Source organism: Scyliorhinus canicula, chromosome 15 (genome assembly GCF_902713615.1).
Source record: "Scyliorhinus canicula chromosome 15, sScyCan1.1, whole genome shotgun sequence".
NCBI lineage: Eukaryota > Metazoa > Chordata > Chondrichthyes > Carcharhiniformes > Scyliorhinidae > Scyliorhinus > Scyliorhinus canicula.
The window spans coordinates 38,480,763-38,742,397 of NC_052160.1; the positions used below are offsets into that span (position 1 = coordinate 38,480,763).

Sequence of the window (261,635 nt, forward strand, 5' to 3'; positions counted from 1 at the left end):
GTCCAGTCAAGAGGTCAAGGGTACTTGCGCATCTTAAAAGTTTGAAAGCCGACGTAGCATTGCTGCAGGAGACTCACTTGAGGGTGAAGGACCAGGTGAGACATAAAAAGGATTGGGTTAGCCAAGTGTTTCACTCTGGATTTGACGGAAGGGCTCGAGGGGTAGCGGTAATGGTCATCAAAAGGGTACGCTTCCAGATGGAGAAGGTGGCGGCAGATCAGGGAGGTAGATATGTGATTGTGACAGGGGCGCTGGAGGGGAGGCTAGTGGCGCTGTTAAGTGTATACGGTCCCAATTGGGACGATGTGGGATTCGCAAAGAAGGTGTTTGGGGCCAACCCCGACTTGGACACACACAAACTGATAGTGGGGGGAGGGGGGGGGGGGGACTGGAACTTGGTGCAGGAGCCAAGGTTGGGCAGGTCACGGCCGCGCTCGCTGGCCCCATCAGTGGGGTGCGAAGGCATTGGCTGGGCTAATGGTGGAAATGGGAGGGGTGGACCCTTGGAGGTTTCTGCACCCGAGGGAGCGGGAGTTCTCGTTTTTCTCAGCAGTCCACAAGGTGCATTCGCGGATCGACTTTTTTGTGGTGGGGAAGGCTTTGCTGGCTGGGGTTAAGGGGTCGGAATACTCGGTAATTACAGTGTCAGATCAAGCTCCGCAATGGGTGGATATGGTGCTGGAGAAGGGGGTAGCGCAGAGGCCGAGGTGGAAACTGGATGTGGGACTTTTGGGGGAACAAGTGTTCTGCGACAAAATTGAAAAGGTAATTAAGGAATATGTAGGTTTCAACTGTACGGGTGAGGTGTCGAAGGCAGTCGTCTGGGAGGCTCTGAAGGCGGTGGTGAGGGGGGAGGTGATCTCGTTTAAGGCCAGGGTGGACAAGGAGGAGAGGTTGGAGTGGCAGAGGGTCATAGATGAGATGTTGAAGGTAGATAGGAGTTATGCAGAGGATGGGGATCCAGCAAAGCTGGAAAAGAGGAAGTAACTACAGGTGAGCTTTGGCCGACTATCTACCAGGAAGGCGGTGCGCAAACTGAGACGAGCAAGGGGTGCAGTTTATGAACATGGAGATAAGGCGGGCATCTGTTAGCAGGTCAGCTTCGGAGGGAAGCAGCGGGAAGGGTAATTTTACAGGTGAGGGATTGGGCAGGGAGGTTGGCGGTGGCGCCGGAGCTGATTAACAAGGTTTTTGAGGAATTGTATGAGAGGTTGTAGAGGTCAGAGCCACCCGGGGGAGATTGTGAGATGCAGGAATTTCTAGATGGGTTGGAGTACCCGAGGCTAGGGGAGGGGACAGGGCTACATTAGAAGGAGCGATAGGGGAGCAGGAGATAAAGGATGCGATTGGGAGGATGCAGTCGGGGAAGGTGGCAGGGCTGGATGGGTTTCCGGTGGATTATTATAAAAAATTCAAGGATAAGCTGGCACCCCTGATGGTAGGGATGTTTGAAGTGGCAATAGAGAAGGGGGTGTTGCCACAAACCTTGGGGCAGGCATCGATCTCCTTGTTGCTAAAAAAAGATAAGGATCCGACGGAGTGTGGGTCGTATAGGCCCATATCACTTCTGAATGTGGACGCAAAAATATTGGCAAAGGTACTGCCGGGTAGGCTGGAGGAGTGCCTCCTGAAGGTGATAGGTGAAGATCAGACGGGGTTCGTGAGAGGGAGGCAGGGTATTGAACGTCATTATGGCACCGGCAAAGGGGAAGGAAACAGAGGTGGTTGTGGCATTGGTGGCTGAGAAGGCGTTCGACCAGGTAGAATGGGGGTACTTGACGGCAGTTCTGGAATGGTTTGGGATTGGACTAAGATTTGTGAATTTGGTAAAGCTACTATATAAGGAGCCGAGGGCGAGTGTCCGCACAAACAACATCAGCTCGAGATACTTTTCTCTCCACCGTGGGACTAGGCAGGGATGTCCTATGTCCCCCCTGCTGTTTGCACTTGCGATTGAGCCGGTGTCCATCGCATTAAGAAGTTCGGGGGCATGGATAGGAATAGTGCGGGGTGGGGGGGGGGGGGGGGGGGCGGATAGGGAGGTGCGAATAGAGCATAGGGTGTCCTTATATGCCAATGACTTGCAATACGTGTCGGAACCGAGTGTGTCGATAGGGGGAATATTGGAGCTGCTTCGAGTGTTTGGGTCTTTCGCAGGGTACAAGCTGAATTTAGACAAGAGTGAGTATTTTGTGGTATCTCGGCCGGGTGTGGGGGCAGGGGTGGGGGGGCTGCCATTCCGTAGGTCAGGGACTCACTTTAGGTACTTGGGGGTGCAGATTTCTCGGGAGTGGGGGGGGGGGGGGGGGGGGGCTCCGCAGGTACAACATTTCTAGTTTGGTGGGGAGAGTGAAAGCAGATCTGACAAGGTGGGATGGTCTCCCTCTGTCACTGGCAGGTCGAGTACAGGAGGTTAAAATGAACGTGTTCCCACGATTTCTGTTTATTTTTCAATGCCTGCCGATTTTCCTGCCAAAGGCTTTTTTCAGAGAGATTGAGGGAAGGATTACGTTGTTCATATGGGGAGGGAAGGTGGCCAGAGTGAGAAAGGTGCTGCTACAGAGGGGAAGGCAGGCAGGGGGTTTGGGTCTTCCGAACCTGATGTACTACTACTGGGCAGCGAATGTGGAGAAGGTGCGGAGCTGGGTCAGAGGGTTTGATCCCCAGTGGGTCAGAATGGAGGCGAGTTTGTGCAGGGGGTTGGGATTGAAAGCACAAGCAACGGCCGCTCCCGATAGCCCCGGGGAAATACCCAGGGAGTCCGGTAATAATAGCTTCATTGAGAATTTGGAGGCAGTTTCGGCAACACTTCGGGTTGGGGGCAGGGTCAAGGGAAATGCCGATTCGGGGGAACCACAGATTTGAGCCAGGGAGGTGGGATGGAAATTTTTGGAAATGGGATGAGAAGGGGATTAAGACACTAAAGGATTTGTTTCTTAGGGGTCGGTTTGCAGGATTGAGTGAGCTGGAAGTGAAGTATGGGCTGGAGCAGGGGGAAATGTTCAGATATATGCAGGTTCGAGATTTTGCTAGAAAGTAGATATAGAGCTTCCCGGTGGAGCCGGCCTTCACATTGCTGGAGGAGGTGCTGACGACAGGGGGACTGGAGAAGGGGGTTGTGTAAGCGGTCGACAGAGCTATTTTGGAGCAGGAGAGGGCACCACTAGAAGGGATCAAAGCAAAGTGGGAGGAAGAGTTGGGAGAGGATATGGAGGAGGGGTTCTGGTGTGAGGTGCTCCAGAGAGTGAATGCCTCCACCTCATGTGCGCGAGGTTAGGGCTGATACAGCTGAAGGTGGTATACAGAGCACACCTCACGAGGGCGAGGATGAGCGATTCTTTGAAGGAGTAGAAGATGTGTGTGAACGTTGCGGGGAGGCCCCGCTAATCACGTTCATATGTTTTGGTCCTGTCCAAAGCTAGAGGAGTACTGGAAGGAGGTTTTTAGGATAATTTCTAAAGTCGTGCACGTGAAACTGGACCCGGGATCCCCGGGAGGCCATATTCAGGGTGTCGAACGAGCCAGGGTTGGAAACGGTTGCGGAGGCAGATGTTGTAGCCTTCGCCTCGTTGATCGCCCAAAGGCGGATCCTGATGGGTTGGAGAGCAGCCTCTCCACCCTGTGCCCTGGCGTGGCGGGGGGACCTGTTGGAATTCCTGACTCTTGAGAAGGTTAAGTTTGAAGTGAGGGGAAGGACAGAGGGGTTCTACAATTCATGGGCATTATTCATTATGCACTTTCAAGAACTGGGTAACATCGAACATTAGTTGAGGGGGGCTGGGTGGAGGGCTGGGGGGGGAGGGGGGGGGGGCGATGTGTGTAAATGGGAGCTATGGGGGATTCCGGATTCCCTTTTGTCAGTTGTTTATGAGAACATGTGGGTGAATGTTTTGGGTTTGGTGGAAGGATGGGATCGTTGTTATTGATATGGGGATTGACATATGTGTTACTGATTATTGTTTATTGTTGGTGGGTGTAAATTGGGGAGAAAATGTGAAAAAGGAGGAGAAAAACGAAATATTTAAAAACAGGAATCCAAAATGTTCTATCTTTATGCGAACAGATGAGCTGCAACACAATCATGCAGCGTCAGGATGTCAATACTCTGCATCTCAATGTTAGCCTCTAGGACGATTTGATGTATACTGTTTGACTGGCAACCCCTCACTTTCTCTTGCTCTCCTCAATTTGAAAACCACGTTGGCCTTTTTTCTCATCACTATAACCTCTTCCTCCCTTACAACTCTGTGAGATAGCTACACGCACGCAATTCTGGCCTCTTGTGCCCTCCCAATTCCTTCACTCCACTACCAACCCCGTAACAGCCTCCCCGAACAGGCGCCGGAATGTGGCGACTAGGGGCTTTTCACAGTAACTTCATTTGAAGCCTACTCGTGACAATAAGCGATTTTCATTTTTTCATTTCAACCCTACTTCCAGAGGCCTGAATGCTAAGCTTTGGAATTCCTCCATAAACACTTTCTCCTATTTACTTATTTGATTAAACCTTGACCTGGTTGATCTGTGCTTGGTGTCAAAACATTTTTTTTATTTGATCATGGGATGTATGAGTCTGCCAAGGCCCAGCACTTATTGTGCATCTATAACTTCCCTTGAAGTGGTGTTGCGGAGCTGCATTCTTGAACTGCTGCAGTCCAAGGTGGTGTACGCACACCAACAATCCTGTTAGGAAGGGAGTTCCTGGATTTTGGTAATACATTTGTTCAGTAACTTGGGATGTTCTGCTGTGTTAAAGGCGCTCTATAAATTTAAGTTTGTGTTGTTGTCCTGACCTCCACAACCATGAGGGCAGCACGGTAGCATTGTGGATAGCACAATGGCTTCACAGCTCCAGGGTCCCAGGTTCGATTCCGGCTTGGGTCACTGTCTGTGCGGAGTCTGCACATCCTCCCCGTGTGTGCGTGGGTTTCCACCGGGTGCTCCGGTTTCCTCCCACAGTCCAAAGATGTGCAGGTTAGGTGGATTGGCCAGGATAAATTGCCCTTAGTGTCCAAAATTGCCCTTAGTGTTGGGTGGGGTTACTGGGTTATTGGGATAGGGTGGAGGTGTTGACCTTGGGTAGGGTGCTCTTTCCAAGAGCCGGTGCAGACTCGATGGGCCGAATAGCCTCCTTCTGCACTGTAAATTCTATGAATGAGGGTTTCACTGACCAGCCTGACTGCCCCCACCTGCAACCTACACACACATGAGTTATTTGGTATTGAACAGAAGTAGAAATTATAGGTGATTTTGTTCCCTATCCTGAACCTAAGGGCTTCTTGCCAACCCACCAACAGCCAGGTCTATGTGGACCAGATGGCTGGGACATCCCCTCTCTGATAGAATTGTACCTTACCATGAGATGGAGGAGCAGAAATAGGCCATTCAACCCATTGAGTCCATTCCACCATTCAATGAGATCATGACTTATCTGATATAGAGTCATTGGGTCATAGAGTTTTACAGCACAGAAAGAGGCCCTTCAGCCCATCATGTCTGCACCAGCCATCAAGCACTTATATATTCTACTCCCATTTTCCAACACTTGATCTGTAGCCTTACATGCTATGGCGTTTCAAGTGCGCATCTAAATGCTCCTTGAATGCTGTGAGGGTTTCCGCCTCTCCCCCCTTTCAGGCAATGATATGATATCCCCGACTCCACTTTCCCACCTTACCCCATAACCCTTGATTTACTTACTGATTAAAAATCTGCCCATCTCAGCCTTGAACATACTTAACAACCCAGTCTCTAGCTCCCTACGGTAAAGAATTCCACAGATTCACTCCCCTCAAAGAAGAAAATCCTTCTCATCTGTCTTAAATGGCTGACCCTTTACTCTGAGATTATGTCTCTAGTCCTAGACTCTCCCACAAGAGGAAACAACCTGTCAGCATCTACCATGTCAAAGCTCCTGTGACTGCTATGTCTCAATAATGTCACCTCTCCGTCTTCTAAGCCCCAATGAGTTCAGGCCCAACCTACTCAACCTCTCCCCATGAGAAAACTCCTCTATACCTGGGATAAACCAATTGAACCTTCTCTGGACTGCCTCCAATCCCAGTATATTTTTCATTAGATAAGGGAACAAAACTGTTCACAGTATTCCAGGTGTGATCTGACTAATGTCTTGTGTAGTTTTAGCAAGACTTCCTTCTTTTTATACTCCATGTACCCAATACGCTATGGGATCTAGGAGAAGGTAACCTCAGTTCTGAGTGTGATTCTATTGAGTATTGCTGTCTTTACCTTGAAGTTTCCATTGTGTTCACTGTAGAGTGGCTGGAAAAAGGTAGCTGGATTTGGAACATGAATCCATACCTTATTCACAACACTAGAAAGAGACAGAAATTAAAGCAGAAATTAAAATATTCAATTTATTTTGTTTGGACAAAAAGTATAAAATATTTATCAAATACTGAGAGTGGGTATGCGGGTGGTAAAATGCAAGTTTTGGTACTGACAAGGTTGGAAGATGCAGAAATTGTGTTCTTAAATGAAAAGAGCAAATGGGAAAAAACACAAAATCAAAACAGAATGAGAGTGGGAATGAATGACCGACACAAACACTGACTGGAGTACGGGATCCTTTACCGTAAAATTGCTGACTAACTCACTCTTCAGATATATCTTTATTAAAGGGACCTCTACTCACTCTGCAGTAAATCCCTTAACCAGCCCATTGGCAGTAAATCTCCATCTCCTGCCACAAGGAAAGTTTGCCGGGGGGTGGGGGGATCGCGGGGGGCGCGGGGGGGGGGGGGGGGGGGGTGAAATTTGTCAGGGGGCCCTCCCGTGATTCTCCCACGTGGCGTGGGGAGCGGAGAATCGCGCCCGGTGTTCTCCTGCTTCTATTTTTTATGGGACCGGAATAGAGAGCTGTGATATGAAGGAAGCACATCCTTGGACACTATGGGCGGAATTCTCCGCTCCCGGGAAAAATTGGGAGGGCCGTCGTGAACTCGGCCGAGTTTCACGACAGCCTCGGAGGCCGCTCCTTGCCCCCTATTCTCCCCTCCCGGCAGGGCTAGGAGCGGCGCTCCGTAACTCTCGCCCGCCGGGTGGGGCGCCGAGAGTGACGCGACGGCGGCGCCTAGTGATGTCAGCCGCGCATGCGCAGGTTGGCCGGCTCCAACCCGCGCATGCGCAGCTGACGTCACAACGGCTGACAGCTCGAACCCGCGCATGCGCGGTGGCCGTCTTTCCCCTCAGCTGCCCCGCAAGACATGGCGGCTTGATCTTGCGGGGCGGCGGAGGGGAAATAGTGCGTCCGATTGAGACGCCGGCCCGACGATCGGTGGGCATCGATCGCGGGTCTGTCCCCTCCCGACCACAGTCGTGGTGCTCATTCCCCACCAGGACCCCTACAAGCCCCAAAACGGGCATCTCACGGCAATTTCACGACCGCAGCGACCAGGTGTGGTTGCCGTGAACGGCAGGCCGCTTGGCCCATCCGGGTCGGAGAATCGGCGGTCGCCGTGAAAAACGGCGAGCCCCGATTCTTCTGAGCAGGGGGTGGGAGAATCGCGGGGGGCGCCAGGAGGGCGTGAAATTAGTCGGGGGGCCCTCCCACGATTCTCCCACCTGGCGTGGGGAGCGGAGAATCGCGCTCATCTATCGGGGGCCAATCTTTGGACCATGGGAAGAAACCAGTGCACCCAGAGGGAACCCACGCAAACTCGAGGAGAACAAACAAACTCCACACAGTCACCCGAGGCCGAAATTGAACCCAGATCCCTGGATCTGTGAGGCAGCAGTGCTAAACACTATGCCACCAGTGCTTGAGGTTTGTGCATTTCTAAAGGATTGGTTACTGACACCATCGGTCACTCGGTACTGGGAGATTGTTACTGGTTCCAGTGACTTTGGAATAGACTGTTGTGTTTACAGTGACACTGGGAAAAACTATTCCCAACTCCTGTGATATTGAGAAAGACTGGTGCTGACTGCATTAACACCTGTTGGTTGGACTGTTACCAGTTACATTAAGCACTGGGCAGATGGGAGAGATTTACAGGTTGAATTAAATAGACTTACCACGCATGAATCCTGAAGTACCGAAATGCAAACATGATGACAGCCAATAAGAGTGTAGCCAAGACAACAAACAACTCTTTGGAAGGACTGTCCAGAACTTTAAAGGAAAGAACAGAAATAAAATATTTATTGTTGGGGTAAATCATGGGACCAACTTCACTGGAGAGAATGGGCTGTAACTTTCTATGGAGAGGCAGTTGAGTCAAATTGCCATTCATCCTGTAAGTATTTACCCTGAAATGCAGGTGATCCTATCTCGCCCATCCTTCCGACTCAGGCCAGGCAGTGCAGCACAAGTCTGGAGCCTAGCGTCAAAAGGCTGAAGAATTGAAGGGAAGGTAGTCATACCCCCTTATAGGTGTCGGACCTGGGGTTGACCAGGCCTCGATGGAGAGGGGGAGGGATTAAGCAGGCTGGACCTTGGTGGTTCGGGTCGGGTCAAGATGTAGGAGTGTGCCGGGGGATGAGAGCCAGGTCTGGTTGAAGAGTCCCTGTCGGGGATGGGAGAGAAGGAGGAGTAGACCTATGGGGTCGGAACTATGGGTGGAGTCTTTTGTGGGGGGTAGTCAGTGTGGGTCTGTACAATAGTTACCGAGAGGTTATGAGGTTTTAAGTCTTCTAATTTTTTCTGGTTAACTATTGATGTAACATGTCAGAAACATCCAAACTGTGCAATTTAAATAGTATTTTTGGATGCCTCTCAATACAGGGAAATTGCTCAGGGGATGTTTGGCTCTAGGGGGCTCCCCGCCATCCCGGCTACTCCTAGACCCCATGCCGTCTTGACAGAACTTTTTTATTATAACAAATATAGACATATAAGACATAGAAAGATCTTTTAAGTTTACTTTTTGTATGTTTGTAATCATTTTTTGTGGCTTAATTCTTCAATGTATTAAGAAAGTTTCTCAGGGTTTCCTTCAGTACTCGAGGGAGGTCAAACAGGTTCTGTGCTGAAAAAGTTTGGGGAACCCTTGGTTAAGAGGTGCACATTTGCCATTTGTATCTTTGTCAGAAAAAGCTTATAAGCGATTAAAGGTTAGGCTCCAGTTCTGTCCTTCACCACCTGGCTACCTGAGATGGAAAAAAGAAAGAGGTGAATGAGAAGGACAGATAAACTGAGTGAAAAAGCAGAAAGAGAGAGAGGTAGACAGGGACAAAGTTGGGGGGGGGGGGGGGGGGGGGGGGGAATTCTCCGGCCTCCCAGACACACGTTTCCCGGTGGCGGGAGGCGGCGCGCCATTCGCTGCCGTTGGGATTCTGTGCTCCCTCCGCTGTCAATGGGAATTCTCATTGAAGCCGCCCCACGCTGCCTGGAAACCAAACAACCCCGCCGCCAGCCAACAGCCATAGAATTCTGGCCAAGGTAGAGAAAGATAAAATCAGAAGGGATTGTGAGGAAGAGAGAAGCCTGCCTGATAATATTCCAGACTGATACTAGGCCCCATATACTTGCCAGGGCTTGTCTTCCATTCTATTTCTGGGCTCCACTTGCTCCAGCTGCCCCCATATTTTCCACTTTCTGAAGGTTTGCTGCGGACCCTTGCTGTATAATTGGTGTCTGGTTCCAGTTCTGTTTCCTCAATAACCAGTTGCCGGAAATCGTTAGGATCACTTTTTACCTTTACATCCTAGAGAAAAAAAAAGAGATTGAATTAGGATCTAAGATGTTACACAGGATAAAAATTACCTTGAAACAGAGAATGTGGTTATCATAAATGGGAGCTTCCCAGAACGGCGCTGGGAGGTTTAATTACAATGTGGCAAATTTTTAAAAAAAATTTAGAGTACCCAATTCTTAGTTCCAATTAAGGGAAAATTTAGCGTGACCAATCCACCTACCCTGCACATCTTTGGATTGTGGGGGTACGACCCACGCAGACACGGGGAGAATGTGCAAGCTCCACACGGACAATGACCCGGGGCCGTGATGGAACCCAGGTCCTCGGCGCCATGTGTGGCAAATCTACATTGGCATGGGAATTTCTAATGTAAATGGAGGCAAAAGAAAGCTGTGGATAATATTGACAAGATGGGAAATGGTCTAATAAATGGCAGATGGAATTAAGTGTCATTAAATGTGCGATTTTGAACTTTCGATTATATTATGTTCCCAGGGTACAGTGGGGGGTGAATGCAGATTAACCAGGATGCTGCCCAGTGCGTTGAGACAGAAATGAAAAGAAAGTCCTAAGAAACTGTTCCTGTTTTTGCAATGCAAATTAATGGGCAATATAATATATTTTGAAATTATGGCATGATAGTTAGAGGCTTCTAGAGGTTGAGGCCATCAAATCATAGATACATGATACCTTAGAGAGTATTTAGAGCAAAGAGCAGGAGCGGCTTCTTCAGAGTTTCGGGACTGGAATTCATATCCAGCATTAGGAGTTGGGACAGAAGCTGCCCAGATTTCCGATGAAACTGGATGCCTGAAGGAAGAAGGATTCAAGGGATGCTGATTGCCAGTGAGCAGCAACCAGAGCCACCCACCTCTGTTGTCTTTCTGCTCCAGTACTCCAGTTCATGCTCCAGATTGTTGTTCAAAAAACCTACTGCATCGTTCTGCCACGTGATGCTAACCTTCCGTGAGGTGGAGTTCGCTATTACAGTCAGTTGCTGAGGAGCCTTTAGCTGGACTGCAAGATAGGAGTGAACCAATAATTAGGCAACGAGATATCGGATATTGTCACAAGAAGAGGAGAAGATCCTGGTAAGAGTGAAATGGAGAAAAAAATAACTTTTCTATGTCTTCTGGAAACAGTTGATAGCACTGAGAGATAAAGCTGTTCCACTACAGATATCCTGCTCTTGCATTAAACACATTAAACATAAAAAGTAAAGATACAAATCACCTTTAAATATGCCACGTAATAGTCATAGGGGAGTAATATAAACACTTATGGAGGAAGTATTGCTCGGCAGTAAATACATACAATTTAATGGAGGGAGTACCCTTTAAACACACATTTACTATTAAGGAAAGAGTCACCTTAAACTACACACAACAGGATTTTCCAGCAACCCCACCCCCGTGTCTTCTGATAGCAGAGGTGGCGTGATAAAGCAAAATGTGCAGAGGATGCTGGAACTCTGCAGAGGGATCTGGATAGTTTAAGTGAAAAGGCTAGGGTCTGGCAGATGGAATACAATGTTGACAAATGTGAGGTTATCCATTTTGGTAGGAACAACAGCAAAAGGGATTTTTATTTAACTGATAAATATTAAAACATGCTGCTGTGCAGAGGGACCTGGGTGTCCTAGTGCATGAGTCGCAAAAAGTTGGTTTTGTGGTGATTAAGAAGGCGAATGGAGTTTTGTCCTTCATTGCTAGAGGGTTGGAGTTTCAGACTAGGGAGGTTATGCTGCAACTGTATAAGGTGTTAGTGAGGCGAGACCTGGAGTATTGTGTTCAGTTTTGGTCTCCTTACCTGAGAAAGGACGTACTGGCGCTGGAGGGTGTGCAGAGGAGATTCACTAGGTTAATCCCAGAGTTGAGGCGGTTGAATTACGAGAAGAGGTTAGTAGACTGGGATTATACTCGTTGGAATTTAGAAGGATGCGGGGGGATCTTATAGGAACATATAAAATTATGAAGGGAATAGATAGGATAGATGCGGGCAGGTTGTTTCCACTGGCGGGTGAAAGCAGAACTATGGGGGCATAGCCTCAAAATGAGAGGAAGTGGATTTAGGACTGAGCTTGGGAGGAACCTCTTCACCCAAAGGGTTGTGAATCTATGGAATTCCCTGCCCAGTGGAGCAATTGAGGCTCCTTCATTAAATGTTTTCAAGATAAAGACAGATAGTTTTTTGAAGAATAAAGGAATAAAGGGTTATGGTGTTCGGGCGGGAAAACGGAGCTGAGTCCACAAAAGATCAGCCATGATCTTATTGAATGGTGGAGCAGGTTCAAAGGGCCAGATGGCCTACTCCTGCTCCTCGTTCTTATGTTCTTATGATATTCCAGTCCTGCTGTAGGGTATGATATTTTGCAAGGCTCACCCACCTGTCATTGGGGAATCCATTGCAGGGGGACACCTTCAGCAAGGAAGGTTGGAAAATCCCACCCAATGTTATGGAGGGCGTAACCCCTTTCAATACATGCTCACTCTCATGGAGGGAGTACTTGTTAAATACACATTTACAGTTATGGAGGGAATGCCCCTTTAAATAATCAGTGACTAATATAGAAGGAGTGCCCCATTAAATTAACACTTACTGTTCTGAGCTGGAACAAATGTCTTAATGGTACAAGTGTATGATGTGTTGGCCTGGCCGTTTGACTCAAGGACCAGTCTGAAATTGTGACTCTTGATGAACATCCTGAATTCCATGGTACAAGTGTAGCTGCGAACGCATTCCTCCTCCTCTGTTGGCAGCACTGAACTTCTTGTGAAAGTACAATGATTCTTCGGAATAGGTTTAAGCCTGTTTGGAAATGGTCGATGAAAAAGCAAATGTCCGTCAATGCTGATAACATGACCCAGAACATTTGGCCAACTCTCCATCAGCTTCCATCATGTGACCTTAGAAATGTAAATATTCATTCCCTCCACCACCGGCACACTTTAGCTGTAGTTTGTACTATCTATATGGTGCACTTTAAAAAAATTATTTCATAGGTTGCGGGCTTTATTGGGTAGGCCAGCATTTGTTACTCATCCCTAATTTCCCTTGAGAAGCTGGTGATGAGCTGCTATGTTGAATCACTGCTGTGGTCCATGTGATGAAGGTACACAGCAGTATTAGGGAGGGTTGCTGTTTGCGTTGGCCATAGAGCCGTTGGCGATGGTTCTCAGGGGGTCGGCAGAGTGGCAGGGGATTATGAAGGTACAGAGGGAGCATCAGGTGTCGCTCTATGCCGATGACCTCTTGCTGTATGTTTCGGATCCATGGACCTGCTGGGGAGGATTGGAGGGTTCTCGGGATACAACCTGAATGTAGGGGAAAGCAAGGTATTCCTGGTAGATGAGCTGGGACAGGGGGCTAATTTAGGGGGGGATGCCATTTACGGTAGCGAGGGATAGGTTTAGGTATTTGGGGATTCAGAAAGAGAGGGAATGGATGGGGCTCCATAAGTGGAACTTAACGAAGCTGGTGGAGGAGGCCAGGGAGGATCTTAGGAGGTGGGATACACTGCATTCAACATTGTCGGGGAGGGTCCAAGTGGAGATAATGAATATTCTGCTAATGTTCTTGTTTATCTTTCAGGCTCTCCCGATCTTCACACCAAAGTCTTTCTTTCGGAAAGTGGACACGATCATTTCGGATTTTGTATGGGCGGGGAAGGTGCCGAGGGTGGGGAGGACCCTGCTACAGAGGCAGAGGCAGCAGGGGGGGGTTGGCGTTGCCAAACTTGCTTCATTATTATTGAGCGGTGAATGTGGACAAGGTGCGGCCGTGGTGGGAAGGAGAAGGGGTAGAGTGGGTTAGGATGGAGGAGGAATCTTGTAAGGGGTCTAGTTTGAGGGCGATGGTGACGGCAGCGTTGTCAATGGCTCTGAGTAGGTATTCAGGGAGACCGGTGGTGCAGTCCATGGTGAAGATATGGATTCAGTTAATGTATTTTAGGGTGGAAGGGATGTCGGTGCTCACGCTGCTGTGAGAGAATCATGTGTTTGAGCCAAGAGGGGATGGATAGTTTTTTCAGGAGGTGGAGGGAAGTGGGGCTGGTCAAGGTGAAGGAATCTGTATTTGGGGAAAGTTTCACCAGTCTGGAGGAGCTAAGGGAGACGGTAGAGCTGCCGAGTGGTAGTGAGTTCAGGTATCTGCAGGTTAGGTACTTTGCGCGAAAAGCCTGGAGGGGATTCCCTAGGTTGCTGGGATGCACACTGCTGAGCAAACTGCTCTTCTGGATGTGGATGGGGAGGGAAGAATTGGGGATATATATATAAGTGGCTGGGGGAGCAGTGAGGCGAGCGGGTGGTGAAGATCAAGGAGAAATGGGAAGCGGAGTTGGGAGGGGAGATCAATTGGGGAGTGTGGAATGAGGCACTGCGTAGGGTAAATGGGGCCTTCTCTTGTGCAAGGATGAGTCTGATACAGTTTAAGGTGGTGCACAGGGTGCATATGACTCGGGCAAGAATGAGAGGGTTCTTTCAGGGGGTAGCAGATGAGTGTGAGAGGTGTGGGTGGGGCCAACGAATCATGCGCACATGTTTTGGGGTTGTGAAAAATTGGGAAGATTTTGGGCGGGAGTGTTCGCGGTCTTAGCCAAGATAGTGGAGGAGGAAGTGGACCCGGACCCTTTGGTGGCGATATTTGGGGTTTCAGAGAAGCCGGAGCACATGGAGAGGAGGAAGGCCGATGACGTGGCCTTTGCCTCTCTGATTGCACGGCGACGGATTTTACTGGAGTGGCAGTCAGCATCGCCACTGGAGGTAGTGGCTTGGTTGGGTGACCTGTACGACTTCCTGCGGTCACAGAAGATAAAGTATAAGTTAAGGAGCTCTGCAGGGGGGTTTGAGAAAAGGTGGGGGATGTTGGTAACTGTGTTTGAGGGGCTGTTCGTCGCGGGTGGGGGGGGGTGAAAATGGGGGAAAATCTGTACAGACTGTACAGTTGATTATTGGGAAGTATGTTTCCCGGGGTGTTTATTTGCTGTAACCTGTTTTGATACATGTTTGTAACAAAATACATTAAAAAAAATTAGGGAGGATGTCTTGATCTTGATCAAACAACAGTGAAGGAATGGTGATATAGTTCCAAGTCAGAATGCAATGTGGCTTGGAGGTGTATTGTAGGCAGTGGGTTTCCCATACATCTGCTGCCATTGAACTTCTAGGTGGTGAGATGGTGAGTTTGTAAGGTGTTGTTGAAGGTAATTTGCTGCATTGTATATTATAGATGGTACACACTGATGCCGCTGTGCATCAGAGGTGAAGGGAGTGAGTGCTTAAGGTGATGGATGGAGTGTCAATGAAGCAGGCTGCTTTATCCTGGATGGCATTGAGCTTCTTGAGTGTGCATTCATCAAGGTAAGTGAGGGATCTATCACACTCCTGACCTATGCCTTGCACATGGTGGACAGGCTTTGAGGTGTCAGTTATTCCATGTTAATCCCTGCAGAATTCCGATTATAGGGCAGTATTAGGAGAAGCTGAGCTGGATGAGGATGATGGTGGATGATAGAGGAGAATTGAGGCATAGACGATTTGTTTCGTGGAATGTTCGGGGGCTAAATGGGCTGATTAAGAGATCACGGGCCTTTGCACACCTGAATAGTTTGAAGGTGGAGGTGATCTTCCTACAGAGACGCACCTGGGAGTCAAAGATCAGATTTGGCTTAGGAAGGGATGGCTGGGACTAGTATTCCATGCGGGCTTTGATTCGAAGGGACGGGGAGTGTCCATTTTGATGAATGTGAATGGGCTTTGTGGGAGCTAGGGAGGTACGAGAACTGGGAGGGAGGTATATAATACTGAGTGCGGTGTTGGAGGGAACGCCGGTGGTGCTAGTCAACGTATATGCACCAAATTGGATGATGTAGGGTTTGTGAGCAGTCTGCTGGGTGTGATTATTGGTGGAGATTTCAATTGTGTGATGGAGCCGAGGGTGGACAGGTCGGGCCCCAATTCAATGGAAAGGCTGAAGGTGGCAAAGGAGCTGGGAGGGTTTATGGAACGAATGGGAATGGTTGACTCCTGGAGGTTTAGGAATCCGGGGAAGAGGGAGTGCTCCTTCTTCTCACATGTGCATAAGTCATACTCGAGGATTGATTTCTTCGTGGTGAGCCGGACAGTGTTTTTGGGGATGGTGGAGGCAGAGTATGTGGGAATCGTAATATCTGACCATGCACTGCATTGGATGGAGGTGAGGCTCAGCGAGGGATGGGTGCAGAGACCGGGTTGAAGGTTTGACTCGGGTCTTTTGGCAGACAAGGGTGTTTGTGAGAAGGTGAGTATGTGGAGAACCAGAACCGGTGAGGTGTCAGCGGCCACATTTTAGGAGGCGTTGAAGATGGTCCGAGGGGGGCCAATCGCATTTAAAGCGCATAGAGTCAGGAGGCGGAGGGAAGAGTATGGACAGATGTTGGAGGAGAATAGTTGAGGTGGACAAAAAATATGCAGGGGCCCCTACAAAGGAGCGGCTGGCAGTAAGAAAGTGGTTGCAGGGACAGTTTGATAGGCTGACGACGGGGAAGGCAGTGGGGTAGTTAAGAAGAGTGAGGGGAATGCAAGACGAGTATGGGGAGAAGGCAAGCCATATGCTGGCCCACCAGCTAAGGAAGCAGGCTGCATCCAGAGAAATTTTAAAAGTAAGAACGAAGAGGGGAGAACTGGGGGAGATAAATGATGCGTTCTGGAGATACTACGAGAAGTTATATCGGGTAATACCACATGGAACGGGAGAGGACATGGGTAGGTTCCTAGATAGCTTGGAGTTTCAGAGGCTGGAGGAGGAGATGAGGTAAGCATTGGAAGAACCATTGGGCTTGAGAGAGATAATTGAAGGTATTCGGGAAATGAAGTCAGGGAAAGTGCTGAGGGCTGATGGCTTTCCAGCAGAGTTGTACAAGGCGTTCGCAATAGAACTGGCACCATACTTGTTGGTGATGTTTAGTGAAACTGTGGAGAAGGGGAGAGTTACCAGAGACATTAACGGAGAAGTTGATTACATTAATCCCGAAAGATAAGAAGGATCCGTTGAAGTGTGGGTCATATAGGTCCATTTTGTTGTTAAATACTGACGTGAAGGTGCTGGCCTAGGTGTTGGTGGGAAGGGTGAGGGATTTGTGCCAGAGATGGTAGCAGAAGACCAAATGGGTTTTGTAAAAGGCAGACAGCGCTCCAGTAATATCAGGAGGCTATTGAATGTGATAATGACACCATCGAAGGGGCAGGTGCTGGAGGTTGTTGTCTCCATGGATGTGGAGAAGGCCTTTGAACAGGTAGAATGGAGATATTTAATTGAAATTTTGGATAGGTTTGGATTTGTTCCGATGTTAGTGGCGTGGGTCCGCTTGTTATATACAGCTCCAGTGGCACGTGTTGCCACAAACGGAATGAGCTCACAAAGTTTTGGGTAGTACAGAGGTACGAGGCAGGCATGTCCACTGTCATCGTTGCTATTTGTGTTGGCGATTGAACCCTTGGCGGTGGCACTTAGGGGATCTGCGGAGTGGAAGGGGATTGTGAGGGGAAGTTGGGAACATCGGGTATCGGTTTACGCGAATGACCTGTTGTTTGTGTCAGATCCGTTGGAGAGTATGGGAAGGATCATGGGAAAAGTAACAAATACAGCTACACAATCAACAACCTACAGTTTGTACAAGAAACCCCAGAGTGCAGTGGCATATCCACATGGCGGATGCACAAAGGGAAACCCCGACCGCATGGGGAGAGCAGTGACAGCGGCCATCTTGGACAACCCCCTAACAAAGGGAAACCCCGGAGAGCAGGGACCCGACCACATGGGGAAAGCAGTGACTGCAGCCATCTTGGACAGCCCCCTAACAAAGGGAAACCCCGGAGAGCAGGGACCCGTCCGCATGGGGAAAGCAGTGACTGCAGCCATCTTGGACAACCCCCTAACAAAGGGAAAACCCCGGAGAGCAGGGACCCGACCACATGGGGAAAGCAGTGACTGCAGCCATCTTGGACAGCCCCCTAACAAAGGGGAACCCCGGAGAGCAGGGACCCGTCCGCATGGGGAAAGCAGTGACTGCAGCCATCTTGGACAGCCCCCTAACAAAGAAAAAACAACCAAAATGGATAGGTCTTACCCTCCACGTTCTGGGAGGCACAGATGGCCATGATTAGAGGGGAAATTATCGCCTTTAAAGCTCGAAAAGACAGAGAGGACAGAGCGGCTAGGCAGCAGCTGGTCGACTCCATACTGGAGATAAACCGTAAATACTCCGAGGCCCCAACCGTAGAGCTCTTGGCGGAGAGGAAAAAGCTACAAATGGACTTTGACCAGCTCGTCACGAGGAAAGCCGTTCATCAACTCCGCCAGGCACGGGGGACCCTATACGAACATGGAGACAAAGCCTGCCACCTGCTGGCACACCAACTGAGAAAGCAGGCAGCCACTAGGGAGATTGCACAAATTAGAGATAACAGAGGCGCACCACAGACAGATCCAGACAAGGTTAACAAAACTTTCGAGGCCTTTTACCAGGGACTGTACACCTCAGAGTCCCCAGCTGGGGACTCGGGAATTAAACAGTTCCTCGACGGACCGGACATGCCAATTGTGAGGGAGGATAGGAAACGTGGCCTGGAAGCACCACTAGAACTGGGAGAGATCATGGAGAGTATAAGCTCCATGCAGGCGGGGAAGGCGCGGGGACCAGACGGGATCCTGGCGGACTCATACAAAACATTCCTGACAGCACTGGCCCCGCACCTGCGGTAGATGTTCACAGACTCGTTGGCAAGGGGCACACTGCCACCTATGCTAGCACAAGCCTCAATCTCGCTAATAGTTAAGAAAGACAAAGACCTGGCGGAGTGCGGTTCATAGAGACCCATCTCACTACTAAACGTAGACACCAAAATACTGGCCAAGATCCGAGCCAAAAGGCTGGAGAACTGCGTTCCAGAGATGGTCGCAGAGGATCAAACAGGCTTTGTCCAAGGTAGACAGCTGACATTGAACATCAGACGCTTGCTGAATGTGGTCATGACCCAATCGGGGACAGAGCACTTGATGTGATCGTCTCCCTGGACGTAGAAAAGGCCTTCGACAGAGTCGAGTGGAAGTACCTCATAGAGGTACTAGAGTGGCTCAGCCTCGGAATAGGATTCACCTCCTGGGTGAAGTTCCTGTACAATGCCCCCATGTCGAGCGTACGGACAAACATCACCAGCTTCCAGCACTTTCAGCTGCACAGGGGCACCAGCAAGGATGCCCGTTGTCCTCGTTGTTGTTCGCCCTAGTGATCGAACCATTAGCGATCGCTCTCAGAACCGCAAAGAACTGGAGGGGGATCCAAAGAGGAGGCAGAGAGTATAGAGTCTTGCTCTATGCGGATGACCTGCTCCTCTATATCTCAGACCCACAAAGCAGCATGGAAGGAATCATCGCGCTCCTGAAAGAGTTTGGCGCCTTCTCGGCTACAAACTCAACATGAGCAAAAGTGAGATTTTCCTGGTGAACCCGCAAGGGGGAGGGGCAGCACTGGTGGGACTGCCGTTTAAACAAGCCCAACACAAATTCTGCTACCTGGGGATTCAAATCTCTCATGACTGGATGGGGGTACACAAATGGAACCTCACCAGTCTGAGAGAGGAAGTCAAAAAGAGCCTGCAGAGATGGAGCACACTCCCACTCTCCCTCGCGGGGAGAGTCCAGACGATCAAAATGAACGCACTGCCCAGGTACCTCTTCCTACTTGGATCCATCCCGATCTATATTCTCAAGGTCTTATTTTGAACAAAATTAATCATTGCATTTGTATGCAGCGGGGGCGGCGGGGGGTGGGTGGGGGTGGGGGGGGGGGGGGGCGGTGGGGAGAGAGAGAGAGAGAGAATGCTAGGATCCCAAAGAAGGTCCGACAGAAAACAAAATCCAGGGGAGGGCTAGCCTCCCCAAACCTACAATACCATCACTGGGCAGTGGCAGCGGAGAGAGTGATGGGATGGATAAAGGAGCCGAAGCTGAGTGGGTGCAAGGGGAGGAGGCCTCCTGCATGGGGACGTCGCTCCGGGCCCTCGCCAGGCTGGCACTACCATCCCCACCCAAACACCACTCCAGCGGCCCAGTGGTGGTAGCCCCCCTCTCCAGATTTGGAAACAACTACGGCAGCAATTCAGACTGACCGAAATGTCCGACAAAGCCCCCATCTGCGATAACCACAGTTTCATGCCAGCGTTCACTGACGCCACCTTCAATAGGTGGAGACAAGACGGGGGGAACAATGACAGACAGGGACCTATTCACCGACAGTAGGGTCACAACACTTGACAAAATGACAGAGAGATTCCAGCTAGCAAAGGGCAACAAACTCAGATATCTGCAGCTGAAAAACTTCCTACAGAAGGAGACAAGGACATACCCGCGACCACCATGGCAGACATTATTAGAAGAGCTACTGGACGCAGACATCATAGGCAGAGGGAACTATAGTGACATGTACGGACGACTGATAGAGAGGGCCGACACCAAACTGGGCATGACAAGGAGGAAATGGGAGGAAGACTTGGGTTTGAAATAGGATGGTGATTCTGGAGCAAAGCACTGCACAGGGTCAACTCCACCTCCACATGCTCAAGGCTCAACCTAACGCAGCTGAATGTGGTACACAGAGCCCACTTAACAAGAACGCGAATGAGTAGGGTCTTCCCGGAGATGGAGGATAGACGTGAATGGTGCCAATGGGGCCAGGCCACCACGTCCACATGTTCTGGCCTTGCCCCAGACTTGCTGGGTACTGGACAGCCTTCTTTGAGGCAATGTCCGAAGTGGTGGGGATGAGGGTGGAGCCATGCCCGAAATTGGCAGTCTTCGGGATATCAGACCAGTCAGATTTCTTCATGGGGAGGAGGGCGAACCTGATTATGGCCAACACATAACTAAATAAGTAGCCAAAAGCCAGGGATAAATAGCCAGGACAAGATAGAAAAGTGAAGGAAGACCCGGGGAAGAGCAAAATGAGGTAGCCAAATCTAGCAGGAAAGAAAAGGGGGCAGCAGTAAAGAAGGGGGAGGGGGGAAGAAGGGGGGAGATCAAAAGAGGGGAGCCAGAAGGGGGAAAAGGTAAAAGAACACAAACCAGGGTGGGGGGGGGGGGGCACAGGGGAAGACTACAGCTGCAACAACCACAGCACAGCGAGAGAAAGTAATGAAGAACGGGAAGGAGAAGTGGGGGAGTTACCTGGATACTTTGGTCTCGGAGATAGTCAAGCCTCTTAGGTTAGTGGTACAGGACTGGTCACTGGTGACGGACAGAAGGATGTGACGGCGAGTCAGAGGGATACACAGACTCCAGGCCAATTGCTGGAGTAGCCTCAGGTACGAGGTTCTAGGTTTCTTTGTGAATGAGGGAAAAGTCTGTCAGGTGGATGAGCAACCTGCCCATGGCACCTTAGTAAAGGAGGTAATTGAAATGGAGATAATTCTTGCAGAACATTCCCAAACTTGGCAGGCATTTGCCGCTGCTGAGTAGCACAGGGCAAAGGCAGTTCTTGGGGCAGTTCTCCATTTAGACCTAACAAGTTTCCTTCAAGTGTTGCTTCTGATCTCCAGCTTCACCTTTTCTTTTACGACATCAATTGGGTGCGATCAAATATTATTCTAAGGTACATGGACTTAAAGTTGTGTGCCAGTGCTCTTTCATTCAAATGTATGTTCGGCTCATGTATTTCATAAGAACATTAGAACTAGGAGCAGGAGTAGGCCATCTGGCCCCTCGGGCCTGCTCCGCCATTCAATGAGATCATGGCTGATCTTTTGTGGACTCAGCTCCACATTCCGGCCCGAACACCATAACCCTTAATCCCTTTATTCTTCAAAAAACTATCTATCTTTACCTTAAAAACATTTAATGAAGGAGCCTCAACTGCTTCACTGGGCAAGGAATTCCATAGATTCACAACCCTTTGGGTGAAGAATTCTATTCTATTCTATTCCTAAAATGAAAAGAACTTGGGCTGGATTCTCTGCAGCCCTGTGCCAAAATTGCGTTTTCCACGGGGGTGGAGAATCCACTTTTACGACAGGATTGGGCCCGCTGCTACTTGCAGCAGTGCGGCTGGTGCGGCCATTGCTAGAGGCCCTCCCAGCGATGCTCCGGTCCCGACTGGCCGAATTCCCGATGGCGTGGTTCTAATCACGTCTGGCCGGTCGGGACTCTGTGTGGCGGACTCAGTCCGCAGCCACCCTGGTGGGATGGGGAGGGGAGGGGGGCTGCGGATGGATCAAGTGCTGGAGGGCCCTTATGGGCGTCCGGGGCGGCGATCAGGTATCTGAGATGTAGCAGCGCAGGGCCGATCGTTTGGACCTTCTTTCCTCGTCCAGGTCTGCCGGCTGAATCCGCCATTGTGTTCGGCATGGCTGCTGGAGGCTGCCGCCGTGCGCATGCACGGACTGGCAACCGGAAGTGCGGGGGCCCGGATCCACAGCTGAAGCTACGAGAAGCACTCTTGGGCCCTGCCAGCCCCCTGCAGGTAAGGGAATAGCTGCTAATATTTTTAAGGAATCTCCGGTGTAAACCTCCAACGTTTTTACGCTGGCGAGGGGACATAGCCCCATTTTTGGAGAATCCAGCCCCAGATCTGTGTCTTTTCAGGTTCTTCTGAAGTTGATTAATTGTACAGAAGTTTGTTAACCCAGCTATTGCATCGCTAAGGAACTTCTCTACTACATCAAAGGATTTTTGCTGAGATGCAGGGCACAGATCATCAGCATAGGGGTGTAAGACTTCTTACAGATCATCAGCACGTCTGGTATGTGGATGAATGGGCTGGCTGTTGGTATAAATATTGAACAGCAAGAACGTGAGAACGCCCTTTTCTACCTGCACCACCTGCTTCCCTTCCATTTAGGTCAACAAAGGAAAGTCTGTTGGTCAACATATTGCTCATCAGCTTAGTCAATCTGGAACTTTTATTACATAGAATAACTTCTGTGCAATAATCCATTAGAATTATGAATGAGGTTCTGCTAAGAAAGTTTGACAAATTGGGGGTGACACTAAAAAGCCAAATCTCCCATGTAATAATCTGCACATGCACATTTGGGTGGGGACAAACAGACTAAAAGGTTACATTTGTGGCTGAAAGGGTGGGACGGGAGTCGGGGCCCTTGGCACTAATTCTAGGGAAAGATGGAGCTGTTCCACTGGGCCAGGATCCACTTAAATCAGACATGGATCAGTATCCTAGTGGATTAAATAACTAGGGTTGTGGGTAGGGATTTAAACTAATAGGGTCTAATGGGAGGACTCCGAAAAGGGTAAATTCAAAAGCAATATAGGAAATGTTGGGGCTATAGAGCAGAGTAGCAATTTGGATAAAAATAAGCTTGTGGGTCAAGAAGGGAAACAACGACTTCCGGTGGCGGCGATGACGTAGGAAGCCCCACATTTGGGAGCTCCCGTTTTAAACGGACTTTTCTGCTCTTTTTAGAGTCCAAAACAGAAATTTTTCGACGTCTCCAGGTGGGAGAAGGTGTGCTGATCGACTTTCCCCACAGTCCATGACTCGAACTCGGAGTGGAAAGGGAAAAAAAACGGCAGCAGCTCCCCAGAAAAAACGGCGGAAGGAATCCAAGATGGCAGCCGGCGGAGCTCCAGAGGAGTGGAAGCAGTGGTCCCTGGAACAACAAGCTGCTCTCCTGCGCTGTTTTGCAGACTTCAAGGCTGAGGTACTGAGCTCTCTGCAGGAAACAAACAGAAGGCTCTCCGAGATTCAGACGACCCAGGGTGGTGCCATCAAGGAGTTGCAGACGCAGGCCACTGAACGAGAGGAGGAGGCCGGGATCCTCGTGAGTAAGGTGGAGGGGCATGAGGCACTCCACAAGAAGTGGCAGGAACGCTTCGAGGAGCTTGATCACCGCATGAGGCGGAAAAATCTGAGGATCTTGGGCCTTGCGGAGGGGCTGGAGGGGTCGGATCTGACAACCTACGTGGCCACGATGCTGAACCCGCTAGTGGGTGCCGGGTCTTTCCATCTGCCCTTGGAGCTGGAGGGAGCACACAGAGTACTGGCCAGGAGGCCTAAGGACAATGAACCCCCGCGTGCGGTGCTGGTGAGGCTCCACCGGTTCAGTGATTGGGAGTGTGTGCTGCGCTAGGCCAAGAAGGTGAAGAGTAGCAAGTGGGAGAATGGGGTAGTACAGATCTACCAGGATTGAAGTGCGGAGGTGGCTAAGCGGCGGTCCGGGTTTAATCGGACAAAAGAGGTGCTTTACAAGAAAAAGATAAAGTTCAGAATGTTGCAGCCTGCGCGCCTGTGGGTAACTTATTCGGACCGGCATTACTATTTCAATGGGTAGCACGGTAGCATTGTGGATAGCACAATCGCTTCACAGCTCCAGGGTCCCAAGTTCGATTCCAGCTTGGGTCACTGTCTGTGCGGAGTCTGCACATCCTCCCCGTGTGTGCGTGGGTTTCCTCCGGGTGGTCCAGTTTCCTCCCACAGTCCAAAGATGTGCGGGTTGGGTGGATTGGCCATGCTAAATTGCCCTTAGTGTCCAAAATTGCCCTTAGTGTTGGGTGGGGTTACTGGGTTATGGGGATAGGGTGGAGGTGTTAACCTTGGGTAGGGTGCTCTTTCCAGGAGCCGGTGCAGACTCGATGGGCCGAATGGCCTCCTTCTGCACTGTAAATTCTATGTAAATCTATGTAAATTCCCCGGAGGAGGCGTGGGCCTTCGTGCGGACGGAGAAACTGGACTTGAACTAGGGGTTGGGGGTTGCGGGGTCGGTTGTAATACTTTATTGCTGGATTCTGCTGTTGCTGTGTTCTCTTTTTCTGTACTTTTGCAATTTTGATATGGTTATTTATGGGGGTGTTCTGTTATTTTTTTTGCTGTGGGGCATTGTTTGAGTTTTGTATCTTGCGGGGAGGGTTTGGGGGGTTTGTTGTATTCTGGAACCCGGTGAGGGGGGGGGGGGGGGATGTTCCTTATTGTAGTTTCGATTATGTAACTTAATATTGTGTTAATTTGCATTGTTGTTAATATGCTGTGTTGTTCATGGAGGTGGGGCGAATGTTTATGATTGCTAATATTATTGTTATTTTTGGTATTTTATTATGGTTCGTTGTTGTATAAATTCAAAATTTTTCAATAAAAATTTTTTTTTTTAAAAGAAGGGAAACAACATTCTACACTATTTGACTCATTGGTATATCTTAAGATTTCTTTCAAGAGCTGTGTAGGTTCACATTGAGTTTTATTTTAAGCATAAATGGAAGATTTTTGGTCAATGTTTCATTTTTAAAAAAAAATTTAGATTACCCAATCATTTTTTCCAATTAAGGGGCAATTTAGCATAGCCAATCCACCTACTCTGCACATTTTTGGGTTGTGGGGGCGAAACCCACGCAGACACGGGGAGAATGTGCAGACTCCACACGGACAGTGACCCAGAGCCGGGATCGAACCTGGGACCTCAGCGTCGTGAGGCGGTTGTGCTAACCACTAGGCCACCGTGCTGCCCTTTGGTCAATGTTTCATGAATTAGCGTTTCTGGTCCCAAGCAATAGGAGACTGTGTTTGTAACGTGATACAAAGACATCTTGGGTTGTGGAAATTAGCTCAGTTACCAAGTTGTGATACGCCCAGCTATGTGCTGGACATACTAAGCTCCCACACTCAAATTGTTCTCTATGCCTGTCCTCACCTCGCCTTGGGCTGGATTCTCAGTTTCAGTGGCTAATTGCCGGCTCAAACGGAGAATTCGCGGGAGGTCGACGACAAAAAAAACGGCGCCGATCCCTCATCGATTCCGGAACCAGTGAGGGGATAGCATCCGCGTCGGGCAACACTCCCGTGCTGAAAACGGCCAGAGAATGGCTGGGTCCCTGGCCGCGCATGTGCATGACTGACGACCTGCAGGGGTCGTGCCGTACAACATGGCGACCGGCGTGCGCGGACTCGACTCTCCATCTGCGACCCCACAGGCCACCCCCCACCAGTCCCCCAGCCCTTGCGGAAGCCCCCCCTCTCCCAGCCAGCAGCACGGACTCCGGCAGAGTATGGCTCCGCAGCCACCACAACGGGTGCCCAACCGCTGAGACCCCACGTGTCCTGCGCCGTCGGGAACTCGGCCCATCGGGGGCATGGCATTGAGGGAGGGCCTGCCGATGATGCGCCAATGGCATTTCAGAGGGGGCAGAGCATGGCTGACTGGTGTCAAACCGGGGCCGGCCGCATTTTGGGTGTTGGAGTCGATTCTCCGCCTGATCGCCGATTACGATATCGGCGTTGGCAATGGAGAATCCAGCCCCATAAGACCATAAGACATAGGAGAAGAGTTAGGCCGCTCGGCCCATCGAGTCTGCTCCACTATTCAATATTTTCTCATCCCCATTACCTACCTTCTCTCCATAACCCCTGATCCCCTTATTAATCAAAAACCGGTCTATCTCTGTCTTAAAGACACTCAGTGACTTGGCCTCCACAACCTTCTGCGGCAAAGAGTTCCACAGATTCACCACCCTCTGGCTGAAGACATTCCTCCTCATCTCTGTGTTAAAGGATCGTCCCTTTAGTCTGAGATGGTGTCCTCTGGTTCTGGTCTCTCCTACAAGTGGAAACATCTTCTCCACATCCACTCTATCCAGGCCTCGCAGTATCCTGTAAGATTGGATAAGATCCTCCTTCATCCTTCTAAACTCCAACGAGTACAGACCCAGAGTCCTCAACCGTTCCTCATACAACAAGTTCTTCATTCCAGGGATCATTCTTGTGAACCTCTTCTGGACCCTTTCCAAGGCCAGCACATCCTTCCTTAGATATGGGGCCCAAAACTGCTCACAATACTCCAAATGGGGTCTGACCAGAGCCTTATATAGCCTCAGAAGTACCTCCCTGGTCCTGTATTCCAGCCCTCTTGACATGAATGCTAACATTGCATTTGCCTTCTTAACTGCTGACTGAACCTGCACGTTAACCTTAAGAGAACAAGGACTCCCAAGTCCCTTTGAGCTTCTAATTTCCTAAGCATTTCCCCATTTAGAAAATAGTCTATGCCTAAATTACTCCTTCCAAAGTGCAGAACCTCACACTTTTCCACATTGTATTTCATTTGCCAATTCATTGTCCACTCTCCTAGCCTGTCCAAATCCTTCTGCAGCACCCTTGCTTCCTCAATACTACCTGTCCCTCTACAGATCTTTGAATCATCTGCAAACTTAGCAACAGTGCCTTCAGTTCCTTCTTCCAGATCATTAATGTATATTGTGAAAAGTTGTGGTTCCAGCACGGGCCCCTGAGGCACACCATTAGTCATCTGAAAAAGACCCCTTTATCCCCACTCTCTGCCTTCTGCCAGTCAGCCAATCCTCTATCCGTGCCAGGATCTTACCCTCAACACCATGGGCTTTCAACTTATTTAACAGTCTCCTATGCGGCACCTTGTCAAAGGCCTTCTGGAAATCTAAATAAATCACATCCACTGGTTCTCCTTTATCTAACTTCCTTGTTACCTCCTCAAACAACTATGAAGCAAGGACGTTATGATAGTTAGAAAACACTGGTTCGATGCCAGCTCAAATATTGGGGGCGATTTTCCGGCCCTCTTCGCAAATCCCCTCTCATGAAAGGGTCATAACAGGATATTCACCGGCGAGATCTCACTTTGAGATCTTCCCCGCCACTGCCGAGGACATAATCAGATTAAAATCCCTGTTACCATGCTTTTGAATGGCTTTTAATATTCAAGTACGGCTTCATGCCTTTGCTTCTGAGTCTGCTGAATGTTCCCCACCACTGCCGATGTGATATCACACTGGCAGGAATCACTCCTGGTCTCCAAAAATGAAGCCATGTCCGGGGCTTGGAGGTGAGTATAGCCCTGGGTGGCGAGGGACATGGCTGGCACCCTGGCAGTGCAAACCTGACAGTGCCAACCTGGGTTGGCACTGCCAGGGGTGGGACCTCCAGGGAACCTCATTGGGAGCTTCCAATTATGTGGGAGGGTGGAGTGTTGATGGTCGGTGGGGGTGAGTGGGGGGGGTGGAGAAGATGGGATTATTCACTTTACACCAGAGAAAGTTCAGGTGAGATTTGATATAGTTGTTTGAAAGTATAGCGGGTTTTGATGGAGTAAAAAGGGATAAATGAGGGTCAATAACCAGTGGAAACAGACTTAAGATAATCACAAAGGAATCACGAATGGGGGCAGATGAGGAGACTGGAGGCAGATGAGGCCGGCAACACTATTCAATGTTAATTGGTCCACTTAATGAGGCCTCATGAGCTCAGGCCGCAAATGGAGGCTCACCAGCCAATTCGTCGGGACCGCGCTCGCCAGCTCTTTGCTAACAAGGTCGAGAAGCACTTAAACAGCACTTGCACAACCAACCGCAATCAGCTCGTTGCCATGGCGCTGAGACAACCGGTGCCAAGGTTTGGGAACGCCAAGCTGGGGATACAGTGGAGGCCAGGAGGGATGTGCTGTTCTCCTGAAGGTCCCGGAAGCTGAGCCACAGGGCAGCGGCCGTAAGCTTGGCTTCCAGTGGAGCAAGGTCAATGACCTAAACCGGGCAGCTCAGGTGAGTTGACACCATCCCCCAACGTGACCAGCCCCCCCCCCCCCCCCCCCCCCCCCCACCCCATCCAAGACGAGGATGACAACAGGGAAGACAAAAATTAATTAAACCAAAGGCGCTATATTTGAAACCATAAAGCATTCACAACAAAATAAATGCATTAATAGCACAATGGAAGTTAATGGGTTGGATCTAGTGACCATTAAGGAGATGTGTTTGCAGAGATTCCAAGGTACTAGACTTTTAGAAGATATAGGCAAGCTGGAAAAGTGGAGAGGTTATCCTGGTAATTAAGGATTGGATAAAGACATGAGAAAAAAACAGGATGGGTGGGGTGCTTGTGTAGGTGTAGTTGACACATCTGTGATTCACAAAGGTAGCCACACCTGTAAAGTGCCTCTGGCTTTAAACAGATCCAATTTTCGCGAGCGGAATGAACGAAATGTGGCTTGTAGGCTTTATACTTTTCAAGAGAAGCTATAAAGCTGTCAAGAGTTATTTGGAGAGGGAAGGTACCCTTTTGGATAGACCGAGGGATACTTTGGGAAGAGGTCAGCTGCTCTTTCTATGGAGCGGTTAAGTTCCCTTTAGGAATGTTAAAAGTAGACATGAATGTGCATAAAAAATGGATTAACCTGTTGGAGATGCCAAGGCATTTAATTCCGCTGACCTTTAAATTGAAAAAAATCTGCAGTTTAAAATTTTCACCTTGTCTGTTGACTTACGCCTTAGGGTTGGCATTATATGATTTGCTGATTTCACAATCTGAAATGAAATGAAAATGAAAATCGCTTATTGTCACGAGTAGGCTTCAATGAAGTTACTGTGAAAAGCCCCTAGTCGCCACATTCCGGCGCCTGTCCGGGGAGGCTGGTACGGGAATCGAACCGTGCTGCTGGCCTGCTTGGTCTGCTTTAAAAGCCAGCGATTTAGCCCAGTGAGCTAAACCAGCCCCAGTACCACTCCCACTATACCACTATAACAGTAGGATTCACTATTTGATTGAGAGCTCCAAGTGGTGAGATTTCTGTTTGACGTGGGGTTATGAATACAAATGTTTGTTTCAGCATTTGGATTCAGCATTTGAATAAAATGTTTGTGTTTACATAGGATTTGCTCTTGAATAAATGTAAATGCAGTGAATCCAGTGTTTTTTTTAAATGAATTCTCGTTTTCTTTAACTTAAATCTGCATTAGATTAAACTTTGTTTTATTTCATTTCAGCATGTGTCCTGTGGTCTGCCTATGGTGGATACTGGGGTTAGTTTTGGCCTTTTTACTTGTACAGCACAAGACAGAGAATTCCAAAAGGTTTTAACCCTTTGAGTTCTCCTCACCTCAGTCCTAAATGGCTGACTGTCCTAAATTCAGAGACTGAGGCCTCCTCGTTCTGGACTTCAGACAGGAAAAACATTTTCTGAAGCAGCGGGGAATATGTGTCAAGTGACAGTATGGGTATGTAGCAGAGGCTTTCTCGACTGATTCCTGCAATAAGGAAATTATCCTATGAGGGGAGATGAAGTAGATTAACATTCTATTCTCTAGAGTTTGGAAGAATGAGGGGTGATCTCATTAAGACATACAACATTTTTAACGGGCTTGACAGGGTCCAGTAGATGGTCAGAAAATGTTTTTCCTGTCTGAAGTCCAGAACGAGGAGGCCACAGTCTCTGAATTTAGGACAGTCAGCCATTTAGGGCTGAGGTGAGGAGAACTCAAAGGGTTAAAACCTTTTGGAATTCTCTACCCCAGCATGCACTGGTGCTCAGTCGTTGAGTATATTCAAGTCAGGGACTGCTAGAGTTTTGGATACTGAGGAACTTAAGGGATATGGGTAGTGCAGGAAGATGTGTCATGATTAGAATGGTGGGGCAGCACGGTGGCCTAGTGGTTAGCACAGCTGCCTCACGCCGCTGAGGTCCCAGGTTCGATCCCGGCTCTGGGTCACTGTCCGTGTGGAGTTTGCACATTCTCCCCGTGTCTGCGTGGGATTCACCCCCACAACCCAAAAATGTGCAGAGTAGGTGGATTGGCCACGTTAAATTGACCCTTAATTGGAAAAAATAATTGGGTAATCTAAATTTACAAAAAAAAAATGATTAGAATGGTGAAGAAGATCTGAGGGGCTGAAAGGCCTATTCATGGTCTGAATCCTTTTGTTCTTATGCTGCCGATCAAACAATCCTGCTGCGGATTCAGTACGGGCTGGAATAAAGCACCTGCTATGTCCTTGGAAGCACCTCCAGGACAGGTCGATCAGTTCTCTCACTGTAAATCACTAGAATGCAGGTTGAAACAGCCTGAACTTTATTCACAAGGATGGGTTTACTGAGGTCTGTGTGGACTGGATTTGAACCCAGGCCTCCAAAGTGAATCTGGCTCATGGCCAGCTACGAATTTCTTGGCACTGAATCTAAATGCTTTGGGATTGCACAGGAGCTGGTTTGTCAGTGGAAAGTGCTTACCGATAGACTTTCAGTGTGATGTGGCTGTTGTTGCTTCTCTCCTTCCAAATGCAATCCATTGTATGGTTATAGTCAACACAACAGCTTAGTGGACCTACAAACAAAAAATATTTCCACTGAAATATGAAGATATACGATTGGACATTTGATGCATTAGATTAGTGCCCAAAGAAGAAAATATATTTTTAAATATGTTTAAAGTATCCAATTCCTATTTTCCAATTAAGGGACAATTTAGCCTGGCCAATACACCTACCCTGCACATCCTTTTAGGTTGTGACACCCACGCAGACACAGGGAGAATGTGCAAACTCCACATGGACAGTGACCCGGGGCCGGGATCGAATCTGGGTCCTCGACGCCATGAGGCTGACCACTTGCCACCGTGCCGCCCCAGAAGAAAATATTTGTAACCAACCTTCCCTCAATTAAAGACCTGAAATATGCTTTCTCATGCTCAGCCCCTATCTGGGAAATGTCTAAGTCACTTATAACCCTCAAGGAGGTCACGGTTTCAGGAAAATTAGATTCCAGGTGACCTCCTCTGAATATGAGCTCTCCGAGTAACGAGTGAGCGGGGTTTGCCCCTTAACTGGGGGAAATACAAAAACCCCATCTGGGGACAGGTCGAGAGGGAGACCCTTCGGGGGAGTGGAGAGTGTAATATCGTAAATAAATATAATCTTTGTTTTCTACCCAAGTGGTCAATGCGTGCTGCTTTAGCGGATTCTACACTGGCGACGAGAATAAAGTGGAGCTGCCGCCGATACCAGGTACTATACGCCGGAGCCACTTCATCTAGATCTAGAGAGGCTTCTCATCCGCTGACATGCCGCATATCGGAAGCCTCGAGCCTTTTCAGGCATGGGGTGATGACTGGGGGACACTATATCGAAAGAGTACAGTTTTTTTCCGTACAAACAGGAGCATTGAGAATGGGCGGCTGAGGATGGTGTTGCTTACAGCTTGCAGGGGGCCCAAATACAGCCTCATAAAGAGTCTCACCCACCCATAGCCGCAGGATACCTGGTTGTTCGCCGTGTTGGTGGCCTTAGTAAAGGAACATCTAGACCTGCAACCGCCATTAATTGTCCAAAGGCTCTAGTTTCATATGGCTGCCCAGATCCAGTCAGAATCGATCAACAACATCCTGGCTCGCCTCCGCAAATTAGCAGAAACTTGTGGGTTTGGCGCCATGCTTAACGAATTTCTGCGCGACAAATTTGTTTGTGGAATCCGCAATGTCGACACACAAAGAAAATGTCAGACGGTAATGAACCTAACATTACAATGCACTGTGCAGATAGCCATCTCCCGTGAAAGCGCGGAGCAAGGGGTCCAGGAGCTCCGAGGAATGGTGGTGCTGAACCTCGGCCACCAACTGTGCGCCACCCAGTTCCCGCCCCGGAAGCAGAGCCCCAAAAGTTGGACAGCCCTCACAGGGACACAGGCCGCTGAGGCCCGGAGCGCCACTCCCCAACCGTGGCAACCAGGAGTATCATTCCCAGCTGGTGACCACCGGCAGTACAACACCGGAATTCAGTCGACCTAGAGAGGGACCTCTGCCCCGCAATGCACGACCGCTGACCAAGGGACCAGACCCACTATGTGGATGATGAAGAAGAGGCCTATCGCAGGCTGCATTGTGTATCTTCGTCTCGGTCACCCACACAGAGCTTTTGTTACAAATGAATGGACATTCCATCCAAATGGAATTAGATACAGGAGTGGCAGTGTCAGTGGTCAGCTGCCAGACCTTCAACCACATTAATTCCAGCCTCCAAATGCTGGCCTTAGGGGACAACAACCCCTCCCTCACTAGCTACATTGGTAACCGCTGGCAATAGCAGGTACCTCTATGGTCCTGGTGAAGTACGCTCAACCGACGGCAAACCTCCCGTTTGAGGTCAGGTCTGCTGGATCGTGACTGGCTGCACCACCTTCGATTGCACTGGTCAAAGAGTTTGCTGAATGCACCCACATGGGCTGAATGGGTCCTGGCCAGATTCCCCACCGTGTTCCAAGAGGTGTTAGGCACCATCAGAGGGGTGATGTCCTGCATCAGTATTGACCCAAATGTCCAGCCGAGATATTTCTGTGCCCGGCCTGTCCCGTACTCATTATGTTCCAAAGTGGACGCAGAGCTAGACTGACTTGAAGGGTTAAAAATAATACGCCCTGTCCAGTTCTCTGACTGGGTGGCACCAGTCATGCCACATGGAATTCTCTACCCCAGCACGCACTGGTGCTCAGTCGTTGAGTATATTCAAGTCAGGGACTACGAGAGATTTGGATACCGAGGAACTTAAGGGATATGGGTAGTGCAGGAAGAGGTATCATGATTAGAATGGTGGGGCAGCACGGTGGCCTAGTGGTTAGCACAGCTGCCTCACGGCGCTGAGGTCCCAGGTTCGATCCCGGCTCTGGGTCACTGTCCGTGTGGAGTTTGCACATTCTCCCCGTGTCTGCGTGTACTTGTGAATGCTGTCCCATTATCCAAGACCAGCACGTCCAGCATCCCGTGTGTGCTGAAAGATTGCTGCAGTCTGTCGACGGTGGCTCGAGCCAACATGCTTTGCATTTCATAGACATCCATTCACTTGGAGCGGGCATGTACAATGATGAGGAACATCGCCCACGACAGCTCCGTCCACCTCTGCGGAGATTATATCATGACGGTCAACCGCGTCTCCCACCTGGACCGTTACCCTGTCCCTCGACTAGAGGACCTATACACAAAGCTCAGTGGTGGCCGCATGTTTTGCAAATTGGATATGAGCCATGCGTACCTGCAGCTGCCTTTGGCAATTGCCAATTACAGCCTCCCACATCCACAGTTGGACTCAAACGGACTCGCATTTGTCGCAGGTGCGACACATAATCCAACATGGGGCCCAACACCGCACCTTGCCTGGGGATTTGAAGGCTGTTCACTAATATAATTCCCGAGTTGAGCATCGAGGACAGTGTCATATTGTGGGAAACATGCGTGCTGGTTCCCGAGCGTGGAAGAGCGCCACTCTGACAAGACCTCCGCAATGGACATTCAGGAGTGACGGAAATAAAGATGCTGGCCTCCATCTAGATATGGTGGCCAGGAATTGACAGGGATATTGAGAAGGTGGTCCAGCGTTGCACTCCGTGCAAGAAGCACCAGAAGCTGCCACCGGTGGCACTGCTCCACCCATGGAAAAGGCCAGGCCGTCCTTGGGCCTGTCTCCATGCGGACCATTCCAAGGGGCGATGTTCCTCATCGTTGTAGATGCCCACTCCATGGATGGATGTCTATGAAATGCAAAGCATGATGGCTCGAGCCACCATCAACACGGGATACTGGACGTGCTGGTCTTGGATAATGGGACAGCATTCACAAGTACAGAGTTTGGGGCATTCATGGCCGGCAACGGGATACAACATGTACACACTGCCACGTACCACCTAGTCTCACATGTCAGCTCCATTCATCTTCCTTCACGGTTGAGTAACTCTGAAGTGCTCTAACCGCAATGATTATAAACATCAAGTTCTGATTGACAACTCCTGGACCATTTCAAACAGAATTAAATGCTTTCCAATCATTTGAAAAAAAGAGAAATGAATGAATGGCTTCAGATCAAAGATCTGAGGGGGTTTAAACACAGCTGACTGATTTTCTCTTTCCAGGAATTGACACAGGTGCTGCTGAGCCAGCAGGTATATTTACCCAGGTGAGTGTTAAAGCAATCATTTTTTTCACTGCCTTTGTCTGGACTGCTCTCTAGCTTCCGGATAGCGGTCTCCTTTCTGGGGGGCTTCCTGGCAGGGGTTTTCCTTCTCGAGGGCTTTCTGACAGAGGTTTTCCATCTGGGGGGCTTCCTGACAGGGGTTTTCCTTCTTGAGGGCTTTCTGACAGAGGTTTTCCTTCTCGAGGGCTTCCTGACAGGGGTTTTCCATCTGGGGGGCTTCCTGACAGGGGTTTTCCTTCTGGGGGACTTCCTGACAGGGGTTTTCCTTCTGGGAGACTTCCTGACAGGGGTTTTCCATCTGGGGGGTTTTTCCATCCTGACAGGGGTTTTCCATCTGGGGGGCTTCCTGACAGGGGTTTTCCATCTGGGGGGCTTCCTGACAGGGGTTTTCCATCTGGAGGGCTTCCTGACAGGGGTTTTCCATCTGGGGGACTTCCTGACAGGGGTTTTCCATCTGGGGGGCTTCCTGACAGGGATTTTCCTTCTGGGGAGCTTCCTGACAGGGCTCTCTTTTCTGACGGGGTTTGTGGAAGTCTGCTTATTTAGGGATCTCTGTGGGTGTTTCTTTATTGAGAGGATCTCTGGGAGCGTTCCTTACTTACTGGGGAGGGCTCCTTATTTGGGGTTCTCTGGGGAGGTTTCCCTTATTTAGGGGGTCTCTGGGGGTCTCTATTTCTGGGATCTTTGTCGGGGGGCATTTAACCCCTCCAAAACCCTCATAATCTTATGCACCTCAATCATATCCCCTTTCAGCCTTCTCTGCTCTGAAGAAAACACTCCAGGCCTATCCAGTCTCTCCTCATAATTCAGATGCTCCATTTCCAGTAACATCCTGGTGAATTTCCTCTGTATCCCGTCCAGTGCAATCACCTCTTTCCTACAGTGAGATGACAAGAAGTACACATAGCACTCCAGCTGTGGCCTAACCAACATTCTGTACAGCTCCAACATAATCTCCTTGCTCCTATATTCTGATAGAAGAGCTACGACTACTAAAGGAAAGTGTCCCATATTTCTTCGTAACTATCCTATTCATCTGCCCTATTCATCTGCACTGCCGCCTTCAGGGATCTGTGAACAAGTACCCCTAGATCCATCTGTTCCACTGAGCTTCCTGGTTTCCTGCCATTCATTACATGATTCCTTGTCCTGTTTCTTCTTCCAAAGTGCATCAGCTTGCACTTATAAGAACATAAGAACTAGGAGCAGGAGTAGGCCATCTGGCCCTTCGTGCCTGCTCCGCCATTCAATGACACCATGGCTGATCTTTTGTGGACTCAGCTCCACTTTCCCGCCCGAAACCATAACCCTTTATTCTTCAAAAAACAGTTTTATCTTGAAAACATGTAAGTGAAGGAGCCTCAACTGCTTCACTGGGCAGGAATTCCATAAATTCACAACCCTTTGGGTGAAGAAGTTCCTCCTAAACTCAGTCCTAAACCTACTTCCCCTTATTTTAAGGCTATGCCCCCTAGTTCTGCTTTCGCCCGCCAGTGGAAACAAATTGCCCGCATCTATCTTATCTGTTCCCTTCATAATTTTATATGTTTCTATAAGATCCGCCCGCATCCTTCTAAATTCCAACGAGTACAGTCCCAGTCTACTCAACCTCTCCTCGTAATCCAACCACCTCAATTCTGGGATTAACCTAGTGAATCTCCTCTGCACACCCTCCAGCGCCAGTACGTCCTTTCTCAGGTAAGGAGATCCAAACTGAACACAATACTCCAGGTGTGGCCTCACTAACAGCTTATACAGTTGCAGCATAACCTCCCTAGTCTTAAACTCCATCCCTCTAGCAATGAAGGACAAAACTCCATTCATCTTCTTAATCATCTGTTGCACCTGCAAACCAACATTTTGCGACTCATGCACTAGAACACCCAGGTCCCTCTGCACAGCAGCATGTTTTAATATTTTATCATTTAAATAATAATCCTTTTTGCTGTTATTCCTACCAAAATGGATAACCTCACATGTGTTCAGATTGTATCCCATCTGCCAGACCCTAGTCCATTCACTTAAACTATCCAAATCCCTCTGCAGACTTCCAGTATCCTCTGCACTTTTTGCTTTACCACTCATCTTAGTATCGTCTTCAAACTTGGACACATTGTACTTGGTCCCCAATTCCAAAACATCTGTGTAAATTGTGAACAGTTGTGGGCCCAACACGGATCCCTGAAGGACACCACCATCTACTGATTGCCAACCAGAGAAACACCTATTAATCCCCACTCTTTGCTTTCTAGTAATTAACCAATCCTCTATCCATGCTACTACTTTACCCTTAACGCCATGCATCTTTATCTTATGCAGCAACCTTTTGTGTGGTACCTTGTCAAAAGCTTTCTGGAAATCCAGATATATCACATCCATTGGCTCCCCATTGTCTGCCACACTGTTAATGTCCTCAAAAAAGTCCACCAAATTAGTTAGGCATGACCTGCCCTTTATGAACCCATGCGTGCCTGTCCAATGGAACAATTTCCATCCCGATGCCTCGCTATTTCTTCCTTGATGATAGATTCAAGCATCTTCCCTATTACCGAAGTTAAGCTAACTGGCCTATAATTACCCGCTTTCTGCCTACCTCCTTTTTTATTATTTAAAAAATTTTTTTTAGAGTACCCAATTATTTTTTCCAATTAAGGGGCAATTTAGCGTGGCCAATCCACCTATCCTACACATCTTTTGGGTTGTGGGGGTGAAACCCACGCAGACACGGGGAGAATGTGCAAATTCCTCACGGACAGTGACCCAGGGCCGGGATTCGAACCCGGGTCCTCAGCGCCGTAGGCAGCAATGCTAACCACTGTGCCACCGTGCTGCCCTACCTCCTTTTTTAAACAGTGGCGTCACATTTGCTCATTTCCAATCCGCCGGGACCACCCCAGAGTAGAGTGAATTTTGGTAAATTATCACTCGTGCATTTGCAATTTACCTAGCCATCTCTTTTAGCACTCTGGGATGCATTCCATCAGGGCCAGGAGACTTGTCTACCTTTAGCCCCATTAGCTTGCCCATCACTACCTCCTTAGTGATAACAATCCTCTCAAGGTCCTCACCTGTCATAGCCTCATTTCTATCAGTCGCTGGCATGTTATTTATGTCTTCCACTGTGAAGGCCGACCCAAAAAACCTGTTCAGTTCCTCAGCCATTTCCTCTTCTCCCATTATTAATTTTTCCTTCTCATCCTCTAAGGGACCAATATTTACCTTAGTCACTCTTTTTTTGTTTTATATATTTGTAGAAACGTTTACTGTCTGTTTTTATATTCTGAGCAAGTTGATTGTCATTATCTATCTTGCTCTTCTTTATAGCTTTTTTAGTAGCTTTCTGTTGCCCTAAAGATTTCCTAATCCTCTAGTCTCCCACTAATCTTTGCCACTTTGTATGCTTTTTCCTTCAATTTGATACTCTCCCTTATTTCCTGAGGTATCCACGGTCGATTTTCCCTCTTTCTACCGTCCTTCCTTTTTGTTGGTATAAACCTTTGCTGAGCACTGTGAAAAATCACTTGGAAGGTTCTCCACTGTTTCACCATAAAGTCTTTGCTCCCAGTCTACCTTAATCCATTGTAATCTCCTTTGTTTTTTTATCAGGGTTAAATACCATCTGCCACTGGTCAGCCCATCTAACCAAACCATCTATATCTTCCTGTAACCTACAACCCTCTTCTTCACTGTTAACCACCCCACCAATTTTGGTTGTAGTAGTTACTTTGTTCACTGAGTAGGGAGGGAGCTGATCATTGCCATTCCAAAGCCACAGTTGTAGTTGCTGGATGCCACCTAGACGCAGTGCCCCTCCATGATTATGGTCGGGCAACCATGGCTGTTAAATCACATAAAAACTGACCTGTTCTTCAGAGGCTGCCTCCAAGCATCTCTCTTGCAATCACAAACCTGCACTTCAAACGATAGGGTTGTTGATGTGTCAGTGCTGGAAGGCCTGTCATAGGCCTCTCATAGGCCCTCAGGTCTCAGGAGCTTGACTGCTGTTCCTAATTGGACAGCGAGCCAGCTCCCTGCCATTAATTAGGGGAGACGGTGGTGTTGTGGCAATCTCAGTGGACTAGTAATCCAGAGACCCAGGACAATGCTCTCGGGACATGGGTTCAAATCCCATCATGGCTGCTTTGGAATTTGAATTAATTTATTAAATCTGGAATATAAAGCTAGCTCCAGTAATGGTGACCAAGAAGCTATAATCAATCGTTGCAAAATCCCCTTTAGAGAAGTAAATCTACCATCCTTACCTGGTCTGGCCTACATGTGACTCTCCAACCCCACAGCAACGTGGTTGACTCTTAACTGTCCTCTGAAATGACCTAGCAAGGTCAGTTCAAGGGCAATTAGGGATGGGAAACAAATGCTGAACTTGCCACACAATGCCCACGTCCCATGAAAGAATAAAAAGCAAACAAAGTTGGTCTGGGCCTTTAAAAATCCCAGTTGGAACTCATTGTGCGGGGTTGAAACCCAAGCTGAATCAGTGGCCAAGTTCTCGAACCAAACTGAAAATCCCAGCCATGGACTCTCACTGAAAAGTCAGTATACAAGAACAGGAGGCCATGAGGATGTAGTGAGCCAGCTAACATTTACTGGCTCAGCTTTCCCCCCACAGGGATAGCACAGTAGCATAGTGGTTAGCACAGTTGCTTCACAGCTCCAGGGTTAGATGGGGTTACGGGGACAGGGTGGAGGTGTGGGCTTCGGTAGGGTGCTCTTTCCAAGGGCCGGTGCAGACATGATGGGCTTAATGGCCTCCTTCTGCACTGTAAATTCTATGATTCTATGATGTGCAGGTTAGGTGGATTGGCCATGCTAAATTGCCCCTTAGTGACCAAAAGTTCAGGTGGGTTTACTAGATTACGGGGAGGTGTGGGCTTAAGTGGGGTACTTTGTCCAAGGGCTGGTGTAGACTCGGAGGGCTGAATGGCCTCCTCTGCACTGTAAATTCTATGATAAGACGATTGTCAACACTGAGAGCCACAACTCAAAATGAATCATCGGATTCAGGGAAGACAGGGATCAAAGTTGAAGAGAAAAGGAGAAAAAAACTGGGAAAGAAACCAGTAAACTAATTAAGAACCAATTCTAATGAAGACAAATTTCCAAATACCTACACGGCGTTTGAGCTTTGACAGTGAAACACAGCAATGGAAGAAGGATTAGCCTCATTTTGATGGTTGACATGGCAAAAGCAAGTCTGTAAAACAAAATGATGAGATCTTTATAAATGAAAGAGCCTACAATGCAAAACTGAATTAAATCATCAGTTGACAACCTTACTCTGACATTGCTCAGGTCTAGAGTTGAGCATGTCACAGGGGTCCATCCCATACTGTACCTGCCCTGGGACTGTTTGATGGGACAGTGTAAAGGGAACTTCACTTGGTATCTAAACCATGCTATACCTGTCATGGGAGTATTTGATGGAGCACTACAAGGAAGTTTTAGTCTGTTTCTAACCTATGCTATTCCTGCCCTGGGAGTGTTTGGTGGGACATTGAAGGAGCTTTATTCTGTATCCAACCAGTGCCATATCTGCCCTGGGATTGTTTGATGGGACATCGTTGACTGGATTTTGCTCTGTTTCTAATCTGTGCTGTACCTGCCCTGGGCATGTTCTATGGGACAATGTAGAGTGAAATTTATTCTATATCTAACCTGTGCTGTACCTGCCCTGGGAGTGCGTGATGGGACAGCATAGAGGGAGATTTTACCGTTTCTAATCTGTGCTGTACCAGTCCTGGGAGTGTTTGATGGCATGGTGGAGACTTGAGGGAGCTTTACTCTGTACATACCCTGTATGTACTTGATCTGGGACTGTTCAGTGCTAACAAGAGAGTGGAAAACAGTCACCTTTATTTGCAAACGTTCACCCACCCACTAAACATTTCTGCAGAGCCTGAGTTTGATCTTATCTAGGAAGTGCCTGCGCTTTGTATGGGTGGTGGTGATCGATAAGATGGTGATCGATAAGAGTGCATGGAATGACTAAATCTGATTAATCATTATCAGCTATGAGTCTCAGAAGTTAGATGTTGTTGCTGATTATTGCAGCATGCAGATCAGCAATTAATGAAATGAAAATGAAAATCGCTTATTGTCACAAGTAGGCTTCAATGAAGTTACTGTGAAAAGCCCCTAGTCGCCACATTCCGGTGCCTGTCCGGGGAGGTTGGTACGGGAATTGAACCGTTCTGCTGGCCTGCTTGGTCTGCTTTAAAAGCCAGTTATTTAGCCGAGTGAGCTAAACCAGCCCCATGTGTCGAGATCGGACGCGGAATGTTGAGATCGGACATGGAATAAATAAATTAAGTCAGTTTTGTAATTCTCTTGGACTGTAGATCTAATTTACAGCTGCAGTTTTCAGAACAACATTTCTAACAGTGGTGGTTGAGGAAAATATGGGGGCCTATTATCTCTGGTGTATCTGTGACCTCCTTCAGCAATGCTGAGGGGAGATAGTCGATCTGATTCAGGCACGGCACCATTGCTGCTGTGGGTATCTTGGTGGTCAGTTCCATTGTACACTTTCTCAGAGTTGAGTTCCTGTGAGGAGGATGCAGATCAAAATTATCTAAATAACTTTCCACCCTCCCCCCACCCCCTTCTGCCAACATCCTCCCAGAGTTACTCTCTTTTAGTTCAGAATTTGTGCATGGATGTTATTGTATTTTATAAATAAGGTTGAATTGTAACAATGATATTATGCAGGATAAAATGCTCCATATTTAGTAATAGATATTTACTCCCTTCTGGTAACATATGGCCCATGTGTGTCTCAATGTCAGTTCCTATGCATGTATAGTGCACAACAGCCACTAATTGTATTGTTCCTTTTGGGTTCAAGTAGAACACAATATTCTGTTGACGGATCGCAGGTGAAGCTACTCTGTTAACATATAAGCACGCTGAGGTCATTTGATGATGATGATTTGATTTATTGTCGCATGTATCGGAGTACAGTGAAAAGTATTTTTCTGTGGCCGAGAAACGTACACAGTACGTCCATAGCAGACACAAGAATAATCAACAGAGAACATTGACAAATGGTACATCGACAGAACAGTGATTGGTTACAGTGCGGAACAAGGGGGCAAACAAAGCAAATACATGAGCAAGAGCAGCATAGGGCATCGTGAATAGTGTTCTTACAGGGAACAGATCAGTTCGAGGGGGAGTCGTTGAGGAGTCTTGCAGCTGTGGGGAAGAAGCTGTTCCTATGTCTGGATGTGCGAGTCTTCAGACTTCTGTACTTTCTGCCTGATGGAAGGGTCTAGAAGAAGGCAATGCCCGGGTGGGAGGGGTTTCTGATAGTGCAATCTATTTGCATTATATTTGCAATCTATATTTTCACAGGCAAGAACCTTTTATGGATTCTGGTAATATCTGACCACTGAAACGTAGTTGAATGAATTCCCTTGGTTCTGGGATATGTTCAAATCAAAGAAACCTGGGGCTGCATTCTGGATATTCTACAATAAAACACAGGTTAGTTGAAAGATGCCAGAGATACAAGACCAAGTCACTAGTAAGTGTGTCAGTGACTCACCTTGTGAGAATGAGGTAGGATGTTTTCTGCTCAGAGCTGATACATAGATGCATAGAAGATAGGTGCAGGAGGAGGCCTTTTGGCCCTTCGAGCCTGCTCCCCCATTCATTATGATCATGGCTGATCATCCAACTCAAGAGGCTAGACCTGCTTTCTCCCCATAGCCTTTGATCCCATTCCCTCAAAGTGCTATATCTAGCCGCCTCTTGAATACATTCAATGTTTTATCACCAACTACTTCCTGTGGTAATGAATTCCACAGGCTCACCATTCTTTGGATGAAAAAATGTCTCCTCATCTCTGTCCGAAATGGTTTACCCTGAATCCTCAGGCTGTGACCCCTGGTTCTGGACACACCCATCATTGGTAACATCTTCCCTGAATCTACCCTGTTTAGTCCTGTTAGAATTTTATAAGTCGCTGAGATCCCCCGTTACTCTTCTGAACTCCAACGAGAACAATCCCAGCCTAGTTAATCTCTCCTCATTTGACAGTCCCGCCATCCCTGGAATAAGTCTGGTAAGCCTTTGCTGCACTCCCTCGAGAGCAAGAACATCCTTCCTCAGATAAGGAGACCACCAGGGCCCTGTATAATTGCAGCAACACATCCCTGCTTCTGTATTCCAAACCTTCGCAATGAAAGCCAACCATACCATTAGCCTTCTTTACTGCCTGCTGCACCTGCATGCTTACCTTCAGTGACTGGTGCACAAGAACACCCAGATCCGGCTGCACACTCCCATCTCCCAATTTACAACCATTCAGGTGGTAATCTGCCTTCATGTTTTTGCTTCCAAAGTGAAAACCTCACACTTATCCAAATTATACTGCATCTGCCATTGGTTTGCCCACTCGCCCAACCTGTCCAGATCTTGCTGCAGGATTCCTGTAGCCTCTTCACAATTAACCCTCTCACCCAATTTGGTATAATCTGCAAACTTTGAGATGCTACATTTTGTTCCCTCATCCAAATCCTGTGGCACCCCACTTGTTACTGCCTGCCAATTTGAAAAGGATCTATTAATTCCTGTTCTTTGTTTCCTCTCTGCCAACTAGTTTTCTATCCACCTCAAAACACTTCCCTCAATCCCAAGCGCTTTAATTTTGCACAATAATCTCTTATGCGGGACTTTATCAAACGCCTTCTGAAAGTCCAAATATACCACATCGGCTGGCTCCCCCTTGTCAACTGTACTGGTTATATCTTTAAAGAATTTCAACAGATTTGTCAAGCATGACTTCCCCTTCACAAATCCATGCTAACTCTGACTGATCCTGCCATTGCTTTCTAAATGTTCTGCTATAAAGTCCTGGATAATGGATTCAAGAATTTTCCCCACTAACGATGTTAGGCTTACTGGTCTATAATTCTCTGCTTTCTCTCTACCTCCCTTTTTGAATATCGGAGTGATGTGAGCTACCCTCCAATCTGCAGGGACAGTTCCAGAGTCTATAGAATCCCGGAAGATGACCACCAATGCATCCACTATTTCCAGGGCCACCTCCTTAAGCACTCTGGGATGCAGATTCTCAGGCCCTGGGGCTTTATTCACTTTCAAGCCCATCAATTTTCCCAGCACCATTTCTCTACTAATGTTGTTCTCCCTCAGTTCTTCCCTCTCACTAAACCTTGCATTCTTCTGCATTTCTAGTATCTGATTTGTGTCCTCTTTTGTGAACCAAAGTATGTTTTCAATTGCTCAGCCATTTCTTTGTTCCTTATTATTCATCCCCCTATTTCTGTCTGTAGTGGGTTTACATTTCTCTTTACCAATCTCTTTCTCTTCACATATCTATAGAAATTCTTAGTGTCAGTCTTAATGGTCCCTGCAAGTTTACTTTTGTGCTGTACTTTCCCCTTCTCAATCAATCCCTTTGTCCTTCTTCGCTGAATTCTAAACTGCTCCCAATCCTCAGACCTATTATTTTTCTTGGCCAACCTGTATGCTTCTTCCTTGGATTGGATACTGTTTCTAATTTCCTTTGTAAGCCATGGATTGGCCCTATTACCCATTTTGCTTTTGTGCCAGACAGGAATAAACAGTTGCTGCAGTTCCCACATGGGTTCCTTGAATGTTTGCCATTGCCTATCCACTTTTAAGTAACTCTCCCCAATTTATCAAGGCCAACGCACGCCTCACATCTTCATAGTTTCCTTTATTAAGAATCAGCATCCTCGTCTCCAAATCAACTACTTCACTCTCCACGTTGATAAAAAATTCTATCATGTTATGGTCGCTCATCCCCAAGGGATCTCGCACAGCCAGGTTGGCAATGATTTGCGTTTCATTACACAGTACCCAGTCTAATATGGTCTGCTCTCTCGTTGGTCCCCCCACATATTGGTCAAGAAAACCATCCCGCATAGACCCCAGGAATTCTTCCTCTACGGCATTGTGGCTAATTTGATTTGCCCAATCTATGTGAAGATTAAAATCACCCATGATCACCGATGTTCCCTCATTACCTGCATCTCTAATTTTGTGTTCAGTGCCATTCCCAACATCACCACTGCCGTTTGGGGGTCTATATATGACACCCACTAGTGCTTTTTGCCCCTTGGAATTTCTTAACTCTACCCACACAGTTGTCTTTGTTATTTTTGATGTTCTGAGATTGGCATTGATTGTGTCACAGATCACTCAGGCAGTCTGAGTTGATGTGACAACATGCACTTTTACTTGATTTGGACCTAAGGATAGTGATGGTAGACATATAGTTGACCAAGAATTTCTCTTGCTCTTACCACCACTTTTGGTGGGCATTGGAAAGATACACAGGTTAACAATCAACCTGTCTGGCCACATTATGAACACACCTTCCTTGGCCATCAAGTTCTGAGTGGGACCAAGCCTGGAGTTTCTGACTCAAAGACAGGAACACTACCACTTCGCCACTAGGCCTCACATATACTTGTACTTGCTATAAATTTACTACCCACGTGCAACACTGTCAATTTATCTGTTTCATAAAATTTACAGTGTAGAAGGAGGCCATTCAGCCCACCAAGTCTGCACCAACCCTTGAAAGGGCAGCCAACCTAAGCCCACACCTCCACCCTATCCCTGCAACCCAGTAACCCCACCTAACCTTTGGACACTAAGGGGGCAGTTTAGCATGGCCAATCCATTTAACCTGCACATCTTTGGACTGTGGGAGGAAACCGGAGCACCCGGGGGAAATCCACGCAGACACGGGGAGAAAACGCAAACTCCACACAGACAGTCACAGGCTGAAATTGAACCTGGAGCTGTGAGGCAGCAGTGCTAACCACTGTGCCACCATGCCGCCCTCAATGTTCAGTGAATATGTTGGATAGCAGAATGGGCAGGTAAGGAATGTCTGTTCAGCCATATTGAGTGGTAGAGCAGGTTTGAGGGCTGAACGGCCTACTCCTGTTCCTATTTCTTTTGGTCTTATTAAGTAGCATAGGAACATAGGAGCAGGAGTAGTCCATTTAGCCCTTTGAGCCTGCTCCACCATTCAATAAGATCATGTCTGATCTGGGTGTGACTTCAATTGCACTTCCCTGCCTGCCCCTTGTCTATCAAAAATCTGTCTAAATAAATTCAATGACCCAGTCTCCAATGCTCACTGGGGTAGAGAATTCTTCAGACTAATTATCCTTTGAGAGAAGACATTTCGCCTAATCTCCATCTTAAAAGTAAGACCTCTTATTCTGAAACCGGGTCCCCTAGTTCTAGTCTCCCATCCAAATGGAAACAACCTTTCAATATCTACCCTATCAAATCCCCTCAGAGTCTTATATGTTTCAATAAGATCACTCACATTCTTTTAAACTTCAATCTGTATTGGCCCAACCTGTTCATCCTTTCTGCAGAGGATAAGCCCTTCTTCTGAGGAATGAGCTGAATGAACCTTCTCTGTACTTCTTCTAACTCAATTATGGCTGGGATTATCCAGCCCTGGCAGATTGCACCATGGTGGATTCAGCCCATTGACTTTCGTGGGACTGGAAGATCCCGCAGGTGGACATGGCTGGAAAATCCTGCCCTATATCTTTTTTCCAATAAGGAGACCATAACTGTACACGGTATTACAGATGTGGGGCGGGATGCTCCGACCCCCTGCCGCGTCGGAGAATCGGCGGGGGGCGGCGTGAATCCTGCCCCGCCGCTCTGACTCCGGCTGCCGACTTCTCCGGCGCTGGTTTTCAGGTGGGGGCGGGGATCATGCCACGCTGGTCGGAGGCCGTTGGCAGCGCCACCCCCCTCCCCGGCAATTCTCCGGGCCCCAATGGACCAAACGGCTGCCCCTTTCCCGGCCAGTCCGACTGGCGTGAAATGGGCATTCATCATGGTGGGACCTGGCTGGTAGGCTGTCTACCGGATTCCTCTGGGGGGCACGGGAGGATCCGGGCCCGGTGGCCTGGCCCGCGGTTGGGGCCCACCGATCTGCAGGCGGGCCTGTGTCATGGGGGCACTCTTTCCCTACGCACCGGCATCTGTAGGACCCCGCCATGGCCGGCGCGGAGAAGAAACCCCCTGCGCATGCACGGTAGCACGGTACCATTGTGGATAGCACGATTGCTTCACAGCTCCAGGGTCCCAGGTTCGATTCCGGCTTGGGTCACTGTCTGTGTGGAGCCTGCACATCCTCCCCGTGTGTGCGTGGGTTTCCTCCGGGTGCTCCGGTTTCCTCCCACAGTCCAAAGATGTGCAGGTTAGGTGGATTAGCCGTAATAAATTGCCCTTAGTGTCTAAAATTGCCCTTAGTGTTGGGTGGGGTTACTGGGTAATGGGGATAGGATGGAGGTGTTGACCTTGGGTAGGGTGCTCTTTCCAGGAGCCGGTGCAGACTCGATGGGCCGAATGGTCTCCTTCTGCACTGTAAATTCTATGATAATCTATGAAACACGCCGGTGGTTCTGCGCATGCGCGGGACCACGGTGGCCCTTTGGCGCCGGTTGGCGTGGCGCCAACCCCTCCGGCACCAGCCTAGCCCCCAGAGGTGCGGAGGATTCCGCAACTTCCGGGTGGCCGGCGCCGGAGTGGTTCGCGCCGTTCTTGGCCCCAGCGTCGGGCCATCCCGCCGATTACGGGAGAATCCCGCCCGTGGTCTCACCAATGCTTTGTACTGCTGCAGTAAACATTCCTTACTAGGCAGCTGGTTGGTGATGCAGAACAAGGCCAGCAGCACGGGTTCAATTCTCGTACCAGCTGAGAATTCTGAATTCTCCCTCTGTGTACCCGAACAGGCGCCGGAATGTGGCGACTAGGGGCTTTTCACAGCAACTTCATTGCAGTGTTAATGTGAGCCTACTTGAGAAATTTAGCTACCATACATTTAGTTCATTTTTCCAAATCGTTGATGCAGATTGTAACTAATTGAGGCACTAGCACAAATCCTTTTGGAACTCCACTAGTAGTAGCTTACCACTCTGAAAAAGACCCACTTATCCCTACTCTCTGCTTCCTGTTAGCTCCCCAATCCATTATCCATCCTAACCTCATTGAAGGTTGCCTCGATCTGAAAGTTAAGTAACTTCTCTCCCTCCCTGCCACCGACATCACGACCCCCGCAGACAAGGGGAACCCCCTAACCCTTGACCACAGAGGGGCAACTCCCCCCCCCCCCACCCCAACACACCACGCATCCTCACCAGCATCAGTCCCCCATCTCCATCCTCACCGGAATCAGACCCCTCCCCCAATCACAAGCATCAGGTACCCCCCCCACAAGTGAACAACATTCTGCTATGGAGTCTCCCCTAATGCCCCACCCAGGTAGCAGGGGGAAATGTTAGGGCACTGACCTACCATGTCCCGACCACCTGGGGGCTCTTATGGCCTCAGAGCGCCCCTGTGTAGTCATCATGTCTGGTCTCTGTTTGTGGAGACCAGTAGTGATTCCTGCCAGCGCCACGTCACACCGGTGGGCCCCAGGTTGGCACTCAGGCACTGCTGATGCCACCCAGGCACCTTGGCACTTCCAGCCTGGCACGCTGACAGTGCCACGGGGGCACTCTGGCAATGCCACTTGGGCACTTGGTTGCCATCGTGGCACTGCCAGACTGGCAGGGGCATACCAGGGTGTCAGTCTGGAAGTGCCAAGGTACCATGCTGGCATTTTGCCCACATCCACGTGGGTACTGGGGGTGCCCTGCCCGTGTGAGGTTAGGTGTGTGTTGGGGGAGGGGGGGGGGTCTCGATGACCCCCTTATAGGTGAGTTGGGGCATTGGTCGGGGGGGGAGGGGGGTGTTGAGAGATCGGAGCTCCCAATGTCCTCCTGCACTCTGAGGAGCACCACTTGTCGCAGTTCCTCGGTGCAGGAAATGACGCTGAGTGCGGTGGGGGGTGGGGGATTCCCCGCTGGGTCATTGTTCCTGGCGCACCCGCAGCGGGTTTGTTCCTGGCGCACCCCGCTAATCAGACCCAGAACTTTTTTTTTTAGTTACATCGCACCCATGGGGCTGGATTCTCTGAGCCTGCGGCGATGCCCGCAGGATGCGTCTGGTTTTATGACCAGAAAGTCGGCGCCACCCCCACGCCGATCCTCCGACTGGCGGGGGACTAGCAGCCGCACAGCATAAACCCCCCCCCCCGGCTTTACCGGCGGATACGGCCGGAGAATAGCTGGGTCCGTGGCCCCGCATGCGCACGCTGGCGGCCGGCAGTGGCTGCGCTGTGCAACATGGTGCCGGCCGGGCATGGACCTGGCCTGCCAAATGCTGCCCCCCCTGTAACCAGCCTTACCATCCCCAGACCACCACCTACCAGTCCCCCTAGCCCCTGCCAAAGACCCCTGCCAGCAGAATGCCCCCCTCCCCCCCGATTGTGGCAGCGCTGGTGCCACCCCCGATTCTGGCATAAACGTTGATTCTCTGGCTGATCACGGAATGCGATTTCGGCGCCGGCAATCGGAGAATCCAGCCCTTTGTCTCCTTACCTGGTTGTGTCTACATGTGATTCTGGTCTCACACTATTGTGATTAACTCTTAACCATGCTGTGAAGTGGACGAGCAAGCCACTCAGTTGGAGCATCTAGGGATGTATAATAGATGTCAGCCTTGCAATGGATACACACAACCTGAGGATGAATTAAAAACAGGAGTACCATTCCTATTTGTCATCCCATGCACCTTGTGGGGTCTGTGAGTGTGTTGTTTTATTTGGAGCCAGCTAAAGTTTCAGTATAAATGCTGGATGAATGTACCAACTAGGATTTGCCCACCCTCCCCCAAACCTGTCCAACAATATGGCCCTTGAAGGTAATGGAGAATCTGGGCTGGTACTGAACCCAGGCCCTAGAGGCTAGATGGAGAGTATTTAACCCAAAGCATGTGTGTGCAGTCTGAATAACACATCAAAGAAACTTACTCAACTGAAGGAAAATCCACAATGGTTTGAAACAGTAAATGTCACAGCTCAGAATGAGCATCAGAGAGAAGCTGTGGAAAGTAAAAGAGCAAAGGAAGAGGTTATTTGGCACCTGTATCAGATAAGCTTCACTTTTGTACCGACTCTTCCGACTATAGGTAGTTGACAATTTTGGTCTGATCTCAGACCCCGCCAGCGATGTCATCAGGTTCATGCCCAGCGAGGGTGTGAACTGGATTACCATGAATTTAAATAAATGTAAATATGCTGAGACAGCATAAAGCCTCATCTCCTGGGTCACACCGTCACACTGTCAGGAATCACTACTCCCCACCTCCTGGGTCACACCGTCAGGAATCACTACTCCCCACCTCCTGGGTCACATCGGCAGGAATCTCTACTCCCCACCTCCTGGGTCACACCGTCAGGAATCACTACTCCCCACTTCCTGGGTCACATCGGCAGGAATCTCTACTCCCCACCTCCTGGGTCACACCGTCAGGAATCACTACTCCCCACCTCCTGGGTCACACCGTCACACCGTCAGGAATCACTACTCCCCACCTCCTGGGTCACACCGTCAGGAATCACTACTCCCCACCTCCTGGGTCACATCGGCAGGAATCTCTACTCCCCACCTCCTGGGTCACACCGTCAGGAATCACTACTCCCCACTTCCTGGGTCACATCGGCAGGAATCTCTACTCCCCACCTCCTGGGTCACACCGTCAGGAATCTCTACTCCCCACCTCCTGGGTCACACCGTCACACCGTCAGGAATCACTACTCCCCACCTCCTGGGTCACACCGTCAGGAATCACTACTCCCCACCTCCTGGGTCACACCGTCAGGAATCACTACTCCCCACCTCCTGGGTCACACCGTCAGGAATCACTACTCCCCACCTCCTGGGTCACACCGTCAGGAATCACTACTCCCCACTTCCTGGGTCACACCGTCAGGAATCACTACTCCCCACCTCCTGGGTCACACCGTCAGGAATCACTACTCCCCACCTCCTGGGTCACACCGTCAGGAATCACTACTCCCCACCTCCTGTGTCACACCGTCAGGAATCACTACTCCCCACCTCCTGGGTCACACCGTCAGGAATCTCTACTCCCCACCTCCTGGGTCACATCGTCAGGAATCCTACTCCCCACCTCCTGGGTCACACCGTCAGGAATCACTACTCCTCACCTCCTGGGTCACACCGTCAGGAATCTCTACTCCCCACCTCCTGGGTCACATCGTCAGGAATCCTACTCCCCACCTCCTGGGTCACACCGTCAGGAATCTCTACTCCCCACCTCCTGGGTCACACCGTCAGGAATCACTACTCCCCACTTCCTGGGTCACACCGTCAGGAATCACTACTCCTCACCTCCTGGGTCACACCGTCAGGAATCACTACTCCCCACTTCCTGGGTCACACCGTCAGGAATCACTACTCCCCACTTCCTGGGTCACACCGTCAGGAATCACTACTCCCCACCTCCTGGGTCACACCGTCAGGAATCACTACTCCTCACCTCCTGGGTCACACCGTCAGGAATCACTACTCCCCACCTCCTGGGTCACACCGTCAGGAATCACTACTCCCCACTTCCTGGGTCACACCGTCAGGAATCACTACTCCCCACTTCCTGGGTCACACCGTCAGGAATCACTACTCCCCACCTCCTGGGTCACACCGTCAGGAATCACTACTCCCCACCTCCTGTGTCACACCGTCAGGAATCACTACTCCCCACCTCCTGGGTCACACCGTCAGGAATCTCTACTCCCCACCTCCTGGGTCACACCGTCAGGAATCACTACTCCCCACCTCCTGGGTCACACCGTCAGGAATCACTACTCCCCACCTCCTGGGTCACACCGTCAGGAATCACTACTCCCCACCTCCTGGGTCACACCGTCAGGAATCACTACTCCCCACCTCCTGGGTCACACCGTCAGGAATCTCTACTCCCCACCTCCTGGGTCACACCGTCAGGAATCACTACTCCCCACCTCCTGGGTCACATCGGCAGGAATCACTACTCCCCACCTCCTGGGTCACACCGTCAGGAATCACTACTAACCACCTCCTGGGTCACACCGTCAGGAATCACTACTCCCCACCTCCTGGGTCACACCGTCAGGAATCACTACTAACCACCTCCTGGGTCACACCGTCAGGAATCACTACTCCTCACCTCCTGGGTCACACCGTCAGGAATCACTACTCCTCACCTCCTGGGTCACATCGGCAGGAATCACTACTCCTCACCTCCTGGGTCACATCGTCAGGAATCACTACTCCCCACCTCCTGGGTCACACCGTCAGGAATCACTACTCCCCACCTCCTGGGTCACATCGGCAGGAATCTCTACTCCCCACCTCCTGGGTCACACCGTCAGGAATCACTACTCCCCACTTCCTGGGTCACATCGGCAGGAATCTCTACTCCCCACCTCCTGGGTCACACCGTCAGGAATCACTACTCCCCACCTCCTGGGTCACACCGTCACACCGTCAGGAATCACTACTCCCCACCTCCTGGGTCACACCGTCAGGAATCACTACTCCCCACCTCCTGGGTCACATCGGCAGGAATCTCTACTCCCCACCTCCTGGGTCACACCGTCAGGAATCACTACTCCCCACTTCCTGGGTCACATCGGCAGGAATCTCTACTCCCCACCTCCTGGGTCACACCGTCAGGAATCTCTACTCCCCACCTCCTGGGTCACACCGTCACACCGTCAGGAATCACTACTCCCCACCTCCTGGGTCACACCGTCAGGAATCACTACTCCCCACCTCCTGGGTCACACCGTCAGGAATCACTACTCCCCACCTCCTGGGTCACACCGTCAGGAATCACTACTCCCCACCTCCTGGGTCACACCGTCAGGAATCACTACTCCCCACTTCCTGGGTCACACCGTCAGGAATCACTACTCCCCACTTCCTGGGTCACACCGTCAGGAATCACTACTCCCCACCTCCTGGGTCACACCGTCAGGAATCACTACTCCCCACCTCCTGTGTCACACCGTCAGGAATCACTACTCCCCACCTCCTGGGTCACACCGTCAGGAATCTCTACTCCCCACCTCCTGGGTCACATCGTCAGGAATCCTACTCCCCACCTCCTGGGTCACACCGTCAGGAATCACTACTCCTCACCTCCTGGGTCACACCGTCAGGAATCTCTACTCCCCACCTCCTGGGTCACATCGTCAGGAATCCTACTCCCCACCTCCTGGGTCACACCGTCAGGAATCTCTACTCCCCACCTCCTGGGTCACACCGTCAGGAATCACTACTCCCCACTTCCTGGGTCACACCGTCAGGAATCACTACTCCTCACCTCCTGGGTCACACCGTCAGGAATCACTACTCCCCACTTCCTGGGTCACACCGTCAGGAATCACTACTCCCCACTTCCTGGGTCACACCGTCAGGAATCACTACTCCCCACCTCCTGGGTCACACCGTCAGGAATCACTACTCCTCACCTCCTGGGTCACACCGTCAGGAATCACTACTCCCCACCTCCTGGGTCACACCGTCAGGAATCACTACTCCCCACTTCCTGGGTCACACCGTCAGGAATCACTACTCCCCACTTCCTGGGTCACACCGTCAGGAATCACTACTCCCCACCTCCTGGGTCACACCGTCAGGAATCACTACTCCCCACCTCCTGTGTCACACCGTCAGGAATCACTACTCCCCACCTCCTGGGTCACACCGTCAGGAATCTCTACTCCCCACCTCCTGGGTCACACCGTCAGGAATCACTACTCCCCACCTCCTGGGTCACACCGTCAGGAATCACTACTCCCCACCTCCTGGGTCACACCGTCAGGAATCACTACTCCCCACCTCCTGGGTCACACCGTCAGGAATCACTACTCCCCACCTCCTGGGTCACACCGTCAGGAATCTCTACTCCCCACCTCCTGGGTCACACCGTCAGGAATCACTACTCCCCACCTCCTGGGTCACATCGGCAGGAATCACTACTCCCCACCTCCTGGGTCACACCATCAGGAATCACTACTAACCACCTCCTGGGTCACACCGTCAGGAATCACTACTCCCCACCTCCTGGGTCACACCGTCAGGAATCACTACTAACCACCTCCTGGGTCACACCGTCAGGAATCACTACTCCTCACCTCCTGGGTCACACCGTCAGGAATCACTACTCCTCACCTCCTGGGTCACATCGGCAGGAATCACTACTCCTCACCTCCTGGGTCACATCGTCAGGAATCACTACTCCCCACCTCCTGGGTCTCATCGGCAGGAATCTCTACTCTGCAGCAGTCAAGGTGGCCACACTGGGGCGGGGATGCCAGTGTAGCTGACATGGCAGGGAAGTGCTCCAGCACCCAGGTTGGCACTGCCAATGGAGTGGGGTTAAAGAGGCGGGCTTCTTTTGGTTGGGGGGGAGGTGAAATTGGCAGCAATGATTAATAGGTGGGAGGAGATGGAATTGCTGCCAATCATTGATTGGGGGGTGGGGGGTGGGGATTGCCAGCAATGATTGATCTGGGAGGGGGGGGGATTGCCGGTGATGAATAATTGGGGGGGGGGGGGGAATTGCCAGTGATGATTAATGGGCTGACGGCTGTGAAATTGCCGGGATGATTAATATGGGGGGGGGGTGGGGTGGGGGAATGGAAGTGCAATTGCAGGCGATGATTAATAGCGGCGGTGGGGAGGGGGAGGGGGTGATCCTGATGTCCAGGGGGTTTGGGGTGGGTGGCTATCTGTTAACTTTGAGAGGTTGCCCTGATCTCTGTGGAGCCTAGCGTGCTGGTGTTTCAGGCCCCACCCCTCAAGAATGACAGTGCAATACACGCCCCCTGCTATTTTATGACAGAATGTCAAAAGATCTGGAGAGAAAACCTGGCAACAATTTTGTTTTCAGTCAGAACCTGACACTTTGCCAGAAAATTCAGCCCATAGTGTCCATCCCCTTATACCAACTCTGCATGATTGTAAGCACATTTACAATCTTGTACACTAGTATTAACTGATTGAAGCCTAATACTTCTGCTGTGCATGAACTTACCTTAGAAACATACAGATCGAGGATATTCACAGATGCTTCTGATCAGGGGTAGGTGTGTCCAGAGCAACTCAATCAAAACCCCATTCATAAAGAGTGGAGATCTGGAGCAGGAACTTCTTTAACAAGCTCTTGTTGGCTTTACACTCTCTAAGGGAGGTTGCTAACCATGGGGAAAACCACAAGTGACAGGTAACTCTTTGGTTTCCCATCCGGAAGATATTGGAGGGCCCTAAATCAGAAGCTGCTTGAACATATGGAATTAATTGGCCAAAATAAGAATGCTGTGTATTTAAACGCACCCGGTCACTGATCTATCTGTTCAGACAAAAACATCCCTCAACCCATTTCACCCAAAACCTTCCAGAGCTCGCACTTCACTCTCACCTAATCACAGATAGTAGCTGGCTTTGAAACACCTCCTTTGTCCTGGCCTCACTCACACCGTGAAACTATTTCAGCAGTTGACCACCCTCCATGTACAGGAATCAATCATTCCCGGCTATCCCAATTTCACCCCTCACAAACTTCACTCTCTTGTCCTACTTCCTTGACCTGAGAGATACGTGTTTTATCTGAGTATGCTGCATGCCTATTAAAGATGAGACCCCACTTTAATGACGCCCTCCATTAAATGGGATCCCACCTTAATTGTATACTTCGTTAATCAGGCCCCTCATTAATCAGACTCGACTTTAACCAGATCCACATTTAACCATGATGTGGAGATGCCTGCGTTGGACTGGTATGAGCACAGTAAGAAGTCTTAAAACACCAGGTTAAAATCCAACAGGTTTGTTTCAAATCACTAGCTTTTGGAGCGCTGCTCCTTCCTCAGGTGAATGAAGAGGTAGGTTCCAGAAACATCTATATGTACGCTCCCCGAGCGGAGAAACTATGACATCTTCTTCGTAGCCTTCAACACGTCATTGATGAAGGCGAATGTCTTGTCAAGATCATCCCCACACCCCCACTACCTGCCTTCAAACAACCGCGCAACCTCAAACAAACCATTAGTTGCAGCAAATTACCCAGCCTTCAGAACAGCGACCACGACACCACACAACCTTGCCATGGCAATCTCTGCCAGATCATCAACATGGGTACCACCATTACAGGTGAGAACACCACCCACCGGGTACGCGGTACATACTCGTGCAACTCAGCCAACGTTGTCTACCCCATACGCTACAGGAAAGGATGTCCCGAAGCGTGATACATTGACGAGACCATGCAGACGCTGCGACAATGGATGAACAGACATTGCGTGACAATTGCCAGGCAGGAATGTTCCCTTCCAGTCAGGGAACACTTCAGCAGTCAAGGGCATTCAGCCTCTGATCTTTGGGTAAGCGTTCTCCAAGGCGGCCTTCAGGACGCCCGACAACGCAGAATCGCCGAGCAGAAACTTATAGCCAAGTTCCGCTCACATAAGTACGGCCTCAACCAGGATCTTGGATTCATGTCCCATTACATTCATCCCCCACCATCTGCCCTGGGCTTGCAAAATCCTACCACCTGTCCTGGCTTGAGACAATTCACATCTCTTTAAATTGGGGTTACCCCTCTCTCTGGCTCTGTAAAGACTTAATTACCTGCAAATGCTCGCATTCAAAGTATCGCCTTGCATCTTTGACTTTGTCCACATAGATGTTTCTGGAACCTACCTCTTCAGTCACATTTAACCAGACCCCTTATTCTTCAGACCACATTTTAATCAGTCCACCCTTTCACAAGCCCACTCTTAAATCAGACTCTCATTCAAGTAACTCAGATTACTTCAATATTTATTGCTCTTTGGGCAGTGCACACAGCACCCCAGGTGTGACCTATACAGGCACACTGTGTCAGTCGTGGAAAGGTTTTGAAAGTAGCACAGGGTTGCAGCACGTTGTGGGAGTAATGAGCAGCTGTGCACAGCAGAAACAGAAACCTCTCCCTCCCCTTGCTCCAAACCGACAGAGTACACAGCTCTCACACCCCATCACGCCCTGGTCAGCATCGCACGTTTCTACCATTGGTCTTCATATGGCTGAACAGGCCGATTCTTGAACAGGCCACCCCTAACACCCAATCACCTCCCACCCACAGTGCAGACGCCCACCCCTCACTCCCAATCACCCCCCCACCCACAGTGCAGACATCCACCCCTCACACCCAATCACCCCTCACCCACAGCATAGACACCCCTCATACCCTATCACCCTCCACTCACAATGCAGCCACCCATCCTTCACACCCAATCACCCTTCACCCACAGTGTAGACACCCCTCACACCCTATCACCCCTCACCCACAGTGCAGACACCCACCCCTCACAACCAATCACCCACCGTGTAGACACCCTTCACACCCTATCACCCCCCACCCACAGTGCAGACACCCACCCTTCACAACCAATCACCCCTCACCCACAGTGCAGACACCCCTTGCACTACATCAACCCTCCCTCCGACCCCGCTGGGCAGGCACCCCTCCCACTCCGTCACTCCCTTGTCACCTGAGCAGGTGCCCCTCACACTCCTACACTTTTATGCCCACAGAGCAGGGAGACCTCTCACTCCAACCCGCCCCCTCACACACACAGTAGATATCTCTTCACACCCCTCCTAGAGCATCCTTTGCATCCTATCACCCATCGCCCAAAAAGCACACATCGGTTGCAACCAATCTTCCTACCACAGAGCAATCACCCCTTGCACCCCATCACCTCCGACAGGGCAGTCGCCCCTCGCACCCCAGCACCCCTCTAACCTAAAGGGCAGATATCCCTTGTGCTCCATTACCTCCAACCCACAAGGCGGGCACCCCTCGTACCTCATCATCCCTTCACCCACAGAACAAACTCCCTCTCACACTCTCACCAGACAGGCCTTGGGCGGGGGAGCAAGCTCTCACAATGCCTCATGCTCCGATGGAATTTCCACTCACAAGGGTACTGCCAAGTAAACCTAAGCATAAACCAGTTCACTCATTATATGGGGAGAATATGGAAGTGAAAACCAGGAACAGATCATATGGTTTATCTTCTGTTCCTCCTTCTGTCCACAGAGCTGGAAACGGGACCAGGCTCTGGTTTTTCCCCACTCCTTTTTTTACTGCTACCCCTCTCCAATCTTACCGCTCAAACACATACCCTCTTCAATTCAATAATCATGAGTTATTCTTACTACTGTTAGCAAATCTACTCATCACTGCTTTGAAAATAGCCCAGAATGCAAAGAAACTACAGACACCGACAAAGACTAAGAAACCAAGAATAATCCCAAAGACTGAGATGCCCAACCCTCTGTACGTCACATTCTCCACAATGCTCACGGACATACCTGCAGTAGCTGGCTCCGGATGAAGAGTCCTTTCAACTGGCCCACAGATATGACAAGTTCAGATGTGGTGCCTTGAGATGCTTTCCATTGTAGCTGTGAATTATTTCCACATGAACAAAAAAAAACAACCTTTTGAGTTTTTTTAAAAAAGCTATCTGTCAGACTCATTTTATATCTTCCTCCCACATAACTGAACATCTGATAACGATTTGATAGACCAATGAGCTCTAGAAGGTGTGGCCAGCTCCTCCAGATGTGAGTGATGATATACTGTAATGATGTACACGTTCTTTCAGTTCCACTTCATCTTTTCGTTTATTTTCTCTCCCTTTCCTTCTATCGTTCTTTACTTAATCTCTACCTCTTCTTTTTATTCCTTTCTTTATCCCTCTTAGCCATTTTCTTACTTTTTCTACCTATTCCCTTTCCCTATCTCTATTTTCATCAGCTCCCTTTTCATTTCCCAGCAACCCCCTTTTCCTTCTATTTTCTTTTTGCATTTTAATTTGCTCTGTCCCAATTCATAGAACATAGAACGATTCGGCCCTCGATGTTGCACCGACATGGAAAAAATCTAAAGGCCATCTAACCTACACTATGCCCTTATCATCCATATGCTTATCCAATAAACTTTTAAATGCCCTCAATGTTGGCGTGTTCACTACTGTTGCAGGTAGGGCATTCCACGGCCTCACCACTCTTTGCGTAAAAAACCCACCTCTGACCTCTGTCCTATATCTATTACCCCTCAATTTAAGGCTATGTCCCCTCGTGCTAGCCACCTCCATCCGCGGGAGAAGGCTCTCGCTGTCCACCCTATCTAACCCTCTGATCATTTTGTATGCCTCTATTAAGTCACCTCTTAACCTTCTTCTCTCTAACGAAAACAACCTCAAGTCCATCAGCCTTTCCTCATAAGATTTTCCCTCCATACCAGGCAACATCCTGGTAAATCTCCTCTGCACCCGTTCCAAATTCTATATCATTTTTCTCCTCATTGTTTTTCTATTTTGCTTTCTTCCTTTTTGGCTGGATGATTCTCCCTCTCGTCTTGCTTACATTTGTACAGAGAGCCACATTTTGCTGGATAAAGGACTGAACAGTATTTTCACATTTTCCCAGGGTTTCTGGTGGCTCTTTTACCATAGTTATGATAAACGAATGGGAAAATCTGTGTCATGAGATGAGAGGTATCCAATATAATTTTCCAGCACAGAAGCTTTTTGTCTCATTGCCCCATGCCCTCGCTCAGAAGGAGCTCTCTCGGGCCTATTCCCCACCCTTTCTCCATTTGGTCCATTGCCCTCAATGCTTACTCTTTGAAACAGCTCCCCTTATTCTCAAGGCTCTTTACTTGTCTCCTCTCATTTAAAAAGAAGACGGTTGTGGCCATTGCAGGAGAAGCATCTCAGATGCAGGACAATGTTCCTTAGGGTGGTGGCCTAAGCTCACCATCTACAGCTACTTAATCAATTACCTTCATCATAAGGTCAGAAGTGTGGATTTTTGCTGACGATTGCACAATGCTCACAACCATTTGCAACTCTTCAGATACTGAAGCAGTCCGTGTTCATATGCTGCAAGAGCTAACCAACGTACAGGCTTGAGCTGATACATTGAGAGTGACATTCGTGCCTCCATCTCCATCAAGAGAGTATCTAACCCTCACCCCGTGACATTCAATGACCTTGCCATCGCTGAATTCCCCATTATAAACATGCTTGGGGTTAATATTGAGCAGAAACTGAATTGGACCAGCCATATAAATACTGTGGCTACAGGAGCACAGGGAAGTCTGAGGTGAATAACTCATCTTCTGACTCCCCAAAGGCTGTCCACGATCTACAAGGCACAAATCAGGAGTGTGATGGAATACTCTCCACTTGCCTGGATGAATGCTGCTCCAACAACACTCAAGAAGCTTAACATCATTCAGGACAAAGCAGCCCATTGCTTGGCACCCCATCCACCACCATTAATAATAATAATATTCTTTATTGTCACAAGTAGGCTCACATTAACACTGCAATGAAGTTACTGTGAAAAGCCCCTAGTCGCCACATTCCGGCACCTGTTCGGGTACACAAAGGGAGAATTCAGAATGTCCAAATTACCTAATAGCACGTCTTTCGGGAATTGTGGGAGGAAACCGGAGCACCCGGAGGAAACCTACACAGATAAGGGGAGAATGTGCAGACGCCACACAGACAGTGACCCAAGCTGGGAATCGATCCTGGGACCCTGGAGTTGTGAAGCAACAGTGCTACCCACTGTGCTACCATTAACATTCACTCCCTCTACCACCAGTAGTACACAGCGACTGCAGTGTGTACTTTACACAAATGCACTGCAGCAACTTATCAAGGCTCCTCTGACACCATCTTCCAAACCCTGGACCTCTACCACCTAGGACAAGAATTTGTGCAAGTTCTATCCCAAGTCACACACCATCCTGAAATGGAACTACACCGCCATTCCTTCACTGTCACCGGATGAAAATTCTAGAACACCCTTTCAAACAGCACTGTGAATGTACCCACACCACATGGACTGCAGTGGTTCAAGAAGATGGCTCTCTGCCATCTTCTCAAGGATCAGTAGGGATGGGCTGGCCTTACCAACGATGCTAACATTTTATGCAAGAATTAGGAATAACATTAATTTATCCCTTTTTAAAGCTATTTTGTATGCTGTCTCCCCTGTTGCATTCAATATTTTTTACTAACCATTAAAAAATACTCTCCCAGCCTCATTTGATGTTGGTGATGACCTTTAATTTGTGTTCTCTATTGCTGACTCATCAACCAGTGGAAATAGTTTTTCCCTATTTACCTCATCAGTCTCACATAATTCTCAACTCCTCTATCAGATCTAATCTTAACCGTTTCTGCTTGTGAGAAAAAAAGAGCTTAGTTTGTTCAATTTACCTCTAAAATTGAAGCCCCTAAACCTGGCATTACTTGAGAAAAGTGAGATGCCCAAAGTATTCTAATGTTAGTCATGATCTGTTCATGTTTAGCATCGTTTTTCTGATTTTATATCCTGTCTGCTTGGAACATTTCGACTTCTCGATGCTTTTTCTTTAATAGTGTCCGGCTATGGTTCATGTAGTAGGGGCTTGTGGATTTATGGAGAATGGACACTTTGTTTTAAAACAAAAATGCAAAATAGGTCCTTCACTTAAAACAAAAGCAAAATTGAGTTGGGAGGTCCGATGACTTTTTCTTTCCTGTAATATACATGGAACTACACAAGGAGCTAGCCTTCATGCCTGGAGAAGGCATTGAAATGCAAACAAACTTTCTGGACATCTTACTGAAAAGTCATTAACATATTTTTCCTGTGGATTATTGACTGCCCATATCCAAATAATTAAAGAACACATACTATGGTCACATAACGAAAAACAGGGTTCGAATAAGGGACATTTGATAAGACACATATTTGGAAGCAAAAAAAGGAAGAAAAAAGATCCAGACTCGCAAAGGAACAGGACCCTGCGTGAGATCCATCAGAAGACAGAGAATTGGGGTTAACCTTCACCTACATATTTGAAGAACCAAACCAGGTTTTCACTACAACTGTTCAATTGCAATTGGTCCAGATTGCAGCAAGATAAATCTGGCACTGCAAAGAGCAAACCACTGCAGATCTGCCTTCATCAACCTTTATTCCTGCAGTGAATCAAAAAAATAGTCATAGGCCTGCAATGTTTTAAGGTTTCATCCCAGAAGAAGCAAATATGACTGTGAATTTTTGGGACTCTTGTGACTGTAGGAGCTTTTCGAAGGACTGAGTATTGAGCTAGCTTTTATGTGGGGTTCCTACCGCTTAGTTATAGCTCAGCTGAACACACAGACTGCATTCACATCAATTCCGGTTAAGGTAGCTTAATTTTCCCAAGCTTGGGCCATGTACGTGGAAGAGTGATCTGGATAAATGCCAACATCACTCTGCCTGACACCAGTTTTCCAAAAATCAATAGCCCACCCCAGTTGGACTTGATCCAATTCCTGGAGCTGTCAATTTTACATTGACCAGCGAAATTTACTTTAAGCAACCCGATGACTGTGACCAGCTCATGATTTAACCCTATTCTGCCACTTGTTGTTTACGAGGATACTGTATCCATTAGTCCTCGCTGTCAACAGGGGTGGTACCAGAGGATTGGAGAGTGGCGAATGTCGTGCCCCTGTTCAAAAAAGGGAATAGGGATAACCCTGGGAATTACAGGCCAGTTAGTCTTACTTCGGTGGTAGGCAAAGTAATGGAAAGGGTACTGAGGGATAGGATTTCTGAGCATCTGGAAAGGCATTGCTTGATTAGGGATAGTCAGCACGGATTTGTGAGGGGTAGGTCTTGCCTAACAAGTCTTATTGAATTCTTTGAGGAGGTGACCAAGCATGTGGATGAAGGTAAAGCAGTGGATGTAGTGTTCATGGATTTTAGTAAGGCATTTGATAAGGTTCCCCATGGTAGGCTTATGCAGAAAGTAAGGAGGCATGGGATAGTGGGAAATTTGGCCAGTTGGATAACAAACTGGCTAACCGATAGAAGACAGAGAGTGGTGGTGGATGGCAAATATTCAGCCTGGAGCCCAGTTATCAGTGGCGTACCGCAGGGATCAGTTCTGGGTCCTCTGCTGTTTGTGATTTTCATTAACGACTTGGATGAGGGAGTTGAAGGGTGGGTCAGTAAATTTTCAGATGATACGAAGATTGGTGGAGTTGTGGATAGTGAGGAGGGCTGTTGTCGGCTTCAAAGAGACATAGATAGAATGCAGAGCTGGGCTGAGAAGTAGCAGATGGAGTTTAACCCTGACAAGTGTGAGGTTGTCCATTTTGGAAGGACAAATCTGAATGCGGAATACAGGGTTAATGGTAGGGTTCTTGGCAATGTGGAGGAGCAGAGAGATATGGGGTCTATGTTCATAGTTCTTTGAAAGTTGCCACTCAAGTGGATAGAGCTGTGAAGAAGGCCTATGGTGTGCTAGCGTTCATTAGCAGAGGGATTGAATTTAAGAGCCGTGAGGTGATGATGCAGCTGTACAAAACCTTGGTCAGGTCACATTTGGAGTACTGTGTGCAGTTCTGGTCACCTCATTTTAGGAAGGATGTGGAAGCTTTGGAAAAGGTGCAAAGGAGATTTACCAGGATGTTGCCTGGAATGGAGAGTAGGTCATACGAGGAAAGGTTGAGGGTGTTAGGCCTTTTCTCATTAGAACGGAGAAGGATGAGGGGCGACTTGATAGAGGTTTATAAGATGATCAGGGGAATAGATAGAGTAGACAGTCAGAGACTTTTTCCCCGGGTGGAACAAATCATTACAAGGGGAAATAAATTTAAGATAAATGGTGGAAGATATAGAGGGGATGTCAGAGGTAGGTTCTTTACCCAGAGAGTAGTGGGGGCATGGAATGCACTGCCTGTGGTAGTAGTTGAGTCGGAAAAGTTAGGGACCTTCAAGCGGCTATTGGATAGGTGCTTGGATTAGGGTAGAATAATGGAGTGTAGGTTAACTTCTTAAGGGCAGCACGGTAGCATTGTGGATAGCACAATTGCTTCACAGCTCCAGGGTCCCAAGTTCGATTTCGACTTGGGTCACTGTCTGTGTGGAGTCTGCACATCCTCCCCGTGACTGCGTGGGTTTCCTCCGGGTACTCCGGTTTCCTCCCACAGTCCAAAGATGTGCAGGTTGGGTGGATTGGCCATGAAAAATTGTCCAAAATTCTATGATTAACCTAGGACAAAGGTTCGGCGCAACATCGTGGGCCGAAGGGCCTGTTCTGTGCTGTATTTCTCTATCTATCTATCTATCTATAAAGTTATTTTTCTGACATTCCCATCTTACTTATCGCAGGCAGTTCCTGTCCATCTCATTGTTCATCTAGGGGCAGGATGTTGAAGTTGGTTCCTCTTTACACCATGTCTAAGACAGGATATTGGGGGCACTGATAAGAACTGTTTACTAGGCTGACTGTGTCATTGCTGATCACACTATTTCTGTCTAATCCTGTTTGTCTCAAAAACATGGGCAAGTTAGCTAGCTTAAATCCCATCATGCATTGTGGCCACAGCTTTTAGAAACAGTTTGAATGCTTATTACTGCTATGTCCTAGAAATAAATGTTTAATAGTTAATAATGATTACTGGGTATACTTTCTATGATTAATCTCAATCCTTAATAAACGAACTTATGTAGAACTAGTCTAGTGTTATCCTAGGTGTCTTGTTTTAAGGGGTCTCATCTCATGACACCCCCCTTCACTACTGTTTCTGTAATCAACATCTTTTCTTGAGTGTATGTGTGTCTCTATGAGTGTTTGATTGAGTAGTATTTGAATACATTTCAGGTGTTGAGTAACCAATATGTATCTTTTTTTTAAATCAAGAAAGTTTAGCTAGTAATATTCCTTGATAACTGCTGATGAGGCAGATACGCGATGGTGAGAGCACCAGTCCAAGCCCAGGCTTGAATCAGCAGCACATGAACCTGCACCCTAACATCAAGGGGCTGCTGCTGAGGCTCACGTGCCGGCCGCACAGCAGGCCGAGGAGGGGGTCAGAAGACAGCACTACTGTAGGCTGTTTAGCACACTGGGCTAAATCGCTGGCTTTGAAAGCAGACCAAGGCAGGCCAGCAGCACGGTTCGATTCCCGTAACAGCCTTCCCGAACAGGCGCCGGAATGTGGCGACTAGGGGCTTTTCACAGTAACTTCATTTGAAGCCTACTCGTGACAATAAGCGATTTTCATTTCATTCATTTCATGTCTGCAGCAACCGCTGGTCTTTTAACAATCTTTCGGACAACATACGCCGGCAAAGATTCCAGCTTAACAGGGAGACAGTGCGCCACTTATGCCATGTTCTCGCACATCTGGCACCAAGATGAGGAGAACACCCACTCCCGGCGACCATTAAACTCTCGGCTGCCCTGAATTTCTTTGCCTCTTGCTCTTAGCAGGGCTTGAGCGGGGACCTGTGCAGTCTATCTCAGACATAAGTGCACAGGTACATCCACGATGTGACGAATGCCCTGTATGCCGAGACATCGGACTACATCACCTTTCACCTGGACCAGGCCCAACAGGATGCCCGGGGAACAGGATTCTCTGCCATCGATGGGATCGCCCATCATCTTGACAGGGGGTGCCCTTCATAAACAGGAAGGGGTTCCACTCCCTTAAAGTCCAGATAACATGCGACCACCAACTGAACATCATGCATGTAATGTGCACGACACCTGCACCCGGGGTGGCACAGTGGCACTGTGGTTAGCACTGCTGCCTCACAGCACCAGGGACCCGGGTTCAATTCCAGCTTTGGGTGACTGTCTGTGTGGAGTTTGCACTTACTCCCCATGTCTGCGTGGGTTTCCTCCGGGAGCTCCAGTTTCCTCCACATTCCAAAAGAAAAGTGCAGGTTAGGTGGATTGGCCACGCTAAATTGTTCCTTAGTTTCCAGGGATGTGCGGGTTAAGTGGGTCCCAGGGTTGCAGTGATATGGGTGCTCTTTCAGAGTTGGTGCAGACACGATGGGCCAAATGGTCTCTGATGATTATATGATCCTGGCACACTCCAGGTATCTGCTGTCTTCAAGGGTCACCCTTGGCTGAGGTGTTGGCTAGTGGGGGACAAGGGTTACCTACTAAGGTCATGACTAATGATGTCAGTGGGAAAGCCTGAGACCGATGCACAAACCCGATACAATGAAGCCCACTCTGCCACCAGCAGCATCATCGAGTGGTGCATAGGTCTTCTGAAGATGCAGTTCTGCTATCTGGGCCCTTTTGGTGGGGCTCTCCAATACAGCCCCCTTAGGGTCCAGTGAATCGTGGTCACTCACTGTGTCTTCCACAGCCTGGCACAGCAGCAGGCCAACATGGAGGAGGAGGAACATGAAGCCCCGTCACCCTAGGAGGAGGACCGATGAAGGGGTCGAGAAAGAGTCCAAGGAAGACCCGGAGGATGGTGGACAGGCAGTAGCCAGGGTCCTACTTGGCTAAGAAGGAGGCTCTCATAGCCTCCAGAATTAACAACTGGGAGGCTCTTTGAGCGGCAAGTCTATTACAACCACCCCCTTTATTCTCAAACCCTGCCTTGCGAAATCCCTTGCTCTCTCCTTCTCATAATCCTTGTGCACCCCTCTTGCCAGAAATCCCCCACCCTTCAAATCTGCCACCCCTTTCCTTCAACCTTTTCTCCCATGCCACAACCAGTGCTCCCCACCCACCCCTTCCAAGGGTCAAGTGTACATCACACCAGGGTGATGGGGCTGGGCTGGCACTGTCAGCAGGTCTCTTAAGGCAGGAGGCTGATGACTGTGAGGAAAGCAATGGTGCTGCTCATAACCTGAGAAAGTCTGACTTACGTATTTCTGATGACAGACCACTGACCTCCTGGCTCATTCCCGGAGGGGTAGGTGTTGGAGGGGGGGGGGGGGGGGGGGGGGGGGGATGGTGGTACGACGTGTTCGTGGAAGTGTGCCTGTCACTTAACTTTGAGATCATCTGAGGAGCCGGATCTGCCAGCGTGTTTAGGCAGGTTGATGCTAGTGCAAGACACATCCCTCTCCATAAATAATGACTTAAGTACAGCAGGATTGCAATTGGGATCCCGCCGACTCCCCTGGCGGGAATCGCACAGCATTTCCCACCAGTGATGACACTTAGGGTGCGATTCTCCAGAAAGGTTTCTAAGGGCTGGATTCCTCTGCCCCACCCGCTCCCAGGGCGGACAATGGAAAAGTCCATTGACCTTGGGCGGGATTCTCTGGTCACCGGGCTGGAGCGGCCAGAGAATCCTGCCCTAAGTGTGGAAACGAGCAGGAACTGCCGTGAGCCTCCTGGTGCTCATCCCAGCGAGGCCGGCAATGCTATTCAGCGTCAATTAATCCACTTAATGAGGGCCCACAAGCTTCACACCACAAACGAAGGCTCGCTAGCCGATTCGCCGCTCTGCACTTGCCAGCTCTCCTGTTAACAAGGTCGTGCAGCAATTAAACAGCACATGCACAGCCAACCCCACAGGCCACCCCGCAGCGGCCCACCCACAACCGGGGCTGCCCCCCACGGATGCCATCCGTCCTCCGAGCACTGGGGCAGCATGCCCAGTACACCCAGGCTCATTGCCTAAGAGTGAAGATGGCTGCTCACCTTCTTGGCTCCTCGCACTAACCCATCCGTCAGGTTCACATTTTTCAAAAGGCGTACTAATCGGCAGCAGAATGACCACTTGCTGAATCACGGGAGGAAGTGGGATTGTTCTCATTATTTGTATGGAAATAGGGCTGAAGTGGTGATAATTGGTTTCTTGTCACGCTACGGCGTGATCCTGACTTCGCCTCCGGGATCGGGCCAGTTGCACCTGGCACGATTCTCGTTTTCCGCCTCTCCCGCTGTTCGTCTGCTTGTCTCGCGAGTGCGAGAGCATACCGAGCCCAGAGAATCGCGCCCTCATTAATCTTTTGGAAGAATTACACTCACTGTGGATACTTTGCATAATAATACTATCTTTGAATCTTCTCACGAGCTTGGCAATTATTTGATTACTCACACACATCCTTAGCTTGCATGTCAATAAATAAGGAGGGGAAAGCTGGAAACTACTAGATCAGTGCTTCTCAAAGTGTGGTACGCGTACCGGTGCCGGTACGCGAGCCATCGTCTGCCGGTACTTGGAGTGTTTCCAGAAAAGAAAGAGACAGTAATCCTGGATTGGCTTGTTTCGCTCACCGGTCCCTGGCTCATTGAAAAAAAAACTGCCGGTACGCCACATCAGATAGTTTGAGATGCACTGTACTAGATTATATTTCGTCAGAGATTATAGTGATTATCAGGAACAAGTAATCTTTTAATCCAATACCGGTTTCTCATTAACGTTTCTGAGAAACTTACTGGGACAGCTCAGCCTGTTTGTCATCTTGGCACTTTTTACGTGCTTGGATGAGTGCAGGTCATTCGTGCTCAAGAAGCTAGACACTGTTCAGGACAAGGTAATCTGCTTGATTGGCAGCCCATCCATCACTTGAAGCAATCACTCCCTCCACAACTTGTGTAAAAATGCAGGTCTGCTGTCATTGACCAATAACTTAAAAATTGATCAAATTTAACTCGCATGCTTTGTAAGGCCAAACAAGATGTTTTGAAGTAACCTGCTAAAAGCCGCTGCTGCTTGTTCACAGATAAGCAAGAACCATGGATTGTGACAGGAAGCAGCACTTTCAGACCAAGGAATGTTTATCACAATCATTTTATTTTTAATTTCGAGAACCCAATTCATTTTTTTCCAATTCAGGGACATTTTAGTGTGGCCAATCCACCTAACCTGCACATCTTTGAGCTACGGGGGCAAAACCCACACAAACACGAGGAGAAAGTGCAAACTCCCCACGGACAGTGACCCAGAGCCGGGATTGAACCTGGGATCTCGGTGCCGTGAGGCAGTGATGCTAACCACTGCGCTACCGTGCTGCCCTTGGCTCACAGTCATAGGACTACAACCATCTGACAACCTTGCTCCAAAGTTGTGTCTAGCCTTCCAGCTAAACTGTGTCTTATTAAGAAATGCTTTCTGGAATGCCTGAGTTAATTAGCGTGCAAGCCTTAGTGCAAACACTTCCTTTTCAATAGTCTGATAAGAAATACAAATAGCTGAATTGAATAACCATTATGAGATCCGAGCATAAATAACTGATAACATGCCTATATGAACAGGCCAGGAAAAGGGATACTTCAAAGAAGTGATAAAATTGGCACTGTGGCACAGTGGTTAGCACTATTGCCTCACAGCGTTAGGGATCCGGGTTCACTTCCAGCTTTGGGTAAATGTCTGTGTGGCGTTTGCACGTTGTCCCCGTATCTGGGGCAGCACGGTAGCATAGTGGTTAGCACTGTGGCTTCACAGCGCCAGGGTCCCAGGTTCGATTCCCTGCTGGGTCACTGTCTGTGCGGAGTCTGCAAGTTCTCCCCGTGTCTGCGTGGGTTTCCTCCGGGTGCTCCGGTTTCCTCCCACATTCCAAAGACGTGCATGTTAGGTGGATTGGCCATGATAAATTACCCTTAGTGTCCAAAAGGGTTTGCAGGGGTTCTTGGGTGAGGGGGATAGGGTGGAAATGAGGGCTTAAGTGGGTCGGTGCAGACTCGATGGGCCAAATGGCCTCCTTCTGCACTGTATGTTCTATGTAATCTGCGTGGGTTTCCTCCGGGTGCTCCGGTTTTTCTCTACAGTCCGAAGGATGTGCAGATTAGGTGGATTGACACCCGCATGTATCACTCAACTCCATTGCAGCAAGTGGTCATCAGCAAACTGCAAACGTGGAAACCTCTGGTCAGTCTCCACACAGTGCAACTGAATGCTGTGCAGTGAGAGTTGGAGGCAAAGAGTAGAAGGAAAATATCAATGAAATCCCAGGTTATGCTTTGTCTCTATTTTACTATTTTGACTTCACGTTATTTTAACTCTTGTAACTTGGATTATCTCCATGTGTAAAATGCAACTCTCGGACTGTCAGGAATATCTACCCTAACCGCTATAGTATAGATAAGCTTTGAGTAATGTGTCCAGACAAACCTGTTTGGTGATCGCTGGCAAACATCCGGTGAAGCCACCAAACTTACATATTCCCTTCATAGGACCTCTTTGAAATGTGATGAGTGATGTTATGGGAGAGGTGTTTTCAGTACCTCAAAATGTATCATGGAGTCCAACCAACTCTCCCCCCCCCCCCCCCCCCCCACTTTAATGGATTGTTGCTTTTGAAGCACACAACTTGTTCCCTAGGTGTGGTATTACAATTATGGACATGTGGTTTTTAAAACAAACAATGTTTATTCCAGGAACTCAACTTAACCTTTTAAAATAAACATTGGATCTCTTAACACCCCTTACTTCAAAGATAACCCCGAAAATAATGCACTACCCAATCCTGCAAACTATTCTTTTAAACCTCCAAAAGACTTCAACCCTTCAAAAATAGGAGCACAAAAGGTTACATTCAATATATTTATAGTCTTTGGATTTGCAGAAATCACCAGACCAGCTCTGTTCCTTCCTGCAGCTCTCAGCAAACCAGCCAGGCACTTTTCAGCTGCTCTCTCAAACTGAAACTAAAAACTTCAAAATGGCTGAGCTAAAAGCCCAGCTCCACCCACACTCTGACATCTCTGCATTTATTTTTTTAAATATAAATTTAGAGTACCCAATTCATTTTTTCCAATTAAGCATGGCCAATCCACCTAGCTTGCACATCTTTGGGCTGTGGGGGCGAAACCCACACAAACACGGGGAAAATGTGCAAACTCCACACAGACAGTGACCCAGAGCCGGGATCGAACCTGGGACCTCGGCACCGTGAGGCTGCAGGGCTAACCCACTGCGCCACCGTGCTGCCCTATCACTGCATTTCTTAAAGATACATTCCTTAAACATCCATTTCTTAAAGGCACTCTCACATGACAGTGAGTACGGCGTCACACCTTTCAGAGTTTGATTTAGGTTAATCTTTGGAACGTTTATTGAACAAACACAAACAGGAAACAGCAGTTGCATCAGTCAGTAATATAATTATGGTAGAAAGTCTAATTTATTCAGGTCGATAAAGATTCCAAATCTGAGAACGAATTTGAACCTTCATATATAATGTCCACATGCACACAGTAAATCTTCATTCTTTGTTGAATTTCTTTTCTCTGTGGCCCTTGATATAAAGTTTTCCAATGGATTGATTTTTTTCCCTCTCTTTTAGTAGATTTAAATGAATTTATTCATTCAATTTAAACTCCAAGGTCCAGTGTTGAGAATCTCCAGGCTTGTTTTGTAAAATGCTAATATTATGTAACAGGATTTAACACAACTCTGTTGATGATGTTTAGTGAAATAGTGCAGTCCATTAGTCTCAAGCTTTCAGAATAATACATTTTTAATGATAAAAGTTAGAATTTCAAAGCCAAGAACAAGTCCAATAGTGCAGCGAGAAATTGAAATATTCAACCTTGTCCCAAGCCCTGATTCTTAATACTTCCCCAATATTCTCAAGTTTGAACCTGAGGAAAATGTACCCTCCACATTTTAGAACAAGGTGATTGACTCGTCCCTGATTTGTGTTAATCCGCTGGTTGGCTTCTGTTTCTTCAGGTCGATCAGTCCTTCTCTGCTCGATTACTTTTATGTGGGTTCAACTATGGTTAGGTTCAGCTCAAATTGGCTTTATATATTTAAAACTGACATATAAATTGGTTGAAAAAAGTTTGAGGAGCAGGAGCAGCCAGTAGTATAATTACAGATTTTGTTACACAATGGTTACTACTTCTGGGAACAATCAGAGGATAAGCTGAAAGCAATTGTCACAAGATAAGTGTTGCCGAAGTGTGAGTTTTTTTATTTCCTCTATTAACTAATATCTAACAATACCGGGGATGCAGGATGCTAGCAGTTTTGCAAGATTGAGTTAATTAGCAGCGTTTCTGAAGCATCACATTGGCAGGAAATCTAAACAAAATGAATTAGAAATCGATGTCATGTATGATAAGGTTTGGTCTGTCATTTAAAAATAACTGTACAGGCGCATATTCTTCAACACAATTCAACTTTTCTCCATTTGAAATCAAGTCAAAGAAAAATAAGTGGTGAACTTTTTTGTCAGTATCAACCACTCCCACAAAGTGCTGTCATTTTTAGTAATTGAGATCAGTGCAAAACATTCCCAATATCATGAAAGGCATTATGTCCCATGGAGCCATGCTTGCTAGTGGAGATCAGAAACTCACTAGCGGCACTATCCATGGCTGCTACAGTCTGTATAGGTTGTAGTGGACCTGGCCCACTGCTTGACATAGCTTCTGTAATACTGCTCTTCCTGCTCTGAATTAACAGAGCTGCTATCATCCAATTCTTGTTCCCGTTCAGCCTTGATTATTCCACCTGTGTCCGTGTTTGTTTTATATCCAGAATCCACGGCAGTCATAGAATCGGTGTCAGTCTCAATGAATCCACTGTCAACAGTGTCTAAATCCAGTGATATCTTTGGATAACCAAGGTCTGGTTCTAGCCTACTGCTTGATGAGATGGTATCAAGGCTCCCATCACTCCAAGAACCACCGTCACCTACATTTCTGTCATTCCAAGAGGCATCTTCATCAACATTCAAAGGAACATGGTCATTTTCTGATCCCCAATCAGCCATATTGAGGCAATGAAGATCAAGAACGTTCCCACTTGTCCCTTCTTGGGAATCGGAGAATTGAAACCGGGACATAATGGTGTTCAGTGGTGTGGCGCTGTCACAATTCTGAGGGGTTTCTGGTGTAACTGGGTACAAATGATTGAACAGTTGGTTACCATTAGGATAATCCTGCTTATTTGAATTGTCTGAATCAGAATTGCTATTACACTGGGTCAAGTAGGGTGGTCTGGTTGACTTGCATTTGTAACTGCACTGGGAACAACAAGGTACAACCTCATCAGTCACTGTTACAGTGTCGATAGATACCAGTCCATAGGATTTATCCTTCCATTGTTGGATGTTGTTGCCAAATTGGCCCCGAGAATTAGATGAAACACAGGAACTTGGACCACACAAGGCCTGCCACGAGGAATGGATCTCAGACTGTTTATCCCAGGGTTTCAATCCCATCATCAACCTTTTCTCAATAGCAATAGGTTCATCGTATACCTGTACACTGTCCCCCTTCTCCAAGATCATTACATTTTTCTCATTGACTTCATACAATGCATTTGGGTGTTGGGCATTAACCCAGCTCTGAAATGGTAAAGAAAGAGCCAGTTAAAATTAATTAAAGATGGCAAGTCGTCGACTTGTATTTCAATATTTCTACCAAAAAACTTTTATCAACCAGTTTGAATAGAGGATATGGAGTGAAATATCTGGATCAATAAAATAACTGCACTATACAAGGGATTACAAAATACAACCAACTTCTTAATATAACTCAACTAACATTGATCATCCAACATCATCTATTAGTTGATACTGCAAATTCAACAGCATTACAGCTCAGAATGGCCCTTTTCTCTTCTATGTAAAAACATTCTGCTGAATTTATGTGGGATCAAAGGAAACAAGTTAACATGATAACAGGTAGGTATAATTGAAGAAGGACAAGGCACTCAGGTCTGCCTTTTTGAAGCATAGAAAACCAGGTAAAGGGCATTATGCAAATCACTGCCAAGATAGAAATAAAAATAGAACTTGCATCTCTATGATACTGTTTGTGACCTAGGCTTAGGTCCTAGACAATTGAAGGCACAGGCACCAATAGTGGAGCAATCAAAATTGGGGGTTCAAAGAGGCCAAAATTAGAGGAGTGCAGATATCTCAGGTAGTTGTAGAGCTGGAAGAGATTACATAAATAATGAGGGCCGAGGCTATGGAGGGATTTGAAGGCAAGGATGCTTGCCTGGGAGGTCAACATAGGTCAGCAAGTACAGGGATGATGGGGGATATAGAACATAGAACATAGATCAGTACAGCACAGAACAGGCCCTTCGGCCCTCGATGTTGTGCCGAGCAATGATCACCCTACTCAAACCCGCGTATCCACCCTATACCCGTAACCCAACAACCCCCCCCCTTAACCTTACTTTTTAGGACACTACGGGCAATTTAGCATGGCCAATCCACCTAACCCGCACATCTTTGGACTGTGGGAGGAAACCGGAGCACCCGGAGGAAACCCACGCACACACGGGGAGGATGTGCAGACTCCGCACAGACAGTGACCCAGCCGGGAATCGAACCTGGGACCCTGGAGCTGTGAAGCATTTATGCTAACCACCATGCTACCGTGCTGCCCTATGGTGCGAGTTAAGACACAGATGACCTGAAAATTATGGGGGGTAGAAATGTGAGAAACCAACCAGGAGTCTGTAAGAATAGTTGAGTCTAGAGGTAACAAAGGCATGAATGAAGGTTTCAGCAGCAGATGAACTACAACAGAGTGAAGATGACAATGATATGGTGGTGAAAATAGGAGATCTTGGTGATGGCATAAATATGAAGTTGGAAGCTCATCTCGGGATCAAAAACACCGAGGCTTTGAACAGGCCAATTGAATCACAAACTGTTGCCAGAGAGTGGGATGAAATTGGTTAACTAGGGAACGGAGATTGTAGTGCAAACAGAAAATAATGGCTTCAGTCCTTCCAATAGTAATTGGAGGAAATATTTGTTCATCCAGTACTGGAGGTCAAGTAAGTGGTCTGATAATTTAGCGCAAGTGGAGGGGTGTAGAGAGGTGGTGGCGAGATGGAGCTTGGTGTCATCAATGTAGATGTGAAATCTAACATTTTGCCATCGGATGATGTCGCCAATAAATAAGGAAACCACACGAGTGCAGTTCCACTCAGCTGGTTGACAGAGGATTGGCATTGGAGGATAGAGTGGTCAACTACATCAAAGGCTATGGACAAGTCAAGTAGGCTGAGGGAGGGAACATTTACCTTGCAGTCTCATAGGATGCCATTTGTGATGTTGTTGAGAGCTGTTTTGGTACTGTGACAAGGGTGGAAGCCTGATTGGAGAGTTTTCAGGATTTAGGTGTTAGGGAGAATGAATCGGAGTAGAAATCTCTGATCACATTTGACTTCTATGGAGCAAAGTTGGAGGGAAGAGATTACAACGTATTGGTACCCCTCAGTGCTCAGAAGAGACAAGGCTGGAAAGCAGAAAGAAGCATTGAATCTTTCCCGGGATCAGAGTTGTGTGGTTGGTCTCCCCTCTGTAGCTTTGAAAATCATGAAACTGTATTCAGCATGTCAAGTTTTAGTTTAAAGTCTTCCCTCTGATGTCCCTTCCAGCATGTCAAGTTCAAAGACCTGTCAAAAGAAGGTAAAAGTCTTCCCTCTGTAACCTTGAATCCCATTGATGTCTCTCCCAGCATGTTAATATCAATAATCAATCGAGTGAACCTCCTCTGAGGTGCCTCAAACGCAAGGATCTGTCAGATTACGGTGAAAGTCTTTCCTTTAATTTGTCAGAAAACTTTAAAGTGCTTTTTTCAGTCAATTTCACTCCCATTTAACTTTTTCAAGCCTCTGGGCATGCTGAGAAGCATAAAAGCTTTGAACTGCATTGTTTACATTCAATTTCACGGTCCATTACATTTTACAAGTCTCTTGATTGACAGGTCCAGGCAATTTCAAGTGAGGGATTACCATTGTTTGTTTTTTTAGTTTTGCAGGGGCCCATTAACTTTGAAGTGCTTCCTCTTTTGAGCAGGTTTTCTTTCTAACTGCATTTTGTAAAAGAGGTTGTTTCTTTATTCTGAAGAGCCGAGAAAAAACAGGTGCTCTAAGTGTTGTCCCACACCTGCACTTTATCACCTTTGAAATTGCCTGGATCTGTCAAGGAAGTAGCTTTTAAAAGGTAATGGATTGTGAAATTGAATATAAATCAGGCAGTTCAAAGCATTAAGGCTTCTAAGGATGCCCAGAGGCTTGAGACCAGGTGGTTCAAAGCTTTTAGGCTTTTAAGCATGCACAGAGGCTTAAAAAAGTTAAAGAGGAATGAAATTGACTGTGAAAAAAGCACTTCAAAGGTGTCCAACACATTAAAGGTAATATTTTACCTTTTTTAAAAAATTATTTTTATTCTCCTCCTTTTTCACTTTTTCCCCCAAATTTACACCCACCAACAATAAAAAATAAGCAGTAACGAATATTACGTCAATCCCCATATCAACAACAATCCCATCCTCCCACCAACCCCCAAACAACTGCCCGCATATTAACATAAGTAACAAAAAGGAATCAAGAATCACCCATAGTCGCCATTAACACATATCGGCCCCCTCCCCCCAACCCTCCTAACACCCCACCACTAATGTTCGATCTTATCAAATTCTTGAAAGTGCATAATGAATAACGCCCATGAATTGTAGAACCATTCTTCCCCTCAGTTCAAACTTAACCTTCTCAAGAGTCAAGAATTCCAACAAGCCCCCCCACCACGCCAGGGCACAGGGTGGGGAGGTTGCTCTCCATCCCAATAGGATCCGCTTTCGGGCGATCAACGCGGCGAAGGCTACAACATCTGCCTCCGCACCCGTTTCCAAACCCGGCTGGTCCGACACCCTGAATATGGCCTCCCGGGGGCCCGGGTCCAGTTTCACGTGCACCACTTTAGAGATTACGCTAACACCTCCGGAAGACTTTTACCTCAATCTGAGAGATCATTGCATTAGAGGCAGTTCAGAGGAGGTTCATTTGATTGATTCCAGAGATGAGGGGTTTGTCTTATGAACAGAGCTTGAGCAGTTTAGGCCTACATTCTCCTCCATCTTGAAGGTATTTGAGGTATGTAAGATGATAAACGGGATTGACAAAGTGGACAGAGTGGATGTTTCCTCTTGCGGGGAAAATCAAGAACGAGAGGTCATAGTTTTAGGATAAGGGGTAGCAGATGTAAAACAGAGATGAGGAGAAATTACTTCTCGCAAAGAGTCGTGAATCTGTAATTCACTACCCCAGAGCGCGGTGGATGCCGGGACATTGAGCAAATTTAAGGGGGAGATAGACAGATTGTTAATGAGTAATGCGATGAAGGGTTCTGGAGAACAGGCAGGAAAGTGGAGTTGAGGCCGAGATGAGATCAGTCATGATCATATTGAATGGTGGAGCATACACGAGCGGCTGAATTTCCTACTCCTGCTCCTAGTTCCTGTGTTGGTATCATTGATATTGATATGTTGGGAGAGATTTTCATGGTTTTAAGGCTACAGAGAGAACACTTTTACCTTCTTCTGCCAGATCTTTGAACTAAACATGCTGGGAGGGACATCAAAGGGTTCCAACACATCAGAAGGAAGACTTTAAACTGAAACTTGACACGCTGAATGAGTTTAATGATTTTCAAGTCTACAAGTGGGAAGACCTGCCAACCGTCTGACAACCTGAGGCCCTCCAGCCCAGCCCCCCACCTCCCCTGAAGGACCCCCTCCTCCTCTGAATGATCCCCCCTAGCCCACCTCCCCTGACGGACCCCCCCCCCCCCTCGCATCCTTTGTCCTGCCTCTGTGTGGAAAGCGGCAGGTGACCACCAGACAGGAATTGCACCAATTCATGCTGGTGGGACTCCCGGCAGGGGGACCTGGAGAATCCCAGGAGGCTGGTGAATCGGGCTTACTGCCTGACAATGATATAGAAATGAATTAAAATGAGGAGTTTGCATGTTCTCACCCGTTGTGGATGAGAACCTCGCCTGGGCCAGCCGGACGGGAGGCTGGCAACGGGTATGATGCCAGGTGGGAATCCTGTATTTGCCCTCATGTCGGGTTCACCAGGCCATCGCAATTCCTGCTTGGGGCTAGCAGCCCTGGAGAATCTCCCGCTATAATTCTACGATAGTAATGGATTAAAAAAGCGAAAGCAGGGGTCTCATGCAGTGAACCACAGATAGACGTGCTGAGTTAGCAGTATCACCACAGTGACAGTGAGTCCTGCACGCCAATTCATGTTTCATCTTGCTGTAGATCTGCTTTGGAGAGGAAACTGTTGTGACACCTCTCCATCTCTGTGAAAGTGTTGAGCCAGCTTCGAGGTTTTCTCGCTTGCTATTTCATTTTTGCAGATCTGGTGCTGTCCCAGGCGAGGTTCTCATCCAAAACGGGTGAGAACTTGCAAATTCCTCATTTAAATTCATTTCCATATCGTTACCTAACGGGACCACCAAACTGGAAAAAGTATGAACAACTCTTCAAGGGGCGCGATTGACCGGCCTCGTTGTGCTTTCGCTCGAGCGAAACGAGGCCGGTGAATAGCGGGAGAGGGAGAAAACAAGAACCGTGCCGGGTGCCAAAATGTTTGCAATGCAACATGTCCGCTCCCGTAGGCGAAATCGGGATCTCGCCGTGGCGTGGCGAGAAACTAATTATCACCACTTAAGCATTATTACCATACAATTAACGAGAGACACCCCACAACTAATGGCCTCCTGTCATTCACCGGCCTCCCTAGCGAGTGGTCACGCTGCCACTGATTAGTACTCCTTTTGAAAAAGGTGAACCTGACAGAAAGGCTTCTGTGGGGAGCCGAGGAGGTGAGTAGCCATCTGTGCTCACAGGCAAAGAACCTGAGAGTGCTGGGCCTGACACCCCAGTGCTTGGCAGGGGTTGGGGGACCCACGGCTGGGGGTGGGGGTCCCTCTGCAGGGGTGGGCACCATGGGAGGATGGGGGGGCAGCCGGGGGACAACCATGCGCGGCACCACCATGCCAACCCCTGGATCATGTGTACGCGTTCTGGGGCAACCTTGCCTTCTGCCCCACCGACCACCCATAACACCCATTGACTGCCGAGGCCTCTGGCCATGTGGCTGAAGGCTAGTGCTAATAGGGAGTTGGCAATTGTGGTTGAGTGAGCACTTCACACAACCCTAGTGGATTCCCATGGGTGGGTGGGCCAAGTAGCTTGTGGGAGTCATTTCCCAGCATTCCAATCACACCTTGATGCATTGACACAGACTTGAACACTGTGGGAGGCAACACGACACACGCAGCAGCCAGCATCTGAACACCCAGGGGATGGGACACAGCTCCGGGGACATGTCCACGGCTGGAGGATGGGTGAGTGCCACGGGGAGTGGGGAGGCTGTGCCAAGGGTTCGGAGGTCATCCCGCATTACGGTAGACAGATGTGTCATACTGGTTGTGCACTAAAGTGTTTATTGTATATTACGGTGGTGATGGAGTCAAGTAAATTATGAGGAACTTTTAATAAATTTTAATAAGGCCTACCCACCATCTACTAGGAACAAGTCAAGAGTGTGATGGAATACTCTCCACTTTGCCCGGATGTGTGCAACACCAGCAACGCTCAAGAAGCTTGACACCATCCAGGACAAAGCAGCTGGCTTGATTAGCACCCCATCCACAAACATTCACTCCCTCCACCACCGACGAACAGTGACAGCCGTGTGTACCATCTACAAGATGCACTGCAGGAAATCACCAAGGCTCCTTCAGCAGCACCTTTAAAACCCATGACCACGAACATCTAGCAGGACAAGGGCAGCAGACACATGGGAACATTACCACCTGGAAGTTCCCATCCAAGTCACTTACCATCCTGACTTGGAAATATATTGACCGTTCCTTCTCTGTCGGTGGTCAAAGTCCTTGAATTCTGTTCCTAACAGCACAGTGGGTGTATCTACACCTGAGGGACTGCAGGGGTTCATAAAGGTAGATTATCACCACCTTCTCAAGGGCTATAAAGGATGGGCAATAAATGCTGGTCTAACCAACGATGCCCACATCCCGTAAAAGTGAATTTTAAAAAAGGTAAATCAAGAAAATCTATTCCCAATCATGGATGAACAGTAAGTACTGGGTATAGGTTGAAGTTCAAGATCAAAGGGTAGGTATGATTTTTATTTTAATACAGAGCATTGTTTGAACATAGATTATCTGACCAGAAACAGTAGAAAACAGGACAAGGCAGTGGACAAATATTTCAAAAATAAAACATGATAGAAGAGGACAAGAGAATGGGACTAAGTGGATAGAACTCTCTAAGGAGCCAGCTTCTTGGGAAGAGAGTTAATAGCCTCTTCTCTTCAGGGGAGACCCTTTCCTGAAAGAAGGTCCACACGGCATTCCATCCTTTCAAAGGGGGATCTCAATGGTGACAGTTCCTCTTTGGAAGAGGTATTACTTATAATGTTATTTTTCTATAGCTCAAACTAGAAACACTGGTTTATTCTCCAACTGCTGATGCCCCCCCCCCCCCCCCCCCGCCCCCCCACCCCAACCAGATGGCTGGCATCTGAGTTGAAGCTTGTCAGAAGGGGGTTTAATGGTGTGTAGTGCTCATTACTATGCGCCAGGTAACAAATGCCTTTGAGTTCAGAGGGTATTGTTATGTAGGTCAACTCAGCAACCAGAGCTGAACACCATTACATGATGAAAGGCCATTCTGGTGAGAGGCCATCAACCTGAAAGGTTGGGCTAAACCTTCCAGCCAAACCCAAGGGGCTTTGAAGCCTCCAGGTCAAGAAGTAATGGATTCTTGAGCCCATGGAAAAATGCAGCATTAAGGTTGATGATGTTGCTGGGATCCAGCCTGTTGGACCTATATTTCCAGAGACACCCTCCTAATTGGCCTCCTCTATGTGGGATAGCCCGCCGTCCTGCTGCAGGGAGACTGCCTCCATTGCGTGGGCAACCTCCCATATTAGGGGAGGTGTGGTGCATGGATAGGGGTGGGCCATCTGCCAACAACAAAATGTCCCCAGAGCACAACAGGTAGCTGTGCCAATATTCCCCAGTGCATGGCAATAGCTAACAAGGATTTCCAGAGACGGGTCTGGATATGGATTGATGCCGGCTGAATGGAGGCAGACAGCCAATTTAAATAATGAAGCCTCCAATTAAGGGTGATTTAGCAGGCCAGCATTTTGCTGTTGGCAGAGTGACCCACCCCCATCCATGCCCCACTTAGCGTGGCAAATTCACCTCCCCTGCACACCTTTGGGTGTGGGAGTGAAACCCACCAGACACGCAAACTCCATACGGACAGTGACCCGGGGCCGGGATGGAACCCGGGTCCTCAGTGCCGTAGGCAGCAGTTCTAACCCCTGTGCTGCCATGCCGCCCAATTCTTGTGATCCTAATAACAGCATGTTTTTAAAAATGATTTTCCAGTCCTGGTTACTCACAGTGTATTGAGCAGATGCGCACAATCGGAAACTGTTGGAGCGTAAGAGCAGCAGTGTGCTTTGTTATTGAAAGTTCTTCTTGATCTAGTGTATTCCCCACCAACAATCAGCCTGTACAGGACTGCAAAGTGGAGTTGTTTCATGAGCATGTTCAATTCTCTGGGCCACTGCTAAGTTATGTTATTTCCATTTTTTTATCAGAGGATGATCAGATGGGAGGAGTGCTCAACACTTCAGACCAAACCCGCTGCATGGCAACTGGTTCAACCCATCAGTAACAAGACGAAGCCTGCCTGAAGCCAGTGATATATTTTTGCATCATATCAAGTGTCACTCAAGGGTTGAGTTGAATTCCAAGGGCAGTATTCTTTTTGAAAGAGTTATCTATGAACCGCCGCTCATGAATCTCAGTGGTGGTATCAGAATTCTGGAAAGGTTGAAGAGGGTTCAGCACTTCAACTCTTTGGGAACATGTGTCAGGATTGATGATGGTTACTGTGAAGACTAATTTTCTTCACAGCTCCCCTGAGGTCCCTGACTCTCACTGGTTTCAGGTTCCTGAAGGTTCTGGGTTTTGCTGGAGTTTAGGTCCTTTCCTCTCCTAAATGTGGCGATTCTAAATAGGGTTCCAATCTCCAACACTCTTGCATGGAAAAGGGGGTTGGCCCATTGGGATTCTTTATATTGGGGGTGAATGAGAAAGGGGTTGCACCATTTAAATTTCTATATAATCAAAATGGATTTGGAAGAGCTTTGGTCCATTGGGATTCTATACAACGAGACTGAATGGGAAAGGGTTTGCACCATTGGGATTCTATACAACGAGACTGAATGTGAAAGGGTTTGTACCATTGGGATTCTATACAATGAGACTGAATGGGAAAGGGTTTGCACCATTGGGATTCTATACGACGAGACTGAATGGGAAAGGGTTTGCACCATTGGGATTCTATACAACGAGACTGAATGGGAAAGGGTTTGCACCATTGGGATTCTATACAACGAGACTGAATGGGAAAGGGTTTGCACCATTGGGATTCTATACGACGAGATTGAATGGGAAAGGGTTTGCACCATTGGGATTCTATACAACGAGACTGAATGGGAAAGGGTTTGCACCATTGGGATTCTATACAACGAGACTGAATGGGAAAGGGTTTGCACCATTGGGATTCTATACAACGAGATTGAATGGGAAAGGGTTTGCACCATTGGGATTCTATACGAGACTGAATGGGAAGGGGTTTGCACCATTGGGATTCTATACAACGAGACTGAATGGGAAAGGGTTTGCACCATTGGGATTCTATACAACGAGACTGAATGGGAAAGGGTTTGCACCATTGGGATTCTATACGAGACTGAATGGGAAAGGGTTTGCACCATTGGGATTCTATACAACAAGACTGGGAAGGGGTTTGCACCATTGGAGTTCTAAACAGGTTATTCAATGTGCACACTGCTGTAATATAACTGCAAAGAGCAACTGCCAAATGTTTTAAAGGAAGAGACAGATATACGTCTTGATCAGTGCAACATTCAGGAAGTCAATCTCCTTAATCTTCAAGTATCTGAGAATATCATCAACTGCTGCAGAATCTACTGTAGGCTGAGCTTCCTGTCACTGCATCAATAGCCGGATGTTTTCATTCTTTTTATCTTAATAAGGTCAATGATTGGCATCTGTGGGCATCACAAATTTTTTTGCACATCCCTTTTGTTGTACAGTCAGCGTCCAGTGATATTTTATATCAAAATGCAACCAGAAATCGACTGAAGATTCAATTTGATGTAAGAAATTGCTGCTCTGCACAACTGGCATTGAAATAAATAATTACGTATCATCTGATGGCCATTTCGGAGATATGGGCCAGTATTGGTAGGAGTGCCCATTGCACAGAAAAAGTCGCCTCTTCACATTCAGGGTACCCTTCATATGGGCCAGAATTTTGTGCTCCCCTGGTGGGCCGCAGGAGTATTAAGTAATATGGACAGGATTCTCTCCGGGATCCCGCCACCCAGGTCCAGACACAATTTTACACTGGGACAGACAGAGACCTTGCCCCAATTATGGCACCTTAGTGGCCCGTGAAAGGCATTTCCCTGCCCAGCCTCAATTTTTAGACACGGGTGGGCGCCTGATGACTAATGGTGGGAAATGAGAAAGTTGGGGACGATTGGTTGCAGGCTGCATCACGTAAGACTGTTGGAATTGGCAAAATTGTAAGGGAGATTTTCCCAACCCACTCTGCATCTAACCTGTCCTGTATCTGTTCTGCGAGTGTTTAATGGGACAGTGTAAAGACAGCTCCAAACTGCTCAGTACTATGTATTGAAGCCATGCTGTGTAAAGACTGTCCACCATCTACAAGGCACAAATCAGGAGGATAATGGAATGGATAAGTGTAGTTTTAGCAATACTCAAGAAGCTCAGCAGCATCCAGGACAAAGCAGCCTGCTTGATCGGCATCCCCATCCACCACCTTCAGCATTAACTTCCTCCACCACCCACAGAGGCAACAGTGTGTACCATCTACAAGATGCACTGCAGCAACTCAGCAAGGGCAGCAGATATATGGGAACAGTACCACCTGCAGGTTCACCTCTGAGCCACACACCACCCTTACCTGGAAATATATCGCCATTCCCTTTGTTGCTCAGCCAAAAAGCTGGAACCCACTCCCGAGCACTCTTGAGTGCACCTGCACCGGACAGATGACAGAAAGTCAGGAAGGTGGTTCCCCACCACTTCCTCAAGGACAATTAGGGAAGGATAGAAAATGCTGATCTTGGCAGAGGCTCTCTCACACATCCCTTGCAAGAGTAACTAAAAGTCCTGGGACTGTTGGTGTGGCAGATTAGAGGAAGCTTACTTTAACAATTCATTTTAGGTGCAATCTGCAGCCTCTCTCTCTACTTCCTCCTCACTCCATCAATTGCCTACTGTTCTCTCACCAGCAAAACCCATCGCTCGCCAGCAAATAATTAGTAGCACGCAGTGTGAGGATGGGCAGTTAAACAGCAACAGGCAATTTGTGCAGCACCTGCAGGACATCTTGTGGTGGAACTGAATAGTGCAGGTAACTGAAGCGTTGCATCCTTTTTAACCAGGGATCAGATCAAAAACTCCTGGACCTTTCAGATGTTTTCCCATTCAGCTTCCGAGCTCTGTTTTCTCAGGTGAAAGGCTGAGATGTACGAGCAGGAGACCAAGAGAATAAGTCATTTCCACAGTGCAAGACATCACCACAATTCAGGAAAGTAGGAAAGAAGTTGAGATAAATTGAAAATTGGTGGCCAGATGAAAGGATGGAGAAGAGAAAGAAAGAAAGCTAGATAAGGTTCTGGGAAATAAGTTGGGTCCAGTGGATCAAGTATCACTAGGGGAACATTCAAGGGCCAGTGGGCAGAGTATGATAGGATTTAGTTTAGCTTTGGAAAAGGATGAAGAGCAATCTAGAGTAAAATTAATTAGTTGAATGGGGTAAGGTCAGCTCTGGCCCAGGTAAACTGAAATGAAAGAATGGCTGGCAAAACTATAATGGAACAATGTGCTGCCCTTAGAGAGAAGTTTGTTTCAGTGCAGTAGAAGCACACTTCAATGAGGAAGACAACAGAAGGTAAGGCAACCCAAAGCAACAGCTTCCTGGATAATGAAGGAGACGGAGAGTGCGATTCTCCGGAAAGATTTCTAAGTGTTGTAGCGAGCAGGAACGGCCGCGAGCTTCCTGGCGCTCGGCCCGTCGAGGCCGGAAATGCTATTCAACATTATTGGCTGCACTGAACGAGGCCTCACGGTCTTCTCGGTGCAAATGAAGGCTCGCCAGCTGCCGCGCCGGCACTGCGCTCGCCAGCCCCCCCCGCTAACAAGGTCGAGCAGAACTTAAGTTGCACTTGCTCAGCATACTGGCAATAATGGCACCGAGGAGACCAGCCCCAAGATTCGGGGATGCTGACCCATGGAGGCAGCAAGACGCTGTGGAGGCCAGGAGGGATGTGCCTCCGGGGGTCTAGGAGGGTCAGCCAGTGCTGCCTGGGATGAGGTGACGGCAGCTGTCAGTTTGGGGAGTGTGACCAGGAGGACTGGTCTCCTGTGCAGGAAAAACGTCAACGACTTACAGCGGGCAGCACGAGAGCACGATTGAGTAGGCACCAATGCCCCCCATCCACCCCGGAGACATTTCTGCCCCCATGGCAGCGTCCACCCCCAACTCTCCATGTGACTCCCAACCCGCCCTCCACCACCACAACCCCTTAAACCCCCCAACACTTCCTTCATACCCCGCTCCCACCACTGTTAACTACACGTGTAACTAACGATACCCCCTCTGTGTTTCGGCAGGAAAAGCTCCCCCACAATCACCGGGAGGGGGCCCAGACTGGCGGTGGTGTGCCGGACATAAGAATCCTCAGCACCTTTGAGGAGCCGGTCCTGGAGGTGAGCGGTGTGGCTGAGGACCTTGAGGAACCACCGGGCTCCACCCGGAGGACCTGTCAAACTAGAGTTGTTATAGCCTTACTGACTGTCCTATCCCTCCCACTGACCACGCAACCATGCTCCAGGAGGTCCTCCAGCTGACGGCGCTGGCCCATCCCGGGTGACTCCCCCCCCCCCCCCCCCCCCCTCTCCAGCCTCCCACAAGACCACCTTGGAGGAGAGCTCTGAGGAAGACACTGTAATAGTCGCGGCGTAGCTGTCATCCCCACCCTCCACCAGGGCAGATACACACACCTGGGTGGGAAATGTTAGTGGTCAGGTATCTGGGGCACCATCTGGTGAGCACCACACAGCTGCTGGTGGAGGCAGAAACCCCCAGGCGAGACAGCAGTTGGAGTTCTGCTGGATCCCAGGACCCAGTGGGGCTCAGACTGATGCTGAGCCTGTGGAAGAGTTCATCCCAGAGCTGATGGAGACACTAGGGTGCAGCCGGGACATTCAGTGGGAGATTTCAGTAACACTCCAGCAGGTCCATAGCCGGTTGGAGGAGTCCCAGAGACGACGGGCGCTGGAGATGTCACCGGCAACACATGGGACCGAGGCCAGTACTGCTAGAGTGGCGACTGCAGTAGAGAGCCTTGTGCATGACGTCGGCACCATTAGTGAAGGTGTCCAAGGCGTCGCACAGTCGGTGACGGCCATGGCTGAGGGTCTCGGCATAATGTCTGCCTCGCTGGGGGATGTCACCCAGTACCAGACTGACCTTGATGAGATTCTGCGGGACATGTCCCGCTCTCTGATGGGAATGGCCGAGGCGCTGCGGAGCTTGTCCCAGTTGCAGGTGGGCATTGCCGAGGCGCTGCAGAGAATGGCCCAATCACGGAGGAGCATCACCGACGGCATCGACACAATGGTGCAGACCATGGAGAACCGGCAGGGCTGGCAGTGCCAGATAATCCAGGAGCAGCTGGGGCTCGAACCCTTCATCCCAAAGTGAACCCCAGGACCCTATGAGTACCGAGCGGGAGTAGGGGGTGCTGGATGCCAACCCAAACCCATCCCATGGAGTGGCAACGATGGCCACCAGCTCCCCCGAGTTCCACACCTCTTATGACGCCGCGTCTCACAGTCAGCACATGGCACAGGGTGGCAGCATACGGCACAGGGCGGCAGCACACAGCACAGGGAGGCAGCACACGGCACAGGGCGGCAGCACACGGCACAGGGCGGCAGCACACGGCACAGGGCGGTAGCGTACGGCACAGGGCGGCAGCTTACGGCACAGGGCGGCAGCAAACGGCACAGGGCGGCAGCACACGGCACAGGGCGGCAGCACACGGCACAGGGCGGCAGCACACGGCACAGGGCGGCAGCACACGGCACAGGGCGGCAGCACACGGCACAGGGCGGCAGCACACGGCACAGGGCGGCAGCACACGGCACAGGGCGGCAGCACATGGCACAGGGCGGCAGCACACGGCACAGGGCGGCAGCACACGGCACAGGGCGGCAGCATACGGCACAGGGCAGCAGCACACTGCACAGGGCGGCAGCACACGGCACACGGCGGCAGCACACGGCACAGGGCGGCAGCACACGGCACAGGGCGGCAGCATACGGCACAGGGCAGCAGCACACGGCACAGGGCAGCAGCATACGGCACAGGGCGGCACGGCTGTGTATGTGCCGCCGACAAGTGAGCCGGTGGCCCTCAGGCCTTAGAGCTGCCAGAGGACACCCGCCAGTGGCATCGAAGGCCACGGGCCGTGGCAACCAGCTGGCTGCCTCCACCTCTGATGTGCATTTTGGGGACATATCTACATGTACTCATAGATACTCGTAGGAGGGCAAAGTACACCGAGGATCACTGAGGGCACCCGGCGGGGGTGGAGGGTGTAAGTAGGGGGTGAGGGGGCTAGGGGGTTGTGAGTTGGCATCACCATCGGGAGTGTGGGGAATTATAAAACACAATAAACACCTTTGTGCAACTAATATAATGCCTCTGTCACTTCCTTCACAATGTGCGCCCTCCTCCGAACCCTCTCAAGGTATCCCCAGCCTCCCGTGACACTCACCCACCCTCCAGCTATGGACATGTTCCCGGAGCTGTGTCCCATCCCCTGAGTGTTTGAATGTTGGCTGCTGCGTGTGTAGTGTTGCCTCCCTCAGCGTTCAAACACAGTGTCCAGGCACCAAGATATGATTGGGATGCCAGGCAATGACTCCCACATGCTACATGGCCTGCCGACCCACGGGAATCCACTTGGGTTGCGTGAAGTGCTCACTTATCCATGATTGCGAATTCCCTATTAGCGATAGCCTTCAGCCTCACAGCCAGAGGCCTCGGCAGTCAGTGGGGGTTATGGGTGGTCGGTGGGCAGACAGGCAGGGACAGGAGTTGCGCACATTGTGAAGAAAGTGACAGAGGCATTATACTAGTTGTACACAAAGGTGTTTATTGTGTTTTAGAAAGGGTACACACAATCCAGGGTTTGGCATGGTGGCATTACGCGCATTTGCTCCCTAGCGCCTCCCCCTACCCCCCCCCCCCCCCCGGCGGCCCACCCCTGCGGAGGATACCCCACCCCCAGCCGAGCATCCCCCCCCCCACCCCTCCTTCCGAGCACTGGGGTGGCAAGCCCAGCGTCCCCGGGCTCTTTGCCTGTGAGCAAAGATGGCTACTCACCTCCTCGGCTCCCCTCAGAAGCCCTTCCACCAGGTTCACGTTTTTCAAAAGGAGTATTAATCGGCACCAGTGTGAGCACTTGTTGGGGAGGCCGCTGCATGACAGGAGGCTACTGGATATGGGGTGGCTCGTGTTAATTGTATGGGAAAAGGGCTTAAGTGGTGATAATTGGTTTCGTGCCACGCTACGGTGAGATCCCCCTTTTGCCTACAGGATCGGGTCGGTTGCATAGCAAACTGTTTGGCGCCTGGCGCGGTTTTCATTTTCTGCCTCTCCCGCTACTCACCGGCCTTGTTCTGATTGAGTGGGAGAGTAACCAGACCGGGGAATCGCACACGGAGAGTAAGATGAAGCAGAAGATTGGTGTGTATCATATATGTCAAATTGATAATAACTGAAACTGAACTGAACTGAAAATTGCTTATTGTCACAAGTAGGCATCAAATGAAGTCACTGTGAAAAGCCCCTAGTCGCCACATTCCGGTGCCTGTTCGGGGAGGCTGGTACGGGAATTGAACCGTGCTGCTGGCCTGCATTGGTCTGCTTTAAAAGCCAGTGAGACCCATGCTGAATACAGAAAGTTCAGAGGATGAGTAAATAAAATAGAAGCAAAGATAGAGGAGGAGAGACTGGGAGACAAAGGTTTTCTCTCGACATATAATAGTAAAAGGGTTATAAAAGGAGTGGAGCCCTTCAGCTTCTAATAGGGGATTTACACATAGAGGCAGAGGACATGGCTGAGGTACTAAATTAATACTTTACATCTCTCTTCACCAAGGAAGCAGATGCTTCCAGTCTTGGTGAGTGGTTGAGACGCTGGATGGACTTAAAATTGATAAATAAGAGGTACTGGAAAGGCTGGCTGTACTTCAAGTACACTGACAGCACCCAGCTCTACCTCACCACTGCCTCCTCACAATTCCTCCACAGTCATTAAGCTGCCAGACTGCTCACCGGACCGCCAATCCTTGATGAGCAGAAATTAAATACTGGGAAGCCTCAAGCCAATCCTCGATCTAGACTCCGTTGCCTAGCTACCAATTCCACCTCTCTTCCTGGCAACAGTCTTGAGATTAAAGCAGTCTCTTCGCAACCATGATGCCACATTGCCCGACTTCACCCCTGTTGCATCTCATGCCGTAGTTATCGCTAGCCTTGACTGTTCCAGTGCACCCCTGGCTGCTGTCCCACAGTCTACCCTCTAGTAAACTTGAGGTCAGCATAAATTCTGCAGCCCACGTCTTAACTTGCAGCAAGTTGTGTTTCCCTATGACCCCTCTGCTCACTCATGTACATTGGCTCCCAGTCAAGCTACATCTTGATTTTAAAACTCTCACCCTTGTTCTCAAAATGCCCCACAACCTCATCCCTCCCTATCACTAATCTCACCCAGCCCCACAACTCTTTGTGACATTTGTGCTTTTAAGCATGTCTGATTTTAATTGTTCCATGATTACTTTTCAAGAAAGGGTGTAAAGATAAGCCAGGTAACCACACGGCAGTAGGTTTAATCTCAATAGTGGGAAAGCTTTTAGAAACAACAATCCTGGACAAAATTAACAATCACTTGAATAAATTTGGATTAATTAAGGAAAGCCAGCATCTCTATTCTGGTCAAATTATATTGAACTAACTTGATGAAGTTTTTTGATGAGGTAATAGAGATGGTTGTTGAGAGTAATGTGGTTTATGTGGTGCACATGGACTTCCAAAAGGTGTTTGATAAAGTGCCACATAACAGGATTTTCAGCAAAGTTAAAGCTCATGAAATAAAAGGGACAGTGACGACAGGGAAATGAAATTGGCTGAGTGACAGGAAACAGTGGTGATGAACAGTTGTTTTTCAGACTGGAGGAAACAATATAGTGGGGTTCCCCAGGGGTTGGTATTAAGACTGCTTTTCCGAATCTGTGTTAATGATCTAGACTTCGGTGTGCAGGGCACAATATCAAAATTTGCAGATGACAAAAAGCATGGAAGTATTGTAAACTGTGGCAAGTATAACGATAAACTTCAAGAGGTGGAATAGACGAATATGCACCAGATGAAATTTAATGCAGACAACTGTGAAGTGATACATTCTGGTCGGAGGGATGTTTTGAGTCCAGATGACCTTTTGTCAAAGCTTTGGCAAAACGTCATCTGGACTCGAAACGTTAGCTCTTTTCTCTCCCTACAGATGCTGCCAGACCTGCTGAGATTTGCCAGCATTTTCTCTTTGGTTTCAGATTCCAGCATCCGCAGTAATTTTCTTTTATTTATAAAACACTGGTTCAGCCTCAATTAGAGTATTGTTTCCAATTCTGGGTACACACTTTAAGAAGGTTTTAGAGAGACTGCAGGGAAAATTTACGAGAATGTTCCCAGGCATGAGGAACTTAAGTGGATATATTGGAGAATCCCTGGTCGGACTCAGAGAAAAGAGTGTTGAGGGAGATTTGATCGAGGTGATCAAAATCATGAGGCTCTGGGCTGAGGAGACAGGGAGAAACTATTCCCATTGGCAGAAGGGATAAGGACCAAAGGCCAGCAATATAATGGCATAAGAACTAAGCCAACAAGAGGAGTGAGTGATCAGGATCTGTGAAGCATTGCCTGAATATAGAAACATAGAAAATAGAAGCACGCCATTCAGCCCTTCGAGCCTGCGCCACCATTCATTATGATCCTGGCTGATCATCAAGTTCAATACCCTGATCCCACCTCCCCACCCCCCCATATCCCTTGATCCCTTTAACCCCAAGAGCTATATCTAATTCCTTCTCAGATTTAAAATCAGCATGTTCGCAACTTTCAGTCAATCGACACAGGCCAGTGATAAAGGTTTCCACTGGTTCATCTGGTTTCTGGGCCCTTTTGTCAAACTTGGTTCTTTCTAATATCCCGTTACTCTGAGAATTGAAAATTATTATCAAAGGCTTTTAAGACTTCTTTGAATTTGCTTGATGTTTCATGAATGCCTTGTCTTGCTATCACCATCAGCAATTGTTCTAACAGCATACAATGTAGTGGTTTGCTCAGCCTCTGCTTTGTAGTTGGATCAGGATGCAATTCTGGTGGAGGCAGATTCAATCATGGCGTTCAAAAGCAAATTGGACAATTATGTGGAGGGCAGAAATTGTAGAGCTAGGGGAATGGGTGTGGCTGAGTTGCTTTTGCAGCATGCCGACATGGACACAATGAGCTGAATGGCCTTCGTCTCTGTTACAACCATTACATGATTTTAGTTGACGCCATGACTGATTTATAGAAGGTCGTGGAGTGTAGGAGGAGCAGTTCCAGAGTTTTGTCAAGTCTTGATTGAACAAAGCAGGGATGCAGGGGGAGGGACAGTGTAGAAACCATAAACAGGAAATCTTCCAATCATTGTGGCTTCAGTAAAAGAGGGAGGAAGTAATGAGAAAGAGATCCCATGTGAGAGGGGCTCACTGATAGAGAAAAACCTGTTTCTATATCCTGTCCACTCCCTGCTCAGGTTGGTATCTATTGGTTGTATTTGTGCTCAGGGCTCAGTCTGCTCGGGTTGGCACCTAAACGCATTCACTCAGGACCCCTCCTCAGTGGGAGGGCCCCTGTTAGGACTGTAAAATGAATGATAAGACACTGGTGGGATCCCCCCCCCCCCCCCCCCCCCCCGTGCGCGGAGTGTTTTCCCACCGGCGGGATCGTCCAGTCCACTGATTTCTGTACGTTTTGCAGAGCTCGCCCACTACAGGGAGGGTAGCCTTCAGCGGGAACAGAAGATCCGGCCAATGGGATTGGCCAGATAATCCCGCCCATTGTCTATCTCCAGCCACTACAAGATAACATCCTTCCATGAAAAGAGACAGTGCCACACAGAACACATTCAAATAAACTAGTATAATTTGGGTCCCTTTTGAAAGAATTAAGGAAGAAATTAGAGCTCAGAGTGCGGATCTTGGGCATAAATCAAGTGTAATGAGCACCAATTTTGGGGATCCAAGTCCCATGCCCAGAATACACCTGAGAATTACCTAATGGATATTGAATCTGGCTATCTTTCATTAATACTGGCCCATTACTTGTTTTAGACTCCTCTCTGGAAAAATGTGTAGTGATTGCAGACCTGAGATCAGGCCATCTCATTTAGGATTCAGATGGTTTGCTGCTTCCCTAATTTTTGAAAACACTTACTGAGGAGCCCTGCTACTCCATGCCCAGAGAGTCTCAATTGCTCCTTCGACCACCACCACAGAACTTGCTAGTGACCTACATTATGCGAAGAGAGCCAGCCTCAGGCATCTTAGTTCGGGCGTTCACAGCACCCATCCACTTCCGGCCCAAATACGAAGTGTTTCGCTAACCTCACTCCCTGTATCACTCTGCACTGTAGATTTGGAAATGTATCGCTAACCTCACTCCCTGTATCACTCTGCACTGTAGATATGTAATTGTGTCGCTAACCTCACTCCCTGTATCACTCTGCACTGGAGATATGGAATTGTGTCGCTAACCTCACTCCCTGTATCACTCTGCACTGGAGATATGGAATTGTGTTGCTAACCTCACTCCCTGTATCACTCTGCACTGTAGATATGTAATTGTGTCACTAACCTTCCTCCCTGTATCACTCTGCACTGTAGATATGGAATTGTGTCGCTAACCTCACTCCCTGTATCACTCTGCACTGTAGAAATGTAATTGTGTCGCTAACCTCACTCCCTGTATCACTCTGCACTGTAGATATGTAATTGTGTCGCTAACCTCACTCCCTGTATCACTCGGCACTGTAGATATGTAATTGTGTCGCTAACCTCACTCCCTGTATCACTCTGCACTGTAGATATGTAATTGTGTCGCTAACCTCACTCCCTGTATCACTTGTACTGTAGATATGTAAGTGTGTCACTAACCTCACTCCCTTTATCACTCTGCACTGTAGATATGTAATTGTGTCGCTAACCTCACTCCCTGTATCACTCTGCACTGTAGATATGTAATTGTGTCGCGAACCTCACTCCCTGTATCACTCTGCACTGTAGATATGTAATTGTGTCGCGAACCTCACTCCCTGTATCACTCTGCACTGTAGATATGTAAGTGTGTCGTTAACCTCACTCCCTGTATCACTCTGCACTGTAGATATGTAAGTGTGTCGCTAACCTCATTCCCTGTATCACTCTGCACTGTAGATATGGAATTGTATCGCTAACCTCACTCCCTGTATCACTCTGCACTGTAGATATGTAAGTGTGTCACTAACCTCACTCCCTGTATCACTCTGCACTGTAGATATGTAAGTGTGTCGCTAACCTCATTCCCTGTATCACTCTGCACTGTAGATATGGAATTGTATCGCTAACCTCATTCCCTGTATCACTCTGCACTGTAGATATGTAAGTGTATCGCTAACCTCACTCCCTGTATCACTCTGCACTGTAGATATGTAATTGTGTCGCTAACCTCACTCCCTGTATCACTTGTACTGTAGATATGTAAGTGTGTCACTAACCTCACTCCCTGTATCACTCTGCACTGTAGATATGTAATTGTGTCGCTAACCTCACTCCCTGTATCACTTGTACTGTAGATATGTAAGTGTGTCACTAACCTCACTCCCTTTATCACTCTGCACTGTAGATATGTAATTGTGTCGCTAACCTCACTCCCTGTATCACGCTGCACTGTAGATATGTAATTGTGTCGCGAACCTCACTCCCTGTATCACTCTGCACTGTAGATATGTAATTGTGTCGCGAACCTCACTCCCTGTATCACTCTGCACTGTAGATATGTAAGTGTGTCGCTAACCTCATTCCCTGTATCACTCTGCACTGTAGATATGTAATTGTGTCGCTAACCTCATTCCCTGTATCACTCTGCACTGTAGATATGTAAGTGTGTCGTTAACCTCACTCCCTGTATCACTCTGCACTGTAGATATGTAAGTGTGTCGTTAACCTCACTCCCTGTATCACTCTGCACTGTAGATATGTAAGTGTGTCGTTAACCTCACTCCCTGTATCACTCTGCACTATTGTTACATTCATATGACTTAAAGTTGAGGCACTTGCTCCGTGCTGCAGGAATCCACAGTAACCAAACTCCCATTAAACATTTGACAGATCATTACCGTGAAATTTCCTCCATGATCCATGAACAGTGGTTTGAAGAATGGGGCTGGATTGGGAGTCATCACGCAAATCTTCTTCCGCAGCCTGTAAAAGGAGATTCATTAGTAAGAGATATTAAGGGAGTCAAAGCCTGCGCTTACATTTCAAATACTGCAGACAATGAATTCCTTTTAAATTCCAGGCAAATGCAGCAGCAATTTCTGTACTGTATTAAAAGTTGCAATGTGTATTTTGCCCACACGAGACTACCGTATAAACATGTACCTGCAGAAGGGGGTCTAAGAAAAATAAAGAAGGCCCCACTGTTTTAACATCACATGCACTTCTGCTCCGAGTGCTTCCTACTGAATCTTTCACTGTTTCTTCCCAAGAACCTCATAATTCTGTGCACAGCAGACCATAAATCAATGAATGGCTAGAGGAGTGATTATCCTCTCGGTTACCCATTGGTAGCCCTTCAGGTGGGGTAGAGATTCCAAGACAGAAGATTGTCTCGGGCTGGATGACTGACTGGAAGTCTGATAGTCCCTGAAATGTTCTGAATTCACATGCCCATAGAAAACCTTCCCTACGCTTGGGTTTTACCTGTCATTCCTTCACGACTATCAATGAACAGCTAGATACCAAATTTGAAATTCTTCAGCCAATTGGCAGCCTCCTCATCAGCCTGGTGTAGGGTAGTGAGATGGTCACTGAAGCACAGGCCGGGACATTTGTCGATTATAATCACCGCGGTTTACACTTCACTACAGTTGCACGGGGGTGAGTCACGGTGTCCCCAACGGAAGAGATTGTTGTGGCAGGGTCCAGTGTGAAAGCTGTTCGGTTTGACTGATTTGCCACACGGGCAGTCGAAGCCTGGGATTTCTAACTTGGGATCACCAACCAAGTGCTGATTCTGGGCTGTGTTGTGCTACAGGTCCTTCCACAGGTTCACAGCAGAACTGCCTTGCTCGGGAAGGTTGGTCCAGGTTGGCCACCTTGAGGTGAGGTGTTTTCTGGGAGGGTGGGTGGTATCACCCACAAATGGCAGATCAGGGTTTTCGTGCACTCTTTCACGCAATTGTGCGGTGCTAGTTACACGACGGATTTGTGGTGACGCAATGTCGCAGAGCACAGGTAGTCTGTTTGTCGACCGAATTACACCTGAGATGTTCCTCATGGTCTCATCCAGCTGGACATCCACCAGTTTTCGGTTGTGGGATACCGAGAGTGAGGAGGGAACCTGGGAACAGCCTCATCAAGTTGTTCTTACCATGCCTCAGTACACTCCAGCCCTGATGTTATTGCTCTCCACCCCCTCTATTCCACTTTACTTTGCTTGGGGTGCATGGAATTCTCTGCTGGCTCTTTCCTAGGGCAATCCAAAACCTAGGCCGGAATTCTCCGGCCATTCACTGGCGGCGGGATTCTCTTTCCCATTAAAAGTGGGGGAAACAGAGAATCCCGTCGCCAAGAAACACGCGGCTGGGGGACTGGAGAATCCCATTCCCAATCTCACTGCTCCACCCTCTCTCCATAGTCAACAACTTGTCTGGCTGTGAAAGGGACCCGTCAAAGAGGCACAAAGTGAGTGAGGAAAAATCTATGGCAGATGGAGTTTAGTGTGAAGTATACCATTGGATTTTAGGAAGTTAAACTGGAATAGTTTCTTAATTAAGAGAGACCAGAAACTGTGGGGGAGCCAAGTCATTTGGGTGTCCAGGTACACAAAATATAGGTGCACAGGTAATAGAAAATATTAATGGGTTGTTGAAATACAAAAGGGTTCATGTAATGCTTCAGCTGTACGGAGCCTTTGTCAGACACCATCTGAACTGTATTCAGCTCTAAGTGCAGCAGCTCAGGAAGAATCTACTGATCCTGAAGGGGTACAGTGCAGATTCATCAGAAAATTATGGGTTAGAAAATGACTGCGGTTTGCACACACTTGGGGCGGGATTCTCCGGGAATCGGCAGGGTGGGCAGAAACCGCGCAATGGAGTGGTGGGAACCACTCCGGTGTCGGGCCGCCCCAAAGGTGCGGAATCCTCTGCATCATCAGGGTCTAGGCTGGCGCCGGAGTGGTTTGCGCCCCGCCAGCCGGAGTGTAAGGCCTTTGGTGCCGCGCCAGCCGGGGCCGTAGAGACTCCGCCGGCCGGCGTGGGTCCACGCATGCGCGGGAGCGTCAGCAGCTGCTGACGTCATCCTTGCACATGCGCAAGGGGGGGTTCACCTTCGCGTCGGTCATCGCGGAGGCTTAGACCGCTGGCAGGGAGGAATAGAGTGCCCCCACGGCACAGGCCCGCCCGCAGATCGGTGGGCCCCGATCGCAAGCCAGGCCACCGTGGGGGCACCCCCCGGGGCCTACTCCAATCTACGCTGGTGGGACCTGCATAGATCGGGCGGGACTTCGGCCTATTGCGGGCCGGAGAATCGCCGGGGGGGGGGGGCCTGCTGTGGGCAGCCGCCGACTGGCGCGGGGTGATTCCCGCCCCCGCCAAATCTCCGGCGCCGGAGAATTCGGCAGCCGGCGGGGACGGAATTCACGCCGCCCCCCCGGTGATTCTCCGACCCGGCGGAGGGGGGGAGGGGGGGTCAGAGAATCCCACCCTTGGTTTGTTTTCCATTCAGTGTATTCCAGGTTGAGGAGAGGTCTGATCGAGGTGTTTCAAATGATAAAATAATTTTATAGGGTAGAACGGAGCAACAAGTTCCTCCTTGTTGGGAATCCAGAACACCGCAGTTTTAAAATAAAAGGGAGGCAGTGGCGGCACACAGTGGTTAGCACTGCTGCCTCATGGCACTGAGGTCCCAGGTTCAATCCCGGCCCGAGGTCACTGTCTGTGTAGAGTTTGAACACTCTGCTCGTGTCTGCGTGGGTTTCATCCCCACAACCCAAACAATTTGCAGGGGAGGTGGACTGGCCACGGTAAATTGTCCCTTAATTGGAAAAAAATGAGGTAGGCTGGTTGGGAGGAAAACTCTGAAGAACCTTTTCACACAGTGGTTATTGGAAATCTGGAACTCACTCTCCCAAAGGTTGTGGGGAGGGGGGAGGGGGGGGGGGGGAGGTGCAATTGAAATTTTTATTACTGTGATTAACATCTTTATGAGGTAAGAGCGTCAAGGGATAGGGTGCAAAAAACATATAGCAACAGTCAAGAATATGAGTTAACAGGCTCAGGGTATTGAATGGCCTACTCCTGGTGCTATGAATCTTCCTGTTCAAATATTTATCCAGTTTTCCCTTCAAAGATGCTACGGTCTCTGCCTCAATCACATCCTGAACGGAGTTTAATGTTAGCAGTGTCGTCTGGCCAAATATGATCATGTAGTGGCAGGCCGATTAACAAGGTGGAGGGGCGGGCTCTGGTGAATCAAGCGCCGGAGGTGGGCAAGAAGGTGCTAGTCCCCTGTCAGGTGATACAGACATGGTTGCTGATGCTATTTTTTAAATGGCAGTAAGAGCTGCCTGCACTGCCTCAAAACTTTCTGCATTGTCATGGCTGCCACTATGAGGACCCACCCTTTAGCACGGACCAGCAGCCTTCACCTGCAAGATATAGATCATTCATGTCCAAAAACTAGAGCCCTCAGCTCAAAAATAGGTCCTTTAGCTACAAGACTATTCCCCAGCTTCAAGACACAGATCCTTGAGCTCCAAGACAGACCCCTCAGCTCCAAGACTAGATCCGTCTTCAGGTCTAGACCAACAGCTAAAGTCTCCTGTGTCTGAAGAACTCAATCCATGGAGTAATGCAGGAGGCTGTCACCTGTGGAATATTGCTGGGCAGAAAAGGGATGGCTGCACAGTTCAGTAATGTCTTCCTGCCTGTTTCCAACAGGTGGCAAGAAGGGACCCTCCTGTCTGACCTATGAAGTCTGGATGGAGACAGCAACAGAGATCAGCAGATTTGAGGTCCAGCAACACACCTGGGTCCAGTATCAAAAGCAGATCAATGACCTCCTCCGCACTGCTAGAGTGATTCTGAGTGAATGCTGAGCACAATGTGGCTGTCCAGGGGGCAATATGCTTGGTGTCTCAATGTGGGGAGGGATCAACTGGGTGGGTGAATGAACAGTATACCCAGAAGCAGCTACCTCAGGAAGAATTGCTCCATATGGATGATAGGCATCTGCCCCTTGATGCCAGCATTCTCCAAGTCCCATGAGAATGGACATGGGAAAGTGATAACTGGAAGACTGAATCATGTGCCAGCTGAGTAGATCCAATCTAGTAGACTACTTTATTCAGTGACTGATGGCTTCTGACTGGCATTGTGAACTCTCATCTGCCCGATAGTAGGGGTGAAGGCCGTGTTTTGCCATCTCTGTGTACAGGTCACAGAGCTGCAAGAGGCTGAGCAATGGATGCTGCTAAGTACCAAGTGTTATGACATTTGAGGGCAAGGTAGCCTGGTGGTCTTCCAGTGGTCTGGTGGTGGAGACCCTCACTGGGCCATATCAGCAGAGCTGCCCCAGAGCAGTCCAGGCAGCAGAATCATTTCATGAGTACGCCAATTGTCTGTTTAATTGTAGCCCAGGTTGGCCCATGACAGGCACGGTGAAGTTCCTTAGCTGCTGTGCGAGGGTTCCTCACTGGGGTCAACAGGCGGCTTTTGAGAAGGTACCCCTTATCACTGAGGAATCATCCCCGGAACAGTGGACAAAGCTGAAACAACTCCTGGGAATGCTGAAGCGCACAGGCATCATGAGTACTCCTCAGGAAGCAGGCACATACCTGCAGGATGCACTTTTGGCAATCAAAACCAAGTTGGGACGTTTATTGAGTAGAAGCCCTTCCTGTTTCTGAAGACTGCAGGCTGGTTCAAGGAAGCTTTGATGGGTGCAATTGATTACATGCTGCACCTGTGGAAAGCCTGCAATGATCTGAAACCAACAGACCCCTCAGCAGGTTAACACGGTCAATGTGGTAACACATCAAGACTCCAACCCTCTTAAACACTGCACTAGTCACTTCCCTAATACAACTTGGGGCCTCACGGTAGCATGGTGGTTAGCATCAATGCTTCACAGCTCCAGGGTCCCAGGTTCGATTCCCGGCTGGGTCACTGTCTGTGTGGAGTCTGCACGTCCTCCCCGTGTGTGCGTGGGTTTCCTCCGGGTGCTCCGGTTTCCTCCCACAGTCCAAAGATGTGCGGGTTAGGTGGATTGGCCATGCTAAACTGCCCGTAGTGTAAGGTTAATGGGGGGATTGTTGGGTTACGGGTATACGGGTTACGTGGGTTTAAGTGGGGTGATCATTGCTCGGCACAACATCGAGGGCCGAAGGGCCTGTTCTGTGCTGTACTGTTCTATGTTCTATGTTCTAACTGCTTGTAGCCTCCTGGAATATCCTGCACATATCCCCAGTGGATCTTTAGAGAGAGCCAGAGGTTTAGAAATTTAGTGTTGTGATGATTTAAATCATCACTGGCATTGGGTGGACACCCAGTCCCATTGATCACAGTATCATACAGCAATCAGTGATGGACTCCTTTAACAGCCACAGTCTTCCCTGGCACTGCCACTTTGATGTCTGGAGATTGTTCATGCAATTCCGGAATACTTTGGGCTCTCTCTTGTTGCCGTTTCCCCCATGGCTTCCGTCTGCGGCTAGTCCTGCCTCTCTTGCTGCTGCTGTTGCGAATCATTGCTGGCTCCAGAGCCTGGTGCACCCTTCCTCTGCGGCTCTCCGATGCTTGTGGGCCCAGGAGGACTGGGTGGATGAATCCCATGTCTTGCCCACTTCCCCTTTTATTATTATAGTAAAGCGAGGGGAGTCCAACAAGTTTAACAAAATACATTTATTGAGCAACAACATTATCTACATGAGGCCTGGTTACACTTCACCGGGTCCTCTTTCCTTTCTAGTTGGCTCTGCAGTGGCCGACCTTTCATCTGAGCGCTGGGAAAGCTACCCCGCCCACAGCAGGGAAGCTCACGGTATCAATGAGCATGGGGAAACAATCAGCCCCAGCTCGGTGATTCCTGTGCAGGAATGTCCTACACGTGCCCCTCTGCTCTTCCCAGCTGTCCGTCAGCTCTACAGGTTTGCTGGCCTGGGTTTGAGTTTTGAAATATAATCAATCTGATGTCACACCTGGTTTTCAGTATGTGGTGGTATGACTAGGAGGTTTACGGTACCTCAGAGTAGTGCTGCCATTGGTGCAGAGGACTCGCTGCCCATTGGCTCAGGCAGGTCATGTGTCTCTCTGCCAATTGGCTGAGGCTAGACATGTGACTGCTCGCCGGTTGGCAGAGAGGCCGGTAACCCCTCCTACGAGGCGGGGTATAAGAACCCGTAGCAGCCGGCAGTTGGCCTTTCTCTGTAAGTCGACTGCCGGGCACACAACTAGTTCATTAAAGCCTGATATATGGAACTTCTTCACGACTCGAGTCCAATTGAGGGTACATCACCGTAGTTATGTGGCTCTGCCATGAGGCTGTCTCTCTGGAGGCAGACATCTTAGGGCAACTCAATATATCCTGTCACCGATGAAGCTCAGCTGTCATTAAACTTGAAACAGCCTCGCCTCCATTTTGGTTGAAGTTACCAATCCAATAGAAGGCAGAGCCACAATGACTGACCTTCCCTCAGAGTCTAAGGCCTCACCTGGATAATGTAAAGGACGCACATCAAAAGCACATGATGCTGATGTAATGATGGTGTAACTCCACATGATTGAGTATCAGAGATCTGGACTGAACAGCAGCTTACTTTGGGTTTTAATAGACTACAATCTCAAGCAGCTTACTTTGGGAGAATGGGCAAGCCTCAAAGAATTCTGTTTGGGCCCTGAACACACGTGGCGAAACATGGTGGCTGTGGTGGTGGGAGCGAACAATGAGAAAAGGAGCCAGAAAAAAACTCCAAGGAATAGCCGCAGACCTGTAAAGTCAAGAGATCCTCAACAGAAGGAAGAAAGGAACACATTCAAAACTCATCAAAAAGTCAGAGGACCACGAGTGCACCAGATGCAAAATGAGAGACAGACCCGGAGTTCAGACAGCAGTGAGCACAGACCAGGATCAGCAAGCAACACCAGAGAAGCAACAACTATTACAAGGCTTGGTGCAAGAATGGAATCTACCAGAACCATTCCGGAGCGCTGAAGACTGACAACAGGCTCGAGCACTGGGACAACTGCATGGTGTGGAGATAAAACCTGCACAAGCAGGAAGAATGCTCAGCAAGGGGAGCAGAGTGCCTCAACTGTGTAAAAAAAAATTATCTGCTGATTGAACACCTAGCCAGAAAAAATAAGGAAAAAATATTAAAGACAAAGCACATACTATGAGTGGAAAACCACAGAAAAAGGAAATAACGTTCCTTGGGGAAGTAGATGAAATGGAAAATAAATTATGGAGCATTAAAATTAAAGTGGATGGACTTCCCTCAGAGTTTAAAGATAGACACAAGAGGCAGGAATTTCTGTCCTATCCGACAATGTGGCTTAAGCATATTACGCCACAACCGCTATCTGTCATGTTACAGGGACCAGGTGGGATTACACTGAAAGTCAAAGGCCGACACGAGGCAAAATTAAAGTACAAAGATCAGGGGCAGGATCCTCCATTTCTGAGACTAAGTGTTGACACCAACACAAAACTCGTGGATTTTCACGACGGTAAAACTGGCGCCGAACCTGGACCGATTCCGTTACTGCGGAGGGGCTAGCGCCGGCACCACGTGGAACACAATCGATTCCAATGAAAAAGGGTGCAGGATTCGCTGGATCCGTGATTGACACTCGGGAGGCTGACAAGCTGCAGCCGCACATACACATTCCAATCTGCACACACACACACACACAAGGTGGCATTAGTTGTGCTGGAGTGCGTCCATACAGCTGATGGGTTGGTTGGGGCCAGAGAGCACCCAGGGGGAGTGGCCTGGGGTGACCTATACGACCCATGGCCCTAAGTTCACAGTGGGCTGTCAACGACGTGCACAGCTGCATGGCTGCCTTTCCGGCAATGGTGTTCCGTGCCCATCCAGCCCGACCTCACAGCCCACTTCCTGGCTACCCACCATTACTCCCCCCGGCCAGCGGCACAAGTGTCAGCAAACATGGCGATGTTGGCCACTTTATGTACCCTCTCTCCCTCAGCAGCCACCATGCTGGTTTCACGATTTTTAAAAGCACACGTGAACCACACCATCGGGAACTTGGCTCATTAGAGGAGGAGAATCGCGGAGGCCGCGGAGCAAACCGGGTCGGGATTGCTAATGACATGCAAACGGTGTTTAATGTAGGTGTGTTAGAAAGCATTGGCGCCACTGTCGAAGTGATGGAGAATCGCGATTTGGCATCAAATCGACACCTGCTGCGATTTCGGCGTCAGAATCGATTCTCCGCCCAATCGCGTTTCGCGATTTTGACGTCAGCCCACTGAGAAGCCAGCCCAGATAAATCGTTGAACCTCTGTATGTCATCCCGAATCAAGAATCTTCTTTACTAAGAAGGAAGGCATGCTTAAAATTGAAGGTAATCTATAAAATCGATCAAGTTGCTGATGAGCAGGGCAGAAATAATTTCCAAGATTATTTATCGGCTTGGGAAGAGGGCGGATGGAGTACCATATCAGCCTGAGAGCTTTGATGCAAAACAAATTTGCTCTTTACGTTGTGGAAAGTCCTTTAAGACCTAGGGAAAGTCCAGAACTAGGGATCTTAGTTTGAGGATAAGGGGTAAACCTTTTAGGACTGAGGTGAGGAGAAATTTCTTCACCCAGAGAGTGGTGAATCTTTGGAATTCACTACCAGTAGTTGAGGCTAAAACATTGTGTAATTTCAAGAAGTAATTAGATATAGCTCCTGGGGGGGATCATGGGAAGACTGGTCAGGGTATTGAACTTGATGATCAGCCATGATCATAATGAATGACAGAGTAGGCTCAAAGGTCTGAATGTCCTCCTCCTGCTTCTATTTTATATGTTCCTATGAATTGAAAACATGCTACAGCAAGGGGTTATCTCACCAGTAAGCATGTCAACGAAACAGTGTTCAGGAATGGTCACAATACCAAAGCAATTTGCACAATTAGAATCTTTGTGGATTTAACTCAACTAAACGAATCAGTGGAATGTGAGATCCACCCGATGGCCTCACTGGATGAGAGTCTTGCCAAATTGGCCAAGAGAACTTTATTCACCAAATTGGTTGCAAACAGCAAATTTAGGCACTTGCCGCTGGATGAAGAATCGATTGCTGACCACTTTTATAACGCCAAGAGCTCATTATTGCTTTAATGACATTTGGAATCCTGTCCGTTCCTGAAATTTTCCAAAGAACAATGTCTCAAACCTATCATGTGAGAGTACCTTTAAGAAATGGGTGTTTATAAATGGGTGTGTATATAAATGTCTGTAGTGAGAGTACCTTTAAGAAATGGGTGTTTACTACTGCAGTGATGTCAGAGAGTGGGTGGAGCTGGGCTGTCTGTCAGCTTTTTACTTTAGTTTTAGGCTGTTTGCTGCAGGGTGTGTTTTAGTTTCGTTTTCAGTGTTGGAGCTGAAGCCAGCCAGAGCAGGTGTACTGTTGATCTCTCTGCCATGAAAAGACTGTCTCTTGATCATTTGGTGAATTCAGAATTATAAATGTTCTGAGTAGTGACTTTAACCTAACATGCTTCTGTTAAAGGTTATGTTTTTTTTGTAAGTCTTCTGGAAGTTAAAAGGACAGCGTACGCATTACTTAGTGTTGTATTCTTTGGGGGTTGCATTTGAAGTGATGGTTGTTAAGATGTTCACTGTATGTTTTAAAAAGGTTAACTTGAGTTCATAGAATAAACATTAGTTTGCTTTTTTAAAAATTCTGCTGTACCACATCTATAGAGTGGGCCGTGTGCTCCCCATACCACAATCTATTCAAAGTTGTGGGTCAGGTGAACTCCATGATACACTTTGGAGTTCTCTAAACCCTGGCCCATAACAAACCAAGAAGGCATGGAAAGAGTAGTATGCAATTTGGACAACATACTTGTATTTGGGTCCATAAGAGTAGAGTATGACAGTAGAACTTGAGCAGTCCTGAAAGTCTTACAGGATGCTGGCTTAACATTGAATGAAAAATGTGAGTTTGCCAAATTTTGGCATTTTGTAGATTACATTTGTAGATCATATTGTACAAACCTCTGGCATACCAGTGGAGTCACGAAAAGCAAAGGTATCAGACAGTTTATACAACCCGAGTACATTGCTGAACATGACAGATTTCTCGGGGTGGTCAGTCAAGTAGACATGTTCCTACCAAAATAAAGCAAATTACTGCGGATGCTGGAATCTGAAACAAAAACTGAAAATACTGGACAAAGAGTCACCCAGACTCGTAACGTTAGCTCCAGACCTGCTGAGATTGTCCAGTATTTTCTGTTTTTGTTTCAAGTTCCGACCAAATTTGGCAGAAGTCAATGAGTCTTTGAGACAGCTGTTCAGACAGGGCCAACAGTGTTGCTGGAATCTGGGCCAGCAAAATGCTTTTGAGAAAAATAATAATCTGATTTCCTCTGAAATTTCAGCACATTATGACCCAGAATTACCGACCATAATAGCAGCAGATGCATCATCTACAAGCCTGGGTGCAGTATTATTTTAAGTACAAAGAGACGGTAAACGTGGACCAGTTTATTTGACCTCAAGGACATTCACAGACACAGAGAAAAGATATGCTGCAATTGAAAAGGAAAGATTGGCAGCAACACTGGCATGCGAGAAATTCTTGGGCTATGTGATGGGATTGTGGATCAAAATTGAAACAAAACATAAGCCACGAATGGCTCTTCTGAACATGAAAGTGAATGCGGAGATGCCGCCTCGAATCCAATCGTTCTGATTACATTTAATGAGATATGATTCCATAGCAGTGTACACGCAAAGGAAGTACCAGACAACAGCAGATGCACTATCAACAATTCTTGTTGAAGGAACCAATTTAGAGGATTTGAATTTCATCCAGGGGTGGATGCATGTACATTTCTCATACTTAACAGCCCATCCATTACTGCAAATAAGTTGCAGGAGACAAAAACAAGCACAGCAGGAAGGCGATGAATGTGTCCAGATAAAAAAAATATTATCAGTTGGATGAACAGACTATAGTCTCAAAAGTCTAGTTCCACGTCAGTACTTCAAGCAGAGAAAACAACTCACGATCATTGATTTTAAAGACAGAATAATCATTCCGAGAACACCTCGGCTTGATCTTCTTCAAAGACTTCACCAAGGTCACCTAGGGACAGCAAAATGCTGATCCAAGGCCCAGCAATCAGTCTGGTGGTCAGGCATTAATCATTTTATAGAAGAAATTATTTTGAATTGTCTTATGTGTGCAGTGAATGGCCATGAGCAAAAAGAAACACTATCACTGTCTACTTTTCCATCAAGGCCATGGGAGTGCCTGAGAATGGACTTTTCGAAACAAGATGTTCCTTATTGTTGTTGATTACCAGTCAACATTGATTGAAGTGAACAGATTGAACAGTAACATGACGGCAACAATTATTTTGTCACTGAAGAGAATTTATGCAACACACGGCATTCCACACATTGTATTGTTAGACAATGGTCTGCAATTTGCGAAAGAGTTATTCCGAACCTTTGCAAAAGAATATGATTGATTTGCATAATCAGCTCACCTCAGTATCCTCAGGCAAATGGAGAAGCTGAGAGAGGTTTGTGAGCCATCAAAGAATTGATGGAGGACAATGAAGGTCTCAATTTAGCTTTTGAGTTACAGCACATCATCATTACAAAAGTTTCTCAGCATCAGAGTTGCTGATAGGAAGGAGATTGAGAGCACAATGTTCAGCTCTGCAACAGAAACTAAAAGCTATTATTATCTTGAACGACATGAGAGGGTGAAACAGCATGAGCAAGATGAGAGAAACAAACAGGCTTGTAACTTTCACTTCAGGCAAATAGCAGGTTTATCAGTGCTGAAGGCCAGGTACGAGAACATCAGAAATTGGCTTCGGGCACGATCTTCCAGCCACGCTGCGCGGAAGGCATCTCACCGCTGCACAGCTAGGCCGGTGAAAGCCGGGAGACTGCTCCTGGGATCTACCCGGCTTGCAATGGTTGAACCTGGCGAGACGTTGCAAGAGGAATTCCATCCACAATAGGCATAATTAGTTTTTGGCAAATCTGCATATTAGAGCGAGGCAGTAAGCCTCACTCTAATGTGCAGATTCCCGAGGTACCTGAGGCTTTGGGATTCAAATCCTTTGTTCGGGGACCTCAGGCGAGCTCCATTTGGTACGACTCCCCACAAATGGGGACCAGGCGGAACGGCACGCGTAGTGGTCTCCAAGGGATTCAGAGGCTCCCAGCTGAATGCCCTTTATGCAGGGTGGTGCCCTGCTGCCCTGGCAGTGCCACCTGGGTGCCTTCTGCTACAAAAGGTAAAGTCACACGGAATCAGAGGTGAGCTGGCAAGATGGATACAGAACTGGCTAGGTCATAGAAGGCAGAGAGTAGCAATGGAAGGGTGCTTTTCTGATTGGAGGGCTGTGACTAGTGGTATTCTGTAGGGATCAGTGCTGGGACCTTTGCTGCTCGTAGTTTATATAAATGATTTGGAGGAAAATGTAACTGGCTAGTAAGTTTGCTGATGACACAAAGTTGATGGAATTGCAGATAGCGATGAGGACTGTCACAGGATACAGCAGGATTTCGATTGTTTGGAGACTTGGGCGGTGAAATGGCAAATGGAGTTTAATTCGGACAAATGTGAGGTGATATATTTTGGAAGGTCTAATACAGGTAGGAAATATACAGTGAATGGTAGAACCCTCAAGAGTATTTACAGTCAGAGAGATCTTGGTGTACAGGTCCACAGGTCACTGAAAGGGGCAACACAGGTGGAGAAGGTAGTCAAGAAGGCATACGGCATGCTTGCCTTCATTGGCCGGGGCATTGAGTATAAAAATTGGCAAGTCATGTTGCAGCTGTATAGAACCTTAGTTAGGCCACATTTGGAGTGTAGTGTTCAATTCTGGTCTCCACACTGCCAGAAGGATGTGGAAGCTTTAGAGAGGGTGCAGGAGAGATTTACCAGGATGTTGCCTGGTATGGAGATCATGAGCTATGAGGAGCGGTTGAATAAACTCGGTTTGTTCTCACTGGAATGACGGAGGTTGAGGGGCGACCTGACAGAGGTCTACAAAATTATGAGGGGCATAGACAGAGTGGATCGTCAGAGGCTTTTCCCCAGGGTAGAGGGGTCAATTACGAGGGGGCATAGGTTTAAGGTGCGAGGGGCAAGGTTTAGAGTAGATGTACGAGGCAAGTTTTTTTTTACACAGAGGGTAGTGGGTGCCTGGAATTCGCTGCCGGAGGAGGTGGTGGAAGCAGGGACGATAGTGACGTTTAAGGGGCATCTTGACAAATACATGAGTAAGATGGGAATAGAGGGATACGGACCCCAGAAGTGAAGAAGATTTTAGTTTAGACGGGCAGCATGGCCGGCGCAGGCTTGGAGGGCTGAAGGGCCTGTTCTTGTGCTGTACTTTTCTTTGTTCTTTTGTGCCAAAGTGGTGCTGCCAGCTGGCAGGGGCAATGCTATGGTTCCAGGTTGGCACTGCCAAGGTGCCAAGCTGGCATTTTTTATACGCATGTGATCGGGCCGGGGTTGCCCTGTGTGGGTGTGGGGGGTTGTGTGGGGGGCTGAGGGCCCCTCCCATGTTGCGTGCAGGCTTGGGGGAGGGGGGGGAGGTCTAGTGAGTGGCGTTGAATAGCCAAATATTTCTCGGCACTGCAAGTGCCAGGAAACACGTGGCTAAACGCACTTGCTCAGAAACTTTGTTCCTTTTTGGGAAGATCCCCCCCCCCCCCCTCCCCCCGGCCTAATAATTGAAGGAGCTCCACAACTGAGATGATACAGGATTGAGCCGGCCAAGGGATCTATAAGGAGAAACTGCAATGCCTTAATATTCTTGGGGGGAAAAACTGGGCTTACTATTCAGATCCTGATGGAGATAAGGAAAGAGAAACAAGACAAAGCTCTGCAGCCACCCAGGAGAACACTCAGACCATCAGAAGGGAGGGTGTGGGAGGTCCTTGACCTCAGGAAGAGATCAGACAAGATCAAGGAGATTGATCAAAGCACTTTAGAAACTAACCCTGTGAAGTCTGAGACTTTGCGGGAGATGTAGAGATATGTACGTAACTGGGATAAATACTTGGGGGAAAATGCGGAGGGAGAACATCAGAGGCACATGATGCTTGTAATGATGAAGTAACATAACATGATTAAGTAAGAGGTCTGGATGGAGCAGATGTTCTAACCTCGTGCAGAGGTCGCAATATGTATTCAGTAGCCGTAAATAAAGAGTAACGGTTATAACAAACAAGTCTCAAGCAACTTCCTTTGGGAGAATAACAAGCACTAAAGAACTAGATCCCAAACACACAACAAAGCAGATACCTTTATGGTCAGGGATATGTAGACCTGTGATCCCTGTGCACCTCACGTTTAATTTGGAAAGTAACATTGAATTCCAGTCAAAGGTGTGCAAATATATCATAATCAGCCCAATTTAACACAAATGAAACAGAGTCCTGTGTTGAGCGTGTTTATCCGGGTGTTTCCCGGCGCAAGCAGTGCCGAGAACAACACCGCTATTAAACGGGACTCTGCAAGGACTGCCCCTCCGAGGCCATACATAGCCTAGATCTCCAAACCCCCCCCCCCCCACCATGGCCTTTGGATCCCCCAATTCCCCAACTCACCAAGAAGGGAGTCATTGAGCCCCTCACACCCCACCGCTGGGTATAGGGTGGATACGTGGGTTTGAATAGGGTGATCATTGCTCGGCACAACATTGAGGGCCGAAGGGCCTGTTCTGTGCTGTACTGTTCTATGTTCTATGTTCTCATAAGGCAAGGCAATAGTGCCCCTAACAGCAAGCCAGTGCCACCCAAGGGCCCCCGATCGCTTGGGAGACCCCCCAAGTGCCTGGCCCACATTTGTGCAAACCAGTGCTCAACAATGCCCTCTCAGGGTCTCCGAGGCAATGCCATTAGGTCCCGGGCGCTGGGTAGATCCGGCGTTGATATATTCAAGTGAGACTAACTGCTCACTTAAATATGCAAATCTGGGTCCCGCCCTCAATGGGTGGGAACCAGATCACGATGCCACCGATTAATCTCTGGAGAGGCTTCTCACGGGATTTACCGGCCTCATTGCATCCTAAGTCGGGTGTGGTGAGGCCGATAGATCGCACCCAATTACTTTTTATAAACTCAGCTTTCCTAATGCTTCCATGTGACGTGACCACCTTACTGCCCCCCGGCTGCCTGCATAATTCAGCCCAGCCTTCCTGAAATGACTGTGCATTCTGCAACAATTCTCTGTGTGAAGATATGACTCCTATCCTCTCTCTTCATCCTTCTAATTATTTTATTCCTTTGTCATGGACTCCCAAATAGCGGGATCATATCCCTATTCAGCTTTGAAAACCCATCGCTCAACGCCTTTGGACAGATCAATGTGATTGAAGTATGTCAACATTTGAGGATAGATTGGACTGGTGGTTTAAGGAGATGGGGGAGTAAAGGGATATGGGAACAGGGTGGAGGATTGATTGGGCTGAATGTCCTGTTTTTCCATTACCATTCTGTATGATTGTAACGAGTTGTAATTTGAGGACAGCAGCCAAGTCAAAGTGAGTTTCTCTAAGAGGACTGCACAGACATGACTTTTACGAAGACTAATGGCGTTGTTTGAAGTTGATGCTGCAGCTGCAGGTTTCTATTTTTAGGATCAGTCTGCCCTGTTTGCGTTTTTATATTTTTAGTTCAACTGACAAGCAGCTTCCTGAGGAAATATGATTGAGTAAAAATGAGAGGAGGCGGCGAGGAACAACAGCCAAGCTGGCAGAATGTCTCTTTGATAGAGGTGGCAATGCAGTCTCTAGATTTTTTCCACACTGCGCACTACACTCCACAGCCTCCCCGAGACTCTTACAATCTGATTTTACAACATTTGGCCCCCTTCGTATCAATTTGATAATCCAATGGTTGATGTGGAACTGAGTCATTCACATCAGCACACTCAAGACTTAATCCCCAATCTATGTGGGGTTAGTTCCTCTCAACTGTAATGGAAGTAAGGGTTCTATTAATGACTTTGGGTCCCTTGGGATAAGCAAGGAATATGAGCACTGCTTCCTGGTCCTGATTACTCCAATTATCTCTGTTGAAAATTTATGTGTCCTTCTCTGATGAGTTGAATATTGGTGTGGCCCCCATGGTGAAATATCCTGCCATGGGTTTCACACATGAGGAATGGAAGGGGTTTGGTCTGTTGGCACCTTGCAGAATGGGAATGAATACAAAGGGTCTTCCTCCACTGAAATTCTGGATGCGAGGAATGACTTTGCAGGAGTTTGGTCCATTGGAATTATATACAAAGGATGTGAATTGGTGAGGCTTTGATCCATTGAGATTCTGGGAATGAATTGGAATAATTTGTTTTATTGATAGACTATAAAATCGTTTTCTGACTGCGTTTTGATTCGTTACTTGATAAAGGATTGGGTGAATCCCTGTGAAGTTGCAAAGCCAGATCCAGTCCTTGCCTGATTTCACAAACTTTCCAGCAGTGACAGCAGTGATGAGGGACAGGAATCTGTTAAACATTGTGGAGAGCCAAAGGGATTGGGAGTTGAACTTTTTATCATGGAGAAACAGACTTTCCAATATAAGCACAGTGGATGTGAAATGTCATTAAAGGAAAGCATGACCTTGTCTTCTGTTCTATAAAGTGCTGCATAAAGAAATACAGGAGAGTAATGACAGCAGGCGTGAGTAAATTGAAGAGTAACTTTAGGGGCTCCGATAAGAAACATGGTAGAGGTAGAGGTTTGGAAAGATAACAGTTGATAAAGCCTGTTTTACAAAGGATTTAAGAACAGTTACACCAGGAAGTCCAGGTTCAGGGAAATAGGTTTGCAGTAAAGAATTACAACTGATTACATGAATCAACTGGCGTCAAAGGTCATGTACCTTTAACGTGGGATTAATATGCTGTATAAAGGACTATGGTTTTCAATAATTCCTCAGAGTGCTCAAAGGATAGAACCTGAGTTGATCACTCAGACCAATCATTAGTCAAATCTGATCCATACACAACATTACAAAGCATTTTGTCCACTCTCAGAAAATGTTGCTGTGAACTTTAGAAAGAAGTAATTAAAAACAGAAAACCCTGAATAAACTCAGCAGCATCTGTTGAGAGAGAAGCAGAGGGCACGATTCTCCCCCAACATTTCCAAGTTAATTTGGGGCGTTTTTATCAGGGAGTTTCCCGCTCTACCAGCGAGTTCCCCACCGCTATTTAATGTCACTTAATCACTTTTTTATGCCCTGAAGAGTTTCTCACCGGCTTAGCCCACGCTTAGAACTTTTTTTTAGCACTGGTGAGCTGAACGCAGAGATCAGGCCACCATTTTGAAAGGGTGTCCTGAACTCTAAGTGAGCTTGTCTCCTACAGCCTCCACCCATGGCAATGTCACCCTTCACACACATGGACACTACCCCACACCTCCCAAGTGAGGACATTCCGCTGTGGGGTCCCCTCTTCAGGCCCTTCCAAGCCCTCTGACAGCATCCCCTCCCTTCTAGGACCCCCACCAATCACCCCCTTCCAACCACGTGGAGGCACCTACTTAGCTGCCCTGCACTCCCCCACCCATCAACCCTCCCCCCCCCACCCTCGTTTGATGGGCATGACCCCCCCTCGGCCCCTGACCATCGACAGATTTTTGTTCTTACTTTTTAAGCCAGGAATCCTGAGCCATGAGATCTGTTAATTTGGGACTGGAATCCCACAGAATAACCCTGAGACATTCCTCTTGGGAACAGCTGAATCTCTAACTGAGGAGTGCTGCTATGTACTTGACACTCAATAACAATAAGCGCCCTTAACACGGAAAACATCGCAAGCCGCTTCACCGGAGCATAACAAGGAAAATCTGGATGTTGAACTAATGAAGAAGAGATTAAGAGGTCTAAGGACCTGATCAAATATAAACCAAACAATTAGGTTTTAAGGCTTGCTGAAAGGAGAAAGAGGTAGCGAGATTTAGGGAAGAAATTCCAGAATTTAGGGTTTACACACAGCTGTCAAAGGGTGGGCGAAAGAGGTAGGAAATACGGAAGAGATAGGAGTTGGAGGAATGCGGAAATGCTGGAAGGTTGTAGACCTGGAGGAGATTACAGAGGTAGGGAGGGGTCAAATTATGGAGAGATTTTAAAAATATATAAATTTAGTGTAGCCAATTCTTTTTTTTTTAATTAAGGGGCAATTTTAGGGAGGCCAATCCACCTGCCCTGCACACCTTTGGGTTTTGGGAGTGAAACCCACGTAAACACGGGGAGAATGTGCAAACTCCACACGGACAGTGACCCCGGTTCCTCGGCGCCGTAAGGCAGCAGTGCTAACCACTGCACCACCGAGCCGCCTTGTTATGGAGGGATTTAAACTCCTGGATGATACACTGTTTGGAAAGTTATCTGAGGCAACAACTCAACCCCATCACATTCCCCATATTGAAGATTTTCAACAGCACCACCATTTTACTCCTGTTGATTGTGTTTCATAGATTTTCATAGAATTTACAGTGCAGAAGGAGGCCATTCGGCCCATCGAGTCTGCACCGGCTCCTGGAAAGAGCACCCTACCCAAGGTCAACACCTCCACCCTATCCCCGTAACCCAGTAACCTCACCCAACACTAAGGGCAATTTTGGACACTAAGGGCAATTTAGCATGGCCAATCCACCTAACCCGCACATCTTTGGACTGTGGGAGGAAACCGGAGCACCCTGAGGAAACCCACGCACACACGGGGAGGATGTGCAGACTCCGCACAGACAGTGACCCAAGCCAGAATCGAACCTGGGACCCTGGAGCTGTGAAGCGATTGTGCTATCCACAATGCTATCGTGCTCCCCAGTGTTAACTGAAAGGAGACAATTGACTGAGGATGTGGTACAATATAACATCTCGAATACTAATTTATTAATTAATTCATTATGATTACTCCACATCAGTTTAAGTTATAAATCAATTGGAACCATTCGGACAAGACCAGTTACTATTTACATATCACTGACATCACAGGAATGGGGGACTTCATCAAGTTCCTCTGAAATTAATCTCTATATTAAACTCTATAATCCACATCTCCCGCCCTGCCATATTTTACCAACTAAGGGTATTTCTGCAACATTGCAGCATAGGTGAGATCTGATAGTTTTTCTTAGAACCTGCGTAACAAATTCCTTGTAAAGAGCATCCTTTGTGGAATATGAGAAGGACGGAAGAGGAAAGGGTCCAGGAGGAGAATGGGAAGGTTCAGGCGAAAGAGGGGTTGTAAAATTTAGAGAGGGAGAAAGAGAGAGGGTGTGGTGTGTGGCTGTGGTGTGTGTGATGCGCGAGTGTGCATGGGTGTATTGTGTATGGATGTGGTGTGGGGCATGTGTGGTCTGTGGGGGTGTGTGTTATCTGTGTGTGCATGATGTGTATGGTGTGTTGGGCATTGTGGGTGTGTGTACGTATGTGTGTGCGTGGTATGTATGTGTGGTGTGGGTGTAGTGTGTGTCTGGTGTGAGAGTGTGCTATGTTTGTGTGTGTGGCGTGTATGTATCATGTGCATGGTGTGAGTGTATGGTGTGCGTGCGTGGTGTGTGTATGGTGCTCTCTCTGCCTCACTGTGAATTGAAGGTATATCACTTACCTTTGAGGTATGTTGAGTGTCATAAGCACCACCACTCCAATCAGTGTAGGGATAAGGCAGTAGAGGAATGGAAGCCAGGATATCTGTCCAAGTTCTGTCTTGCGCAGTGCTGTAGAGTGCGACAAAAGACGAGATTATTATTACATTAAAAGTGGTGGCAGTTTAAAATTTTGATCGTGCTTTCAGTTTTAAAAGAGTTTTCTACCCTGAAGGCTTGTACCATGGTTCAAGTCTATATTAGCGTTATGCAAGCAGCTGCTCTGATATTGTACAAGAGCAAGGCGCTCCAGACACTGGAAAAATAAAATAAAATAAAATGTTGGAAATATTCAGCAGGTCTGGCAGCACCTGTGGACAGAGAAATAGAGTTAACTTTTCAGGTCAGTGGCCCACTTCATCAGAACTGGGAGCACTTTGAGATGTAACAGTTTTTAGTGGAGCAGGAAAAGGGAGGGTGGGGACTAAAGGGCAAACTGGAAGATCTGTGACGTGGAGGAGGCAGGGGAGAGAAAATGACAAAATGGGTTGTTGGATGTTCAGTAGGTCTCACAAATAGGTTCTGAGTCTTGCATCGTTGAACATTAACTGTTTGCTGCTAACACATAACTATGTACAAATGTAGCTCAAACTATGAACTAATTCCATGCTTGCTTCTACATGGGTTTCTGCCCAGTTCCACAACTCTCTAGTGTCAGTTCAAGTGTCTTTTTACATCATACTGTGGGAAGTAATGTTTCCCAGTCCCACATTAACCCTTGCAATGCCGCATACCCTTACACTACATCCCCGCCGCCCGCAAGTCTTCATTCAGGCTCCCCTTTTCTCTCCCTCTCAAACCTCTAATTTTATAATCTCAGATGACCTGGAAGTTTGACGATTCTTCCAGATTTCGATCCGGTCACATTTGGAGGAGTAATAGCCTCTGCTGATTTGAGCAATCTTTGTTGGGGTTTGCGTTTCTGGCACTTGCTTGTCTTTTTCTGATACAGTTTTTCCACTCCTTGGAGTTGAACTCCACTTTGTCTGACATGGTCGACCACCCTTTTGTGGTCAGCCTTCTTTGGCCCAGATTCTCCCTGCTCCTTTGTTGCTTCACTGGTGGGACAGTTGGAGTCACTCTGCACCATGGCTTGCTTTTGCCATATAAAATGGATCAGTGGCCTTGACGGATTTTAGACTGTCTGACTATATGGAAGGCCTTTTCTTGGCCTGTAGTGTGTCTGAAAGGGCATCGTCAGCCACTCTGACAACAATTCTGTCCCTCATGAGTTCTGAATTAAGGTTACCATAGTCACAGCCTGAAGCCAATCTGTACAATTTGTTTATAAAGAGATTTATAAAGAGATTTATGCAGAAGAGATTTACCAGGATGTTGCCTGGTATGGAGGGCATTAGCTATGAGGAGCGGTTGAATAAACTTGGTTTGTTCTCACAGGAACGATGGAGGTTGAGGGGCGACCTGGTAGAGGTCTACAAAATTATGAGGGGCATAGACAGAGTGGATAGTCAGAGGCTTTTCCCCAGGGTAGAGGGATCAATTACTAGGGGGCATAGGTTTAAGGTGCGAGGGGCAAGGTTTAGAGGAGATGTACGAGGCAAATATTTTACACAGAGGGTAGTGGGGGCCTGGAACTCACTGCCGGAGGAGGTGGTGGAAGCAGGGACGATAGTGACATTTAAGGGGCATCTTGACAAATACATGAATAGGATGGGAATAGAGGAATATGGACCCAGGAAGTGTAGAAGATTTTAGTTTAGACGGGCAGCATGGTCGGCACGGGCTTGGAGGGCCGAAGGGCCTGTTCTTGTGCTGTACTTTGCTTTGTTCTTTGTTCTTTAAAAGAGCCAACTGGTTCTTTAGACTATTGGACACATTTTTTCAATTTCGCACTCTCTAAATCTTTATTGCTTCTTAGATTAAAATATGTATCAAAATATTTTAGAGCTTCAATAAATTTATCTGAGGATTTGTTTATTCCTTGCCTTAGAATTATATCATTGTCTACTGAATAAAGAGGTGCATTCACTCGTTCAACTTCTATCTTTTTATCTAGTCCTGAAGCTATCATGTATCTGAACAATCTTTCCATCAAAGTCCCCGGGCGAGATTCTCCGCAAATGCGGAGAATCGTAAAGGCTGCCGTGGGACAGGCCGTGACCCATGGCAGCCTTCACGCCCACTCCCGGGGCCGATTCTCCCCCCCGGGCGGGGCTAGGAGCACGGCCCCGTGCGTCACGGCGGTCGTCAAGGCCGCACGTCAAACGTCATGCCAGCTGACGCGTCCGATGACGTCAGCCGCGCATGCGCAGGTTGGACAACGCCAACCCGCGGATGCGCAGTTGGCGTCTTTTCCCTCAGCCGCTCCGCAAGACGTGGCGGCTTGATCTTGTGGGACGGCGGAGGGAAAAGAGTGCGTCCGTTACGGATGCACGGCCCGCGATCGGTGGGCACCGATCGCGGTCCTATGCCTCCCTTGGCATGGCTGTGGTACTGCCGTGCCAATCGGGCCCCCAGATGCCCCGCCCGTTTCATGACGGCAGCAAGCAAGTGTGTTTGCTGCCATGTTGAAACGGGCGTGAAGTCCGGCCGCTCGGCCCATTGGCCTCGGAGAATCGCCGCTCGCCGTAAAAAAAGCGGGAGGGTGTGAAGAATGTCAGGAGGCCCTCCCGCTATTCTCCCACCCGGCGTGGGGGGCGGAGAATTGCGCCGCCCAATTTTGGATTTGGTCTGGCCCTTGGATAAGTTCAAATTGGTCTGGTAATGTTTACTTGTTGTCCAAGTTCAGGTGAGTACAGCTTTGAATGCTGCACAAAGTCTCTCCCCCACTTGTCACGATTTGGTCCATTCCCGCGGTAATGGTAGTCCTGATCTCTTTGGGGTCTAGTTCTTTGCTGCGATCTGTGAACTCAACAATTAGGGGCCATCCCTGGAATATCAGAGGATTTTTGAACGTTTTACAATTGATCCCCAGCTTTGGATGAGGTTTTTAACATCTTACGCCTTTCTTTTCTTCCAATGAGCTAGGCCACGACACAATATGGCGCTGATTGTGAACTGGGGCAGGCCACAGTGGTTTCAGGAACAGGCTGCTCTGACTTTTTTTTATCAGCACTAAAGCTTTTTAAACTAGTCCGGGCTTACCACTGAATGTTTTGCTCATGCCTGCTAGCCGTCTCGCTCTAATATGCAGATTTGCCAAAAGATGATCCTGCCCACAATGGGCGGGCTTCACATCGCAAGCCGGGTAGATCGAGGGAGCAGGATCTCCAGTCGTTTACCGGCCATGTTGCACTGTGGCGCACTGATTTTCAGGCGCAGCGTGGCTGGTAAATCACACTCTTAACTATTTATTGGTAACACATAACTGTGTACATATAATGTGGAGATGCCGGGGCAGGGCTGGGGTGGGCACAGTAAGAAGTCTTACAACACCAGGTTAAAGTCCAACAGGTTTGTTTCAAACACGAGCTTTCGGAGCGCAGTCCCTTCATCACCTAGTGATGAAGCTAGTGATTCGAAACAATTAAGCTAGTGATTCATCAGACTAGTGATTTGAAACAAACCTGTTGGACTTTAACCTGGTGTTGTGAGACTTTATGCCATGTACATACAAACAGGGTATAGCCCAAGCTATGAACTTTATCGTGGTATTGTTAGACTTCATATTATGTACATATAAACAGGGTATAGCCCAAACTATGAGCTAACTCCATGCTTGCTTCTGTACAGGTCTCTGTCCAGTCCACAACTCTCTCTAGTCTCAGTTCATGTAAATCTTTATACTGTGGGGAGTACTGTTTCCCAGTCCCACATTAACCCTTTCTCTGCCACATACCCGTATACTACAGGGATGATAGTGCAAGACAAAAGGAGATGGTAATGGGACAAGTAAAGAAACAAAAAATGTATCCTGAGGAGATGTGAATGTGAAAAGTAAAGTCATGTCCAAAAACAGAGAACATAATGGGGGCAGATGTTACCCATATTGCGCCTGGAAGGCTATAAAGTGTCTAGTCAAAAGATGAGGTACTGTTTCTCGGACTTACATTGAGCTTCATCGGAGCAGTGAAGGAGGACAAGATCTGAGGGGAAGAGGCGGAGAATAAAAATGACAGGTGGTTGGAAGTTCGGGATTATGCTCATGGACTGATTAGAGGCATTGTACAAAGCGGCCACCCAATCTGTGTTTGGTCTCCCCAATGTAGAGGGGACCACAGAGTGAGCTGCATGAAAGAAGTACAAGTAAACTGCATTTTACCTGGAAGATGGAGGGGGTAAAAGGGCCGTATTGTATCTTCGGCACTTCCATGGGAAGATGCTGTGGAAAGGGAAGGGCATACAGGAAATGATTGAGAAGTGAACCAAGGTGTTGCAGAGGGAACAGTGCCCTGGGAATGCTAAATGGGGAGGGGAAGATGTATTTGCGGTGGCCTCATGCTGGAGTTGGGGAAAATGGCTGAGGGCCATTCAATGTAGAGGCTGTAAGGTAAAGACAAGGGGAAACTCTCGGTGGTTTTGGAAAGGGGTAAAGGACAGGGCAGAGATGCGGGAAATGGAACAGACATGGTTGTGAGACCAGGGTGGACAATGAATCCCTGGTTATGGAAGAAGGAAGACATATTGAAAGTGCTGGTGTAAGAGGTTGCATTGTCAGAACCGTGGAGATGGTGAATCTGTGAGAATGGAAGCCAAATGTGAACAACAGTAGCTAACAGAGAAATCGAGGAAGGGAAGTAGTAGATTCTGATGAGGGAAGGATGGAAATTGAAATTCCAGTTGATGAAATTTGTCAATCCAGGGTGAGAGCAGGAAACAGTGCTGATGCAATTATCATTATACATGGTCCAGTGGGAGTTAGGAGGAGGAAGAGCCAGAGTGTTGGTGTTCTCAATCGGCGAGGTAAAGGTTGGTCTACAAAAAAACAACAGGATAGATGATAGTGTTGGGATTAGACCAGAGAGAATGGAATGCTGCAAGTTCAGAGGGACGTAGATGAGAATGAATGAGAGGAATAGATGGCCGATGTCACGGTGGTAGTTCTCGATGACAAAATCTGGAGGGGACAAGAGGCAAAATGGAGGGGTCCAAGGAAATAATAATAATCTTTATTAGTGTCACAAGTAGGCTTACATTAACACTACAGTGAAGTCACTGTGAAAAGCCCCTAGTCACCACACTCTGGCGTCTGTTCAGGTACAGAGGGAGAACTTAGAATGTCCAAATCATCTAACAGCACGTCTTTCAGGACTTGTGGGAGGAAACCGGAGCACCAGTTGGAAACCCACGCTGACAGGTGGAGAACACCGCACAGACAGTGACCCGAGCATTGAACCCGGGTCTCTGCCGCTGTGAAGTAACAGTGCTAACCACTGTGCTACCATGCCACCCAAGGTATTCTCCATGAATTTATATAGAATCAAAGAAACAAGAGAAAAATTACTGCACAAAAGAAGGCCATTCGGCCCATTTTGTCTGTGCTGGCCATGAAAGGATTATTCAGCCTCATCCCACTTTCCAGATCACGGGCTGTAGATTGCAGCATTGCAAGTGCACATTGACAAGGCGCAGTGGTGACGTCACTGGACTAGCAGTCCAGAGGCCCAGGCTTCGAGCTTCTTTGGAACAATGTAGAAGGCTGGGGACTGAAAGGTTGGAGTGGGAGTGGAGTGGGGAATTAAAACAATAAGCGACCAGAGGTTTGGGGTCTGAATGGAGGTGTTTCTCAATTTCTCAGTTACATAATTTGCTTTTGGTCTCTACTCCACGACCACTTCTTTGATTGGGAGACTTTCCCCCATCGCATAGCGAACCGTCACTCCGATCTTCAGAATTTCACGGTCGCACAATGGTTAGCCAGCGGCAGAGGGCGGGGAGTTATGGGTGTGTGGAACAGGGCTCGGTGCGAGGGGCACCGTGCTGGTTACTCACGCTGGCCCCACTGAGGAGGTCATGTAGCTTCTTCCTACACTACTGACCAGTCCTGGCAGTGGGCCCATGGGGCGCATGAGCTCTTCCACCTGCGCCCAGGCCTGATGTATGGCAGCAGGCGGCGATCTCCTCTCCACCCCAGAGAACAGGGTGGCCCGCCTCTCCTCCACAGCGTCCAGCAGTGTCTCACGCTCTGTGTCCGCACACCAGGGTGCCGCTCTCCGTGCTTCCACCTTGTTGGCTGGGATGAGTGTGTGTGGGGAATGGAGTGCTGCTGATATGCGGCTGCAGCTTGCCAGCCTCTCGAGTGGCATCTCAAGCCCAACAAATCGGACACTGTTTTACAGAGGAATTGATTGAGTTGTACATGGTGCCGGTGCTAACCCATTAATGGGTCATGTAAAGCTCCGGGACCAGTGCAAGCTTAGCTGTCGTAGAAATCAATTCAGTCCCAGTGTCAACACTTAGGGCGCGATTCTCCGCTGCCCACGATGGGTCGGAGAATAGCAGGAGGGCCTTCCCGACAATTTTCATGGCCTCCTGCTATTCTCCCCCCCCTCCGGCCGCCCCCCGACACGAATCGCTGCTCGTCGTTTTTTACGGCGAACAGCGATTCTCCGCAGGCCGATAGGCCGAATACCGTGGAGTTTACGGCCGTTTTCACAGCCGCGATCACACCTGCTTTCAGTGTCCCGGACAACCATGGCACCCAAGGGTGGCATGGGCCTGCGATCAGTGGGCACCGATTGCGGGCAGCGGGTCTGATACCCGCGCACTATTTGTTCTTCCGCCACTCCGCAGGATCAGTCTGCGGGGCGGCTGAGGGGCATGAAGGCCCGCGCATGCGTGGGTTTGATGCGTCTGCGTGATGACGTCATCCACGCATGCGCGGGTTGGAGCCGTCCAACCCGCGCATGCACGGCTGACGTCATCGTGCGCGTCAGCCACCGTGACTCTTGGTGGGCGGAGTTAGCGACGTTCGCTAACTCCGCGTCGCCGTGATTCCCCCGGCCCCGATACTAGCCCCGCCCGGGGGGGAGAATCGGGTCCCGGGACGGAGCTCCGAGGCTGGCGTGAAACACGGCCAGTTTCACGCCAGCCTTCACGGCACGCCGAATTTGCGGAGAATTGCGCCCGACGGACAATCCTGCTTCTTTTCTTTTGTTCTTTTCCCTCTCTTCCCCTCTTTGCTTAAAAATATTACATCTCAAAGTACTCTTAATTCTGATCAAAGGTTGTTGACCTGAAATGTTAATTCTGTTTCCCTCTCCACAGATGCTGCCAGAGCAACTAACTATTTCCAACATTTTCTGACTTCATTATGCGCTGATGATTGGCCTGAGCAATGGAGGGCAAAGCAAAGTAGCCACTGTCCTAACACTTGATCATTATTCAGGGATTAAACAGATACAGGTGGGGATGGGATGAGTCGTACAAACATGGGATTGGATAGCTGTGATACCCATCACAGACAAACAGTTAGCGCTTGGTGAAGAAATGGCAATTGTGGCAGCACCTTTAGCAGGTGTCTCAGCACCTGGACAGGAATGGGCGACAGATCAAGGACGCCTGCACATGGCTGCATCAGTGGAGGACAACTCTGTGACCTCTGAACCTGTCAACACTGCCATTTCCAACACTTAGAGAATGGTTGCTTGATCGGGGGCTGCAGCAGCCAGTGGAACTGAGTCCCAGAAAGAATTGGCAATTCTGGAAAGCAGTGGGGAACTAGAGAGCGAGGGGGAACAAAGCTAAACAGTCCCAGTAGGAAGTCACTGACCTCTGAGGGACTGAGGTGAGTTTTATACAACAGGATGTTCTACCAGTCAAGATGGAATTAGCTTCATACCGTGAGTGATGCTGCTGAGTAAAATGAGAGGCACAGAGTGGAACTCCTCTTCACCCTGCCCCTCACTCTCCCTCTCCTACCCTCTCCTCACACCCACATCCATTCCTCCTCGGTCATCTCCTCTCCTCCTCATCTCGTCTCTCCCTCGTCCTTTCTGTTACTCAGTGCTCTGCCTCAGCCCTTTCCACATCAACCTGTCTGCCCTTCCTCACCCCTCTTCTCCTTACCCCCTCTATTCTCTGCCCCTCCTCACTCCTCTCCAGCTCAGCCCCCTCCGCTCCTCCCTTGCCCACTCCGAGCGCCTCCCCCATATTCTGCTCATATGGAGTTCAGACCTATGGGAATTTACCGTTCTCCAATTCTGCCCAGGGTTTGTCAGTGGTGACCCTTTGAACAAAGAAATCCATTGATCCCTCCCATCATTCTGAGTGGGTCACTAACCTGTCCTCCACTTCACAGGGGGGCTCCAGTAACTCCAGGTCCCGGCGTAACCAGAGCCTTCGGCAGGGCAACTCCGGATCTGTGCTGCATACTCCGTGCCTGAGACCAACTCCGAGGCCACCAGTGGGAAAACTGTTTGGTCATTTCTTATCCACTTGACTTTCTGGCTCTGTAAATCAAAAGCAATAATTTCATTAATCGTTGAAAATATAAACCCTTTGCCTCGGAGCTGGATCAGCTGTTTCCTGCGGACCGATTATGGTCATCACACCCACCCAGTTGACCTGATCTCCATGGTAATTATCAGCCAGTTCATTAAAATTCATAATTGAATGTGGCTTAGTGGGCCATTAGTTTAATGTTCCATTAGAGTGTAGAACAAGGAGTGCTGCACTGTCAGAGGGTCAGTACTGAGGGAGTGCTGCAGTGTCAGAGGGTCAGCACTGAGGGAGTGCTGCGCTGTCAGAGGGTCAGTACTGAGGAAGTGCCGCACTGTCAGAGGGTCAGTACTGAGGGAGTGCTGCACTGTCAGAGGGTCAGTATTGAGGGAGTGCTGCACTGTCAGAGTGGCAGTACTGAGGGAGTGCTGCACTGTCAGAGGGTCAGTACTGAGGGAGTGCTGCAGTGTCAGAGGGTCAGCACTGAGGGAGTGCTGCACTGTCAGAGGGTCAGCACTGAGGGAGTGCTGCACTGTCAGAGTGGCAGTACTGAGGGAGTGCTGCACTGTCAGAGGGTCAGTACTGAGGGAGTGCTGCAGTGTCAGAGGGTCAGTACCGACGGAGTGCTGCACTGTCAGAGGGTCAGTACTGAGGGAGCGCTGCACTGTCAGAGTGTCAGTACTGAGGGAGTGCTGCACTGTCAGAGGGTCAGTACTGAGGGAATGCCGCACTGTCAGAGAGTCAGTACTGAGGGAGTGCTGCAGTGTCAGAGGGTCAGTACAGAGGGAGTGCTGCAGTGTCAGAGGGTCAGTACCGACGGAGTGCTGCAGTGTCAGAGGGTCAGTACTGAGGGAGTGCTGCACTGTCAGAGGGTCAATACTGAGGAAGTGCTGCACTGTCAGAGGGTCAGTACTGAAGGAGCGCTGCACTGTCAGAGGGTCAGTACTGAGAGAGTGCTGCACTGTCAGAGGGTCAGTACTGAGTGAGTGCTGCACTGTCAGAGGGTCAGTACTGAAGGAGTGCTGCACTGTCAGAGGGTCAGTACTGAAGGAGCTGCACTGCCAGAGTCAGTACTGAGGGAGTGCTGCACTGTTAGAGGGTCAGTACTGAGGGAGTGCTGCACTGTCAGAGGGTCAGTACTGAAGGAGTGCTGCACTGCTAGAGTCAGTACTGAGGGAGTGCTGCACTGTCAGAGGGTCAGTACTGAGGGAGTGCCGCATTGTCAGAGGGTCAGTACTGAGGGAGTGCTGCACTGTCAGAGGGTCAGTACTGAGGGAGTCCTGCACTGTCAGAGGGTCAGTACTGAGGGAGTGCTGCACTGTCAGAGGGTCAGTACTGAGGGAGTGCTGCAGTGTCAGAGGGTCAGTACTGAAGGAGCGCTGCACTGTCAGAGGGTCAGTACTGGGGGAGTGCCGCACTGTCAGAGGGTCAGTACTGAGGGAGAGCTGCAGTGTCAGAGGGTCAGTACTGAGGGAGAGCTGCACTGTCAGAGGGTCAGTACTGAGGGAGTGCTGCACTGTCAGAGGGTCAGTACTGAGGGAGTGCTGCAGTGTCAGAGGGTCAGTACTGAGGGAGAGCTGCAGTGTCAGAGAGTCAGTACTGAGGGAGAGCTGCAGTGTCAGAGGGTCAGTACTGAGGGAGTGCTGCACTGTCAGAGGGTCAGTACTGAGGAAGAGCTGCAGTGTCAGAGTCAGTGCTGAGAGAGTGCTGAACTGCCAGAGAGTCAGTAATGAGATAGTGCTGCACTGTCAGAGGATTAGAAATGAGGGAGTGCTGCACTGTCAGAGGGTCAGTACTGAGGGAGTGCGGCATTGTCAGAGGGTGAGTACTGAGGGAGTGCTGCACTGTCAGAGGGTCAGTACTGAGGGAGTGCCGTACTGTCAGAGGGTCAGTACTGAGGGAGTGCTGCACTGTCAGAGGGTCAGTACTGAAGGAGTGCTGCACTGTCAGAGGATCAGTAATGAGGGAGTGCTGCACTGTTAGAGGGTCAGTACTGAATGAGCACTGCACCGTTGGAGGGGCAGTACTGAAGGAGCGCTGCACTGTCAGAGGGTCAGTACTGGGGGAGTGCCGCACTGTCAGAGGGTCAGTACTGAGGGAGAGCTGCAGTGTCAGAGGGTCAGTACTGAGGGAGAGCTGCACTGTCAGAGGGTCAGTACTGAGGGAGTGCTGCACTGTCAGAGGGTCAGTACTGAGGGAGTGCTGCAGTGTCAGAGGGTCAGTACTGAGGGAGAGCTGCAGTGTCAGAGAGTCAGTACTGAGGGAGAGCTGCAGTGTCAGAGGGTCAGTACTGAGGGAGTGCTGCACTGTCAGAGGGTCAGTACTGAGGAAGAGCTGCAGTGTCAGAGTCAGTGCTGAGAGAGTGCTGAACTGCCAGAGAGTCAGTAATGAGAGAGTGCTGCACTGTCAGAGGATTAGAAATGAGGGAGTGCTGCACTGTCAGAGGGTCAGTACTGAGGGAGTGCTGCATTGTCAGAGGGTCAGTACTGAGGGAGTGCTGCACTGTCAGAGGGTCAGTACTGAAGGAGTGCTGCACTGTCAGAGGATCAGTAATGAGGGAGTGCTGCACTGTCAGAGGGTCAGTACTGAATGAGCACTGCACCGTTGGAGGGGCAGTACTGAAGGAGCGCTGCACTGTCAGAGGGTCAGTACTGGGGGAGTGCCGCACTGTCAGAGGGTCAGTACTGAGGGAGAGCTGCAGTGTCAGAGGGTCAGTACTGAGGGAGTGCTGCACTGTCAGAGGGTCAGTACTGAGGGAGTGCTGCAGTGTCAGAGGGTCAGTACTGAAGGAGTGCTGCACTGTCAGAGGGTCAGTACTGAGGGAATGCTGCACTGTCAGAGGGTCAGTACTGAGGGAGTGCTGCAGTGTCAGAGGGTCAGTACAGAGGGAGTGCTGCAGTGTCAGAGGGTCAGTACTGACGGAGTGCTGAAGTGTCAGAGGGTCAGTACTGAGGGAGTGCTGCACTGTCAGAGGGTCAATACTGAGGAAGTGCTGCACTGTCAGAGGGTCAGTACTGAAGGAGCTGCACTGCCAGAGTCAGTACTGAGGGAGTGCTGCACTGTTAGAGGGTCAGTACTGAGGGAGTGCTGCACTGTCAGAGGGTCAGTACTGAAGGAGTGCTGCACTGCTAGAGTCAGTACTGAGGGAGTGCTGCACTGTCAGAGGGTCAGTACTGAGGGAGTGCCGCATTGTCAGAGGGTCAGTACTGAGGAAGTGCTGCACTGTCAGAGGGTCAGTACTGAAGGAGCTGCACTGCCAGAGTCAGTACTGAGGGAGTGCTGCACTGTTAGAGGGTCAGTACTGAGGGAATGCTGCACTGTCAGAGGGTCAGTACTGAGGGAGTGCTGCAGTGTCAGAGGGTCAGTACTGAAGGAGCGCTGCACTGTCAGAGGGTCAGTACTGGGGGAGTGCCGCACTGTCAGAGGGTCAGTACTGAGGGAGAGCTGCAGTGTCAGAGGGTCAGTACTGAGGGAGTGCTGCACTGTCAGAGGGTCAGTACTGAGGGAGTGCTGCAGTGTCAGAGGGTCAGTACTGAGGGAGTGCTGCAGTGTCAGAGAGTCAGTACTGAGGGAGAGCTGCAGTGTCAGAGGATTAGAAATGAGGGAGTGCTGCACTGTCAGAGGGTCAGTACTGAGGGAGTGCTGCATTGTCAGAGGGTGAGTACTGAGGGAGTGCTGCACTGTCAGAGGGTCAGTACTGAGAGAGTGCCGTACTGTCAGAGGGTCAGTACGGAGGGAGTGCTGCACTGTCAGAGGGTCAGTACTGAAGGAGTGCTGCACTGTCAGAGGATCAGTAATGAGGGAGTGCTGCACTGTCAGAGGGTCAGTACTGAATGAGCACTGCACCGTTGGAGGGGCAGTACTGAAGGAGCGCTGCACTGTCAGAGGGTCAGTACTGGGGGAGTGCCGCACTGTCAGAGGGTCAGTACTGAGGGAGAGCTGCAGTGTCAGAGGGTCAGTACTGAGGGAGTGCTGCACTGTCAGAGGGTCAGTACTGAGGGAGTGCTGCAGTGTCAGAGGGTCAGTACTGAGGGAGTGCTGCACTGTCAGAGGGTCAGTACTGAGGAAGAGCTGCAGTGTCAGAGTCAGTGCTGAGAGAGTGCTGAACTGCCAGAGAGTCAGTAATGAGACAGTGCTGCACTGTCAGATGGTCCGTACTGAGGGAGTGCTGCACTGTCAGAGGGTCAGTATTGAGGGAGTGCCGTACTGTCAGAGGGTCAGTACTGAGGGAGTGCTGCAGTGTCAGAGGGTCAGTACTGAGGGAGTGCTGCACTGTCAGAGGGTCAGTACTGAGGAAGAGCTGCAGTGTCAGAGTCAGCGCTGAGAGAGTGCTGAACTGCCAGAGAGTCAGTAATGAGACAGTGCTGCACTGTCAGAGGGTCCGTACTGAGGGAGTGCTGCACTGTCAGAGGGTGAGTACTGAGGGAGTGCTGCACTGTCAGAGGGTCAGTACTGAGGGAGTGCTGCACTGTCAGAGGGTCAGTAATGAGACAGTGCTTCACTGTCAGAGGATTAGAAATGAGGGAGTGCTGCACTGTCAGAGGGTCAGTACTGAGGGAGTGCTGCACTGTCAGAGGGTCAGTACTGAGGGAGTGCTGCACTGTCAGAGGGTCAGTATTGAGGGAGTGCCGCACTGTCAGAGGGTCAGTACTGAGGGAGTGCTGCACTGTCAGAGGATCAGTAATGAGGGAGTGCTGCACTGTCAGAGGGTCAGTACTGAATGAGCACTGCACCGTTGGAGGGGCTGTACTGAGGGAGTCTACACTGTCGGAGGGTTAGTATGGGGGAGTGCTGCATCATCTGAGGGTCAGTATTGAGGGAGTGCTGTACTGTCAGAGGGTCAGTACTGGGGGAGTGCCGCACTGTCAGAGGGTCAGTACTGAGGGAGTGCTGCACTGTCAGAGGGTCAGTACTGGGGGAGTGCCGCATTGTCAGAGGGTCAGTACTGAGGGAGTGCTGCACTGTCAGAGGGTCAGTACTGGGGGAGTGCCGCACTGTCAGAGGGTCAGTACTGAGGGAATGCTGCACTGTCAGAGGGTCAGTACTGAGGGGGTCTGCACTGTCGGAGGGTTAGTATGGGGGAGTACTGCATCATCTGAGGGTCAGTATTGAGGGAGTGCTGTACTTTTAGAGGGTCAGTACTGAAGCAGTGCTGCACTGTTGGAGAGAAAATACTGAAGGAGCGCTGCATGTCGGAGGGGCAATACTGAGGGAGCAATGCCATGTCGGAGCGTCAGTACTGAAGGAGTACCGCGCTATCCAAGGGTGAGTTCTGAGAGAGTGCTGTAATTTCGATGTTTGAAGCACTGTAATTAGGCGGAGCTGCACTGTTGGCGGGTCATTACTGAGGCAGTGCAGCACTGTCAGAGGAGTTGCACTGAGGCAGTTTTGCACTGTAGTGGGGGCAATACTGAGGCAGCACTGCATAATCTGAGGGTCGGCACTGAGGGATTGATGCATTGGTGAAAGGTCAGTACCAAGGGAGCACTGCACTATAGAAGGGGCAGTACTGAGGAAGTACCGTACTGTCAACAAGTATCTCCAAGGACCTCTTGTCATTCACCTAGGTTCTGAGTGAAGACAAGCCAATGAGCAGGGCTGCAATGATTGGCAGGTCAGTGTACTGACCAGGGAAGTCCACTCAAGAATCATTTTCTGACCATGAGAGGGAAAGCTTTCAGCAATCTGTCTGAATAAATCTCTCATTCCAGCCAGAATCCCATCACCAAATGGATACCTTGCTTCATATTAACTCTGCTTTTGGTTTTAATGTTGCTGTGTCTTTTATTGAGACGTACAAGCTGGCACAAAACAAAGCAGAAATGGGAGATGCTTTCATGCTTTCTAAACTTTCCACCAGTACTTGAAATGGAAGAATGCTCCAACTTTGGAGGAAATGATTTGCCTGGTAGAATGAGGACGGCACGGCAGCACAGTGGTTAGCACAGTTGCTTCACAGCTCCAGGGTCCCAGGTTCGATTCCCGGCTTGGGTCACTGTCTATGTGGAGTCTGCACGTTCCCCCCTTTACTGCGTGGGTTTCTTCCGCGTGATCCGGTTTCCTCCCACAGTCCAAAGATGTGCGGGTTAGGTGGATTGGCCATGATAAATTGCCCTTGGTGTCCAAAATTTCCCTTAGTGTTGGGTGGGGTTACTGGGTAATGGGGATAGGGTGGAGGTGTTGACCTTGGATAGGGGGTAGGGTGCTCTTTCCAAGAGCCGGTGCAGACTCGATGGGCCGAATGGCCTCCTTCTGCACTGTAAATTCTATGTGCAGGTTAGGTGAATTGGCCATGATAAATTGCCCTTAGGTTAGGTGGGGTTGCTGGATTACGGGATAGAGTGGGGGTGTGAGCTTAAGTAGGGTGCTCTTTCCAAGAGCCGGTACGGACTGGATGGACCGAATGGCCTCCTTCTGCACTGTAAATTCTATGATTCTATGAATGATGCAGTACATCAAGCAGCCACTGGAGGGGGCTGCAAGATGACAATTTCACAAGAGATCAACTTGAGAACCAGCAACTCAAAATGAACATGGGACCATAGATTGTCCCAGGACACAACCCCATCAAGTCCACATGAACCACGCAGTCCAATCCCACCCCCAACTCATTCTCTGTACCCTAAAGTACCTCATCCAGTCTAATTCCACTCTCCCATTCACTCGCTGACTCGTCACACACTGTACAATCGCACTCCCCTGCTCACTTCCTGTACTCATTAATATTTATCCAGTTCAGACAACCATCTAATTATCATTTTGTAAAATTCCTGGACTTTTTCCAACCTGGGATTGTTGTCTGAATCCTGCATTCTGTGTAAAGATATTTTCCAAGTTTATTTTATAGTAAATGTGCCCCTCTTGGAATTAATGGTCTCACTGACTAGAGGAAGCAATTTTTTTTGTTAGCTCATGGGATTTAGGAGTCGCAGGCAAGGACAGCATTTCTTGCCCATCCTTAATTGCCCTCGAGAAGGTGGCAGTGGGAAGCCTTCATGCACTGCCAGTGTCCATCTGGTACAAGACCATCTGGTACAAGGGAGCTCCATGACTTTGACCCAGCTAAATTGCCCTTCAGGTTAGGTGGGGTTGCTGGGTTACAGGATAGGGTGGAGGTGTGAGTTTAAGTCGGGTGAAGGAACAGCGAAACAGACAAGTCAGGATGGTGTGTGACACAGAGAGGAACGTACAGGTGGTGGAGTTCCATGTGTCCAATGGCCTTGCTCTCTTAGCTGGTGGAGGTGGGGTGTTTGGAAGACACTGTCAAAGGAGCCTTAACAACTTGCTGCAGTGCGTCTTGCAGACGGTACACACTGCTACCTCTGTGCAAGGCAGTGTGAGTGTATGAAGTGCAGGTTAAACTTTATTCAAGCTGGTGTCGAGTGTAATATCCTGCACGGGACCTATGGGGTAGGAATGCTCGTCTTCCCCTTGCTCCTTGCAGAGTACGAGCTTCCCCACTAGGGGTACCTCAATACACAATGTATAAAAGGTCGGCTAGTAAGGCACCAACCAGAGTAGAAAACTGTTAGGGAGCTACGGGCAGTGTACGTATTTTTTGTACAACTAAAACTTTGTTCTTATTTTATTCAGTGTAAACACCCCATGTCCTTATTAAACTGAGGAGTAAACTGATTGGCTCTCGACGCTGCGACCTACTCAGCTGAGCCACCTCCCCGATTTTCTGGACCCAGGATTTCTGTGATTCATTGAGTCTCTGTTTGGGCGGTTAGATGCATTTGATGCTGGTGTTGAAGACGGGAACCAATACGCTGAACGAATGGTTATTTCTTCCAGGCCTAAATTATCACGGAGAACGAGCGCCAAATGGACATACTGTTGATGGCCTGTGGAGTGCATACATTTGGGGATCCTGACTCTCACGTATCCAGGGACGTCGGATACGCTACCATTTGACCAGCTCGTGACACTTGTGGCGCAACATTTTAACCCAACCCTGTCAATAATCGTTCAGATATATCGGTTTAATACGGCGGAGAGGTCCACCGGTGAGTCCGTCAACTAGTTTCGGCTACGGAAGATAGCCGAGTTTTGTGAGTATGGAATTGCTTTGTCCGATATGCTCCGTGATCAATCGCTCTGCGGAATCAATAATATGGAGATTCAGAAAAAGCTTTTGGGCGAAGTCTCCCTAATTATTCAGCAGGTGCTTCCCTGTCCCTAAAAAGCACAAATATGGTGTGCAAGAGATACAAGGGATGGAGGTGAATGCTTTGCAGACGTCACCTCTCACGTTGTACACTTGCTGTGTGGAACGAACACGTGTGGCTCTAAGCGAAGAGCCGGCCGCCAAGACGTGGGACATCCCCGGACCCAGCTGAAGGTGATTCCAGCCCGTGTGCGATGTGTGGACGCAGGCCTAGGCGTGCCCACAGGCAGCAGGAGGACAGTGCTCCAGGCGCCCTGGTCAAGGTCGACATCAGCCCCGGGGCTGTATCTGGATGACCCTGAAAAGGCCGAGGATGAGGCTGGGACTACAGCTGAATTGTTTGGCACTGCCTCGTGTGACTCCTATTCGTGTTACGATACAAGTGAATCAGCTGAATATAGGAGCAGCGGTAAATTTGACGGTGAACACAGCTTCGAGATTAGATCGTTACTCTTTACCGCGCAGTGAGGATTTGTATGTGACATTGGCCGGTGGCTGTACATTCACTAAACTGGACATGAGCAAAGCTTATCTACAGCTGGAGCTCGATAAATTGTCACGGACGTACATCACAATCATTATGCACAAGGGACTCTATGAGCACACCCGGCTCCCCTTCAGAGTACCCTCGACATGTGCAATCTTCAAGCGCATCATGGAGAACATCCTACGTGGTTTGCCGTGTGGTATATTTGGGATATCGGGTGGACTGAGACAGCCTACACCCAGTCAGCGAAAAGATACGGGTGATCAAAATGACCCTGCTCCGCGGGACACCACAGAATTTCACTCTTTTTCAACCAGTCAATTACTATGGGCGATTTATTCCTAATTTTACGACCGCCCTAGCCACCTTCCACTTGCTCTTGAAGAAGTGCCAGACTTGGGCTAAGGCCCAGGATGCAGCAGTTAGAAAGGTGAAGTGGCGATTGTCTTCTTCATGGGGTGTTCAAACATTTTGGCTCCTCAAAACCGTTATATGTAACATGCAATGCTTCACCGCAGGGCATTGGGGCAGTTCTGTCCCATCGGATTAGCGACGGCCTTGACTGTGCGATCGCTTTGGCCCCCTGTACGCTGGCTGCGGCCGAGAGAAAATATGCCCAGATTGAGAAAGAAGGTCTGGTGGTTGTATTCGGTGTAAAGCAGTTTCATCAATACATGTATGGCTGCCATTTGTTTACTGCGACCAATCAAAAGCCATTGCTAGGCCTCTGCTGTGATAACAGGACGATTCTGCTATAGCGTCTGTGAGAATTCAGCACTGGGCTTCATTACTGGCTCCTTACAAATACACTTTTGAGCACCGCCTGATGTGTTAGGCAGGTTGGTTCGACGTTGACTGCAACTGGATGCAGTGAAGCTAGAAACCGACGTCTGACACAGGAGATGATCAAACACTGTTTTATTTATCTAGTGGACTGCTGTACATGTTCAGCTGTGGGTTGACACTCTACTAATCCAACTGATGACCTCTTACTGGCTTGACCAGACTTATTAGCTACCGCATGGTAATAGTGCTCGGTCGCGTCATGGCCCTGGAGGAATATGCCACTGGAGGCCAGGACGAGAGTCGGCTCGCTGGAGAAGCACCGCCCCAATGCTGTCCTGGCTTGCGTCAGTAGATATCTTGGTGTTCCTGGTTGGGTTGAAGAACGCCAGTACTGGGGCTTTTGGTGAGCTTCGCCTTTAGCTCGAGCCACTCCTTTTCATGTGTGGGCAGCCACTGGAACACTGTTGACTTCTTTACAAGATGCCGTGATCCCCTGCAGTCGACAGGAATAGCGCGATCTTCCTGGCATCCGATACTGCCTCGAGGTCGGAAGTCTCGATATACAGGAGGAACTTTTGCTTAAAGGTTTTCCAATTGGCACCGAGGTTGCCGGAGATGCGGAGCTGCGGAGGAGGCTGGATGTTTTCCATTTCGCTGGATGGCTGCTTGCTGGCCGTTGCAGATTCACTCGAGGTAGGTTCGGTAGGATTAATAGCACTCTGGTACCATGATGCGTTAGGCAGGTTGGTTTGACGTTGACTACAACTGGATGCAGTGAAGCTAGAAACAGACGTCTGACCCAGGAGATGATCCAAGACTGTTTTATTTAACTAGTGGACATGCTGTACATGTTCAGCTGTGGGTTGACACTCTACTAATCCAACTGATGACTTCTCACTGGCTTGACCAGACTTATTAGCTACCACATGGTAATAGTGCTCACTAACTTGTGCACTCTGACTGTCTCAGTAGCTGGGTCCTGAGAGAGAGAGAGTCTTAAAGCCCTGTGGGCTTTATAGTGGTGGTGTCCTGTCTGGTGATTGGTTGTTCTGTGTTGTGTGTTCATTGGTCATCCTGTGTGTCAATCACTGCCTGTCTGCATCTCATTATATACATGAGTGGATATTATGACACCGCCCAGAGACCACAATTGCGCATGCGGATGCGTTGGGCCGTCTTCCCTGAAGATCAAATCCGCGGACCCCCCTACGACAGACAAAGAGATTACTGTCCCGAACTTTACAGTCTCCTTGCCCGTCACTGCCTCATGTGTTTGTGACTGGATACAAACCCACCCTGTTCTTGCCAAGGTTGGACATCTAGTGCTATATGGTGGGCAGCATCGGCTGCTATCAGGGGAGTTGAAGGCTTTCTCCTCAAAATTGTTGGAGCTGACCGTGGAGGATGGGTTGCTATCCCGGGAAAAGGACAGGCTATCGTGTTGAAGAATCTTCACAACGGATAACCAGGAATGTCCAAAATGAAGATGCTGGCGAGAAGCTACGTCTGGTGGCAGGGTTTGGAAATGGATATTGAGACGTTGGTTCAGCAGTGCTCCATCTGTGAAGAGCACCAGCAGCTCCCCATGACGGTACCCCTAAACCCTTGGGAGTGGCCGGGTACCCTTGGGCCCGTATGCACGCCAATTTCTCAGTTTGATGCTTTTCATCCTGGTGGACGCCACTCAAAGTGGTCCAGAAAATGGCGACGATCACCTCCCAGGTGACCATCGAGCAATTACGCATTTATTTTGCCACCCACTGAATCCTTGAGGTACCTGTGAACAATAACGAGGCCAATTTCATGAGCAAAGAATTTTCCTTTTTGTGAAAAGCAACGGGATTTGCCATGTCCACACCGACCCCATACCATCAGGCATCGAATGGCTTGGCAGAGAGTGCCATGCAGGTGGTTAAACAGGGCCTCAAGAAACAGTGCAGAAGGAGGCCATTCAACCCATCGAGTCTGCACCAGCCCTTGGAAACAGCACACTACTTAAGCCGACGCCTCCACCCTATCCCCGTAACCCAACCTAACGTTTTGGACACGAACCTGCACATCTTTGGACTGTGGGAAGAAACCGGAGCACCCGCTTAAAACCCGCGCAGACGCAGGGAGAAACTGGGAACTCCACACAGACAGTGACCCAAAGCCGGAATTGAACCCAGGTCTCTGGAGGGCACTGCTGTGGGGCAGCAGTGCTAACCACTGCGTCATTGTGCCGCCCCTGGTTATGGGATCACTCAGTTCTGTCGAATGATGTTGTTTCTGCTGCTGAGCCAGTATGTAGCCCTGCGATGTAGCTACACCAATTTGGCACCGCATTTAGGCATGCCTGGCACTCCTATCACTCGCGCACCATTTACTCTATATCCTTCCCTTTATGCCATCAGTGAGAGTCAATGCCATAGGAACCTTACCACATATGTGGAGCTTGTGGCCGGATTTCTCTGGCCGTTGAGATTCTCCGTTCCTGCCAGCAGCGCATCCCTGCCCGCAGGTTTCCCAGCAGAGTGGAGTGGCTTCAGTGGAAAATCCCATTGACGAGCGTTGGGAGTATAGAATCTTGCCGTCAGCGAACAGCACGTTGCCGAGAAACACATGGCTGGGTGACCGGAGAATCTAGCCCTGTATCTCAGTTAGAGTCAGTACTTGTGGAGCCTCAACCTTAGTGAGGGTCAGTGCCTGTGAAACTGCACCCAAGTGAGGGTCATAGTCTGTGAAGCCTGTATCCGAATGATGGTCAGTGCCTGTGGAACCCCTACCCTAATAAGATTTAGTGCCTCTGGAACCCTTATCCCAGTGAGAGTGAATGTCTGTGAAACTGTGCTCCAGTGAGAGCGCATGTGTGTACGGAACTGTACCCTAGTGAGAGTTGTTAGGAAATCAAAGGTAGTTTTAAGGGATTAACATTTGTATAGGTAAACATTAGAAATAAGGTATAGTTTTAGGTGGGTTTAATTTAATGTTTCTGTACCCGGAAAGCAAAAAATTATAGTTAGATTAATGCTGGAAAAAGATGTTTAGCTGGTTAAGTTCCAACAGTAATGGAGGGAACTATGGCTTGAAGAGTAAATATAGTTGCTTTGCAACTAGAGGCCCTTGTAAGTGAAAAAAAAACTTCCCTTTGTTCTTTAGTTTTAATTGGATGTCAGGGAGGTTAGTGTAGTCCGCCAGAGAAGGAACATCTCCCACAGCTCTGCCAACAGCAGTTGGAGACTGGAAGAGGGCAAGAAGGCAGCTCCCATAGCTCAGATCAAGGCAGTAAAATGCAAGAAAGCTAGCTCCAGAGGAGCTAAAGGATGGCTAGTTCTAGGAGCCTGGAAAGAGAACAGGATAATGTTCGTGGGCAGCACAGACAAAGTTGAGAAGGGATTGGCTGGTGAGAAGCTAAGTTTCTAAAGGCTTCTAAAATAATCAGAGAATCCCGCCCCCAGTATTTTTAGCCAGGGTTCCATTCTGGAATCTTTTCATCCAGTTATATTATTATCTGGAATCATAACAAAAGTGGGGGCTCTTGCAGGATTTCAGAATGTGGAGAAAGGGTTGTTGGATGCTAGTCCAATAATTTGTTGGGAGATTTTTAAACGTGCAAAGCAAGGTACTGGATGCTGAATAGTGAAAGTTGTTCTGAAAGTCATGGTTAAATTGTGGGATATTAAATCTTTAAGTAAGTGGGGTACTGAGGTACTGGAGTTACTGTGAGGTATATTGTACAGGTTGGAAATGGCGTTGGAAATTGTTAAGATTGTTAACATACTGGCTCAGCAGCAGAAACAACATCATTCAAAATTGTTAAGACTTTTCTAAAGATGGAAGATGTAACTCTGACTGGTTTACAGAAAGTAACCAAAAGTCTGTTAACTGAATTAGCAGATAAATTGGAGTTGGGATTACCTACAGGGGTAAGGAAAGCTGCGATTATTGAAAGCATAGTGAAACATTTAAAATCGCAAGGATTGTCAAATGACCAAGCTCGCCAAAAAGTGAGGAAGTTCAATTAGCTAAAATTCAATTATAATTAGAAATGAAGAAATTAGAAATACAGGAAAAAGAAAGAGAATTTTTCAAAAGGAAGTGGAAATGAAGAAACTTGACATGGAAATGTTGAAGTTAGCAGTGGCAGAAAGGGAAAAGGAGAAAGAGAGAGCAGTTAAACTTAAAATGTTGGAAGTTAAACAGCAGGTTGAGGAAGGAAGTAGTTCTAAGCAGGTTGAGGAAGGAAGTAGTTCTAAGCAGGTTGAGGAAGGAAGTAGTTTTAGACATGAACTTAGTGGGGAAATGTTTAACTTTATACAAGCTCTTGCAGTATTTGAGGAAAAGGATGTGGAAGCATTCTTTATTTCTTTTGAAAAAGGTCGCTGAACAGATGAAATGGCCAAAATATATTTGGACATTACTTTTACAAAGTAGCTTGGTAGGTGGAGCTAGTGAGATGTCGGCATCATTGTCAAAGAGGTATCTATGGATTATGATGTCGTAAAGAAAGTTATCCTTAGTGCATAGGAGTTGGTTTCCGAGGCGTACAAGTAGAAATTTCAAAATGCAAGAAAACAGCCAGGACAAACTCAAATTGAATTTGAGATGGTGAAGTAAAATAATTGACCACTGGATACGGGTGTTAAAGATAGAGAGAACATCAGGCTACAAGTTAAATATGGGAAAGAGCGAGATGTTTGTGATCCAGGCACGGGGGCAGGAAAGGAGACTGAAGGAGCTACCTTTTAAAGTGGTTGGGAAGAGTTTTAGGTATCTGGGGATTCAAGTGGCCAAAGATTGGGGGCAGCTTCATAAGTTAAATTTGGGCAAAGCAGTGGATCAAATGAGAAGGGATTTCCGTAGATGGACATGCTCCCACTGATGCTGGCGTGGAGGGTTCAGACAGTGAAGTTGACGGTCCTTCCGAGGCTGCTTTTCTTTTTTGAATGTCTCCCGATTTTTGTCGCAAAGGCTTTTTTCAGAAGCATGAATGCGGCGATATTGAGGTTTATATGGGCGGGTAAAACCCCGAGAGTAAAGAGGGCACTCCTGGAACGGACCCAGGGAGAAGGGGGCTTGGCTCTCCCGAGCTTTATTAACTATTACTGGGCTGCCAACATATCGATGGCCAGGAAGTGGGTAGTGGGGGAGGGGTCAGTCTGGGAGTGGATGGAGGCAGCATCCTGCATAGGTACGAGTCTGGAGGCTTTACTGACGGTGCCCCTGCCATTCTCGCTGGCTCGGTACTCTACATATCCGGTGGTGGTTGCAGCCCTAAGGGTGTGGGGGCAATGGAGACAGCATATGAGACTGGAGTCAGTGTGGTCACCGATCTGTGATAATCACCGATTTGTCCCGGGGGGCAGAATGGGGGCTTTAAGGTATGGCAGCGGGCAGGGATTGAGAGGTTTGGGGATCTATTCATCCAGGAGGGCTTTCCGACCTTGGAGACATTAGAGGAGGAGTTTGATTTGCTGGGTGCGAACGGGTTTCGGTATCTTCAAGTGCGGGACTTTGTACGGAGGCAGGTTACAAGCTTTCCTCGCCTCCCCCGGAGGGGACTACAGGATAAAGTGCTGTCAAAAACAGGGGTTGGAGATTGGAAGGTTTCAGAGATATACAGGGAATTGTTAGAGTGGGAAGGGGCCCCTATCAGAGGGGTGAAGAGAAAGTGGGAAGAGGAGCTAGGAGGGGAGCTGGAAACTGAACTGTGAGGAAAAAGCCTTGAAAAGGGTAAATGCATAAGGACATTAAATTAGGACAGGGGACTCAGTATGAGGGTAATTGGGGACAAGGCAGGAGAAGTGGGGGATGTGGTTTATTGTTTGTTGTTCTTTTAGGGGGTATTTTGTGCGTTTACCCGCGCGGTTGTTTTAGAAATGTCAACATATTAAATTGTGAAAATTACAAATGCTTCAATAAAATATTTTCTAAAAAAAAAGATAGAGAGATATATGAAGCCCTTAGAGAGGTGATTCTTTTAGAATAATTTAAAGATTCACTTCTTTTTTTAAATAAATTTAGAGTACCCAATTAATTTTTTCTAATTAAGGGGCAATTTAGCGTGGCCAATCCACCTACCCTGCACATCTTTGGGTTGTGGGGGCGAAACCCACACAAACACGGGGAGAATGTGCAAACTCCACACGGACAGTGACCCAGAGCCGGGATCGAACCTGGGACCTCGGCACTGTGAGGCTGCAGGGTATGGTGAATGTGATTCACACCAGATTATAATCTGTATATACATGTGTCTATATTGTAAGTGCAGTTGCACTACTTGACCACCAGGGGGAGGAGCTCTGGGAATGCTCGAGAATTGTACTGGGCTTCTCCCTTGGCTCCGCCCAGGACTCCTCCCCCTGGAGCTGCTGTATAAAGATCAGTGCCACATGGTCAGCCGGCCAGTTCACCGAAAGTTCAATGGCTAACAGGCTGGCTCTGTTGTGAGTATATTAAAACCGCTATTCTAATCCTACAAGCACGTGTCCGTAGAATTGTTGGATCCAACAATTTAATATATTCAGGAAACAGTCGAAGAAATCATGGAAGCAGCCCTCAAGCCCGGACGCCTAAAACTCGACCCACAGGATGCAGAGGCTAAGGAAATGTTTTCCCACTGGCTGAGATGTTTTAAAGCCTACCTGACAGAAGCCAGCACCGCCGGAACAACGGAGGAACAAAAACTCAGCCTACTGCACGCGAGGGTAAGCCACAGAATCTCCACACAGCTGAATCCGGCTGGTTCTTACACCGCAGCGCTGGTAATATTGGACAAAATGTACGTTAGGCCCATTAACGAGGTTTATGCACGCCACGTGTTTACGACTCGCCGTCAGCGGCCTACAGAAACACTAGCCGAGTTTGTAAGGGAATTGAACAATCTTTCCAATGGCTGTAATTATCAAGCCGTTACCACGGCTGAACATAGGGAGCTTGCTGTGCGGGACGTTTTCGTGGCGGGCCTTAGGTCTAACTATGTGCGCCAAAGACTGCCAGAAAAGGGGGCCCAGGACTCAGACACTACTGTGGAGGCTGCTACCACTATGGAAGTCTCCTTCCGCAGCCTCACCTCATTTCCCGCGGACCCCGCGACCTCATCGTGGACCCCCGACCAACAGTCCCCCCAAGACTGTGCTGCACGGCCCCCCAGCTACCGCACTGCCAAAGCCAGTTACTCTGCTGCCCCAGCCAGTTACTCTGCTGCCCCAGCCAGCTACTCGGCTGCATCAGCCAGCTACTCGGCTGCTCCAGCCTGCCATTTCTATGGCCAAAGCCAGCACCCGCGGCAGCACTGCCAGGCCTGTAACGCGACCTGCAGCAGCTGCGGGCGAAAAGGACACTATGCCAGAGTGTGTCTGGCGAAGAAAGCCCCAGCCTCTAACTCTCCCACGGCTCAAAGCACTTGTTCCGCCCCAGCCTCTAACCCTCCCACGGCTCAAAGCACTCGTTCCCTGAATTCACAGGCCTGCAGGCCCCGAAATGCTGCAGCCTGTATGCCGACTCCGCCCCCACCCGACATGTGCAACTCATGGGGGTGGCCATCTTGGCAATCCTCCTCCATGCGGCCGGCCATGTGCGACTCATGGGGGCAGCCATCTTGGCAATCCTCCTCCATGCGGCCGGCCATGTGCGACTCATGGGGGCGGCCATCTTGGGATCCATCCCCTTCAAACTCTGAAACACACCTCGACAACTACGAACTCAGAGGGCAGTCATCACGGGGCCACTCCAGCACAGCTGATTGAGCCACCGACTACCCGCAACTCAGCGCAGTCACCCTGGATCAATCCCGCCCCAAGCGCCTACGAAGTTCGATGGCAGAGGTCCAGATCAACAGGTACAGCACGCCATGCCTCTTTGACTCCGGGAGCCCCGAGAGCTTTATACATCCAGAGCTGGTAAGACGCTGTTCGCTTTCTATTTTTCCGGTGAGCCAAACTATCGCCCTCGCTTCGGGCTCCCACTCAGTCCAAATCCAAGGGCGCACCGTTGCTACGCTCACAATTCGAGGCACTAGTTATTCAAAATTTATACTTTATGTCCTGCCCGACCTCTGCGCGCCACTCTTATTAGGCCTGGATTTCCAGTGCAACACCAAGAGCCTCACCCTCAGCTTCGGCGGGCCCCTGCCCCCACTCACTATCTGCAGCCTAGCCACGCTGCGCATCTCCCCCCCTCCTCTCTTCGCCAATCTCACTCCAGATTGCAAACCAGTAGCTACCCGCAGCAGGCGATACAGCCTACAGGATAGGGTCTTTATCCGATCGGAGGTCCGAAGGCTGCTCAGTGAGGGGATCATAGAGGCCAGTAATAGTCCCTGGAGAGCTCAGGTGGTGGTCGTCAAGACCGGGGAAAAATTTTGCATGGTCGTCGACTATAGCCAGACCATAAATCGCTTTACGCTCCTAGACGCGTATCCCCTCCCCAGAATTGCAGACATGGTTAATCAGATCGCCCAATATCGGGTATTTTCCACAGTGGATCTGAAGACTGCATACCACCAGCTCCCAATCCGCCCGGAGGACTGCCACTACACGGCGTTCGAGGCCGATGGCCGCCTCTTCCATTTCCTCCGGGTTCCCTTCGGCGTCACTAACGGGGTTTCGGTGTTCCAACGAGCAATGGACTGAATGGTAGACCAGTACGGGCTGCGGGCCACGTTTCCGTATCTGGACAATGTTACCACCTGCGGTTATGACCAGCAGGACAAGACGCCAACCTCCACCGCTTTCTCCAAACGGCACAGAAATTAAATCTCACTTATAACAAGGAGAAATGCGTTTTCCGCACAAACAGACTGGCCATCCTCGGCTACGTCGTGGAGAACGGAGTCCTGGGCCCAGACCCGGACCCCTAAGAACCCCACTTAGAACTCCCCCTCCCTCATTGCCCCAAGGCCCTCAAACGGTGCTTGGGGTTCTTCTCATACGACGCCCAGTGAGTCCCTCAATATGCGGAGAAAGCCCGCCCACTCTTTAAGGCCACACGATTTCCCCTGTCAGATGAGGCACGCCAGGCCTTCAGCTGCAGCAAGGAGGACATCGCCAAAGCAGCCATGCGGGCGGTGGATGAATCCACTCCCTTTCAGGTTGAGAGCGACGCCTCAGAGATAGCTCTAGCAGCCACTTTAAATCAGGCAGGGAGGCCCGTTGCATTTTTCTCCCGTACCCTATCCGCTTCAGAACTCCGACACTCCTCAGTCGAGAAGGAAGCATAAGCCATTGTGGAGGCTGTTCGTCATTGGAGGCACTACCTCGCAGGTAGGAGGTTCACCCTCATTACCGCCCAACGATCGGTTGCCTTTATGTTTGACAACTTGCAAAGGGGCAAAATAAAAAATGATAAAATCCTTCGGTGGAGGATCGAACTCTCCACCTATAGTTACGATATTAAATATCGACCGGGGAAGCTCAACGAGCCCTCGGATGCCCTATCCCGCGGGACATGCGCCAGCGCGCAGATCAGCCGTCTGAAAGCCATCCACGTTGACCTCTGCCATCCAGGGGTCACCCGGCTCGCCCACTACATCAGAGCCCGAAACCTGCCTTTCTCCAACGAGGAGGTAAAAGCGGTCACCAGGGACTGCCCGATCTGTGCAGAGTGCAAACCTCACTTCTATAGACCAGACAGGGCCCACCTGGTCAAGGCTTCTAGGCCCTTTGAACGCCTTGCGATCGATTTCAAAGGGCCACTCCACTCCACTAACTAGAACATTTATTTCCTCAACATCATCGATGAGTTCTCCCGATTCCCTTTTGCCATTCCATGCCCTGATATGACCTCCCACACAGTCATTAGGGCCCTGCATAGTGTCTTCACCCTGTTCGGTTTCCCCAGCTACGTACACAGCGACCGGGGTTCGTCCTTTATGAGCGACGAGCTGCGTCAGTACCTGCTCGACAAGGGCATCACCTCGAGCAGGACTACCAGCTACAACCCCGGGGGAACGGACAGGTGGAGAGGGAGAACGCAACGGTCTGGAAGACCGTCCTACTGACCCTCCGGTCTAGAAAACTCCAAGTCTCCCAATGGCAAGAAATCCTCCCAGACGCGCTCCACGCAATCAGATCCCTCCTCTGTACAGCTACAAATCAAACCCCTCACGAGCGACTCTTCATTTTCTCTAGGGGCACTACCACGGGAGTCTCACTTCCGGCGTGGCTGAGGACACCAGGCCCGGTCCTCCTGAGGAATCACGTCAGGGGGCACAAAACTGACCCCCTTGTTGAAAAGGTGCGCCTCCTCCATTCCAACCCCCAGTACGCATTCGTGGAGTTCCCGGACGGTTGCCAGGATACAGTATCCCTTCGGGACCTGGCACCCGCTGGATCCAGCCCCCCCCACCGCCGCTGAGGTACCCCTTACCCCGTTCCCTATGCTGCTGACCCTTGCACCCCCGATTCCGCAAGCTCACCCCACCGGCTCCACGCGCCAGAACCAGCCCGCCCCCAGTGCCCCCAGTCTCCGGTCGAGCCAGAGGTGTATAAAGTTCGGACGAGACCCGCCTCGGAGTCTGCCATCGTACCCCAGCTCTCAACACCCACCCAGCCACCGCATGAGGCTGAAACCCCGGTGCTCCGCAGATCGAAAAGAACAATTCATGCACCGGACAGACTAACTCTGTGAGCCACCAAACCCGCTGGACTCGATTGTTTTCACAGGGGGTGAATGTGGTGAATGTGATTCACACCGGATTATAATCTGTATATACATGTGTCTATATTGTAAGTGCAGTTGCACTACCTGACCACCAGGGGGAGTAGCTCTGGGAATGCTCGAGTTGTATGGGGCTTCTCCCTTGGCTCCGCCCAGGACTCCTCCACCTGAGCTGCTGTATAAAGATCAGTGCCACATGGTCATCCGGCCAGTTCACCGAAAGTTCAATGGCTAACAGGCTGGCTCTGTTGTGAGTATATTAAAACTGCTATTCTAATCCTACAAGCACGTGTCCGTAGAATTGTTGGTTCCAACACAGGGCTAATCCACTGCGCCACCGTGCTGCTCCAAAGATTATCTTCTTTAGTTATTAGGGCACATGTTGAGGAACAAAAAGCTAAAGCTGCTCGACAGGCAACAGAGCTAGCTGACGATCTTGAATTGGTCCATAGAACCAAACTTTTTTTCACTCATGATTTTAAACAGGAGAAGGATAGAAGGTGGAAACGATAAAAGAAAACAAGTAGTCAAGAAAGAGATGGAACAGTTGAGAATGGTCAGCAAATTTCACCTCAGATTTAAAAGGTGCTTCAGGTGGAAGTGAAATTTGGAGGCCTAAAGTGTTTCCACTGTAACAAAGTAGGATATATCAGGGCAGATTGTTGAAAGACCAGTTGCAGTAGTAGAAAAGGAAGCATTTGAAAATGAAGTGGCTGTTAAAACAGTAGCAGGTGAAATATGTTCTTCAGGAATCAGCGAGGGTTAGGTCTTAAGATCATTCAGATAATTATTTGTAATGGTGTAGGAAGTCAGGCTGTTGAGAGTAAGTGCCTGTGGAACCTGTTCCCCAGTGACAGTCAGTGTCCGTGGAACCTGTTCCCCAGTGACAGTCAGTGTCCATGGAGCTGTGCCCTGGTGAGAGTCAGTGTGCATGGAACTGTATCCCAGTGAGAGCCAGTGTGTATGGAACTGTATCCCAGTTCGAGTCAGTGTATGCGGAACTGTACCCCAGTGAGAGTCAGTGTGTATGGAACTGTATCCCAGTTCGAGTCAGTGTATGCGGAACTGTACCCCAGTTCGAGTCAGTGTGTATGGAACTGTATCCCAGTTCGAGTCAGTGTGTATGGAACTGTATCCCAGTTCGAGTCAGTGTATGCGGAACTGTACCCCAGTGAGAGTCAGTGTGTATGGAACTGTACCCCAGTGAGAGTCAGTGTATGCGGAACTGTACCCCAGTTCGAGTCAGTGTGTATGGAACTGTACCCCAGTGAGAGTCAGTGTATGCGGAACTGTACCCCAGTGAGAGTCAGTGTGTATGGAACTGTACCCCAGTGAGAGTCAGTGTATGCGGAACTGTACCCCAGTGAGAGTCAGTGTGTATGGAACTGTACCCCAGTGAGAGTCAGTGTGTATGGAACTGTACCCCAGTGAGAGTCAGTGTATGCGGAACTGTACCCCAGTGAGAGTCAGTGTGTATGGAACTGTACCCCAGTGAGAGTCAGTGTATGCGGAACTGTACCCCAGTGAGAGTCAGTGTTGGTGGAAGAGTACTTCAGTGAGAATCAGTGTGTGTGGAACTGTACCCCAGTGACAGTCAGTGCCTGTGGAACTGTATCCCAGTGAGAGTCAGTGCCTGTGGAACTGTACCCCAGTGAGAGTCAGTGTGTGGAGAACTGTACCCCAGTGAGAGTCAGTGTGTGCGGAACTGTATCCCAGTGAGAGTCAGTGCCTGTGGAACTGTATCCCAGTGAGAGTCAGTGTGTGGAGAACTGTACCCCAGTGAGAGTCAGTGTGTATGGAACTGTACCCCAGTGAGAGTCAGTGTGTGCGGAACTGTACCCCAGTGAGAGTCAGTGTGTATGGAACTGTATCCCAGTTCGAGTCAGTGTGTATGGAACTGTATCCCAGTTCGAGTCAGTGTATGCGGAACTGTACCCCAGTGAGAGTCAGTGTGTATGGAACTGTACCCCAGTGAGAGTCAGTGTATGCGGAACTGTACCCCAGTTCGAGTCAGTGTGTATGGAACTGTACCCCAGTGAGAGTCAGTGTATGCGGAACTGTACCCCAGTGAGAGTCAGTGTGTATGGAACTGTACCCCAGTGAGAGTCAGTGTATGCGGAACTGTACCCCAGTGAGAGTCAGTGTGTATGGAACTGTACCCCAGTGAGAGTCAGTGTGTATGGAACTGTACCCCAGTGAGAGTCAGTGTATGCGGAACTGTACCCCAGTGAGAGTCAGTGTGTATGGAACTGTACCCCAGTGAGAGTCAGTGTATGCGGAACTGTACCCCAGTGAGAGTCAGTGTTGGTGGAAGAGTACTTCAGTGAGAATCAGTGTGTGTGGAACTGTACCCCAGTGACAGTCAGTGCCTGTGGAACTGTATCCCAGTGAGAGTCAGTGCCTGTGGAACTGTACCCCAGTGAGAGTCAGTGTGTGGAGAACTGTACCCCAGTGAGAGTCAGTGTGTGCGGAACTGTATCCCAGTGAGAGTCAGTGCCTGTGGAACTGTATCCCAGTGAGAGTCAGTGTGTGGAGAACTGTACCCCAGTGAGAGTCAGTGTGTGCGGAACTGTATCCCAGTGAGAGTCAGTGTGTATGGAACTGTATCCCAGTTCGAGTCAGTGTATGCGGAACTGTACCCCAGTGACAGTGAGTGCCTGTGGAACTATATCCCAGTGACAGTCAGTGCCTGTCGAACTGTATTCCAGTGAGAGTCAGTGTGTGTAGACCTGTACCCCAGTGAGAGTCAGTGTGTGTAGACCTGTACCCCAGTGAGAGTCAGTGTGTGTAGACCTGTACCCCAGTGAGAGTCAGTGTGTGTGGAACTGTACCCGTGAGAGTCAGTGTGTGGAGAACTGTACCCCAGTGAGAGTCAGTGTGTATGGAACTGTACCCCAGTGAGAGTCAGTGTGTGGAGAACTGTACCCCAGTGAGAGTCAGTGTGTATGGAACTGTACCCCAGTGAGAGTCAGTGTGTGCGGAACTGTACCCCAGTGAGAGTCAGTGTGTGTAGACCTGTACCCCAGTGAGAGTCAGTGTGTGTAGACCTGTACCCCAGTGAGAGTCAGTGTGTGTGGAACTGTACCCGTGAGAGTCAGTGTGTGGAGAACTGTACCCCAGTGAGAGTCAGTGTGTATGGAACTGTACCCCAGTGAGAGTCAGTGTGTGCGGAACTGTATCCCAGTGACAGTGAGTGCCTGTGGAACTATATCCCAGTGACAGTCAGTGCCTGTCGAACTGTATTCCAGTGAGAGTCAGTATGTGTAGACCTGTACCCCAGTGAGAGTCAGTGCCTGTGGAACTGTACCCGAGTGAGAGCCAATGCCTGTGGAACTGTACCCCAGTGAGAGTCAGTGTGTGTAGAACTGTATCCCAGTGACAGTCAGTGCCTGTGGAACTGTACCCGTGAGAGTCAGTGTGTGTAGAACTGTACCCCAGTGAGAGTCAGTGTGTGTAGAACTGTATCCCACTGTGAATCAGTGCCTGTGAAACACCCACTGAACTGGGAGACCACTCGCCTCTTGAACCTCTACCCCAATAACTGTGGAAACCATACCACATTGAGAACTGGTTTCTGTCAAAAGCATTTGCCTATGGGAGTCTTTCTGCCTGGAATCCGTATCCCACTGAGAATCTGTGCCCCTTGAACACATCGCCCATTGAGAATCAAAACCAAGTGAGAATCTGTGTTTCTAGTACAAAAGGGGAGGTGAACAATGCACAAACAGCACTGTCTGGATTCAGTAGGCCAACCTCTGGAAGAGGGAATGTAACACTATTGGAGAGGGATAGGTCACAGTCCTACCTCCCAGCTATCTTCCTTCCTCTTGTATCTCAGCTCGTAATCAAAGCCATCCAAGTAATCGTCCTTGTCATAGCCGATTTGCCAGGTGAAGTTGTACGTTTCACATAGAGCAACATATGAGACAGTCAGATTGAACGGTGCAAGAGGTTTAACTGTAGAGACAAAGATTTGTTTTCCACGTTAATTACAAAATCAACATTAATGTAGAACAGAATGTCTGCACAGGGTCGGGCGTGGGGCAGACACTGGGAATGCAGTTGTGCTTGTGTGAAATCTCTGCGTAATGAAGTGAATTGACCAGGCCGCTGGTGGTTTTGGAAAATCTCAGAAGGATGCAAATTAAGTAGGAGGAGGAAGCAGGGAGGCCATAGGAACATTCACCCAAAGGGTAACAGAGTGTAGGAATTAGTTTCTGGAATAGAACCTTGAAGTGAAAAGAAATGGAGTGAAGATGGAATTGGATACATTTAGAGAGAGAGTGATGATCAGGAGGTATGTTGAAAAGGTATCTGTGCCATTACGCACGGTGTTGTATTTCCAGCCCTTCCCACCGGCGGGATCTTCTGGTCCTGCCTAAGGTAAACCCCCCACCCTCCAAGGTGGGTTCTCTGACAGTGGCCAATGCGAGCCGCATCCAGAAAACACGCCGTGGGGCAGCCGCAAAATCCCGCCCGTGGTTACTAGTAGAGTGCAAAATCTGTACGTGGACAACTGTCTCCCCATTCACTTCAACACTGGGCCTAATTCTGTTTGAAACTCACTTTAATTGACTGTCCATCAAAAAAACCCAACTAATATCAAATTAAATATCGTTCGTTTCTAACATGTATGTACAAATAGTTTCACTCCTTATTTAACCTGTGCTGGATCTGCCCTGGGAATATTTGAAGGGTAGTGCACAGGGAGCGTTCTTCTGTATCTAATTTACGTTATATGTTATGTTCTCTCATTTATGTTATACCCATCTTGGGAGTGTTGGATGGGACAGGCTAAATGTGGAAAGGGTTTAATTTCTCAACAACAACATTGCTCTCTCAGACATTAATACTTGAGGTGACCAATTCATCTGATACTGACACCGTTGTGCTTTCACACTTACTATTTTGCGTTGTATCGAAGGAGGGACATGTCTCAATAAACTTCTCATCTCCTTTGATTTTCGCTTTGATGCTGATGGTGTAATTTTCCTCTGTAATTCCTATGTCTTGATGGAGTTTACACTTGTATTCGGTGAGACCCTTATCCCCATCAGAGCAGGACATCACAGCTAGATTGCAGGAAATCTCGTCTTCCTGCCTGGAGTAGAAAATAGGAAGACATAACATGTGAGTTGTCATCTGATAGGGAGCTCCATGATGAGAGCACGGTGCTGATCCTTGACGCAGCAGACAAATTCCGGGGAAGATACCCAGTCAGTCGGAATCTTATGCTAGAGATGGTATTGGTTCTGGGGCTGAGTGCTCCAAAACCTGAAACCAATCAGCACAGTGTTCCTCCTCCTGGTCACTATCCAGTATTCCCTGCTGTGTGGATCTAGAGTGAGGGCAGCATCAGACTTGGTTATGACACTGTCACTTAAGCAACATATATAATCTCACACATGAAGAATGGCAGTAAAAAAACAAGTAACTTGCATTTATGTCATGCCTTTCATGACCGTAGTGCGATATGATAATCAAGTACTTTGGAAGTCATTATTATTGTGATGCAGGAAATGTAGCAGCCAATAAACTGTAAAGATCTGATCATCTGTTTTCGTAACGTTTTTTGAAGAAGATATTGACAAAGGCATTTGGAAATTTTCCAGCTCTCCTTTGCATAGTTTGTTTGCAGCATGTACTTCCAGACTCGCTTTCTCCCTCGGAGAATGGAGTGTTAGAAGGATTTTGCATGTTGATTATAAACCTGTTTTGAGCTATGCCGATGGCTCCTCCTGTGACCAGAAGAGGGGTAGGGACCAGACTGCAAAGGGAAAAGATGGTAGGGGGTGGGGCAATACTAGGTTGTGCCCTAACCAGCTAACCGGCTGGGCGTTACCCTCCATCACACGCATACACACCACACAAGCAAAGAAAGAAACCGTGTCTTTGTGTTAACTTCTCAAACTGGTATGGATCTGATTAACAAACCCACCAGTAAAGGCTTTAAAATTCTGCCCTGCAATGGGACTCAGGAGCTTGCAGCTCAGAGGCAGGTGCACCAGCACTTAAGCCATTTGGGCTCTTCGCTACACAGTGCAATGGGATTGTTTATGTCCACCCAAGAAAGCCTACATGGCCTTATCCAAGAGCGGGTACTCCCAACAATGCAGCATTCCCTCACTACTGCTTGAATTATGGGCTCAAGTCTCATCGGACTTGACCCTCTAACTTTCTGAGTTTGAAACAAGTGTGCTAATAAAACACAGCAGACATATTGGTGGAAAGCTGCAGTGAATTCTGCTGGAATAGATTTCAAAAAAGTGAAAGTAAATTAAAATATTAAGCGATAGTGATGGGGACAGTGAGACACAGAGGGGAACTTTATTTCTTTTTCAAGTTCAATAGTATTATTATCTGAGTGATAAAACTCCTACAAATACACAAAAAATCTTACAGTAGTATAATTAGCTGGAACTAAAATTTTTATAAAATGACCTGGGGAGACTGGAAATTCCCCCAGGGCCACAGAACTTTAAAAAGATCACGTATCATTTTGTATTTTAAGACTGAATAAGTCAGCGGAATGTTTAGTGATGTCACATTATTTGTATAATGTTGAAATGGAGCAGCTCTCTGTCAATTTTTTCACCAGTGGTTCTCTCAGCAGGTTTTGTAGATCTATTTATACTAGGCGCAGAGAGAGGGCATGAGCGGGACTGACTATGCTACAATCTCCACACCGCAATGACATTAACTCTGCACAGACTGTACTTCAAACACAGCTCGAGATCTCAGGGGAAACCACAACATCTGAGCTCAAGCGTCCAAACAGTCAGCCTGACTTCAAAGAAATTCACAGCTCAGTCTGTCTACCGAGCTTTCGCTATACCTTACACTCTGTCCCATCAGCAGCCTGTATGGCCGTCCGTTCTCTGTCAAGTTCTGTGTCCATCACTTAACTTGTCTCTTGTTTCTCGCTTTCTCTTGCTGTCTGTCTCTTTCCCTCTGCCATCATTCTGTTGCTCTCTGGCGACTCATTCTTCCCTCTTGCCTGTCTTAGTCAGTTCCTCTCCATATTTGTGTCTGGACCCATCTCAATCCAACTATCTTAACTCCATCATCCCTCTTGACATCTGTCTGTTTCCTTCTCCAACTAATCCCTCTATTACTCTGTCCTTCACTCTAAATCTGCCCCTCTCCCTCTATCTGTCTCCCCAACTGTCCGCTCCATTCTAAATCCATCTCTCTCATTCTATGGCTTTAACTCATTCTTCTCAATTTCAAAGCTGTGAATCCCTTTACCCCGCATAGACTGGCCTCCCTGTTACACTGCTGTCTTTAAAACCAAACTTAGAGTCACCGTTTCCTGCTTTAATTTATCTTTGCCTTTTCCTTACAACCTTGATGATGACCTCAGCCCATCGCTTGGTGAACTGTGGGGCTGCACCCTGGTGGGTGTTGTTCTTCCCCAAGAGTCCTTTACTCTGGTACTGGCTATTTCACTGATGTCTTGCAGTGTGGTGTATGGCCCTTCCACTGGTTTCCTGCAATCTGGAATTAGGCCTTTCCCCTGGTGCCAAACACTTTGGGTCTGCGACATTTCCCTGGTGCCCTTATGTCTGGGCTCTCTCCATGGTGTCAAGTGAGACTGGGCGCTTCCTCAGATGTCCTGTCTTATGGTACCCTTTGTGATTGGCAACATCCCTTGATGCCCTGTACTCTGTAGGTGTGTCCCTGCACAGCCTTGGACACACCCATACCCACTATTACAGCCTCGGAGGTAAGAGCTTGAAAGTAAACCCACGGAAAGTGAGGGGCCCCGACGGAGTCCCTGGGTGAGCACTCAGAACCTGCGCTGGCCAGTGAGTGTATTCACAAATATCTTCAACACCTCACTTCTCCACTCCGAGGTCCCCACCTGCTTCAAGAAGACTACCATAATACCAGTACCAAATAAAAACAAGGTAGCCTGCCTCAACGTTACCGATCGATGGCCCTGATGTCTGTTATCATGAAATGCTTCGAGCGGCTAGTTATGAGACGGATCAACGCCAGCCTCCCAGACGGTCTCAATCCATTGCAGTTCGCCTACCACGGCAACCGATCCGCAGCAGATACTATCTTTCTGGCCTTACAATCAAATCTCGAACATCTTGACAACAAGGACACAGACGTCAGGCTGCTGTTTATAGACAACAGCTCCATCTTCAACAGCATTATCCCAACAAGACAATAACCAAACTCTGCAACCTTGGATTTGACCCCTCCCTGTGTAGCTGGATCCTTGATTTCCTCAGCAACAGACCGCAATCTGTCAGGATAGGCAACAGCACCTCCTCCACAATAGTCCTCAACACTGGGGCCCCGCAAGGATGTGTGCTCAGTCCTCTACTGTACCCCCGATACACACATGACTGTGTGGCAAGATTCAACTCTAATTCAATCTGTAAGTTTGCAGATGATATGACTTTGGTGGGCCGTATGACAAATCAGACTACAGAAGGGAGATAAATTACTTGGTTGCATGGTGTACCAAAAATAACCTCTCTCTAAATGTTGGAAAGACCAAGGAACTGATCATCGACTTCAGGAAGCGTAGCACGACACCCCACCCCTGTCTGCGTCAATGGCTCCGAAGTAGAGATGGTTCATAGCTTTAAGTTCCTGGGGGTCACCATTACCAACAGTCTGTCCTGGTCCACTCACGTTGATGCAAAAGTCAAGAAAGCCCAACAACGTCTCTACTTCCTAGGGAAGCTAAAGAAATTCAGCATGTCTACATCAACTCTCACAAACGTCTACAGATTTGCCATAGAGGGCATCCTACCCAGCCGCATCACAGCTTGGGCCAACTGCTCGGCCCAAGATCGCAAGAAACTGCAGAGTGTGGTGAACTCAGTCCACGTATCACACAAGTTTGCCACCCTCCCATTGATTCTGTATACACCTCCCACTGCCTCAGGAAGGCAGACAGCATTGTCAGAGACCCCTCCCACCCAGGCATTGCCTTCTTCCAGACCCTTCCATCAGGCAGAAGGTACAGAAGTCTGAAGACCCGCACGTCCAGACATAGGAACAGCTTCTTCCCCACAGTTACTAGACTCCTCAACGACTCTCCCTCGGACTGATCTGTTCCCTGTAAGAACACTATTCACGATGCCCAATGCTGCTTTTGTTTGGCCTTGTTCCGCACTGTAACCAATCACTATTTGTTGAGTTACCACTGTCAATGCACTCTGTTGATTATTCTTTTGTCCACTATGTATGTACTGTGTTACTTTCCCTTGGCCTCAGAAAAATACTTTTCACTGTACTTCGGTACATGTGACAATAAATATCAATCAATCAATCTGGAGCTTGGACCTCCTACTGGCCTGTACTGTAATAGTGGAATTTCCCCTGATATTTAGTGGAACTGGATCATTCTCTGGTGTCCTGCACTGTGGGACTGTGCTCTTCCCCTGGTGACCTGTGGAACTGAGCCCTTTGCCTGTTGCCCTGCCTTTGAGACTGGACTCTCTCTCACGGTACCCTTCCTTGGGCACCTCTCCCTGTGGAGCTGGGCTCTCCCCCTAGAACCTCACAGTACTGAGTCCCTCCTCTGCTGTGCCATTCCATGAGACTGGAGCCTTCACCGAGTACCCTGTGAGACTGGACCCTCCATCTAGAAGGGTGAGTTTGATGGACTGAAAGGTTACATGTACTTGTGGTGCACACAATTGGTGGTGCGCAGCAGGGGTAAGCCAAGATAGAGCATGGCGGCTCTTGCGAGCTCTCCCAAACAGATCCTCTTTTTACATCTCTTATAACTGTACTAATCTCTTAAAATGTAATTCTAACACTAACATTATCACTAACCTTTCTCTTTTATCTTCCCTTGCAGATTTGATGACATTGGCCAGGATTCTCCCTCAACCGGCAGGCGGGCCATACCGGCGCCAAAGAGGGGCGTGAACCACTCCAGCATCGTCCACCCGGAAGTTGCAGAATCCTCTGCATTTCCGGGGGCTAGGCTGGCGCTGGAGTGGTTGGTGTTGCGCCAACCAGCGCCGAAGGGCGTCCACCTGGCGCATGCACGGGAGCACCAGCGTGTTCTGGCGCATGCACAGAACCGCTGGCGTGATCACTGCACATGCGCAGGGGGTTTCGTCTCCGCGCCAGCCATGGCGAAGCTTTAAAGAGGCCGGCGCGAAGGGAAAGAGTGCCCCCACGGCACAGGCCCGCCCGCCGATTGGTGGGCCCCGATCGCAGGCCAGGCCACCGTGGGGGCCACCCCAGGGCCGGATCCCCTCCCGCCCCTCCGAGGACTCCGCAGGCCGCCCTCAGAGCCAGGTACCGCCGGTATGGACCTTGTGTATTTCACGCCAGCGGGACCTGCCGAAAACGGGCGGCCGCTCGGCCCATCGCGGCCAGGGGAATTACCGGGGGGGGGGGGGCGCTGCCAACGGCCCCCGACCGGTGCGACGTGATCCCCGCCCCTGCCAAAAAAGCGGCGCCCGAGAACTTGGCAGCTGGTGTCGGAGCGGCGGGGCGGGATTCACGCCCCCCCCCCCCCCCCCCTGCCGATTCTCCGACCCGGCTGGGGGAGGCAGAATCCCGCCCATTGTGTGCCTTGTGTTATATATTTTCTTTTCTTTCTATACAAAATAATCTATTTGAGTTGCTCAAGGAAAAATTACTTTTCACTGTATCTCTGCTTGAAGGTGTGGAAGGCACGAGTGCCACGAGATATGTCTCAAGGATGCTGGCGGGGCTGGTGGCAGAGGGGGTACTGGACAAAGCCCCAGAGGTGGACAGAGCGCACAGGTCCCTAAGGCAGAAGCCGAGAGCAGGGGAGCTGCTGTGAGCGGTGATTGTGAGGCTCCACAAGTTTGTGGAGAAGAAAATGATCCTGCGGTGGGCCAGGGAGAAGCAGAACTGCGAATGGGAGGGGAACAGGGTCCAAATCTACCAGGATATTGGTGAGCTGGCGAAAAGATGTGCCGGTTCAACAAGGCCAAAGCGGCTCTTTACCGAAGGCAGGTCATGTTTGGCACGCCGTACCTGGTGAAACTGAGGGTGACTTTTGAAGGCCGGGAGTACTACTTTGAAACCCCAGAGGAGGTCAATAATTTTATTAGAGACCATAAACTGGGGGAGAACTGAACGGTGATGGGAGATGGAGGAGTTGAAACTATGGAATTCAGAAGATGCGGGTAATGTTGGGGAGGTTGGGGGTGGGAGGCTGGAGGCTGGGGGTGGGAGCGGCGGTTCTTCTCGTGTGGGGTGATTCTGTTATGATTGTTCGCTAAGGGGTAATAAGTTTGTAAGGGAGCAACTGCCCCACCACTCCCGCCGCCTGCGGTGGTTTTTATTTTTTGGATGTGTCTTTGTTTTGGTGGGGGAGGGGAATGTCCACAGACTAGGGAGGGAAGGGTAGGGGGAGGAGTGCAGTGGTAGATAGTGGGAGCCTTCAGGCAGGAACTGCCATGCTGGCAGCTAATGCTGGTGAACGGAAGTGAGGCAGAGGAGGTGGCCGGGAGCGTTGGCCAAAGGCAGTGCTGGAGCAGGAGCAAGGTCATGGATGCAGAAGGGGGCCATCCTGGATGGACCCGGTTTAGGGTGAAATTAAAGGGGACAGAATCGGAGGGGAAGGATGGCAGACAGCAGAGGGGAATGGAGGTGTAAGGTTTGTAACATGGAACGTGCGGGGGCTGAACGGGCTGCTGAAGAGGTCCCGCGTCTATATGCACTTGAGGAGCTTGAAGGCAGGGGTGGTCTTCCTGCAGGAGACGCACCTTTGGGTGAAGGGTCAGTTCAGGTTGAGAAAGGGATGGGTAGGTCAGATATTTCACTCGGGGTTTGATTCAAAGTTGTGGTTGGTGGCGATCCTGTTGAGCAAAAAGACAGGGGGCGCGATTCTCCGCTGCCCACGACGGGTCGGAGAATAGCGGGAGGGCCTTCCCGACATTTATCCTGACCTCCCGCTATTCTCCCCCCCCCCCCCCCCCCCCCCCCCCCCCACGGCCGCCCCACGACACGAATCGCTGCTCGCCGTTTTTTACGGCGAACAGCGATTCTCCCCTGGCCGATGGGCCGAGTTCCCAGGCCTTTATGGCCGTTTTCACGAACGCAAACACACCTGCTCCCACCGTTCGTGAAAACGGCCGCAAAGTGCCGTTCCGGACAACCATGGCACCTATTGGCACGGCCGCACCACGGCTGCGCCACGGCCGTGCCAAGGGTGGCATGGGCTTGCGATCGGTGGGCACCGATCGCGGACAGCGGGTCCGATACCCGTGCACTCTTTGTTCCTCCGCCACCCCCGCAGGATCAGTCCGCGGGGCGGCTGAGGGCCATGACGGCCCGCGCATGCGCGGGTTTGACGCATATGCGTGATGACATCATCCGCGCATGCGCGGGTTGGAGCCGTCCAATCCGCGCATGCGCGGCTGACGTCATCGTGCGCATCAGCCGCCGTGACGCTTGGCGCGCGGGCTTAGCGACGGTCGCTAAGCCCGCGATGCCGTGCTTCGCGCGCCCGGGGGGGAGAATCGGGTCCCGGGAGGGGGCGCGGAGGCTGCCGTGAAACACGGCCAGTTTCACGGCAGCCTTTACGATTCTCCGCATTTGCGGCGAATCGCGCCCAGGGTTTGTAGGAGCCAAGGAAGTGCAGGATCCAGATGGGATAGTGAGCGGGTGGTTAGAGGGGATGCCGATGGTGCAAGTGAATGTTTATGCTCCGAATTAGGACGATGTGGGGTTTGTGAAGAGGTTGTTGGGACCAATTCCAGACCTGGACAAACATCAGTTGACCCTGGGAGGGGATTTTGATAGCATACTGGAGCCGAGGGTGGATAGGTCGAGTCCCAAGTCAATGGGAAGGTCGAGGATGGCAAAGGAGCTGGGAGGGTTTATGGACAGGATGGAAATGGTGGACCTGTGGAAGTTTAGGAACCCGGGGGAAAGGGAGTACTCCTTCTCGCACATGTACAAGGTATACTCCAGAATTCATTTCTTTGTGGTGTGTCGAGAGATGTTGGTGGGGGTGGTGGGGGCAGAGTAACCGGGAATCGTGGGTAGGGATTCTCCGACCCCCCGCCGGGTTGGAGAATCGCTGGGGGCTGGCGTAAATCCCGCTCCCGCTGTGTCCCGAAGTCTCCGGCACCAGAGATTCAGCCGGGACGGGAATCACGCCGCACCTGTCAGCGGGCCCCCCCCCCCTGGCGATTCTCCGGCCTGCGGTGGGCCGAAGTCCCGCCGCGGTCATGCTGATCCCGCCTGCGGGAATCAAACCACATACCTTACTGACGTGACCAGGCGGCGGGGGGGGCGATCTGGCCCCGGGGGTGCCCCCACGGTGGCCTGGCCCGTGATCGGGGCCCACCGATCGACGGACGGGCCTGTGCCGTGGGGGCAGTCTTGTGAATTCAACAGTCAAGAAAGCCCAACGTCTCTACTTCGTATGAAGAAATTTGGCATGTCTACACCGACTCCCAAAAATTTCTACAGATGTGCCATAGAGAGTATCCTATCTGGCTGCTTCACAGCTTGGTATGGCGACTGCTCGGCCCAAGATCGCAAGAAACTGTAGTGTGGTGAACTCAGCCCAACGCATCACACAAGCTTGCCATCCTCCCATTGATTCTGTGTACACATCCCGCTGCCTCAGGAAGGCAGACAGCATTATCAGAGACCCCTCCCACTCAAGCTTTGCCCTCTTCCAGCCCCTTCCATCAGGCAAAAAATACAGAAATCTGAAGACCCACACATCGAGACACAGGAATAGCTTCTTCCCCACAGCTACAAGACTCCTCAACGACTCTCTCTCGGACTGATCTGTTCCCTGTAAGAACACTATTCATGAGGCCTTATGCTGCTCTTGCTCATGTGTTGCTTGTTTGGCCCTTGTTCTGCACTGTAACCAATCATTATTTGTTGATGTACCAGTTATACATGTACTCTGTCGATTATTCTTTTGTCTACTATGTTTGTGTGTACATTCCCTTGTCCACAGAAAAATACTTTTCACTGTACTTCGGTACATTTGACAATAAATATCAATCAATCAATCATCAAAATCAATATTCTTAGACTTAGAACAGTACAGCACAGAACAGCCCTTCGGCCCTCGATGTTGTGCCGAGCAATGATCACCCTACTCAAACCCACGTATCCACCCTATACCCGTAACCCAACAACCCCCCCCTTAACCTTACTTTTTAGGACACTACGGGCAATTTAGCATGGCCAATCCACCTAACCCGCACATCTTTGGACTGTGGGAGGAAACCGGAGCACCCGGAGGAAACCCACGCACACACGGGGAGGATGTGCAGACTCCGCACAGACAGTGACCCAGCCGGGAACCGAACCTGGGACCCTGGTGTTGTGAAACATTTACGCTAACCACCATGCTACCGTGCTGCCCCTAATTCAATCAATCTTTATTCAATATCAATATTCAGCTACAGAGGCAGGCCTCGTCTGGAGAAATCCTGAGAGTGCGGACAGGGAAGGGGAGGCAGTGTCAAAATGGGGGAAGATCAATGAGGCGTTCAGGGAGTACTAGGAGAAATTGTATAGGGCCAACCTGGGGGAGTGAGGAAGGGGACATGGGGAGGTTTGTGGACGGGCTGGATGAGGAGGGGAAGCAGGTGCTGGAGGAGCCATTCGGGTTGCCAGAGTGATGGAGAGCATAAAAGGGATAAAGTCGGGAAGGCCCCGGGGCTGGACGGTTACCCAGTGAAGTTCTATAAGGAGTTCCAATAACATTAGGCGGTTACTAAATGTGATCATTACCCCGTCGGAGACGGTGTTTGGGACGCTAACAAAGATGGTGGGGGTAGAGGTTGGGCCACACCCTATGGTAATGATTTTTGGAGTATCGGAAATTTTAGAGCTGATGGAGGGAAGGAAGACCAATGTTGCGGCCTTCGTATCACTAGTTGCCGGCGAAGGATTTTGCTGGAATGGCAGTTGACAACGCCACTGGAGGTGACAGCCTGGCTAGGGGACCTGTCCGACTTTCTCCGGATGGAGATGATTAAGTTTGAATTGAGGGGGTCAGCGCAGGGCTTTGAGACAAGGTGGACACTGTTCATGACCATGTTTGAGGAATTGTTCATCGCGAGGTGGGGTGGGGGGGGGGGGGGGGGTTGACAAAGAGGGCCAAAGAACAAAGAACAAAGAGAAGTACAGCACAGGAACAGGCCCTTCGGCCCTCCAAGCCTGCGCCGACCATGCTGCCCATCTATACTAAAATCTTCTACACTTCCTGGGTCCATATCCCTCTATTCCCATCCTATTCTTGTATTTGTCAGGATGCCCCTTAAATGTCACTATCGTCCCTGCTTCCACCACCTCCTTCGGCAGCGAGTTCCAGGCACCCACTACCCTCTGTGTAAAAAAGTTGCCTCGTACACCTCCTCTAAACCTTTCTCCTCGCACCTTAAACCTATGCCACCTAGTAATTGACCCCTCTACCCTGGGAAAAAGCCTCTGACTATCCACTCTGTCTATGCCCCTCATAATTTTGCAGACCTCTATCATGCCGCCCTTCAACCTCTGTCATTCCAGTGAGAACAAACCGAGTTTATTCAACCGCTCCTCATAGCCAATGCCCTCCATACCTGGCAACATCGTGGTAAATCTCTTCTGCACCCTCTCTAAATCCTCCACATCCTTCTGGTAGTGTGGTGACCAGAATTGAACACTATACTCCAAGTGTGGCCTAACTAAGGTTCTAAACAGCTGCACCATGACTTGCCAATTCTTGTACTCAATGACCCGGCCAATGAAGGCAAGAATGCCGTATGCCTTCTTGACTACCTTCTCCACCTGTGTTGCCCCTTTCAGTGACCTGTGGACCTGTACACCTAGATCTCTCTGACTTTCAATACTCTTGGCAGTTCTACCATTCACAGTACATACCCTACCTGCATTAGACCTTTCAAAATGCATTACCTCACATTTGTCCAGATTAAACTCCATCTGCCATCTCTCCGCCCAAGTCTCCAAACGATCTAAATCCTGCTGTATCCTCTGACAGTCCTCATTGCTATCTGCAATTCCACCTACCTTTGTGTCGTCTGCAAACTTACTAATCAGACAAGTTACATTTTCCTCCAAATCATTTAAATATACTACGAACAGCAAAGGTCCCAGCACTGATCCCTGCGGAACACCACTAGTCACAGCCCTCCAATCAGAAAAGGAAACTTGTACAAACTGTAAATCGTGGGATGTGAAGAATGTTCTCCGATTTATTTATGTTTTTGTATTTTTGAATATGTTTGGAATAAAATACATTTTTTAAAAAAAGGTTAGGTTACGGGGAGTGGGGCCTGGGTAGGGTGCTCTTTCAGAGGGACGGTGTCGAATGGCCTCCTTCTGCACTGTAGGTAATCTACGATTCTATGATTCCAATGATGCAAGAGCAAGCAATTTAGCAGAGTGTGATGAGCAAATTCTGTCACAGCTGGTGGTGTAAAAGCAGCCGATGTAACAGTGAATGACATTAGCATTGAGTGACATGAGAGTGAGTGATACAAGTGCACACAATGTGACGGTGAGGATATAACAGCAAGTAGTATAACAGCTGGCAATGTAAAAGCAAATGGTGTAACAGCGACTGATATAATACTGAGTGATGTGCGACTATGCAGTGTAATAGAGATTAAGCTAAGAGTGAGTGGTGTAAGAGTGAGCTATATAAGAGCGAGTGATGTAAAAGCGAAGGATGCAAGAGGGAGCAGTGCGAAGTGTGTGATTTGTTTGCCATTTAGTTTCAATTTTACTCAACTCACAGATCATCAAAGATGCAACTGCTCAGTGAGTTTGAATAATTCTATACTTACGATACTGCAGTAAGATGGTATGAAACTCCAGGCTCATGTGGCACTGTAACTCTCCAGTTACATGTTATGTGCTCTAAGTAGTCGGTGACACAGGTCAGGCCATCACAACCTGTAGCTTGGAAGAAATTATTGGAAGAAGTTATTATTAAGGGAGGATTTAACTCCTGTTGCCCTCTGAACATATTGTGAGATACAGCTTCCTCCCTCAACCCACACCACAGATGTGAAAGATCCATTGCTGTTTGTGTGAGCTTTCTGTCTATAAGATGGCTGCTGCATTTGCCAACATGACAACATTCACTACGCTAAAACGTTACTCATGAAACCCAAGAAGCTAATATAGATTGAAGTATTTCACTAAAGTTGGCTTTTCTTTATAATTGTTACAAGCAGCACGTGATTTCATTTTAAAGATTTTTCTTTTGTGGGATACAAGTGCTGGCAGCGCTAATACCCTCCATTCTCCCGAGCAGGTCCTCAACCACGATCGAGGCGAATTATGGTGATCCTGTCAGGTTCATCACTCACTTGCCAGTGCAAATGGGCATTTAGTGAGACCTCCTGCAGCACGTAAATCATAGAATTTTACAGCAGAAAAGGAGGTCATTCAGCCCAGCAAACCTGTGCTGAATCTCTGAAATAAATAGCCAACTAGTCACAATCCTTTGCCCTTTCCCCATTTGGCCCATTGGCTCCGGTTTCCTCCCACAGTCCAAAGATGTGCTGGTTAGGTGGATTGGCCGTGATAAATTGTCCTTAGTGTCCAAAATTGCCCTTAGTGTTGGGTGGGGTTACTGGGTTAGAACATAGAACATAGAACAGTACAGCACAGAACAGGCCCTTCGGCCCTCAATGTTGTGCCGAGCCATGATCACCCTACTCAAACCCACGTATCCACCCTATACCCGTAACCCAACAACCCCCCCCTTAACCTTACTTTTATTAGGACACTACGGGCAATTTAGCATGGCCAATCCACCTAACCCGCACATCTTTGGACTGTGGGAGGAAACCGGAGCACCCGGAGGAAACCCACGCACACAGGGGGAGGACGTGCAGACTCCACACAGACAGTGACCCAGCCGGGAATCGAACCTGGGACCCTGGAGCTGTGAAGCATTTATGCTAACCACCATGCTACCCTGTTATGTGCTCTAAGTAGTCGGTGACACAGGTCAGGCCATCACAACCTGTAGCTTGGAAGAAATTATTGGAAGAAGTTATTATTAAGGGAGGATTTAACTCCTGTTGCCCTCTGAACATATTGTGAGATACAGCTTCCTCCCTCAACCCACACCACAGATGTGAAAGATCCATTGCTGTTTGTGTGAGCTTTCTGTCTATAAGATGGCTGCTGCATTTGCCAACATGACAACATTCACTACGCTAAAACATTACTCATGAAACCCAAGAAGCTAAGGGTTTTATATAGATTGAAGTATTTCACTAAAGTTGGCTTTTCTTTATAATTGTTACAAGCAGCACGTGAATTCATTTTTAAGATTTTTCTTTTGTGGGATACAAGTGCTGGCAGCGCTAATACCCTCCATTCTCCCGAGCAGGTCCCCTGTTATGGGGATAGGGTGGAGGTGTGGGCTTGGGTAGGGTGCTCTTTCCAAGAGCCGGTGCAGACTCGATGGGCTGAATGGACTCCTTCTGCACTGTAAATTCTATGAAATTTCTATGAAACCTGTGACGGCTCTTTGACAATAGCGATCCCGTGTAGCATGGCTTTGAATAGATTTAACATTGTTTCCTCACTTTTGCATCGTGCCCCAATCCTGTAGATCCTAGCTTTAGAAAAATAGCGTTATCAATGTGTCCTTCCACTTTATTAAGATTCGTGTACCTGACCCCATCGGTCTCTGCTTCTTTAGAGTTTTATCACGTAGTGCATAGTTCATCTCCCAACTTACATTTCACAGCATTAAATTTTATGCACCTTCTATATTTCCTGTGAAACATTTAACCCTCAACCTACATGATCCGGCCCTTTATCTCATTGCCATTTGGGGAGCCTGCTGGGTGAAAATGTGTCATTGCGATAGCCTGCAAAACAACACTGACTACACTTCAGAAGTTCCTAATTGGCTGTGAAGAACTAATCTGACATTCTGAGAATGCCAATAATCCTGCATAAATATAAATGCTTTCTTCATCTGTCCAATCTTCATAGTTCACCATGGCCTTTTCCCTTCCATTGCCTGTAATTGTTATTGTATATCTTCCTAAGTCTGGATCATTTATCTATATTGAGAAGAGCAGCCCTCCAAACACTGGTGCTGGGTGACACCATTCTTTATATCTTCCAGTCTGAAAAGCATATATTAACCATTAGTATTGTTGTCCTCTAACTTATTCCCATACTGCCTCATTCCTTCTGTCATGGAGAGCTTGTTTTTAATAAATCTCCGAGATGACTCCTGGTTCAATAGCTTCGTGAACCCCATGTCCACTGCGTTTTCTTTATCAATACACTTCATATATCTTCAAACAACTCTGCTAATTTTATTTTATTCTTCGCAGGATGTGGGCTCATCCCTAATTGCCCTTCAGAAGGTGGTGGTGAGCTGCCTTCTTGAAACGCTGCAGTCCACGTGGTGTTGGTACACCTGCAGTGCGGTTGGGGAGGGAGTGCCATTATTTTGACTCAGTGACAATGAAGGCCTAGGTCGATGATGCGTGGTCCGTACAGTTTCATTCCTTTCTTGACTTTTCTGTAGTAGTTATTATACAACCGAGCTGATTGCTAGGCCATTTCAAAGGGCATCTAAGAGTCAACCATGCTACTGTGGGTCTGAGAGTCTGAATACTGAGAGTCACAATAAGGCCAGACCAGGTAAGGACGGCAGATTTCCTTCTGTAAAGGGGATTAGGTAACAAGGTGGCTTTCTAGGATAATCAATTAAAGTTTTATGGTTTCAGAATATAATTTAAATTCAACCAGCTGCCACAGGGAGCTTTGATGCCCAGAGCATTAGGCTGTGAATCGCAACTAGACTTTTATAAATCAATTTTAACTCTCCTTATAGAATCATAGAATTCCAACAATGCAGGAGGCCATTCAGCCCATCGAGCCTGAAAGAGCACTTTACCCAAGCCCACTCCCCCGTCCTATTCCCGTAACCAATTAATCTAACCCACACATCTTTGGACATTAAGGGGCAATTTATCATGGCCAATCCACCTAACCTGCACTTCTTTGGATTGTGGGAGCAAACCGGAGCACCCGGAGGAAACCCATGCAGACATGGGGAGAATGTGCAAACTCCATACAGAGGGTCACCCAAGACCGGAATTGGACCCGCCGGGTCCGTGGCGCTGTGAGGCAGCAGTACAAACACTGTGCCAATATGCCGCCTCTTAATCTACGTCTGTTTAAGTTTCCAGCACATATGGCTCTTGGGAGTCCCAATCTTATGTTTATGTGGGACTCCCAGTAGTAACAAAGTCACCCTGAAGGATTCATAGTTGGCTCTCTTCCACATTCTCACTGAGTGGAAGACTTGAGACTCCATCCTCAGCTCTCACATTTCCTCCACCTGCTACTGTATCAGTGATTTCAGGAGAGGAGGAGAGAAGAGTGCAAGTCAATTGTAGTGAGACAATTTGAAGCTGTTGAGGATTTTAAACACCTGGCTGGCCAGCCTTAGTGGGTTCTACTGACTCTCAAAATTCAAAGTACTGTTGTCAGTTCAGGGTTGAAAGCTGAGTGAAGTTTTTCCACAAAGTAACTGTGCAAGCTAGGACCCCGGTCACATACATCTGCAAACACTGGTTTCTGAAGTTGGCTTCACCTCAACATCTCACAGTTGACTTCAGATCACATACAATATTGCAGCTCAGATCCCAATTAGCTCATGCTTCTGCCCACTCATGCCCTACCCACGACTCATGCCAACTCATGCCTACCCCAACTCATGCCAACTCACGCTCCCGTCTGGTTCACATAATAATCGCTTATTGTCACAAGTAGGCTTCAATGAAGTTACCGTGAAAAGCCTCTAGTCACCACATTCCGGCGCCTGTTCGGGGAGGCTGTTCCGGGATTTGAACCCACGCTGCTGATCTTGTTCTGCATTACAAGCCAGCTGTCGTAGCCCACTGTGCTAAACCAGCCTGCTCATGGACCAGTTGCCAGTCGTTTGGACCAAAATGAAACTGAATTATTTTCTCCTTACTATTTAATGAATAACAATGTTGCTCTCCTCATCCCTCTTCCTCATCAGGATTCCTTCCCTGAGAGCACTGACTCATTGGGCTATATTTCCATGGGGTCAGAAAGGACACTTTGCCCCACTGACCAGTCTCCCCATATGACTACATTGAGTGTTGGGATGCCCCACTATACGCCCAACCACGACTCATGATATTAACCCCGTTCATGGCTAATGATTGCCCATTCACTCTCTTTCCCACACTGTTCAATGAGCAGAGGTGGAACCTCGAGTGGATTTTTCCCTCCCTAACCTAGGACACTGAGGTCAGTGACCCTGTCCCTGTGAATCTGTCCCTATCACAGGCCAGCTACAATCAGATAGTTTGGAATGGAAACCAGCCTCATCTCAGAGTGCAGAGTGAAACTGCAGACTGACTCATGCACAAGGTTTAAAATGTTGTAGATTGTAGGAGTTGGAAAGACTGAGTGAGAGGTGGAATTTCACAGTGCTGAGGCTTTGGTCATGAATGAAGTAATAATTTCCAATTTCACTGAAGCTTGGGAAAGCCAGGAATGCATAAGTATCTACCTAAACAGATCCAACACAATATAAACCCATCTGAAGAATTATTCTACAATTCCTCAGAAAACTAGCTGTATACTGGGAGGTATTAATGAGATGGCCGCAGATGGCAAAATCCTCCTTGGTTAATGCTCATAATATTTCAAAGAGAAATTCTCTCACATTTCACTGTTTTCTAACTTCATATATCATTACTGTTGGCTTGAAGTAGTAAAGAAACTGAACTGAAGGGGTGCCTGAGAGATAGTTGTGTCCTATATACTCATGAAGATAGATTTCAGCTGCTGGACCAAAAACCTAGTGGGCATGAGTTCAAATCCCACGATAACAAGTGGTAATATTAAATTGAAATAATCTAATTTGAAAGTTATTGGATTTGTGTAAAAATCTAACTTTCTCTCCAATGCCCTTTAGGTAAGGGAACCGACTGTCCTTTGTCAGTCTGAGCCTAAATATGACTCCAGTCACACAGTGTGTGGATGATTGTTAATGTCTTGATGGAAACTAGGGATAAGCAATTCATGAGACCTTGCCAGTTGCACCCCAATCCACAAGACAATATAAAAACTTAATGAAGGAACGATCAACAAACCTTTCTCTTTCTAACAGATTAACTCCACCTACACACTTTCTCCCCAAATTCCTCAATCCCACCAACCACTTTCTCCCTAGATTCCTCAATCCCACCCCAGCCCCCCTCCCCATTGCCTCAACTATACCTATATACTGTCAATCCCAGCTACCCGCTTTCTTCCCATCTCCCTCAATCCCACCTTCCTTCTCCCATTTGCGTCAACACCACATACCCACCATCTCCCATATCCCTCAACCTTACCTACCTGCCTTCTCCCATATATCCCAATCCCTCAACTATACCTAATCACCTTCTCCCTTAATCCCAGTTTCCCAATTTCTTCTCATATCCTCAATCTCATCTCATCTCTCTCTCTCTCTCTAGAAAGGTATCCAATAATCGTCTGACCTAATTTACATTTTCTTTCGCTGATAACCTATTCTGCATTCTCTTTTTCTTCCTGCATGAAAATGCTTCCAGACTTCCTTCTTAATTAGACTGCCCTATTTTTACTTAACATAGAATCATAGAATCCCTACGGTGCAGAAGGAGGCCAGTTGGCCCATCAAGTCTGCAATGACCCTCTAAAAGAGCGCTCCACCCAAATCCACTTACCCACCCCATCCAAATAATCCCTTAATCTAACCTACACATCCCTGGACACCAAGGGGCAATTTAAACATAGTCAACCCACTTAACCCGCACATCTTTGGATATCTCACAAGATTTGATGCATTACCACAGCAAATGAATGAATAGATCCTCCTCTAGTGACTTAGGCCAGGGTTTTCCACGCCCATCGTGGTAGGACCTGACGCAAGAGATTCAGCGGCCCAGCCAAACGTTCATTGAATTTGGGCAGGACCAGATAATCTCTGCAACAGGTGGGGCTGAAAATCCCACCCTTAGAGATGAGAACACAATTTACAAGTTAGCATTATTTTCTCTAAAATAACAGATACTCAGAAGTAAGTCATAGACTAGAACCTAATTGAGGAGTTTGGGTAATTTATATGCAGCATAATTGCTACCAAGAACATGAGCAGGTGCAGACCATAAGGCCTGTCAAGCCTGTTCCATCATTCAATACGATCCTGGCTGATCTTGGGCTTCAACTCCATTTTCCCACCCACTCCCCATTATCCCTTAATTCCCTGTCTATCCCAGCCTTAAATGTCTTCAACGATGGAGCATTCACAATCCTCTGAAATAAAGAATTCCAAAAATGCACAATTCTTTGAGTGAAGTAATTTCTCCTATTCGGTCCTAAATGATTGGCCCTTTATCCTGACACTATGTCCCGTGTTTTAGACTCTCCAAGCAGCGGAAACAATCTCTCAGTGTTTATCCTATCAAGCCCCTTCAGAATCGTGTACCTTTCAATGAGACCACCTCTCATTCTTCTGAACTCCAGAGAATAGACGCCCAAATTGCTTCGCCTCTCATCATAGGAGAACCCCATCATCCCAGGGAGCAGTTTAGTGAACATTCAGTGTACCGCCCCTGATGCCAGTATATCCTTTCTCAAATGTGGAGACCAAAACTGCACACAGAATTCTCGACGTGGTCTTACCAAAATCCTGTACAACTGTATTCTTTATTCTTGTACTCCAATGCCCCAGCAATAAAGGCAAATTTTTCTTTTTTTAAAATAAATTTAGAATACCCAATTCATTTTTTCCAATTAAGGGACAATTTAGCATGACCAATCGACCTACCCCGCACATCTTTTGGGTTGTGGGGGGCGAAACGCACGCAAACACGGGGAGAATGTACAAACTCCTCACCGACAGTGATCCAGAGCTGGGATTGAACCTGGGACCTCGACACTGTGCTGCCCAGCAAACTTTTTGAATTTTGCCTTCCTAATTACTTCCCACATCTGTGGTCATACTCGTCTCTTTGAACATCAAAACTTACAAGTTTCACACCTTTTAAAAAATATTCTGCTTTTCTATTCTTACAACCAAAGTGAATAACTTCATACTTCCCTGCATTATACTTGATCTGCTATCTTGCTACCCATTCACTTAATCTGTCTATATTTCTTTGCAGCCTCCCTGCAGCTTACCTTCCCACCTAGTTCAATGTCATCGCAAACTACCCAAGAGTGAGTTGCTGCCGGGAATATAATCGAGTTGTTCAGAGGTTTATATCTATAATAACAGATATCCAGGAGTGAGTTACAGGGTGGAATATAATCAAATGATTTGGGAATAGGCTGTGGGTTTATATATAGAATAATATCCAGGAGTGAGTTACAGGATGGAATTAAATGGAAAGGTTGAGTAGGTTTATATGTAGGATAGCAGGTTCCCAGGAATTAATATAATCGGGGGTTTGTAGGGTCTTTATAGAATAACAGCTATCCAGGAGAGAGTTGCAGGCTGGAATATAATCGAGGAGTTGAGGGGATTTACATAGGAAGTATTGGATTCCCAGAGTTAATTAAAGGCTGCAATATAATCAAGGGATTTGGGGTTGGGGTTAAGGTTTACAAATAAAATAATATCCAGGCCGGAGTGTAATTAAGTGGTTTGGCAGGGGATTATACATAGAATAACGGGTCAATAAGAGTCACACAAACCAGTTGGTCCTGTATATACTGGTAGTAATAGTAATCTCTGTAATAAAAAACTGTGCTTGAGTCTATTATTAACTGAAGGGTATTGAACTGAGTAAGAACGTAACTTCCAACTGAAGCACAAACAATGGTGCATTTTTTAATTTTGTGATTAATATAATTTGGGTGATGGAATGAATACATTGTGTTATCACAAAATTATCTGCCCCGTGAGAACAGAGGGTAGGATTCCCAAAAATTGTGATGATTTAGTTGCCAATTGTATAAATTAAGATTATGTGTATGCAGGTGGAGGCAAACTCACTTGGTAATTGCTTATATAAGCACATATAAAGGGATACTGAGTGAGGTTGGTGGTGGGTTGTAGAGTTAGAAGATAAACATTTGTTATGTTTCACTTTCTGAATAAATTTAAAACTGAGCAAAGATTAACTACTGGCTTCCTTCTTCACCAACTGGTTGTCACATGTTTAACATTGGTTACCACCCCATTCCCACTCCACACCATGTTGTTTGCGGGCCTCTGAGATGGTAGGTCAGACCCCCCTACATGTCCCAGGCAGAGGCTGCTTTGCGTTTCGTTAATTCGGAAGGCCCCCATCACACGAGGACCATGAACCCGCCTCGGAGCCCCACCTTCCCCCATGGGTGACATGGTGGCACAATTGAAATTAATTTCAAAATGCAATTAGTTTGAACTTACTGCATTGTGCCTGCCTACACAGGAAAAGGAGCACTGTGGTCAGCAGGGTCCGCCAGAGGCAGCTCATTGTGGGAACTTTCTGTGGAGGAAAAGCACAATTTTTAATATCAGAGTCATTTGTCTGATGAATTGCAGATCAGTCATTACACCACACACCACATATACCAGATAATGTCTTACACTATCATAAAATGTTGTACACAACACATGTCTCAACAGCCGCAAAGAGGAGATGAAGCAAGCATAAAGGTAGTTTCGGTAGATTATATTGCAGGTGAGCTATATAAAATGTGGAGAGTTGTGGATAGACTAACAGAGGTTCCAGGCCTGCATATATGTAAATATGAAAGTCTGTGTACCTTCACACACTGTTACAGGGCTGGGAATGAGAGAGTTGGACAGGCTGTGTGTGTTGATGATGGTGAAGCTGATATCTGAGAGTCTGACAGGCTGTGTGGTGAATCACATTCCGCGTAATTCACACTGTTGTTATATGATGTGCTGTATTCATGTTAGCTCAGTACACGAGCAGTTGCGCGGCTCTGCCCATAGGGAGAGATGAGGAGTTTGGACTGGGCTCCACCCTTAGCTCAGCCCATGGCTCCTCCCACTAACCGGAAGTATAAAGCTTTGCAGTCGTGAGCCTGCCTGCCAGTTCATCACGTTGCAGGCAGGCTCTGTTGTAAGACTATTAAAACCACTGTTCACTTCCAACCACATGTCTGGTGAATTGATGGTCACGTCAATTTAATAGTCTGAGGAAACCAGAAGAAAACGACTAAGGAAACGACTATGGAATCAGCCCTCAAACCTGACTGACTAGAACTCGACCCGCAGGCTGCAGAGGCAAGAGAAATCTTTCAACACTGGCTCAGATGTTTTAAGGCCTACCTGGCTGAATCAGGTACTCCAGAAACTACAGAGGAGCAGAAACTCAGTCTACTGCATGCAAGGGTGAGCCACCGTATATCTACTCAATTCAATAGTACTAACTCGTAAACGGGGGCCCTAGCCATGCTAGATCGAATGCACGTGAGGCCCATCAATGAGGTCTACGCGCGTCATATTTTTATGACCCACCGCCAGCGCCCCGCGGAGTCGTTGGAAGAATTCCTGCGGGACTTAAAGACTTTAGCTCGGGACTGTAATTACCAGGCTGTATCAGCCGAACAGCACATGGAGCTCGCCATCAGGGATGCGTATGTGGCAGGCCACAGATCAAACTATGTACGCCAGCGGTTGCTCGAAAAAGGGGCCCAGAATCTAGAGGACATGGTAGAATTGGCTACCACCATGGAGGTCTCATTCCGCAACCTCACCTCGTTCCCCGCGGACCAAGCGATCCCATCCTGGGCCCCCGACCAGCGACTTCCCCAGTCCTGCGCCGCGCGGCCACCCAGCCACCACGCAGCTCCAGGGTGCCATTTTTACGGGCAGCCCCAGCACCCACGTCAGTATTGCCCGGCCCGTAACGCGACCTGCAGCAGCTGCGGTCGCAAGGGACACTATGCCCGGGTCTGCCTGGCAAAGCAGGCCTCCTCTCCTAACTCTCCCGCAGCCCAGAGCACTCGTTTTCAAACTCCGCAGGCCCCGAAATGCTGCGGCCTGTACTCCGACTCCGCTGCCAAACGACACGTGCGACTTATGGGGGCCGCCATCTTGGCAACCCCCCTCCACGTGGCCGGCCACGTGCGACTCATGGGGGCCACCATCTTCCTCGCCACCCGCCATGTGCGATCCACGGGGGCGGTCATCTTGGGAGCCTTCCTCTCCTCACTCAGAAAATCGCCTCGAAGGCTACGAATTTAGAGGGCAGTCATCACGGGGCCACTCCAGCACAGCTGATCAAGCCGCCGACTACCCGCAACTCAGCGCGGTGACGATGGACCAGTCGCGTCCGAAACATCTCCGCAACTCCATGATGACCATTGAAATCAACGGGTACAGGACACCGTGCCTCTTCGACTCCGGGAGCACCGAGAGCTTCGTATACCCAGATCTGGTAAGACGCTGTTCGCTCCCTATTTTCCCTGCAGGGCAAACTATCTCCCTCGCTTCGGGCTCTCACTCTGTTCACCTCCAAGGGCGCACGGTCGCGACACTAACGATCCAGGGCACTAGCTACTCGAACTTCCAGCTGTACGTGCTCCCTGAACTCTGCGCCCCACTCCTACTGGGACTCGACTTCCAGTGTAACCTCAAAAGCCTCACACTCAGCTTCAGCGGGCCCTTGCCCCCGCTCACTATTTGCAGCCTCGCTATGCTTAAAATCAACTCCACTCTTTGCCAATCTCACGCCGGGCTGCAAACCCATAGCCACTCGCAGCAGGCGGTACAGCCTGCCGGACAGGGTGTTTATCAGAACCGAGGTCCATAGGCTCCTACGTGAGAGGATCATAGAGGCCAGTAATAGCCCCTGGAAAGCTCAGGTGGTCGTCGTCAAGACTGGGGAAAAATTCCGAATGGTAGCGGACTACAGCCAAACCATTAATCGGTTCACGCTCCTCGATGCGTACCCCCTCCCAGGACTGCAGACATGGTGAATCAGATCGCCCACTATCGCGTCTTCTCCACGGTGGATCTGAAGTCTGCATACCACCAGCTTCCAATCCACCCAGAGGACCACCACTTCACGGCACTTGAGGCCGACGGCCGCCTCTTCCACTTCCTCCGGGTTCCCTTTGGCGTCACAAATGGGGTCTCGGTGTTCCAACGAGCAATGGACCCAATGGTGGACCAGTACGGGCTGCAGGCCACGTTTCCGTACTTGGACAACGTCACCATCTGCGTCCATGATCAGCAGGACCACGACGCTAACCTCCATCGATTTCTCCAAACTGCCCAGAAACTTAATCTTACTTACAACACAGAGAAATGCGTTTTCCGCACGACCAGGCTAGCCATCCTTGGCTATGTCGTGGAAAACGGAGTCCTGGGCCCCGACCTGGACCGTATGCACCCCCTCTTACAACTCCCTCTCCATCATTGTCCCAGGGCCCCTCAAAAGGTGCCTGGGATTTTTCTCATATTATGCCCAGTGGGTCCCTCAGTATGCGGACAAAGCCCACCCACTATTTAAGGCCACACTCTTCCTTCTATCGGATGAGGCTCCTCAGGCCTTCACTCGTATCAAGGAGGACATCGCCAAAGTGGCCATGTGGGCACAAGCCATCGTGGAAGTGATACGTCACTGGAGGCACTACCTCGCAGGTAGGAGGTTCACCCTCATCACCGACCAAAGATCGGTTGCTTTTATGTTTGACAACTCACAAAGGGGCAAAATTAAAAACGATAAGATCCTATGGTGGAGGATCGAACTCTCCACCTACAAGTACGATATCATGTGCCGACCGGGGAAGCTCAACGAGCCCCCAGATGCCCTGTCCCGCGGCACGTGCGCCAGCGCGCAAGACGACCGCCTCAAAGCTATCCACAATGATCTCTGCCTCCCGGGGGTCACCCGGCTCGCCCACTACATCAAAGCCCGAAACCTGCCTTTCTCCACCGAGGAGGTAAAAGCCATCACCAGGGATTGCCCGATCTGTGCGGAGTGCAAACCGCACTTCTATAGACCAGACAGGGCCCACCTGGTCAAGGCCTCCCGGCCGTTTGAATGCCTAAGTATCGATTTCAAAGGGCCACTCCCCTCGACCAATACGAATGTGTACTTCCTGAACGTAATAGACGAGTTCTCCCGCTTCCCCTTTGCTATCCCATGCCCCGATATGACCTCCCACACAGTCATTAGGGCCCTGCATAGTATCATCACCCTGTTTGGTTTCTCCAGCTTTGTACACAGCGACAGGGGTTTGTCCTTTATGAGTGACGAGCTGCGTCAGTACCTGTTCGAAAAGGGCATCGCCTCGAGTAGGACTACCAGCTATAACCCCAGGGGGAATGGGCAGGTGGAGGAGAACGCGACGGTCTGGAAGACCGTCCTACTGACCCTCCGGTCCAGGAAGCTCCCAACCTCCCATTGGAAGGAGGTCCTCCCCGACGCGCTCCATGCTATTAGGTCCCTCCTATGTACGGCCACCAACCAGACCCTCACGAGCGGCTATTTGTTTTTTCCAGGGCCACTACAGCAGGGGTTTCGCTCCCAGCATGGTTGAGGACACCGGGCCCGGTTCTCCTCCGGAAGCATGTCCGGACCCACAAAACTGACCCACTCGTTGAGAGAGTGCTCCTACTCCACTCGAACCCCCAATAAGCATTCATCGAATACCCTGACGGCCGTCAGGACACTGTTTCCCTCCAGAACCTGGCGCCTGCAGGATCCTACTCTGACACTACTTCCGCCGAGGTACCCCTCACACTATACCCCTCCCAACCCCCCGTGCCCGGTGCCCCCTCGCCTGTAGGTCCGCTGCCCGTGCTCCGCGCCCTTGGGTTTCCGGCACTCCCCGTCACCAGTCGAACCAGTCGGATATGATGCTCTGACAGAATCACCCCCAGAGTCCGCCATCGTTCCCTTGCCGACCGCCACCACCCAGCCACCAGAAGAGGCTGCAACCCCGGTGCTTCATCGATCCCAGAGGTCGACTCGGTCGCCGGATCGACTCAATTTGTAATTTGTAATCTGTAATTTGTCATTTGTAGACACATCACCCCCGCTGGACTTGATTTTTTTACAGGGGGTGAATGTGGTGAATCACATTCCGCGTAATTCACACTGTTGTTATATGATGTGCTGTATTCATGTTAGCTCGGTATACGAGCAGTTGCGCGGCTCTGCCCATAGGGGGAGATGAGGAGTTTGTACTGGACTCCACCCTTGGTTCCGCCCATGGCTCCTCCCACTAACCGGAAGTATAAACCTTTGCAGTCGTGAGCCCGCCTGCCAGTTCATCACATCGCAGGCAGGCTCTGTTGTAAGACTATTAAAACCACTGTTCACTTCCAACCACGTGTCTTGTGAATTGATGGTCACATCAGGCTGTCAGTGGATGATGACGGAGGATAGTTTATGTGTGTGTGATGGAGGAGTTGGCATCTGAGAGTGGGGCAGGTTGTGTGTGTGATGGATGAGTTGGTGTCTAAGTGGGACAGGTTATGTGTGTGTGATGGAGGAGTTGGCATCTGAGAGTGGGACAGGTTGTGAGTGTGATGGATGAGTTGGTATCAGAGTGGGACATGTTGTGCATGTGTGTGTAGGAGTTGGTATCTGAGACTGGGACAGGTTGTGTGTGTGATGGAGGAGTTGGTATCTGAGACTGGACAGGTTGTGTGTGTGATGGAGGAGTTGGTATCTGAGACTGGACAGGTTGTGTGTGTGATGGAGGAGTTGGTATCTGAGAGTGGGACAGGTTGTGTGTGTGATGGATGAGTTGGTATCAGAGTGGGACATGTTGCGCATGTGTATGTAGTATGAAGGAGTTGGTATCTGAGAGGTTTTGGGTGTATGTGTATGTATGTGTGTGATGAAGGAGTTGGTATCTGAGAGTGGGACAGTTGGGTATGTGTGATGAAAACGTTGGTATCCGAAAGTGGGGACAGGTTGAGTGGATGATGGGGCTCGTTACTGTCAGTGTTTTGGTCCACTGACATTGTCTGCCACATTTGATAAGATTGTATATTACTAACATTGATCATTCTTACAAAATATCTCAACACACAGCACAATATACCACCGACAGTTAAGCAATCTTTATGCCTAGTTTCGTGTACGTGTCAAACACAGTATTCTTTTCGCTGTTCCTGACTTTATTTTGATATAAATCTGTAATTAAATATTTGAAAGCTTGGATGAGAGTAGCGGTGGGACAAAGGGTTATTGCTATATTACCAATATAGCAACTCAGAATTGGTATCAGGAGCCAATAATGGTTTTAATGTGGACTCCCCCTCTTCTTAGATGGTATTGTGGCTCAGTGCGTAGTTTCTCCTGCCTCAAACAGTCAGTAGTCTCCGATTCAAGTCCCACTCTAGGACCAAGTGGCATTAATGGTGTTTTCCATTAGGTTGATATTCAGCCCGTTATTTCCTGAAGGTGGGATGTGTTGATGACGATACCAAATGATCAACCCCTCCACATAGAATCCAATAGTTTTTCCAGAAGTAATCCGTTTCTCCCACAGATAAACAGATAGCGGCAGTCGACTGCTTATTAAGCTCGGTTGTCGGGAGCACACGGTAAAATGGAAGCAATCTGTCGTTGTGATCTGTAATTCGAACTCCTGCTCTTCAATGCGCGACCCTCTCAGCAAGATATGGGGCCTGGTTCAGTAATCCAACATTCCCCCACCCCCAACAAAAAACAATCCGCTGCACAACAGACGCACCTCATCTGTCCTAAGAAAGCAATCACATATACCCCCCCCCCCCCCCCCCCCGACCCCCAGTCACATCCTAACTCTGACGCCAGTTTCCTTGGGATCGTGGTTGGCATGCACACTGGAAATGTGGAGCTGCTGCGCTGACTGGGCTCAATCCCACCACCTATTCTGCGATCCGGCGGAGACTATTGCTTTCGAGTACCTCCCCCCCCCCTTTTTTTTTGTCGGCTGGGGCAGTTTAATTGCCAACCTCCCAAAGTTCAACGTTGGCATCAACTAACCGCCACTTCACTAAATTACCTTCAAAACCTTTGATGGGAAGTCCGGGAGCCTACCTCGTCCCTTCACGCCCCCCCCCCCCCCCCCCCCCTTCACTGGGAGATTGGGCGGTGAAATCTTAATGCTGACTAAAAAAGGTGAGCGAGCCGGAGAGGGTGGCGAGAGACGGACGGTAACGAAGCTGACTAGACTCTGAAAAACCAGAGGAATCCCAATCTCCGAGCGGAGTGAGAAGCCACGGAGAGACTATGGTCAACAGCATTGGCTATTGTGGTAAGAAAAGGCCATAGCCCATCTCCCTGACAGCAGCAGCAACCACCCCCCACCCCTCACCCCAATGCAACCCATCACACACTTACCAACTTCAGTGTCTTTCTTTATCGCCCCAGGATAGTGGTACCTCACTCTGCCAGTCCGCAATCCCAAAGGCAGCTGTGTGAGGCGATAGGCAGAGTGTGTCGATTTTGGCGGGTGGCCATCACCTCCCTTGGGGGGGGGGGGGCAGGTAGAGCCCAGGGCAGGGACGCTGAGAGACAAGCAGCCCTCCTCCAGAGGACAGGCTGTGTGTGTGTGTTCACCACAGTAAACACACGGAACATTCACACCAACCTCACACATCATTGACGTCACCTGGCACAGACTGAGAGGAGGTCAGGATGTGGCTTTCAAGGTTCATAAATCATGTCATCGTCACCAGTCTCCAGGTCACTGGGCGGCAAGGCCTTGCACTGGGACCACTTCAGCACCTCCAGGCGGGGGCGGGGAATATCTCATTGAATTGTCACTTTACCGTCTGGGGGTTTTGCTGAAATGTAACTGGGGTAAACAGAGATTGTGCCCGGGAGTGTGGGGTGGGGGGCAGCTCTGGGTGTGTTGGTACCATTTCTACTTTCCCGTACCAGCCTCCCCGAATAGGCGGCGGAATGTGGCGACTAGGGGCTTTTCACGGTAACTTCATTTGAAGCCTACTTGTGACAATAAGCGATTTTCATTTCAACTAACTCAACTCAAAAGAGCACCGATTAAACCATCTGAACGGCAGGATCCCCGCAAACAACAGCGACGGGAAGGGCCGGTGACTTTGGTTGACATGTTGATGGGGGTTTGTCCGGGGATGAATGTTGTCCGGGACATCACAGGGGCCGGGGACACTGAATGAGGAATCTCCACAAATCGCCGGCAACGTCGATTTGGAGGAATTGCCGCCAGAAACCCACGTGCTTTATGAGATACATGACGATCCGGCGAAATGGTTCCCTGTTCCGTCAGGGAAGTCTCTTTTTTTTAAAGATTGTGCTGTGAAGATGTACAACGCTTTTTCTTTCTGTGCAGTTGGCGCTGGGCTGAGTTAAAGCAAAACCTCTGCAGCTGGGGTGAAAACAAGAAGCAACAAAATAGCCGTCGCACTGACTGGAAGATGATTCCGGCCCCTGCCAGTTCAGTAAAAAAAAAACACAGATGAAAATGCAGAAAACTGATTCACGAACTGCATCCTTCAGTCAGACGGCGCTGCTCACTGAGCTGCGACATCTACAGCTCACTGAAAGCCCCTCGGTGCAACGTGCGCAGCGGGGCTTCCTCATCCTCCCCAGGGGCGGTGCACCATGCAAAGTGGCACACAAACTGGCACCCACACTCCCCCCCACACACCCCCCCACACTCCCTCCTCACACACACTCCCCCATGCAACACTTTCCCCCCACAGACACACTCCCCCCCACACTCCCTCCTCACACACACTCCCCCATACACTTTCCCCCCCACAGACACACTCCCCCCTCTCACAAACTCCCCCTCCACAGACACACAAAACACTCCCCCCCACACACACTCTCCCTTCACACACAACACTCCCCCCATACACACTTCCCTCCCACACACACAACACTCCCCCCACACGCACACACTCTCCTCCACAAGCACTCCCCCCCCCCCCCACACACACACTCACATCCCACCCCACACAGGATGGCACGGTAACACAGTGGTTAGCACAGTTGCTTCACAGCTCCAGGGTCCCAGGTTCGATTCCCGGCTTGAGTCACAGCCTGTGCGGAGTCTGCATGTTCTCCCTGTGTATGCGTGGGTTTCCTCCGGGTGCTCCGGTTTCCTCCCACAGTCCAAAAATGTGCAGGTTAGGTGGATTGGCCATGCTAAATTGCCCTTAGTGTGCAAAAGGGTTAGGTGGGGTTACTGGGTTACGGGGATAAGGTGGAGGCGTGGGCTTAAGTTGGGTGCTCTTTCCAAGGGCCAGTGCAGGCTCGATGGGCCGAATGGCCTCCTTCTGCTCTGTATATTCTATGATTCTCGGAAAGTCCCGGGTTTCATAGTTTGCCGCCCTCAGTGGAGATGGCCGTGAACTTTCATGAGGCGAGGGTTGTATCTCTAGCGGGGGAGGAACTAGCAATCCTGCCAGTGGCCTGTTGCCGTAACAGCCTCCCCGAACAGGCGCCGGAATGTGGCGACTAGAGGCTTTTCACAATAACTTCATTTGAAGCCTACTTATGACAATAAGCGATTTTAATTTCATTTCGTTTTCAGTGACTCCTTGTCTGGAAGTGTGTTTGGGTGCGGTTTTGGAAATGATATTTGTTGCCAGGCTAATCAATAATCCAGCGAATTTGCGTTCGCCAGCCCGCCATTGGAAGTTTGCTGTTTTGAATTGGGTGGATATGCAGGGGGGGTTGGCACAATAACAAATCCAGGGGCTCAGTGCTGTCCCCGAGGGCCTTCCTTGCACATGGCTTCAAATCCCACACAGGCATGGTTGCTTCTGAGCTGCTCTCTGAAGGAAGCCACTCATTGGTATGGGGGCGACCCAGGATTGGCAAGAAGGATTTGGCCAGCCCACATCCCAGAAATGACACCGAGGCCAAGGTGTGAGAGTGACTGTAGCGCGAGGGAGCAGGGCAAGTCAGGATGGCAGCAGAGCGGTGCTGTGCTGTGTGCCTCCCTGGAGCCGGCCCACCGCTGGGAGATGCAGCTGCACTCATTCTGCACCGACACACGCAGGGTGCAGGCTTTTTTTTTTGCAGCTTTCTCATCGACTCAACGTCAGATGTTCAGAACCGATAGCTGGAGAATTCTCTCGGCTTTGCGAAAACCGCAGCGACATGAAAAATAAGCCCACACAAGTCTTAGAATTATAGTTAAAAAGTCAGATGGAAAGACACCATCAGAGCCAGTAATTAAGGGGATTGCTGGACGGGGGAAGACTGTCAAAATGAGAAAGAGTTAACATGGTTATTAGTCTGTCAGTGGGACAGACCGGACTGATGGAGAATGTCAGCGGTATTCTTCCTTCTTCACAACACCAAAAAGACACCGACTCGCACTCATCCTCGATTCAATGGGTAAGAGTAACAGTGCACGTCTCTGTCATGCAGGGCGGACCCCACTGTATCCTCATCCAACTCTGGTCATGGGCAGCTACAGTATTCATGGCTAGCTGAGATCAGATGGCTCAGACACACAGGCACAGTGAAACCGGGCACCTGTCCCCTTGGTGTGGTTCAGTACATGAGGAAACACACGGAAATCCAGCCATCAGCCTTCAATGTTGCCAAGCACCCCATCATCAACCCCTTGGGGTCACTATGAATCAGAGCTTGAACTGGACCAGCCCACATCAACACAATGGCGACAAGAGCAGGGTGAAGAGCGGGTACTTTGCAACAAGTAGCTCACCTCATGATTCCTTAAAGTCTTCCCCATCTTGTCTCACGCTTCAAGTCAGAAGTTTGATGGAACCGTCTTCACTCACCGGAAGCAGCAACACTTCAGAACCATCCAGAAGAGCATTTTGCTTGTATGGTGCGCTGGCTACTGGGCTTAATCTTTGTCCTCCCCCCCCCCCCCCCCCCCACTGGTGCACTGTTTACAATCTGCAGGATGCACAGCACCAACTCACCAAGGTCACCACCAGAATCACTCTGTGACCTCTACCACCAAGATTGGCAAGGGCAGCAGGTGCGGGGCAATACCATTACCTGTGAGTTCCACCCCAAGTCACAAACTGTCCATGCCTTATCATACAATCATAGAATTTACAGTGCAGAAGGAGGCCATTCAGCCCATTGAGTCTACACCATCCCTTGGAAAGAGCACTCTACTCAAGCCCACACCTCCACCCTATCCCTGTAACCCAGTAACCCCACCTAACCTTTTTGGGCACTAAGGGCAATTTAGCATGGCCAATCCATGTAATCTGCACATCTTTGGACTGTGGGAGGAAACCAGAGCACCCGGAGGGAACCCACGCAGACACGGGGAGAACGTGCAGACTCCACACAGGCAGTGACCCAAGCCAGGAATCAAACCTGGCACCTGGAGCTGTGAAGCAACAGTGCTAACACTGTGCTACCGTGCCGCCCAGCATGGTATCCCTTCCCCCGGGCCAAATCAGTGTCTGAAATTGCCTAACTAACACCATCTTGGAAGTATCTGCACCACATGGCTGGCAGTGATCCAAGAAGATAGCCCACTGCCACCTTTTCAGTGCAACTCGTGATGGCCAATTAATCCAGCCTCGCCAAAATCACAACCAGAGAATAAAAATATTCAACAGTCTTCCTGATTTGATTGATTTAATACTACACCGAATAGTGCATTTTACCCTGTGAGTCACAGGGGTAATTGTTAACCTGTTATATAGTTGGACATTTGTATATTAACTGCTGTTAAAACTCTCACAGAACCATTCTAACTCACGAATCATGCAACTAAATAAAATGTCACTGTTTTAATTGAATTACCGTTAGCCGTTTTAATGAGAACACCAGCTTGTAAACCAGAACCGACAGAGTACAGATTGCTGACAATTAATGAAAGTCTAATCTCAAGCTGCACCTGCTGCTCTTCATTGCTCTTGTTGCAAATAGTTAGTCTTCCAGTCCTTTTTGGCAAGGGAGTTGTAGTTACTCTCAATGTTTACCACAATCTAAATTGGGCCTTCCTGCTTTGTTGAAGACCCATTTAATTAAGCGATGCATGATCTATGCAACCTGCCAATAATCTGGCCAAGACAATCTCACACTAAATGGATGCAAAAACACTATTTCACAGCATCCTCTCACTCCAACAGACCTTTCCATTGGTTCTATTAAGGCCACAGTTCCATTCCAGTCTGTAACTTCTAATGTCCACACTCACAATCCTCCTCACACTTAGACACAACATTGAAAATTGTTGCATTATCCCCTAAATTGGGGGAGGGGTAAATGTAGAAATGCAACAGCCTGATCTCATAAAACCATCACATTGGAACACAAATCACGCGCCTCTTTCAGCCATACTCTTACAAAGCAGCAGCTGTTAAAATCATGAGCTGGATTCTCTGATTCTCAGGCTACGTCCTGACACTGGTGTGGGAACGATGGCCTTTTAGAAACGAATATTCGGCGCAAAACCGTAACCGATCCTCTGTTTGGCTGGGGCTCGCAGGAAGGCAATGTAGAGCACCCAGCTCTAGCTGCCGATACGGCCCGGAGAATTGCCAGGTCCATGGCCGTACATGCGCAGGGCGGCGACTGGCAGCGGCCGCGCCGTGTAACATGGCACTGGCCGTGTGCGGACCCGGCCTGCAAAATATTGCCCCCCTTTTGGCTGGCTTGCAAGCCACGTTCCGCCCCCCTGAACAGTGCCCCCAGCCCCTGACAAAGACCCCCCTGCCCGTGGGTCAGCTCTCCCCCAACTGTGGTGGCACTGGACTGAGTCTGCAGCTGCCACGCCAAGTTCCCGACAGGTGAGACCATGAGAGACCCACGCCGTGGGGAACACGGCCGGTCGGGGCGGAGCATGGGGGGATGGGCCTCAGGCAACGTGCTGAGCCCGTCGACATGGCACACGGCGTACTCCTAGAGTACGGCACTTGGGAGGGAGAGGAGAATCGTGAAAGCGGCGCATCCCCTGACTTTGTCGGAAAGGGGGATTCTCCGGCTGATCGCCGAATGCGATTTCGGCGTAGGCGACGGGAGAAACCCACCCCTAGCAATGACGGTATCAGTGTATCCAATCACCGGATTCTGGCTTATTTCTCTAATGGACGAAGCTGTTGTGCTCTGTTCCGCTGAGGAGCCGGAGTCGAGCTGCGGGTTTCAGAAACCTAGTGTCGTGGCTAGGTCATTGACTCCAGCTACCTGAAGGAGTACAGTTCATCAACCAAGTAAAACAGAATCAACATACCCAAAGGTGTCAGAGGTGACATGCTGGCACAGTGGTTAGCACCGTTGCCTCACAGCACCAGAGACCTGGGTTCAATTCCGGCCTTGGATGACTGTGTGTGGAGTTTTCACATTCTCCCCGTGCCTGCGTGGGTTTCCTCCGGGTGCTCCAGTTTCCTCCATATTCCAAAGATGTGCAGGTTAGGTGGTAGGACGGGCCTTGGTAGGGTGCTCTTTCATAGGGTCGATGGGCCAAATGGCCTCCTTCTGCACTGTAGGAATCCTATAACTTCTATGTCCTGCTTTATGGACCCACCAGGGAGCAGTTGTTAGCAAGAGCATGACATGTTTAACACGACACTCAGGATAATGAACACTACTCACCACCGCACTTTGCCGACTTTCACACACAGTTAACAGTTCATATGACATGCTTCTGTTTGAAGGAGTTGCATCTCCAGATCTTGTGCACGTGTAGTGACCCCGCACTCAGAAACTGCCACCCAATGTTTATATTTTGGACAAAAACACAAACGGTGAAATCATGTCAAAATAGAGAAATAAAGTGAATTCTTCCTTGGTTTCTTTGAAGTAAAACCTCTCACTTCTGCTTTGGGTGAGCGGTATTGATGGGGACTCAGATACTGAAACTGTTTTTTTTTTCCTCTTTTCACATCCATGCATTTTAAAATCCTGTGTACCTCGGTGAGCTTCACTTCAGCTACTGTGACCAGATGGAGGAACCTTGCATCTGGTTAACCCCCTTAGCACCTATTTTATAGGTGCAGAAACGTCAAGTCCCTGCCATTTCTCTTCCACTTCCCTGAATGTGGCCATTTGTCCACTCCCAGGTCTGACACCGACACATTGACGTGCAGAAAGAAAGATGGGACACAATTTATGCCGCCCCACAAAGGTGAGAACGGAGGGCGATGGGGCCCTGATGTCTTGCTGTCACTGTCCACTTTTGCCTGATGCAGGCAGCAAGATGGAGCACTGGCTGCTAAACCGGAGGCAGACAGATAATTAAGATCATCAAACAACCAAGTGTCAGGTCATTTCCTCGCAAAGTTGAAGTCATTATGAATCGGGGGGAATATCCTATCTCTAAGGAAGATGGTTCTGACTATTGGGTTCAACTATCTTAGCCCAAGGACATCATTGCAGGAGTTCTATGGGTAGTGCCCTGGACCCAACCACCTTCAGCTGCTTACAATGATAAAATATACATTGGCAGCAATGATCTACAACATGCACTGCAGGAATTCGCCAAGGCTCCTGCAACAGTTTCTTCCAAACCTGCGACTTCAACCATCTAGAAGGTCAAGGGTAGAAGGCGCACGGCAGCACCACACCTTCAGGTTCCCCTGCAAGTCACACACTGTCCTGACTTGGAACTCTAGCATTGTTCGTTCACTGTCACTGAGTTCCCTCCCTACTAGCACTGTGGATGTACCTACATCACATGGTTCATGAAGGTTACTCAAGGGCAATTAGGAATGACCTTCCCTCCAATATAAGGTCAGACATAGGGATGGTTGCTGATGGTTGCACATTTTTCAGTACCGTTCGCATTTCCTGAGATACTGGAGGAATCCGTGTCCATATGTTGCAAGACCTGGACAACATTCAAGCTTGGGACAATAAACGATAAGTAATATTTGCACCGCAGAAGTGTCAATGACCACCTCCAACAGAGATAATTTAACCTTCCTCCCCTTGGCGTCCAATTGCACTAGCATCACTGAATCCCTCCCCATGAATGGGGTCATTATCAACCAGAAACTTAACTGATCAGCCATATGAATACTGTGGCTACAAGAGCAGGCCAGAGGCTGGGAATTCTGCAGTGCATAACATATCTCCTTACTCCCCAAAGCCTCCCCACCATCCACAAGACACAAGTCAGGAGTTTGATGGAATGCTCTCCATTTGCCTGGATTAGTGCAGCTCCAACAATGTTCACAACCATCCAGGGCAAATTAGTCCACTTGACTGGCACCCTATCCATCACCATAAACATTAATTTCCTTCACCACTGGTGTGCAGTTGGGGTATTGTACCGTCTACAAAATACACTGAAACAACTTATCAAGGCTCCTTCAGCAGCGCGTTCCAAATCAAAGACCCCTAACATCTAGAAGGACAACGGTTACAGAAGCATGGAAGCACCACCTGTAAGTCCCCCTTCAAGTCACACACTATCCTGACATGGAACTATATCGTTGTTCATTTACTCTCACTGAGTCAAAATCCTACAACTCCCTCCCTAATAAAATTGTGAGTATACTTACACCAGATGGATTGCAGTGGTTCATGAAGATGGCTCATTTCCACCTTCTCAAGGGCAGTTTGGAATGGACAATGCAGGACTTGCCAGTGACACTCAAATCCTAAGACCAAATATTTAAAAAAAACTTCCCACCTTTTTTTGATTTTACTATGCTTTCAGATTAGTGGCACAGAGATGAGGGAATAGCACTTGAAACGGCCGTGCAGCATCCAGGGGAGTTCAAGTGGCCTGATGAACGCATTGGATGTGAATGCAGAAGACAAATGGGGACAAGAGGGCAGCCCACAGTCACAGAAGGCTCTGTCCAGTTTGAAGGGTATATCAACAAAGGCTCAGCTTCATTACCAAGTTTGAATAGTGCCTATGAAGATTGCGTCTCTCCAGAGAGCTGATGGCAGGACTGTATGGGATGCTGGACCCAGGAGTTGATGTCAAAGAAAGTGGTGGATATACATTGCCTGTTGCCTTAAAGGTGACCTCGGCATTTGACATTTCTAGCTGTGGTTTGTCCCAGGGATTACCTGGAGTTCTATGTGACATCTCTCAGTCAGCGAGGTCACAGATGCCATGTACCACTGGGTTGGGCAATATATCAAGTTCACAACCAATCAGACCACTGAGGCCAAGAGGGAAGTTGGTTTTGGGGCCAAGGCTGAGAAATAGTGGTTATTTACTGTCCTCATGTGGCCACCAATACTTCCTGAGAGCAGCCAGGCAGCTTTATGAACAGGAAGGAGTTTCTCAAGTTGTCTGCAATCACCATAAGTGGATCATGGAGATGTGTTTGAGGTTTTTTCTGGAAGCTGCCTTGACGTCTACAGCCTAAAACTGAACCAATTGCTTCATCTCTCAGGCCACCAGAGCACCTTTGTGACTGGACCCTGGGGAACAAAGGTATCCACTGAAGTCATGGCTTCTGATCAATGTATGCAACCCAACTCACAGGCAGAGGACACATACAACCATTGCCATGCGACTACAAGAACCGTGGTCAAGCAGGAAATTGGTGTTTTGAAGATGTGGTTTAGATGTGTCAATAGATCTGTGGGTGTCCTGATGTACCCACCCACTAGGGTAGCCCGCATCATTACAATTTTTTGCGCTTTGAACAACAAGGTACTCCAAAGTTGAGTAATGCTCTCAAGCAGAGGAAGAGATTGAGAAAGCCGCATCCTTAGAGGAAGAGGATAAGCATGAGGTGTACCAATAGGTGGCAGGTGATGAAGATGGCGCTGTAGGGTCCAGCTCACAGGACAGTGATATGCATGGCAAGCAGATGCTTCACATAAGGACAAGCTCCAAGGTCCACTAAACCAAAAGGTTCTCTCCAAGAGGCGGCCTTGCTCATCTTTAGAATCTCTTTGGACCCTCAATCGACCCAACTGAACCTTGTTTTCTCATCCGTACATATGCTTCCTTTTTCCACTTGACAAGACATTCAACCTCTTTTGTGAACCATGGTTCCCTTGTGGTGAATGTAATATATATATATATGATAATTCACACTGTCGTTGTAAGCGCAGTAGCGTTATCCTACCACTAGGGGGAGTAGCGCTGGGAGTACTCAGGAACTTGTACTGGGCTCCACCCTTGGCTCCGCCCATGGCTCCTCCCCCTAGTGCAGCTGTATAAATACCCTTGTCCAGAGTCAGCCTGAGTTCACTAAGAGTTCATCAACGGGTAACAGGCTGGCTCTGAAGTAAGTCGAATAAACCCTAGATTCATATCGGAAACACATGTCTGGTGAATTGATGGTTCCATCAATTTAATCGATTTAAGAACAGTAAAGATCGATTATGGAATCAGCCCTCAAGCCTGGATGCCTGGAACTCGACCCGCAGGATGCAGAGAAATCTTCTCCCATTGGATGCGGTGCTTCAAGGCCTACCTGGCAGAAGCGAGCACAGCCGAAACGACAGAGGAACAGAAGCTAAGTCTACTGCACGCGAGGGTGAGCCACAGAATCTCTACGCAACTAAACTCGGCCAGTTCATATACTGCGGCGCTAGCAGTTCTCGATAAAATTTATGTAAGGCCTATTAATAAAGTTTACGCTTGCCAGCGGCCTACAGAATCACTCGCCGAATTTCTAAGGGAAATTATGACTGTAATTATCAAGCAGTTACCGCGGCTGAATTCAGGGAACTTGCTGTACGCGATGTTTTTGTAGCGGGCCTCAGGTCTAACTATGTGCGCCAACGACTGCTGGAAAAAGGGGCCCAGGACTTAGAAACGACTGTGGAAGCTGCTACCACGATGGAGGTCGCCTTCCGCAGCTTTAACACATTCCCTGCGGACCCTGCGACTCAATCATGGGCCCCCGACCAGCGACTCACCCAGGCCTGTGCTACGCGGCCTCCCAGCCACTATGCTGCTCCAGCCTGCCATTTCTGTGGCCAGAACCAGCACCCGCGGCAGCACTGCCCGGCCCGCAACGTGACCTGCAGCAGCTGCGGGCGAAAAGGCCATTACGCAAGAGTGTGCCTCGCTAAAAGAGCCCCAGCTTCCAACTCCCCAGCAACTCGAAGTAATCGCTCCCCTCACTCGCAGGCCCGCGGGGTCCGTAACGCTGCGACCTATGCCCCGACTCCGCCCCCTCCAGCCACGTGCGATCCATGGGGGCCGCCATCTTGGAAAACCTCCACCACTCGGCCGGCCACATGCGACTCATGGGGGTCGCCATCTTGGACGCCAGCTTCCTCGCCGCCCGCCACGTGCGATCCACGGGCCCGATCGGCATCTCCGCGCTCGGACAACTCAGCGGAGGAATTCGAATTAGATTATGAACTCAGAGGGCAGTCATCACGGGGCCACTCCAGCACAGCTGATCGAGCCGCCGACTACCTGCAACTCAGCGCGGTCACCCTGGACCAATCACGACCAAAGAATCTACGAAACTCGATGGCAGAGGTCCATATCAACGGGTACAAAACGCCATGCCTCTTCGACTCCGGAAGCACGGAGAGCTTCATACATCCAGACCTGGTAAGACGCTGTTCGCTCCCCATTTTCCCTGCGCAGCAAACTATCTCGCTCGCTTCAGGCTCCCATTCGGTCCAGATCCAGGGGCGCACCGCCGCGACACACAATCCGAGGCGCTAGCTACTCGAAATTCAAACTCTACGTTTTGCACGAACTCTGCGCGCCACTCTTATTAGGCCTAGACTTCCAATGTAACCTCAAGAGCCTCACCCTCAGCTTCAGAGGGCCCCTGCCCCCACTCACGATCTGCAGCCTCGCTACGCTGCGAATCCCCCCCCTCCTCTCTTCGCCAATCTCACAAAGGACTGTAAACCCATAGCCACTCGTAGCAGGCGGTATAGCCTGCAGGATAGGGTATTTGTCAGAGCAGAGGTCCGAAGGCTACTCAGTGAGGGGGTTATAGAGGCTAGCAATAGTCCCTGGAGAGCTCAGGTGGTGGTCGTTAAGACCGGGGGAAAATTCCGTATGGTGGTCGACTACAGTCAGACCATAAATAGATTTACGCTCCTCGACGCGTATCCCCTCCCCAGGATTGCAGACATGGTAAACCAGATCGCCCAGTACCGGCTCTTTTCCACGGTGGATCTGAAGTCTGCATACCACCAGCTCCCAATCCGCCCGGAGGACCGCCACTACACGGCATTTGAGGCCGATGGCCGCCTCTTGCATTTCCTCTGGGTCCCTTTCAGCGTCACTAATGGGGTCTCGGTGTTCCAATGAGCAATGGACCGAATGGTGGACCAGTACGGGCTGCGGGCCACGTTTCCGTACTTGGATAGTGTCACCATCTGCGGCTATGACCAGCAGGACCACAACGCCAACCTCCACCGTTTTCTCCAGACGGCACAGAAACTGAACCTCACGTACAATAGGGAGAAATGCGTTTTCCGCACAACCAGACTAGCCATCCTCGGCTATGTCGTGGAAAACGGAGTCCTGGGCCCAGACCCGGACCGTATGTGCCCCCTCTTAGAACTCCCCCTCCCCCATTGCCCCAAGGCCCTCAAACGGTGCTTGGGCTTCTTTTCCTACTACGCCCAGTGGGTCCCTCAATATGCGGACAAAGCCTGCCCACTCTTTAGGGCCACACGATTTCCCCTGTCAGCCGAGGAACACCAGGCCTTCGACGGCATCAAGGAGGACATCGCCAAAGCGGCCATGCGGGAGGTGGATGAATCCACTCCATTTCAGGTAGAGAGCGACGCCTCAGAGGTAGCTCTTGCAGCCACATTAAATCAGGCAGGGAGACCAGTTACACTTTTCTCCCGTACCCTCTCCGCTTCAGAACTCCGACACTCTTCAGTCGAGAAAGAAGCACAAGCCATTGTGGAGGCTATCCGTCACTGGAGGCACTACCTCGCAGGTAGGAGGTTCACCCTCATCACCGACCAAAGATCGGTTGCCTTCATGTTCGACAACTCGCAAAGGAGCAAAATAAAAAACGACAAAATTCTGAGGTGGAGGGTCGAACTCTCCACCTACAATTACGATATCAAATATCGACCCGGGAAGCTCAACGAGCCTCCGGATGCCCTATCCCGCGGGACATGCGCCAGCGCGCAGATCGACCGATTAAAAGTCATCCACAATTACCTCTGCCACCCGGGGGTCACCCGGCTCGCCCACTACATCAGGGCCCGAAACCTGCCTTTCTCCAATGAGGAGGTAAAAGCGGTCACCAGAGACTGCCCGATCTGTGCGGAGTGCAAACCGCACCTGGTCAGGGCGGTTTGCACTCCGTCAGGCAAACCAGACAGGACCCACCTGGTCAAGGCTCTAGGCCCTTTGAACACCTCGCGATTGATTTCAAAGGGCCACTCCCCTCAACTAACAAGAACGTATACTTTTTAAACGTGGTAGACGAGTTCTCCCGTTTCCCATTCGCTATCCCGTGCCCCGACATGACCTCCCACACTGTCATTAGGGCCCTGCATAGCATCTTCACCCTGTTTGGTTTCCCCAGCTACGTACACACCGACCGGGGTTCGTCCTTCATGAGCGACGAGCTGCGTCAGTATCTGCTCGACAAGGGCATTGCCTCGAGCAGAACTATCAGCTACAACCCCAGGAGGAACGGGCAGGTGGAAAGGGAGAACGCGACGGTCTGGAAGACCGTCCTACTGACCCTCCGGTCTAGAAAGCTCCAAATCTCCCAGTGGCAGGAAGTCCTCCCAGACGCACTCCACGCTATTAGGTCCCTTTTGTGCATGGCGACCAACCAGACCCCTCACGAGAAGCTCTTCAATTTTTCCAGGGGCACTACCACGGGGGTCTCACTTCCGGCATGGCTGAGGACGCCGGGCCCCGTACTTCTGAGGAAACACGTCAGGGCGCCTGCTCCACTCCAACCCCCAGTACGCATTTGTCGAGTTCCCTGACGGCCGTCAGGACACGGTATCCCTCCGGGATCTGGCACCCGCCGGATCCAGCGCCCCCTCTACCCCCACAGAAGGACCTCTCACCCTAGACCCCATGCTGCCGCCCCCTCGCGCTCCCAAGCCCACGAGCTCGCTCCACCAGTTCCGCGCCCCCGCGCCGGCCAGCCCCCAGCGCCCCCAGTCCCCGGTCAAACCAGGAGAGTATGAAGCTCGGATACAACCCTCCCTGGAGTCCGCCATCGTACCCTAGCACACAACACCCATCCAACCACCGCAAGAGGCTGCAACCCCGGTGCTCCGCAGATCACAACGGACAATTCGACCACCGGACAGACTGACGTTGTAGGCCACCACCCCCGCCGGACTTGATTTTTTTGCTGGGGGATTGATTTTGTGGTGCTATCCTGCCACCAGGGGGAGTAGCGCTGGGAGTACTCAGGAACTTGTACTGGGCTCCACCCTTGGCTCCGCCCATGACTCCTCCCCCTCATGCCACTGTATAAATACCCTTGTCCAGAGTCAGCCTGAGTCCACTAAGAGTTCATCAACGGGTAACAGGCTGGCTCTGAAATAAGTCGATTAAAGCCTAGATTGATATCGGAAACACGTGTCTGGTGAATTGATGGTTCCATCACCCCTCACACGGCCATTTCCTCCTTGCCTGACAGGGACATACCTATAAAGGACATGCAGTATTTGTTCCTTGAACAAGCTCCACTTTTCATTTGTGCCTTTCCCTGACAGTTTCTGTTCCCATCTTATTCTCCCTAATTCTTGCCTAATTGCATCATAATTACCCCTCCCCCAATTATAAACCTTGCACTGCCGTATGGCCCTATCCCTCTCCATTGCAATAGTAAAAGACACCGAATTGTGGTCACTATCTCCAAAGTGCTCTCCCACAAACAAATCTAACACTTGGCCTGGTTCATTACTCATGTACCAAATCCAATATGGCCCCCCCCTCTTGTCGGCCTATCCACATGTTGTGTCAGGAAACCCTCCTGCACACACTGTACTAAAACTGCCCCATCCGAACTGTTCGATCTATAGAGGTTCCAATCAATATTTGGAAAGTTAAAGTCACCCATGACAACTCCCTGAGACCTCCACACCTATCCATATTTTGCTTTGCAATTTCTTCCTCCACATCTCCATTACTATTTGTGGGCCTATAGAAAACTCCTAACAACATGACCGCTCCTTTCCTATTTCTAACTTCAGCCCATACTACCTCAGTAGGCAGATCAAACCCCTCGAACTGCCTTTCTGCAGCCGTTAAACTATCCTTGATTAACAATGCTACTGCTCCACCTCTTTTACCACCCACTCTTACTGAAACATCTACACCCCGGAACTTCCAACAACCGTTGCTGTCCCTGTTCTAACCATGTCTCCATAATGGCCACAACATCGTAGTCCCAAGTACCAATCCACGCTCCAAGTTCACCTACCTTATTCCGGATGATCCTTGCTTCAAAGTAGACACACTTCAACCCACCTTCCTGCCTGCCGAAACACTCCTGCGACCTTGATACCCTCCTCAGTACCTCACTACTCTCAACACTGGCTTCTGGACGACAACTCATTTTCGCATCCCCCTGACAAATTAGTTTAAACCCCCCCCGAAGAGCCGTAGCAAATTTTCCTCCCAGGATATTGGTGCTCCTCTGGTTCAGGTGCAAACCATCCTGCCTGTACAGGTCCCACATTCCCCAGAATGTGCTCCAATTATCCACGTAACCCTCCTACACCATCCCTGCAGCCACGTGTTTATCTGCACTCTCTTTGTGTTCCTCAACTCGCTAGCACGTGGCACCAACAACAAACCAGAGATGACAACATGGTTTGTCCTGGCTCTCAGCTTCCACCCTAGCTCCCTAAATTCCTTTTTTAAATCCCCGTCCCTACTCTTACCTATGTCATTGGTACCGATGTGTACCACGACTTGTGACTGTTCCCCCTTCCCCTTAAGGATTCTGAAAACACGGTCCGAGACGTCACGGATCCTGGCACCTGGGAGGCAACATACCATCTGCGAGTCTCTTTCGTTGCCACAGAACCATCTATCTGTAACTATCGAGTCCCCAATAACTATTGCTCTCCTGCTCTCCCCCCTTCCCTTCTGAGCCACAGGGATGGACTCAGTGCTGGAGATCTAGTCACCGTGGCTTACCCCTGGTCAGTCTCTCCCTCCCCCCCCCCCCCCCACACCAGCATCCAAAGCAGTATACTTGTTACTAAGGGGAACGACCACAGGGGATCCCTGTACTGACTGCTTCCTCCCAGCCCCTCTCACCATCATCCACCTATCTTCATTCTTCAGAGCAACTACATCCCTGAAGCTACTATCTCTGACCACCTCTGCCTCTCGAATGATCCGAGGTTCATCCAGCTCCAGCTCCAGTTCCCTAACACGGTTTCTGAGGAGCTGGAGATGGGTGCACTATGGATTTTGACCTTTTGCCTCCATCTTAAAATCGCTTTTGTTCTCTTCATTAAAGATCTGCCCTACATCTATTGCCTCAATACAAAACAACTGCACCCTGTCTCACACCGAGCCATCTGTCCTTTGTTCTTAAAGTAGTACTTTCTGTTGTAGTATCCCGTGCTCTAACATTCTCCCTCCATTCAGATCCGATGAGGGTCTATGACTGGAAACATTAACTCTGTTTCACTTGTAACAGATGCTGTCATTCTTGCTGAGTTTTTCCAACATCCTCAGTTCTTGTGTCAGCGTATTAAGGTAGCATTGCATCCTGTGAGCTTTCCATTGTAGCAGGAGCCATGCTGGAGGAACTGCTCCAGCAACTGCCAGAGACATGATTTCAATGAAACAGCTGCTCCTTCAACTCAGCCCTGGTGCCACCCTTTGATCTGAATCTTCAAGTGGGGTTAAAAGCCCCACAGGTGTCACGGATCACACATGATCCAGGGAATGTTGAACACCATCATCACTCTTCTCATTCTTCATAGTTTCCACAGCTGCCTCACCCTCAGTGAACGGATGCCCTGCCATGATCCACCCGATATCCATGGCCTCCTTGTCCATTGGTGTCACCGTTATGATGAGAGGCACTCCACCTCCAGTTCTTGATGCGCCCTGGCATTCTGAATGTGTTTCTCCTGCAAACTTACATCTATACAGTGCTACTCCTGTCTCGTGACCTGTCTGCTGGTCTCTGAGACGCATTTTAATAATGTGGCATTGCACTGGTGGGATGGCATGCTGAGGCAAGCACTCAGCCATCTTAATGCAGCATTCATCCATTACTGACCATGAGGTTTGGCTGCAAGTGAACTGCGCACCTCATTGTGGAAGTTGTTGTCTGCCATTGCCCTATGCATGAGTCTGCAACTGCCTTCACGCTTAATGGGCAGTTTTAAATGCATGCAGGGTTTGCAGTTTTCAACTAAACGCCACGCACCTTTCCAGACTGCAGCAGGTCATTAAATCTCTTCCTCCACTGGATCCAGGTTCCTGCAATGACTCAGCTGTTTAAGATGTCAGCCACCCCTGGCTATGTTTCCTTTTGAGTCTTGCTGGCCTCCTCTTCCTGAGTGCGGGAAACCTTTCTCTGGCTGCTTGCAGGCGCACTCCAGTCGCTGAATCATCAAGCAACTCTTCCTCATTCTCCCTCCAATAGAAACTTGTGGTCAGACAACAAGTGACGTGCCAGAGCCAACGGAGAGAGTGCAAAATCTGCTAATGGCCATATGGAGTGAAATCTTTGCTCCTTTCCTCAAAGCGAATGGAGTCAAATTAAGTCATCTTTCACCGATCTGTTCATGGAGTGTTTGGGTCAGTTAAATTTGTGCTGTGGCCTATATTGATGCTTCAGGTTGTGTAATGAGTTTTGTACTCAATGGGTTTCCTTGTGGTTCAGCAAGATGCTGTCACTTGCATCATGTGGTAGTTTCTTGCTGGATAGCAAGGACAGGAGATCCCAACGAATGGATTGGATGCCTGCGGTAGGATCTCTTGATTGTAAGTTTTCTTCACTGTAAATACATCCTTCTTGCCTCCATCTTCAGCCTGGCTGACATCTGCACATGTTCCTTCAAAACATAACATGGCACCTCCTCATGAGGTGCCAGCACTCAGACCCATTTGTCTGGTTTCCCATCTGCGGCCCCTTAATTGCCTTTTGCCTGTAAAATGCCTGGAATAGAAAATCTTCCTGCCTCCCCATGGCTGCCAACAACCCATCTTTCTGCTCAACGTTGAGCCATCCACCAGATGAGGCCAAAGCCACATATGTGCACACTGACATATGAACCCACACGGACAGCCACAGAAACACGCACATACATACTTATATGAACATACACATAAACATACACATGAACATACATGGCTGTCCCTTAATTCGAGAGTGACTGCTACTCGGGATGGTGAGTTTCTTCCATGGGTCTTCACGATGGGACAGGCTTGATCCACAGAACGTTAGACACATGGGGCAGGATGTCGAGGAGGTATTGGGATCTGGAGTGCAGGATTTGTTTCCTTTTCTTTTCTTCTCTGCCGCTGCTCTGACTTATCATTAATACACTGCAGTTCGAAATGTGATGGAGTTTAATAGACAAGTTGTCATCATTTTTAATGTTTGATAAGTAAACTCCTCCCAGTCTTTAATGTCAATGAGCCACATAGGGCTTCAGAGTGTTTTTGAGGCATTTTCCCTGTCCTCCCCATGAACTTTGGCGATTTGAAAGTTGAGAAAACAGGACCTGGCGGGGAATACAATTGTCGGCCACCACACATGAACACACACAGACAGCCATGCAAACACTGACACATGAATATGCACATGGATACAGCCACACAAAGACAGACTCATGAACATACACGTGGATGCAAAGGCACACAGATACACAAATACAAGCAGACATGAATACACAAAGGCAAGCATACATAGATGCACAAATTCTCACAAACCACAAACAGATACATAGTCACACAGAAATGCAAACACACAGACACATAAACAGACACATAAGCACATACATCAACATACAATACAATCAAACAAGCACACACAGATGATGAACATAGATGCAGACACACACGGGCACAAACAGATCAATGAATATTCATGCACACACATTTGTGCATATACATGTTCACAGATAAGTGCATGCACACACTTGCATGTCTACACAAGCACCTGTGTATGTACCCATACGTGCCCAAACTTTCACAAGCAAACATATAAAATCTCTCCGGGCATCACTGGGTAATGAACAATTTTCTTTGCCTTGTCCCGTGGACTTGCTGTGTCTGACCTGCAAGTGTGTGATGGCACAGTGCAGAGGGGCCTTTACTCTGTACGTAACTCATAGGACAGTAGCACAGTGGTTAGCACTGTTGCTTCACAGCGCCAGGATCCCAGGTTCGATTGCGGCTTGGGTCACTGCCTGTGAGGAGTCTGCAAGTTCTCCCCGTGTCTGCGAACGTTTCCTCCGGGTGCTCCTGTTTCCGCCCACAAGTCCCAAAAGACGTGCTGGTTAGGTGAATTGGACATTCTGAATTCTCCCTCCCTGTACGCGAACAGGCGCCGGAGTGTGACAACTAGGGGATTTTCACAGTAACTTCATTGCAGTGCTAATATAAGACTACTTGTGACAAGAAATATTATAATGTACCTTCCCTGGGAGTGTTTGATGGGCCAGTGTGTAAGGAACTTTATCTGACTTAGCCCTGACTCATTCACTACTCCTGACATCCTCATCTTGGTATTAGCACCAACACAGGCTGCGACTTGTTATTAAACCAGGACACTGACTGGGACAGGAAATGTTTGGGGTGCTTGAGACTGACTTTGGCAAAGAAATGGGGAGTCAACGCGGATACAGTGCAATTGTTTGAGGTAGTGTTGAGTGTTGGTTAAAAGGCTGATCGAGATTGTGAATCAGCACAGACCTTTCAGCATGTATGTGTGTGCGTGTGGATGACAGCCCAGGCTGACTCACACTCAGGATGGATCCCCTGCCTCCGTGCTTTACACCCGCAGCGTCCGTGGCCAGATGGCCTCTCTCCCCCCTGCACCCTGAGGAGATTCCTGCAGTGCACAATGACTCACCAATGTCATACGGTTAGAATGATGTTTCCGACAGTGCAGTACAATCCAAATATTAAAATATGGTACAGTCCGGGTGCAAGAGAAAGATCCCCCCCGCCCCGGTCTGGTTGGCACTGGACATGCCTTGTATGTCTCAGTGTATCCTGTGCATAAACACATCGGCTAAAAGAGAATGATACCATTTCTCTTCAACTGGCAACATTCTCTGGGACACCTCTTCCCTTTCCTGGGCTGAGCTGTCCCAAATTCACACCCCTGGACACCGACACCCCCACCCTCAACCTCAACACCGTTATCGTGCACTAATTGTCTGAGCATTTTTGGTTTTCCATTCCCTCCACAGCTCAAACTCCTCTTCTGTCGGTGATACCTCCCAGTCCACACCCTTGGGTCCCAGGCACTGAATTGTTAATTATTCCCCTTATTTCTTTCACCCCTGAGATTTGAGCACTGCTGACAAGCCCAGCATTAATTGCCCGTGAGAAGGTGGTGGTGAGCTGCCTTCCTGAACCACTGCAGTCCACGTGGTGTAGGTACACCCACTGTGCTGGTAGGGAAGTTCCAGGGCTTTGACCCAGGGATTATATTTCCGAGTCAGGATGATGGGTGGCTTCAAGGTGAACATGCAGGTGGCCGTGTTCCCATGTGTCTGCCCTTGTCCTAGGTGGTACAAGTCACAAATGTTGGAGGTATTATTAAAGGAGCCTTGGTGCACGCCTGCAGTGCAGGTTGTAGATGGTACGCACTGCTGTTATTGCGTGCCGATACCAGTCAAGTGACTGCTTTATTCAGGATGGTTTTGAACTTGGTTGGTGCTGCACTCATCCAGGCAAGTGGAGAGTATTCCATCACAACTCCTGACCTGTGCCTTGTAGATGATTGCTGGGAAGTCAGGAGTTGAGATACTTGCCACAGAATTCCAACCTTTGGCGTTCACTTGTAGCCACAGTACTTATATGTCAGTTCAGTTAAGGTTCTGGTCAATGGTAACCTTAGGATGTTGATGATGCGGATTCAGTGATGGTTGAAGATCAAAGGGGGATTGTCACTTGCGTGGTGTGACTGTTACTTGCCACTATCAGCCCAAGACCTGGATGGCGCCCAGATCTTGCTGAATTTGGGCATGGACTGTTTCTATATCTGAGAAGCTGTGAATGGTACTGAACAGTATGCAATCATCAGCGAACATTGACTTCCTATCTTGTAATAAAGGGAGGTATCATGAATGTAAGAAATGGTCATATTTTACATTTTATATTTTTTTGCAGCAATGTTATTAAAACCTAGGTTAAGATGCACAAGGGCAGTATGTCTGCTAAAGCTGTGATTAAGGGGGTCATAAAAGTGAGCCAATCATTTATTTTTTATGTAAAGCATTCTGCTAATGGAAAATTGTTTACATTATAGGACGACTGGAGTGTCGATAATTTATGAAGTGCATTTTGTTTGGTCCTGACTAAACAGGTCATGGAACATCTTGTGGGAGGAGGCAGAACTGTCTGAAAAGTTAGTTCTTCCTAAGATTTTAATCTAAACAGAGGTAGTTAAATTTTGGTCTTGAAATGTTCTCTCTCCAAATATTGTGCACAGAGAAAAACAAGTAGAAACCTAATTGTTAACTTTATTCATGATTCTATTTGCTTAATTGAAAAATAAAGGCAGGTTCAGGAAGTAATTCTGTCCTTAAAGTTAAGTTTGTTTTAACATAAAACATACCGATGGGTCAGTGTTATCACTCCCGTGATGCAGTGACATTTCCTCACCATTTTACAAATTACAAAGAGTTGGGTTCTCATCTGGGATCCTAACAAAAATTGGGGCTTGTCTGGGATTTGGAATCTCTAAATCCTTGTTTGGTTTAGGATTATTGAATTTAAAGACAGCAAGTGTGAGGAGCTGCTCTTTTCAGGTGTTTGATAGGGAGTGATTTGTAAAATGGCTCTTTCAAAGAGTTTCCTGGGTGTTGAAGAAAAAATCCTGGGTAGTTCGCAAAAGGTGGTTAAAACAAAACCTTTGGATTTAGCAGACAAGTCACATGTGAAGTTACCTGCAGCGGTAAGGAAGGTAATAATAATAATGAACGTGTTAGCTCAGCTTTAAAATTTGGAAGTGATGCCAGATCCGCAGCCTGAGTCATGGCAAGAACGATTGGAATTAGCTGAGATCCAGTTGCAAATTCAGCAATTACAACATACTGAAGACATGTACCAGCTTGAGTTATAACAAAAGAAAAAGAGAGAGAGACAATGGCAGAAGCAAGAGAGAAAGAGAGCACAAAGAGAACAAAAGAGAGGGCAGAGAAAGAAAACGAAAGGGGGCAATGGCAAGAGAAAAGGAAAAAGAGAGAGGCGATGGTAAGGGAAAAGGAAAAGAGAGAAGCAACGGCAAGAGAAAAGAATAAAGAGAGAGAATTTGAATTTGAGAATATAATAATAATAAACTTTATTATTCAAGTCACAAGTAGGCTTACATTAGCACCGCAATGAAGTTACTGTGAAAATTCCCTCGTCGCCACACTACGGTGCTTGTTTGGGTACACTGAGAGAGAATTCAGAATGTCCAATTCACCTAACAAGCACGTCTTTTGGGACTTGTGGGAGGAAACCGGAGCACCCGGAAGAAACCCATGCTGACACAGGGAGAACATGCAGACTCTTCACAGACAGTGACCCAAATCAAGAATTGAACGCGGGTCCCTATCGCTGCGAAGCAAATTGACCTGACGGAGAGGAAGTTAGAAAGGCATAGAGTATGTCTACTGAAAAGGTTGGAGTTAAAGGCAGAAGATGAAGAAAGTCGAGAGGGAGAAGTAACCTGACCTAGTCCAAATCCGAGTGGGGATATGTTTAAATACGATCAAGCACTGCCATGGATTGATGAGAAAGACTTGGAAGCATTCTTTATCTCTAGTGATATATGAATGGGTGGGGAACAGAGAGAAGTAGACCTTGGAAAATAGGCAACAGGTTTAGATAAAGGATCTGGATCGGCGCAGGCTGGGAGGGCCGAAGGGCCTGTTCCTGTACTGTAGTTTTCTTTGTTCTTTGTTCTTGTGAGGAAGTAGCTAAGCAATTGAATTAGCCAAAATGCATGTGGGTATTGTTGGTTCAATCAAAAATATTAGACTGAGTGAGTGAAATGTTTGCGTCATTGTCACAGGAGGTATCTAGGGATTATGATGAGGTAAGAAAAGCCATTATAAGTGCGTATGAACTAGTGCCAGAAGCTTATAGACAGAAGTTTAAAAATTTAAGGAAAGGACCAAGTCAGATGTATATAGAATTTGAAAGGAACAACAAAATAATTTTGATAGGTAGATAATAGCATTAAAAATAGACCAAATGTAAGGGTTCTTCCTTTTTGTTCCTGTTTATTCCCTGTTTATTTTCTTATTTCCTCTTTCTTTTATTTTTGCTATTACCATTTTGATCCATGGATGAGTAATGAATCTGTGACTTCAATGCAGCCTGTAACTTTAAGGTAAAGAAGCACCCTGTATGCAGTATTTGAAAATATCATAGGATTTACAGCGCAGAAGGAGGCCATTCGGCCCATTGAGTCTGCACCGGCTCCTGGAAAGAGCACCCTACCCAAGGTTAACACCTCCACCCTATCCCCATAACCCAGTAACCCCACCCAACACTAAGGACAATTTTAGACACTAAGGGCAATTTATCATGGCCAATCCACCTAACTTGTACATCTTTGGACTGTGGGAGGAAACCGGAGCACCCGGTGGAAACCCATGCACACACGGGGAGGATGTGCAGACTCCGCACAGACAGTGACCCAAGCCAGAATCGAACCTGGGACCCTGGAGCTGTGAAGCGATTGTGCTATCCACAATGCTACCGTGCTGCCCATTTAATTCAAACAATCAGATTCCAGAAGACTGTGCTGTTTTACACTGATATCAGTGATGACTGGCTTAGATGGGCTTGGCTGGTGGTCAATGAATTGACTCAAATGTCTGTGCCCTGCTCAGTCACCAGTGGTGATTGGTTCTGGTCCCACCTACATGTTTCTCAGTGTCAAAAGGTTAGAGTTAGTTTCACTTTTGGTTCTGTAAGCTAGATGGAGGAATCTAAGCAACTCACTCCATGAATATCCACTTAATTCTCACCAAAAGGCCACTGTGAGAATATGATAACTCTCTTTGTGAAAAAAAAGTGGCTGATGTCCAAGCAGGAACCAGAATCTAATAAACCTCCCTAAGAATATGTTGATATGAAGCCAGATGCCTCTTTTGGAAAACCTGTGAATAAGATATAGTGCTGAGCTGCAAAGAAGATCATTGCGTGCTGTATTCCAGAGATTTTAATCTGCACTCAAACTGTGAAGAAGGTGCTACAAAGAACTCATCATCTGAAGCAAGAATTATTTACTTTTGACCTTAATCCTTATTATTGTTACTTCTTTCCACCCCTCTGTGTTTGCCTGTTATGTGTGCATGGGTAGGGGGATGGGACAGTTAAAGGTTAGCTTGCTTGTTTCCAGCTGTAGTTACTGCATACTTCATCTTTATTCCTGTTACATATAAACAGTAATTGTGTTTCAACTTACAAGCCTGGTGACTGTAATTAATGGGCAGCCATGGGCTAAAGATCTCCTGTATTTTCATAAGAATTATTCCTTAAGTCACTTGTGTTGTGACTCCGGGATGAGTGGGGCTGGAAACCACACACTTGACCAGGGTGCCATAACATTAACCTATGAAGGTCTTAGGGAAATGATTATTCTGGAGGAATTTAAAGATTCACTTCCTACTGTAGTGAGAACTCATGTGGAAGAGCAGAGGAGAATGCTAAAACTGCTGGATGGCAGCAGAATTGGCAGATGATTTTGAATTAGTTCATAAATCAAGTTTTCAGTCTGTGTGAAGGATAGAAAATAGAAAGATTGACAGGTGGCCACGGCAAACAAGGTTTAGTTGGAGATATTAAAAAGATTCTGCCTCAGGTTAAAAAGGAAACTTATGAGCGTGGAAGAGAGATAAGAAAGCTTAAATGTTTTCATTGTAATAAATTTGGACGCACAAAGTCGCAGTGTTGGTAGCTTAAGAAAAGTACCAGGAAGACAGTAAAACAGGAAAAGCCAGTGGGATTTATTAAAGTGACAAAAAAAACACCATGGTTGCAGCTGAAAAATGTCTGTTCAGAGGTTGGTTGACAAGCAGATGCCAGATCCTTCAAAAGATATTTGTGAGGGTAAGGTTTATTCATGTGTACAAGGTGGAGAAGGTAAGATTGTTAGAAACTTAAGGGATACAGGAGCAAGTTAATCTTTAATGGTGAGAGATAAGGAGATATGTAATTCAGGAATATTGTCAGAAAAGGTGGTAATATGTGGGATTAGTGGTGAAGTGACTAGGTATGTAAGGTAAGGATAGAGAGTCCGATGAAAAGTGGTGAAGTAGTGGTAGGAGAAAGAGAAAGAGCTGGTGGCGAGGAGCGTGGTTATTAGACCGGGTTTCCCACGCTGAAGCGGTGCCAAGGAGCTGATGCAGGGGAGGAGGGGGGACCACATATTGGGAAGGGTCGGAGTTAGAGCGGGAGCCGCCGGGGTCAGCAGAAGTCAGCTGGCTCACGGGAGTACAGTGGAGGGAGAGTCGCGGCTAGGAGGGGTCCTAGCCTGGGGGGGGGGATACCAGGTTGCTGCTGGATTGGCCAGGGAGGAGTTGGTGCGGGTCGGGGGGTCGGGGTGAGGTTCTATCGCCGTGGGAAACGGGCCGAATGGGTGCTGGCCAGGGGCGAGCAGTCGATGGGCTATGGCTAGTCGAAGGGGGAGGGGGGCGGGGTGCCCCCGATCCAGCTGATTACGTGGAACGTGAGGGGGTTGAATGGGCCGGTTAAGCGGGCCCGGGTGTTTTGCATCTGAAGGGGCTGAAGGCGGACGTGGCCATGCTCCAGGAGACCCACCTGAAGGTGGCAGACCAGGTCCGTCTGAGGAAGGGGTCGGTGGGGCAGGTTTTCCACTCAGGGCTCGACTCAAAGAACCGGGGGGTGGCGATCCTGGTAGGGAAGAGGGTGGCGTTTGAGGTGTCTGAGGTTGTGGCTGATAGTGGCGGCAGATATGTGATGGTGAGTGGCAAGCTGCAGGGGGAGAGGGTGGTGTTGGTTAATGTGTACGCCCCACATTGGGATGATGCTGGTTTCATGAGGCGTATGTTGGGCCGCATTCCTGGCCTGGAGGTGGGGGGCTTGATCATGGGGGGGGGACTTCAATACGATGCTGGATCCCCTACTGGATCGTTCTAGTTCAAGGACAGGCAGGAGGCCGGGGGCAGCCAAGGTGCTGAGGGGGTTTATGGACCAGATGGGAGGAGTGGATCCCTGGAGGTTTGGGAGGCCGAGGGCTCGGGAGTACTCTTTTTTCTCCCATGTGCACAGGGTTTATTCCCATATTGATTTCTTTGTTTTGAGTAGGGGACTGGTCCCGAGGGTGGAGGAGGCCAAGTATTTGGCTATTGCGATTTCGGACCATGCTCCGCATTGGGTGGATCTGGAGATGGGGGACGTGCGGGACCAGCGCACGCTTTGGCGTCTGGACGTGGGGTTGTTGGCTGATGAGGAGGTGTGTAGGAGAGGTCGGGGATGTATCGAGAGGTACCTCGAGGTCAATGATACAGGGGAGGTCCAGGTGGGGATGGTGTGGGAGGCTCTGAAGGCAGTGATTAGGGGGGAGCTGATCTCCATCCGAGCCCATAAGGAGAGGGGGGAGAGGAGGGAGAGGGAGAGACTGGTGGAGGAGCTGTTGAGTGTGGACAGGAGGTACGCGGAGGCCCCGGAGGAGGGTTTGCTGGGGGAGCAGTGCAGCTTGCAGGCCAAGTTTGATTTATTGACCACTAGAAAGGCGGAGACACAGTGGAGGAAGGCGCAGGGAGCGGTCTATGAGTATGGAGAGAAGGCGAGCAGGATGCTGGCGCATCAGCTTCGTAAGCGGGATGCGGCTAGGGAGATTGGTGGAGTGAAGGATAGGGGTGGGAATGTGGTGCGGCAGGGGGCAGAGGTCAATTAGGTCTTTAGGGACTTTTATAGGGAACTGTACCGGTCAGAGCCGCTGGCGGTGGGAGGGGGAATGGAGAGTTTTTTGGACAGGCTCCGATTTCCAAGGGTGCAGGAGGAGCAGGTGGAGGGACTGGGGGCGCCGATCGAGTTGGAAGAGCTGGTCAGTGGGATTGGCCACATGCAGTCGGGGAAGGCGCCGGGACCGGATGTGTTCCCGGTTGAATTTTATAAGAAATACACGGACCTGCTGGGCCCCCTGTTGGTTAGGACCTTCAACGAGGCATGGGAGGGGGTTGTTCTGCCCCCGACGATGTCTCGGGTGCTAATCTCCCTGATCCTGAAGCGTGATAAGGACCCCTTGCAGTGCGGATCATACAGGCCGATTTCACTGCTGAATGTAGACGCCAAGTTGCTGGCGAAGATCTTGGCCACTAGAATAGAGGACTGTGTGCCGGGGGTGATACATGAAGATCAGACGGGTTTTGTGAAGGGGAGGCAGCTGTACACTAACGTGCGAAGGCTGCTAAATGTGATAATGATGCCGGCAGCAGAAGGAGAGGCAGAGATTGTGGTGGCATTGGACGTGGAGAAGGCCTTTGACAGGGTTGGGTGGGGGTACTTGTGGGAGGTGTTGGAGAGGTTCGGGTTTGGGGTGGGGTTTATTAAATGGGTAAGGTTGCTGTATGAGGCCCCGATGGCGAGTGTAGCGACAAATAGGAGGAGGTCAGAGTACTTTAGGCTCCACTGTGGGACGAGGCAGGGGGCCCCCGTCCCCCTTGCTTTTTGCGTTGGCAATTGAGCCTCTTGCCATGGCTCTCAGGGAGTCGAGGGGGTGGAGGGGTTTGGTGCGAGGTGGGGAGGAGCACCGAGTGTCGCTGTATGCGGACGACTTGCTGCTGTATATAGCAGACCCGGTGGGGGGAAATGCCGGAGGTGATGGAGATTCTTGCTGAGTTCGGGAGTTTCTCGGGATATAAATTGAACCTGGGCAAGAGTGAGCTGTTTGTCGTACACCCGGGAGATCAGGGGGAGGGGATTGGTAGGCTCCCGCTAAAGAGGGCAGCGAGGAGTTTTAGGTACCTGGGGGGTCAGGTGGCTAGGAGCTGGGGGACTCTGCATAAGCTCAATTTTATTAGGTTGGTGGAGCAGATGGAGGAGGAATTTAAAAGGTGGGACATGCTGCCGTTGTCGTTGGCGGATAGAATACAGTCCGTTAAAATGACGGTGCTCCCGAGGTTTTTGTTTTTGTTTCAGTGCCGAGGGCCAATTTAGGAGGGTGAACAGCAGCATTCTGGGATTTGTTTGGGCGCACGGGACTCCAAGGGTAAAGAGGGTCTTTTTGTAGCGGGGCAGGGATAGAGGGGGGCTGGCGCTGCCCAACCTCTCTGGGTACTATTGGGCGGCTAACATCTCGATGGTACGTAAGTGGGTAATGGATGGGGAGGGGGCAGCATGGAAACGGATGGAGATGGCGTCCTGTGGAGGCACGAGACTGAAGGCACTGGTAACGGCGCCGCTGCCGCTCCCTCCAACGAGATACACTACGAGCCTGGTGGTGGCGGCTACCCTCAAAATTTGGGGGCAGTGGAGGCGACACAGGGGGGAAGTGGGGGGCTCGTTGGAGGCCCCGCTGCGGGGGAACCACCGGTTTATCCCAGGGAACATGGATGGTGGGTTCCTGGGATGGCACAGGGCGGGCATTAGGAAGTTGGGAGACCAGTTCATTGACGGGCGGTTCGCGAGCCTTGGTGAACTGGAGGAGAAGTTTGAGCTCCCCCCGGGGAATATGTTCAGGTACCTTCAGGTCAAGGCGTTTGCTAGGCGGCAGGTGGAGGGGTTCCCTTTACTGCCCCCGCGGGGGGGTAAGGGATAGGGTGCTTTCGGGGGTGTGGGTCGGGGATGGGAAGGTGTCTGACATCTACCAGGTAATGCAGGAGGTGGGGGAGGCGTCGGTAGAGGAGCTGAAGGCTAAGTGGGAGGTGGAGCTGGGGGAGCAGATTGAGGAGGGGACATGGGCAGACGCCCTGGAGAGGGTGAACTCCTCCTCTTCATGTGCGAGGCTTAGTCTCATCCAGTTCAAGGTGCTGCACCGAGCCCACATGTCCGGGTCTAGGATGAGTAGGTTTTTTGGGGGCAAAGACAGGTGCGTCAGGTGTTCGGGGAGTCCAGCGAATCATGCCCATATGTGTTAGGCATGCCCGGCACTGGAGGAGTTCTGGAAGCGGGTGGCAAGGACGGTGTCGAGGGTGGTGGGATCCAGGGTCAAGTCAGGCTGGAGACTCGCGATATTTGGGGTTGGGGCGGAGCCGGGAGTGCAGGAGGCGAAAGAGGCCGATGTCTTGGCCTTTGCGTCCATAGTAGCCCGGCGGAGGATCTTGCTGCAGTGGAAAGATGCGAGACTTCCGAGCGTGGAGACCTGGATTAATGACATGGCGGGATTCATTCAGCTGGAGAGGGTCAAATTCACCCTGAGGGGGTCGGTACAAGGGTTCTTTAGGCCGTGGCAGCCTTTCCTCGACTTTCTGGCTCAACGATAAGGTACTAGGTCAGCAGCAACCCGGGGGGGGGGGGGGGGGGGGGGGGGAACGGGGGGGTGGTTTTAGGGGGATAGTGTTTAAGTTAATTTGCTTATTGTTAATTTATTTTGTTGTTTATTGGGTTGGGGGGGTGAGCGGGTTTCTTATATGAGTTGTTACGGGTGCCGGGGGGTGTTTATTATTATTGTTATTGTTATTATTGTTCTGTTGATATATATATTTCAAAAAATTCCAATAAAAATTATTTTAAAAAAAAAGATAATCTGAAAATTGTATTGACCACAGAACCAGTTTTGGCAACACTGAATTATAATTATTTTTTTAAGTTTGGAGCACCCAAAGGTTTTTTTTCCAGTTAAGGGGCAATTTGGCGTGGTCAATCTACCTAGCCTGCAGATCTTTGGATTGTAAGGCTGAGACCCACGGAAACATGGGGAGAATGTGCAAACTCCACGCGGACAGTGACCCGGGGCCGGGCTTGAACCCGTGTCCTCAGTGGCGTGAGGCAGCAGTGCTAACCACTGCGCCGCCGTGCCGCCCTAACAACACCGAATTATGACAAGTAATTTAAGGTGGCTGTTGATGCGAGTGCTGTGGCATTGGTGCTGTATTAAGACAAGAAGATGACGACAGTAAAGAAAGACCTGCTGGTTAGGCGCCTCACGGTAGCATGGTGGTTAGCATCAATGCTTCACAGCTCCAGGGTCCCAGGTTCGATTCCCGGCTGGGTCACTGTCTGTGTGGAGTCTGCACGTCCTCCCCGTGTGTGCGTGGGTTTCCTCCGGGTGCTCCGGTTTCCTCCCACAGTCCAAAGATGTGCAGGTTAGGTGGATTGGCCATGCTAAATTGCCCATAGTGTAAGGTTAATGGGGGGGATTGTTGGGTTACGGGTATACGGGTTACGTGGGTTTAAGTAGGGTGATCATTGCTCGGCACAACATCGAGGGCCGAAGGGCCTGTTCTGTGCTGTACTGTTCTATGTTATTTCTCCAGAAAATTAAATGTTCAATAAAAGAAGTATTTAACAATAGAAAAGGAAACATTGAGTTTGGTATCGGCCGGCGTTGCAACATTTTGACATTTAAATTGCTAACCATTCATCAGAGACAATTGTTTATACTGACCATAATGCACTGAAGTTTCTGGAGAAGTTTAAAGATCATAATGCAGGACTGTTTAGATGCAGTTTATTGCTACAACCATTTGACTTGAAATTTATACTTGTAGCAGGAAAGGAAAACATAATTGCAAATGCTTTATCACAACATTGAGATGTGAGAAGAATGGAATGTTTAAAGTTGTGAAAGAAAGACTGAAATGTGCTGATGTTTACATTTGAGTGCATGAATATGACGAGATATGTAGTGTAATAGTAGCGTTTAGTAATAAGTAGTATTTAAAGTCATTGGTGAAATAGCTGAAGATGGGTTGGGTCAAATTATGTGAAAATGAAAATGAAAAATGAAAATCGCTTATTGTCACGAGTAGGCTTCAATGAAGTTACTGTGAAAAGTCCCTAGTCGCCACATTTCGGCACCTGTCCGGGGAGGCTGGTACGGGAATCGAACCGTGCTGCTGGCCTGCTTGGTCTGCTTTAAAAGCCAGCGATTTAGCTTAGTGAGCTAAACCAGCCCCTGTTCTGGAGTTAAGATGATTGCTAATTTTGCAAAGGCACCTTGATGCCACACTAGGACAACGCTGCCTTAATGCCAAGGGCAGACATTCCCACCTCGCCTAATAAGATCTGTTATTTTGTCCATGTTTGGACCAAGGCTGAAAGGAAGTCTGGAGCTGGTGGCTCTGTTAGAACACAAACTGGACATCAGTGAGCATGTTATTACTGAATGTGCCATTTGGTAGCACTGCCAATGACACCTTCCATCACTTTGTTGTTGATTGAGAGTAATTGGGCAGATTGGATTTGTCCTGTTGTTTTGTGGCAGGGCACAGCCGGGCAATTTTCTCCATTGTTGAGTATTAGTGTTTTAGCTGTACTGTAACAGCAAAGCTAGCATGTAGTACTGGAGCACAAATCTTCAAATCCACAGCCGGGCTGTGGGTGGTCAGGGCACACAGCACTTGCAATATTCTGTGCCTTCAGACATTTCTTGATATCACATGGAGCAAATTTAATTGGCTGAAGACTGGCATTTGCGACCCTCAGGAGCAGGCCAAGAGGGGTCACCCACTCAGCACTTCTGGCTGAAAGTGGTTGTAAATGCGTCAACCTTGTCTTTTGCACTGATATGCTGGACTCTATCATCATTGAGGGTGGGGATATTTGTGAACCATCCTTCTCTAGTGAGTTGTTTTATTTTTCCAGGTTGGACTTGATGCTACGAGACTTCATGAGGTTTAGACTCAATGTTAAGGACTCCTAGGGCCATCCCTCACAACCATTTGACACTGTGTTACCGCCTCTGATAGGTTTGCTCTGACAGTGGGACAATACATTGCCAACAATGGTGATGAAGGAATCTGATCATGTGCCATCCAGTGAGGATAACTATTTCAGACTGTTGCTTGACTAGCCCGCGGTACAGCTCTCCCAATTTTGGCACTAGTGTTTAAACATTAAGGTAGAGGGTTTTGCAGGGTTGCCTGGGCAAGATGCACCTTTGCCGTTTTCAATGCCGAGTTTGATGCCTGGTGCTCTGTCTGATTTTATTCTCCTCTAATTTTTCCATAACAGTTTGATACAACTGAGTGGCTTGCAAGGCCATTTCAGAAAACAACTCTGGAGTCAAATGTAAGCCGGACCAAATCAGAATGACAGATATAACTTCCTGGAAGGACATTGGTGGCCAGGTAGGTTTTTATGACAATATAATAGTTTCAAAATGATTGGCATGGTGGCACAGTGGTTAGCACTGCTGCCTCACAGCTTCAGGGACCTGAGTTCGATTCCAGCCTTGGGTGACTGTGTGGAGTTTGCACATGCTCCCTGTGTCTGTGTGGCATTCCTCCCACATTCCAAAGATGTGCCGGTAAGGTGGGTTGGCCATGACCAATGTGCGGGGTTATGGGAATAGGGTGGGGGAGTGGGCTGAGATAGGGTGCTCTTTTGGAGATTCCATGAAGACTCAACAGGCCGAACAGGATTCTATGGACTCCTGAAACTAGCTTTTTATTCCATGTTTCATTAATTCATTTCATGAATTTAAACTTCCCCAAGCTACACTTGTGGGATTTGAATTTTTGTCCCTGTAGCATCAATCCAAACCTCTGAATTGTTAGTCTAATCATACAGCAACTTAATGTCATAGTCACATTCTTCGAAATGGAACAATAAGCAAAACAACATTAAGCAAACCGGGCAACACGGTGGTGCAGTGGTTAGCACTGCTGCCTCACGGCGCCAAGATCCCAGGTTCAATCCCGGCTCTGGGTCACTATCCCTGTGGAGTTTGCACATTCTCCCCGTGTTTGCGTGGGTTTCGCCCCCACAACCCAAAGATGTGCAGGGTAGGTGGATTGGCCTCGCTAAATTGCCCCTTAATTGGAAAAGATGAATTGGATATGCTCAATTTTTAAAAAAGCAAACCAAATTTTCCCATAAGTATTAATATATAAACTGGTGTTTATTCTTTTGGACATTTCTTGCCTGAAAAAAATAACATTTCAAACTGAAATACTCTACATTCCTAAATGAAATAATTTGAAAACAAAATGTATAACTATCAAATCAATATGAATGTAAATAACAGTTGCTGGTGATGGTTGTGTATGCCCAGTTGCCGGGTTTTGGAGTGAACTGGCTCAATTTTCTGTTACTGACCCCCCCTTGTGGGCCCTTACCACATTGTGCCATCTCGATAAACCTGGCTGCCTGCCTGCTGGCACCATGGCAGCGTGTGACTTGAGGACATAGTGGGAGAAGATGACATTAATACTTGAGCAGCTGAAAGAGTTCATGATGGTGATGGCGTTCAGTGGGGAATTCAGTAGTAATATCTTGGGGGAGGGGGGTGGAGGAGAGTGGCTGGAGGGCAGTCGGGGAAGGGTAGAATGGGGAGGGGGGGGAGAACTGGGGAGGGTTATCATCATGGTAACCCCAAACCCCCCCCTCCTCTAGTAAGGCTGTCATTTAATTCTTCATCCTCAAGCCCGGGCCTCTGAGCTGCTTCTATACCCCAGCACAGGCTGAAGGATGAGATTTATGTTCGGAGCCACTGTACAAGATGGTGATCAAGGAAGTGGGTCATCACTTTTTGTCAGCTCTGCTTATTTGTCAAAGTAACTCTCCAACCTTCAGCCTGAGAAGTGCAGACTGTGGTGAACCACTGTGTGCACCTGTATTAGGGGATGTAAGGTGGGACCTGCACTACAGGTTCACCGGTGGCCCCTGCCGGCTAGCTCCGCCCACAAGGAGTCGTATAAATATGCGTGTCCTCTTCTGATCAGCCATTTCGCCAGCTGCAGTAGGAGGCCACGCATCTGACTGTAATAAAGCCACAGTTGTACCAATTTGAGTCTTTTGTGCAATTGATCGTGCATCACAGGCTATTAGCAAGGAACTCACTGGCAAACAGCATAATAGAAAATGCTGCAACATTAAAAATTGTATATTCCTGGTGTTATCAGTGATGTTATAATGAAGCAACATTGACCAAGTCAACGTGAAGTGGAGAATCACCGTAGGTTGCCATCTCCCTCCATCACTACACTCCTTCTGGAATTCCCTTTTGTTTGGTCCCTATTCATGGGCGACCAATAAACTCTTCTGTTCACTGTATTTTAATCTGGCCTTCTCTAAATTTCCTCCTTGTTTGCAGTTAATGTTCGTTATGTGGTCATGTAAAAAAGTTAGATTTTGATTTTCTGTGTGGCTGAGGAATGGTTGCCTGGTCATTGATGGTTGAGGCCAACAACCCAGTGAGTTCAACTCCTACCAGGCCAAGCTGTGAAACGAAGCTCAACTAATCTGATGGCATGTGTGCAGGTACCAGAATAATAATTTTTTTAAAATGGGCTGGATTCTCCGCCGGCCGGATGCTCCGTTTTGCCGGCAGCCCGGGGGCTTTCCCGACGGCTTGGGGCTGCCCCACAATGGGAAACCCATTGAGCAGCCAGTGAAACGGAGCATCCCGCCGGCGTGCTGAAGCAGAGATCTGGCACGGCGGGGTGGAGAATCCAGCCCAATGTTTTTATTAGGTTTCATATTTTATGTTTCACATTTCAGTTTGCAAGTTAAATTACACGTTACATAACTGCGCATAATACAGAGCAAAATCAACCAAGGAAAGATTAAAATTACAAAAGAGAAAAGCCAAAGAGAGAAAAAAGAAACCGAAACAAACCAAGATCATTATCTATATTTGCATACACATGTCTCCCCTCCCTCTGTGGTCAGGTCCTCCTTTGGCCAATCTGCCTCTGCTATACTCCCCAGTGTGGCACGAATGTGTATTAACCGGTGTGTTCCTGTGGTTCACTCTGGTTTCCGCTTGCCCTTGGGCCTGTCCCTTGTGGCTTTGTCTCTTGTCCCTCGCGTTCATTTTTGTGAACCTTCGCCTCTCCCCTCCCCCACCCCACCCCGTTCTCTTTCCACTTACCCCTTTCCTTTCCTTTCTGTTCCGTGGCTCGTCCGTATCTCTCCCCCCCCCCCCCCCCCCTTCCCCCCCAACCATTGCTCTACCGGTTGCTGGCTACCAACAGGCCTTGGAACAAGTTGAACAAGTTGGTGGACGGCTTCCATATCCTGTGGAAGCCCTCCTCCGACCCCCGGATGGCAAATTTGATCTTTTTCAGTTGGAGGAATTCTGCCAGGTCAGACTGCCAGTCTACAGCTTTGGGTGGTGCTGCCAATCACCAGCCGAGTAGGATTCTTCAGCAGACGCGTAGGGTGGCAAAGGCTAGGGCGTCAGCCCCCCTCCGCAAAAATGAATCTTGGCTGCTGTGAGACCCTGAAGACCGCCACCTTCGGGCATGGCTTCACCTTCACCCTTCACAACTTGGACATTGCCTCAAAGAAGATCATCCGACACGTCTGGGGCAGTGTCCACCTCCGGGAAGAAGTTGCTCATTCGGGTTCTGGTTAGGTGCACTCTGTGCACCACCTTTAGCTGCATTAGGCTGAACCTTGAGCATGTGGAGATGGAGTTAGCCCAGTGCAGGGCTTCAATTGAGTCCCGCCTATTTCTATGCCTTGCTTTTCCTCCCATTCTTATCACATGCAGGGGGGAGTGTACCTCCACCAGCAGTTGCCCACACAGTCTCCACAGTTACCTCTCCCTAGCTCGCCTGCATCTAACAGTTCCTCAACTAGCGAAAGTCCTGGTATCTGGGGGTTATGTCTTAGTTTCCCTGCGGATGAAGTTTATGATCTGTATGTGCCTGAATTCATTGCCTTTTGGTAGTTGAAACCTCTCCATGGGTTCCTCCAGTGTCACTATTCTGTCACCTGTGTACATATCTCTAACTGTCAGTGTCCCCGCATCCTGTCTCCACCTTTTGAAGGTGGCGTCCATTGTTGCGGATGTGAACCTGTGGTTGTTACAAATGGGAGCCATAGTGGACAGTTTGGTTAAGGTGAAGTGCTGTCTCATCTGATACCACGTTTGGAGCGTGGCTACCACCACTGAGCTTCTTGAGTACTTGGTCGGAGGGGATGTAATTTTGGTTGTGACCAGGGCTCGGAAGGACGTGCCCATGCAGGAACTCTCCTCAATCTTCCCCCATTCCACTCCCGATTCCTTCACCCATCCCCTCACTCTTTCTGCTGTGGCCTCCCAGTGGTAGAACTGTAGATAGGGGAAGGCCAGGCCTCCCATGCATCTTCTCCATTGTATACCATTTTTTGGACCCTCGGGTTCTTCCCCTACACACAAATTCCATGATTAGTGATTCTACCATGTTGAATAAGGCCTCGCGGATGTTGATCAGGCGGGATCTGAACAGGAAGAGGAACCTCAGCAGTACGTTCATTTTCTCTCCCTGCCAGCGACAGTGGGAGTGTGCACCAACTCTGCAGGTCCCTGTTGGCCTCCTCCACCAGACTTGTCTGGATCTGGGTCCAGTCATGGGCTACTTGGATCGCCAGGTACCGGAATTTGGCTTGGGTTGTTTGAACGGTAGTCCCTCCAGCTCTGTCCCTCTCCTTGCGGGTTCACCGGGAAGATTTGACTTTTGCTCAGGTTGAGTTTGCAGCCCAAGGAGGCTGCAAACTCCTTTTGGAGCTTCATGATCCCTCCCAGGCTGGCTTGGGAGTTTGAGATGTAGAGGAGCAGATCATCTGCATAAATGAAACTCTATGCTCTCTGCCCCCTCTCTGGCTACCCCTCCAGTCCTTTGTCATTCTGAGGGCAATCGCTAGTGTCTCAATTGCCAGAGCAAACAGCAACGGGGTCAGTGGGCATCCCTGTCTCGTGCCTCGGTGCAGCAGGAAGGACTTAGAGTTGATGGAGTGAGTCTGTACACTTGCCATGGGAGCGCTGTAGAGTAGCTTCACCCAGGCGATGAACCTTGGCCCTAGCCCAAACCGTTCCAGTACATCTAAGGTACTTCCACTCGACTCTGGTGAAGGCCTTTTCTTGTGTTCTCTCCCCGGATGGGGTCATTATCATGTTCAGCAGGCGTCTGATGTTTGATCTCAGCTGCCTGCCCTTGACAAAGCCCCTCTGGTCCGTCACGACTATAACTGACATGCAACTCTCCAGCTGCTTAGCCAGGGGTGTTGCAGGGATTTTTGTATCTACATTGAGTAGTGAGATGGGCCTGTAGGATCCAAACTCAATCGAGCCTTTGTCCTTTTTGGGTATCAGTGATATTGAGGCTTGACCTAATGTTGGTGGCAGGGTGCTCCTCGCCAGCAAGTCTGCGAACATCTCCCACAAGTGCTGGGCCAGTGATGTTGCGACTTTTTTGTAGACGTCCGCCGGGAATTCATCTGGCCCTGGCGCCATCCCTGCCTGCATGTTGATACTCTCCATGACCTCTCCCAGTTCTAATGGTGTTTCCAGGCCCCATCTCCTATCTTCCCCCATGACTGGCATGTCCAATCCATCAAGGAACTGCTTTTTCCCCCCCAAGACCCCTGATGTGTTATCTGTGTTGGTCTAACATCGACTGCAACTGGATGCAGTAAAACGAGAAACAGGCTTCCGACACAGGAGATGGTCCAACACTGTTTTATTGAACCTGTTGATTGCTGTACATAATCTGCTGTGGGTTGACTCTCTATTAACCTAACTGATAACCTCCTACTGGCTTGACTTTACTAGCTCTCTATCACATGGTAATGATGTTCATTGTCCTGTGCACTGCGACTATCTCCCTGGCCGTGTCCTGTGAGTGAGAGAGAGCATTAATGCCCTGTGGGCTTTATAGTGGTGGTGTCCTGTCTGGTGATTGGTTGTTCTGTGTTGTGTGTGTTCATTGTCAATCACTGCCTGTCTGCATCTCATGATATACATGAGTGGACATTATGACAACCTCCTTGTGGTGCTCGGAGGAGTACAGCCCCCAGTAGAAGGTTTCAAAGGCCTTGTTGACCTTTTCCAGCGTGGCAACCAGCTTGCATGTTGCTGTTCCTAACCTGGTCTATATCCCTCATTGCTGCCTGCTTTCTCAGCTGGTGAGCCAGCAGGCGGCTGGCTTTGTCTCCATCTTCATATAAGGTCCCCTGTGTCTGGTGGAGTTGGTGCACTGCTTTCTTCGTGGAGAACAGGTCAAAGTCCATTTGTAGCTTCTTCCTCTCCGCCAGTAGCTCTACAGTCGGGGCCATGGAGTACCAGCGGTCCACCTCCAGTATGGAGTCAACCAGTAGTACCCTCTCTTTCCTATCTCAGCACGCCTCGCATGCAGTAACATCGCCCCTTATCACCACCTTCAGCGCCTCCCGAAATATGGAGGGGTGAGACTTCCTTGTTCCAGTTGGTGGTGACGTACCCGTCTATGGCCTGTGATATCCGTTCGCAGAATGTCTTATCAGCAAGGAGGGCCATGTCCAGCGTCCATGTGGGGGTGTTGAGCCTGGCCCATCTCCAACATGACATCCATGTAGTGTGGAGCGTGGTCAGAGATTACAATTGCGGAATATTCATCTCCTACTACCCATGGAAGCACTCCTTTCCCCACTAGAAAGATGTTGAACCTAGTGTAGAGTCTGTGTATCTGGGAGAAGAAAGAGAACTCCTTCTCCCCTGGTGTGTGAACCTCCATGAGGCCACTGCCTCCATCTGTTCCATAAACACTCCCAGTTCCTTCACCATGTTTGATTTTTCCCCCGATTTGGGGTTTGATCTGTCTGTCAAGGGTCCTGTACACAGTTAAAGCCCTCTCCAATGATGAGTCGGTGTGTGTCAATGTCGGGGATTTCTGCCGTGGTCTTTTTCATGAATTCCGCATCATCCCAATTGGGAGCAAGGACCACTGGTGCCTGATGTGTTATCTGTGTTGGTCTGACATTGACTGCAACTGGATGCAGTAAAATGAGAAACAGGCTTCCGACACAGGAGATGGTCCAACACTGTTTTATTGAACCTGTTGATTGCTGTACATAATCTGCTGTGAGTCAACACTCTATTAACCTAACTGATAACCTCCTACTGGCTTGACCAGACTATCTCTCCACCGCATGGTGATGATATTCACTGGCATGTACACTATGCCTATCTCCTTAGCCGTGTCCTGTGAGAGAGGGAGAGCCTTAATGCCCTGTGGGCTTTGTAGTGGTGGTGTCCTGTCTGGTGATTGGTTGTTCTGTGTCGTGTGTGTCATTGATTATCCTGTGTGTCAATCACTGCCTGTCTGCATCTCATGGTATACATGAGTGGATATTATGCCATCTGCCCTTTTAAAAATAAATTTTGGAACGTGGCTGTATATACATGCATAACTATGTACAAGTGGGGAATTAATTTACATATGTACATGGGAAGGTGTCTATCGTGCAGATACAGAGCAGACTGAACAAAATTTACAAGATTTAAGTCTATAGATTCAGTCTTTGTGGTGGGTGACAAATTCTTGTTGATCGCCTCAGAGGTGGAGGGGGGGACGCCGACACCTGGACAGGCGGGGTGGCTGCCATCTCGGTGGCCTTGTGGATAGGTGGGATCGCTGCCAGATCGGTGGCCTCGTGGTGCAAGACGTCCGGAGGAGGCATGATGACATGCGGAGAAGTGCGGTTGGGTGATGGGCAGGAAACTTTACGTAGCGCCCTCCTGTTGCGCCGTAAAATGGAGCCATCAGCCATTTGGACAACAAAAGACCTGGGAGCAGCCTGTCTGACGACAACAGCTGGGGCTGACCAACCTCCCTCAGACAGCTAAAAGCGAACAACATCATCTGGAGCCAGCGCAGGCAGATCCGTAGCATGAGCATCGTACGTGATCTTTTGCTGGTCCCTGGATCGCTGCACCATCTGCAGCACCGTGAGGTGGTCAAGGTCTGGAACATGGATGGCTGGAACAGTCGCTTCAGGTTGCGGTTCATGAGCAACTGTGCCGGAGTCAAACCAGTCGACAGTGGGGTTGCCCTGTATGCCAATACCGGCAGGTTGAAATCCGAGGCTGAGTCTGCAGCCTTGCACAGCAACCGCTTGACAATATGGACCCCTTTCTCGGCCTTCCCGTTTGATTGCGGGTAATGGAGACTGGATGTGTTATGACTAAAGTGGTAGGATCGTGCAAAGTCGGACCACTCTTGGCTGTAGAAACATGGACCGTTGTCACTCATTACCGTGAGTGGTATCCCATGCCTGGCAAACGTCTCTTTGCAGGCTTTAATGATGGACTTGGACGCGAGGTCCGACAGTTTCACCACTTCCGGGTAGCTGGAGAAGTAGTCGACCAGGAGCACATAATCACGCCCATTTGTGTGAAAGAGGTCTATCCACACCTTGGACCACGGAGAGGTCATGATCTTGTGCTGTTGCAACGTTTCCTTGGGCTGAGCTGGTTGAAACTTCGGGCATGTTGTGCAATTGAGGACTGTGTTGGCAATGTCCTGACTGATGCCAGGCCAGTAAACTGCCTGCCGAGCTCTGTGTCGACATTTCTCGACCCCCAGGTGACCCTCATGGATCTGTCTGAGCACCATGTTTTGCATGCTTTGGGGAATGACGATTCTATCTAGTTTAAGAAGGATCCTCTCAACAACCGTCAGCTCATTCTTAACGTTGAAGAACTGGGGGCACTGCCCCTTTTGCCAGCCATGGGCGAGGTGCTTCATCACGTGCTGCAGTAGAGGATCTTTGGCAGTTTCTTCGTGTATTTGGACAACTCATTCATCAGTGGCTGGGAGGTTACAGGCACACAGCTGCACCTGTGCTTCAATGTGGCGAATGAAGTCGCCCTGTTCACACGGCATGGTGATGGATCGGGATAGGGCATCCGCGATGATTAGCTCCTTACCCGATGTGTAGACGAGTTCGAAGTCATATCGGCGGAGACGAAGAAGAATTTGCTGCAGCCGAGGTGTCATGTCATTTAAATCCTTCTGGATTATGTGGACTAAAGGCCTGTTGTCTGTTTCCACCGTGAACTTTGGCAGGCCGTATACGTAGTCATGAAACTTGACTATTCCTGTCAGGAGACCCAAGCACTCCTTTTCGATCTGGGCATACCGTTTGATGTGTTGGGCGCTCTGGATCCGTGAAGCACATACAGGCCACCAACACTGAAGATAATTCAACACTATTTTATTAACTCTTATAAATTGCTAAACATACTATTACTGTGGGTTTACACGATGCTAGATTAACTAGAGACCTGTGTCTGTCCTAACCAGTTGAATCACTCAGCAGGTGGTGAGAGTCTGTACTGTAACTGATAAGCTCTTGTGCTTCTGAGAGGCAGCACCCATAATGAGTGGGAAAAGTGATGCCCTCTGTCTTTATAGTGAGTGTGTTCTAACTCGTGATTGGCTGCGGTGTTTGTGCATGTTGATTGGTCCGAGTGTATGTCCATCAGTGTGTGTGTCTGCACCATGATATGCTGGTGTATATTATGACACCGTTGTTCGGTCGGAATCATGGCCCTGGAGGCATATGCCACTGGAGCCCAGGATGAGGAGTCGTCTCGCTGGAGGAGTACCGCCCCAATGCCATCCTGGCTTGGGTCTGTGGATATCTTGGTATCCTTGGTTGGGTCAAAGCATGCCAGTACTGGGGCTGTGGTGAGCTTAGCCTTCAGCTCACGCCACTCTGCTTGATGTGCGGGAAGCCACTGGAACACTGTTGACTATTTACGAGATGCCGTAGGGCCGTGGTGTGGGATGCCATGTTGGGAATGAATTTCCCGAGAAAATTCACCATCCCAAGGAAATGGAGGGCTGCCTTTTTGTCCTCTGGGGTCTTCATGGCATTGATTGCCAGCACCTTGTCAGCGTCAAGTTGCACACCCTGCTGTGAAATGTGGTCACCCAGAAACTTGATAGCGGCCTACCAAATGAGCATTTGGCCCTGTTGAGCTGGAGGCCATCTTCATGAATCCTCTGGAAAACTTGTTTGAGGCGAGCGATGTGATCTCGGGCGTCGTGGACCAGATGATCACATCGTCCACATAAACTCGCACCCCCTTGATGCCCTCCATCATTTGCTCCATTATGCAATGAAATACTTCGGAAGCTGATATGATACCAAAAGACATGCTGTTGTAGCAATACCTGCTGAACTGAGTGTTAAACGTGCACAGCTTCCGACTGGACTCATCCAGCTGTATCTGCCAGAACCCACGGGAGGCGTCCAGCTTGGTAAAGAATTTGGCATGAGCCATCTGACAGGTTAACTCTTCACGCTTCGGGATCGGGTAGTGCTCGCGCACAATGTTGCGATTCAGGTCTTTGGGATCAATGCAAATGCGGAGTTCACCAGAGGACTTCTTGACACAGACCATGGAGCTGACCCAGTCTGTTGGTTCCGTGACCTTTGAGATGATACCTTGGTCTTGGACCTCTCGTAGCTGCTTTTTCAGATGATCCTTGAGAGGAGCCGGCACCCGGCGTGGTGCATGGATGACTGGGATGGCATTCGGTTTGAGCAATGTCTATGGGAGCGTGCCCATTCCATCAAACACGTTGTGGTATTGCGTGAGAATGTCATCTATCTCAGCCTGGAGATTTACATTGGGCGAGGCAGTCGCCGGTGTCGAGGACATAGCATGGACGCGCTGGACCAGATTTAGGAGTTTGCGTGCGCGAGCACCGAGCAGGGATGCCTTGTCAGGCCGGACCATCTCGAATCGTAACGTCGCTTTGATTGCCTTGTGAGATACACCTAGCTGACACGATCCGCTGGCAGCTATGGCATTGCCATTGTAGTCAAGGAGCTGGCAGGCTGGTAGAAGAATGCTAGGTTGTTCTCGGATGCTGTTGAGGTCCGACTGTGATATGAAGTTTGCAGATGCGCCGGTGTCCAATTTAAATCGGATGCGAGACAGGTTGACCGTGATGACAGCACACCACTCGTCGTCAGGATCCACACTGAGGATTGAAAGGCGGTTTGTAGGCACGGTGGAGGCCAGCTCGCGCGTGGTGATTATGCCCACCCAACGTGGAGACTCGAGGCAGTCGGCATCGGGGTCCGTTGGGCTGTCGGGATCCGAATCCTGCATGCCTTGTTGTACGCAGCGGACACGTCTGCGCTGCAGCTGGGATCGCTGGCTGTTGGTTGGTGGAGCGGACCTGCATAAGGCCGCATAATGCCCAGGCTTTCCACACTGTAGACATCGCCTTCCTTTGGCTGGACATTGCCGCTTTAAATGGGCGGAGCCACAATTTGGACACGTTATGACGCTGATGTCAATGCCTTCTGTGCGCCATTGCCCATGCGCAGTGCGGTCGGCCTACGTTCACACATGTGCATCGGGGTCTTCGGCCTTATCGTCCACCCGGTCGTGGCGAGCATGCGTAGGGACCCGGGAAAAGCGCGCAAAACGGCCACTCTCCTCGATGCTCAGGCCTTGCATATTTGCGATGGCCTGCACCCTTTCATGCATTTTCTGCCGCCCCGATTCGGGAGTAACGATTCCTGGCATGTTCATGGACAACGCAGGTTTCGATGGTGACGGAGAGGGTTAACTGTTTGATTTTGAGGAGCTCCTCCCGCAGGGCGTCGGACTGGACCCCGAAAACGATCTGATTACATGACTGCGCTAGGATGCGGAGATGGGTCAAGAAGGACTGAAAAGGTTCGTCCTTACCCTGAAGCCTCTGTTGGAAGATGTACCGTTCAAAGCTCTCATTCACCTCAATGTCGTGGTGGTTGTTGAATTTCAGCAGAACCGTCTTGAACTTTGTCTTGTTTTCGCCATCAGCAAACGTTAGCGAGTTATAAATGTGGATGGCGTGATCCCCCACAGGCAACAGGAACAGCGCAATCTTTCTGGCATCTGATGCTGCCTCGAGGTCGGAGGCCTCGATATACAGGAGGAACTTCTGTTTGAAGACTTTCCAGTTGGCGCCGAGGTTGCCGGAGATCCGGTGTTGCGGAGGAGGTTGGATCTTTTCCATGCCGCTGGATGGCTCCGTGCTGGTCATTGCAGATTCACTCGAGGTAGGTTTGTTAGAGTTAATAGCTCTCTGGTACCATGATGTGTTATCTGTGTTGGTCTAACATCGACTGCAACTGGGTGAAGTGAAACGAGAAACAGGTTTCCGACACAGGAGATGGGCCAACACTGTTTTATTGAACCTGTTGATTGCTGTACATAATCTGCTGTGAGTCGACACTCTATTAACCTAACTGATAACCTCCTACTGGCTTGACCAGACTAGCTCTCCAACACATGGTGATGATGTTCACTGGCTTGTGTACTGTGATTGTCTCTTTAGCCATGTCCTGTGGGAGAGGGAGAGTCTTAATGCCCTGTGGGCTTTATAGTGGCGGTGTCCTGTCTGGTGATTGGTTGTTCTGTGTCGTGTGTGTTCATTGGTTATCCTGTGTGTCAATCACTGCCTGTCTGCATCTCATGATATACATGAGTGGATATTATGACAGTGCCATTGCAAGGACACCACTAACCATGACATACCATTCCCCTTGGTCTGTAACTGTCCGCATCGCTGGGAATACTGTCCTCTTATTGAGCAGTATGGCCACTCTCCCAAGCCCTTGTCCCGTAGCATGAATTGTAAGTCTGACCCACCCAGCTCTTTCTTACCCACAGTCGGTCCTTCTCCCTCAGGTGGGTCTCTTGGAAGAAGACTGTGTCAGCTTTCATACTTTTCAGATGGGTGAAGATCTTTTCACTGGGCCATTAAGCCCCCTGATGCTCCAGGTGACTATCCTGATGGGGGCTTTCTGTCCCCCCCCCCCCCCCCCCCCCCCCCCCCCTCCTGCAGAGTTAACCGTACATGCCTTGAGAATGCGCCCCTGCACTCCAGGGTTTCCTTTTTGTTAGGGGGCCATCCAAGATGGCCATGGTCACCATCCTCACCCTGAGGTTGGGCTCTTGCACTCCAGGGTTTCCCTTTGTCCAGGGGCCACCCAAGATGGCTGCCATCTATATGTACGCTATGTGGGTGAGTCCCTGCGCTCCATGGTTCCTTTAGTTTGGGGGCCCACCAAAGTGGCTGTTTGCAGTGTCTTTGTGTTCTTTGCTGTCATGTGCAATCTGTCATAGCCAGCCTTGTGCCCTTCCCCCCCTTGTCCCTCTGCTATCCCTCTGGATCTGTCTCCCCTCCCCCTTCCCCTCTCGTCCTGCAAGTGTCCCCCCTAAAGTCTTTCCCTCCAGTTTACTCTCTATTACTCCCCCAGCTGTAGTATTCGCCCCCCCCCACCCTGTCGCCAGGCATCTTCTCACTGACAGGAGATGTGCCGTGACTCTCTCCATGCTCATACTTCCTAGTACTAGCTTACCCGCTGGTATGGTGCCCCCCCCCCCCACCCCCCCCCACCGAGTCGATCTATGCCACTTTCCGATCAATGCGCGTCCATTCCCCTTGCCTTTATTAAATTCTGCCCACCGCTTGGCCAGGTCTGCCCCAATGTCCTGATACATCCGGATTGAGTGACCCTGCCAGTTACAGGGCTTTGTGTGTCTCGCCCAGTTTACAATCCTTTCCCGGTCTTGGTACCGATGCTGCTTCACAATGATGACCCGCGGCTATTCCCCAGCCTTGGGCATTGGCCGGAGTGACCTGTGGGCTCTGTCTACTTCTGGCGGCTTGGGGAAGCTTTCCCTTCCCACCAGGTTGCTTAGCATTTGGGCCACGTATTCCATAGGGTTCCTGCCCTCGGTTCCCTCCAGTAGGCCCACAATGCGGAGGTTCTAGCAGCACAGCCGCTTTTTGTTTAATAAATTTAGAGTGCCCAATTTTTTCCAATTAAGGGGCAATTTACCATGGCCAATCCACCTATCCTGCACATCTTTTGGGTTGTGGGGGTGAAACCCACGCAAACACGGGGAGAATGTGCAAACTCCACACAGTCAGTGACCCAGGGCCGGGATTCGAACCCGTGTCCTCAGCGCCGTAGGCAGCAATGCTAACCACTGTGTCACCGTGCTGCCCTACAACCACTTTTCTTGATCCTCGACCTTCCCCTTTAGCGTTGACACCAACCTTGCTGTTTCTGTTTCCAGTACGGTGACCCCGGTCACGCAGGTCAGTCGAGGCCTTCTCCAGCCCATTGATCGTCTCCTCCTGAGTCACCAGTCGCCTATCTGTCTTTTCCAGTGCCGCTTGCACGGTGACCAGCACCTCCGCCACAGTCACTTTTACCGTTGTTATCATCTATGTTTTAACGACATCCTTGACCTTCTGGAGTTCTTGCGTTAGGAACTCCTTCTATTCATTCAGCAAGGGAGAGCCCAGTGTGTGGTCTGACGGTCCTTCCCAATTAGATGTGGCTGGGACCTCGGCGCCCCACGTGCTTGGCATCGACTCGGTCCTTCTCTCAAGACATTTGCTGCCTTTGCTGTCTTTTCAGCCCCTGGAGATGCTGCGGCTTGGTTTGTCTGTCTTGATGGTGTTGGAGGAGGGTGAGGAGTTTTTCTCCCTGCTTTAGCGGGCTATTTTGGGCTGAAAGCGGCTACATTTGAGTATCCTGGGGGAGAGCCATCTCTCTTGCGTCCGCTCAGCACATCACCGTCACCAGAATGGCACCAGAATAAATTAATTGATGACTGTTGGATTGCACTGGAAATGAAATCTGCCACCTTTACTCAGCCTGGCCTGCATGTCTACAGTACCATATTACCGGATTGATTCTTATTGCCCTCAAGCTAAACAGGAATGACAGTAATTGAGGCCTTGCCGATGTCACCCACATTACAAGAACAACTTTTTTTAAAAGGCATTTACTTCCCTACGCTGGGTGCTGTGTTGTGACATTTGTTGTCCAGTTCCTCATTGACACTCAGATCCACAATGTACAGGCAGATGAGGATGTGGGAGAAAAAAAAGAAAATAATAGCCATGATTTAATCAAATAGAAAATTGCATCTTTTATATTTTATTTAATTTGAACTTAAATACTATATATTGCACTGAAACCAATCCAGTAGCGAAGAGGGGAATACCAGAAAATATAAGCAGAAGAGGATGAATCAACCTCGTGCTAAAAACAGTTTCTCAATCACACAAAGCAGCTACCCTTTCACCCATATAAACGTGCGATGAAAATGGCATTCTCGCCTCATTTGAATGTTCTAGAACCAAGCTTGAATGATGCATAAGAACTCGCACAGAGCACGTCACCTTTATAGAGTCATAGAATCTCTACAGTACAGAAGGCCATTCAGCCCACCGAGTCTGCACCGACTCTCCGCAAGAGTACTCTAGCTCGGCCCACTCACTTGCCCTATCCCTGTAACCTGACCTAACCTTTGGACACCAAGGGGCAATTTATCATGGTCAATCCACCTAACCCGCACATCTTTGGACTGTGGGGGGAAACCGGAGCACCCGGAGGAAACTCACGCAGACACGGGGAGAATGTGCAAACTCCACACAATCACCAGAATCGAACCTGGTGCTGTGAAGCAGCGGTGCTACCCACTGTGCCACCATGCCGACCTTATCCCTGTCTACATCCTTCTTGAGATCACTATGAGGAAAATGTGAGATTCTCTGCATATGGGCATGTGTCCATGTACCTCATAAACCATACAGAGGTGGACATCATGAAACTCACAGATACATTCAGGCCAGGAGGTTTTTTTAAAATATAAATTTAGTGTACCCAATTCATTTTTCCATTTAAGGGGCAATTCAGCCTGGCCAATCCACCTACACTGCACATCTTTGTGTTGTGGGGGGCGAAACCCACGCATACAGGGGGAGAATGTGCAAACTCCACACGGATAGTGACCCACAGCTGGGATCGAATCTGGAACCTCGGCTCCGTGAGTCTGCAGTGCTAACCACTGCGCCACCGTGCCGCCCCAGGAGGTGTTCTTATTGTTTCATGGGATGTGTGCGTCACTGACAAAGCCATCATTGGTTTCAGATCCCTAATTGCCCATGAACTGAGTTAAGAGTCAACCGCATTGAACATAGGAACAGGAGTAGGCCATTCAGCCCCTCGAGCCTGCTCTGCCATTCAATGAGATCATTGCTGATCTAACTCCAGATACCTGCCTTTAGCCCACATCCCTTAATACCATTGCTTACCAAAAATGTATTGCTGTGGGTCTGGAGTCACATGTAGGCCAAACCGGTAAAGGACAGCAGAGTTCCTTCCCTAAAGGGCATGAAGTGAACCAAATGGGTCTTTACAACAATCAATGATAGTTTCAAGGTCGCCCTTGCTGAGAACTGTTTTCTATTCCAGATTTATTAACTGAATTAAAAAATTACACTCGCTGCCACGATGAGATTTGAACTCATTTCTCCAGAGCATTATCTGGGCCTGTGAATCACTAGTCCATTGACGTTACCAAAAAACCCACCAAACTCCCAACTGGGAAGGTCTTCCACAATCCTATAGACCAGGGTAATTATAAAGCGTAATGGGAAGTATCTCCAAATGCAGATGGTTTGTGACCAGATTAACACCTTCAGCACAGCGGTCAATGTATGTTCCGGGTGATGTAGATTTGGGGCCTGCCTCCTCACCCTACCCAGAATTTTTAAAAATGGCACTTTGCTGTAGTTGGGCAAAGGATCAGCAAGGGCCTGTCTTTGAACAGAGACGCTGAGAGGGAGAGAGAGTGAAAGCAGTAGGTGATGGTATTTCCATGCACTTGCTGCCTTTGTCCTTCAAGGTTCAAGGAACTGATCTTGGCGGGTTGCTGCTGTGCATCCAGTAGCTTGTCAACCCCTGGCAAAATGAGGTTTGGGGGGGAGACTGCCCACTATCCTGACAGCTGCCCTACAGCAATTTAATGCTAGAAGCAACGCGCCCCCATCTCGGGGGGACTTTCACTGTAGGGAGCTGTTAGACAATCGGATAGCTGGAATCACTGTAGTCCAAACAGTGGTAGCTGGGAGTGATGGCCACCTCTGGGACAATGCCAAGGAGCCCGGATAGGTCTGGTGTCAGGGGTCTCAGTAAGAAGGGTGGGGGTTGAAAGGCCAGGTTCAAGAAGCCGGGGCTAGGGTTAAAGGGGGAGGGGTGACCTTGAAAGGGAAGGTGCTTCCAATAGCTACAGGGGACATGAAATGCAGACCCTCCAGGGCCCTTTTTCTACATGAGTCCCTGCAGCTAAACCTGCCAGGTTCCTGTGTGGCATGGAACTCAACCTGCAATGCATAACATATTGGTGGTGACGGTGGGATCAGGTCTTCAAGTGGCCATTAATGGTCGCTTAAGGGCCTCAATAATAATAATCTTTATTAGTGTCACAAGTTGGCTTACATTAACACTGCAATGAAGTTACTGTGAAAAGCCCCTAGTCGCCACATACCAGCACCTGTTTGGGTACACAGAGGGAGAATTCAGAATGCACAATTCACCTCACAGCACATCTTTCGGGACTTGTAGGCGGAAACCGGAGCACCTGGAGGAAACCTACGCAGACACGGGGAGAACGTGCAGACTCCGCACAGTGTACCCAAGCTGGGAATTGAAGCTGGCACCCTGGCACTCTGAACCAGCAGTGCTAACCACTCTGCTACCATGCCACCCAAGACTCAAGGGTGAGATGGCTGCTTGATGCCTCCCCTGCCTCCTGTAAAATTTCAGACTGGCTAAATGGTTAGGTGACAAGCAGGCCACCACTGGATTTTAAGTGCCCTGGGTCCACCTTCAAACCTGCTGGCAAAGAGCATGAAATCCAGCCCATTGTGTGCCTTTATCTTTGAATGTGTATCTTTTATCAATCTGACTGTGTGTTGTCTGCATATTTTCACTGTGTGTGTATTGATGTGGATTTCAGTCAGTCTTATGAATCTAAACTGCCAGCGATCTTTCTCCATGCAGTACAGGCTATGATCTCATCTCATTAATTATAAAACATTCACTTTGAAACTAATTTCTCCTCTGTAGGTGGAGAAGCCAGTTTGAATGAATTGATGCTGGGAACTGATACAAACAGGCCCTTCTGCGTATTAAACAGAAGTTCTTAGGAACTTGGAGTTCCCCTGTGAGCTGAGCTCTCGGATAAATAGGCATCTCATCACACTAACTTTGCCTGCATTAAGCAGTTGAATGGGGACAGAAAGTTTGTCACCCGTAGCATCTCAGTATTGCATTTAAAATGTTTAGGATAATCGGAGTTACGTAGTTAGTTATGGAGAGATAATTAGTATTCTTTTTGTTTAACTGGTTTGTAGGAGGAATTGAAGAATGAGAGCGGTGAGCTGTTGCAATTTTGAGGTCACTGGAAAGAATGAGTTGGAGTAGGAGTCAGGGTAATGAGTCAATTCCAGCACATCTAGGAGATAGTGAGGGGAGAGTGTGTAGGAACAAAGCAGGAGTGTGCAGAACAACAGGGGCATCAAACTAAAGAAGAAACAGACAATTGTAACTTCTGCATGGATGCCTGAGAGACAGTACGCTGTGCAGAATTGCTAACATTGAGCCTGTAATCTATTTATCCATCCGCTTGAGGTAACAATAAACCAAACTCTGCCTCTGATGTAATTGTGCTTTCCGCAACTGGGGCAATGCATTTGATAGTGGACCAGCTTGTAATGCTGCACGCAGTTATCCAGCCATGCAAAACCAGGGGATTTCTGGTTTATACCAAGCCCCCGTTTTCAAACCCTGGAGACCCTGCGGTTTTGGATAATCAGACCCCAGATTGTGCTCTGCCTAAAAAAAGAACCATTTTTGGACAGTTCTTGGAACAGACAAAATCCCCCTTTCAGAACATGCTGTATCAGCAGAGGAAGTGCTTACCCCATCAGATATGTCAGAAAGAGCCAGCTGGCTGTAATGTTGGTTGTCGTGTTATGTACTCTGGGATGACACAGGCTGCCACTCGATGCAGCTGTAACCAAAAGATACTCCAGACCTTGAAGTTATTTCAATCTGATTTATTGAACCAGTAGCACAGTTAGCACAGTTCTCTATGAGTTTGACTCTCTGCTAACCTAAAGTGTGGTTACTCTGTCTGACTGAACCAGACTAGCTCTTAGCCATGTGCTGGAGGTGAGATACTGTACATACACCCTGACTCACTCTGTGGATGTTCATCAGTGGAAAGAGGCGGAGTGTGAGTGCCTCATGCCTTTTTATAGTGAGATACCACCCCTGAGTGCCCTGCCTGCTAATTGGTCATGTCCTGTTCTCTGTGTTCATTAGCTGCCTGTCTGTATATTATTATCTGCATGTCTGCATATCATGCACATCTCCCCTTTTCTTTTATGTTTTGTTGGCACATGGGAACGTACTTGCACGTGGTTGCATATATTAATATATTTACAAGCGGTGGCATATGTGAACGTATTTACATGTGAAGACAGTGGTCTAATGTGAGAAAACAGAACATAGCAAACAAAACAAATGTTCATAAGTCCAGTCTCTGGGGCTTGCATCGGATCCTTGTTGACCGCCAGAGAGGTGGTGGTGGGGATGACGGTGCCTTGACAGGTGGGATGGAAGCCTGACTGGTGGCCTCGTAAATCGAGGTATCAGGAGGTGGCAAAACAACGGACGGAAACGGAGAAGAAAGCGGTTGCGGGAAGGCAACTTTGCGCAGTTCCCGTCTGTTTCATTGCACAACAGAACCATCAGCCATGCATACAACATACGAGTGGGGTGCCGCCTGTCGAAGAACGACAGCTGGAGCAGACCAGCCACCTTGATCTTGATCCTGACAGTGTCTGCCGGGGATAACATGGGCAAATTGGTGGCATGAGCATCATAGCCCTGCTTTTGCTGGTTTCGGAGCTGCTGCACCTTCTGCAGCACCTGAAGGTGATCCAGGTTGGGCAAGTGTATGGCTGGAAGTGACATGTTTGAAATGGTGTGACTTGGCAAACATAGACCACTCGTGGCTGTTGAAGCTCAGGCCATTGTCACTCATGACAGTGAGTGGGATACCATGCCTGGAGAACGTCTCCTTACAGCCCTCGATGACGGTCCGAGATGTGAGGTCTGAGAGCTTCATGACTTCAGGGTAATTGGAGAAATAGTCAATAATCAACAAGTAGTCACAACTATTCGCACGAAAGAGGTCGATGCCAACCTTGGACAATGGGGACGTCTCGATTTCATGCTGCTGGAACGTCTCCTTGCTCTGCGCTGACTTGAAGCATTGACAAGTCGCACAGTTGAGGACCATGTTCGAGATACCCTGGCTAATACCGGGCCAGTGGATAGCCTGCCTGGCTCTGCGTCTGCGCGTCTCAATGCCCAGGTGCCCCTCATGTATTTGGCGGAGCACCAAACTCTGGAGACTGAGTGGAATGACAATCCGGTCCAGCTTGAGGATGATACAATCAATCACCGTCAGGTCGTCCTTTACATTGTAAAATTGAAGGCACTGCCCTTTCTGCCAGCCATTGGCGAAGTGGTGCATGACACGCTGCAAGAGGGGGTCTTTGGCTGTCTCTTCGTGGATACGAACCACCTTCTCATCAGACGCCGGGAGGCTGCTAGCGCACAGCTGCACCTGTGATTCAATCTGCCGAATGATCCAGCGGTTCACTGGGCAATGTGATGGAGTGGGACAATGCATCAGCGACGATGAGCTCTTTGCCAGGCGTGTACACTAAGTCAAAGTCGTACCTTCTGAGTTTGAGGAGGATGCGCTGCAACCGACGCGTCATGTCGTTCAGGTCCTTGTGGATAATGTGGACCAGAGACCTATGATCCGTCTCAACAGTGAATGTCAGCAGGCCGTAGACATAGTCATGAAACTTGAGAATGCCAGTGAGAAGACCCTGGAATTCCTCTCTATTTGCACATACCTTGTTTCGGTGGGCGTCATGGCCCTCGATGCGTAGGCTACCGGTGCCCAGGATGAAGTGTCATCTCGTTGAAGCAGCACCGCAACGATGTCATCCTGGCTAGCATCTGTTGAGATCTTCGTCTCCTTGTCTGGGTCGACAAATGCCAAGACGAGTGCAGTAGTGAGCTTGGCTTTCAGCTCCAACCATTCTGCCTGTTGTGCTGCCTTCCACTCGAAGGCAATGGACTTTTTCACCAGGATTCGTAGGGCCGTGGTGTGTGAGGCCAGGTTTGGGATGAACTTGCCCACAAAATAGACCATGCCCAGGAAGCGCAACACCGCCTTCTTGTCTTCAGGGACCTTCATGGCTTCGATGGCCTTGACCTTATCTGTGTCCAGGTGCACGCCCTGCTGAGAGATCTGGTCACCTAGGAACATGAGTGTCGACATGCAAAGCAACATTTGGGCCTGTTCAGCTTCAGGCCATTGGCATGGACATGGGGGAATACCTACTGGAGACGGGAAACATGCTCTTCAGGGGTCGTGGACCAAATGATGACGTTGTCCAGGTACACTCAAACCTCTTCAATGCCCTCCATCATCTGCTCCATGATGTGATGGAAGATCTCCGATGTCGAGATAATGCTAAACAGCGTGCGATTATAGCAGTATCTGCCAAATGGTGTGTTGAAGGTGCAAACCCTTTTGCTGGACTCATCCAGCTGGATTTGCCAAAATCTATGTGAAGCATCTAACTTGGTGAAAAAACATGAGTGTGCCATCTCACTGGTGAGTTCCTCCTGCTTCGGAATGGGGTAGTGTTCACGTATTATATTCTTATTGAGATCCTTGAGATCAATGCAGATGCGCAGGTCTCCCGAAGGCTTTCCAACATATACCATTGAGCTGACCCAGTCAGTCGGTTTGGTTACCTTGGAAATTATGCTTTGTTGCTGAAGATCCTTGAGCTGTGCCTTCAGGCGCTCCTTCAATGGACCCGGGACCCGGCGTGGTGAGTGGACCACTGGCTTGGCATCAGGTCGTAGCAGAATCTTGTATCGATATGACAGTGTGCCCATGCATCGAACACATCCGGATACTACGCGCCGTCATCAGAATTGGGAGCGCTGGCCCCTGACTGGTGGTGCAGACCTGCACAAGGCTGCATAGCGTCCAGGCTTCCCGCAGTTTAAACATTGCCTGCCACTTGCAGGGCAGTGTTTCTTTAAGTGGGCGTTGCCGCAGTTCGAGCACGTCATGACGTCGGCGTCCTGACGCTCCGTCCGTCGTCGCACATGCACAGTGCGAGTGTCGGCCGCTTTGTTATCACGTTTGCATCGCGCATGCGTGCGGCCCCGGGAAAAGCGCGCAAAATGTCCACTTTCATCAATGCTGAGGCGCTGCATCCGGGAGATGGCCTACACACTCTCTGCCTCGTGGCAGGCAAGTTTCTCATTTTCAGCCGATTTGTACTGGGCATAGCGAGTTTTGGCGTGCTCATGCACTGTGCATGTTTCAATCGCGACTGGCAGGGTCATATGCTTGATTTTCAGTAGCTGCTCTCTCAGAGGATCAGAGTGAACTCCAAAAACGATTTGGTCTCTGATCATGGAGTCAGCAATATCACCAAAGTTGCAGGACATCACTAGCAGGCGGAGTTTAGTTAAGAAGGAGTTGAAACATTCACCTTTACCTTGTAGAAGCTGTTTGAATATGTAGCGCTCGAAGATTTCACTGGTGTCCACTTCACAGTGACTATCGCACTTGTCCAGGATGGTCTGAAACTTTGTCTTGTCCTGGCCTTCGGTGAAGTGAAAAGAATTGAAGAGTTCGATGGCTTGATCACCCGCTGTTGAGAGGAGAAGCACAATCTTCCTTGCATCAGACGCACCCTCGAGGTCTGAAGCTTTGATATACAGCAGAAAATCTTTGCTTGAATGTCCGCCAGTTGTCACTGAGATTGCCGGAGGTCCTGAGCTGGTGAGGAGCCTGAATCTTCTCCATGGTGCCGGGATACATTCGCTGGTCGTCACGGAACGGACTGAGGTAAACCACCTAGATTAAGCAGTCACCTGGTACCATGATGTGTTATGTTCTCTGGGATAACACGGGCTGTAACTGGATGCAGCTTTAACCAAAAGATACTCCAGACCTTGAAGTTAGTTCAATCTGATTTATTGAACCAGTAGCACAGTTAGCACAGTTCTCTATGAGTTCGACTCTCTGCTAACCTAAGTGTGGTTACTCTGTCTGACTGAACCAGACTACCTCTTAGCCACGTGCTGGAGGTGTGATACTGTACATACACCCTGACTCACTCTGTAGATGTTCATCAGTGGAAAGAGACGAAGTGTGAGTACCTCGTGCCTTTTATAGTGAGATACCACCCCTGAGTGTCCTGCCTGCTCATTGGTCATGTCCTGTTCTCTGTGTTCATTTGCTGCCTGTCTGTGCCTGTCTGTGTATCATTATCTGCATGTCTGCATATCATGACATTGGTGATGCGTGTATTTTTCTGGAGGAGAACAGGAAATCTGTGTGGTTGCCAACTGTGTTTAAATGTATTCCTGGAGGTTTCAATACTTAACCCACACTCCAGCCAGTAGTCAGCCAACACATCCACCCTTGTGATGCACAGCCTTCCTACATCAACTGGAAAGCAAAAAGACTCATTATCCAATTGGATGATGCTTGACTGTCAGTCTTTTCCCCCCCATTTTCTATATTTTTTATCTGGTAAAGAGAAATGTTCAAAGAAAATGCCAACAGAAAAAGTTAATGTCCCTATTATTTTTCTCCGGGGCAGCACAGAGCAGTGACCTGGCCATCGATCTTCAATTCCTGGAGACTCTGGACCAATCCTGGAGGGTTGGCAATCCTAGAACTGTAGCATTTCAAAAACTAGAGTAAAGACTACCATAATACCCATTGCCATGTTCCTAAAGATGAAACCTCCTCCCACCTTGCTTTTTGCTGAGGATATTTTACAGAAAGAGACTAGATTTGGGTCTGAGAGCTAGTCTTCACTCCCTTCACCACACCACTGCTCAGATAGGTCCTGATGACATTCCCAGAGGCACAAGTGTACATTTAAAAAGGACTCCACCAGCTTAGGGAAGGTAAAGAGATCCCCCGACTCAATTTTAACAGCACCACCGCACCCACAACCATAACTCGGTTTAGACCAGGAAGGGGAGGTAAAGTGAAGGTATGCGCTTGAACTGGTTTGTCTGGATGAATTTATCTCTCGATCTGTGTCTGACTGACGTTCTCTCATTCTTTTTCTCTGTATGAGTTTGTCTTTGTCCCTGTGATTTTCTTTATGACTTCCTCAATATGTTGGTTTAGATATGACTGTATGTCTCCGTAATTGTCTCTTTGCTGTGAATGAGCTGCTGTTGCACCCAGCTTCTATCCTGCACTAGTGACAGGGCACGCACACTGAATGGCAGCTCAATGGATTCGATACAGAGTGCACAAAAACTCCCTCTACACTGTCCCACTCCCACAGACAATTTATAAACCCTACAACCCTCTTTCTCCCAATTTAAAATAGCAACGATTTCAGGGGGTGCTACCTGTGATGATCACAGATCTTGAGAAGGAAATAAAAATGAGGAGACATGTAAAACTGACTGCCAACTCATTATCACCCATTTTACACCTTCACACAAAGTTGAATGTTCCTAATATCACTCCTCAATTTCCATTTCCCGCTTTGACCCTGATTTAGACCAAACATAGTTTAAACATACATTGGTGTTTTGCATTGGAAAATTTATAATGATACCCAGAAGGACCAGCTGGTGACTTGTTTACTGACTGGCTACATGATAACTGAGTGTTTATTCAGAAATTGAGGGAATTTTAATTGATGAGCAACAGATGGAGGAGTGATTCCACCTTGTGGCGAATTGGAGTCTATATCATTTATTTTACTGTTTGTCGAAGTTACTCGGTTGTATAGACTGATGACCAGGGGCTAAGAAGCAGCAGGGCTATTCAACAATCTTAGCAGCTCTTGTATGGTGTGTGTTTGCCTGCGCTGGGGAAGAATGCCTACATTACCGATACGTCACTTCCTGTGTCCACCTCATCCCGATAGACACGTGACCACCCGGTCTACGTCTTTCCCGTTTAAATTGGGACAATTGGGACTACAGGCATTTGACAAAGTAGGACAGCAGTGACAGGTTATAAACTCTTTACAATGTACAGAGCACTGATTTGGACTGCTGCACCTGGCGCATAGCCCACCAGTCTCTTATCCCCCTTTTTAAATATATATTTTTATTAGCGCTTTTCATTTTTACAAATAACGCAACTCCTCAGGATTGGTATGGCACAGCGAAGTTCCTCAGCAGATACAAACACTGAAAAACACAGGAGGACAATAATCCAGTTGGTTCCGTTTAATCATCAAACTTGGTGCCTCAGATAAGCTAGAGCATCAGGACCCCCACATTTTTTCAAAAAGCAGTCCATACGTAGACTAGGTCAATGCATACTCCTTGAACATTGAACGTGGCCTGCTCAGGCTGTGCTTGGCATGCCTTCGGGTTGTTGTCCTCAGGGTGGATGGCATCAGCCATCCTTGCGGTGTGCCCAGGGTAGATGGCATCAGCCATCCTTGCGGTGTGCCCAGGGTGGATGGCACCAGCCATCCTTGCGATGTGCCCAGGGTGGATGGCATCAGCCATCCTTGCGATGTGCCCAGGGTGGATGGCATCAGCCATCCTTGCGATGTGCCCAGGGTGGATGGCATCAGCCATCCTTGCGATGTGCCCAGGGTGGATGGCATCAGCCATCCTTGCGATGTGCCCAGGGTGGATGGCATCAGCCATCCTTGCGATGTGCCCAGGGTGGATGGCACCAGCCATCCTTGCAATGTGCCCAGGGTGGATGGCACCAGCCATCCTTGCGGTGTGCCCAGGGTGGATGGCACCAGCCATCCTTGCGATGTGCCCAGTGGATGCAGCGCTTGTTGCATTGGTGAGGCTTCCATTTCAACCAGTACACAAGACGCAGATTGCTGACTTGCTGAGTTGGATTCTGTGATGGTTGGTGGTGCTGGTTCATGTACCTGCAGCAGGTGATGCCGGTTCCTGTTGCAGAGAGTGCCATCCGAGACTACCACATAGTGCGTGGTGGGGGGGGACACAGCTGTGTAGCACCCGCCAATTTGTCGTGGCCGTGTCTGGTTTGGATCTTGTCTGTTTGGCCTGGATCTAGAGTCTGCTGGCATTGCAATCATTGTACTTTTGACCTCCTGTTGCTACTTCATGAGATTGGCACCCACCTTTGATTGCACAAGGGCCATGGTGATAGTGGTCATGGTTCTGATATGCCTGGAGAACATTCTCTGTGCTATCAAGGTCAGGTCCTGTCTCGGCACGTTTTGCAGGTTTAGTAGTGCAGCATTTAAGTCCTGTTATCTTGGGACACATTTCTCAAGGAGATTCTTTTCTGGCCATACCGCACGTTCAGCTAGACCGGCGAATTGTGGGTAGAGGGTACTACTTGTGTTGTGCTCAAAGTCCTATGTTTTTGCCAAGTCCTTGAACTCCCTGGAGATGAACTACCGAGCATTGTCTGTCATTATCCTCAGGGGGATGCCATGTGTGGTGGGTGTCTCTTCAGTTTGCCAGTGACTGTGTTACTTCCTCTCACACAGACATTCACACACATACACACTTTCACCTTCCCACCTCTCTCTCTGCCACACATTCACACCTCTCTCGCACACACATACACGCTTTCACCTCCCTACCTCACTCTCTGTCACACACTCTCACGTCTCTCGCACACACATACACACTTTCACCTCCCCACCTCTCTCTCTGTCACACACTCTCACGTCTCTTGCACACACACACACACACACTCAACTCTCTCTCACACAGCACATGCACTCATACTCTTACCGCGCTCTCAAACACACTCACACGTGCACGCTCACACTCCAGCCTCCCTCCCTCTCGCTCCCTCACCTACACAGCCACACACTGACTTTCCTCTTTCCCTCTCTCACACATTAACCTCTCTCTCACTCACACAAAGAGGGCACAATTCTCCAGCTTCGTTACGCTCTCGCTGAAGCGAACTGAGGCCGTTGAATAGCGGAAGAGGCCAAAATGAGAACCATGCCAAACAGTTTGCGATGCAACCGGCCCGCTCCCGTAGGCAAAATCGGGATCTCACCGTAGCATGGTGAGAAACCAATTATCAACACTTAAGCTCCATTTCCATACAATTAACGAGAGCCACCCCATATCCAACGCCCTCCCATCATTCGACAGCAAGTGGTCACGCTGGTGCTGATTAGTACTCCTTTTGAACAACGTGAACCTGGCGGAACAGTTTCTGTGGGGAACTGAGGAGAGGAGGAGCTTATTTTGCTCACAGGCAAAGAGCCCGGGGGTGCTGGGCTTGCCACCCTAGTGCTCAGTGATGGGCGTGGGGGACCCTTGGCTGGGTATGGGAGACCCTCTGCAGGGGTGCGTTACCATGGTAAAGGGGGGAGGCAACCGGGGGGGCAACCACTCACAGCACCACCATGCCAACCCCTGGATCATGTTTACCCGTTCAGGGGCAACCCTTGTCCCTGCCCATCAGCCCCACCGACCACCCATGACCCCCCCCCCCCCCCCCCCCCCCCCCCCCCCCCCAACCGATTGCCGAGGCCTCTGGCCACCCGGCTGGAGGCTGTTGCTAATAGGGAATTGGCAATCGTGGTTAAGTGAGCCCTTCACCACAACCCTAATGGATTCCCGTGGGTGGGTGAGCCATGTAGCATGTGGGAGTCATTACCTAACATCCCAATCACACCTTGATGCTTGGACACTGTGCAACACCACACACGCAGCAGCCAACATCCGAACACCCAGGGGATGGGACACAGTTCCGGGGACATGTCCACGGCTGGAGGGTGGCTGGTTGCCACGGGGAGGGGGATTGCCTGGAGAAATGGGCCAAGAGTTCGGGGATCAGACCGCATTGTGGAAGAAAGTGACAGAGGCATCATACTGGTTGTGCACAAAGGTGTTTATTGTGTCTGACAATTCCCCACCCTCCCAATAGTGCCACCCTCCTCCCCCCATACTCCCCTCAACCCATACCTACACTCCCTACCCCTGTCCTCGCCCAGTGCCCTCAGTCATCCTCAATGTATAGGTGTGTCCCCAGGATGCACATCTGAGGTGGAGGCAGCCAGCTGTTTACCTCTACCCATGGCCTTCGATGTCCCTGGTGGATGTCCTCTGGGGGCTCTGGGGTCAGAAAGCCCCAGCTCACGCCCTCTATGATGTTCCTCCGTGATTGAGCTATGCTCTGCAGCGCCTCAGCAATGCCCACCTGCGACTGGGACAAGCTCCACAGCACCTCGGTCATGAGCATCTGAGAGCGGGACATGTCCCGCAGAACCTCATCAAGGTCAGCCTGGTACTGGGTGACATTCGCCAGCGAGGCGAATATTCACCCTTTCTCTCTCATACACACACCTCACCCTTTCTCTCACACACACACCTCACCCTTTCTCACACACACTCACCCATCACCCTTTCTCTCAGACACACTCGCACCTCTTTCTCTCATACACACACCTCACCCCTTCTCTCACAGACACTCACCTCTCCCTTTCTCACACACACAATGACCTCACTCTCTCTCACACACATACTGACCTCACTCTCTCACACACACAGTGACCTCACTCTCTCTCACACACATACTGACCTCATTCTCTTTCACATGCACACACTCACCTCTTTCTCTCTCACGAGCACACTCACCTCTCTCTTTCACACACACACTCATCTCCCTCATTCACACGCACACTCTCATCTCTTTCTCTCACACACACTCAACTCTCTCTGTTACACGCACACACCTTCACCTCCCTCTCTCATGCACACATATATTTTCACACTCTCAAATAATTCTCAAATTCACTCTGAGTTTGTCCCTGCTGCTTTCATGTCTTTCAATATTTCTGCCTGTAAGCCTCAGGACCCAACTCATAAACACTAAGGACTACATCATCATTACAGATACCTCTTCTGGCAATGATGAATACCCCTCACAAGCTCTATCCACCAGTCTACTTTGTAAAAGTAATGTCCAATTTTGTTTTGGCTGTTTAGCTACCTTTACAAAAGAAATAAAGGATGATTCCACATAGTTTTCCTCACATTAAGGAAGAGGTTGTATAAATTTAAACATTTACCCACTAGGTTCTTGTCTGGAACTATGTTGTTCCTTAACCTGCTCTAGTTTCTCTGCTTTAAGTTTCAGCATTTTAATTTGAACTGCTCTCACTTTCTCCTATTCCTTTTCTGCCATTGCATATTTCTCCATTTCCAATTCCTTTTGAAAAGCTCTCTCTTGTTCCTGCATTTCAAATGTATCCCATTCTATTTATTTCTTTTTTTCCTTTGCCTCCAATTCAATTTTCTTCATTTCTACTTCTTTCTCTTTTTCCTTCATTTCTTTTTTTAATAAATTTAGCGTACCCAATTCATTTTTTCCAATTAAGGAGCAATTGTAGCATGGCCAATCCACCTACCCTGCACATCTTTTGGTTGTGGGGGCGAAACCCACGCAAACACGGGGAGAATGTGCAACCTCCACACAGACAGTGACCCAGAGCCGGGATTGAACCTGGGACCTCGGCGCTGTGAGGCAGCAGGGCTAACCACTGCGCCACTGTGCTGCTCTTCATTTCTAATTCTTTCATTTGTATTTGAATTTTAGCAAATTGAATTTCCTCACTTTCCAAAATACTTGGTCTATCTGGCAAAGCTTGCAATTTTAAATGTTTCACTAAACTTTCAATAATGTCATCTTTTCTTATCCCTGCAGGTAATCCTTATTCCAATGCATCTGCCAATCCAGTTAACAGACTCTTGATTACTTTCTGTAAACCAGTCAGAGTTACATCTTCCATCTTTAGAAAAGTCTCAGCGATTTCCAACGCCATTTTGGATTCTAACCTGCACAATACACCTCACAGTAACTCCAATTCTTTTGTCCGGTACCTCAGTACCCCACTTACTTTTTATTTTAACATTCATCGGTCCCACCATTTAACCATAAATCTCACACCAAGTTTTACTATCCAGCATCCAGTAACTTGCTTTTCACATTTCAAAATAGCCCAACACGTTACAAACCCTTTCTCCACATTTTGAAATCCCACAAGAGCCCCCACTTTTGTTACGATCCCAGTCGGTGCTATAACTGGACGGGAAGATCCCAGAATGAAAGCCTGGCTCAAAAGATTGTACTTTAAAATTTTTATTATACAACATGGAGGAACTGAGTAACAGGACCGCTCATTAGAATCAGAGAATCTATGGCGCAGGGACAGGCCCTTCAGCCTAAACTGGTCCATCCCAACCAAAAAGCACATGTAAACTAACCCCATTTGGCCGCGATAGAATCTGTTTTAACAAGGAAAACAAAATGTCTTAAACATGAAAAGTTGAATTATTATATGATGCACGATCAATAACCACAGAAACGAAGGAGTAATCCGAATTGAAGGCTTTAATCTACAAGATGTTTCCCCAGCAGCTTGAGTACAGAAAGAACGATGGCTGCGGGGAAACATGGGTTCTTATACTCCGCCTCATTGGGCGGAGCTACCTTCGTCTTGACCAATGAGAAAGCAACACTTGGGCCAATGAGAAGCGAGCCTTCTCCACCAATAGCAGCTCACACTCCCAGGTACTGTAGTACCTCTAATAATACTACCACATTATACAATACTCCTTTACTCCCCCTTACCTTAACAACTACACACAGGTTTTAGGATTAACACGGAATACAAGGTACATCTTAAGCTACAATGGTCTCATTAAAACAAAAGGTCCCTTTTAAGCAGACAAGATGACTGTGGTCCAATATACTTTCCACTCTGAATGCCAAGTGAATGTTTGTGGCTATTTCCTCAGAATCCCCCGCAGATGATTGTCAGATGAGAGTTTCCAAACTCCACTCCCAAAAACACACTTTAACATCTTCTCTCATAAGTATGCTTTTCCTTAGCGGTTTGCATTCCAAAATCCAGACCAGGCTTTCCAAATGACACTAAACAAAACTTTCGCTCCACTTTTAAAAGTGAATACAGTCCAGGATCCCTTTAGGATTTATTATATCTTGACTGCTGTACAAACTGCTCACAATTGCTTGAACAATGGATTCCCTGACTGTGTTACCTCTGAAGGCTGCCATCCAGTTGAAATCTTGTTACTGCAATGTGGTAGTCACCACTGTTGTATATATATTGCATATGAGGTGTATTACAGTAAGGCTTCAGTACTGCAGGTGCGGGGGTGGATCCGTGCCTGCTGGCTCTGCCCAGTAGGTGGAGTATAAATGTGTGGGCTATCCGAGCTGCAGTCATTTCGACAGCAGCTGCGGGAGGCTACACATCTCTGCGTAATAAAGCCTCGATTACACTCAACTCTCATCTCGTCGTAATTGATAGTGCATCAATTTATTACGCAGAGATTTTACAACGATGGATCTCCGCCTCAAGCCTGATCGCCTGCAGCTGCACCCCCAAACAGACAACGCCAAGTCGGCCTTCGCACATTGGCTAGCTTGCTTTGAAGCAAACATCGGATCTACGACAGAACCATCCTCAGAGCACAGAAGCTCCAGATCCTGTATATGCGGCTGAGCTCAGATATCTTTCCACTCATCCGGAACACGTCTACCTACGCTGAGGCCATGGCGCTACTGAAAGAGAACTACACTCAGCAGACCAACAAAATCTACGGCAGGCACCTCCTGTCCATGCGGCAACAACTCCCCGGTGAGTCTGTGGAAGATTCTGGGGTGCCCTGCACGCTCTGGCGAGAGACTGCGATTACCCGGCTGTTTTGGCCGTTGAACATTCTGAACTCCTAATTAGGGACGCTTTCGTTACTGGCATAGTGTCGGCGTACATCTGCCAGCGCCTCTTAGAAGGGGCTACCCTTGACCTCGCAGCGACCAAGAAACTCGCGATCTCACTAACAGTCGCCTCCCGCAATGTACAGGCGTACGCCCCCCGACCGCACGGCACCCCGTCCTGGACATCATGGACCCCGCCAGCTAACACCCTATCGTGGACCCCACCAGCGACTGCCCCCAGCCAACCCCAAGCCTGTTCCGCGCGGCAGCCAACCAACCCTGGGGGACCCAAGTGCTACTTCTGCGGACAGACAAAGCATCCCCGGCAGCGCTGCCCAGCACGGAGCACGCTTTGCATGGCCTGCGGGAAGAAAGGACATTTTGCTGCTGTGTGCCAGGCCCGCTCGATCGCCGCTGTAACCAGGCCCATTGTCCCTGCACCCGCCACGTGTGGCCCGTGGGCGCCGCCGTCTTGCACGCCTCAGGACACGAGCAGCCTGTGGGCACCACCATCTTACCCTCATCAGGCCTTGTGCAGTCCGTTGGCACCGCCATCTTTAACACCGCCCGCCACGTGCGCCCTTGGGCGCCGCCATCTTCCCCGCCTCAGGACCCCTGCTCGTCGAGCACCTCATCGTGCCGCTCATCGCCTGCAACCGCCACCGACCAGCTAGGGGCCTTCCAACACCAGCTGCGTCTCGCCTCCATCATGATCGACTAGTCCCGACCGCACAACCTCGTGACCGCGTCGACAACAGTGAAGGTCGATGGGCACAAGACATCATGCCTTCTGGACTCCGGGAGTACCCCGATACGGTAAAGCGCTGCTCCCTCACGGTCCACCCCATCAACCAGAAAATCTCCCTGGCCTCCGGATCCACTCCGTGGCAATCTGGGGGTACTGCACCGCCACCCTCACCATCCAGGGCGTAGAGTTCAGCGGCTTCCGGCTCTACGTCCTCCCCAACCTCTGCGCTACCTTGCTACTCGGGCTGGACTTCCAGTGCAACCTCCAAAGTCTAACCCTGAAATTTGGTGGGCCCCTACCACCCCTTACTGTCTGCGGTCTCACAACCCTTATGGTCGACCCACCTTCTCTGTTTGCAAACCTCACGCCACAAGGAGCAGACAGTACAGTGCCCAGGACAGGACCTTCATCAGGTCTGAGGTCCAGCGACTGCTACGGGAAGGCATTATCGAGGCCAGCAACAGCCCCTGAAGAGCCCAAGTGGTAGTTGTGAAAACTAGGGAGAAAAATAGGATGGTCGTTGACTGCAGTCAGACCATCAATCGGTACACGCAGCTCGACGCGTGCTCCCTCCCATGCATATCTGATATGGTCAATCAGATTGCACAGTACCGGGTCTTCTCGACAGTGGACCTGAAATCTGCCTACCACCAGCTCCCCATTCGCAAGGCGGACCGCCCGTACACCGCGTTTGAAGCGGACGACCACCTTTACCACTTCCTTAGGGTTCCCTTCGGCGTCACTAACGGGGTCTCGGTCTTCCAGCGGGCAATGGACCGAATGGTTGACAGGTACGGACTGCGGGCCACCTTCCCGTACCTGGATAACGTCACCATCTGCGGCCATGACCAGCAGGACCACAACGTTAACCTTTCCAAATTCCTCCACACCGCCAAACTCCTCAACCTAACGTACAACAAGGAGAAGTGCGTGTTCAGCACTAACCGATTAGTCATCCTCGGCTATGTGGTTCAAAATGGAGTTCTAGGGCCCGACCCCGATCGCATGTGCCCCCTCATGGAACTCCCCTTCCCCACTGACCCAAGGCCCTCAAACGATGCCTGGGGTTCTTCTCGTACTACGCCCAGTGGGTCCCTAACTATGCGGACAAGGCCCGCCCATTCATTCACTCCATCGTTTTCCCACTGGCGGCTGAGGCTCACCCGGCCTTCAACCGTATCAAGGCCGACCTCACCAAGGCCGCGATGCACGCGGTCGATGAGGTGCTCCCCTTCCAGGTCGAGAGCGATGCATCAGACGTTGCTCTGGCCGCCACCCTCAACCAGGCAGGCAGGCCCGTGGCATTCTTTTCACGCACCCCCCATGCCTCCGAAATTCAGCACTTCTCCGTCGAGAAGGAGGCCTAAGCCTGTGGTGAATGTGATTCACACCGGATTATAATCTGTATATACATGTGTCTATATTGTAAGTGCAGTTGCACTACCTGACCGCCAGGGGGAGTAGCTCTGGGAATGCTCGAGAGTTGTACTGGGCTTCTCCCTTGGCTCTGCCCAGGACTCCTCCCCCGGGAGCTGCTGTATAAAGATCAGTGCCACAGGGTCAGCCGGCCAGTTCACCGAAAGTTCAACGGCTAACAGGCTGGCTCTGTTGTAAGTATATTAAAACCGCTATTCTAATCCTACAAGCACTTGTCCGTAGAATTGTTGGTTCCAACAAAGCCATCGTAGAAGCTGTGCGGCATTGGAGGCATTACCTGGCCGGCAGGAGACTCACTCGCCTCACTGACCAACGGTCGGTTGCCTTCATGTTCAATAACACACAGCGGGGCAAGATCAAAAATGATAAGATCTTGAGGTGGAGGATCGAGCTCTCCACCTACAATTACGAGATTTTGTCTCGCCTCGGTAAGCTCAACGAGCCCCCCGATGCCCTATCCTGAGGCACATGTGCCAGCGCACAAGTGGACCGACTCCGGACCCTGCATGACAATCTCTGTCACCCAGGGGTCACCCGGTTTTTTCACTTCATATAGGCCCGCAATCTGCCCTACTCCACGAGGAGGTCAGGGCTATCACTAGAGACTGCCAGATCTGGACGGAGTGTAAACCACACTTCGGCCAGACCGAGCGCACCTAGTGAAGGCCTCCCGCCCCTTTGAACGCCTCAGCCTGGATTTCAATGGGCCCCTCCCCTCCACCGGCCGAAACACATACTTTCTTAATGTGGTCGACGAATACTCCAGATTCCCCTTCGTCGTCCCATGATGTCTGCCAAGGTCATTAAAACCCTCAACACCATCTTCGCTCTGTTCGGTTTCCCCGCCTACGTCCACAGCGACCGGGGATCCTCATTTATGAGCGATGAGCTGCGCCAGTACCTGCTCAACAGGGGCATCGTCTCGAGCAGGGCGACCAGTTACAACCCCCGGGGAAACGGGCAGGTGGAGCGGGAGAATGGGACGGTCTGGAAGGCCGTCCAGCTGGCTCTATGGTCCAAGAATCTCCCGGTCTCCCGCTGGCAAGAGAGGTCCTGCCTGACACCTTTCACTCCATTCAGTCGCTCCTTTGCACTGCGACGAATGAAACCCCCCATGAAGATCTCTTTGCCTTCTCCAGGAAGTCCACCTCCGAGGTTTCGCTCCCAACGTGGCTGGCAGCTCCAGTATCCGTTCTCCTCCGCAAGCACATGCGGCTCCACAAGGCGGACCCGTTGGTTGAGAGGATACAGCTGTTCCATGTGAACCTGCAGTACGCCTACATGGCGTACCCCGACAGCCGTCAAGACACAGTCTCCCTCAGGAACCTGGCGCCAGCTGGGTCCCCACACCCCCCCTCCTCTAACCCGGCTCCACCCTCCCTTCCCCGCAGCGCACCACACCACAGCCCCCGCTCCAGGACGATCCGTCCTCCCCTTGGTCCCACCCGGGGATGAAGATGAGGTCGACACAATCCTGGAGTCACCGGCAACCGAACCGACGCCTGCATCGACACCAGGACTGCGGCGCTCACAGTGGAGGATCAAGGCGCCCGATCGTCTGAATTTGTAAACTTTTCCTAAAATATTAACCTATATGTGTAACTAGTCTTCAACCACCCCCGCTGGACTCTTTTTTAAGAGGGGTGAATGTGGTAATCACCACTGTTGTATATATATCACATATGAGGTGTATTACGGTAAGGCTCCTGTACTGCACGTGCGGGGGTGGCTCCCTGCCTGCTGGCTCCACCCAGTAGGCGGAGTACAAATGTGTGGGCTCTCCGAGCTGCAGCCATTTCAGCAGCAGCTGTGGGAGGCTACACATCCCTGGGTAATAAAGCCTCGATTACACTCAACTCTCGTCTCGTCGTAATTGACAGTGCATCATGCAATTGTCTCTTTAACTTAGTTTACTCTTCCTTGAATGCATCTGAAGAATTCCTTGGTCTCTGTTCACTTAACTCTGGAGTTCTTGGACACTTTTCTTAATTTCTCTAGTTTCCTTAACTAGCTGCTCTTCAGATCGCTGCACTTGTTCACTTTTTTTTCAACCACAAATAACTCATTTTAATTTTACTCCACTGAATGGAGTGACAAGCATACATTAGTGTACCAAATAAATACAACATTCATTCACAAACATGAGTTTACGTGATACTGAAACAGTTTAGGAAAACTGTGACACTTGAGTTTATATGCTTTAATGTTATGCCAATACACTACTTGTCATGCTGTTATTGTAAATATCGTAAGAAGTCTTACAACACCAGGTTAAAGTCCAACATGTTTGTTTCAAACACTAGCTTTCGGAGCACTGCTGCTTCCTCAGGTGAGGAATCATCATTGTAAATATCAACATTTTCCTCATTGTTCGATTCAACAAAATACTCTTGAGTGCCAACTCTCTAGTTGGTGAATATGTAAAGGAGCTGCACTGCTGGTTATGGTTCCAGTTGAAGTCTAAAATTTCCACATGCTTATTTTGCTTTAAAGAAATGAGCGATAACACTTCATTTTAAATGGCATATTTTGCTAGGACAGTAACTGAAAATTATAAGATTTCAGTGTGAATAGAATTTTACTTCAGGGACGGCACGTTGGCACAGTGGTTAGCACTGCTGCCTCACAGCTCTAGGGTCACAGGTTCAATTCCGGCCTCGGGTGACTGTCTACGTGGAGTTTGCACTTTCTCCCCGTGTCTGTGTGGGTTTCTGCTGGGTGCTCCCTCCCACTGTCCAAAGATGTGCAAGGTAGGTGGATTGGCCACGCTAAATTGCCCCTTAATTGGAAAAAATGAATTGGGTACTCTTCAATTTAAAGAACAATTAAGGGTGGCATCAGTGGTGTTTTTCCTGCAGTACAGTCACAGCTCCACCCACCGGTTCATTTGTTTGCTTTGGTTAGTGATCGTTTCCCTGACTTGAGGGTGGTGGTAGTTTTGATGGCCCAAAGGATTTCTTGACATGGTCATACATTTCTCTTGTTTATGGGGTCAGAGGCCAGCTGAAAATGACTGCATAGATGTTACTAGTAGTTGTTTGCACAGCTGTGATGTGCTTTTGGCGCGGTGCTGTTGGCAGCTTTTTTTAATAAATGTTTTTTATTGGGTTTTTGAACATAGTATACTTACAGTTATGTACACAGATTAATATATATATATATAGAAGAGAAAAAAGAAATAAAAATAAACTGGTAGGATATTGTGCACTAGCCCAACAGCAACTCTGTACAGTTAGCAATATTATGTTTAACAAATAAGTAGGCACCTGTTTGTGGGGGGGGGGGGGGGGGGGGGACTGGGGAGGTACATATACATTTGGGTGCTGGAGAAACAATTATAGTAGTTATGTCCAATACAGAGAGGGCAATATGAGAATGGATCTGGTGATGGTGTTGTTTGCACTTATTTTCTTAACCATGGTATAACTTTTCTTCTAGCAAAGCGGAGAGCGATGTTCCCTCTTTAGCCTTCTGAACCAACTGTTTCTAGCAAAGCCATGAGAGCTGCCTTCTCTCTCACTTGATATCTCCAATCCAATATCTCCAACTACAATCCAATCAAAGTAGCTAACTTAAAATTTAAAATTTAAAATTTAAAAGCTTCTCTGCCTTACAAGTCTCCAGTTGCTAAGCAACCCACACATGTTTATGCCTTTTATTTATTCTGCACTCCTTAGCCCTCCGAAGCAAAATGGAATCCCAATTAGAACTTAACCAACCCCCACACATAAAAATGCCTTAGTCCAGCATGAATCTAACTATAGGCTTTACCCTTCCAGGCACAGAAACATTACATTCAACCCACAGAAAATAAAACCTGATTTCTAATGTTTACTGATACAAATATTAATCCCTTAAAACTAGCTTGGTTTTCCTTTTTTTTTGAGAAAATATTTTATTAAGGCATATATAATTTTAACAATTTTCAAGAGGATAAACCAATAACCAACTCCAGCCAACATGGCTTACATTCCCAATCCCCCCCTTCCCACTTACTATTTCCCACCTCAATCAGCCCCCTATGTCACCCTCTTTCCCTTTACCCCCCCCCCTTTCTCCCCAAAGAAGTTGATAAACGGCTGCCACCTCCGAGCGAACCCGAGCACCGATCCCCTCAGGGCGAACTTGATGTTCTCAAGCCTGAGAAACCCGGCCAGGCCACTGATCCATACCCCTGATTTCGGGGGTTCCGAGTCCCTCCACGCCAATAAGATCCGTCTCCGGGCTACCAGTGAGACAAAGGCCAAAACATCAGCCTCCTTCGCACCCTCCACGCCCGGGTCTGCTGACACACCAAAGATCGCCACCTCTGGACTCGGAACAACCCGTACCTTCAGTAATTTTGACATGACATCGACAAATCCCTGCCAAAATCCCCTCGGACATGCCCAAAATATGTGGACATGATTCATGGGCCCACATCTATCCTCCACCTCTTCAAAGAACCTGCTCAGACGGGCCACTGTTGTATGCACCCGGTGGCCCACCTTAAATTGGATCAGGCTAAGCTTGGCTCACTATGAGGACACGTTGACTCTACTCAGGGCATCCTCCCACAACCCCGCCTCTAACTCTCTGCCCCACTTCTTCCTCCCATTTACGCTTTAGCTCCTCTTTCAGAGTTCCCTCCCACTCCATGAGCTCTTTATAAATTTCTGAGACCATCCCCTGCCCCACTCCCGTTTTTGACACGACCTTGTCCTGTATCCCCAGGGGCGGTAGGTGCGGAAAGGTCGAGACCTGCCTCCGTGCAAAGCCCCTCACCTGCAGGTAGCGGAACCCATTCCCGTGGGAAGCCCAACTCCTCCTCCAAATCCTCCAATCATGGAAAGCTGCCGTCAATAAACAGGTCCCCAAACCGCTCGATCCCAGCTGCTGCCACCTCCGAAACCCCCCATCCAGCACCTCTGGTGCAAACCGGTGGTTGCCACAAATAGGTGTCCATACCGATGCCCCCTCCACTCCCATGTGCTTCCGCCACTGTCCCCACGCCCTCAAGACTGCTGCTACCACCGGGCTTGTGGAGTACCGGGCCGGCGAGAACAGCAGAGGTGCCGTTACCAGTGCCCCTAAACTTGTGTCCCTACATGTGGTCGCCTCTACCCGCTCCCACACCGCCCCGCCCCCCCACTACCCACTTCCTGACCATTGCCATGTTTGCTGTTCAGTAATACTTCCTGAAATTCGGTAGGGCCATCCACCCCTCCCCTCAACCCCACTCCAGCAGCGCTTTCTTTACCCACAGGGTCTTACCCGCCCACACAGACCCAGAGGCCTCCGTGGTCACCCTCTTAAAGAAGGTCTTGGGGATAAAAACAGGCAGGCACTGAAATACAAACAAAACCCTCGGGAGAACCGTCTTCTTTACCGTCTGCACCCTCCCCGCCAGTGACAACGGAAGCATATCTCACCTTTTGAAGTCCCCCTTCATCTGCTCCACTAACCGAGCCAAATTCAGCTTGTGTAGCTGCTTCCACTCCCGTGCCACCCGGATACCCCAATACCTAAAACTCCCTCCCACCACCTTAAACGGTATCTCTACCTTTGTTTTCCTAACAAAGGGACAGACTTACATGTGGCTAAAAACTAAACACATTCACTGGAGGTTGCTGTCCTTGCCAAACAGCATTGCCCATGAACATGGCGGATCGTGGCTCGAGAAGAAGCCAGAGTTAACAACCGCTTGTCATCTGCTGAAGTAAATAAGCTGCAGCTGAGTAAAGACCCAACAACGGCAGTTAGTAGTAGCCAAGGTATGGCAAAGTCCTGTCGCTGGTGCTTAGGCCAACATTGGGCACAGAAATGTCCATTTGTGATGTCAGAGTGCTTCAGCTGCAAGAAGAAGGATCATCCCCCTGAGGCATATCGCAAAAATGTAAACAGAGAAAATGCTGGTGGAGTCAATGCATATCATTGCCGAACAGCACCAGGTCACCGAGGGGTCGATTGATTGATTGTCACATGTACCGAAGTATAGTGAAAAGTATTTTTCTGCAGCCAAGGAATATACACAGTACGTGCACAGTAGACAAAAATAATAATCAACAAAGTACATCAACAAATAGTGATTGGTTTCAGTGCTGAACAAGGGCCAAACAAAACAAATACATTAGCAAGAGCAGCATAGGGCGTCAGAATAGTGTTCTTACAGGGAACAGACCAGTCCAAGGGAGAGTCGTTAGTCTAGTGTCTGTGGGGAAGAAGCTGTTCCTATGTCTGGATGTGCGGGTCTTCAGACTTCTGTATCTTCTGCCTGATGGAAGGGTCTGGAAGAGGGCAAAGCCTGAGTGGGAGGTGTCTCTGACAATGCTGTCTGCCTTCCTGAGGCAGCGGGAGGTGTATACAGAATTAATGGGAAGGGGAAGTTTGTGTGATGCATTGGGCTGAGTTCACCACACTGCTGTTTCTTGCGATCTTGACCGAGAAGTTGCCATATCAAGCTGTGATACAGCCGGGTAGGATGTCCTCTATGGCACATCTGTAGAAGATTGTGAGAGTCGATACAGACATGCCGAATTTCTTTAGCTTCTGTAGGACATTGTTGGGCTTTCTTGATTGTTGCATCAACGTGAGTGGACCAGAACAGACTCTTGGTAATGGTGACCGCCAGGAACCTAAAGCTAGCGACCATCTCCACTTCGGAGCCATTGATGTAGACTGGCGGGGGGGTCATGCTACGCTTCCTGAAGTCGATGACCAGTTCCTTGGTTTTGCTGACATTGAGAGACCAAGTATCTATCTGTGGTGATAACCACTGTAGATATGCATACTTGCAGTAGGGGGATGTATGGCTGTACCTGTAATACAGGTTCCTCCGGTAAGCCCCTGCCGGCTAGCTCCGCCCACAGGGAGCTTGTGTATAAATATGCGTGTGAGTCACTCAGACCCTAGTCTACAGTTGCAGCCGGAGGAATAGCATCACACAGCAATAAAGCCTCGATTGAACTTGTCTCTCGTCTTTGAGTGCAATTGTTAGTGCCACACTATCCCCCTTCTGTAGACTGATTCACAGTAATTTGAGATACGACCCAGCACAGTCGCATCATCCGCAAACTTATAGATCTAATTGGAGTTAAATCATGCCACACAGTCGTGTGTGTATAGGGAGTACAGAGGAGGACTGAGCACGCATCCTTGTGGGCCCCGGTGTTGAAGACTATTGTGGAAGAGTTGCTGTTGCCTATCCTGATAGATTGCAGTCTGTTGGTGTGGATGTCAAGGATCCAGCTGCACAGGGAGGGGTCAAAGCCAAGATTGCAGAGTTTGGTTATAAGTCTTGTCGGGATAATGGTGTTGAAGGTGGAGCTGTAGTCTATGAACAGCAGTCTTACATAGGTGTCTTTGTTGTCGAAATGTTCGAGTGTTGATTGTAGCACCAGGAAGATAGCATCTGCTTTGGACTGGTTGGGGCGATAGGCAAACATACTGGCACTGGAGCGTGTCCAGCGGAGATTCACACGGATGATCCCTGGAATGGCGGGTCTGACATATGATGAACGGCTGAGGATCCTGGGATTGTATTCATTGGAGTTTAGAAGGTTAAGGGGAGATCTAATAGAAACGTACAAGATAATACATGGCTTAGAAAGGGTGGACGCAAAGAAACTGTTTCCGTTAGGCGAGGAAATGAGGACCCGTGGGCACAGCCTTAGAATTAGAGGGGGTAAATTCAGAACAGAAATGCGGAGACATTTCTTCAGCCAGAGAGTGGTGGGCCTGTGGAATTCATTGCCGCGGAGTGCAGTGGAGGCCGGGACGCTAAATGGCTTCAAGGCAGAGATAGATAAATTCTTGATGTCACGAGGAATTAAGGGCTACGGGGAGAATGCTGGTAGGTGGAGTTGAAATGCCCATCAGCCATGATTGAATGGCGGAGTGGACTCGATGGGCCGAATGGCCTTACTTCCACTCCTATGTCTTATGGTCTTATGGTCTTATGCAGTGGATGGAGACTGTCTGGGAGGCTGACGCTGATCTGTCTCATAACTAGCCACTCGAAGCATTTCATGATATCAGACGTCAGGGCTATGCTACCATGTTCTTGTTTGGTACTGGTATTATGGTGGTCTTCTTGAAGGAGGTGGGGACCTCAGAGCGGAGAAGCGAGGTGCTGATGATGTCTGAATACACTTGCCAGCTGGTCTGCGCAGGATCTGAGTGCTCGCCCAGGGACTCCGTCAGGGCCTGTCGCTCCCCATGGGTTCAAGTTCAAGAAGGCAGCTCTTACCTCTGAGGCTGTAATAGTGGGTATGGGTGTGACCAGGGCTGTTGCGGCTGGTGGCACTGATGTATTGGCTGACTTCCATACGATCTGAGGCACAAGGATGCCCAGTGGAAATTCTCAGGGCATCATAGTCCAAATAACATTGGATGAAACCCCATGGAGTGTGATTCCGGAGTTGCTATACCATGAAAAGAGGAGTACTCTCCAAGTACACTGCTTTGGAGTGGGCGGAGCATCGCGAAAGCGGCACCGCCCCCAATTTGGTCGTAAACTTTGATTCTCCGGCCAATCCCCGAACACGATTTTGGCAACGGCAACCGGAGAATCTGGTCCTAGATTTTTACATATAGATGTTTTAATTTCAGAAGTTCAAAAAGAAGAAGGGAGTTGGGAAGAATCAAATGCGCCGAATGACTTGGATAGTTGGGATATGAGTAGATTACCAATTGCTTCTCCAACAAAAGGGATGCCTTTAACCAATTCAGATCCAAGTCGGACAGACATATCTGATGAAGTGGAAAATTCAGCTGAAGGTCAAGGGAAGAGCATAGAACATACAGTGCAGAACGAGGTCGTTCGGCCTATCGAGTCTGCACCGACCCACTTAAACGCTCACCTCCACCCTACTCCTGTAACCCAGTAACCCCATCTCACCTTTTTGGACACTAAAGGCAATTTAGCATGGCCAATCCACCTAATCTGCATGTCTTTGGACTGTGGGAAGAAACCGGAGCACCCAGAGGAAACCCACGCAGACACGGGGAGAACATGCAGACACGGCACAGACAGTGACCCAGCGGGAAATCGAACCTGGGACCCTGGCGCTGTGAAGCCACAGTGCTAGCCACCTGTGCTACTGTGCTGCAAAGAATCAGTCTTTGTTGCAGAGAACTTCAAGATCCTTCTCCAAATTCTGAAAGTATGGATCCAGAAAAGAGGTACCATTTTAGTAATAGGAAATCAATAGATTTGTAAATAAACAAAAAATGTAGGTACGTTGAATGGAATATTGAAGTTTTCATGAAGAAGGGATGTGTGCAATAGCATCCTCTTGTGGTCATTAGTGTATATTAGCAAACTGTAATAAGCCAGTTTAGTTTGGTATTGTGACATTGAAGTGAATGAGAGCTTTGAACGGTACAGGGTAAGGATGAATCTTTTCAGTCCTTCCTGACCCAGCTCCGCATCCTGGCGCAGTTATGCAATTAAGGCTCAGCAGCTGATTCCATGATCCAGGATCAGATAGTTTTCGGGGTCCACTCCGATTCCCTTCCGCAGCAGCTCCTTATAATAAAACAGCTAACCCTCTCCCTCGCTATTGAGACCTGCGTGGTCCATGAGCATGCCAAGAATCGTTACTCCCACATCAGGGCGGCGGAAAATGCAAAACTGGCCTCCCATGAGGCAGAACAGGTGCAGGCCATTGAAATAATGCAAGGCCTGAGCAGCAAGGAGAGTGGCCGTTTCGCGCGCTTTTCCCGGGTCCCGACACATGGGCGCCACAGCCGGGTGGATGACAAGGCCGACAACCCTAATGCGCAGGTGTGTACGTCGGCTGACCGCACTGCGCATGCGCGTTGGCTCATGGAACGAGCTGACGTCAGCTTTATGACGTGTCCGAATTGTGGCTCCGTCCATTTAAAGCAGCAATGTCCAGCCAAAGGATGGCATTGCCTACAGTGTGGGAAACCTGGCCATTAGGCGGCCTGCTGCAGGTCCGCTCCACCGATTATCATCCAGCGGTCCCAGATACGGTGCAGAAGTATCCGCTCGGTACAACAAGACATGCAGGATGCTGATCCAGACAGCCCAACGGATCCCGATGCTGATTGCTTCGAATCTCCATATCGGATGGGCATCATAACCACACATGAGCTGGCCCCCACTGCACCGGCAACCCGCCTTTCGATCCTCTGTGTGGATCCCGACGATGAGTGGTGTGCTATCCTCACAGTCAACCAGGCTCGCATCCGATTTAAACTGGACACCGGCGTGTCTGCCAACCTCATATCGCAGTCAGATCTCGACAGCATCCGTGACTGACCAAGCATTCTTCCACCAGCATGCCAACTCCTCGACTACAATGGCAATGCCATAGCTGCCAGTGGATCGTGTCGGCAAGAGGTATCTCACAAGGAATTCAAGGCAACCTTATGATTTAAGATCATTCGGACTGACAGGGCATCCCTGCTCGGTGCTCGCGCCTGCAAGCTCCTGAATCTGGTCCAGCGAGTCCACACCATGTCCTTGACACCGCCGCTACCTCGACCGATGTGAATCTCCAGGCCAAGATAGACGACATCCTCACGCAATATCACAACGTGTTTGATGGAATGGGCACGCTCCCATATCGCTACAAAATTCTGCTAAAGCCGAACGCCACCCCAGTGATCCATGCACCACGCCGGGTGCCGGCTCCTCTAAAGGATTACCTAAAAAAGCAGCTGCAAGACCTCCAAGACCAGGGCATCATCTCAAGGGTCATGGAACCAACAGGCTGGGTTGGCTCCATGGTAAGCGTCAAAAATCCCTCTGGCGAGCTCCGCATTTGCATTGATCCCAAAGACCTGAACCGCAGCGATATCATGTGGGAGCACTACCCAATCCCGAAGCATGAAGAACTGACCAGTGAGATGGCTCATGCCAGATTCTTCACCAAGCTGGATGCCTCCCATGGCTTCTGGCAAATACAGCTGGACGTGTCCAGTCGGAAGCTGTGCACGTTTAACACTCCGTTCAGCCGCTATTGCTACAACCACGTGCCTTTCGGTATCATATCAGCTTCCGAAGTATTTCATCGCATCATGGAGCAAATGATGGAGGGCATTGAGGGGGTGCGAGTATATGTGGACGACGTGATCGTCTGGTCCGCAACGTCCGAGGATCACATTGCCCGCCTCTGACAGGTCTTCCAGCGGATTCATGAAAATGGCCTCCAGCTCAACAGGGCCAAATGCTCGTTTGGTCAATCCGCTATCAAGTTCCTGGGTGACCACATTTCACAACACGGGACGTAACCCGACGCCGACAAGGTGTTGCCGATCAATGCCATGAAGACCTCGGAGGACAAGAAGGCCGTCCTCCGCTTCCTCGGGATGGTAATTTTCTCAGGAAATTCATTCCCAATTTGGCAGCCCGCACCAGGGCCCTCCGACATCTCGTAAAGAAGTCAACAGTGTTCCATTGGCTGCCCGCACATGAAAAGGAGTGGCTCGAGCTAAAGGCGAAGCTCACTACAGCCCCAGTACTGGCATTCTTTGACCCAACCAGGGACACCAAGATATCTACTGACGCAAGCCAGGACGGCATTGGGGCGGATCTCCTCCAGCGAGACTTTTGTCCTGAGCTCCAGTGGCATATTCCTCCAGGGCCATGACGCCGACCGAGCAACGGTATGCCCAGATCGAGAAGGAGTGCTTGGGTCTTCTGACAGGAATAGTCAAGTTTCATGACTACGTATATGGCCTGCCGAAGTTCACGGTGGAAACGGACCACAGGCCTTTAGTCCACATAATCCAGAAGGATTTAAATGACATGACACCTCGGCTACAGCGAATTCTTCTTCGTCTCCGCCGTTATGAATTTGAACTCGTCTACACACCGGGTAAGGAGCTGATCATCGCAGATGCCCTATCCAGGTCCATCACCACGCCGTGTGAACAGGGTGACTTCATCTGCCTCATAGAGGCACAGGTGCAGTTGTGTGCCAGCAACCTACCAGCCACTGATGAACATGTGGTCCAAATACATGAAGAAACTGCCAAAGATCCTCTAATGCAGCGCGTGATGCAACACCACGCCCATGGCTGGCAAAAGGGGCAATGTCCCCAGTTCTTTAACGTAAAGGACGAGTTAACGGTTATTGAGGGAATCCTTCTTAAACTGGACCGGATCGTCATTCCTCAAAGCATGCCAGCTATGGTGCTCGGACAGGTCCATGAGGGTCACCTTGGGGTCGAAAAATGTTGCGCAGAGCTCGGGAGGCGCTTTATTGGCCGGGCATCAACCAGGACATTGCCGACACGGTCCTCAACTGCCCGACCTGCCAGAAGTTTCAACCGGCTCAGCCCAAAGAAACACTGCATCAGCACGAGCTTGTGACCTCTCCGTGGTCTAAAGTGGGGGTAGACCTCTTTCACGCCTATGGGCGTGATTACATGCTCCTGGTCGACTACTTGTCCGGTAGTGAAATTGTCGGACCTCTCGTCAGGTCCGTCATCAAAGCCTGCAAAGAGACGTTTGCAGACACCGGATACCACTCACAGTAATGAGTGACAACGGTCCGTGTTTTTGCACGATCCTCCAACTTCAGACACGTTACTTCCAGTCCCCATTACCCGCAATCAAACGGGAAGGCCGAAAAAGGGGTCCATATCGTCAAGCGATTGTTGAGCAAGGCTGCAGACTCAGCATCCGATTTCTACTTGGCGCTATTGGCATACAGGGCAACCCCTCTGTCGACTGGTTTGTCTCCGGCACAGGTGCTCATGAACCGCAACTTGAGGACGACTGTTCCAGCCATTCACATTCCAGACCTTGACCACCTCACGGTGCTGCAAGAGGTGCATCGGTCCAGGGACCAGCAGAAGAGCATCAGCGTATGATACTCATGCCACGGATCTGCCTGCGCTGGCTCCAGCAGATCTTGTTCGCGTCCAGTTGCCTGAGGAAGGTTGGTCGGCCCCAGCTGTTGTTATCAGGAAGACCGCCCCAAGGTCTTTGTTTAAAAAAATTTTTTTTACATCATAAATAATGGAAAAGAAACGTAGAAACGCCACCACCCCCCCCCCCCCCCCCACCCCTGTACAGAAAGGTGAAACAGCAAAATTAAATAAACAAATAAACAATGAATGATAACTGATGAACAATAAACAATAACCAATAATAAATCTCCAACCAAACATAAACAAACCCCCCCTCCCCCCCTCTCCCCTCCACCCCCTCCCTCCCCCTCACCATCTCCCCTTCCCCCCCATTCCCCATTCCCCCCTTACCCCCCCCCCCCCCCGCCCCCTATTTCACTCCCCTTCCCCCCTGGGTTGCTGCTGCTATTGACCATCCCCTAACGCTCAGCCAGGAAGTCTAGGAACCCCTGCACTGATCCCCTTAGGGCAAATTTCACCCTCTCCAATTTAATAAACCCCGCCATATTGTTGATCCAGGCCTCCACGCTTGGGGGTCTCGCATCCTTCCACTGAAGAATAATCCTGCAGCGGGCTACCGGGGACGCAAAGGCCAGAATACCGGCCTTTTTCGCCTCTGTGGCGATCGACCAGAATTCGGCGCCCGCCTCAAAGACTGAATCTATAGACTTTGCTTTCGTAAATTTTGTTCAGTTTGCTCGGTATCTGCACGATACACACCTTCCCATGTATATATGTTCGTTAACTCACCGTTTGTACATAGTCAGGCATGTATATACCTTCACGTTTGATATCCTATTTTTTTTTTAAAAGGGGGGAGATGTCATAATATCCACTCATGTATATAATGAGATGCAGACAGGCAGTGATTGACACACAGGAGACCAATGAACACACAACACAGAACAACCAATCACCAGACAAGACACCACCACGATAAAGCTCACTGGGCATTAAGACGTCCACTCTTTTCGGGACCCAGACACTGAGACAGTCAGAGTGCACAAGTCAGTGGACATTATTGCCATGTGGTAGCTAGTAAGTCTGGTCGAACCAGTAAGAGGTTGTCAGTAGGGTTAGTAGAGTGTCAACCCACAGCTGAACATGTACAGCCGTTCATAGTTTAAATAAAACAGTGTTGGATCATCTCCGGTATTAAGATATTTGTTTCAAGCTTCCCTGCATCCAGTTGCAGTCGACATCAAACCAACCCGCCTAACACATCACGGTTAACAGCTCATCCGTGGCTAAAGACATTGCTCAATGTTGGAAGAAGTTGTATAAACGGGAAAGGGTCGAAGCGTCCCCAGTGATGATCTGCAGAACCCACCATGAAGATCACTCAATGGAGATGACACCCATCGAAGGGATGTTGCTCACATCACTTTGCAACAGATAGTATTAAAGTCCAAGCTGTGAATCTTGTGAATAATTACAACAGAAAATCAGTGTTTTAACAAGTGAGTTAAGTGAAGTAAAGAGCAGTTCAGTGCTTTAAATACGAATAAAGAGTGTTTTGTACAAAATACGTAGTGTAAGTCTTTTTTTCTGTGCCACGTCAGTTGATGCCCTAGTTTGAGGGCAACAGGTACATTTCCAAAATCAGAAAAATGTAACCAGGATTACGTTTGGAAGGCAAGTCAGTGCACCTTTTCGAGTTATCATCTGATCAGATCATGACCAGCCCAAGAAAACTCATCGGTAAGACAAGAGAAAATGAAAATCACACAATGACTAACATGCATGGAGATTGTGGAGGGCAAAAGGTCAGAGTGATCCGCCTGCAAGAGAGCACATGGTTCCCCGCAGAAGTGTCACAAGATCTGTCGTGAGCTACGGTGACCATCCCGAAAGGAGTGATGTTGAGGAAGAATAGATATCCATGGGGAGAATTCTCCAACATCATCATGTCTAACACGCCTGTGGCATCAACAATGTGTGCACATTCAAGGTTCTGAGAGAGCAAGTTAATTATCAGTCACATATATACGAGGCAAGAGAAAAGAGTTGACAATTCCAGACCTTAGTAAAATTTCACTGCTGCCAAATCAGGTCGAGTCAGCAGACCACCTGGACGTTTCAGAGACATTTGAATAATTAATGAGAGTCAATACATGTGGAAATACTGTTCATAATTATCCTATTGTATTTTGCATATAGGTTATAACTTGTAATTTTTCTATTTAAGGAAAAGGGAGATGTTGTGATCATGCTTTGCAGTGCATATAGTTTAATATATTGATCAACGTACTTCTGAATATGTAAATAGTTTGGCATACATAGTGACAGGAAGTGGTGCAATGTAATGTGATACATTCGTTGGAGCAGCATTGATCAGCAGGTAACCCTGGTGGGATTCTCCTTTTCTGAGACTAAGAGTTGACGCCAATGCAGCATTTGTCGACTTTCACAACAGTAAAACTGGCGTCACACCTGGACTGATTCCACTACTGTTAAGGGGCTAGCATCAGCGGCGTGTGGAACACAATCGATTCCAATGAGATACGGTGCCGTATTCGCAGGTTTTGCGATTGACAGTCAGGAAGCTGACAATCTGCAGCCACATATACACACTTCTCTCCCCTCCTCCACATCATCCCAAACAACAAGGTGGCAGCGAAGAGAGCAGCCCCGAGGTTTACCGATGCCGAGCTGGAGAACCTCTTTGATGCGGTGGAGGAGCGAAGGATGACATTGTACCCTGACTGGGAAGGAGGCTGCCAGCTGCCGGCATTCGCTGTGCCTGGGCACAGGTGGCATAGGCCATGAGTCCCGTGGGCAACACCATCCGGATGGGCCAGCAGTGCCGGATAAAACTGCACAACCTCCTCAGGGTGGCCAGGGTGAGCAGGCAGCACTGTGCCCCTGGCAGTAACTAGCGTCCCACACACCTGTACCCCTACCCTCCACCCTCCCTCCCTCCTACCAGGAGGACAGCCTGCACCATATGATGGTACCCATACCGGCTGCCATGGCCTGGTGCCCTGGCCACTGAGGGCACCAACTACCAGGCCTTGGGCTGCATGCGTCAGACTGTCCGACACTGTCGTTTTCTGCCTCCCCCCCCCCCTTCCCGGAGCAACTGGAGAGAGGGATAATCATAGGTTAAAGAGACAATTCACACCTCTTTAGCCTGTGATTATCCCTCTCTCCAGTTGCTCCGTTTGGACCTGTAAAGACTTAATTACCAGCAAAGACTCACATTCAAAGTATCGTCTTGCATCTTTGACTTTGTCTATATATATGTTTCTGGAACCTACCTCTTCATTTACCTGAGGGAGGAGCAGTGCTCCGAAAGCTAGTGATTCGAAAAAACCCGTTGGACTTTAACCTGGTGTTGTAAGACTTCTCAATTTGCCCACCCCAGTCCAACACCGGCATCTCCACATCATGTAGAATAGTGTGTAATTACAGCATCCAGCCACTAGATGGTGTAAGAGCACATCTCACAACCCACACAGTGGTCCACTTGCTGTTGGAGTGAGTTAGGTGAGTTAGAGGGTTGGTGACAGTCGCGTTTCTCAGTGGTTCTGTGTATTGATCTAATATTTAGATTTTTTGGCATACTTAAGAATTCACAATTTATAGCTTTGTGTAAATAAATAGGGCTGGATTCTCCGTTTGGGGGTATTTTATGCCAGGAAAACTGGCGCAAAATGGCCACCGATTCGCCGTTTTGCTGGGAGCTAGCAGGGAGGCAGCGAGGAGCTCCCACCTCTAGCAGCCGATACGGCCCCGAGCATTTCCGGGTCCGTGGCCGCATATGTGCACGGTCGTGCAGCGGTCGCGCTGTGCTTCATGGCGGACACAGCCTGTGGATCCAGAATGCAAAAATAGTACCCCCCCCCCCTCTGCTGCTTACGCGCCTCAGACCGCCCGCCCACAGTGCCCCCAGCCCCGAATTAAGCCCTCCTTTCTCGCAGATCGGCCCTCCCCCGACTGTGGCGGTGCCGGACTGAGTCTGCAGCCGCAATACTAAGTTCACCACGGGTGAGACCACACGAGTCTCACGCCGTCGGGAACTCAGCCGAACAGGGATGGGCAATGGCCTAAGGCCGTGGATGCGGTGCGTGGCATATTCCTAGAGTACACGGCTTTTCCAGGGGCGGAGCAGGGCAAAAGTGGCGCCGCCCCCGATTTTGGCATCATCGGGGATTCTCTGCCCCCTCTCCGAATGCGAATTCGGCGTCGGGGATCAGAGAATGCAGCCCTCTGACTTTGATTTAGTACAAAGTCTGCATGTTCTTTGTAACGACACTACAACCTTAATAATATTAATTTAAACAAACAAAGAACATCACAGTGTCCAGCCCGGCAGCCCACAGTCATTCCTCTCCCTGTCCTATCTCCTCTCTCTCCCACAGTAATAACCATGCCAGTTTCATGACTTTTAAAAGCACAGGTGAACCGCGTCGTCAGGGACTCAGCCCATCGGAGGTGGAGAATCACAGAGGCCCTAGAGAATACCAGGTTGGGCCCGCTATGCAAACAGTGTTTACTGTATGTGCGTTCCAGAATGCATTCTTGCCGCTGTCAAGGTGATGGAGAATCGCGATTTGGTGTCAAATCGGCACCTATGGGTTGGAGTACCCGAGACTAGGGGAGGGGGACAGCGCTACATTAGAAGGAGCAATACTGGAGCAGGAGATAAAAGATGCGATTGGGTGGATGCAGTCGGGGAAGATGGCAGGGCCGGATGGGTTTCCGGTGGAATATTATAAAACATTTAAGGATACGTTGGCACCCCTGATGGTGGGGATGTTTGAAGAGGCGATAGGGAAGGGAGTGCTGCCGCAGACATCGATTTCACTGTTGCTTAAAAAGGATAAGGAACCGACGGAGTGTGGGTCATATAGGCCCATATCACTTCTGAATGTGGACGCAAAGGTATTGGCGAAGGTACTGGCGGGTAGGCTGGAGGGGTGCCTCCCGAGGATGATAGGTGAGGGTCAGACAGGGTTCGTGAAAGGGAGGCAGCTGTTTTCGAATATTAGGAGGGTTTTGAACGTCATTATGGCACCGGCTGAAGGGAAGGAAACAGAGGTGGTTGTGGCATTGGATGCCGAGAAGGCGTTTGATCGGGTAGAATGGGGGTACCTGATGGCAGTGCTGGAGCGGTTTGGGATTGGACCAAGATTTGTGAACTGGGTAAAGCTATTATATAAGGAGCCGAAGGCGAGTGTCTGCACGAACAATACCAGTTCGAGATACTTTTCTCTCCACCGTGGGACGAGGCAGGGATGTCCTATGTCCCCCCTGCTGTTTGCACTCGCAATTGAGCCATTGGCCATCGCATTAAGAAGTTCGGGAGCATGGAAAGGAATAGTGCGGGGGGGAATAAAGCATAGAGTGTCTTTATATTCTGACGACCTGCTGCTGTATGTGTCGGAACCGAGTGCATCGATAGGAAGAATATTGGAGTTACTGCGGGTATTTGGGTCTTTCTCGGGGTACAAGCTGAACTTGGACAAGAGTGAATATTTTGTGTTGTCTCGGCCGGGGGTGGGGGCGGGGGGGGGGGGGGGGGGGGGGGGCTGCCATTCCGTAGGCCAGGGACTCACTTTAGATATCTGGGGGTGCAGGTTGCCCGGGAGTGGGGGAGCTTTTGCAGGTACAATATTACTAGTGTGGTGGGGAGAGTGAAAGCTGATCTGGCAAGGTGGGATAGTCTCCCTCTGCCACTGGTGGGTCGGGTACAGGCGATTAAAATGAATGTGTTGCTGTGATTTCTGTTTATTTTTCAATGCCTACCGATTTTCCTGCCAAAGTCTTTTTTCAGAGAGATTGAGGGAAGGATTACCTCTTTCATATGGGGAGGGAAGGTGGCCAGAGTGAGAAAGGTGCTGCTACAGAGGGGAAGGCAGGCAGGGGGTTTCGGTCTCCCGAACCTGATGTACTACTACTGGGCGGCGAATGTGGAGAAGGTGCGGGGGTGGGTCAGAGGGGTAGATTCCCAGTGGGTCAGAATGGAGATTTTGTGCAGGGGGTCGGGGCTGAAAGCACGAGCAACAGCGCCGCTCCCAATAGCCCCGGGGAAATACTCAGGGAGTCCGGTAATAATAGCTTCATTGAGAATTTGGGGGCAGTTTCGCCAACACTTCGGGTTGGGGGCAGGGTCAAGGGAAATGCCGATTCGGGAGAACCACAGATTTGAGCCTGGAAGGCGGGACGGAAGCTTTCGGAAATAGGAAGAGAAGGGGATTAAGACGCTAAAAGATTTGTTTCTTCGGGGTCGATTTGCAGCATTGTGGGTGCTGGAAGCAAAGTATGGGCTGGAGCAGGTAGAAATGTTTAGATATATGCAGGTTTGGGACTTTGCCAGGAAGGAGATACAGAGCTTCCCGGAGGAAGCGGCCTTCACATTGCTGGAGGAGGTGCTGGCGGCAAGGGGAATGGAGAAAGGGGACAGTGTCAGCGGTATACGGAGCTATGTTGGAAAAGGATAAGGCACCACTGGAGGGGATCAAAGCAAAGTGGGAGGAAGAGTTGGGAGAGGTTATAGAGGAGGGGGTCTGGTGTGAGGTGCTCCGGAGAGTGAATGCCTCCACCTCGTGTGCGAGGTTGCGGCTGATATGGCTGAAGGTGGTATACAGAGCACACCTCACGAGGGCGAGGATGAGCCGATTCTTTGAAGGGGTAGAATATGTGTGTGAACGTTGCGGGGGGGGGAGGGGGGGGGGGGGGGGGGCGCTAATCACGTTCATATGTTTTGGTCCTGTCCAAATCTAGGGGAGTACTGGAAGTGTTTAGGGTAATTTCCAAGGTGGTGAGTGTGAAACTAGACCCGGGTCCCCGGGAGGCTATATTCGGGGTGTCTGACCAGCCAGGGTCGGAAACGGTTGCGGAGGCAGATGTTGTAGCCTTCGCTTTGTTGATCACCCGAAGGCGGATCCTGCTGGGATGGAGAGCGGCTTCTCCACCCTGTGCCCTGGCGTGGCGGGGGGACCTGTTGGAATACTTGACCTTTGAGAAGGTTAAGTTCGAACTGAGGGGAAGCTAGGAGGGGTTCTGCAAGTCATGTGCACTATTTATTATGCACTTTGAAGAACTGGATAACATCGAACATTAGTTGGGGGGAAGTGGGGAGGGCGGCTATGTATGTTAAAGATGGCTATGGGTAATCCCTGATTCATTTTTTTGTCATTTGTTTATGTTAACATGCGGGCTGATGTTTGGGGGTTGGTGGGAGGGTCGGATCGTTGTTATTGTTATGGGGTTTGATATATTTGTTGTTGATTATTGTTTGTTGTTGGTGGGTGTAAATTCGGGAGAAAAATTGTGAAAAAGGAGAATAAAAATATATGTTTTTTTAAATTGGCCTGCCGCGATTTTGGCGCGGAACCAATTCTCCACCCAATCATCTTTCCCGAATTTGGTGTCGGCCAAGGGAGAACCTCACCCCACATGTATGAAAAACTCTCCTGGAATCCCGTTATTCTCCAATAGAGAACCCTTTAGATCACCAATCATCATAGTATTTGGTATGTTTGTGTTAAGAGCAAAAATACAACTACATTTAGCATAATTGGGCTTCTTTGCTCTCGACTCGGTTTCCCTTGTAATGAAATACACCTCAACCAGTCTTCATTAGTGCAATTGAAGTCCCCTACCATGACTGCTACATTATTTTTACACTTCTCAGAAATTTGTCTCTGGATTTGTTTCTCTATCTTTTTCTCAATATTTGGAGGTCTGTATTAAACACCCAACAATTCAACCTTTGAACTAATTTTGCCCCTCTGGAGAACTATCATTATTTCTGATAAATACTCCCAATCCCCCTCCTTCCCCTTCCCTAATCCTCCTGAATACATGGCGACTAGGAATGTTTAGTTCTCATTCCTACCCATGTTTAAAGCTAGATCTCCATTATGGCCACCTTAAGAGTGTTTGACCAGGGCATTGGTGTCTGTAAAGCGTTCCAATCTCAGCGGCTAAAAATTGAAACAGATTTATTGTGAGCCTGTAAAACACAAATACAATAAAATTATAACATTGGCAAGTGCCCCAGATTGGGGCTGGTTTTACACCAGGAGGAATACAAAGATTATAATGCTGGGGTTCACTGGACAGCATTCAGTGTTTGTGACATGATTGAACGTCAGAATAAAGCACAATTGCAATAATGTCACCAGTTAACACCCGGGTAATCTGATTTGAGATGTGACATTCAGCCCCATGAACCCAGTATATGGATTCCACATGGACCTTTCCAGCTCACTAACTGAATCGCTCCCTCTTTTTAGCAGAATGAGTCAGTGGGCAGTGATAATTAACGTGTCTTGTTTGTAATTAAATCCCCAGAAACATTCAAAAATGCAGCAAGTTTGTGCAAAATTCAGCCCTTCCATCCCCCTCCCCCACTCTTCACGCTCACTTCCTCAGCTCACTCTGTCCCTCCTTACCTTCCTTCACTTGAGTTCACTCCCTCCCTCCCTCTTCTCATTTCCTCAGCTTCTTCCTCATTCCCACAGCTCAGCTCCTCCACCCCAACATTCCCACCTCCCCAGCCACACCTACTCCCTTCACACACTCAGTTCAGTCCCTCCATCCATTCACTCCCACACCCCTGTCTCATACACAGTGTCACACCGTCATGTGCCAACACCCTATTCCAGGGTGAAGGTGGAATCTACACATGGCCACAAAACCAATTCCTCCCTGGGTGGAGCTAACAGTTGACATGTTGGAAACACAACTTCCCAGACTTTTTTTTTTAATATAATTTTTATTGGAATTTTTTACAGAAAATATAAAACATAACGACAAACAATGAAATGCAACAAAATAACCCATAATAACTGTGACACCCCCAGACCGTATCGGCGCATGTATCACATCCCCCCACCCCCCCAACCCTAATGAACAACAAAAGAACTTTAAAAAATATTTAAATTAAATAAACAAACATAGTCATTGTCGGCCCCCCCCCCTTTTCCCTCCCCTTTTCCCTCCCCGGGTTGCTGCTGCTGCTGTCCCCGTACCCTATCGTTGAGCCAGAAAGTCGAGAAAAGGCTGCCACCGCCTAAAGAACCCTTGTACCGACCCTCTCAGGGCGAATGTGACCTTCTCTAGCTTAATGAAACCCGCCATGTCTTTCCAGACTTTAATGATGAAGATTCTGTTCGGTGTCTCAATTTACAAATCACAGCTCCACTGAGAGAAAAGATTTTTGTGCCTTGCTCGCCCCTCCCGCTCTCCCTCTTACCCTCTTTCGCACCCTTTTGTCTCCACCTCGCCCTTTCTCTCCACCCCATCTCATCCTCTCTCTCTCTCTCATGCCGCCTCCCTATCTCACCCTCTCCTACC

At 49.2% G+C, this 261,635-nt stretch overlaps 1 protein-coding gene across 3 annotated transcripts; it reads right to left on the reverse strand.

Annotated features, from left to right (window-relative positions):
• Nucleotides 1-70,190: 70,190 nt before the first annotated feature.
• Nucleotides 70,191-180,303, reverse strand: LOC119978887 (interleukin-21 receptor-like). Of its 3 annotated transcripts, none has more exons than XM_038820795.1 (9): nt 180,255-180,303; nt 167,156-167,234; nt 158,553-158,667; nt 146,673-146,869; nt 145,574-145,725; nt 121,530-121,698; nt 113,311-113,419; nt 93,584-93,668; nt 70,191-72,452 (listed from the first exon to the last, which is right to left on the reverse strand). In XM_038820795.1, the coding sequence occupies exons 1-9, from the start codon at nt 180,300-180,302 to the stop codon at nt 71,469-71,471; spliced, it is 1,938 nt and encodes a 645-aa protein (XP_038676723.1). In that variant the 5' UTR covers nt 180,303; the 3' UTR covers nt 70,191-71,468. The 3 variants fall into 3 exon arrangements, with proteins under 3 accessions (XP_038676723.1, XP_038676725.1, XP_038676724.1); XM_038820797.1 differs by lacking the exon at nt 180,255-180,303 and adding an exon at nt 174,069-174,241 and having other exon boundaries at nt 158,553-158,661; XM_038820796.1 differs by lacking the exon at nt 180,255-180,303 and adding an exon at nt 174,069-174,241.
• Nucleotides 180,304-261,635: the final 81,332 nt, after the last annotated feature.

Excerpts from the sequence above, each read along its gene's own strand:
- LOC119978887 (XM_038820795.1), bottom strand. The coding sequence starts at position 180,302 with ATGTCATATGAACTGTTAACTGTGTGTGAAAGTCGGCAAAGTGCGGTG. Across the intron at positions 146,870-158,552 it reads TACCATCTTACTGCAGTATC|GCAGGAAGACGAGATTTCCT; the intron begins GTAAGTATAGAA and ends TTTCTACTCCAG. Across the intron at positions 121,699-145,573 it reads GGAAGGAAGATAGCTGGGAG|AGCCAGAAAGTCAAGTGGAT; the intron begins GTAGGACTGTGA and ends TTTGATTTACAG.